Below are 284463 nucleotides of genomic sequence, written 5' to 3'. Positions count from 1 at the left end.
AATAACAATTTGTTAAGGATCTGTTTTTTCTGAACCTCGCTTTTCACAGCTGTCGCGCCACGGCGTGTGTTTCGTTTATTTGACAGTATGTAGATCGTGGTAATTACATTCATGGCATTCGTTTTCTGAATCACAATCTGACTGTATGGGTGGTTACCTGCCAGGTAACGCTTGTGGTTGGTCAGGAAGTCGTCTTACATCCGCCACGTGCCCTCTTTCTGTTCCCAGAAGCTGATCATAGAATGGTTTTAATAGTTTACTTTCAAATAATGCAAAGAGTATGCGACACGTGTTTCTCCCTAATTCTGGGCTCATCAGGCATACACACTCACTTCATCCCCTCTCTGGAATCGAATCTCTATCGTCGGCGCCAGAGTTGAAGCCCCTAACGTTGCGGTCAGCAAGTCGGCTAACATCCGCCATGTGCCGTCTTTCAGTTGCGAGAAGCAGATCATAGAATGGTTGAAACTGTTGCCCCTAACGTTGCGCTACGGCGTGTGGTTCGTTTATACCTCGTGTCTTCTCATTAAACTTTTATCTCGCGAATATGTTATTGCAATCCGCAGCGGGAGCGTTTCTATAAACTTAATTTAAACTTAGGTTTTACACCGTGCTTTGTTTCCCTTATGAACATGCTTGTATGCTTCACTCGCTGGCTTCTTATTGTTTCGCTCCCTTCTCAATTGTTTAATGAATATTTTGTTCTTCGCTGTTTGCGGCTCTTCCTTCATTTCTCCCTACTGCGTTCTTTTATCTCGCGAATATGTTATTGCAATCCGCAACGGGAGCGTTTCAATAAACTTAATTTAAACTTACGTTTTACACCGTGCTTTGTTTCCCTTATGAAGATGCTTGTATGCTTCACTCGCTCCCTTCTCAATTGTTTAATTAATTTTTTGTTCTTCGCTGTTTGCGGCTCTTCCTTCATTTCTCCCTACTGAGTTCACAGTCTTTTCACGTGATTACGTGGGAGGCGTGATGACGTGACACTCAACTCCACCTCCCACGGCCATCAAGCTGCCGTCCATTACAGTATATTGTCAAAAATGAGGTTCCAGTTATGACCATTACGCGTTGAATTTCGAAATGAAACCTGCCTAACTTTTGTAAGTAAGCTGTAAGGAATCAGCCTGCCAAATTTTAGCCTTCCAACTACACGGGAAGTTGGAGAATTAGTGATGAGTGAGTCAGTCAGTCAGTGAGTCAGTGAGGGCTTTGCCTTTTATTAATTAGTATAGATATATATATATGTGAATGTATGTATGTATATATGTATGTCTATATATATATATATATATATATGTATATATATGTATATGTAGATATGTATATATATGTATATATGTTTATGTATATATATGGTTACATAACCTCTTTAACACACTACTTCTCCGCTGCAAAGCGCGGGTATTTTGCTATATGTATATATATATATATATATATATATATATATGTGTCTGTATGTGTATATATATATATATATATATATATATAAATATATGTGTGTATGTATGTATGTGTGTATATGTATGTGTATATATATATGTTGATATATGTATATATATGTGGATGTCTATATGTATATATATATATATATATATATATGTATATATGTTGATATGTGTATATGTAGATATGTATATAAGTATATATGTTTATGTATATATGTTTACATAACCTCTTTAACACACTACTTCTCCGCTGCGAAGCGCGGGTGTTTTGCTAGTATATATATATATATATATATATATACTGTATATATACATATCTACTTATTGGCTCCTGTATTTAGGATATAGCGGGTTGGATAATGGATGGATGGACATTTGTATGCATGGCCCTATTTGCCCGTTTTCATTTTTTTTCTTTCTTCAGTAATATTTCAGTAAACCCGGTGCTTGTCAGTTGAAATCCTGGTACTGACACCACTGTGTGACACTGAGGAAGTCACTTCACCTGCCTGTGCTGCAAAAAACAAAAGTAATGTAACAAATTGTACCTCAAATGTTGCAAGTTGCTGGAATAAAGGCATAAGTAAAATAGATAAATATGTATTATACACATAGGAACTATTAATTTATTTTCAGTTAAGTCATCTGCAGCAAACCTTTATAAATGAGGGTTTCTCCTTTTTAGATAGTGCAAACCGTTTCTCCTTCATTGACGTTTTCTCTTGGAGAGCTTTTTTCATTTCATTGAAAATTAAAGCAGCAGCTGCCAAAATATGTAGCTTTCTTATTAATTTTTCAACATTGTGTAAAATAAATTTATAAAGTAACATAAAAGGTTTAAATACTGGTTATCCTTTTACACTAAAATATTACTAAAGAGATACAAAAAAAGTAAAATGGATATGTTATTTTTCTTTAAGGAGATTAAATATTACTGAAGAAAGAAAAAAAAAAACTAAAAATACTGTGTAAGCATACATATTAACACATGTGCAATTAAACGTGTGCATTTACGGGGTGATTTCTCAGGCTTAAAAGCTCACCTTTTATTTCAAAGGTAAATGCAAACTGTTTTCATTCTGAAGGGCACAAACCACGTTAGATTTCAGACGTTAAACGCGCAAAAATGTCGGTACACCAGATAAATAAGCGCAACATATTATCAGTTGTATTGTATGCTTACAATACATATAGAAATGTGTTAATCGTTAACTAATATTATGGGATGGTGTTTTTCGACTCGTGCCTTGATTTAAACGATTGCATTTCTTGGTGGGTTTGCGTAGCTTATTGTCAATATCTTTACACCTCTTTTTAAGACTTAATTTAAAAAGGTTTTCTTTTCTTCTTAATTAAAATTTAAAAGCAATACTTCACCGCTGCGAAGCCCGTCTAGCGCTGACATCCGAGGTTCGATTACCGTTAGCGAGCGCAGTGAGTGTGTACGCCTGATGAGCCAAGAATAAGGGGGAAAGACGTGTCGCGTACTCTTTGCATTATTTGACAGTAAACTATTTTCAACCATTCTATGATCTGCTTCTCACAACTGAAGGCACCGTGGCTGATGTTACCTCACTTGCTGGCCAGCCATAAGCGTTACCTGGTAGGTAACCAGCCACTCACTTCACTCCCTTACGGGAATCGAACCTCGGACTTCCGCGCTACAGGCGAAGCCCCTAAAATTGCGCCACGGCGTGTGGTTCGTTTATTTGACAACATGTAGATCGGGGTAATTACATTCACGGCATTCGTAGTCTGATTCACAATCTGATTGTATGGGTGGTTTCCTACCAGGTAACGCTTATAGTTGGCCAGCAAGTCAGCTCGAAGTGATCACTCGAGTGAAGGCAGCTTCACAAAAAAACAGATCCTTAACAAACTGTTATTAGTATATTTTCCCTCAATTTAAAAAGGTTTTCTTTTCTTCTTAATAAAAATTTAAAAGCGGTACTTCGCCGGTGCGAAGCGCGTGGATTTGACCGACTGACACATACAGACGTATTCATGAGTGCAGGTACTTCGGAAAGAAAGCACCATGTAAACCTAAAGTTTAAATTAAGTTCATAGACCTACAAAAGGTTGCCATTGATTTGAGGCAAGATTGCTTTTCTCCTGTACAACTATACGTTGCATTCTCAAGAGTGTGCTTGCACGGCTTCGGATATAGATATATATATATATATATATATATATATATATGTATGTATGTATGTCTATATATATATATATATATATATATATATATATATATATATATATGTAAGCTTATAAGTACTGCCTTACTTCTCTTTAAGAAAGGAAGATGTAATGATACTTGATTTAAACGACAGATCATAGAATGGTTGAAAATAGTTTACTGTCAAAAAACACCATCCCATAATATTAGTTAACGATTAACACATTTCTATATGTATTGTAAGCATACAATACAACTGATAATATGTTGCGCTTATTTATCTGGTGTACCGACATTTTTGCGCGTTTAACGTCTGAAATCTAACGTGGTTTGTGCCCTTCAGAATGAAAACAGTTTGCATGTACCTTTTTAATTAAAGGCGAACTTTTAAGCCTGAGAAATCACCCCGTAAATGCACACGTTTAATTGCACGTGTTAATATGTATGCTTACACAGTACTAAAAGACACTCAACAACGTCATTTACCTTCGTTCCCGCGTTTGACTCGTGCTGTAAATCTCTTCCTTGTTTTTAGTTCACGTGATTACGTAGGAGGCGTGATGACGCGATTCGTGACTCCGCCTCCTCCATTAGAGTATATGGACAAAAAACAGGTTCCAGTTATGACCATTATGCGTAGAATTTCGAAATGAAACCTGCCTAACTTTTGTAAGTAAGCTGTAAGGAATGAGCCTGCCAAATTTCAGCCTTCCACCTACACGGGAAGTTGGAGAATTAGTGATGAGTGAGTCAGTCAGTGAGGGCTTTGCCTTTTATTAATTAGTATAGATATAGATTATCCTCTTTAATAAAATCCCTTTGTGCCTCCAGGTGTCCGTGTGTGTCTGTCTTCTGGTGAAGTGCGCATGCGCGGGGCGCGGTGTGATGCGCGATATTACTGTTAGAGAAAGTTAGAGGCGTTTTACGGAAATACAAACCAATATTACTGCGAGAGGGAATTAAAGTTACACAATACAGTGACGCATATTACAGCCATATACAAGCCAGTATTACTGTCAGAGGAGATTAAAGGCATATTACCGACGCACACGCCTGTATTACCGCCAGAGAAAATTAAAGGTATATTACGGATGGACAAGACAGTATTACTGTCACAGAAAATTAAAGACACACAATACACGGCGGCAGCCCACGAAGAACGGCCAGCTCAGCAAGTAAACATCAACAAAAGAAAGGCTGAAAGAAAGAAAAATACGACCGACAAAAAGAATGAGGTCAAAGTCCCTTGCCATTTAATATAGACTGTTCCTACTAATGTTTATGCACTACTGTTCTTGCGCCCGTTATTGTAACGGGCTAAATGACTAGTATACATAATAACTAGAGAAGTACACAGGAACAGCCCTTGTATTTATAGTATTACTAGATGTTCTACCTGGCTTCGCCTAGAGGAGTTGAAAAAATTTTCATTACATGTGTAAAATAAATAAAATGCAGATCTGGCACTTTTGACCTTAAAAAAAAAATACTTTTTTAAGTATTTAGCATTTAGTGCCTTGTGAAATAACATAAGATTCATAGAAATAGAAGACATTTTTACAGCAACAACAATTTGTAGAACAGTAATAATTATCTTAATAGCTCAGTACTAATTTTGAAATTTTATAGAGCTTATAGATTGCACCACAGTTGTAAAGCACACCTCGATCGCTGAGAGACAAATGAGGGTTGAGGGGCAAACACACCCTCCTCCTCCCTGACCAGCACTCCTGGGTGATTCCCACAAAGTGTCTACCCCAATCCCCCCTGTCACTTCTGCCACCTCAAAAAACTTTTGTTATTCCAGCTCAAGAATGGATTTCATCACTGATGGGTTTGCTTGCTTATATTTTGCCCTGGAGAAAAAATAAATGGGACCAGCACATATTTTTGATAGGCTCTTCCATTAAAGAGCTATTTAATGGCAAATATAAAAATCTTGTTCTTTTTCAGTATGTTCAGATATTTAAAATTCCCATTAACTACTGTGGTTAACATATTGTTAACAAATGGTTCTCCCTTCATCTCACCTTAGCAAGGATAATTATTATTGTCAAAATGAACATCACATCCTCCCTAAGCTTCTATGTCTGTTTCAAAGTATCCCTATATAAATTAACGAATTATTCTTTAAGAAACTGTACTCAATCGAAACATCATTCATTTGGAATTCATAATAGGCACGCATCCAAAAGGTGACTCTACAAAGTTCTAAAGCAGAAGGTGGCATGACAAATATATGCACAATAAAGTCTTAGCAATTGGCAGACTATCATGAATTTACCCCGGCCTGGCTTTAAACAGAAAACCAATATTGTTCTAAAACTCCATTTTATTCCCTGTTCTGTGCTTCATTCAATGTTAACTATCATCAGTTTACCAGCAGTCCAGTCATCCCCCATTTACTTTAAATATAGAACCAATGCAGGACACATTTCAAGGTTGAGGTCCTGTTAGATGTAAGAAATGTTAAAAGTAACCTACCCAACTTTCTACATTTCATGCCAATATCTATTCTAGGGGTTGTACTGATTAGTCTTGATAAAGACTCAGAGAGTATTTCAACAATATATAAAAATTTAAAAGACTCTACGCTACAATTATCCTAGGGATCGGTGGGAAAAGGACCTTTCAATTAACATCTCAGAAAAGGAGTGGAACTCAGCCATACATAGAATACACTCTAGCTCTATAAATGCAAAGCATTCTATAATCCAACTAAAAATCTTTCACTGATCACATTTTTCTCCTTAAAATTGTCTAAAAAATATGCATAGTAAGATGCGACCTGTGAGCATTTCCATCTAGCTTCAACATTACTAGCCGAATATGTTTTGGAGATGCACTAAATTAACATCATTTTGGACAAAAATCTTTACCTTCTTCTTAGATAGCCTTGGTCACAATCACAACTAATCCTTTAACAGTTAGAAGTCCATAGGAGTAAATCAATTGTAGTAGACTATATCACACTACTAGCACACAGACGTAGACCTCAGTGTGTTACAGATGTTTTATTTTATCTCAAATTAGAAACAAAATCTAATTCTGTCTTAGAGGATAATTACAAAAACCTTTTTAAAACATGGCAAGAATTAATTAATTCTTGCAGTCATGTAAACTGCAGAAGGGAGGCTAGCCTTAATACCTGTGCAGCTTTAAAAAGTGAGCAACGTGTAAAATTGAGCCATGTCTTTTGCGTTATGTCAGAGCGTTGAAGTTCTTTGTGAAATGTGGTGTTTTAACCTCTTTTAGGTTAGTAGCTGTGGTGAGCTGAGCAGCATAGATGGACACAAGCAGACAATTTGGATGCATTTTAATGCCTGCTGTAAATATAATGTAGCTAGATTATACTTGTATATGGTTATAGTCTATAATGTGCATATTATAGGGGGTCTTTGAGAAAAAGTAACAGTCATCACAACTTATATGTGACATGTTTTGAATATTGATGAAGCAGGCTGGTTTAAAAAGATCCAAGAGTTTGATGCAGCCTGTGGGCCTTGTGTTTTTGACACCTTAGTCTTATAGCATTTGCAGATGAACTTCTCATCCCATAGAAGAGGGGTTTATTTTACAGTATCATATACTGGTGCAGAAGGTGGAAAGCATCTTAGATATCACACTCCCAACACTTAATTCTGGGCCATTTTAGAGATGATAACCAACCTTTTACAGTATTTTACTTGCATGTTTGTGGAATGTTGGAGGAGAAAACCCACACAGATGGTGAACAGTCTAGGACCGGGGTACTCAATAGGCGGACTCCGGTCCGCATCCGGACCCAAATACGGTTAAATCTGGACCGATGCCAAAACAAACATGCAAATTTAATCATAATCCAAATGAGTTCTCAATGAAGTGCGCAATTGTGATTCCGCGCGATATATCTTTGAGGTTTCTACTCGGTTTGGTTGCTTCATCTATGTCCAATCACAGCAGTTGTAACAGTATCGTTCCCACTACTCCCCGCCTCCCCCCCCAATACTCGCTCGCTCGCTCGCGGCAGCCAGATTTATGTACCGGTCACGTGCTCTGGGTCAGGCCGGTGAACAGGCAGTATCATCACTCGCAGGCAGTGCAAATTTCGATAACTGAATTTTTTTTTGCTGACTGAAAGTGAAGATGGCTGGCTCAAGACAGTACATTGATAAGAAAAGAAAAGTTGATTTTGAAAACCGCGAATTTAAGAGTGAGTGGACAGAAAAATATGCGTTCGTGCTCCCCATGGGAAGCAGAAAACCAATGTGTTTAATCTGCAACGAGACGGTAGCAATAATCAAAAGTGGTAATGTGAAACGCCATTATGAAACCAAGCATGCACATTTCGAACAAAATTACCCTCAGAACTCAGAGGTAAGGACCATAAAAATAAACCAGCTGAAATCATCATATGAAGCTACAAGCAGTGTAATAGTTAGATCAGCCACACAACAGGAGCGGGCAACAGAATCCTCACTTAGAGTAGCATGGGTCCTGGGAAAAAACAAGAAACCCTTCTCTGATGCTGAAGTAGTCAAAGAGTGTATGAGTGAAGTGGTGACTGCTCTGTTTGAAGGGACTCAAAAGGATGAAATAATCCAGAAAATAAACCAAATACCCTGTTCTGATTCCACTGCTGCAAGACGAGCTGAAATACTCGCTGATGATTTGCTTGAACAACTTAGTTCTGCTATAAAAAAAAGCCAAATTCATTTCATTGGCTGTGGATGAATCCACAGATATCACGGACAATGCACAACTCATGGTCTTTGTCAGATTTTTTGATGAAGAAAAGGGAGAATTTCATGAAGATGTTTTGGGTCTCACAAACCTCCATGGACACACAAGGGGGGATGATATCTATGAAGCATTGACACAGATGCTTAGAGACAGAGTGATAGACCTGAAGCATGTTGTTTCCATTGCTACTGATGGCGCACCATGTATGATTGGGAAAGAGAGGGGATTAGTGTCACGCTTGAGAACTCACCACCCTGACCTCATGGCATACCACTGCATAATTCACCAGATGGTTTTGTGTGCCAGCCTTGGAGAAAGGTACTCAGAAGTCATGACAACAGTCATGAAACTAGTCAATTATCTGAGAGCATCCTCTGCTTTGCAACATCGTTTATTGCGCTCATTTCTAATAGAGGTGAATGCAACATTTGATGATTTGCTCCTTCACAACAATGTCCGGTGGCTTAGTAAAGGCAAGGTACTGGAGCGTTTTTGGGCACTGCGGAAAGAACTGGAGACATTTCTGTTGGATCAGAAGAGTGCAAAAGCCAAACCGTTTGTGGATTTCATGAAGAATGATGAGAAAATGGAAATTGTTGCTTTTCTAACGGACATTACTTCCCATCTTAATGACCTTAATATGAAGCTCCAAGGCAAAAACAGCACAGTGTGTGACCTCATGTTAGTTGTCCGTGCTTTCCAGAGGAAGCTGGAGGTGTTCAAATGTGACTTACAGCAGGACCTGCTTCACTTCCCAAGACTTTTGGATCAGACTGCAGGAAAACATCACCATCACAATTATGCTGAATTCCTGGACAAGCTGATTAAAAATTTCCAAACTCGCTTTGAAGATTTCCCTTTGGGAAAACAAGTCTTGCTGTGCATCGAAAATCCATTTCTTGTCAAAAATATTGCAGAATTCTCAAATGAAGCCACAAAAGTCTTCCAATGGGCCAGTGCTGCTTCTCTGCAAACAGAGTTAATTGAGCTACAAGAAAACCTAGCACTGCAGGAATCTCACTGTGACCTTGTCACCTTCTGGACAAAGATAGTTACTGAGGCAGGTGTTCCTCTCCTGCAGAAGATGGCCCTTCAAATTCTTACAATGTTTCCCTCAACGTACTGCTGTGAATCTGCCTTTTCCACTATGAACATGGTGAAAAACACATACCGCAACACCCTCACCAATGAACATTTACATCAGTGCCTCCGCCTTGCCCTCACACCTTTTATGCCCAAGTTCAAACAACTGGTGGCACAAAGAAGGTGTCACCTTTCACACTAAAAGGCCTACCATTTCATTTTTTTGTGTATAGTTCTAAAGTTTGGGGATTGCCTTTTTTTGGAGTTCTCTATTTGGAATTTGACCGTCACTTTTCCGGACCTCAGACTGAATGGAAATTTAGTAAGTGGACCTTTCAAATTTATATTTGAGTAGCCCTGGTCTAGGAAATGAGCATAAGTCATTTAGATAATATTCCCCAACCCCTCTAATTACAAATTAGGATAGTGGATGGCTGGAGCCAGTCCTGGCAGCATCATTTGCAAGATGTGTGCCAACTACTCTATAGGGTGCCAGTTCGTCATATGTATGTTAGTCAAATTATATTTTTAATTTGCCTTTAAGAATGCTTCTCAGTGTAATTAAAATGTGTGCAATAAGCTGATGATGTTTTTTGATATTTTCAGGTCATAACAGGATTGTTACGACGAACAGATGAGGTAAGATACTAGTGTAGTTATGCTCTAATTTTACAAATAAAATACAAAAACAATATAACACAGAAATATGAAAAGGATAAATGAAGCTCTCATTTTACCATTATTTCCATTATTTCACCAAGGCTTTTACGGTTCATTCCTACCAGTTGTCTTTTTTGGCTTTTTCAGCCAAAGTGAAACGCTTTAGCAAAGGGCAAGTCAAATTTGCTTGAGAAACGATGTAAAAGACCCCATCATTCCATTGCAATGCCCATATCAATGTACAAAATATTTGCGTTTGCATTAAATATTAGTAAAGCATCATGCTTCGGAAATTCCCCATATAGAACTAGTCTTTAGCAAATCGCTTTTAGAAAAATAATTTAGACAACCTGTGCCTAAGCTTAGTGAACTGCATACCTTTAAAGCTAAGCAAAGTATATATTCAAAGACACTCTCTATACTTGATTTGGGCTAAAACATATTTTTGAAATTCTCACAATTTATGTTGATTGGTGCTGTCTTGTGTACATTTATGGTTATGTGCATTTGTCAGTGGTGAAAAAGACCATTGGGCCGAATACTTTAAATAGCCACTCAGTTTTATTCATATCAACATCTATTTGTGACAGCTAATTAAACATTCTAATATGCCACTTTTTCATTTTAGGATGTGTTTAGTAAAATTCCTATTGGTTTCATCCCACTTGGAACTACCAACACCCTGAGCCATACACTGTTCCCTCCATGTGATAACAAAGTCAAGTAGGTATTTTATATCGGAAAATGTAGTATATTTAATTCCTCCTTTATTTACATGAACTTAAAGAACATTTGTGTAGTTATGAATAAAAATGCATTAAAATATAAAGGATATGCCTGGTTAAAGAGAATACTATACATTTCCAATAGGTAAAGGGTAGGGATAAAAAATAATAAATGGTGATCCTCAATTGGATAAGCAGGTTAGAAAAGGATGGATGGACTAATTACTGCTATGATAACTGAAATCTGAAAAATTCATCAGATTAGGTACAAAATGTGGAATTAGTACTGTAAACAGTATTTACAATTCAATTGTGTGGTGTGTAGTGTTCATTCTAATGGAATTTAACCTGTATTTTGAAATGAATTGCTGTAATTTGATGGTTACAAATACTGCTTTTTCTGTATATTGCGCTTAGCTGTATGTATTGTCACATTAAGTCAGAGAAGCAGAGGTTTTACCTCTGAGTCTGTCCGTATTGCACAGCGCTGTACCAAGTTATTAAGACTGAGCCCAAGAGCCTTGTTTTGCCCACTAATACTTGCAGTGACAGTGGGATATGGTGTACCCAATAATATATAGAAAGCTTAACTCTTTCAGGGTGGATGTCGACACATAAGTTGAGGTGGATGTCAACATAGTCAACATCCAGGGGTAGAGGGCAGTGATCAGCTGTAAATGTTGACAAAACCCGGTGTTATGTTATGGTTCAGCTTTATTTGCTGGCAGTATGATGCTTGCAATATGTGTTACACTGGTGCTACTGTTTCAGGTGTCTGTTGCTGCATGCTGTGACCACTGTCACTGCTAGCTGCCTTTGTCTGGCTGCCGCTGGCCATTGGCAGCTGCCAGAGCGGTCACAGTATACAACAACAGACACCTGAAACAGCAGCACCAGTATAACACATATTGCAAGCAGTGTAATGTGGCGATGCATGCCATTGGCTGCTTCTAACATTACCATACCTTACAGGACTATGCTATGTAATAGGTATGTGAATTCACATAGTGTAGAGGCTCATGGAACATAAAACACATGGACATTTGTCATAAATTAACATTTTATGTTGATTTATGTGTGAAACCGTTGCTTTGTGTGCTTTTCAGAAAACTGAGTTTTTGGAAAAAATATTCAGCCTTGGGCCAAAACAGGAAAAAAAAATAGCCCTCAAAGAGTTAATCCACGGACTTGCCTTATGCTACACTGCCACAGTCCTGTACAACACCCACAAAATTGTTTTTTTCTTTTTTTTTTTTTTTGTGGCTAAATCTTTAAAATGCAAAAGCAAATATTTTAAGCAAAGACACAAGCAATTTTAACAAGTATTAAAATAATAATCTTACGCTTAGCCCCAACCCAGCCCATCAACTACCCTTCTGCATTCAAATTTAAAAAACAACAAAGAAAAACAATTGAGGTCAATGTAGATCAAGATACAAAGGGAAAGGCACTAAATTAACCCCATTTATGAAAAAAGCTAATTATATCAGGGTTATGGTTAGGTGTTAGGGACAGCCAAACACAGTTAACTTATCAAGTCACACCATTTATCCTTGTTAGTGCTATTTGCGAGCACAAGGAATATCAATTAGAGATATAAGGTGGATGACACTATACTACGGGAAACAACCTCTTAAAAGATTTTAGGGGTTTATGCATGACAGAACATTTTCATTGTGTAAGCAATGTGCAGAAGCAATTATAAATGCAAATAAAATGTTAGGTTTAATCTTAAAAACTGTTGAATATAGATCAAGGGATGTTATACTTAGACTATATAATGCACTAGTGAGAATGCATCTAGAATATTGTGTTCAGTTCTGGTCATCACTCTACATCAAAGACATAGCAGCACTTGCATAGCAGAGGAGAAAAACCAAGTGCAACCCTGAACTTAAGCACAAAGTCTGAGAGAGATGGCGCGGGGACATTATCCAGGTCTTCAAAATCCTCAAAGGCATTGATAAAGTACATCCAGCAAAATGCATTCAACTTAAGGATGAATCACATCACACTGTACATGAGAACATTAAGGGGAAGCACATTTCAGAATGAAACCAGGAAGCTCTTCTTGGTGCAAAGAGTTGTGGGAATCTGGAACAAACTACTGAGACGTTCGGTTGAAGCAGAAACCTTTACAACCTTTAAGAAATACCTGGATGTAATATTGAGACAGCTTAGCTATTAGCTAAATAAACGGGCTTCATGGACCGAAAGGTTTCCTTTCGTTTATCGGATTTCTTATGTTCTTATGTAAGAACCATGTTCTTCATTGATCCTCACCTTCGAATGTTCCAAAATGGTCTGATAAAAATAAATAAATAAATAAATGATGATTTCCATATGGAAAGAGAACCTCTACCCTCAGTTGTAAATAATATCCAAAAGTCTTTTCTGGGTGAAGACCATTACCTCAGATTTAAATGTACTGCTTGTCATCCTAACTGCATCACACTAGGCTACTAACTGTTGCAGTATGTGCTAGAGATCAGAATCTGATGAGGTCCAAAGGATATCCTCATCCTTAAAACAGCAGAGATGAAACCCTTCAAATACTAAACTAAACATTATCTAATACTCAGCTGCGCACAGATATCCTCTGATTTAAAATTACAAACAGGAAATGAGACAAAAAGCCACCTTGACAGAGTCACATGCTTATATTGAACAAAACATATTTAATGAAAATTGTGGAACTACAAATCTTGCTCCACAAATACAGGGGCTGAATAGAATGTGTTAGTGGAGTGAGAAATTCCATACCTATGTAACACCTTCTAAAAGATCTCATGGTTTATTCAGTATAAAGCTTTTTCTGAGTCCACAAAGGATATGTAGAAAGACTCCCATGAACAATAAAGAAGGAATTTTAATTGCTGTTACTAGACTTATGGTTCACCTATCAGATGGAATCTTTGTTATAGTACCCTCAGAATATAATTTTAATTATATTCCATGATTTTCGTAACATAATTTATCCACTGCAGACATTAAAACACTGCAATAAGACAATTATTCAGGTTATTCAGGTAATGAAGAAAGCAGCATATGTTCAATTGCTATATAATTATGTATATCTTAAAAAAATATTTAAAATGTCAATATCCATTGCCTAAGAATAAGTTCCTTGTATGTGTGATAAATGTGAAGGTAAAATGTGTCTCTATATGTGTGTGTCTATATTGTATATTTTATGTTTATATTACAGTTCCTGTTAACTAGAGAAATATTTGGTTTGGAGAGGTGTGACAGAAAACACAGCTCTAGGGGAAAAAGTAATAGTTCGGAATTCTGGTAGCCCATTCTATCCATCAATCTTCCTAACCTACTTATTCAGACAACAACACCTGTACGCAGTGCCAGTGTAGCCCATTCCATTGCAAAAAAACTTGCAGAATTTGTGCACACATTCCAGTTATTTTTTGATATATCGTCTCAATTTAATAATTGTAAGATGTGAAAACTTTTCTCTGAGTTGCTGTCGAATCACACAATAATTTAGGTATATAAACATATTAACTGAATGAAATTATCATATAAAATATAAAAGCTGTATATTTTAGTAAATCTTCTGAAATCTCACCACCTATATACCACTTAACTAATATGAAAATGAATGCCTTATATTAGACATATATATGTTATATTTAACTGTTGGACAAGTAGTTGTCTTCTAACTGATATTTTATCATACCAGAAGATTTACTTATTCTGTTTTATATTTGTAAATATGTGCATCAATCTAAAGCTATCCTCTTTATAACACTAAATTGAAATGTTGTTTTCAAAAAATAATTGATATGTTGTGATGACCGTTTTTTTATCAGAAAATTGTTCCCTCCAGTCAACATTATCTTTTTTTGTCAGTGAGGGTGGTAGCAATGTACTTCACTCAAGAAGGTTTGAATAAAATTATCTGGCTTACAGTACAGATACATTTTACAGGGCAATCTGTCCAAGTCCACAAATGCTGATGTTGAATGTATCCTTTACCAGGGCAATGAAACCAAGCTATAGCAGTTTTTCATAGCAAAATGAAAGCAGATCTCCTTGAGTGATCCAGTCAACATTTTATCTTAAATATTCATGTGTTAATTAATAACCAAAACATTTGACTGAGAGATTGCACATTTCAAGTTAGTAAATATGACATCATAATTACTTACAGCTGTAATTTCTTTCAAGGTCTCCATTTCTATATAGAGATTGTCAGGGGCATGTAAATAACTCCTTTAGTCCTCTCCACATATTTTCACCCTGACCGTACAAGGATGCCATTAACAGTGTTGTACTGGCAAGCTGTAAGCTTACATTTCAAATGCAAATAATATTATTTTTTTAAATGCTAAAGGATGCATATTTGTGAATTGTATCATGTATGTTCAAACACTTTCAAACAAGAAACAGTGTATATTTACTGTGCCCACTGTTTTTTGCTAATATTTACCTCAATTACCAATAAAAGTGTTTATTTTGAACATTCAGATTTAAATCAAAGTATTTAATTGATTCAAAATAAGAAGAAAGTATTGTTCAGGAGTCAACATTATGGGATTTTTTTTGTTATGGTATATTTTATAAATTACATTTTGTGTTTGTCAAACTAGTTGTGTTTTCTTTCTGAATGTTTAGACTAATTTCTGACTCAACCCTTGACATTTTGAGAGGAGAAACCATCACTTTGGATGTTATGCAAATAAAGGTAATATATTACAAAACAACATAATGTAAACATTATGCTAGGAAAAATGTATCTGTTTATGTAGTTGTAGACATTTTTTCCCTTATCTATAATTTATAATTGGCTGGTCCCATTTCCAAAATTTGAATTAGACCACCTACAGTTGGTCATAATGTATTCATACAAGTTTAAAGTGTATTAACTGCTTTCACATTCAAGAAACTAAAAATATCACTGCTTCTACACTGCATTTCTTACATGTAAACCAAAAAGTCAATTAGGATTTTCTGGTTGGAAAGTGGGTATTGTTTATTGTAATTACTGAATTTATTGTTACTCATATGGGAACGTACATAGATGGCTGTGCACTTCAGCAGTAACTTGCTGCTTTCAAGAGTTTATACAAATTAAAAGGGGCAAAAAAAAAGTCAAAAGTGTTTAATTGCTGCCTTGATAAATTGCCTTTCAAGTGCATTTCTTGCAATACTTTAATTTTCATTGCAGGAGTGGAGTGGTGGTTCTGTGGCTAAGGGTCTGCGCTGGTATCTGGAAAGTTTCAAGTTCAAGTCCCATTACTTCCAGAAGGGTTCCTACTCCGCTGGAAACTTAAGCAAGGCCCTTAACCTGAAAATTGCTCTAGGGGCTCTGTAATATGGCTGAGCCTGTGCACAGACCCCAAAGGTCATGTGAAAATACATTTTCATCTCGCAGATTAATTAAGTACAACCCCAATTCCAAAAAACTTGGGGCACTGTGTAAAATGTAAACAAAACCAGAATGCAATGATTTGCAAATCTCATAAACCCATATTTTATTCACAATAGAACAAAGAAAACATACCAAATGTTGAAAGTGAGACCTTTTACTATTTCGTGAAAAATATTAGCTCATTTTGAATTTGATGGGAGAAACATGTCTCAACAAAGTTGGGACGGGGGAATCCAAGGGCTGGAAAAGTAACACCTGGAGGAACATTTTGCAACTAATTAGGTTAATTGGCTACAGGTCAGCAACATGATTGGGTTTAAAAAGAGCATATTAAGAGGCAGAGTCTCCCAGAAGTAAAGATGGGCAGAGGTTCACCAATCTGTAAAAAACTGTATCTACAAATAGTGGAACAATTTTAGAATAATGTTCCTCGATGTAAAATTGTGAAGACTTTGAGTATCTCCTCATCTACAGTACATAATATCATCAAAAGATTTAGAGAATCAGGAGAAATCTCTTTGTGTAAGGGACAAGGCCAAAAATCAGTATTGGATACTGATCTTCAGGCCTTCAGGCAGCACTGGATTAAAAACTGGCATGATTCTGTCGTGGAAATCACTGCATTGGGCTCAGGAACACTTCCAGAAATCATATCTGTGAACACAGTTCGCCATGCCATCCATAAAAGCAGGTTAAAGCTCTATCATGCAAAGAAGAGCCCATATTGAACACAATCCAGAAAAGCTGCTATCTTCTCTGGGCCAAAGCTCATTTAAAATGGACTGAGGCATAGTGCACAACTGTTCTGTGGTGAGATGAATCAAAATTTGAAAGTCTTTTTGGAAAACATGGATGACACATCCTCCAAACTAAAAAGGAGAGGGACCATCCAGTTTGTTATCAGCACTCTGTTCAAAAGCCTCATCTCTGATGGTAAGGGGTGCATTAGTACCTATGGAACATCTGGAAAGGCACCATCAATACTGAAAGGTACTATATATACAGTTTTAGAGCAACATATTCTTCCATTCAGGACAATGTCTTTTTCAGGGAAGACTTTACATATTTCAGCAAGACAATGCTAACTAAACCACATTCTGCATCTATTACAACAGCATGGCTTTGTAGTCGAAGAGTCCAGATGCTAAACAGGCCTGCCTGCAGTCCAGACCTTTCACGAATTGAAAACATTTGGCGGATCATGAAATGGAATATATGACAAAGACAACCCAGGACTGTTGAACAGCTAGAGTCCTATATCAGACAAGAATGGGACAACATTCCTCTCCCAAAAGTCCAGAAAGTGGTCTCCTCGGTTTATGTTTACAGATGTTGTTAAAAGAAGAGGGAATGTTACACAGTGGTAAAAATGGCCCTGTCCCAACTTTTTTGAGACGTTTTGCTGCCATCAAATTCAAAATGACCTTATTCTTCTTCTCCTTCTTCTTTCGGCTGCTCCCGTTAGGGGTTGCCACAGTGGATCATCTTCTTCCATATCTTTGTGTCCTCTGCATCTTGTTCTGTTACACCCATCACCTGCATGTCCTCTCTCACCACATCTATAAACCTTCTGTAGGCCTTCCTCTTTTTCTCTTGCCTGGCAGCTCTATCCTTAGCATCCTTCTCCCAATATACTCAGCATCTGTCCTCTGCACATGTCCAAACCAACATAATCTCGCTTCTCTGACTTTGTCTCCCAACCGTCCAACCTGAGCTGACCCTCTAATGTACTCATTTCTAATCCTGTCCATCCTCGTCACACCCCAATGCAAATCTTAGCATCTTTAACGCTGCCACTCCAGCTCTGTCTCCTGCTTTCTGGTCAGTGCCACCGTCGCCAACCCATATAACACAGCTGGTCTCGCTACCCTTTCACTCTTGCTGATATCCGTCAGTCACAAATCACTCCTGACACTCTTTTTCCCTCCCATTCCACCCCGCCTGCACTCTCTTTTTCACCTCTTTTCCACAATCCCCATTACTCTGTACTGTTGATCCCAAGTTTTAAAACTCATCCACCTTCGCCAACTCTACTCATTGCATCCTCACCATTCCACTGACCTCCCTCTCATTAAACACATGTATTCTGTCTTGTTCCTACGGACCTTCATTCCTCTTCTCTCTAGGGCATATCTCCACCTCTCCAGGGTCTCCTCAACCTGCCCCCTACTATTGCTACAGATCACAATGTCATCAGCAAACCTCATAGTCCACGGGGATTCCTGTCTAATCTCGTCTGTCAACCTGTCCATCACCATTGCAAATAAGAAAGGGCTCAGAGCCGATCCCTGATGTAATCCCACCTGCACCTTGAATGTACCCGTCACTCCTACCACAAACCTCACCACAGTCACACTTCCCTTCTACATATCCTGTACAACTCTTGCATATTTCTCTGCCACTCCCGACTTCTTCATACAATACCACAACTCCTCTCGAGGCACCCTGTCATATGCTTTCTCCTGGTCCACAAAGACACAATGCAGCTCCTTCTGGCCTTCTCTATACTTCTCCATCAACATCCTCAGAGCAAACATTGCATCTGTGGTGCTCTTTCTTGGCATGAAACCATACTGCTGCTCACTAATCATCACCTCACTTCTTAACCTAGCTTCCACTACCCTTTCCCATAACTTTTTGCTGTGGCTCATCAGTTTTATCCCCCTGTAGTTACTATAGTCCTGCACATCCCCCTTATTCTTAAATATCAGCCCCAGTATACTTCTTCTCCACTCCTCAGGCATCCTCTCACTTTCCAAGATTCCATTAAACAATCTGGTTAAAAACTCCACTGCCATCTCTCCTAAACACCTCCATGCTTCCACAGGTATGTTATCAGGACCAACGGCTTTTCCATTCTTCATCCTCTTCATAGATGTCCTTACCTCCTCCTTGCTAATCCGTTGCACTTCCTGATTCACTATCATCCAACCTCTTCTCTCTCTTGTTCTCTTCATTTATAAGCCTCTCAAAGTACTCTTTCCATCTGCTCCACACACTTTCCTTGCTTGTGAGTACGTTTCCATCTTTATCCTTTATTACCCTAACCTGCTGCACATCTTTCCCAGCTCGGTCCCTCTGTCTAGGCAGTCGGTACCTTTTCTCCCTCCTTACTGTCCAACCTCTCATACAACTCATCATACGCTTTTTCTTTAGCCTTCACCACCTCTCTCTTCACCTTGCGCCTTATCTCCTTGTAGTCTTGTCTACTTTCTGCATCTCTCTGACTATCCCATTTCTTCTTTGCCATCCTCTTCCTCTGTATACTCTCCTGTACTTCCCCATTCCACCACCAGGTTTCCTTTTCCTTCTTCCTCTGTCCAGATGTCACACTAAGCACCCTTCTTGCTGTCATCCTTACTACATCTGCTGTAGTTTCCCATCTGTCTGGTAATTCTTCACTGCCACCCAGTGCCTGTCTAACCTTCTCCCTAAACTCAACCTTGCAGTCTTCCTTTTTCAACTTCCACCATTTGATCCTTGGCTCTGCCCTCACTCTCTTCCTCTTCTTGATTTCCAATGTCAGCCTACAGATCACCATCCTATGCTGCTTAACTACACTTTCCCCTGCCACTACTTTGCAGTCTTCAATCTCCTTCAGATTGACTCTTCTGCATAGGACGTAATCTACCTGTGTGCATCTTCCTCCACTCTTGTACCTAACCCTATGTTCCTCCCTCTTCTTAAAATACATATTCACCACAGCCATGTCCATCCTTTTGGCAAAATCCACTATCCTCTGACCTTCTCCATTCCTCTCCTTGACACCATACCTACCCATCACCTTCTCATCTCCTCTGTTACCTTCACCAACATGTCTATTGAAATCTGCTGCAGTCACCACTTTCTATTCCTTGGGTACACTGTTCATCACTTCATCCAACTCACTCCAAAAATCTTCTTTCTCATCCATCACCCACCCAACTTGCAGGGCATATGCATTAACAACATTGATCATCACACCTCCAATTTCCAGCTTCATAATCATTAACTCTGTCTTACACTCTTTTCACCTCCAGAACACTCTTGACATACTGTTCCTTCAGAATAACCCCTACTTCATTTCTCCTCCTATCCACACCATGATAGAACAATTTGAATCCACCTTCGGTCCACCTGGCTTTACTCCCCTTCCATTTAGTCTCTTGCACGCACAATATATCGACCTTCCTTCTCTCCATCATATTGGCTAACTCTCTCCCCTTACTAGTCATACTGCCAACATTCAAAGTTCCTACCCTCAGTTCCACTCTCTTTACCTTCCATGTCTCCTCCTGCTCCCGGACACGTCACCCCCCCTCTTCTTCTCCTTCTTCAGCCAATAGTAGCCTAATTTCCGCCAGCACACTGTTGACTAACAGTACTTGTGGCGGTTGTTGTTAACCCAGGGCTCGACCGATCCAGTATGGAAATTTGTACTGTTGTCTGCGTATTGATTTGGCAAAATTTTACACCGGATGCCCTTCCTAACGTAACCCCATTTATCCGGGCTTGGGACCGGCACAAAGAAAGACACTGGTTTGTGCATCACCTGTGGCTGGGTTTATTAACTGCTATTTTATGTAATTTTATATTTAAGGGAAGTATGTAAATAAACCATAGTTCCATAATTGAAGCTTGGTAGAGCAAATTCCAAAAATAAATTGTCTTACTCTAGCGGCGATTTTTAGATCCACCATGCAGTTAATGTTTTTATCATCTTTTTAAGTTGGCTCTGGTCCACATCCTTTTAAAGATGGTTACACTCTGATGAAAAGAATGACCTAGTTGTATCTATTGTCATGGCTAGTTCAAAGTTTGGGAGCTTTAACACTACAGATTGGCCAGTTAAATGAAAGTGTAAAGGAAGCGTAATTATTGTATTTATACCTTGCCTATGCTTATTGAAAACAGGGAGAGACAGAGCAGCCAGTGTTTTCATTAACAGATTTACGCTGGGGATCATATAGAGATGCAGCCACAAAAATCAGCAAGTAAGAGTTTTCATTGTCTTTTTTTTTTTCTTCAGTTTATAAAAACAAAGTGGTTTGCCTAATTGGCCGACATTTTTTTAATAGATACTGGTACCTTGGTCCCTTGAAAACAAAGGCAGCCCACCTTTTTAGTACTTTAAAGGTATGTTTTGTTTACTTATTTCTGTTCCTCATGTGTTTTTGTACGTTGGTCCCATGTCAGTCCTAAAATTGGTTAATCAGATCTATTTGTAATTTATGAGAAAATGTGAAAAGGTTACTGCAAAAATTTTAAGTACCATACTACAGCTGTCTTATTTTAATTTAGTAGGCAAATTTGCATTAGCTAAAACTTGTCACCACAATATCCAAAGCAGACAAAGAATGCATAAAAACCTTCCATTTTTCTAATCTCAATTCCCCCATATACTTTTTGAGGTTATACAGGATAAAGAGGATAACATAACAGAACACAAAACCTGCTATGTACTTCCCTTCATCCTTGTGTTGCCATTTCAATTGAATAATGTTTGTTAATTTTAATGGTTTTACATGTGAAAAGATTATCCAGAATTCTGGCGCCATAGTTTTTAACTGTAGCTTTAGAAATTTTTGTTTTCAAACCTAACTATACTATGCTATTTATAAATTTTGTATTATATTAATCACTTTAAAATTTAGTGAAATAATCGGCAGACTCTGACTGATGATCTTGTGAATTATTAGATAAAATATTAAAGTTTGATTGAACATTGTGAAGTTTAGTTTTTTTTTTTTTTTTTTTTTTTTTGTCAGGAATGGCCTCAGGTACACCATGGTTCTTTAACATATTTGGGTCCTACAGTAAGGCCTCTGGATGAAACTATTGATAAACCACCTCGTCCACCTCTGCACACAAGAATATTACAGAGACTGTACCAATACTGGGCACCTGTCAAAAAAGGTAACATTTTTGCCCTTTCATTTTTTATCTTTATCTTTTATCAAAAATAAATTAACATTTTGGTAAAACAATGTGGGTTGGTTACACTCACTCATCCTGGCACAATTTAGGGTCACCAGTGTGTGGCTGAGTCCTCTGATGGACTGGAGCCTCATGCAGATTTGTTTCATAAGTTACTGTACACTGAAGGTTGTGAGGACTGACTTTGGATTCACACGAGCTTGAAACTAGACCATGCAAGGTTAATAAATGAATGGGCATAAGGAACATGGGTTACTTGACTTAAGTTCAGATATTAAATATAATTTAAAAATTGCATATGAAAATATCTATTTACAGTATGTTCATTTTCTACTAGCCTGGTTGCAAATTTGCATTATATTTAATTGCTGGAGAGCAGTCAAAATTTATTTCTAAAGCCCAGGTAAGGACAAGTTATTTTTGCTGTTATAATGTATATATTGAAATTAATTTACTTAATTGGAATCTCATTACACCCCTTTAGAAAATGTGGAGGTTGATGTGGAACCTTGGCAAGAGATGACTTTTTCTGGGTTGGAATTTTCAATCACTACCAAGAATTCACACCCAGATTTAATGGTGAGAAGCTTGTATTTAAATCTATGACCAGCTGTATTATTTTTTGCAGATATGTTTGGAGTTATATAAATAAACCTGAATAGATTTTGGTGCACAATATCTTATAGTCTGGTATAAAAAAAGTAATAGTAATATACTGTAAGGAACAAGATATAAATGTGAGTTATACAGGAAAACAAAAACTGAATTTAAAGTGAGTTAAAATTGATCTATACTGTAAATGCATGAATGAAATATAACTACAGTACTAGTACAGGTTGAGCCAAAAAGAAGTACCACATTTCAAAAGTTTATTCTACAAAAACGCTACAAGATAAAATAAATTTAATTACGACACAAGAAAGAGTATACAAAATAGATTTTTTTCACTGTGTTTTAAAAATGATGTATTCAAGTTGGTGGCCATCCTTAGCGATACACTCTTCGAGATGATTTCTGAATGCTCGCATGACTTGTTTGGCCATTTCGAGGGGAAGAGCGGCGATTTTGTGGCAAATAGCGTCCTTGAGGGCTTCAAGGTTTTGAGGTCGATATGTGTATACCTTCGACTTGACATAGGTCCATAAGAAGGAGCAAGATCAGGCGAATGTGAAGGCCACCCAACATCGCCGCGCAGGGAGATCAGCTTCCCTGGAAACATCTCCCTCAAAACTTGCCTGAATCTCTACACCGAATGAGCTGCTGCTCCATCCTGTTGAAACCTGGCATCCACCACGTCCATTTCTTACAGTTGGGGCCGCAAAAAAAGTTCAAAAGCATTTCAATGTAACATTCTGAAGTGACAGTGACCATTGCTCCCCCCTCCTCAAAAACGTAAGGGCCTACAATGACAAATTCTGCAACGGTGGACAAAACTGTAACACGCTCACTGTGCAGGGATCTCTGATGAAGTTCACGAGGGTTGGATTCAGCCCAGTAGCGAAAGTTTTGTTTATTTATGCAATCATTCAAATGGAAATGTGACTTGTCCCTGCACATGACGATGGCATCACGATGAACGGTTTGCAGAATGTTCGCAAAACTGTCTACGACCCTCCCAGTCTCTCTCCATGAGTTCCTACACTACCATCATTTATATGGATGGAAATTAAGGTCCTCATGCTAGATCCTCCTCAAAGACTTGTTGGAAATGCCTAAGGCAGAAGTGTGTTTGTGTGCTGAAGGAGACTGCAGAATTGATGCCCTTACAGCTTGGATGTTTTCAGGCGCTCGTACAGTCTGAGGATGGCCTGGAGATTTTCTTTTCAATGTTGTACCCATCTGTCTAAATTTAGCCACTCACTGAAGAATTGTTTTCCAATTTGGGACGTCACCATTAGGAGGACTGCTGAAGTGTATTTGGGAGGTGCATTGCTGAAAGATGATGGATTAGTTATTTTTGAAGAACACTTAGACAACGAAAGTACCATGCACATAGGACCACTGTTGCCGACTCAAAACTACAAGGGATCACCTAGCAAAGGACCCCCACCCCAACCCATTCGGCTGCCTCTACCTTGCGCAGTGACCTTGAGAAATGAGGTTTATTCATTTTGGCTCACCCTGTATTTTAGTTAAGCTGTTTACTGTACAAATATTTATATTTCTGTAATAACTGCATTAATAAAGATCATTTAATAAAGAGGCCTGTTCTGCATTAAAGTTTCTTGTTAAATTAGCTTTAGTAATCTTTATTAATTACACTGTACTATTTTATTTACAGAGTATTTATGTTTTAGGATATAAATGCATTAAATTAGCTCTATTTACAATATGAATAAATCAGATGTTAATTTGAAATGATGTTAGTAATTGAATTATTCAGCTTCACTATTGACTGTTAAACCATTATTTTAAGTAAATGTCTTCCTGTTATGCTGACCTGAAATTTATGTTTCTGTATACAGCGCACAGAGGACTCACTGACAATCTGCATAGAGCCGAATACTATTTCCAAATTGGATTTCACATCTTTGGGGTAAAGAATATAACTTAAATGTTTAACTTCCTTTATGGTCTTCTAGGTCTGTACACTGCTTCTCTCAAAGTGCTTTCTTGTCCATCTGTTGATATCTTGTCCATGAAAAACAGAGATGATATAACAAACCATTGATAAAGTTTAACATCTGAACAAAGCTGGCTTAAAGAAAATCTCCACCCAAAAGTGATATTTTTTTTATCTTTTACTTAGCCCATGTTGTTTGTAGTAAGGGCCAAGAATAATTTTTCATTTCATGTTTTTATGGAGAACAAACATAACAAAGTTCATACACAATAGGCTTTTATTGGGACCAACTCTGTACAAACAGCATATCTAAACATCCATGAAATAAGTTTCAGTTTGCTCATGTTGCGTAATCTATATGTCAGATACCCAATTGTATGCTCACAACATCCCAAATGCATGTGTTTTGGCTATAATATTGTTAAACAAAGCACATGTGGAAAATCCACTCATTAAAACCCGTGGACCTTGCTCAAACAAGAATGACCTTTTGAACTGAAATCCCGCTTCCCATCTTGTTTGTTGTTCAGGAGTCCTGCCCAGATACGACTCCTTCATTGGCTACTGTGGCGCTTCATATCATATTGGCATGGCAGAGTGTGATTTGAAACAGGAAAACATTAAAAACAGTAAGCAAAAACATCAGGTGGAAAGTATGCATTTTATTTCTGCATATCAGAAGTGCTTCAGCAAGCAGAAATGTAATTTAAAGGTGCAGTTTCACAAACTGCTGGTGTAAAAACAGCATTTAGCCTTGTGGCGTAACTACCAACAAATCAGGGGAGAGGCAGGTCTCCATTTCAAAAGGTTGGTCTTTTTTGAGCATGTTCCCCACCTTTTCACGAGAGGATTTTTCAGAGCTACTTTAACAGTGACCCGTGTTCACATTATTGAAACTGTTTTTACAGTTCTCCTTTATTGCTTGGTACAAAGGATGAATTGTTATTAGAAACATACTCACAAAAAAGCTTTCCCCTCTGTATCTTGATGTCACCATGGAGCAATAATCTGATACAAACTCCAGTTGTACAGCACCAAGCCAAAGATTCAAGGTTATCCTTTCAAGCTCTTCTGTCAGTACCTGGAACTATGAAACCTGACTTTCTTGACAGGATAAATACACCCAAGATGAGGTTGAACAGTGTGGCAAGGATTCTATAACAACCAAAACAAAAAAAAAACAGAAGAGCATTCAAAAACATCCAGTGATGTAATTATACAGTAGCACAGATCTGAGGGAGCATAAACTATCATTGCAAAGGCACCTTGAAGCACAGTGAGGTCCATCCTATGAAAGTGGGGGGAAAAAAACAAGACTGTGAGTGAATTCAAGAGTAATAGAAAGACCATCCTCAACTGAATTGTTTAGTTCCAGGCCAGTGCTTGCTGCAGAGGTGAATCTGAGTATATTTATATTGTATTTTTTAGCCTCCCCCAGGAGCTCCAGCTGCATACAAACTGGAAAAAGTATATTCTACATGACAACATCCATTTATTGTTACTCTTGTCTAACATGTCGAGATCTTTTCCAGCTGTGCATGTTATCCAAATGGCATTGCACATGAGCTCCACACTTCACTCTGTGAGTGGGCACTGAGCCCACATGACAGCTGTACATCACTTCTTCAGGCTTTGACAGACTTGGCAATAATTGTTTTCAGGCCACCACATAGTTACTTATTATAGATGTCATTTTTTAAAATATGATATTTTTTTTTATTTTTTCAATTAAGCTGTTCCATAATTGTATTTTATGCCATTGGTCTTTTTATCATTTCAGAAGTGCAAAAGTGAAAGATCCATCTGTATTCCCACAGGATGCTATTTGCTTGCAGGCTAGTCAGTGCAGATTTCAAGTTCCAGAGGTAAGTGGGAGTCATTGATGATTAGACATATTTACACAATAAAGCATTATGCTTGTTCCTATATGGGCACACACAATCCATACTGCTGAAATGAGTTAGAGGTTCATGGCCGTGCAGGTTATTTTTAAATCTCTGCGACTCTGGCTCTGTGGGTATGGGCATTGGTGCATGTGGTAGTGTAGCCATATGGCCCCAGAGTGTTTAACAGGGAACAAAGTATAAAATGAGTCTGAGTATGATAGAATGTGAGAGCAAAAAGAAAGAACAGTAGAATGGAGGAAGAAAGTCCAGTGAAAAGGAGAGAACAGAATCGGGTTTTGAGCCAATTAGAAAAGGCGGACCTGATTGCTGCTTTTGAAAGCCGGAGAGCAGAGGCGATCAAATACTCCATGGGTCCTGTATATGCCGAGGAATGTTAACAGGATGAGGGAGTTGTGCTTAGTGTATCCCAGTGGATGCTGATGGGCAAATGGCTGAGATAGGAGTCGTTTGTGTGATTCCCTTCACTGAGTAAATCCAGGAGATCTGTGAGGAGAGAGAGACGAGATAGAGAGCAGCACTGGGAAGAGTAGTTAAAAGCGATTCTGATTATAGTTGTATTCTTGGTTTTACTGGATTAGTTACTGGCTTTATTTATTGATTTTAACTTCCTTACTTGCACAGTGTTTTTTGGAGCATTTCTTTATTGAAAAATTGTGACATGCATGGCACTGTGGTGCATGTTGGGATCTTATGTACACAATACACTTATGCACCAACATTGTTTGTTGTTATTGTGTCCTCATTGCCCTAGCTATCCTGGTCATGACTATCAATGTCAGAATTCAGGAAGTGACGAAGCCAGCTGTGGGAACCCGGTCATTACCTGTATTAAAACACATTTCAGAAAAACTGTGAAAAAATGTTTTATAACAATTTTTGGATATTTTTTTCTGCCAATTTTAAAAGCCTTACCTAGAACTATTGAACATGACTTGCCTCAATTCTGTCTGTGCTTTTCTCTTCTTACCACCTTATAGCACAGGAGAATTTCTGCAGTGAGTTATGCAAAACTTTAAAGCAACTTTCCTGAATTACTGAATATACAGTACCTTGAAAAGGTATTCATCCTCCAAAACTACTTGCACATTTTATTCAAATTCTAAAATCATGTCAAATCAAAAGAAACAAAATGAAAATCTTTCAACAATTTGCCAAAAAGAAAAAAATCAAAATTCTGATACACTTTATTACCAGTGCAATGCATTGGACCATCAATGGGAAGACCTACAAATTGCTGTTCACCTCCATACCGCAACTTGAGCAACTTTGCAAGGATGAATGGACAAATTCTTGTGCGTCATGTTGAGCAATATTAGTAGTAACTTATCCAAAAAGGCTGCTTGCTGTAATAGCTGCAAGAAGTTGTACAAGAAGAGGGGTGTATAAGGGGTTGAATACTTGAAAAATATTTATTTCAGTTTTTGGAATTTAGGTTTTTAAAGGTTTATAATATTCTTTTTTTTGACAAGATTGTGAAAAAGTGTTAGAAATAAAAATTGCCAGTCAAATTGATTAAAATACTAGCTTGTAACAATAATTTATGTGAAAAAGGGCTGAAGGCTCTGTACTTGCAAGGAAGTGGTGGATGTAATGAGTGTCATCTATTGAAATGATAACTAGGTTTTTAAGCAGTGTTTAGGTTATATAGATCAACTTCAATAATTTTTTCTGCTTGCTAGTAAATCTAGAATGTTTTTATCTTTTTTTTGTGAATTTGCTTAAAGGCAGAGGAGGTAAAGATAATAATCACAAAGCATATTAAATTGCATCCCTGGCTCAATGATTGTGGGAATGGTGTCTGTCTGCTCTTTAGTGTTGTTAGTATAACCTTTTTAATGACTTTTTTTTTTTTTTAGGAGAATCCTGGCTTCTTCAGTATAGACAGCGAAGAGTATGAGGCAATGCCTGTTGATGTGTTGCTGTTACCAAGAAAACTCCACTTCTTCTGTAATTCCACCATAAAACAAGAACTGTTACAGGGAAGTCTGCAAGGTAAAGCTAACTCTGAGAAGAAAGTTTTGTGAAGTGATTCCAGATTGCTTAAATATAAGCAAGACGTCACTTCATACTTTAAAGGACCTCAGCAAAATTTGTTGATTTTCTTCCAGACTATTGCATAAAGGATTTTAGCTTCATAATAACATGGTGTAAACTGCTGAATAAGCAGACTGACTGCTTACTGGCCTGCCTTTATTTTTTTATTTTAATTTTCGGCACATTTTTTTGTAAACCTTAATGTTATTCGTCCTCGTAAAAATGAAAAAGTAAATCTGAAAGATGTGAGTCATCTGGTCAAATTTACATACAGATGCAATTTAGATGTAAAGTGAAGCTTAATCATCAAGACGCTAAAGTTTGCAGAAGATCTACAGTTTGGTACCTCATCTAAAATATAATTTACAAGTAGTAACTGGTGACATTTTTAGAAAACGAATTCTGGTGAGGCAACATGGACCCGAGAGAGAGGCACACACACTCTCGAAATGGGCAACACCTCCTTGAGAAGCTGTGCTGGCGTATGTTGAGTATGTGTGTATGAATGAGACATTGTGAGATGATCAAATACTTAAAAGGAAGCACCTACGAGATCCGCACCTCTTGTCTGGGTACTCTGGGTACGGGAGCAACAGCAATCATATGAAGGATTCTGGCTTGGATTGTCTGAAGCTCACGGAGCTAGAAAGTAAACAGAGATAGTGTCGCTTCTGATCCCAGGAAATCAGTGTGAACATGCAGACAGGGGACATGGCAGAAAATAGATCATTAGAGCCGAATGGAAGGATCCTGGAAGATTGGAGCCACATATTTGTTGGATGGCATTTAGTAAATGTTAAGTGAGGCAAGTGAGAAACAGTGCATGACCAGTAATGATAATGACAGAGCAACACTTGAAGCTGTGCAACGGAGGGCACTTCTTTGCACGAAGAGTTGTGGTCACAAACTACTGGGACATGTAGCTAAAGAAGAAACTTTGACAACCTTTAGGAAGTACTTTAATTGAGATATTGGGACAGTTTAGATATTAATTAACCAAACAAGCTTGATTAACTGAATGGTCTCCTCTCATTTGCTAAATTTCTTATGTTCTCATGATTGCAAAATCAAGGTCAAGATTATTTGTTATCAGCAATTGTGTTACACGTACTGTAAATAGTGAGATGAGACAATGTATCTCCATGAGACATGGTGTAACATATGACATACAACAAAGTCCAAACTGTGACAGAAGCAATACAATAAAAAAATAGACAATGCAGCAATGTAACAGTCTACATTTTATGTATTCAAATTTCTGATGGCCTGAGGTATGAAACTCTTAGTCAGTTTTGCAGAACCAGAGCAGAAGCTGATGTTGTTTGCCAGATGGTAGAAGACAGAAGAGTCCATGTAACGGGTGGGAATGGTCTTTCACAGTATTATTGGCTCTGTTACAGCAGCGGGATTCATAAATGTCTTTTTGGGGAGACTGAGGTGCACCAACAACCTTCTCAGCTGCTCTCACTATCTGTTGTAGCAGTCTGAAAAAAAAATGTCACAAAGATCTACCTGCAAATTGTCATACAGTACAATCACCAAATGATAGTATTTAAAGATAATGTCAACATCAGATATTCAACACTAATGAATGGTCATACATTTCCAGTTTTTGTGTAATGGGCAAATCATAATGTTGAGCCAGATATGTTTTAACTTTTTTTGCCTCGACCCAATCCCTGACTAATGCCATAATAGAGGGGGTCCCTTTTGTAGATTCATGGACAATTGTTAGAGTAGAGAATTGTCTTCCATTATCCAACCCACTATATCCTAACTACAGGGTCATGGGGGTCTTTTGGTGCCAACACAGGGCGCAAGGCAGGAAACAAACCCTGTGTTAGAATATAGCGGGTTGGGTAATGAATGACTGACTGACTGACTTTGTTTGTCCTTCTTTGGAGAATCACTGCTGATAGTCAGAGCATTGGGGGTTGATTGAGGAAGATCATCTGAACAATATCAATTGCTTAACCAACCCATAGTTTAAAAAAACCCTGATGTAGAGAAATAATCAATGTGATTCTTGATATTGATGATGACTACTTTAAAATAGCAAAATATGCCAGTTCAGGACACTTGAAATTTTGTCACAGCAGCCAACCAATTGGATGCTTAAAAGGCCTTCAGCCTTCAGGCCCCAAGGTGGAGCTGAAGTGTTCAGGCTACAAATGTTGCTACCTGAGCAAAGGTATGAGGAGGACACTGCAGGGTACAGTGGAAAGCAACCCAGAACCAGGCTAGTGGTGCCAGGCACAAAGGAAATTCCACATACTCCAAAAAGAATTTGTTTTAGATAAGAAATTGCATTTAGCACATTATAGACAAATGAAAAAATGTGAACATGATGACTAAGTTGAGTTTGCCTCAGAACATTTTCCCAATTATGTTAAACCACCGAGGTGTGTTTACTCCTTATCTAGTTAGTGCACAACAGCGCCATCTGCTGGGAGATGGACAGTACCCCAGCAAAAAAGACCACCACTGGTAGTGACTTTCTTTAAAAAAAAAAAAAAAAATGTATCACTGAACTTACCTAATAAAATAGAAGGTTGTAATGACCCCAAGTGTTCTAGGAATTTTTCCTGAGCACTAACTGAAGTGCCACTGGATGGGGATCTTCTTGTGACTTCAAATGGGCAGTGGCAGATATTATGTGTATACAGGAAGATGATAATTTAGTTACAAGCTGGCATAGAACAAATTAAGGAAGCTGGAATGGGGCTTGTGCTAATTAGCTTTTATTTGCAGTTGTCACTAAATTCATGGGAATATTAATTAGGAATAACGAGATGGAAGTAAAAAGTGGGGACAGCTGAACAAGAACATCTTTAAAAGTACATAGTACCTTCCATAATGTATGGGAAAAAAATAATTTTTTCTTTGATTTACCTCTCTGTTCTACAGTTTAAAATTAAAAATCAAACAATTCCAATGGGATTAAAGTGCATATTGCAGTCTTTAATTTAAGGGTATTTGCATATATTTTGGTCACACCATGAAGAAATGACAACACTTTTACTACAACCCCAGATCAGAAAACGTTGGGACAGTATGGAAAGTGCAAATAAAAAAAACAGTGATTCTTCAATGTACTTTCACTTATTTAACTGCAGACGGTGTAATGTCGCCATTCCACCTCACAACTTTTAAAAGACGTTTCAACACTGAGGATACCAAGTAATGATGCGGTTCAGGAATTATTTTGTCCCATTCTTAATCTTAATCTTAATAACATGCAAATAAGTACCCAGACTTGAATCCGATTGAACATCTCTGGAGAGATCTTAAAATGGCTGTGCACCAACGCTTCCCATCCAACCTGATGGAGCTTGAGAGGTGCTGCAAAGAGGAATGGGCGAAACTGGCCAAGGACAGGTGTGCCAAGCTTGTGCCATCATATTCTAAAAGACTTGAGGCTGTAATTGCTGCCAAAGGTGCATCGACAAAGTATTGAGCAAAGGCTGTGAATACTTATGTACATGGGATTTCTCAGTTTTTAAATTTTTAATAAATTTGCAAAAACCTCAAGTAAACTTTTTTTCACATTGTCATTATGGGATGTTGTGTGTAGAATTCTGAGGAAAAAAATTAATTTAATCCATTTTGGAATAAGGCTGTAACATAACAAAATGTGGAAAAAGTGATGCGCTGTGAATACTTTCCGGATGCACTATATGTTAAGGGGGTTAATGATTATGAGCAAGTTTTGGGCCTTGGTGGTAGTAATTTCTCCATTACATTCATGAACCGTGGAAAGCATCTGCAGCATTGTTGCACTACACAGAGGCTACTCAAGATGGGAACAGCAACTTACCAGCTGCACGCGTGTGTCTTTGCATTGATTTGTCACTGCATGCTTTGGTCTGCCCATATTTGTCCTGTACACTTTTGTCAGCGAGCCCCCTACAGGATGGCTCCATGGACTCATGGGACTTTCAACAAAACCTTGAGCCATCTTTTTGGAAGGAAATCAAGATTCATTAACCTAAGCAAAGTTTCTCCAGTTTTTCAATATTCAGTGTAATATTAAAATCAAAAATTGAAATCTCTCATTCATGTAAGTATTCAGACCCTTTGCTGTGGGACTTCAGACTGTGGTCAGGTGCCCACTGTTTGCTTTAATTCTCCTTGAGATGTGTCGAAAAATGTGATTGGTGTTCACCTGTGGCAAATTGAATTGATTGGATGTCGTTTAGAAAGACACACCCCTGTGTACTGTATATAAGGTCCCACAGTTCACAAGCCATGGAGGCCAAGGAGGTCTCTTTCTGTGGTGAGACAGAGATCATTTCTAAAGCTCTGAGTGTTCCCAGTGGCCTCAATAATCATAGTTTTGTGTCAATCTAGCAGTTACAAACTGCATATGCTAGAATTTACATGTGTTAGATTAGTAAGCATTCATTCTTTTTGATTTTTAATATATGTATTTTTAATGTTCTGATTATTAACTAATAAGTACACAAGTGACTGCTAGTAAACTAACTGTTGGATTCTGCTCAGCTCATCATTAGTTGTCAGTAGTTGAATACAATTAAGACTGCAAACTTCAAATAAAACGTGAATTGAAAAGAAAATGAGAAAACAAAATTAAACATGGAAAGGTAGAGCAAAAATACAAACATTTCTTATAAATGTAAATCTCACACTGCTGAATGCAAAATAAGAAGAAGAAAGGCAGCTAATTAAATATTGAGATCAATGAAAGGTAATATAACTCCCTGACCATCAAACTTGTAGCCACAGGTGACCCCCAGGAACCACTGAGTTAGAGGACACTGGCACCTTGAGGTTAAAGATGCCCTGGGGAAACAAAAATTGAACACCAAGCACCATGTTTGGTCAAGACCAGGCATTGCTCACCCCCTGCCTTGTGCCATCCATACACTGAAGTAATGTTGGTGGCAGCATCACGCTATGTTGGTGTTACTCAGCAGCAGAGACAGAGAAAGACTGGTCAGTTTTAAGAGAAGGATGACGGTCCTTGAAGAAAATCTGCTTGAGACTGCACTCACCTCAGACTGGGGCAACGGTTCACCTTTCAGCATGATGATGACTGCAAGCATACAGACAAAGCGACACTGGCGGCATGGTTTCAGAGCAAGTCTCCGACTGTCCTTGAGTGGCCAAGCCAAAGCCAAGACTGAAGGCCTGTGGAACACCTGTGGAGAGACCTGAAGATGGCAGTTAACAGACACTTCCCATCCAATCTAATGGAGTCTGAGAGGCTCTGCCAGGAACGATGGGATAAACTGCACAAACCCAGGTGTGCAAAGCTTGTAGAGACTCACCCACAAACACTTGAAGCTGAAATTGCCTGCTTAAAGGGCTTCTGCAAAGTACTGAATTAGGGTCAGAATCCTTACATGTATGGGACATTTCAGTTTTTGATTTTTAATACATTTGTAAACCTTTCTGAAGGTATGTTTTCACTTTGTCACTATAGGTTAATGAGTGTAGATTAATGACAAATTATTTCATTTAAAATCAAATCTACAACACGATAAAGTGTGCAGAAAGAGAAGGGATCTGAATATTTTCTGAATCAACTGTATTCTCTTAGAGAAATCTCACAGCTCTTCAGGACATTTCTGCTAGGCCACAGGACACCAAAGCTAGACTATCGATACTGCATTTGCTAGATGCTTTGTTCACACTCTTTCTGCCTCTGCTACCACCAGTTTCTAAAGAAAGGAATAACAGTTTATTTAAACTTTAAACAATGGTTGCTGGGTCTGCTTTGGATACCACGATCAAGACAACATAAGTCAGATTACAGCCCTAACAGTTTGCTGAACACATTATGTGATAAACATTTTCTTGTATTATTTATATATACTGGGCTATTCAAAATGAAAGAGCAGATTTCAAACAAACTGTATAAGACAGAAACACAGTCTGCAAATCACTGGATAGAGAAAAGTTCAAAGTTTAAAAGCCCACTTAAAAGTACCAGAGAATGCCACCGAGCACTGCTTCTCATTTATAGAAAAATGGTGGCAACACCACAAGAGAAATCATTTTGCGTGCTGCAGTTTGTGAAGTGTGGCTGCATTGTTCAAGTGCAACTTGAATTCCGCAGGTGGTACAACAAACAGCCACCTCATCATAAGCAAATTTACGAGTGGCATAAAAACTTCGGAGGAGAAGGTTGTATATGCAAATGTAAAAGCACAGGTTGTCCACGCATGTCAGATGAAAATTTTGAGTGTATTAGAGGTGTGTTCAAATGGAGCCCTAGGAAATCCACATCATGGGCAAGCATTGAACTTGGAATTCCTCAAACAACGGTATGGCGTGTTTCTTAGACGGCCTCCGCATAGGAAGCCTTACAAGTCGCAATTAGTGCAGGCATTGCATCCTGACGACCATGAAAAAAGGTTTGAATTTTGCACTGCATTTCTGGAGGATATGGAAGAGGACAATGAATCAACTTTCCATCTCTCTGGTAAGGTTAATCATCACAATGTTAGAATTTGGGGGTGCGAAAATCCTTGCATAGTCATCGAACATGAAAGAGACTCACCGAAGGTAAATGGGGTTTGTGCCATTTCTGCAAGCAAAGTTTATGGACCTTTCTTTTTTGCGGAGCACACTGTGACTGGATTTTCATACCTGGACATCCTACAAAACTGGTCGTTTCCCCAACTTCAAGAAGATTCGAATGACTTCATTTTCATGCAAGATGGTGCCCCGCCTCATTTCCACTTGGAGGTCCGGTGTTACCTGAACAACACCATTCCAGGATGATGGATTGGAAGAGGTGGACAACAAGGTCTTGCTCATCGTCTATGGCCTCCCAGATCTCCAGACCTTACCCCCTGCGATTTTTATCTATGGGGGTACATTAAAGAAAGGGTGTTTGTTCCACATATGCCTGCTAATCTTCAAGTTTTTGACAGCGAATTGAGAAACTTGTGAATTCAGTAACTAGGGACCAGATGACTCATGTGTGGCAAGTACTGGTCTACCGTTTTGATGTTTGTCGCGCTACACATGGTGCTCATGTTGAGTGCATGCAACCTCAAGGGCCATAGGACCAAACTTTGAACTTTCCTCTATCCAGTAATTTGCGCAATGTATTTCTGTCTTATACATCCATCCATCCATCCATTTTCCAACCCGCTGAATCCGAACACAGAGTCATGGGGGTCTGCTGGAGCCAATCCCAGCCAACACAGGGCACAAGGCAGGAACCAATCCCAGGCAGGGTGCCAACCCACCGCAAGGACCGCAGACCCGGGAAGCGAACCTGGGTCTCCTAACTGCGAGGCAGCAGCGCTACCACTGTCTTATACATCCATCCATCCATCCATTTTCCAACCCGCTGAATCCGAACACAGGGTCCTGGGGGTCTGCTGGAGCCAATCCCAGCCAATACAGTTTGTTTGAAATAAATGTTTGAAATCTGCTCTTTATCTTCTTCTTATGTAATACGCTACCGTGGCTGTCCATTTGTCTGTCCAGGATTTTAAATCACCTATAGCTCGCAAACCGTTTGACCTGAAATTTGGTACACATATACTACGTGACGTCTACTATCTGCTTTTGGGGTGATGATTGACCTCCAAGGTTATTCCACTTTTTATTTTTATTTTATTTTATTGTAGAATCAACTCTCGGCAGCGGCCTACCTCTTCATATCTTAAATCATTCTTGAAGGCAGATTGAAGACTTAAGTGCCAGCTTAAGTGAAAAAATAGGAAAATGTACTAAGTAATTGGAACACAAACACTGACTTAATCAGTTTTAACACGAAAAGATGCTGACGAAAGAATAGAAGAAGTGGGCCGCTAGGGTGGAGAGAAGAAGAGCTGCTCAGGTAGCAGCAAGCGCATCAACCTCTGAGCAAACGAATGCTAAACGTACAGAGAAAGAGGATGAAAACTAGGACTGCTCAAGTCAAGTGTATCGTGCAGTGCGCCGTTACTGTCTAGTATACACATAAAACCCTATTTAAGTGTTCAAAAATGAAGTACCATATCCAAATATAAGGCACTGCAGACACTGTTTAATTCCTGTAACAAGAAATTATTTTATTTTTATTAATTGTGTAACAAAATAATAAAAATGTGTTTATTATTAATAATAATAATAATATAAAACCTACTTATTGGTTGGCTGATGCCTTTATCCAAGGTGACTTACAAGATATGAGATACAGTTGGTTACATGCCTGTTTTTGTTTGTTTTTTTCCATTTGCAGCACAGGGAAGTGAAGTGACTTGCTCGTGGTCACACAAAGTCAGTAGCAGGATCTGAAGGCACATCCTCAGGGTTTGAAGTCCAACTCCTTGTGAAATATTTTTTTCATATTTGTCGAAATCCTGTCTGTTGGGGATTGCAGTGCTATTTAGATAATTATATTTGTTTTGAAATGTGGAAATGCAACTGTCTTCTTTAAATGTGAAGTGGTCTGCAATCAGGTGATTTGCAAAGTAAGGCGGCATAAACAAAGTGCTTTGAAAGGATAATTTATGGTCGTTTTGTAGCATTGAGGTCAATGTGAGGGAAATGACTCTTTGACATTAAAGGTCAGCTAGTTTATCAACACCGCTGATCCATGAACAAATAAAACTTAGACATGGACATACAAACTTTAAAAAAGCAGGAGTGGCTACATACTGCACAGTATTGCTAACACTGCTATGGTGAGATTGTCTTTTTTCTTTCCTTATTATAATAATAATAATAATTCATTACATTTATATAGTGCTTTTCTCACTACTCAAAACTGGGATTTATTACTGTTATTGTATTTCTTATTATCATTATTGTTTGCCACTGTACTGCATTGGCCTTCCCCATTAGTCCTTTTGGCCAATCCCATTGCGCGAACAGAATAGAGACCTTCACTCAACCAATCACAACAGAGATACTGTCGAGATAGGATGTTGTCAGCATGTTAACCAGGTACTTCTCAAACAGTGACTCAAAAATCTTTTTTCTTTTTACACTTTATTAAAATTAAACAAAATTTTGTCGCAGCATGCTTCATACATCACAGGCAATGATGTATTTGAAGAAATATTTTCTATGTGGGATGTTGTATCTTGGGTGATGCTTTTTAACCAGTTGCTTAAAACCCTCCTTTTCCGCCATTTAGATTTGCATATCTTTGGCCAAGCAATATGTAACTGCATCAATAATTTCCATCCACTTTTTTGCTCTTCGTGTTATATGGAGTGCAACCAGTAAGTGCTTGGTTGAGTCATTTGTTTACTTTTTGACTGCGCATCATCAGCTGCTAGTATCTTCTCCTGTGCCTTCATAGCCTGATTGTACTAGACATTGTGTTTTTGCTTCAAGTGGTGAACCAAGTTCATTGTGTTTCCACTTTTAGTGGTAACAATGTTCTTGCATATTTTGCAAAGTATTGTGCTTTGTTGGACGATTTTTGGGGGGGTATTTGTCATACGTGGATTATTCGTTTAGCTGGATGTAATTTGGCCTGATCCTGGATCTGTCAGTTTTTCGAAACTCTTGCTAGATGTGTTGACATCGCAGCAAATCCAAATCCTCAAACCTGCTCGGCGCAGGTTTGTTCTTTGTAAACAAGGATTAGCTCACACACTTAATCAGTGTCCGTGCATGGAATTCATTCAGTCATGGCTAAACCGTTCATGAATGAGCGACCAATTGATATCGGTGCGCAAATTATAAGAAGAGAATTTCATATAGAGTTTTGCGCGATCGGCAAGATCCTTTATTGCTCCCGGAGGAAATTCTTTTTGAAAGATACCGCTTTAGCCGAGGGGGAATATTGTACCTCAAAGATTTATTAGGACCTTATATTCAAAGTCAAACTCGGCGAAGTCGGCTCTCACAACCACACAGACAGTATGCATTGCTTTGAGGTTTTTTGCAAGTGGCACTTTTTTTTATATACTGTAGGCGATGTGGAAAATCTATCTAAAAGTGCAGTTTACCAGGCAATTCGTAAAGTCTGTTTGACTCTGAAATATTTCCTTCAGGTTTTCATTGTGTTTCCTGGACACCCGCGTTTGCAGACAATAAAAGGGGCGTTTCATGCCACTGCAGGTAGGTAATACACAGGTAAAAACACCCAGAGTTCCATAAAGAATCTCACAATCAGCCTAACATTCTCATTACCAGGATTTCCAAATGTGATTGGGGCACATGGGACTGATCAGAGTGGAGTTTGATCAAACATTATTTGGAAAATGTACCTCTCCTCCTGATGAATAATCAGACACAGTGACTTCATCAAATATTTGACCTTCGTCAATATCTCGTTGGTCAGACACAGGTTCAAGGGGTATGACGTTCCCTGCAACTGACCCAACAAAAAAAGAGGGCTATATGGAACATACCTATGGCACACATTGAGGACAAATATATGCAATGACCATCCTTTATCTGACATGAAGTGACCACTGCATCCTGCTACTGGTTCTGGGGAAGAGCTTCCCCCTGTTCCTCATATAGAGTCCCAGTTTAAACACCTGCAGGGCTACATAGGAGTTGGAGTCTGAAGGAGTAGCCCTGTAGGGGTCCCTGGCAGATGACAGAGGGTGCCTAGTAGTGCTTCAACTGGCCAAATCATGCCCACCGGAAGTACTCTCGGGACCACAATAAAAGTGACTTCACTGGCAACACTCAACTGGAAGAGAGTTGTGTGGTGGAAAAAGAGTGATAGAGAAAGAGAAGGAGACGACCAGTTTATTTTGTACAAGGTATTCTTGTAATAAACTAGGGGGTTCTACCCCCTGCTCCCCAACCCCCAGGCGGGCGCTTCGCGCTAGCCACTTAGCGGATCTGCCAATTGCATATGGGGAAGCAGATGTACAATTTAAACAGATTGTTACTTTCATGGGAATTGTTACATATGCATACTAGAACTAACTATTTTACATTACAGCGAGTAATTAACTGTAGTAAAAAACAGTAGGCCTAAAACGTAATAAATTGAAAGAAAATTATGTTTCATGTTGCATTAGAGGTATTCATTGCGTTATATGTTTTCGTTCTGTTTGGCTTTGAAATTAACACGCAAATACTTTTTAAACTTGCACTTTTACTGTACAACTTCAGTAAAAACAATTTTTTGAATTAACATTTCATCAATGTTGCAATGAATTTTGATTCTGTGTTTGGACTAACATCGTGGCAACTGCCCATGAGTGAATATCGTTTCTTTATCTCTAGTAAATAAACCAACTTTTTCTAATGTTTGTCCCTATGATTTGTTAATTGTCATAGCAAAAGCTATTCTAACGGGAAACTGTAAAAGTTTTAATACGAATGGCATATCAAGATCTCCTTTGGTGTCTAACGTTATCCGCAGAAGATGTACTACATTACCTTTCTTGTTGCCTTTCCTGTGTGCTTGTTTACCTTTCTTGTATGCTGTTTCAGCATAGTCTATTGATAAGCATTTAACCAATTTGCTGTGTAACCAATCAACAATTTTCACGTTAATTCGTTTGACTTCATCGTTTCTCAGTGCTAGGATTGCCCATGTACTCATTTTTCTGTTGATAACCGTTCGGGATGAAATTCTTCATTAAGATTTGGACATAATAAGTCTTCTTTTATTGGTTACTTAAAGTGAGGAAAACGTAAAAATGTACAAGAGCTGAGAGTGCAGGAACTGTGTCTGACAAAAGCATTCATACGAATGAGAGGGGAGAGGACTGTGGGCCATTAACCCTAAATAGTTGAGAGGAGGGCGGCACTTGAAAAAATCTCATGGCAATAGTCTCGTCTCAAGATTTTCTTTTATAATAGAGAGACATCCCTTTATTTGAACCTGGGACTGTATTGTGTCTTTGTCTTTTGGGGTTCACTAGCACCCCCTAGCCTTCACAATATTTATATATATATTGTAAATGTGTAGTTTTGTCTATTAAATATGAATATTTCCTCTCTATTGTGCCAACATTACAGTTAACTTTTAATTTGAAATTTTGGTTGTGTTTACTGTATTGAAGCACTGCACTGTAGGTTCACTTGGATTAACAGCTGGAAGACAAAGACAGTCCTTTTGCTGAAAGTGTTTGAATTTCCACAAATTGGTAAATATCTAATTATCAGATCTGTGTGTTGTGCTTACAGTAATGGGTGTTTCGACACATTACCAAATTACAACAATGATAAGTTTGTAAAGTGTCAGTAATGAAAACATTTGGCTCTTTAACTCATCCTGTCGAGGTGATTTTGTCTGAGCCGTGCTAATTCCTGAAGTTGTGGCAAACTGAACATAATGCAAAAAAGTACTGTATCGTTTTCCGTTTTAGGATTTCATCCAGTTTGTAAATTTTTTTCACACAAAAAAATAAAACACAGTTGGCATTACTGAGTAAGAGTAAATATTTATCAGATCATTTTTAATTAACTAAATATGTACATTTACCCACATTATAGCTTTAGTAAAAATAACTTCCACTATAAATAAAATTCACAGATGATTAAGAACACTCAAAAATAGTAAAATATCCATTATCTTTATGAGCTGTTGTGCACAATCCTTATGCACACAACCTTTCCTGAGTAGCAGCTTGTCCGCGCTTGCCGCATATTCCACATAACATCGGGTCTCAAAGAACAGGAATTGGTTGACCTCAGCCAGAATTCAGTTTTACAAACACTGCTAAGTTTAAGTACAATTATACAGTGAATATCAATTATTTTAATTTGGAAATTAGCTTTTGGTTTTTCACTTATGTGTGGTTTGTTTACTTCCAGCACAAACACAAATCGTTGGAAGAGGACATTCTGTACAATACGAGATCAATAGACTTTTAAAACACACGGTGAAAAAATTAGGTTTTAAAAAAAAGGAAATGAAGAGTCATTTTTCAATCCCACATTTGGGAATGTGCATTAATCAATACATTTACAGTCCATCCAAATATACTCCTTTAATTTTTAAATAAATAGCAGACCCACTTAATCCTTCCTTATTTACATATGAAACACTTTTGGCAGCGTTCATGTGGCAGCACCGAGTTACTACAAGAAATCTCACAGAAGCAGTCTAGGGAAACTACCCAGTTTAACTTCAGAGTCTTACATTCAGCAAAATACCTCTGAGAGCAAACTCAGCTCTCCATTCTGTTAAGACATCTAGTGCCATTTTATTACTTTTAACATTACCAGTGAGAGTGGAGAATTTAAACACTGTCACAGCAACATGAATTTAGCTTTGGACAAGTTAAGAAAAGAAGAAACGATCTGCAATGTGTTACCATTTCGGCAACTGAAGAAAACGTTCCAACAGTAGTGCAATAATCAGAAATAATCTTTTGTTGATGTTAGGAAAGTAAGTTCTAAAAACAGCATGACGATATTTGCTTTTGGACCCTCTTTATTCTCCCTCTTTTCAGTAGCAAAACCATTTTTCATATCCTTTTTCCAGGGGGCTTATCAATTGTTGCCACTGGTGTATCCAAGAGAGTGGATGGAAAAATGAGAAACAGAAGAGCAGGAATGCTTTCAAGGACAGCAGGGATTATCAATGACCAACATGACATCAATTCCATATACTTCAAGCAGATCCATAAGAAAAGTGCGGTCACCCTGAGGGTCCAGCCCCATTGCCCGCATGTGCTCTTCAGTAAGAGTCTTGTCCTGGCTGGAGGACACTTCCAAAAGCATCTGAAAGATCCGATTGTTTTGTTCCATAAAAAACCTGAAAGGAAGAGTGCAAAACATCAAGACTTAGAAGCAGTAAATTAAGATAATGCAAATAAAATGGAGAATAAGTGACAAGATTAACAAATTTTAAGTAAAATATAATTTAGATTGATTAGATTAGATAAACTTTATTAATCCCATGGGGAAATTCAGATGCATACAGCAGCAGAAAAAGAAAAAAAAAACAAGTATACAGACTTAAAGGCAAAATAATAAAGAAATCAATCAAACAAGTGATAAAAAGTAAATAAATAAAAATAAACATAACAAGTACATCAGGTGGAAGTACTGAATTGCCTGATAGCAGTGGGCAGAAAAGACCCCCAAAGACACTTCTTAGGACACTTTGGTGGTATGAGCCTAAAAGTATTCCAAAAGAGTGCTTCCTGGAGGGGATTTTTTCATAATGGTATTTAATTTTGCCATCATCCTCATCTTTTTAACAGCTTCCAGTGTATCCACTAATCATGCTGTGGTGGAGCTGGCTCTCCTGATAGGCTTTTGCTGGAATAAATTATAATTGATTGATTGATTGATTGATTGAAGCAAAAGATAACAAGCCTATTCCTTGTGTGAAACAGTCTGAGTCAGAAGGGGATGCTTAGATAAGGAACAATACTTCTTGTACAGTTGGTAGGTTTACAACTGCGAATGTTACCTCATCTGACTGTGTACTATGACAAAAAGTGACACTGCAGTTTAAAGAGCATTGTGCAAACTGCTGGTACGATGATGTGCACAAAATACAACAGAATCCTCTAGAGCCAGTAAGGTACCCTGGAGGACTAGTAGGTGGAAGAAGAAATACACCACCTGGGAATGGGATCCTACTGCCCAAAGAGAGAAAGGACTGGCAGGCAGTAAGCTGCTTGGGAGCTCTGATGCCTTTAAGAGCAAGTCAGGGCTCAAAAGTGCATTGGTCTTACGGACCAAAAGGCACTCTGATGCTTTGTAGATCTGAAAACGTGGCCTTGATTTAACCCCTGAATTGAGATTTAAAGACTTGTCCAGACTGCAAAAGTACAAAGCTGTCTTTTGGGCAAAATAACACTGAAATGGTGTAAAAAAGGCAAGACGTTAATGAGAGGATGAGGATGACTTTGTGATACTGGAATAGAAACGGAAGAAACCCTGACAGAGTCACAGTCTCTGTAAGAAGGCTTGACTTATTTATTTATTTAATATAAATTGGACTCCACTGGCAGCATTCTAAATTAGGAAGATACATCCATCCATCCATCCATTTTCCAACCCGCTGAATCCGAACACAGGGTCACGGGGGTCTGCTGGAGCCAATCCCAGCCAACACAGGGCACAAGGCAGGGAACCAATCCTGGGCAGGGTGCCAACCCACCGCAGGACACACACAAACACACCCACACACCAAGCACACACTAGGGCCAATTTAGAATCGCCAATCCACCTAACCTGCATGTCATTGGACTGTGGGAGGAAACCGGAGCGCCCGGAGGAAACCCACGCAGACACGGGGTAGGAAGATACAGACTTCTTTTATCATTGTTACATGTTCCATAGTTGTAAATAAGAAGTATAGCAAATTACACAGTGGAATGACCACACTTTTTGTCTATCAAATTTCCCTTGCATTTCTTTCAGCAATTCCTAATCCTGCAACTATTATTCATGATATTTGTATTTGTTTTTTCCAATTACTTCACTGCCACATGTGTGAAGAATGTGTGGTAGTACAGTATAAGCTAAGACACATGTAACACTGTCACATAGTTTGTTTGGTTACCTTTGTGTCTCGTCTCTGTGTTTGCATATGTGAGGCTTGTTCTCTGTGGGGAAAGAAATACAGGCAATGGAGGCAACAGCTAAAACATAAAGGACCCATTCCATGTAATTTTATGGGTTCCAGTAAATGTTACTGGGGTTGCCTTGACAACATATCATCAAACAGGAAATAAAGGGAAAGTGCGGGAAAATCAAAAGGAAAAAGTCTTTGGGTTCCGGGGGGAGTATGGTTGCAAAGCTGAAACTTAAAGGAATTGACGGAAGGGCACCACCAGGTGTGGAGCCTTTCACTTAATTTGACTCAACACGGGAAACCTCACCCGGCCCGGACATGGAGAGGATTGACTCCCTCCTGCTAAATAGTTACGCGACAAAAGAGCGGTCGGCGTCCAACTTCTTAGAGGGACAAGTGGCTTTCTCGATTAATGAAAACATTCTTGGCAAATGCTTTCGCTCTCGCTTGAATTGTTGGCGGGTGTAGCTCTGTCGTGCGTATGCCATAGTCGGCTGCCTAGTGAATTGTTGATGGGCGGGGCTCTGTTTTGCGTGCGTCTTGCTTGCCATGGACTTAGTGAATTCTTAGAATTGGTGGGCGTGGCTCTGTGAGTTGTCGTCGTATCCCATGGTCTTAGAGTTGGTGGGCGGGGTGCTGGTAACAGTCAGGCGGGCGTGTGGGCAGGCGTTCTCGTCCCATGCTCTTAGAGTTGGTGGGCATGGCTCTGTGAGTTGTTGTCGTATCCCATGGTGTTAGAGTTGGTGGGTGGGACTCTGTGAGTTGGTGGGCGTATCCCATGGTTGTCTTGCGTGCCCTGTCGGCTGCTTAGTGAATTATATATAATTAAAATACAGAGATGTATATGTGATATCATTTCCATGATGATAGGAGTTAAAGCATGTTATTAAACATGGGAACACGGTGGCGCAGTGATTGTTCCTGTCTCACGATGCTTGCTGTGCCATGCGCAGACTTCGATGAAATACTTTATTGTAGCAGTACTGTCTCTTTCAAATGTACTAACCCCCAATTCCTGTCCTTACTTTTCTTTCTCCAAATACCCAATCGCCACACAATCAGCTCTGTAATAGATGTTAAGCCATCTATTAGAACGCCGATTCTTCAAAACTTTTAAGTAACATTGAAATATCTTCATAGTACATGTTTAATTATTCTATCCGTCTGTCCTTCCAGTGTCATGCCAGCCACAGCAAGAATACCGCACGAGGCAGGAACAACCCGTGAACCGTGTCCTCACATGTTTAATTATTAACAATGTAGATTATTTAAATGAAGTTAAAGTTTTATCTGTATAATATAATAAACATATTTTGCTGCATTTGATCTTAAAAATATCGTCATCATATGTAAAAATACAAGCTTTATAAAGTGTCTCAGGTTGTGTAATATTATAACTGTATCGCAAGTTTACAATGAATTAATTGTACTTATAAGTACAAACAGTTCTACTAGGAGCACTTGATGGACTGATTGAGTGCGTTTAGAGTTCTTGGGATGAAACTGTTTCCGAACCACGAGGTCAGTACAGGAAATGCTCTGAAGAGTTTGCTGTGTAAGAGCAGTTCAAATAGGTAGCATGGCTGAGGCAGTGTGTGCTTGATGCTGTATACCGATAATTCTCTTTCCAGTCAGCTGCTGTAGAGCTGTGAGTCCCCACTCAGATACAGTGACATAAATAATCTGAGTGGTGCAGTGAGTGTAATATGGATAAAGATGATCCACTGTGGCAACCCCTAACGGGAGCAAGAAGAAGAAGAAGAAGAAGAAGAAGGTGCAGTGAGAGGAACAATGCTAAAGCAGCTATGGTATTTAGAATAGTTTGACCATTCTGTGGACCATTATATTATTACAGGTTAATTACAATCAGATGCATTAAACTAATAAACAATATGTGGTTAATTTCAGTGTATATGATAAAGCCACGTCAGGGATGTGGATCTAAAAAACACAAGGGTAACCACACAGGAACAGTAGCACTGCTTTGACTCTGGGTGCCGCCAGTCTGCAAAACCGAGCGCAGAACTTGTGTACGCCAGGGTATGAGCTACCGTGGAAATGTGCGTGGCCAAGTTTAGGTTTTATACATCGCGATTTGAACGTGGAAACGTTCTTATGCCACATTTTGTGCATACGCACCGTTTATACATGAGGCCCCTTGTCTTTGTAGAGGGGAGCCTTAGATATTCTCACTTGTATAGCACGTCTTCGTTTAGCATCAGCTCTGTGGTTTTCTCCAGAGGGAAAGCTTTTACTTATTAATATTTTTTCCCCTTTGTCTCATATTTTCTAGTATAATTTGTAAGAGCAAGTTATTATTCTAGTTCTATTACAGATTAAACACTTTGTATATTTTCATACTTTAATAACAAATACAAACAGATATATCTAATCAGAAATCAGCATAATTTACACTATTATTTGATGCGAAGTGTAGAAGAGGATGGCTTGCCTATATTTAATGTAATAATTGGCCTGATCCAAAGTAAACAGAATAGACAGATGCTCTACAGTTTTTTTGCACTAAATTCAGTTTATTGGCTAATAACAGCAATACAATGATGTCCTTTTTGATGAGTAAAACTAACTTTAAAATTGTATAGAAAAGTAGACATACAGTACATGATGCATCAGACAATAACCGTTTAAACATGTAATAGTCAACATTTGCAATATTTTAAGCCCAAAATGATCTTGATGTTACTCTCCTAAAGACTAAAGCAGACTTCACACAGACATAAACTTTGGCAGATCTTTATTTTGAATTGCAAATTATGGAATGAAGGAAAAAGGAACATGTTGCACAGTTCATGTAGCTTCAGTTTTTCCAGATTTATGAACATATGCTTACCCTGAAAATCCAGAACAGTTACATTCAGACTTCTATGGTTCACTGGGGTATCTGTCTGCCTATTCCTATGAGTGAATCTAGCCTTATGTGACTTTAATTCAATTCTCAAACAGAAAAGATGTATACTGCTATTATTGTTTCTCTAATAAATATTCAATGTCACAAAGTACCCATCAACTTTGCAGGAAAGACTACAAATAAAGCACAGTTTGAAAAAAAATATTTCTAAAGTTGTTGGTTCTTTCTGACATTATGGCAATGTATACAATTATGTTGCTATTAAAGAAACATAGCAAAGTCCTGAAAAATCCCTGCTATATAACAAAATTAATAATGTCCTGTATTCTGCTAAATCTCGCTGTTCTTAGATGCTATGGTAAAAATCTACAATAGTACTTAGTCAAGAGATCACTAAGCTTGCCTTTGCCAAAGCCAAACTAATTTTTGCTTCCCACTGGAAGATCAACTGTTCATGTTACTGTGGACAACCGGCAGTCCTCCTTTTATAATTTAATTCATCTTGAATTATCTGTATCATGTAATATTTATGTCTCCAACAATCCAGTTGAAAGCTAGACCACATCTGTTCAGGTGTTTAAATCCTGGTTTGCTGTAGCCCCCAATGCTGTTTGCTGTTAATGGTGCTCTTTATCAGTTTGTTGTAAGCCTTTTCTCTGTAGGGTTATCCCATAATATTTACTACTTGGCTCAGGTTTGTTTCAATTTTAAAAGATAATTATGCTTATATTTCATGTCATTCTATTTTTGATTTTAAAAATTTGATAAAAAAGACTCATGGGCATACAGGGTAACGGTAATGCAAAAATATAAGTACATCCCATGAAAATCTTTTTCTTCTTTTTAAACATATGTGGACATCAAGATTTACTCTTCATTTAAACAGTACCTATAGATAAATATGATATATCAAACATCACTCCACATTTACCTTTTGCAGTCCACTGTAGAATTTAAATAAACATAAATGTGAATATTGCATGTGGACCTCTACATTTTTATCACTACCTCAGATACCCTATATTAGACACATGTACACCAGATCAGGTGCAAATAATTAGATCATCATTAAAGAGGATCTTAGTTGAATCGATCCGGTCTTATTTAAGCCTTAGACATTTAGTTTGGTTGGCTATTTGCTGGTGAAGGATGTGTTATCATCATGCCTACATCAAAACAGCCTGAGAGAGAGTCGGAGAAGTGATTTAAAAGGATCTCTAAGTAATTGAAAATCAACCATTCCACTGATCAGAACAACAACAACAAAATTTATTTCTATAGAACATTTTCATTCAAATAATGCAGCTCAAAGTGCTTTACATGATGAAGAAAGAGAAAAAAGACAAAATAAATAAGAATTTAAATTAGGGAACACTAATTAACATAAAGTAAAAGTAAGGTCAGATGGCCAGGGAGGACAGAAAAAACAAGAAAAAACTCCAGATGGCTGGAGAAAAAAAATAAAATCTGCAGGGGTTCCAGACCACGAGACCACCCAGCCCCCTCTGGGCATTCTACCTAACATAAATTACCTCAATCAGTCCTCATTGTATTCAGGGTTCTCATGGAAGAATTTGATGATGACAGTCATGTGGACAACTACAAGCACAGAAGATTTCAAACAACTGCCAACCAATCCAGGTCAGACTTCCCCAGCCATTTGTATGTCAGACTGATATTATCCAATGTTTTGCAATAGCTAGAACACAAATCCTGTCTTAAAGCCTGGGCCAAACACACTTTTAATGTCAGCTAAAATGTCCCAGTTTGCCAGAGAGGGCACCTCTGCAGAATGTAGACCCTGCACCTTATCTGATACGATGATTGACTACAGACAATGTAACACTCAGAGATAGCTCTCAGAAGTACAAGCTGGATACCCAAGTTCAAACAAAAACCCATAACTCAAAGACTGACAACCCTGAGGGACAGAATTTTGCACCAATGATGAACCTAAAAGGATGGGCTTATGTACACCCAATAAACCAATGGCAAGACCTCTATTCCTTCCTTTAAAAATCCATGTAAAACCCTAACTCATTGCTTCTTCCATCAAGCTTACTGCTCAACCTGGCCATAACTTCTGCTGTATACCAGAGACCCCAGTACTTATAGGGTGGTTGTAATGAAGTTGGAGCAATCCCTTTTACTCCAAAATGGTAACCGAGGCTGACTGGAAAATGGAATACTGATCATAACAGGAGTTGGATGAGGGGTGCTATTAGTCTAATCCTTGCTAAGATAGCTAGTGCCCGAACAGACGAACACTGTATACAAGAGGCCACAAGTTTGTCTTGTTGACAACAGCAACCAGCTAATCACTAGTTGCTCAGAATACGTAATTTTATTAGTAACTGGGGACACTGTAGTGTAAAAACCTCAAAGAGAAACACAACCAGAAGGCACTATCAAAGTGAAGAGGGGGTCAAACTCCTAAAGCAAAAGAAAAAAGGTGTGCTGAAGATTCTTCCAAGTGTCTGGAGAAGGCCGACCAGGAAAGGAACAAAGCTTTGACTACCTCAAACAATAAGTACTACTTTGATTCTAAAAACCATTAAATATAATTTAATAGATAGGATAATGCCAGGTATCGCACTACAGTATTAGTGACACTGTAACTGAAAGGTAATAACCTTAATAAGGATAAGTTTCAGTTATTAAGAGTTTCTCGTCCCAAATCTAGTAAGAAAATGCAGAGCAACATCTCACACACATGCACAGAAAACTGTTGTGTGTGCATGTATGTGTGTTGGAGGTGATAACCCAGCATAGACTAGCTGTGAGCAAATGAAAGCCACCTTGCAAACATGAAAAGCTTCATAACCATCTAAAGAATTTATCCATCTTGAACATATGAATTGATTTTTCTATAAGAAACAAAACGATCTCTCTAAGCCAGGAGACAGCTTTCATAAGTTATGTGCCTTTTTCTATAGGAAAGAAAAGTCAACAAAGCTTTCGTAAGTTTATGTTTTGTGTTGTTATTGTCTTTTTTCTTTATATCTATTTATATATACTTGCATATATCTATCTTCTTTTATCCATAGGTTATAAATAAATTGTAGTATTTTGTTTCTTTCAACAAGTGTGTCTGGAATATTTGTGAAAGTGTGTCTATGGCCACATCCAGACTACAACAGAGAAAGTGAAAGTCTTAATGTTGACCTCATAGATTGTACAGACCTCTTCATACTTCTGTTGCTCTGGCTGCAAAGTAAATACTTCATTTAAGGTTGGGGTGGGGGGGGGGAGTAGGGCTACTGTCTTGTTGATTGTTTTAATTAGTTACCAGGACTGCTGAAGGTAAAACTGATAATTGACTGAGTGATCATTCACCCCTCTCTACAAAGTTCAAGCCAAGAAAGAATCCAAGATGCTGAAAGAAATCTTTAGTAACCCCAGAATGTCATCGTGGGACCTACAGGTAGCTCTTGCCACTTGTTTTCAAGATGCTCAAGTTTACAATTAGAAAGAGGCTGCACAAATCAGGTCTATGTTGGAAGGTGTGTCAGGAGGAAACGTCTGCTGCCCAGAAAGAATATCAGGGCTAAAGTTTGCCCATGAATGTAAACCAAAGATAGCATTTGATCAGAAAAACTTGATGCCAACAGTAAAGCCTGATGGCAGAAATGTTATGGTTTGGCATTATTTTGCTGCATCAGATCCTGGGCAGCTCACCATCATAGAATCCACAATGAATTCTTCATTGTGTCAAAGGATAATGTAAGATCATCTATCAAAAGATTGAAGCTCAACTGAAAGTGGATCTTGCAACATGACGCTTAACCTAAAACATGCCAGTAAATCCACCAAGGAATGGCTGAAGAAAAAGAAGAGAAATGCACAGGCCAAGTCAAAGCCTGGATTTGAATCTCATCAACAGTCATATCTAAGATACTGCAGAGGGATTCAAAACAGGCTGGGCATGCAAAACATCAGTCAAACATTGCACTGTGGAAAGAATTCTGGATGTAGGAGTGGAAAAACAAACTTTTCCCCTGTCAATGTGAGAGAAAAGAGGGCAAAAGCAGTTATTAGAGCCAAGGATGTACTTACTTTTTCTACAGATGAAAATTGCATTTATTAATTTTCTCATTGAATGAACTAAAGTCAAATATTGCAAAGTCAATATTTCATTTCCACCCCCAATTACATCACTTTTTGAAATGAAGACCAGCCTTTCCCCCTCATTTGTTAGTCAAAAGTCCTGTCTTCAATTCAAAAAGTCAATCCCATGAGGTTTAATGTTTATGATGTGCCCCCATAATTCCAGAAGTGTATATTTTAGCAAAAAGCATGCCTTGAGCATATGACTGGATCAATGACAATAGGATTATGTGACATGAGTAACTTGAAATTTTCCTTTTCTTTTTCACACAATTTGTTGTTGGAGAGCATTGGTTATTATTGACTTGTATTATATCAAACTTTTTTTCTCTTCATTCTGCATTAATAGATTTGATCACTCCAAACTCTTCACTATTTGCCTCTATAAGGAATTGGCTACAGAAAGACTGGAATGTTACTTCACTATGTATTTTTTAATGTTTATGTTTATAAATATATCTAAAGGTCAGGAGTGTCAAATTCAGATCCTGTAGGGCCACAGTAGCTGCAGTTTTCTTATTCCAGGATCTCCCTGAATTAGGAGCCAGTTACTACTGTTAATGGAACATATTTATTTTGCCTTAATTCTAACTGACTTGCTTTTTAGAGTTAATTGTTATTTTTCCTTAACCAACTAACTGAAGGGTTTTAAACCTGTTTCCTGGAGAGGCCACCATTTTCACTACAGCCATTTTCTTAACTTGAAAAATATCCCTGCTGTTAATGAAATCTGTTTTTTAATTTGATCTCTCATTAATACTCACATTCTGCCACACCAGACATTTCTAAAAGTTAATTGTCTTAATTTTGATAGTGCCAACAAAATGCTTTGTGAACCAGAACTGATCAATATTCCTGACATTCACTATTTTCTTTATTTTTAGAAACAGATATGATGGACAAAAAGGTGCAAATGGGATTAATTTAGCTGGGCATGCCTGGGGTAGCTTTGAATCCCGTTATTGTTGGTCTGCTGTTTAAGCATAAAAATAAACAATTAAGGATTCAGAACTTAAAAATGAAGGAAAAAGAAGCATATTTGATAAGAAGCTGTAATTGGTTACTAAATGAGAAAGAGGCTGGAAGAAACACCTGGAGCTCGGAATGCCAAATTTGACACCCCTGCTGTAGGCACTGCAATCAAAGCCTGAATTGACTCTTTTCTATTGTATATTGTCATAGATGTTGCAATGATTTTTGCACTTCCTTCTAGACTGAAACAATGCTCTTTTAATTATATCTTCAATCTCTCTAATTCTTGTCTACTGTCTTTACTATTTCAAAAAACGTATTCTGTTTCACTGGTCCAATGCCTCCTAAAAATACAAAAATCATAAACAAACTCTTAGGCATCTCTCAGTAAACTACAGCTATTGTACCTGTTGTTCTACAGCTTTTCTGACAGAATTGCATTCCACGTATAAAGCTTCTTTCTCTTATAACCTTAGTCAATGGTTGGGCCTCTCTGGCAGTGTCTTAAATTGGTTTGAATCCTACCTGGCAGGGAAAAAATTCTTCGTTAGTTGTGGTAATTACAACTCAAAGACACACGATATCCTATATGGTGTTCCACAAGGCTCTATCCTGGGTCCGCTGCTTTTCTCAATCTACATGCTACTGTTAGGTCAGATTATCTCGGGGCACAACGTGAGCTACCACAGCTATGCTGATGACACACAGCTGTATTTATCAATAGCACCTGATGACCCTGATTCCCTTGATTCACTAACACAATGTCTTACCTGTATTTCTGAATGGATGAATAGTAATTTTCTCAAGCTAAATAAAGATAAAACTGAAATTTTAGTGATTGGCAATAATGGATACAATGAGGTTATTAGAAATAAACTCGATGCATTAGGATTAAAAGTCAAGATGGAGGTAAAACACTTAGGGGTAACTGTTGACTGTAACCTGAATTTTAAATCACATATTCATCTGATCACTAGGACAGTTTTTTTCACTTAAGAAAAATACCAAAAGTTAGACCTCTTATATCATTGAAAGATGTTGAGAAATTAGTTCACGCTTTTGTTTTCAGTCGACTAGATTCCTGTAACGCACTCCTCTCAGGACTACCCAAAAAAGACATAAATCGTTTGCAATGAGTGCAGAATGCAGCTGCCAGAGTCCTAACTAGGAAAAGAAAATCTGAGCACATTTCTCCAGTTTTGATTTTACTACACTGGTTACCTGTGTCATTCAGAATTGACTTTAAAATACTGCTTATGGTTTATAAAGCCTTAAATAATCTCGCTCCATATATCGGAATGTCTGACACCCTATATTCCAAATCGTAACCTTACAGTAGATCCTCAAATGAGTGTCTGCTTAGAATTCCAAGAGCAAAACTTAAAAGAAGTGGTGAGGCGGCCTTCTGCTGTTATCCACCTAAAATCTGGAATAGCCTGCCAATAGGAATTCGCCAGGCTAATGCAGTGGAGCATTTTAAAAAACTGCTGAAAACACATTACTTTAACATGGCCTTCTCATAACTTCACTTTAATTTAATCCTGATACTCTGTATATTCAAGTCATTATAATAACTATTCATTGTGGCTCTAAAATCTGTACTAACCCCTACTTTCTCTTCTGTTTCTTTTCCCGTTTTTTTGTGGTTGTGACCTGCGCCACCACCACCTAATCAAAGCATCATGATGTTCCTACATTGATGGATTAAAAGCCAGAAGTCTGCATGACCATCATCATCAAGTCCTTCCAGTAGGAACCCTAAATACAAAGAGGACTATTTCATTTTTGTTAGGTAGAATGCCCAGAGGGGGCTGGGCGGTCTCATGGTCTGGAACCCCTACAGATTTTATTTTTTTCTCTCCAGCTATCTGGAGTTTTTTTTGTTATTTCTGTCCCCCCGGCCATCGGACCTTACTCTTACTCTATGTTAATTAATGTTGTCTTATTTTTCTTACTTTGTCTTTTATTTTTATTTTCTTCATCATGTAAAGCACTTTGAGCTACATTATGTGTATAAAAATGTGCTATATAAATAAATGTTGTTGTTGTTGTTGTCTAATACTATGGGCAGTAGCTTGAGAATGATCAAAAATGTACAGTATGGGAATTCGCACTCAATACTCAACATATTTACTCTCTTTTCAAGATTCTTTGTTTTTGACTAGCCAATCTGTTTGCATACTTCATACAACTCTATCAGCTCTCTCTGAATTCCTTTCCTTATTCCTTTATGAGCTGTGCTGGGGTTCAGCACCTTCTCCTACCTTTACATTTTCCTGGCGTCAAAGCTTCTAAAATATCCAATGTCTTATCATCAATTCCAAAAAGTTTTTCATTTGAATGATTTTCTTAATTCATTCTTCATACGTCTGCATAATGTGCCACTGTGATTGTTATGTCAGAAGTTTTTTCTTTTTTTCTTTGATGTGTGATCAAACCATACTGTGTGTGTATATATATACGTATGTATGTATGTATTATATACTGTATATACAGTATATATACTGTATATATATATATATATATATATATATACAGTAATCCCTCGCTATATCGCGCTTCGACTTTCGCGGCTTCACTCCATCGCGGATTTTATATGTAAGCATATTTAAATATATATCGCGGATTGTTCGCTGCTTCGCGGGTTTCTGAGGACAATGGGTCTTTTAATTTCTGGTACATGCTTCCTCAGTTGGTTTGCCCAGTTGATTTCATACAAGGGACGCTATTGGCAGATGGCTGAGAAGCTACCCAGCTTACTTTTCTCTTTCTCTTGCGCTGACTTTCTCTGATCCTGACGTAGGGGGATTGAGCAGGGGGGCACACCTAGACGATACGGACGCTCGTCTAAAAATGCTGAAAGATTATCTTCACGTTGCTATCTTTTGTGCAGCTGCTTCCTGAAACGACATGCTGCACGGTGCTTCGCATACTTAAAAGCTCGAAGGGCACGTATTGATTTTTGATTGAAAAACAAACTCTGTCTCTCTCTCTCTCTTTGTCTGCTCCTGACGGAGGGGGTGCGAGCTGCCGCCTTCAACAGCTTTGTACCGGCGGTGCTTCGCATACTTAAAAGCCAAACAGCCCTATTGATTTGTTTGCTAGTTTGTAAACCCGAACTACAAAGAGGACTATTTCATTTATGTTAGGTAGAATGCCCTAAGGGGACTGGGCAGTCTCGTGGCCTGGAACCCCTACAGATTTTATTTTTTTCTCCAGCCTTCTGGAGTTTTTTTTTTGTTTTTTCTGTCCACCCTGGCCATCGGACCTTACTCCTTTCTATGTTAATTAATGTTGTAATTAATGTATTTTAATTTCTTATTTTGTCTTTTATTTTTCTTCTCTTCATTATGTAAAGCACTTTGAGCTACTTTTTGTATGAAAATGTGCTATATAAATAAATGTTGTTGTTGTTGTTGTTGCTATCTCTCTGACAGTCACTGCTCCTGACACGCACTCCTTTGAAGAGGAAGATATGTTTGCATTCTTTTAATTGTGAGACGGAACTGTCATCTCTGTCTTGTCATGGAGCACAGTTTAAACTTTTGAAAAAGAGACAAATGTTTGTTTGCAGTGTTTGAATAAAGTTCCTGTCTCTCTACAACCTCATGTGTTTCTGCGCAAATCTGTGACCCAAGCATGACAATATAAAAATAAACATATAAACATATGGTTTCTACTTCGCGGGTGGCTCTGGAACGCAACCCCCGCGATGGAGGAGGGATTACTGTATATATATATATATATATATATATATATATATATATATATATATATATATATATATAGTTAGGTCCATAAATATTTGGACAGAGACAACTTTTTTTCTAATTTTGGTTCTGTACATTACCACAATGAATTTTAAATGAAACAACTCAGATGCAGTTGAAGTGCAGACTTTCAGCTTTAATTCAGTGGGGTGAACAAAACGATTGCATAAAAATGTGAGGCAAGTAAAGCATTTTTTGAACACAATCCCTTCATTTCAGGGGCTCAAAAGTAATTGGACAAATTAAATAACTGGAAATAAAATGTTCATTTCTAATACTTGATTGAAAACCCTTTGCTGGCAATGACAGCCTGAAGTCTTGAACTCATGGACATCACCAGATGCTAGGTTTCCTCCTTTTTAATGCTCTGCCAGGCCTTTACTGCAGCGGCTTTCAGTTGCTGTTTGTTTGTGGGTCTTTCTGTCCTAAGTTTAGTCTTCAACAAGTGAAATGCATGCTCAATTGGGTTAAGATCAGGTGACTGACTTGGCCATTCAAGAATTTTCCACTTCTTTGCTTTAATAAACTCCTGGGTGTCTTCTCATCTCCTTAGAAGACATCATCTTTATCCTCAGCAGTCTTATAGTGTTTGAAAACAATTCTGATATTTTTTGTGTCATCTTTAACACAAGGCTTAAATGAACTTTACCTTGTTTCTGTTATGCCTTGAGGTTAGCACTTTGCTTTCAGCTAACTCTCAAGTTATCTATAGTGCATTTGTTTTTCCATTGAGCTGTACTTCCTTTTATTCTTTATACATATTAATTCATCCCTACCAGCTGATTTTTCTGGCAGACTTTTTTAGTACTTCATTTTTTTCATGTCTCTATAATAACAGCTAAAAATTTTCAAGCAACAAATATGAACATAAAAACAAAATTGTCAAAGTGGGTCACTTACAGAATAAAAAGATCTTCTTCACTACCATTGCAGTCTCCATCAACCTCCTGTGAATACAGCAGCACCTGCCTAGAGGCATTAAAAAAATACCACATGAAAAACAATTTATATCTGTCATCTCTTGAAAGGAACATTACTAGACGCACAAGAAACACTTCTGCGATAAATGCTATGATAAACATGTAACAGTCTACGCTCTCAGACACTCCATTCAAAATGTCCTTGGACAAGCTTATCACCTGCTCTTAGTCCTTTGCTGCACTGCCCCAATTGCAGCTTCTTGGCAAATCCAAATATGCAAATACTTGGTCACTGCTGTTCATAACTATATCTGTCATTCTATCATTGTTAAAGATAATTTAACCCTCTTTCAATTACCCTATGCAACTTGATACCCCAGCCCTAATGGTAATAACAGAAGAAAAAAAAAAAAACTAAGAAACCACACAGGATAAAATATATACTACTTCTTGTACAATATACTACATATACTACTTGTTGTACAAAATTATATTTCAAACATTAAAAGAGATGCACAGCATTTCATTCAATCTGAATTTCAGAAATATCAGTTTTTTTACACCCTGAAAACATCATGCTGTCATTCAATATGTTGTATTGTACTTTTTAGGTGTGTTTCCATACAATGCAATAAGCACCAACTGCGATCATCATGTCTATCTGTAAGTTTGTCTGTCCACATGAAGCAACTCCGAGTTGACCAAATTTGTAGAATTTTGGCTGCTCAGGACTATAACACGGAACCCCAGGGAGAGGTGTGTGGTCATGTCGCACCTCTGATACACCCACTCACTTCTCCTGCTGCTTGAAGCGAGTTAACCATAAAGGCAAAAAAATAGTCACTTGTGTAGCAATTGATATAAAGTAAAAGGAATTCTGTAAGCATTGCTCTGGAAAGACACAATAAGCAAATATGTGCTGAGTATTTAAATTACACTAAAACCTTACTACATTATTTACAGTGCATATTATAAAGATTCGGTATTTCTCTGACACTACACAATTTGCTAAAGACTCTCCATAACCAATAATTAACCCTTAAACTTCCACATACTTGGAGGGTTAATGCACCCCTGGACGCCAAATACCTTTTTACTGCACTTTTTAAGGAAATGTCACAATTCACTAGGGATGGGAATCGAAAACCGGTTCTTGTTGAGAACCGGTTCCCACTGTTTCAATTCCTTGGAATTGTTTGCCATTTTTGCAAACGATTCCCCTATCGATTCCAGTCGCCTCGAATGACGTCACCGCGTTGCGTAGCGTCATTTACCCAGCAGGAAACATGGCGCCTAAGCGGCACAAATGCTTCAAAGTTTGGTTATACTTTACGAGAAAGGATGACAACAGGGCAACTTGCAATACTTGCAAAGTAGATATTTCATCAAAGGGAGGAAACACTACGAATATGCAAAAGCATTTGCACACAAAACACGCGATAACCTTAAATGAATGTTGTGTTTTTGATCTGCTCCGGACTAGTGAATCTCAACCCAGCAGCAGCGGTAACGTTTGCAGGTCCTCTCCAGTTAATACGGCAGGTAACTAATCAACTAACATTGCATATTATGTTAGCGCGATTTGCCTTATTGCAAAAACCTGCTATTACTGTGCATTGCATTTAGATGACCATGACGAGAGAGACAGACAGAGTCTGGCTGTCTCAGATGCTGGCAGTTCTCGCTGCAGTCTACCGGTAGCTTCTCCTTTCACAGAGGCGGGGAAAAGTAAAATGACACAGGCCAGGATAGACGAATGTCACCGCAGTTTATGGTAAAAGGCTTGCACCCATTTGCCACAGTAGATGCCCCCGATTTTCGGTAAGTGAATGTGTTTAATTGTAGGCTAAGTCAGGGAATGTCAAATTTGCGTGTTCTCCTCTTACCAGATGTTTCATCCGTTTCCATTTCTGAGCTGAAATATGTGTTGAAGGCAGCCGTCACTGCAGATGGATGGGCAAGTTTTAGTCAAGATCATTACCTCACAGTAACGCTGCATTATGTCAGGAATGGCCAGGCTCAAGAAAAAGTCCTCAAAACCAAACCAGTGTACCACGCACAGACAGGGACAGCTGTAGCAGAGGAGACTGATGAGATCTTGGAGGAGTATGGTATCAAAGACAAGGTTGTGGCAACCACTGTTGATAATGCAGCCAACATGGATGTAGCTATCAAAATAGTTGATGGTTGCAGAATTGCACTGTGCCCAGTTCCATTGGACTTGAGTTGATTGTATTTGTTGCTGGCTGATGTAGTTTTATTTTTGAGTGCTCAGCTCATATATACTTTTAAAAAGGAGAGTGTAAATGTTACTGGACATTCTTGTGTAATTGCCACAGAATAATTTATGTTATACTTTGTTATTGCTACAGAAGAATATTTATTTTATTATTATTTTACATTTACACATTTTTTTCTGGGGACCCCGTGGCACCCCATCGAGGAGCCGTAGGCTGTGGATCTCTTAAGATCTCACTGTTGGGTTTGTAAGGTCATGCTACTCCTAAATTTCTATCTTGTTCAAAGATAAGATATAAAACAAAGTTCTAAGCTAATCGACCTGTGTGTTCTCCTTTTTTAAAAATAAGAATCGATAGTAGAATCGATAAAGAATCGAATTGTTAAACAGAATCGAAAATGGAATCGGAATCGTGAAAATCTTATCAATTCCCATCCCTACAATTCACCAAGAAAAAGTGAAACTTTAATGGAATACATTTTTTTCATGCAAAGAGCATCACAATTACTGCAACACAGATAATTTTAAACACTGCCAATGAACTGTAAAAACTATAAAATAAACTACTGCAACAATCTAGTATTATACGTACAAGGTGCAACTAATGGCACTAATGAAATTCAGTAAATCACTGAGACAACTGCACTTGAACTGGCTGCACGCAAGCACACAGAGGCCAACACTGATGCTTGGAGGCTAGTCGAGTGCAGCGGCTCAATCTTAGGGACAGTGATGCTGATTCGCTAGGGGGTGGCAGTGGTCATGAGCTGGCTGCTCAACAAATGTACGACACTGACTGATCAGCTCCGGCGTGCTGGCAAATTGCACTGAAAACCAACTATAGCCGGTTGCAGTGTTCAACAAATGTACGTCACCGAATATACTCAGCTCTGGCATGCTGGCAAATTACATTGGGAACAGAATCTAGCCGGTTATGGTTAATAATACAAACTATGCCTTCTTTACATCACTTGAATGGAATCTACTGTCTATAAAAGCTACTGAGCCACCACAAGCCTTTTTGGGCTACATTTCTAGTACATGACATTTAAATTACTGTTAAAATATGTATTGAATGTGATTGCATTCCATTATCACTGTTATTTTTGTACATGGCGAAATATTTAACAAACAAAAATATTATAACTGACTCTTTGATGAAGTGACTACAGTTTTTTTGTTGTAAAATGTAATGCCTTCAGTTAACTAACTCCCCAAGTGCACCTGAATGTTACACCATGCATACATTTTCTAACTCGCTGTCCTTATTGTTGTGAAGGCTCTGGGGAAATGTTTTCTGCCAGGCTGCTGTACTACTGCTTTAGTACTATAATGAGAAGTTCAAAGCTGACAGTTTGGCTCCCTGGGGACACAATAATGGCAATGGTAATAAGATTTACTTGTCAGTACGTCATACAGCTTTTTACTAAACTACTTTAATCATGTGCACTTTAAAGCCACATAACTGCATCTTGAAATTAAAAGCTTGCAATACTTACTGACCCTTTTAAAGAAGAAAATCAATAAGATGCCATATGTTCATTACAGACTCTAGCTATCTTAAATTAGTACAAACACAGTTTTCGAAAATCATTTTTAACTATAATAACTGGCTAAAACAATTGTGAGTAAATTAATTTTTAAGGTTTCCCTTGGGTCTCACCTTGCAGTCCTGTTTTTTTAAAGTTCTGCTTTAGTGTTGTTTCGGTTATTTTTTTTTTTTGTAATTGCTAATTTTCTTCTTTTGCTTCTTTTTTGACCATTTAATTTAGTTGTGTTAATTATGATGTTATATGTATTACTATTCCTTGATGGATGAGTGGCAAGATACAGTATTTATTTAGATTATAGGCCCCTGGGGCATTAACTACATAGATTCTGTCTGCCACTGCAAAATTAATCAGGTTCTTCTACCGTTTCCCTCTATTCCCTTTTGAATTTTGACTTTCTAGCAGTCTTTTCACCTTCAGCTTTGGCCACATTTTAGAGTTTTGTTCTTTGTCTTTGTATTTATTAATTTGTTTTTTACAATAAGGACCTTGGCTTTGTTACAGTGTTTTATAAACTAGTGAACAGCTATACTTAAGTAAAAGAAGGATGAACACACGCACATCAATGGACAATTCAGGATTGCCAGTCTGGCTAACCTGCATGTCTTTGGACTATGGGGGGAAAGTGGAGCACCCAGAGAAAACTATGTGAACACGGGGAGAACATGCCAACTGTACGAAGGTAACACCTTGGGCTTAACCCCAGTCTATTTGTTGTAAGGCACCAGCACTACCCCCTGCACCACCATGCCAACCTCTGTTTTATATAGTGTCAAGGAGAAGTTTTTACAAACGTAAAATAATTCAGAATATCTTCTTTTTGTGTGTGATTTGTATAACAAGCCCTAAAGTGTGGACAAATTAACTGCACCTTGAAGTTGTGACATCCAGCAAGACCAGATATCCTAATGTTTACATCTTAATTCGAGGGGTAGTCACTAATAGGGGAGATGTACAGACTTTACTTGCTTTACAATGTCGTTTTTTCCTGAAAACCCCTTCATATAGTAAATATTCGTAACACAGACATCTAATTGCAATGACCCGCATTTTTGTTCAAATAACATTGAACTACATGAAAAGTGACAGAATTAGTTTAAAAGTAAGATTATTCACCAAAACAAACATTAATAATGTTCAATAATGCAATTTAACTAGACTTTAGCACTTTTGGCTTCACACTTAAAGGAAAGGATTTTTTTTTTTTTTGCTCATTTCTACTAATTTCACAATCTGCTTTGAACTCGTAATGCATAGGAGAAGCTATATAAGCAACACATGTGACAGGGTGACTGAACCAGCTCACATGAACACACAAGTACACCTCACTACAGTCCAGAGATCAGCTCCACCTAGTGTGGCAGGCTGCCATTAGAAGAGTGTCCAAACTGAGAAGCATCACCTGTGGAAGAAACCAAGACAGGAAATAAGCATCTCCAACATCCTGCCCTGCACCATGTTCTGCTCGGCTGCTGGAGGACAGAGTCTGAATATGTCAGCTTTAGCTCTGCAAATAATGGAGACTAGGATTGTGCAACAACGATATTCGGCCCTATCCTATTATGTGGGCTGTGGCGAGATGTACTTGGAACGACTGCGTTGAAGACTGGGCGTTAACACCAGTGGTGTGCATCTGAAAATCATCTCAGACTCTTTTTATATGAGACTTTTGCAAAAGTCATAATGGAGTGTGTAAAATACTATTTGTTAATGTATATTTAGATGTTTTACTGTTATTTTGTTGCATTAATCATTTTTTCATATTTGTATGTTTTTTCTGTCAGTTTTCTTTTATTATTGGTTAACTATTTACTGTGTCATTAAGTTTACATATGCTCTCTGTTCCTTGTTGGTGGTGCCCCAAGAGGCAGGGCCATCCTGACATCACCACATATGAGCCCTTCCTCTGGCTATTTAGGTCAAAGCCACAGGAGAACTCAGACATGGCACATTGAAGTTCTACTGCAGTTATTGTAAGTACTGTGTTTGTTGTTGGATTCTCTGGATTGTTTGATTATTTTTTGCTCTGTCACGGTTTTGTTCTTACACATTGCGTGCTGGAACTTGTTTGTTGTGGATTGCCTTTTTTTAGGCAGCTCTTTTTAAGTCTTTGTGGCACATTTTGCTTTTCTAATAAATATGTATTTATTTTTAAAGATCCCTTGTTCAGTTTGTTTCTTCAAGCAAAGGTTGTTGCAGTTCCCTTTCTCTGAGAGGCACTTTTGATATTTGGGACATTTAAGTTTATTTTTGAAGCTTATACCACTTTAGTCTTATGAAGGCCAAAGCTGGCCTGTGGAGTTACAAGTCAAGCTTAAATTTTTGGACTTTTGAATCTTTGGAATTGGAATTTGGATATTTTCTTAATTTCTTACGTTATTAAATTTTTGATGGCTAATCACATTTTTGGTGGTCCTTTGGACAAAAATTACAACATCAATTAGCTCACATAATGTTTAAGTAAAGAGACACCTTATCTATTTTACCTCTAAATTGGCTTTATTGTGACATTATTCATTCATTTGACATTCTAGCATGAGTGATCAATTGTATTTTATATGTCCAATCATGTTATTAAGTCAGTAAATAATTAACTTGTGTTTAAATGATTTACAGTGGCAAAATGGTGCACTGGGTAGTATCAAGGACCCAACATTCAGAGTTTATATGCCATGCCAATCATTGTCCATGTTGAGGCTAGACCTTCTGCCCATATCTGTTTTCCTCTTGCATCCACAATGAGGAGATTAATCAATAATTCCACATCGGCCCTATGAGTGTCTTGAGTGTGAATGTGTGCTTAAATAGACCTTACAATAGACTGGTGTCCTGTCCAGGGCTAATTCCTTCTTTGTGCCCAGTGTTGTTGGGAAAGGCTCTGACCCCCACCAAGCCTGAACTGGATTACATGGGTTTGAGTATGTTATGTGAAGTGATTTTAAAATATTTTAAAAGATTATGGGTGAAAAGTACATAATTACTTAAATGCAACAATTATTTCTAATGTAGAATAAAGACATGGAAAATCCTGACTCTTGCTTATTGTATTAAAGCAAAGGGAGAGATCAAAATGGGATGTCTTTACTTTACAAAAGAAGTACTCATGAGAAGGAAAAAAACCAACATCCCTGAGAAGGGCACTTGGAGATAATAGAACATCAGAAAGTAGCCCAAAATTACACTGTTTTACTGTAACATGTGACCTTTCATGAATCCATCATAAAGATTAACTCTAAAGGTCATTTTGTTCTTGGCTAATATAATCAAACTATAAACATAACATAAAATTCTCAAATCTGATTAACTAAAATGTGAAGGAACTATCACAAAAGCGGTGGGTGAAAGCTGGACAAAACACCAGTCTACTGCAGCAAGAACAACAATTTATTTCTTGTATAGCCCAAAATCACACAAGGAATGCTTCAATGGGTTTAACAGGTCTTGTTTTTTTGACAGTAATTTCTTCCCCCAGCCTTGACTCTCTAAGAATACAAGAAAAAGCTCCCCAAGAAAATGTAGAAAAAAAAAAATATTGCAGAGACAATTCATGCACAAGCACACACTTACACATATGGGGATAACAAAGAATTGACAATTTAACAAACTTACTGTATCATTGGCAATGGGTGAAGAAAATTGTTGTACCCAAAGGAAAATCTACACAGATACATGGAAAGAAGTTGCAAACTCCACACAGAGAATGGTCAGGCAGAGAATTTAAACTCAGGATGCGGGAACTGTGAGGCAGTCGTGTTAACCACTTCCAAATGGTAAACACATCTTAATACATAATTCGCCTGTCTCCTCACTCACTCACTCACGTCCATCCGAAGCCGAATGCGCAGTCGCCTTCTGCGCACGTCCGAAGCCAAATGCGCAGTCGCCTTCTGCGCAGCTGCCCAAAAAATTTTAAGAGACCGACATCCAACCCCAACATCGCAGCAGGCGGCGGATTTACGGCCGCAAAAATTCAAAGAGAAAGGCGACTTCGATTAAAGCTCTAGAGGCCTGAAAGGCGATTTCGACTACAGCTCAAGGCCTAATTACGCATTCTGATTCAATTACGCATTCATTCAATACACCTATATCAGGTTTGTGGTGCTTATACTTATTACTATTCCATATTGTACTGGAACATTCATCATTCAATATTATACTATAGGCCTGGAAAATTTATCAACTAACAGTACAAGCCTGTACAGTAATGAGTAAAGCAGACTACAATCATTACAAAACAACTTCTTCGTTACTTATCATTTGTTCTTCATACACTGCTGACACAAACTCGTGCCCATTTCATCTTACGTTGTCAAAACGGGCTCTTTGTCTATATAATAAATAAATAAATTCAAAAAACAAAAGAAATTTTTTATCAACATTTAATAAAAAAAAAAAATTCAAATCTGACCAAAAGATCCTACAACGGATAGCACACACAACAGAAAAGATGATTGGGCTCTCTTTGCCCTCCTTTAAACACATCTTTATCAAGTATTGCATCTGTAAAAATCTTTATTCTAAAATTTTTTTTTTTTTTTTTTTTACTTCTAAAATTTTTTTTATTTTATACTGTATTGAGGATTTGTTCTGTGTATTGTATTGTATTAACCCCCTTCTTTTGACACCCACTGCACACCCAGCCTACCTGGAAAGGGGTCTTTCTTTGAACTGCTTTTCCCAAGGTTTCTTCCGTTTTTCCCTACAAGGTTTTTTTTTGGGAGTTTTTCCTTGTCTTCTTAGAGAGTCAAGGCTGGGGGGCTGTCAAGAGGCAGGGCCTGTTAAAGCCCATTGCAGCACTTCCTGTGTGATTTTGGGCTATACAAAAATAAACTATTGTATTGTATTGTAAAGCCTATAGAATTTGGAAGGATCACTCCCACTCTCCCACAATCTCTTTGTCCTACTTCCATCTGCCAGAAGGTACCGGAGTATCCAAACCAGTTCTGACAGATTCTGCAGCAGCTCCTACCCCTTAGCTGTCTGGACTCTGAACTCTGTGCTGTACACCTGCCCTCAGATCTGCAACTAGTAACTTGTTTATATATGATTCATTTGTTACATCTGTTGTATTTATTATTTACTAGCTGTCCCCTGTGGCTCCACCTGCGTAGTAGTGAAATGGGACAAACTTTAAAAATCAATAAACAAACAGGTATCGCTAGCTAAGCGGAAACAAGGACCGCTCCAAAATATGGCCAGAGGTAGAGCGATTCGAACAGAGGCTGGTGTGTGAGTGAGGACGGCCCCAACCCAGCTCGCCACTCCTGACATCACGCTTTCCTCTCCCCTTGGCCTGCAGCCTGTGTCTTGGATTAACACGAATAAATTGCTCCTGCAAGCGAACTATGACACTTAATGCTATGAGAGAAGTTGCAAAATCAACCGGAATATTCAAGCAAATCATAGAAAAAAAACAGATCTAAATCCGTTAAGTAGTTCTCTCCTGAAAAGTGGACAGACATACAGACACACAGACATTGGATTTTATATATACAGAGATTAATACTATTTATTAAATTGTTATTATGTATTTAATGGATTACTATCTAATGTATTACTATCTACTCATTTACCATTTATATATATATATTTATTTATTTTTCTATTTATTTCATGGTACTGCTTTATCAAGTATAGATCATTGCTCGACTTGCACTTCCTTTATTGATGTAAATTTTGCACCGCAGTCCTGGTTAATGTTATTTTGTGCCACTGTATGTTGCAGTACCGTGTATGGATGGTATGCCAATAAAGACACTTGACTTGACAAGCATTAGCATCAGTGGATTTATCTCACTCATTTCTGAAATTAAACCGAAGTGTCAAAGACTGCTGTGCTTTTTCTCTTTTGCCTCTCATCATGACTCTAAAATATCCTGCTGGGGAACACCTACTTAACTGCAATTAAAAAAATAGAACATTTCCTTCTGCACCAAAGTCTCAAATCCAAGTCTTTTAAATGATTACAAAAATGCCTGAAACCAACATTTGCTGCATTATTACCTCTGTTCGCTGAGTTTGCGGTACTTGTCTCTGTCAGCAGTGTTTATTCTCAGAAGAGGCTGCAAGTTGTCATGATGTGTTTTTACATTTTGATTGTCCACATAAATATCATAGAGGTCTTTCTTTTCTTCGAAAATTTTTTCTGTCGTACCTGGGATAAGCATGTGAAAAGAAGATATCACCTATAAGTACTTTATCTCGATAAGCAATTACATTACTGAATGTGGATTTACCAAGCAGTCTTATTAAACACCATACTCACAAGCAACATATGAGACCTCAGTCTCTAATGCTTCAATGTCAGCCACATTGATATAGAAGAAAGGTCGAAACTCAGGCACGGAAACTCCAATTCCAGGAATCGACACATTAGCCAAGCAACAGCAGCAGTAAACTGCCAAAACAAAGAGATATCTATGTAATTATTTGGTCTCCGGAACTTATCTATAATTCCACAAAACTTACAATGATTTTTGCATCCATCCATCCATCCATCCATCCATTGTCTCCCGCTTATCCGAGGTCGGGTCGCGGGGGCAGCAGCTTGAGCAGAGATGCCCAGACTTCCCTCTCCCCGGCCACTTCTTCTAGCTCTTCCGGGAGAATCCCAAGGCGTTCCCAGGCCAGTCGAGAGACATAGTCCCTCCAACGTGTCTTGGGTCTTCCCCGGGGCCTCCTCCCGGTTAGACGTGCCCGGAACACCTCACCAGGGAGGCGTCCAGGAGGCATCCTGATCAGATGCCCGAGCCACCTCATCTGACTCCTCTCGATGCGGAGGAGCAGCGGCTCTACTCTGAGCCCCTCCCGGATGACTGAGCTTCTCACCCTATCTTTAAGGGAAAGCCCAGACACCCTTCGGAGGAAACTCATTTCAGCCGCTTGTATTCGTGATCTCGTTCTTTCGGTCACTACCCATAGCTCATGACCATAGGTGAGGGTAGGAACATAAATCGACTGGTAAATTGAGAGCTTCGCCTTGTGGCTCAGCTCCTTTTTCACCACGACAAACCGATGCAGCGTCCGCATTACTGCGGATGCCGCACCGATCTGCCTGTCGATCTCACGCTCCATTCTTCCCTCACTCGTGAACAAGACCCCGAGATACTTGAACTCCTCCACTTGGGGCAGGATCTCGCTACCAACCCTGAGAGGGCACTCCACCCTTTTCCGGCTGAGGACCATGGTCTCGGATTTGGAGGTGCTGATTCTCATCCCAGCCGCTTCACACTCGGCTGCGAACCGATCCAGAGAGAGCTGAAGATCACAGCCTGATGAAGCAAACAGGACAACATCATCTACAAAAAGCAGTGACCCAATCCTAAGCCCACCAAACCGGACCCCCTCAACGCCCTAGCTGCGCCTAGAAATTCTGTCCATAAAAGTTATGAACAGAATCGGTGACAAAGGGCAGCCCTGGCGGAGTCCAACTCTCACTGGAAACGGGTTCGACTTACTGCCGGCAATGCGGACCAAGCTCTGGCACCGATCGTACAGGGACCGAACAGCCCTTATCAGGGGGGCCGGCACCCCATACTCTCGGAGTACCCCCCACAGGATTCCCCGAGGGACACGGTCGAATGCCTTTTCCAAGTCCACAAAACACATGTAGACTGGTTGGGCAAACTCCCATGCACCCTCCAGGACCCTGCTAAGGGTATAGAGCTGGTCCACTGTTCTGCGACCAGGACGAAAACCACACTGTTCCTCCTGAATCCGAGGCTCGACTATCCGATGGACCCTCCTCTCCAGGACCCCTGAATAGACTTTTCCAGGGAGGCTGAGGAGTGTGATCCCTCTGTAGTTGGAACACACCCTACGGTCCCCCTTCTTAAAGAGGGGGAGCACCACCCCGGTCTGCCAATCCAGAGGCACTGTCCCTGATGTCCATGCGATGTTGCAGAGGCGTGTCAACCAAGACAGTCCCTCCTTTAACCGCCACCTTATCGTGGTGGAGGGGTTTGCGTGTCCCAATGATCCTAGGAGCTCTGTTGTCCGGGGCTTTATGCCCCTGGTAGGGCCACCCAAGGCAAACTAGTCCTAGGTGAGGGATGAGACAAAGAGCGGTTAAACAAACCTCCTATGATGAAAAACAATTTTGGACGGCGTTTTCCCTTGCCCGGACGCGGGTCACCGGGGCCCCACTCTGGAGCCAGGCCTGGAGGTGGGGCTCGATGGCGAGCGCCTGGTGGCCGGGCCTGCACCCATGGGGCTCGGCCGGGCACAGCCCGAAGAGGCAACGTGGGTCCCCCTTCCCATGGGCTCACCACCTATGGGAGGGGCCAAGGAGGTCGGGTGCAGTGTGAGTTGGGTGGTGGCCGAAGGCGGGGACCTTGGCGGTCCGATCCTCGGCTACAGAAGCTGGCTCTTGGGATGTGGAATGTCACCTCTCTGAAGGGGAAGGAGCCTGAGCTAGTGCGCGAAGTTGAGAGGTTCCGGCTAGATATAGTCGGACTCACCTCGACGCACAGCTTGGACTCTGGAATCAATCTCCTTGAGAGGGGCTGGACTCTGTACCACTCTGGAGTTGCCCCCGGTGAGAGGCGCCGAGCGGGTGTGGGTATACTTATTGCCCCCCGACTTGGAGCCTGTACATTGGGGTTTACCCCGGTGGACGAGAGGGTAGCCTCCCTTCGCCTTCGGGTGGGGGGACGGGTCCTAACTGTTGTTTGTGCGTATGCACCGAACAGCAGTTCGGAGTACCCACCCTTTTTGGAGTCCCTGGAGGGGGTGCTAGAGGGCATACCTTCTGGGGACTCCCTCGTTCTGCTGGGAGACTTCAATGCTCACATGGGCAATGACAGTGAGACCTGGAAGGGCGTGATTGGGAGGAATGACTCCCCCGATCTGAACCCGAGCGGTGTTTTGTTATTGGACTTCTGTGCTCGTCACGGATTGTCCATAACGAACACCATGTTCAAGCATAGGGGTGTTCATATGTGCACTTGGCACCAGGACACCCTAGGCCTCAGTTCGATGATTGACTTTGTGGTCGTGTCGTCGGACTTGCGGCCACATGTCTTGGACACTCGGGTGAAGAGAGGGGCGGAGCTGTCAACTGATCACCACCTGGTGGTGAGTTGGCTTCGATGGTGGGGGAGGATGCCGGTCAGGCGTGGTAGGCCCAAACGTGTTGTGAGGGTCTGCTGGGAACGTCTGGCAGAGCCCCCTGTCAGAAGTAGCTTCAACTCCCAGCTCCGGCAGAACTTCGACCACATCCCGAGGGAGGTGGGGGACATTGAGTCCGGATGGGCCATGTTCCGTGCATCTATTGTTGAGGCAGCTGACCGGAGCTGTGGCCGTAAGGTGGTCGGTGCCTGTCGTGGCGGCAATCCCCGAACCCGTTGGTGGACACCGGCGGTGAAGGATGCCGTCAAGCTGAAGAAGGAGTCCTACAGGACCCTTTTGTCCTGTGGGACCCTGGAGGCAGCTGATAGGTAGCAGCAGGCCAAGCGGAATGCGGCAATGAGGCAAAAACTCGGGCGTGGGAGGAGTTTAGGGAGGCCATGGAGAACGACTTTCGGACGGCTTCGAGGAGATTCTGGTCCACCATCCGGCGTCTCAGGAAGGGGAAGCAGTGCAGTGTCAACACTGTATATGGTGGGGATGGTGCGCTGCTGACCTCGACTTGGGACGTTGTGGGTCGGTGGGGGGAGTAATTCGAAGACCTCCTTAATCCCATTAACATGACTTCCAAAGAGGAAGCAGAGCCTGGGGACTCATAGGTGGGCTCCCCCATCTCTGGAACTGAGGTCACCGAGGTGGTCAAAAAACTCCTTGGTGGCAGGGACCCGGGGGTGGATGAGATACGCACGGAGTTCCTCAAGGCTCTGGATGTTGTAGGACTGTCTTGGTTGACACGCCTCTGCAACATCGCATGGACATCAGGGACAGTGCCTCTGGATTGGCAGACCGGGGTGGTGGTCCCCCTCTTTAAGAAGGGGGACCGTAGGGTGTGTTCCAACTACAGAGGGATGATTTTTGTAGATTCTCCTATTGTGTTTAACAGCTGAATGCTAGAATGATTATATATAATTATTTTTATATATAATTAAATTTACTATTTCCTTCAGTACATGACTTATAATGCTACCAAACTGAGTAAACAAATATCAGGTTGACCTATAAACAAAATAATACTTCTTTAGACAAATACTGCCAAGTGTTAATATTCACAACTGCAACAATAACCACACTCAAAGAATCCTTGACATTACTGACAGTGGAGTCAGTTACATGTCTACAGTGCTTCTATCTGTTCTGCAGTGTCAGAGGAGCTGGAGAGACAACTGAAATCAGCAGCCTTTAAAAACAGATTAAACACAGGTTTACCAATAATATTATACTAACAATAGTGTTCACGCTTCTCCTGCTAAAGGGTCTTATAGGTATTTACTGTCTCTGTCACAGGACCTTATTGCAATTTATTGTGTTAACATAGGAGTTTCTTTTCCATTGATCATCTGCAAAGCAACATCATAATAATAATAATTCTTTACATGTACATAGAGCCTGCGGTTGGTTGAAGCCCTGCCCGGAATTGGTTCCCTGCCTTGCGCCCTGTGTTTAGCTGGGATTGGTTCCAACAGACCCCCGTGACCCTGTGTTCGGATTCAGCGAGTTGGAAAGTGGATGGATGGATGTATATAGAGCTTTTTTCGCTACTCAAAATGCTTTTCACAGTGAGTTGGGAGCTACTTCAACCACCACTAATGTGTAGCATCCACTTGGATGACGAGAAGGCAGCCATTTTTGTACAAGTACGCTCACCACACATTAACTGTTAGGGAGTGAAGTGGTGAGACAGATAGCCAATTAGAGACAGGGGATGATTAGGGAGCCAGAATGACTAGGCCAGTTTGGGCAATTTACCATGGATATCAGGATATACTCTACTCTTTGCAAAGGATGCCCAGGGATCTTTAGTAACCACAGAGAGTCAGAACCTTGGTTTTACCTCTCATCGGAAGGACATGTGCCATTTTTAAAGCATAGTGTCCCCAGCTGTCCTCACCAACACCCCTTCTAGCAGTAACCCAAGCTTTTCTTAGATGGTCTCCCATCCAAGTACCTACTGGGCCCGAACATGCTTAGCTTCAGGTGGATGACCTGTTCTGAAGTGCATGTGGTATGGCTGATGGCTAAAGTGAAGCCAAAATTCTACATATTACATTAAATTAAAGAAGAGAAAGATACAACTTTGCAAGCAACTTTTATGAAGGTCATGTAACAATTTGGTAAACTTTTCATACAAGCTGAGTGTCTGCGGTGGGCTGGCGCCCTGCCCGGGGTTTGTTTCCTGCCTTGCGCCCTACGTTGGATGGGACTGGCTCCAGCAGACCCCCATGACCCTGTAGTTAGGATATAGCGGGTTGGATAATGGATGGATGGATGGACAAACTGAGTGTAGAAACACAATTGAGTATACATAAACACAACAGCATCTAAAATAACATAAAAAATATTTAGCTTCCTAATTATTTTACAACAGTCTACTGAATGGTTAATCAGGTTTACATAAGCATCCACTTTTGACACAATGACCTAGAAGCAGCTACAGTGCCTATACAAAGTACTCACCTCTTTGGACATTTTCCCATTTTATTGTTATACAACATTGAATCACAGTGGATTTAATTTGGCTTTTTTGACACTAGTCAAGGAGTTCCAATTATTTGTGGTTTAAATGCATCTGATCTGAAAGGTCCAACTTGTGGTCAGTCAGCATTGTGGCCTACCCTAGTGAAAGCAAAAAGAACACTCCATGCAACTCTGTGAAAAGGTGAGCTCAGCAGGGGATGGATACAAGGCCATCCACAAAAAGTGAGTGATCAAAGAAGAAGACAACTAGTGAGGGAGGCTGCCAACAGCCCTCTGATAACTCTGATGAAGTTACAAGCTGTAGTGTCTACAACTGCTGCCCAGGTGCTCCGCCAGTTACAGCTTCAGAGAAGTGTGGCAAAGAGAAAGATGCTGTTAAACAAAACCCACATAACATGAAGGTTCTACAGTCTGATGAGACCAAAATTCAGATTTTTGGCCATTAGACTAAACACTATATTTGGTATAAGCCAAACACTGCACATTATGATCTCTACAATGTGAATCACAGTGGTGGCACATCATTCTTTAGGGACGTTTCTCAGAAGCATGCTCTGGAATGCTTGCGAGGGTAAAGAGTAAAATGAAAACAGCAAAATAAAAGGAAATCCTTCTGGAAAACCTGAAGCAGTTTGCAAGGAACTTGTAGTTTTAGAGAAGATTTGTTTTCCCTGAAGACTGTGACCTCAAACATGATGCCAAAGCTACACAGGAATGGCTTAGAAACAGCAATGTTAAAGGACTACTCCGCCTAAAAATATTTTATATGCTACCTGCCCCATGTAGTTTGTAGTGATTGCTGAGAAAAAAAAATATTCTTGTGTTTTCGTGGAGAATGTAGACAACACATTTTCTGATACAATTTTAAAACATATTTTACCAACATAAAAGGTCAGTTGGCAGCAGGGTCCTGTTCTCCTAACATAATAGGAACAATTTACTGCATTCATATTGCAATTAGAGCATCTAGCAGGAATGAATTTGCTGTCATTAACAGAGGCTGTTACATTCCATTAACACACAAATCATATGTGATGCCAAGGTGAGACAGACAAATATGTCTCTGCGGCCCGGGTCAACCCATGCTTCATTTATGTTGAGAGAAACTTACTTTGGCAGATGTGACGATACTATACATGGTGGGTGGCTTTCAGGTAAAGTAACTGGCTGTACACTTAGTTTTTCATATATTCTATATTATTCATTGTATCAGCAATCATGTCATTCATTACATGTGCCAGTTGATAGTGGTTACCCGCTCAGAACACTGACAACTTACACCTTTCCTGGACCCCAAGAATGCGGAGGAGTCACTATAATGGCACGAATGATCTTCCACACTCAGCTGCAGAGTGCACTAAGATGCTCTTGAATGCAGGTGGCAGGGTGTCGACATAATAGAAGGGAGGCTGTTCTACTAACCAGTGAACATCTGCAGCATTGTAACTGAATATGTATTAGGTTGATTAGCATCGAGGCAAGATCAAAAACGCAAATTTACATGATGACTGTAATTTACAGGTTTTATAAAAATATTTTTTTTGTGTACGCATTTTCCTGTTTTTTGGCATGCACATATTTTTCACAAACAAATCCATGCAAAGTTTTATAAATGAGCCCTCTGAAGATGCAGAGTCAGAGTGTAGAATTCAATCCGATTGAGAATTTGTGGCTATTGACTCATGATCCCTGTGTAACCTGACATAGCTTTCTGATATGTGGTCCATGGCACTGTGCTGACTTTAAATACAGTTGGAGGCACCCGGTTGATCATGCATACATGTGTAAATGTGAGCTTTAGTCAGGTACCTCATTATTGCCTTTGAGGGAACGGCGTCTCACACCTGTGCCCAATTAAGCAGACAGTATATGAGGAGTCTGAATGGCAGAGGGGGGAGAGAAAAAAAGGAAAAAATGAAGAGAACGGAGGTTAAAGGGAAACAGAGACGCTGAGGAAAAGAGAGAGATGTAGCAGGACTGGGAGTTGCCAGGAAATGAAGGAGAGGCAGTGGGACATGACAGAGCGAAAAGGAGGCTTGGCATGGTAACCCTGCCAGGGAGCCATAGCAGCAGGGACCTGTGCCTAAAGGAAGAACATTGGCTGTACCTCTGTCTCTTCTGCTGCAAGATCACATGCAGGGTAAGCAGAGAAGACATTGGTTTTAGAAGAGGCACCAAGGTTGTGAGTTTTTAAAGAGACTGTAACTGCCATGAAATTTTAACCTTGGTTTAATGGAATATTTATTTGTGGACTGAAGACTTGACTGCACGGCACTTTTGAACACTTGATTTTAGGATGGTTTTAGATAAAAGCATTAAATCACTTTTGCACCTACCCCTTGCTGTATTGTATGTGTCCTCATTTGCCCAGCTCATCTTGGTTATTACTATTAATGATCCAGGTTCAAGAGGCTCCCAGGTGCAACAGACAGAGTAGACACGACCTGGACCATCCCAAGCTTGAGCAGTTTTGCAAATAACAATGGGAAAAAAGTGCAATGTCCAGATGAGCATAGCTGATAGAGACCTGGGCACAGCATCATGGCTGCTTACTAAATACTGACTTGAAGGTGGAGAATACGTATGTGGCAATTTTTTTTGTTTGTCATTACAGTAATCCCTTACTTATTGCGGGAGATAGGTTCCAAGGCCGACCGCGATAACTGAATTTCCGCGAAGTAGGGACACCATATTTATTTAATTATTTAACGTGTATTTGGACGTTTTTAAACCCTCCCTGTATTGTTTACAACCCACCCTTTACTCTATTAATAACAGGGACAACTGCTAAGCAATATGAAATCGGTAGATAAGTTTACACTTACTGTATAGCGAGGTACACGTAGCTATATATGACGTGATGATGGTGATGAATATGCTGCGCATTAAAAATGATGACGATGAAGGTGATGATCCCCTGAATGCAGTAGCAAGAGCACGTTAATGCTGAATGAGTGAGATGAGACTTCCTGGTTAATGCAGCACTCCGTCGCTGAGCCAATCAGCAGCACACAGGAACTTAACTGCGTGATCTGATTGGGTAGCTTCTCAGCCATCCGCCAAAAGCATCTCTTGTATGAAATCAACTGGGCAAACCAACTGAGGAAGCAACTACCAGAAGTAAAAAGACCCATTGTCCGCAGAAACCCGCGAAGCAGCGAAAAATCTGCGTTATATATTTAGATATGCTTACATATAAAATCCGTGAAGTCGTGAATCCGCGAAAAGTGAACCGCGAAGTAGCGAGAGATTACTGTAATTTAGATAATTTTGAAGAGATCTGTTTTCACTTTGACATTAAAAAGTATTTTTGTGTTGTTCATCGTCAATAATGCCAAATTAAATCCACTGTGATTCAAAGCTGAATAATAATAAAATGTGAAAACTACCATGAGAGAATTAAAGGCAAAATATTATTGCACTCAACTCATGCAATCTTTCTTTTTTAGGTGCTCCAAACCATAGAGGCATTTTCATTAATCAAATTTGACCCCTACCTCGATAACAGACCACTCCCACAGGAGGAGGGGAGAAGATCAGAATACGTTTTCTCAAGAGTGCAAATTTCCATAAGATAATGATCTGTTCCCCAAAAAACTTGATGAACTGGGACATGCAACCAGCTGGGTGTGTGATCTGCAACCAGAAAACATAATAAATAATTTTTATGCAACTCTGAACAAAATAACAGTCTATATTTAAAGATAAAAAACTGAAATAAAATCTCATTTATTCTATAAAAATGTGAACAAGAATTATTTTTGTTTTTCTAGGTAGTGTTTTTTTCCCAGTATAAGAGCTTTTCTTTAATGGTTTCCAAATTGTGAACTAAAATACACTGTCCATTTTGTCTTCCAGAATATTTCCAAAAATAATCCATGTCGGTTGTTCTTCTTCTATGGAAGGTATCTCTGAGCTGATTGCATAAATGTACAGCCTCACCAAACCCATCTGCATACCTTCATTTCAGGATGCATGCATTTATTGATCATCTGCAAACAATAAACAGGCTGATGAGAATTCACAGTTCCATTTCCTGTGGGAAGCACTGCTTTTTTATCTTCATAAAAAGCTTCTAATTGAGAGTAATGGCCAGGAGCTTCCAACTGATGCCTGCAAGAAGAGAGCAATAGTGTGTAATTGCTTTTAGTAATCGTGACAGCCTGCAGCTGCTCTAAATATTTATACACTGGAAAAAAACAAAAAATGAATAAATATAAGTGTACTTTATACACCAGGAGCTACACATACATCCAGAGCTCTGCTCAAACATCTCTTCATACATCTATGAGGCTGCCTCCTGCATGTTGCACTACTGTTCTTAAAATAAGTTGTCCTACTTCAAAATTTATTAAAATAATTTCTTGTAGATAATCGGCAGTATTTTATATATATATATATATATATATATATATATATATATATATATATATATATATATATGAGGATGCCATCAGAAACTCGTCTGTGGAATTTAATATTTATTTTTCTTAGTCAGAATTGCCCCAATTTTTACATTCCTCTGTAACAAAGCCATTGCACAGGCAACAAAAGAGCTGACAATTTAGTCCAGGGCAGTGGTCTCAAACTCAATTCTGGAAACACTCTATGGTTGCAAGTTTTTGTTCCAATGAACTTCTGTTTTTCATTAGACTTCCAGTGCTATTTCCCATTTTCTGTGTTTTGGGCCAGCGTAGAGAGTACAAAACTAAGTTCGGAAAATTTTTATTAAAATGTACTAAGCAGTTATGTGTAGATAATGTAGTTTTGTTTTTTAACAACATATTCACCCTAATTTTCATTCTGCTTTGCCAGATTTTCTAGTTATTTAATTTATTATTTACAAATTAGTGGGCCAGACTGTGAAGTAGTTGCAGCCTTCCTCCATTCAGTGTTGTTTGCCCAAGTGCCTGCTCTGCTTGTTTTTAATTGTTATTATTAGGATACAATAAAGAGGGCAAACTACACAGAAAAAGGTCAAAATAATAAAAAGAATAACAAAAGAGAGTTAAGCATCTTAGCTATAACAAAAATAGAAATATTTCTAAATGTCATATAATTTTAAAAATTATACTGCTGTGCTCTTCTGAAGGCTAAAAAAGAGGAGAGAAAAACATAAAAAAGTTATGATTAATGACTGTGAATCTAGTTGGAACAAAAACCTGAAGTTGCCTAACATCTACAGAAATACAGAATCTGAAAAATTGAAACCGGTTTAGTTACTGATTTCTTTAGAGATAAGCAACCCAATTTGCTTAAGAATTCTGAATTATTTTATTGGCTTTGGTAAATATTAAATGCTTATGTTTTTCTGAAATTATGCTTCAAATAAAAAGCTCTGCAAAATCTACAACATACCTGACTTGATTCTCCAAGAAATGCATATATCGATACAGGAGGGTATAAGAAGGAGAAAGAATGCCTACAGATTTCATGCGTGCACCTCTTTCCAGTTCACTCTCCACAGGCATGTTTGCAAAGCAGGCCAATCCAAAATAACTACCTTTGCGGAAATAACTAGGAAATGACAAGAAAGCAAACAAACATAAAAATTAAACCTAATTACATATAGTATACTGTATTTCATCAACAAAAATTACCAATGCAATATGCAAGAATTTGCAGGAGCTTAAGGATAACAAAATAAATGGGAAAAATAAAGAAGCAAAATGCAAAGGCAAATAATTCCTCCTCTCTTAAACCACAAGAGACTGAATACTAGCCCTATAAATTACAAATATCCACAATAGTAAGAATTAGTCATACACAATGCTAACAACAAGATAGACATTTTTTATCTCCTTCAGGATAATGGTCCAGAATAATGATGGACATGTTTATCTTAGGCAATCTGAAGCTGCCATTTTTAGGGTTAATTTTGCCAAATATCTTGCTGTATTCTTGTTCATCCAAGGCACTCATATTACTTGCATATCCATTGTAGCCACTTATGCATGAGGTATCCCGGAGGCGGTACACTGTCATATTTCAAAGTTGTTTGTGTATGTTGCAATAAACCTGTGACTCAATTAAAAGCAATAATGGTACTTTGCATACCCAAGGGTGGCTTCTTTTAAATAAATAATAAGTTTCCGTGTCTGCTCTTTTTCATTAGTAAAATATGTGATTTGCATATGCATATGCCGAGGTGAGCAACATGTCGCAGCTAAAAATCTCACCTCTGTCGAGCCACATACAGTGAAAGGCTCATTACTATTGTATAGCTCAATTTCAGACATTTTCAATGACATATAGGTTTCTATGATTGGACACTTGTATTACATCTGTACTATTATTTTACTGCAAATGTTTGTAATTTACCATATGTTGAAATGACAAATGCAAAGCATTTTATTATTACATGACTTGCAAAATTCATTCAAATACATGGTGCACTGCAAACGTTAACACTCGGGGCTATGTTGATTAATTATATTTTCAACCATATATATATATATATATATATATATATATATATATAGTTTAATATATTTGTTGACTTTGTACAGCTGAGAGCAATTACACAACAAAACATGCTATATTAACAAATAAATGACAGAATTAATTCTTATCATTATAAACATATCATTCTTCCGTACTTAAAGTCCATAATTTCTATTAATCAGAATTACACAAAAAAATCATGAGAGGCACATCAGAAAACTTCAATTGTAATAAAAAGAACATTCTAAAAATAAATAAACACATGTATAAGGGGGGGAGCTTGATCAGGCAGGCATTATGATGGATTACAGGGCAAGAACAGTACTATAGTCTTGAGACTGCAGTAAAACTAGAAATGGAAGGAGAAGATGACAGGATCATGGTAATATCAACTTCAGAAGAAACAGAAAAGAAAGGACATGTTTACGGGGAATATTAGACTGCAATTATGCAACAAATAAAATGTGCTAAATGAACAGCAAGAGAACTGTATATATAATTACTGCCCATTTCTGAGTCGAAGAGAATGTATTAAAAATTGTTGAGACAGTCTGTTTTAAGAGGAGTTTGACAGTGTCTGGAATACCATGATTATACGTTTAAGAAACAGTTCCCAAAGTGAAAATCTAGCAAAACAAGAAATAGAAATAAAAGGAGGAAAGCAAAAACTTTAGCAAATATTTCAGTAATGAAGGAATAAAAGAATGGATAAATAGAAGTATAATGTAACATAATTTATAAACTGTGAAACAATGGAAAGAGGTTTGATTCTAAAAAGTATGACATAAAATGAATGAAAAAAACCACAATGGAGAACTGAGAATGCAGCAGCCATTCATAAAATTAGAAAGCTTAAAATTTAATTAAGAGAAAAAAAGATTGGTAATAATAGAAACAGACAAAATTGTTACTTTACTATAGTTTCTTAACATGTTAGCATCAAGGGCAATAATGACTAATTTTGTGATATTTCTTAGCTTAGAAATCTGTTTTTTGTTAAATCCACAGCTAAAATATAAGTTTAAGAAAAAGCATAATTTGATGCAGATTTATCCAAACTAATAGTAAAGCACTTTCAAAGAAATATTTTTTACTTACACACCATTTCATGTCATTAAAGCAGTTAATTAATGAGATTTCTATTGCTATCAGTAGAAAAAACATCCTTTGATTTAAAATATAAATGCAGTTGAGTGTCATCAGCATATTAATGAAAATTAATATTTGCCTCCAAACAACATCTCCTGATGGTAATGTATAAACCAGAACCGAGGTACTATCTTTATGTATCTACACAAAGAAAAGAATTTGAAAAGTATGAAGTATACTTGCTAAAAATAATGCCTGACTGGAAAAGCCACCTTGAGGAATGCTTGTTAATCCCAAAGCATCATGAGAAATATTGTAAATGGCATTAACAGAACAATTGTTAGAGCGTTTGACAACTTTAAATTGGAACAGCATATGTAGGTGCAAGTGTCTGTGTGCCCATATGTTTTGAAGAGGAGTGGCACCCTGTTCAGGGATGGCTCCTGCCTTGAAACCCGGAACTGGAAATGATCGATATATTCTGTGCTAGATAGCCAAGTCCGACTGATGGCTTGCACTCTGTGCTGCTAAAATTAGCTTCAACAAATAGCAGATTTTCATACAAGGGATGTAGCTCAAAGTGATTTACTAAGTATAAAAGAAGAGTCACAAGAGAAAAAAAAGCAACAGGCTAGAAATAGACTGTTGTATATAACTAAATAAATAACATAAAATATGATTTATAAAGAATCAATATGCACTTATATAATACAAATACACAACAGTAGTTTTTTGAGTTCCTTTAGTTATCCATTACCAGTTACCTGTAACCCTGCATGGACTAAGAAAGCTAAAATAAATGGATGGATGGATAATATTACATTTACAGTGTTATATGAAATGTGTAACCAACTACTAACTAATGCAACATAATGTATTCAAACACATGGAGTTCAATTCAAATTCACAGAAGGCCAGATGCTATCATGGCAGCATAAAGTACAAACATGTTGGATGGCCCTTTCAGGTCTCACTGTCATTGCCCATGTGAGCATTGAAGTCTCCCAGCAGAATGAGGGAGTCCCCAGAAGGTATGCCCTCTAGCACCCCGTCCAGGGACTCCAAAATCGACTCGGGACGTTGTGTGTCGGTGGGGGGAGTACTTTGAAGACTTCCTCAGTCCCACTAACATGCCTTCCAATGAGGAAGCAGAGCCTGGGGACTCGGGGGTGGGCTCCCCCATCTCTGGGACTGAGGTCACCAAGGTGGTCAAAAAACTCCTTGGTGGCAGGGCCCCGGGGTTGGGTGAGATACGCCCGGAGTTCCTCAAGGCTCTGGATGTTGTAGGACTGTCTTGGTTGACACGCCTCTGCAACATCACATGGACATCAGGGACAGTGCCACTGGATTGGCAGACTAGGGTGGTGGTCCCCGTCTTTAAGAAGGGGACCGGAGGGTGTGTTCCAACTACAGAGGGATCACACTCCTCAGCCTCCCTGGAAAAGTCTATTCGGGGGTCCTGGAGAAGAGGGTCCATCGGACAGTTGAACCTTGGATTCAGGAGGAACAGTGTGGTTTTCGTCCTGGTCATGGAACAGTAGACCAGCTCTACACCCTTAGCAGGGACCTGGAGGGTGCATGGGAGTTTGCCCAACCAGTCTACATATGTTTTGTGGACATGGAAAAGGCGTTCAACCGTGTCCCTCGGGGGGATTCTGTGGGGGGTATTCCGAGAGTATAGGGTACCGGACCCCCTGATAAGGGCTGTTCGGTCCCTGTACGATCGGTGTCAGAGCTTGGTCCGCATTGCCAGCAGTAAGTTGAACCCATTTCCAGTGAGAGTTGGACTCCGCCAGGGCTGCCCTTTGTCACCGATTCTGTTCATAACTTTTATGGACAGAATTTCTAGGTGCAGCCAGGACGTTGAGAGGGTCTGGTTTGGCGGACTCAGGATTGGGTCACTGCTTTTTGCAGATGATGTTGTCCTGTTTGCTTCATCAGGCCATGATCTTCAGCTCTCTCTGGATTGGTTCACAGTTGAGTGTGAAGCGGCTGGGATGGGAATCAGCACATCCAAATCCGAGACCATGGTCCTCAGCCAAAAAAGGGTGGAATGCCCTCTCAGGGTTGGGAGGAATTTAAGTATCTCTGGATCTTGTTCGGATCGGTGCGGCATCCGCAGTGATGTGGGCTCTGCATTTGTCTGTCGTGGTGAAAAAGGAGCTGAGCCGCAAGGCAAAGCTCTCAATTTACCAGTCAATCTATGTTCCTACCCTCACCTACGGTCATGAGCTATGAGCAGTGACCGAAAGAACGAGATCGCGAATACAAGCGGCTGAAATGAGTTTCCCCCGCAGGGTGTCTGGGCTTTCCCTTAAAGATAGGGTGAGAAGCTCAGTCATCCGGGAGGGACTCAGAGTAGAGCCGCTGCTCCTCTGCATCGAGAGGAGTCAGATGAGGTGGCTTGGGCATCTGATCAGGATGCTTCCTGGACGCCTCCCTGGTGAGGTGTTCCAGGCACGTCTAACTGGGAGGAGGCCCCGGGGAAGACCCAGGACACGCTGGAGAGACTATGTCTCTCGGCTGGCCTGGGAACGCCTTGGGATTCTCCCGGAAGAGCTAGAAGAAGTGGCTGGGGAGAGGGAAGTCTGGGTATCTCTGCTCAAGCTGCTGCCCCCGCAACCCGATCTCGGATAAGCGGAAGAGGATGGATGGATGTTGGATGGCAATCAGTTGGATGGCAGTCCATTGCAGGGCCTCTGAAACTCATTAATACCACATCAGTTAAGAGTTACTAGATGACATATAACCTACATATGTATTATATATATATATATATATATATATATATATATATATATGGAAGAGAAGGTCTGTGATACGGTTTGCATATTTGCATTTGGAGATCCACGAAGGGAGAAAAAACGAATCACGTATCATAAAACAGTTTTATTCCTGAGCTTTCAACCCCTATCAGGGGTCTTCATCAGAGGATAATGCTTAGACTTACAAGAATCAAAGGCAATATATAGCAACACATTCAGTGGGGGTGGGGGGTAGGTGGGGGGGATGGGGGTTGGCGGTGACTAAGTCAGTATGATCATGGTTGGGTTGTATAGTTTAATTATTGTGTACATGTCCTTCTTAAGTTGGCATATGCTGGATTTATGTCCAAGTGTCTGTTGATGGCGTTTTCATCTGATAGCCAAGACTCAGCCAACTCTCTGGCACTTTTTGTACTGGCCTTAAATTTTACTTTTACGTTGTCCCAGTTGAATGTGTGTCCTGTCGATTTCGTATGTGCATATATCAAAGATAGTGCGTCCTTTCTTCTGACGGCGTTGCGATGTTCCTGTACACGTGTTGAGATTCTTTTTGATGTTTGTCCTATGTATACAGCTGAGCAAGAATTGCATGGAATACTATAAACTGCGTTTCGTGTTTCGGCTGTCGATTTCTTGTTTTTAGCATTAAACAGGACCATGCATAAACAGGACCATAGTATTCCATGCAATTCTTGCTCAGCTGTATACATAGGACAAACGTCAAAAAGAATCTCAACACGTGTACAGGAACATCGCAACGCCGTCAGAAGAAAGAACGCACTATCTTTGATATATGCACATACTAAATCGACAGGACACACATTCAACTGGGACAACGTAAAAGTAAAATTTAAGGCCAGTACAAAAAGTGCCAGAGAGTTGGCCGAGTCTTGGCTATCAGATGAAAACGCCATCAACAGACACTTGGACATAAATCCAGCATATGCCAACTTAAGAAGGACATGTACACAATAATTAAACTATACAACCCCCCCCCCCTGATCATACTGACTTAGTCACCGCCACCCACCCACCCCCACACTGAATGTGTTGCTATATATTGCCTTTGATTCTTGTAAGTCTAAGCATTATCCTCTGATGAAGACCCCTGATAGGGGTTGAAAGCTCAGGAATAAAACTATTTTATGATACGTGATTCGTTTTTTCTCCCTTCGTGTCCTGTTGATTTAGTATGTGTGTAGATCAATGAAAATGAGTCCTTTCTTCTGACGGCGTTGCGATGTTCCTGTATACGTGTTGCGATTCTTTTTGAAGTTTATCCTATGTACAGTAATCCCTCCTCCATCGCGGGAGTTGCGTTCCAGAGCCACCCGCGAAATAAGAAAATCCACGAAGTAGAAACCATATGTTTATATGGTTATTTTTATATTGTCATGCTTGAGTCACAGATTTGCGCAGAAACACAGGAGGTTGTAGAGAGACAGGAACGTTATTCAAACACTGCAAACAAACATTTGTCTCTTTTTCAAAAGTTTAAACTGTGCTCCATGACAAGACAGAGATGACAGTTCCGTCTCACAATTAAAAGGATGCAAACATATCTTCCTCTTCAAAGGAGTGCGCATCAGGAGCAGAGACTGTCAGAAAGAGAGAGGAAAGCAAACAAATCAATAGGGCTGTTTGGCTTTTAAGTATGCGAAGCACCGCGGCACAAAGCTGTTGAAGGCGGCAGCTCACACCCCCTCCGTCAGGAGCAGAGAGAGAGAGAGAGAGAGAGAGATAGAGAGAGACAGAGAAAAACAAACAATCAAAAATCAATACGTGCCCTTTGAGCTTTTAAGTATGCGAAGCACCGTGCAGCATGTCGCTTCACGAAGCAGCTGCACAGAAGGTAGCAACGTGAAGATAATCTTTCAGCATTTTTAGACCAGCGTCCGTATCGTCTAGGTGTGCGAACAACCCCCCTGCTCAATCCCCCTAGTCAGGATCAGAGAAAGTCAGCGCAAGAGAGAGAGAGAAAGAAAAGTAAGTTGGGTAGCTTCTCAGCCATCTGCCAATAGCGTCCCTTGTATGAAATCAACTGGGCAAACCAACTGAGGAAGCATGTACCAGAAATTAAAAGACCCATTGTCCGCAGAAATCCGCGAACCAGCAAAAAAATCCGCGATATATATTTAAATATGCTTACATATAAAATCCGCGATAGAGTGAAGCCGCGAAAGGCGAAGCGCGATATAGCGAGGGATTACTGTATACCGCTGAGCAAGAACTGCATGGAATGCTATAAACTGCGTTTCGTGTTTCTGCTATCGATTTCTTGTTTTTAGCATTAAACAGGACCATGCGCAGATTGTTCGTGGATTTGTGTGCTATTCTGACGGCTGACTTGGCCAGGATGAGCGTTGTACCTTCAGACACCTTGTGGTGATAAGGGAGTGAGTGCCAGGTGGGGTGGGGGTTCTGATTCAATTCAATTGTTTGCTGAGTTTTTTGGCGTCTTCTGTGTAAGCTCCGATTAATGAATGTTTTTGAAAGCTCAGGAATAAAAACTACTTTATGATACATGATTAATTTTTTCTCCCTTTGTGGATCTCCAGCTGCAAATATGCAAACCATATCACAGACCTTCTCTTCCATATTATATACATATATATATCCATCCATCCATCCATTGTCTCCCGCTTATCCGAGGTCGGGTCGCGGGGGCAGCAGCTTGAGATATATATATATATATATATTTATATATATATATATATATTTATATATATTTATATATATATATATATATTTATATATATATATATATATATATATATATATATATATAATATATATATATATATATATATATATATATATATATATATATATAATGTGTGTATCTCTCATAGTAGCGCGTCGAGACGTGATCTTCACAAGATCACGGAAGACAGTTGAAAGACCCGCGAGGACCTTAAACATGAGACATTGTGCAAAGAGACTGACCCAGGACCGTCTCGTGATGACGTAGAACATGAGATTCTTGCAAGACACGCCCTATTTACAATCAATATCAAATAAGACAATAGGGCATCAAAACATTCAGTTGTGTGAAGGATTTGAGCACACACAGATCCAGGGTCTCAGCGCATATAAAGAGTATAAGGACAGTACGTTATATATGAAACATCGACAACTAAGCGAAGAAGAAAGCAGCGCAGAAAAAAGAGACTCAAAAGCGTTGGAGAGAAAAAAGAGCAAAAAAGAAAAAATTATCTAGGTTCAAATTCAGAAAATAAGGAAAGTAATTATCAGCCCGTAACAAGTGGAATTGAAACAAAGCACGTCCAATCGGGCTGAGAATTAAAAGACAGTACATAAACACATTCACAAACGTTGGCTCTATACACATGCAGAGCAGATTATGAAAGCAGTGGAATTCGAAAGGCTCAAAAAAAAAAAATGTATGCGTGATACAAATGTGGAGAAAGTAAAAGAATATGAAAGTAGGAAAATTAGAAAGTATAAAAAAAAGAAAGTAAAGATCACAGTAGCGCAAACAAACAGAAATTATTACTCGAAAAAGGGAAAATAATCACCACGGACCAGGTGTCATTGAAAAAAAAAAGCAGGACAAAGAGAGGTCAGAAATAAAAGACAGAGTAGAAAACAAAGTAAAACGTCATAAAGAGGTTACAAAACAAAGGGGCCAAACACATACAGAGCAGGTTAGAGATAATGAAAACTGGAATTCAAAAGACTCAAAAAAAATGTAGGCGCGAAACAAATGCAAGATACAGAATATGAAAGCAGAAAAAAAGGACAGTGTCAAAAAAAGAAAGTAAATATCACAGCGCAAAAAAATAGAAATTATTACTCGGAGAAATAACTAGGTCGTAATATTTTATTTATTATGAATATGTTCTAATTAAGTTTGCATATGCTGGGTTTATGTCCAAATGTCTGTTAATGGCGTTTTTGTCTGACTGTGTTGATAAGGGAGTGTGTAAAAGTTTATTCAGAAGAGTCCACACCCATTGTAATATGAACAAAAATGAAAGAAAGATGCTATCTTTTCCACCTTTTCACTTCAAACGGATACTCAAAGACATTCATTAAAAATGCCTACACAGAAGACGCCAAAAAACTCAGCAAACATTTGACTCGAACTAGACCCCCCATCCCACTTGGTACACACTCCCTTATCAACACAGTGTGTCTGAAGGCGCAGCACGCATCCTGTCCAAATCAGGCATCAGAATTGCACACAAACCCCTAAACACCTTCTTAAAGCAGTATAATTTCTTAAATTGTAAGAATGGAACTGCTAGATTTTGTCAGTTCAAAATACATACATCCATTGATTGTTTCAGAACATTCTATGAGACACTGTTACAGCAATTGAGTAGAAACTTAAATTGAGTTGCAGTATTTGTGAATACCATTTTAACAGGTAACATGGAATTTGATCATAATGTAAGATCACACTGATACCTAGATAAATATTAATTGAAAGGAGTTTGTAAGTGAGGCATGAAGTAGGAAAATACTTCATGTGGGATCTGTAACAACCCATAGATGCTGTATCTACTAATTCATGCACTGAAAAAAAAAAAGAGTAGACTAAGCTTTAAAGAATAAAACAATGATCATGATGAAATGAACCCCTTTAACCCAAGAAAAGGAAGCCATCACTGTGTGTGAAGAGAAAAAGAAGCTGCTGTTCAAGAGTCTTTACATACGTGAACTATATTAGTAGATTTATTTTCTTCCACAGCTTGGCATATTTTAAATTGTTGAGTGATATACTTATTAATAGAGTCGAATGGAAAAACCAATTCAAAATACTAAATTTATAATTACAAAAAACAAAACAACCAAACTACCAATAATTTAAAAAAGAATACTAAATACCAAAAATGTTCCAAAAGCATGGTCTTCAAACAAAGCAAAAGTCAAAGAAGCTAATAAAAGCCAAACAAAATGTTCACCAGTCAGCAAAACCAACAAAGGAAGAGGAACAAAGACATAGATAAAATTTAATATAAATCTTCTTAAGAATTAACTAAGAAATCTTTTCAAAGCCCCCTAATCACAGCTCCTGGGGATTGTTCTTTAATTTGGGGGTCACGCCCATCCATTGTCAAAAAGCAATTAACTTATAAATTACTTAATTAAGGAAACGTGGGGAATGAATAATTAATGATGAGATAAGTAACAAGCACAAAATAACTAACCAAAAAGGGAAACCAAACAGAGTAACTCAGAGGAAAAGAATGATAAAGTATAAAAATACAAAACAAACAAAATTCACTGGCAAGACCCATACCACATCATGATGCTGTGCAGATCTTAAAGGCACTATAATGGATATTTTGATATTCTGTTTGCAGCATGATTTTATACACTACTTTGCTGTACTGGATTGGATCAGGCCTCAATGGAGACAGGCTCCTCTCACTCATGAGAATTCTTCAAGATAGGAAAAATGTTATTAGTAATCATTCTTTAGTTCCTATCTGCCTGGATGGATTCTAGAGAGAGATAAATGGGCTAAGAGGTTTTCTAAAATTTTTGGATAGACTTATACTTAAAAAAATCTAAAAAAGAAAGTGAAAGAAAGTGTTTTAATTATTTTTACAGTAAGCAGTTAGATCCACAACATTATAGTTCCTCTTTGACTTCCAGATATTTTCTTTTGCTTATTATTCACCTATACTTCCATTATCAAGCCTAGTTAATCCAATTCAAATTTTCCCAGCCACAATTAGGCACAGGGCAGGAAGAAGCAAGGACATGGTGCTTATCTGTTACAAGACACACTCCTTAGCAAGCCATGCTAAATTTAGAGCAATGAGTTGACCTAACTTGCATTTCTTTCATATGAGGAAGAATGGAGTTTCTGATGAAAACCTCACAAAGGCATTTGGAGAATGCCCAAATTCCACTGGCTAGGATCTAAATCCGGAATTCTTGGGCTGTGAAACAACAGCAGTCTGTCAAACAAACATGTAAAATGTACGGGCGTGTAAATAGTTGTGCATTCTAGCAGAATAAACTGTACTGAACTGAATACTGTTCTGATTTACGACAGTATATTAGTAACATACAGAAAAGTTTTAGTAGACTTTGGCTCAGCTGAGCAAAAAAATGACATCTTCTGTAGTCAGTACTGGATTAGGTAGGAAGATCTTCTGAAAAGAAGCCCACACTTACAGTATAAACTCATAGTAACCGGATATACATGCTTAAATCCCATGTGAGATTTCTCAAACATAACAAATGAAAAGCTTATAAAATTACTAAGTAACTTACATAAAATCTGAAGAAATTCTATGAGAACCACTTGCCATTGACTTGAATTCTACACCTTCCAAATCAACATCTTGGGGAAGGCACCACTCCACCATGTTACCTGCAAAAAATAATAAAAAGGACATTATGAGGCAAGATTCAACAGACAGCGACTAGCCTGACAATCCGTGCTGGGGTAAAAAATATAAGTAACTAAATAGCCAGCTTAGCTGTGGCAGGGGCAATGTGTTAAAATTAAGCACTTTATTTATTTTTGTTTTTTAAATTAAGAACTGTGCCCTCATACCTTTCATTTTACTGCTAATCCTTGCAGGGACGTAAATGATCTGGCAGTAACTGCTGTTGCCGAGAGCAAACAACAAACTATGATGCATTGTAGGAAACTGCACTTAGTGTATAAAGTCAAATAATCACTCTAGTTCTAAAACAGTCTTTGCACAGACTTGTTAGTCAGTTGAATTCTTTTTAATTCTATTTTATTCTTATAATGTGCAAATATGTTGCTTAGAATTTTTAGTAGTTCATTTAAATTTTGAACAGTATTAAATAGTAAAAATATATACTCATATTTTCTTGTGAACATGAAGTTATCTAATATTATTATGTTTCACTGATTAATGTTCATGCGTATTCTTCCATTAAGTTTCCGAGCCAGTTTTATCTGGAGTGTATTAATGCAGTTTCATCCACAAAGCTGGAACCAACTATAGATCAACTTACACAAGGCCAGCTCAGAGAACCCATTCAGCTTCACCTGAACATCCTTGGAATTTATATGGGAAATCAACAAAACCCAGGCATAAATGAGGAGAACATCTAAACTCCAAACAGACATCAGTTAGTCCAGAATATGCCTCCAGGTCCTTAGAGAGCTTTAAGGCGACAGAAGCACTTACCACTATACCACTAAACCTCCTAAAGCCTATTATTAATTTTTGAAGATAAATGTTATTGTAAGCTCCCAGTCATAGAAGGGTGATTTTCCGTGTACCATCTACTCACAGTCTCACTGAGTCAGTCTACTTTCCCCCCCTCCTCTTCTCCACAGCTGTCCAGTGTCATAGGTGCTCCTTATAATTTGGACTTCTTTAAGTATTACTATTCTACATTCATTTGCATTGAATTTTTATAGCAAATCTAGTAACACCTGATGGTGTTCAGCCACTGACAAAAAATGGCAGACACAAATATTTTTTTGTAGATGAACCAAGACAAATGAGAGAATCATGGTCTGAAACAAGTCAAAATCTAAGAAAATTTTTAAATCAACATACCAAAAGCCAACATGCAAACCAAAAATCAGGATTGAGAAACATATGCAAAATCCAAACTTGTTTTTGAAAAGCAAAACACACCACCAAGATTGATCACTATATCCAGAAATATGGACACCAAGAGCAGCATGATGATATCTTATAAAGGCAGGAGGCAGTGAGTCCCATAGCACATGACCGGCAAAGCAACCATAAACATATCTGTGGCCACACAAAAATCCACAAAATGATGGGATCTGCGATGAAAATTTTAAAATCCAAGACGGAGACACAGAAATTTAATAAACATAAACATAACAATAAAAAATATTCACATGGTAAAAATAAACAGGTGCACATAAAAAAACGTGAAGAGCAAAAATCTGCAATGTCAAAACCTCAAATGATAACAGCATAGTTTAAATAAGAAAAGTATCTGCATACATTTGCGAATGAAAAAATGAAAAAGAAAAGTTTTTATATATATATTTTTATTGATTTTAATTTGAAGCACATAAGTTTGAATTGATTGTATATAATGTTAACAAACCAAAATTCAACCCCTAAAAGGTTAATTTCATGTTGAAATTATATAAATGAACCATGATACTATTGATTTGAACTTTTACTAGAATGAAGTGTTTACAGCTGAAATGCTGTTTTTATAATCTAATCGTTTTTCAGAACAGTATTAACCTTTACCGGTTTGTTCAATCCATCTTACATGGTAATATCTAAAAGCAATATAAATAAATAATTTAGAGCACAGGGGATATGAGCTACAAATGACACAGCAGAAGCCAGCATCACTGGTCAAATCATTATGGATAAAAGGTTAAGCATTTAAAGTTATTTTCAGTAGTTATTCATTGCATTTTCTCTGTAAATGTTAACAAAGCGGGGCAATGTGACTGTAGCTGCTGCCCATTTCACTTGCTTCAATGTCAATACCCAAGCTGCCTGATTTTGTTAAAAAATAAATATGGGAAAAAAATCTATTTTTTAAACTTTACACAACATTTTATTGCAAACTTCAGCACATTCGTACTAAGCAATACAATATTTTGTTAAACTCTGCCAATCTGTATTAATAAATTTACAAATTTTTACAAATCAGTATTACATTAATAATCTGTGTTAATAATCAAACATATTAAAATGCCCTGAAAAAGGGTTCGTGTAATAACTTAGCTCTGTCTCTACTTTTTGTGCAAACCAGGACTGACACCTGAAGTCTCTGCATGTTTTTTTTTTCATGCATATTCCTGCATATCTAAATAAACATTATGGGGATAAATGTCCTTGATGGAATGAACAGAAGTAAGAGCAAAGGCAGGACTTGCGTATTAAGCATACATAAATATTTGCAAATAAACTAGTTCAGCTTGCTTTGAATTTTAATCAAGGGAAGCTATTACAGAATGTCACTTGGCACTCCGACTACAATGCACATGATATTGCATTAGTGATGCTAATTGTATTATTAGAAAATGAATGGTGTCTTCCTAAAATAAACAACATCTATATTCATTATCAGCTATCATGTTTAATACCATGGTATATCAGTATATTGAATTATAGATCACACCAATTGTAGATCACCACACCATACGAGAAACTAACAGCGACTATGGTGGCCTAACTATAATGAAAGGCTCAAGATACTCAGCCTAAAGTAGATCTTCTGGAAAGGAGAATGAAAGGAGAAGTAATGAAAATCTTTAAATCTCTGAAAGATATGGTAAAGGTAAACCACTAAAAGTTGTTCATATTTAGTAAATGGGAAATGGAGGAGAACAAGTAATTGGATGAAGCAAAGGAAAGGTGGATTCAGTACACTGAAAACTCAACAAACTCCAGACACTGCATTGTTAACTTCTGGAATTTACTATAAGGACTCATCTTGGAAGGAAAAAAAATTATATCTGGTAATCTAAAACCGGCAAGTATGAGGGGTTAAGTCAAGGTCTTGTAATTTTTCTTTAAACCAACATATAGTCATTTATTGTACCCTTGCCTATACTAAAATTGCATTAAATCACTATATACAGGTAGCTGTGCATGAAAGAAAAAAAAGTTTCATTTTGTTCCAGTTTTTTTTATATATATTTATATTAAATTTGAAATTCTGCCAGAATATCTGGAGCTTTTTACCTTTAAGCGTGCCATTTAAATTAACTGGTAGGCACCTCAAATGTAAGAATGAATTCATCTCTAACCAGCAGCACACATGCAGTGAAGCTGAGAGGGATGCTCATTATTAGTGCAGAAAGATCCATGGCAACATCTGCAGGCTGGCTAAATGGAGTTCTCTGTTTATCTGGGCAATAGAACTTGCCACTTGTAATCTCAAGGTCCTTACTTTGCATCCCAGCAGTGCCTGTCTCAAGAACGATAGCTGTTGGGAGGGAGAAAGGAAATATTGCAGAGACAACCTCTGCATTTTACTATTTTCCTTTTTTTATTCACTTGGGAGTCTCCATGGTATTTGACCATATGAAGGGTGAGGTGACAACTGACTAAATAATGTTCCTACTTTAAAGTGTTCATTGGTCAATTTTTCAATCCAACCTCAAGGATGTCATTGTGCTTCTGGTTTTCACAGACGTTGTGTGCTGTATTGCATTGAGCTAATGTAATTCTTGATCTTTCTCCATACTATCAAATGATGCTTTTGGTTTATTAGGAATACATAATGCAGTCAGCATTCTGAAAAGTCAAATTCTGAACGTATTTCTAATATTAGCTAATGAGAAAAGGTGACGTTTTTCTAATTTGCTTTTAAGGTTAGTATTAAAGCAGCAAAGTTAGTATTAATGCATCCATTGTCACTGTTGACAAAATATACTTTCCTTCAAAAGTGACACAGGAAATGGACTTTATGTTGTTCTTTAATCACTTTTGTACAGGGTCATTTTTTCACAGAAAATGCCAATGTATTCAATAAAGAAAAAAACAGCTTTATATATTGCCTAACAGAAGTTAACTTAGCTTGAGTTCCATTCAGTTTATACCTAAATAATGTTTTTCACTGAAAACAGAATCAAAGTGCTTGTATGGGTTTATACTCGTATATGCAAACCAGCAACAACAAGACTTATTTCTATAGCAAATGTTTCTACAAACCATGGAGCTCAAAGTGCTTTAAATAAAAGTGAATAAACCACAAATATCGTGGATGCTTCTTCTATTATTTTTTATTTTAATTCTTGTTTCATTGTTATTAAAAAGTGAAAGAAATTCAGTTTGTAGCAAACAAAGTTGCAGCTATAGCAATGTGAGTGCTTATACTATTCTGCCAAGAAGAAACTCCAAACTCTTCATCCACCCAGCAGAACAAAGCTGCCAGACCCTTTTCCAAAGCAACTTATGGTTATTAGTTTTGCTTAGTGTGTTGTCTATGGAGTTCTATGCAATAAAGACTCATTGTTTTATATTCTTAATTGCCTTTAAATATTAAAATACTGATATTGCACTGGATGTATGGAGTATGTAATTATGAGCAATATCGAACACTCTGGTTTTAAATATCAAATGTGTTTAAAGAAGCAAAAATATTAAAGATTTAGAAGGATGTGAATAATTTAACAATGTACGGCATTTCATTAAAAACGTCTCTCCTTCAAAAGCCATTCTACAAAGTTTATAAGGTGACGCAAAATCATAAACACGCTTGTAAAGTAGCATTCTAAAATAGAAATAACCATTATATATATTAGACAAATGTTATAGCCCCCCCCCCCATAATCATGCTTTCTGCTTTTATTCTCTTAATTCTATCTCAACCATTTTTAACAACAATCAAAATCTTAAGCTTTTTAGTTTCCATTAAATGTTGTCATCCCGACTATCCTGTAAGAAAATAATAAATTACAGGTGAGTTTTAACTAGGCAATTAAAGTTTTTATTGATTGATGAGGAACTTTTTATTAAAGGTACTTGATTTTGAAAGGCAAGTCAATTAACATGAAGGCAAAAGAAATATGTTCAATTAGTAGCAGTAGTTAGTTTTAATTTAAGAAGTGATTGAAATTAAAACCTGTGGCTACTTTGGCCCTCCAGGAATGAAATTTGACACTCCAGTATGAGGGAATCCATTCCCAGAAATTCGGGAATCCCGGGGTCCCGGGAATGACACAGTGCAGGGGCATCTCAAATGTGAACGGTTTTAGAACGAGCGACACTTAATTTTAATAAAACTACTGCAATAGGTTGACACCATAAAAGACTAACCTTAACTACAAGCAGTTCATGCTGTTTTATAAGTACATGTACTGTATCTAGTTAGTTGTGGTAATAAGAAAGTAGAAAGCAAGACGTGTCGAGCGTGCGGTCGTCCAGGCAAGAGCGCATCTTCGTGCAGAGTACACCAGCCGCTGAGAAAGCACGCTCTGCCTCCACTGAAGTAGGCAGCACAGTCATCAGATACTGATAAACTTGTTCTAAACAATGCCTGTGCTTGCTGTTGCTCTGAAACACCGCCATTTCAGCTTTTACTGATGCATCCAGTTTCTTGTCATCATTCTGTGATGGCAAGTTTCTTGGCACAGATAATGCGGATGCAACAGACTGACGCATTGCAATTTCAAGTTGCTGTTCAAAGCTGTCAACAGCACAGACATCAATGAACTCTGCCCCCATCCCGGCATTCATGAGCTGCAGAGTGCAGACACCTCCCAGTCCACTGTGCTCAGTCTTGAAACACCGCCATTTCAGCTTTTACTGATGCATCCAGTTTCTTGTCATCATTCTGTGATGGCAAGTTTCTTGGCACAGATAATGCGGATGCAACAGACTGACGCATTGCAAATTTCAAGTTGCTGTTCAAAGCTGTCAACAGCACAGACGTCAATGAAATCTGCCCCATCCCGGCATTCATGAGCTGCCAGAGTGCAGACACCTCCCAGTCCACTGTGCTCAGTCTTAGTGGGAGCTGGGAGACTGACTGCTGCTGGGTCTGTTGTTGACTGAGCAACACACTACACCATGGACCAAAAAACCGTGCCACTTAATTATTTTCAACTATAACTCTGTTATTTCTTGATCAATTTTTACACTTTTACATGCTATATATGCGAGCTTGGCCATTCCCATTCAGCTGGGAATTCCAGCAGTTTCATTCCCAGGAATGCGTGAATGGGAAATGTCCGGATTCCCTACCCAATACTTGGCATAAAACACAAAGCAATATCTATTTATATAATTCACTAAGCCGCCGACAAGTAGCCACCCATGGAAAGCACGCCAGAAGGGGCGTGGATTCACTAAGCCGCCGACAAGTAAGACGCCCATGGCGCACGCAGGAAGGAGCCACGCCCACCAACTCTAAGACCATTGGATACGACGACAACTCGCAAAGCCACGCCTACCAACTCGGACACGACAACTCGGAAAGAAAACGCCGTCATTTATGTTCGTCTGTCCTACAGTACACATGCACCTCTGAGCCACGTTGACTTTTCGGTTACGACGCACGACCGCGTGCACCATAGCAAACTGTTTTACACGCTACATACAGCAATTCGCATCCGCGACAAACATGCGTCTTCTTAGATGGTCCTGCAGGAACACGGAAGACGTTTCCCCGCCCACCAACACTCCGTTTTCCTGGCCCGCGTCTACCCTCACTCTCTAGGCATTCACACTGCCTCCTCATGTGCCCGGACGCAAAAACTCACCGACCACACCAGTTAGTCCCTTTCGTCTGTGCTAGGAGTCCACATGCACCTCTGAGCCACGTTGACTTTTCATTATCATTTCGGTTACGACATCCGACCACGTCCACCATCGAAAACCATGGGTAAACGAACAACGAAGCCCCGCACAGAAACTCTACCTCTCCGCCAACTCGAACAGCTCATCAAACACATACTCGCTTTGGTCTGTGCTGCTGTACAAATCCAGCTGTGAGCCACGTTGACTGCTCTTTTGCTCTCCATGGCTACGGCTTCAAATGTATTTCATGGAAACAACACTTCTTTCAATGTTATAGAAATTCCTGCATCAGGTAACTGTTTGTTTCTATCAGTTGGGTTTTTTTTGGAAAAATGTCATTGACGAAACTGTTGCTCTCAAACTTCGCAACATGGCTGTTGGCTTTGTTTCCCAACATTGGGATAATGTCGGCGAGGTGGTCACAAACTGCAACAACTCACCACACAAGGACGCCCTGTCTCTCGAGGCATTCACACTGCCGGAAGACAACCATGGGATACGCAGAAAATAGCCATGTCAGTCAACGCAGATCAGACACCCAGGCAAACAAAACTGAATAATCAATAACTGCAACTACTTTGCCCACCCCCACTCCTCACCTGAGTCAGTTTCGTCTGTGTTCAGCAGTGTTGCCCAAACTCGGTCCTGGTGAACCCCTGTGGATGCAGGGTTTTGTTCCAACCAGATTCCTAATCATTAATGCCGGTGAAACTCATCCGGGATAAGTCGGTTTTTCAAACGCAGCTGTGTAGCAGATTAGTCTAGCAGACTAGCTGGATGTAATAATCTGAGATGAATGCGCGCACCTTGCGCTGAGTGAAAAGCCAATGTATATTGAGTCTTGAAAACATGATCAGCAAGTCTTTGATAGGCTGCAACAAAATGATGAAAGAACGGGCGCATTTTTTTCACACAAGCTGGGTGGGTGGGTGTGTGTTAGTTAGTTAATTAGTTACTCGAAGGATTTCAAGATTTAATATGTACAAGCGGTAACACTGTAAAAGCAGCCCAAACCAGAAAAGACAGCTGGCAAAAAGTGGCCGACAAATTAAACGCAGCGTTACAGATTTTGCAAATGTTCATTTTTTTTCCCTCTGCTTAAAAAACATTAAAAAAGCGGTGTGATTATGCGGCGTATACTATGCCACGGGTTGCTATGCAGCGTGGAAAACAGTTTGTTTGTCGCGGATAATTTGCCTTTTACTTTAACATGAAGACAATTTCCTGTTAGATTTGCCTTTGCGATGACAATTAATAAGGCACAGGACCAAACTTTCAAAAACATGGCTAGCGGGTCATACGCTCGCACTGATTACGTCCCTGCCCTTTGTATTATGTGTTATGAGAGCCCATGTTGCTCTGATAGTGGCCTTCAGCTCTTCTGAATTGTTGGGTCTGGAGTATTGCATCTTCCTCTTCACAATACCCCATAGATTTTCTATGGGGTTAAGGTCAGGCGAGTTTGCTGGCCAATCAAGAACAGGGATACCATGGTCCTTAAACCAGGTACTGGTAGCTTTGGCACTGTGTGCAGGTGCCAGGTCCTGTTGGAAAATGAAATCTGCATCTCATAACGTTCGTCCAGCAACAGGAAGCATGAAGTGCTCTAAAACTTCCTGGTAGACAGCTGCGTTGACCTTGGACCTCAGAAAACACAATGGACCAACACCAGCAGATGACATGGCACCCCAAACCATCACTGACTGTGGAAACTTTACACTGGACCTCAAGCAACGTGGATTCTGTGCCTCTCCTCTCTTCCTCCAAACTCTGGGACCTTGATTTCCAAAGGAAATGCAAAATTTACTTTCATCAGAGAACATAACTTTGGACCACTCAGCAGCAGTCCAGTCCTTTTTGTCTTTAGCCCAGGCGAGACACTTCTGACGCTGTCTCTTGTTCAAGAGTGGCTTGACACAAGGAATGCAACAGTTGAAACCTATGTCTTGCATACGTCTGTGCGTGGTGGTTCTTGAAGCACTGACTCCAGCTGCAGTCCACTCTTTGTTTCACAATCCTCTCCAGGGTGCGGTTATCCCTATTGCTTGTACACTTTTTTCTACCACATCTTGTCCTTCCTTCGCCTCTCTATTAATGTGCTTGGACACAGAGCTCTGTGAACAGCCAGCCTCTTTAGCAATGACCTTTTGTGTCTTGCCCTCCTTGTGCAAAGTGTCAATGGTCGTCTTTTGGACAACTGTCAAGTCAGCAGTCTTCCCCATGATTGTGTAGCCTACAGAACTAGACTGAGAGACCATTTAAAGGCTTTTGCAGGTGTTTTGAGTTAATTAGCTGATTAGAGTGTGGCACCAGGTGTCTTCAATATTGAACCTTTTCACAATATTTTAATTTTCTGAGATACTGAATTTGGGACTTTCATTAGTTGTCAGTTATAATCATCAACATTAAAAGAAATAAACATTTGAAATACATCAGTCTGTGTGTAATGAATGAATCTAATATACAAGTTTCACTTTTTGGATGGAATTACTGAAATAAATCAACTTTGTCACGATATTCTAATTTTATGACCAGCACCTGTATATAGAAAAGCAGCCAAAACTGCAAACAACAATGAAAAGTCTACGTGACTCACAGGTGCATGTGGACTGTGCAAAGAGGAAAACGGCCCAGGTGACGAGTTGGGGGTGGGCACATGAAATGTTACTTTTCTTGGTGATTTATTACATTACCGATTTTTCAAATGTTAATTTTCTCCCTGTGCTTAAAAATCATTAAAAAAGCGGCCTGATTATGCGGCGCATGGTACGCCGCGGGTTGGCTAGTTTTTTATAAAAGTCTTAATAATTTACTATGAGGAAAAACTTTCTACTTATAAAAGTTGAAAATGTTGACTTCCTTATGAATATTTTTATTTTATATTTGAGTGGCACAGTTATGGAGCATTATAAACCATATAGGAAAATATTTTCACTAGCATTGTTTGGTATCAAAGTACAAACCACAAACCACAAACCACAAGTACTTCTAAAAGCCTCTTTAAAATGACCGTTTTTATTTGCAAATGAATTATGAAAACTTTTCTTAACACCGCAATATTCTGCAACACCAAACAGAAAAATGAGACATAACCCTGAGCAGAAGTGTGTTACAGCAGCATTTGCCTTCTGCATCTCATGCTACTTAAGGTTTTATAAATGGCAGACAGGAAACTGTGGTTTGGTCTTTATTTATAGTCACACCTGGTTGCTTTTGAAGAGACTGCTTTTTAAATGGAGGCTATAAAGTGACACTTGTTTCAAAATTACACAAAGAAGAGTGTTTTAAACAAACATGAGCATTATAGTAAATCTTGGCCCACTTATGTGCCATTGAACATTATAAAAAGGAAAACAATACAGTACAAATGAGAAGAGCATACCATGAAAGAAACAAAATGTTAAAACAAACCAACATTTTAAAAACATTCCTGAATAGAAATCACTAAACTAATATCTCAAAACAGGAAACACCAGGACCTTAAAGACTTGGACCTTCATCCTTTTGCAGAGATATTGGGAGAACCTCACACCCCTTTCCAGTAACTTCATGACCTCCCCATGCTCTCCCAGTCTGTCTAATGACTTCATAGGAAGAGTCACCAGGTAAGTAAACCTCCCAATGCAGTTGACTTCTCTCTGCAGACAGATACACAGCAGATGGGTGTGCCCAAGATGTAATTAAAGGCCTGGATCTTGGTTTTTATCCAGGACACTTGCAAGCCCAGACACTCAGAGCCCTCACTCAGCCTCTTGAGAGCCCTAATCAGAGCCTCCATTGACTCTGTGAACATCATAGCATTATTGGCAAAGTGAAGATCAGTGAATTTTTCTTCACCAACAGATACCCCACCAACAGATAGCTGCTGGACCCCACAACCTTCAGTGTCAAGACGAGTATATTCTATTAGTGGACTGCTTTTTGGTCTCCTTTTCTTACTTGAAATAATAATCACCAAATTTCAACAGATGTAAAAGACAAGATGGCAGCACTAAAATAGCCACATCCCCCACAAGAATAGTGCACATCACCTTTAGTTGTTCCATGATAGTTTTGCCCTGTAAGAAAATGCAGAAGACATTTTCTAACCTTGTGTTTAAATATAAATTTTGAGAAAGCAGAGTTTCAGTATGCACTGTATATATGCATTGGAGAATTATTAAGGTAATGCCTGACAGTAACACAGTAATATTTTTAAAACAATGTGAGGAACCAGCAGCCTGGTAGTGACAGCCAAGTACTAAACTAATATAATTTTGTAAATGAGTGAATAGGAAACTGTGAATAGATTGTAATCTTTAGACTTCTTAATGAACATTCAGGTTTTTGCATTTAAGTCAAATAAGAATAAATGTCTCTTTGCACTCTTCCAAATTTGTCAGACCTCACTGATTCGAAATATCCATATCTTGCTTCTACTGTATTTTTAATATCAACAACATAGCAGGTTAATGCCTAATTATCTACACCGTCTTACATTGTTTAAAGAAACACTCGACCCAAAAATATTTTGTTTTTATTTGCTATATACATTGTGTTGTTTGTAGTGTTGAATAAGAAAAAAATTAATTTTGTTTTACTGAAAACAGAGATATCAAATTTCCAAAGGGCAAAAATAGTGGCCAATGCTGAACAGCAGCAAACAATATCAAAACATCCATGAAAACAATTTTAAGCTACTTGTGTCACATAAGCCTGTGAAAGGGTGCGTCCCGGACACAGACAGGCGGACACGTTCCAGTCCATCACCACACGTTTAATTTTACAATTCTACTATATACAACAGTCTCTATGTGCACCATACCAAACCCCCCACAGTCTCTCACAGTCCAGGCTCCTCTCTGAGCCGTCCCTCTCTCTCTCTCTCTTCTCTCTCACGTCACACAGGGCCTCTCCTCGCCCCCCTCTGCACCGGCCTTGTCCACCTCCTACCCGACTCTAGCCTTGATTGCAGGACGGCGGCTCCTTAAATAGGCAGCTGGGTGCGGCTCGCAATCAGCCACCTGCCACATGACTCCCCCACTAGCTGAGACCTCCCAGGACCAGCGGACCGTTCCGAGAGGACGTGAACCACTCGGCGGCAAGCCGACACTCCCGGAGTGATCGTGGACACCCGGAGTGTTTCCGGGTGTGCAGCCGGCACTTTCGCCACACTGGGGAGTGCCTGCGGAAGATTGTCGGGAGGCACCTGGAGCACATCCGGGTGACTATAAAAGGGGCCGCCTCCCTCCATTCGCTGGCTGCAGTCGGGTGAGGAGAAAGACAAGGTCTTAGAGAGGCAAGGAGGCGGCCTGAAGACAGTGAGGCATTGGACTGTTGGGGATTTTGGGGTTGTGGTGCACAATTGTAAATATTAGTAGTGTAAAAAAAAGTGTGGTGGTGCTTAACACTAGAATTACCAGAGTCTATGAAAAAACTCGTAGATCTGGCTCACCTTAAAACCATTCGCACCTCTCTGCCAGCGTCGTTTGTCCTCTAAATGTGCAGATAAAAACAAGCTGCAAGCAGCCGGCTATTCCATCCCCCCACCGACTTAGAACGTGCACGAGCATCTCCCAGCTCATGCCTTGATTGATTATCTGGGAGTGAAGTGGAGTTTTAGAGTGGAAATAATAGATCGTTATTTGGAACACACGCATTTCATGTGTGTTCCATTTCTACAGTAATCTGTGTAAACACATTGTTAAAACAGAAACTTTTTCATATTTTAGTAATAAATGTTACAAAATGTAGACATAAACTATAGAATGTGTGAAGCAGCATGAAGTCCAAACATCAAATAAACACTTTCACAAAAGGTTCAAAAACAATACAACAGCTTCCGTGGCGTAGCGGTAAGATTTGCTGTCTCAGAGCGCAGCAGGCTTACTGTCCCTCAGAGTCCTGAGTTGAGTTCTTTTTTTTTCTTTTTAACCTCAAACGGACATAAAATTTATAAATTGTTATGCACTGTCAGTTAATGAGATCGTTATATTTTCATGTGGGATGCTCCTTTTAAAATATTTTTTAACAATTGAGACTGCAATTAACAAGAACAAGTGTCCTTATAACTGTTATTTTTAAGATCCATAACACACAGACAGACAGAGCACTGTGTAATAGAGAGACAGACAGGCAGAGAAGTCACTAGATATACAGTATAAATAAACAGGGAAGGCACATGTACTAAAAGAAAAAAAAGATCAACATGTGTGTTGATCCTGCTGCACTGAATAAGCTCACGCGCTCTAACATTTACCCGCCCCCCGATCTGATTCTAAGTAACAGCGCAAGTACAGACGCAAACCAAGTGCATGTGTGTACTGTATAATATTAACAAAAAGAGCAGCTTACTGCTGAAAACAGCAAATATAGGAGTGAGTGGGGATCGAACCGGGGACTCTTGATCACACTTGGTTTGTGTCTGTACTTGCGCTGTTTCTTAGAGTCAGATCGGGGGTGGGGGGGAAGGGGGGGATGTTACAGTGCGTGAGCTTATTCAGTGCGGCAAGATCAATGCACATGTTGATCTTTTTTTTCTTTCAGTAATAGCGCCAGCATAAATCCATACCCGATCTGACGCTGTTCATTTTCAAATAATATTGCATTAGTGCGATGATGTTTTCACATATATTGTCTCTTTCTTTCAGGTGTGTAATAGGAACAACAGCATAGAGAGAAGCGTGTACATTGTAACAGGTACACACGTTGTAAATGTAGGAAAGACGATCCTTGCATGTGTGTGAACAGTTAACATTTGAATATGATGATTGCATATAGCGCTGAACTTACTGCTCTGTACTATTCCATCCTTTGCATGTAATGGAGTACAAAAGAAACTGCATACAGTAACATGTGGGGACTGGCAAGATTGGGGAAAAAAACACGCAGTCACTGATTACAAACCGCAAGATGTTATGCGAATGAATATGAATAATATGAATAATGTTGCATCCGTGCCACAAAGTTTTCCGAAATGTAGGTCATAAAACGAATAATTCCAAATATCATATATACAGTACCTACGCATAAGGTGCACACTAATTCAGCATGAGCAGGAACACTCAATAAAACTGAATAAAAAAAAAAAAATCAGATGACAGTGAGATACGAAGAAGGCAGATTCGCCAGCGTTTGTGTGTCAGCTTTAATCCCTCCAGATGAGAGAATGTCCAGTTCCATTGTCTCAAAACACCACTCACATCTCCAGTTACAGTAATCCCTCGCTATATCGCGCTTCGCCTTTCGCGGCTTCACTCCATCGCGGATTTTATATGTAAGCATATTTAAATATATATCGCGGATTTTTCGCTGCTTCGCAGGTTTCTGCAGACAATGGGTCTTTTAATTTCTGGTACATGCTTCCTCAGTTGGTTTGACCAGTTGATTTCATACAAGGGACGCTATTGGCAGATGGCTGAGAAGCTACCCAGCTTACTTTTCTCTGTCTCTTGCGCTGACTTTCTCTGATCCTGAGGTAGGGGGATTGAGCAGGGGGGCTGTTCGCACACCTAGATGATACGGAAGCTCGTCTAAAAATGCTGAAAGATTATCTTCACGTTGCTATCTTTTGTGCAGCTGCTTCCTGAAAGGACATGCTGCACGGTGCTTCGCATACTTAAAACCTCAAAGGGCACGTATTGATTTTTGACTTTGTTTTTCTCTGTCTCTCTCTCTCTCTCTCTGCTCCTGACGGAGGGGGTGTGAGCTGCTGCCTTCAACAGCTTTGTGCCGCGGTGCTTCGCATACTTAAAAGCCAAACAGCCCTATTGATTTGTTTGCTCCTTTGAAGAGGAAGATATGTTTGCATTCTTTTAATTGTGAGACTGAACTGTCATCCTACTGTCTTGTCATGGAGCACAGTTTAAACTTTGAAAAAGAGACAAATGTTTGTTTGCAGTGTTTGAATAACGTTCCTGTCTCTCTACAACCTCCTGTGTTTCTGCGCAAATCTGTGACCCAAGCATGACAATATAAAAATAACCATATAAACATATGGTTTCTACTTCGCGGATTACCCAGTAGTCATTCATTTATTGGCTAACATGACAATATGAACATTGCAGTTTGTGTTCTGAGCAAGAACTTTGGCTTCATTAAGACCATATGGTGACTAGATATTGAGCACCTCTGGTGACAAATCAAGGAGCTCATGTCTTCTGATAAAAATGTAGCGGGGCTACATAGTTAGTGTTGAAAATGTCAGTTCTGAGTCTTGTTTCCATTGTCCCGTTTGCTGTTTGTGTGTGTATCAGTAAATGCCGTCCCCATAAAGGGGGACGGATGATGGAAGACCACAGCCTCTAACCTGGAAAACACCTGTTCGCAATTAATCAATTACAGCCGTCACAGGACTATTTAAGTAATCAGAGAGGAGAGAGGAAGAGAGAGAAGAGAGGAGAAAGGAGACCATTTGTTTTCAACCACGTATCAACTTACTTGCTGTTTTTTCACATCGCGCCTTTGCACCAGTTTGTTTTTCATTTTGCCGGACTGTCTTTCATCCTTCATCTGCTGAGACCCCGGGGTCGATTCGCCATCCACCATACACCAAGGAATCACGGTGAGATTGCTCCATTTGCCGGGAAAATCAAATGACTCATTTATCTATAGTTCAGTCATCCGTATCCAGGGCAGTTTTTATAACCGGACTCAAGTTCATGATCATTCCGTATATCATTCATTGTTGTTGTTCGTTGTCTGTTCTATGTTACAGGGGCAAGGGAGGGTTTTGTTGTATTTATGTATGGTGGTGTCTCATTATTGATGTGGTGGAGGGATATTTACATGTTTCTATTTTTGCATTTGTCTTATGGTTTTATTTAATACATTTAATCAGTTTATTTTTACATCATCTGCTTTTTGCGTGCTTACATTTACACCGTCGATTGTGGGGGAAAAGTGTACTTTGTTAGAGGTACGGCTTGATAGTTAGATTCATCTCAGTAAATTATCCAGGCCACAGGTCTTGGAGGTGTAGCTGCCGGCTGGGTAAGGGGTCGGCTGTTACAAAATATTTGCAAAGAAAATATTGAATTTGCCTAACTATATAAAAAGCAAACCAGTTAACTTCTTTATCAACAAATACACAAGAGAGGTTCAATGAGAGACACACCAAATTGTTGCTATTATATTTTTCTGTGTTCCTACCACGATCTAAGACACATTCTAGTTTGCCTTTCTAGCAGTGGCCTCAATACCTGAATTTTTTTTCTAATTGTGGCACTGTTTAAGAGGTCTCTATACATTCAAACCTTACCGGATATGGAAGTCTCTCTATTAAGCAATTACTGTTTTTCACCATTTCTGGATTTCTCCACTCCTGAAGCCTTTGTTTCAGTCTAAGCCTTATGAAGATTTACAGTGCTCCTGACTCCTTGCCCATCACAAAACCTTCACTTGCTCAGAGAAAGTACTTCCTTGTTCTATGCAATGGTCTCCAATGATCCAGGCATTTTCTTTGTAGTTAGGTTAAATATGAATCTGTTTAACTAGACTATAATGTGACAGGCCCTCTCTGTTCAGCCTGAGCCACCAAGTCCAAGCACTTACCAGAGTTCATGGCTCAACGAATGAACTATCTTGTCGGTGATTTTGCATTTTGTTTTATTGGTTAAATTCAGCAAGTCTAATTCATAGCTGTTACAGTCTCAGGAAGGGAACTCTGACACTTTAAACAGATCTTGAGCTGTGATCTTCATATGCACCAAATCAAGTTATATTAATTTAAACAGGCTTCTTTCAAGTGACAGCTACTGCAGTTCTGTTGTGATAAGGTTGCAAATCAGAAACTAATTTCTGTCTTTAACTGCTTGTTAACACAAATATTTAATCAGCCAATCTCATGACAGAAACAACGCATTTAGGCATGTAGACATTGTCAAGAAGTCCAGCTGAAGTTCAAACCAAGCATCAGAATCGGGAAGAAAGGTAATTTAGGTGACTTTGAAAGTGGCATTGTTGTTGGTTCCAAACAGGTTGGTCAGAGTATTTCAGAAACTGCTGATCTACTGGAATTATTATGCACATCCATCTCTAGGGTTTACAGAGAATGGTCCAAAAAAGGGAAAATATCAAGTGAGTGGCAGTTCCCTGGGTGAAAAATGCATTGTTGATGCCAGAGGTCAGAGGAGAATGGCCAGAGAGGTCCAAGCTGATAGAAAGGAAACAGTAAGTCAAATAACCACTCGTTACAACTGAGGTATGCAAAAGAGCATTTCTGAAAGCACCACACATTGAACCTTGAATCAGATGATGACCCCACCATGTATAGATGGGATACAGCAACAGGAGACCCCACCGGGTGTCACTCCTGTCAGCTAAGAACAGGCAACTAAGGTATAATTTGCAGGGGCTCACCAAAATTAGACAATAGAAAATTGGGAAAATGTTGCCTGGTCTGATGAGTCTCAATTTCTGCTGCATCTTTTGGATGGTAGGGTCACAACATGGCATCAACAATATGAACACATGGATCTACCCTGCCTTGTATCAATGGTTCAGCCTGGTGGTGGTGGTATAATTGTATGAGGGAATTTTTTTTGGCACACTTTGGGCCCCTTAATAATTTAGCATTGTTTAAATGCCATAGCCTACCTGAGTACTGCTGCTGACAATGTCCATCCCTTTATGACCAGAGTGTACCCATCTTCCAATGGCTACTTCCAGCAGGATAATGCGCCAGGTCACAAAGCTCAAATCATCTCAAACTGGTTCCTTGAATGTAACAGTGAGTTCACTGTACTCAAATGGTCTCCATGGTCACCAGATCTCATTCCTATAGAGTACCTTTAGGATGTGGTGGAATGAGAGATTCACATGATGGTTGTGTAGCTGACAAATCTCTAGCAGTTTGTGATGCTATCATGCTAATATGGACCATATTCTCTAAGGAATCTTTCCAGCACCTTGTTGAATCTATGCCATGAAAAATTATGGCAGTTCTAAAGGGGGTCCAAAGCGGTGTTACCAAGGTGTAACTAATAAAGTAGCTGATGAGTGTATATAGGCCCCACTGCAGACAGAGCAGATCTGGAAGCCATACTTAAGAATGTGAACAAAAAAGATATTAAAAGTTGCAATCTCCAGTACAGTATGTGCCAGTTGACAGTACATACACTCAAACCCACTTAAACAAATACTTAATCTAAAAAAATATTTTTATACATTACCACATGTAGTCTGTAGTGATGGCAGCATGTCTTCATGCAAGGTAGAGATTAGAATGTTTCTGATAGACTAAGCACTTATTATGACCAAAGCTAGACAACAGCAACAAACAATATCAAAAACATCCATGAAAAAAATCTCACGTTACTCGTGTCACATAATTCACCTTTCAAGTCATCTAGTCATATGCTCACAACATACCAAATAAATGTATTGTTACTAAATAAACCACTTCCGGAAAATGCTCCCCTTCAATCATTGGTCACGAGTCCACATCTGTAACAGTTTATTCATTGGCTAACATTGTGCATCACATGGATATCAATTTTAAAAAGGGCAATGACAGATAGGTACAGCTAAAGATTAAAAATTAAAGAAAAGCAAGTGAAAACATTATCAGGAAGAGAATGTGCCTTGTATATACAGTATCCAAGATGCTTCAACAAATTGAAGTTTAACTCACCCGTGTAGTTTCACAGACTGACTTTTAATAATCCAGAGGCTCTCCAATTGTGGGTCATTGCTATGAATATAAATATAATGACGGGAGGTGGGTAGGTGAGTCTTCGGTTCAAATGTTCAGGCATGTTTGAGTGGATTCTATTTTTGTTTGCAGGAGGATTTTTTGGAAATGGTTTGTAAAAATATATGTTTGGTACATTGTGAGAATACAAATGGAGGACCTGATGTGTGGATTATGAAACATGTGTAAAATTGATATTTTTCATGGATGTTTCTGATATTGTTTGCTGTTGTTCAGCATTGGTTTCCATATACGTATACAGTAATCCCTCCTCCATCGCGGGGGTTGCGTTCCAGAGCCACCCGCGAAATAAGAAAATCCGCGAAGTAGAAACCATATGTTTATATGGTTATTTTTATATTGTCATGCTTGGGTCACAGATTTGCGCAGAAACACAGGAGGTTGTAGAGAGACAGGAACATTATTCAAACACTGCAAACAAACATTTGTCTCTTTTTCAAAAGTTTAAACTGTGCTCCATGACAAGACAGAGATGACAGTTCTGTCTCACAATTAAAAAAATGCAAACATATCTTCCTCTTCAAAGGAGTGCGTGTCAGGAGCACAGAATGTCACATAGATAGAGAAAACAATCTCTAGCAAACAAATCAATAGGGCTGTTTGGCTTTTAAGTATGCGAAGCACCGCGGCACAAAGCTGTTGAAGGCGGCAGCTCACACCCCCTCCATCAGGAGCAGGGATAGAGAGAGAGAGAGAGAGAGGGATAGAGAGAGACAGAGTTTGTTTTTCAGTCAAAAATCAATACGTGCCCTTCGAGCTTTTAAGTATGCGAAGCACCGTGCAGCATGTCGTTTCAGGAAGCAGCTGCACAAAAGATAGCAACGTGAAGATAATCTTTCAGCATTTTTAGACGAGCGTCCGTATCGTCTAGGTGTGCGAACAGCCCCCCTGCTCAATCCTCATACGTCAGGATCAGAGAAAGTCAGCGCAAGAGAAAGAGAAGAGTAAGAAATCTAGCCTCTCAGCCATCTGCCAATAGCGTCCCTTGTATGAAATCAACTGGGCAAACCAACTGAGGAAGCATGTACCAGAAATTAAAAGACCCATTGTCCGCAGAAATCTGCGAACCAGCAAAAAATCCGCGATATATATTTAAATATGCTTACATATAAAATCCGCGATGGAGTGAAGCCGTGAAAGGCGAAGCGCGATATAGCGAGGGACCACTGTACTGTATTCTATCAAAAAATGTGTTATCTTCATTCCATATGAAAACATAACACTAAAAATTTTTCTTGCCCGTCACTACAAACTAAATGGAGTAAATGACAAATCAAAAATATAGTATTTTTGGGTTGAGTATTCTTTTAATCCAATTCAGGGTCATACGGAGAATAAGCTTATTCTGGTAGCTTTAGGAATAAAACATGAACCAGTCCAGACTGGGGAGCAGAGCCCACTTATGTACTTGCAATTATTCACATTATAATGACCAATCAACTTAACACAGGCACACTAGACAATGGCAGTAGAGCAATCAGCTACTAAGGTGTTGCAATGCTCTTGCATATGCTGAGAAGTATGCCTGTCTCCGTGGGCAGAATGACACCAACATTTATGCAAGATAACATACTGACAGCTAAAATACATTCATAGAACACACCCAGGAAGTAATACAGCCCTGAAGCAATGTACAACGGTTAGCACTAGCACTGGGAGACTGCAGAGGTCCAGTTTCTTGTCTAATTTCCTAACCTAGAGGTTCCCAAGCTTTTTTGGTTTGTGACCCCATTTTGAAATCAGAGCTTTTCCACAACCCAAGGTGTTTGAAATATTGAGATTCACTTCCTATTCATTCAGTACATTGTTTAATGGCAAGTTACAGTATTTTGTGATTGTTCTGAAGACTGATATTCAGAATTTGGCAAGCCTACACTTGATGCAGATGGAGTACCTTGGTCTAGAAATCTCTCCATTCTACTTACTCATTTAGCAAGCTGGGTAATGCTAAGAAATTTACATATGAAAAGATAAGACAACTCTTATAATATTTGTATGACATATTTCAACCCTAGTTTTTAACATTTTAAAGTTTGTAAAGTATATTAAATTTGAAGTTAATAATGAATTAATTTTAATTAAATTTCATTCCAAATATATTATTAGTTTTTCCTTCTGTTTTTAAGTATTTTCTCACGGTTCCTTTAACATATCAGGTGAACCTATTTGGGGTCACAACCCCAAGTTTGAGAAACGCTGTCCTAGCCAGTCATTTTTGTACTCTGACCTAAGGTAATGGGAAACCCAAACAGCAATGTACAAAGAGCTGGCACCAACACTTTCCCTATGAGTAACCAGGAGAAGCCCTTAGTTATGTATAATGTTGTTAATTAAAATTTATTATAAATGGATTCAGCAGAGTGCTGTTGAATTTGGATTCCCTGTGTAAGTGACTGACAAAGTATATAGTGGAACAAAACTACAGGTAAAATTCCGTTACAACGAACTTCCAGGGACCTAAAAAATATTTCGTTATAATGAAAATTTCATTGTATTTGTTGCTATAGTGCTTTAACTTACGTCCAGGCGTCTCTCATTTCAATAGTTTCTTTCATGTTAATTTTAATCTTCTCCTCTCCACAAGTTATCCATCTATCCATTTTCCAACCCGCTGAATCTGAACACAGGGTCACGGGGGTCTGCTGGAGCCAATCCCAGCCAACACAGGGCACAAGGCAGGAACCAATCCCGGGCAGGGTGCCAACCCACCGCAGGACACACACAAACACACCCACACACCAAGCATACACTAGGGCCAATTTAGAATCGCCAATCCACCTAACCTGCATGTCTTTGGGACTGTGTGAGGAAACCAGAGCGCCCGGAGGAAACCCACGCAGACACGGGGAGAACATGCAAACTCCATGCAGGGAGGACCCGGGAAGCGAACCCGGGTCTCCTAACTGTGAGGCAGCAGCACTACCACTGCGCCACCGTGCTGCCCCTCCACAAGTTATGCTGATGAGAATTTTTCTCAGCATTTCCTTGCGATAATACACTTTCAGGGTGCGAATGATGCCCAAATCCAATGGCTGAAACACTGCTGTGCAATGGGATGTTAGGAATTCAACGCGAACATTATCTAAATGCGGAAGCATGTTGTGGGCAGCACAGTTATCAATCAGAAGCCAAATCATCCTTTTCTTCTTCTTCATATTGTTTTTCTGAACTCTTTTGGGATCCCCCCCACCCAACGGGAACATCATGCTGAAGTGCGTCCCAAAGCGTGATTGCCGTGTCTATGTAAGATTATTTGTCTGTTGCCGGGGCAGGGCAACAGCAAGCTCACAGCGGTGCAGTGAAGCACCACAGAAGCGGATCCTAAAAGATCGGGGTTGCACTATAAGTCCCTGTCTTACACCCCAAAACACGAGGCTGAGTCTCAGTACTTTAGCAAAACCAGCTTTATTCAGCTTGAAACAGGAACAGCACGTTTATTGTAGCGGGATCTGCTAATCTCCTATAAACAGACACAGCAGTCAGGCAGGGTCGTGGCCAGGTTAGTGGCCAAGTAATCCTGTTCCCTGTATTTACAATGTTCCTTGCATCACCCATCGAGTTTGCTTTGGCGGAGAGACGCAGCAGAGCTGTGAGTCTTCCACAGACTTGGTGATCACACTTCGGGACGCTCTTCAGCGTATTGTTCAGTTGGGGGAGGTCCCAAGAGAGTTTAGAAACCTCACATTTTCTTGAATGAGTGCCACATTAATAGGAATGTTCTTGAACAAGCATCACTGAACCACATAAAAATGGCTTTTTCGACATCTTCAAATGCAGCAGTTCGCATACATTTGCAACCCAAGATTTTTCTTCTTTTTTTTTGCTTGGTCTTTCAAGAAAGTTGACAGTATCAATGGTGAAATTCCAGATTCACTGGCAATGTCTTTTTTCTTTTTGCCACGATCGAGAGCTGCAAAAATGTAAAGTTTTTTTTTCTAATATGAACTGTTACCATTTTTTCGTGTCTGCCGTTTCTATAGGAGGGTGACAATGAGCTAAATTCCAATAGATGTTTTTCAAATGTTGACGAGCAATAAGCAAAAGGTATCACTGAAAACCACAGAAAACAAAAACAGCAAAAAAACAGTATGAGCAAAGTTCGAAGAAAGAATTTTTTTTACAATGTTTCTGCTTGGGAATCATTGTGCACAACTGAGCTGCGACCATAGAACTAACTGCTCTGTGGATGATTCATTCAGGCATTTCAAGGTCTTTTGGGCACTTCGTTGTAATGAAAGTATCTGATGAATGTAATTTGTAGTAACAAGATTTCTATAGACTCATGTCATATGGGGAAACTGTCGGGACCATAAAAATTCTTCATTGTAATACAAAATTTCGTTGTAAAGATATTCGTTTTAACGGATTTTTTACCTGTAGTAGTTTTTGGATTCAACATTCTTGGTATCATCTGAACTTACTGGAAACATAACTGATGAAGTACAGTAAATAAATCTGCAATTTATATTGTATAAAACTTCCAAAGTAATTTTCTACTTTTTATATTTTTCAACAGGATTGTATTAAAACAGACATACTGCATTCTAAGAATCCTGCTTAAAAATAAAGCTGAAGACTTTTTGTTTAGAATGGCATGTGGATTGGCATTGTTCCTGAGCTGAACATAGGCAGTAAACGCCTGTGCTGACACCCTGCTTAACATGCTTACATTTTTAAAAAGTATCATTGTAATGTAAACAAAAAATATAAAATTGAATACAGTGGTGGGGAATAAATAATGCAAATTAATTCACTGAGAGTAAAATAATAACACTGACCCACAGTATTAAAAGGTGTAGTTTTCATCTTATTTATTAAATTCCTAAAGCTAGATAAAACAAATTTGTTGTTGGAATTATTTCTTCCTTTTGTACTAATTTTATGTTTTAATAATCAAATAAAGACCTTATTCATGCAAACCTCCTGAAATTATATTACACCTCACATTCCCTTGACATTTATCATTATTAAACATTGCCAATGGTTTCTTTGGTGAGCTGTTCTTTGCCACCATACCCTGTACCATACTGTCACTGACAGCAGGAAAGTCACAAATATTTCTCAATGCACTGTAAGGTAGAATGGCAATAAATTGAATGGAATTCTCTCAAGTCTGAACACAGGTACTGAATATAAAATTTCATGTAATCCGGAAGAAGGGATCCAAGTACAAAAGCTGGTCAGAAGGCCACATAAAGTGTATTTTTAATGCAACAGTGTTGGTAGAATCACAACCTTTGGTTTTTCATTTTGAACTGTTAGTTTTAAAGAACTCCTTTAAAGCATAGTTGCTTAAAGAACAATGTCAAATAACCTTCTAAAGTCTCCACTTTTCTCAAGTTCAAATGCAAACACTGCTTATCGGTGTGTTACACAGAAAAGGGCAAGGCTGTTTTTATCATCTGATAGCAGTTACATAAAGATGTACATCTCATACACAAATTCATACTGCTATTTCTAGTGCAATGCCAAGGGTGCTTTTCAGGATCAATAGTCTTCCTCTGGTAGGGCATAACCAAACATAGATGCTTATCTTTAAAGTTTATTATTCTAATGAAAAATACTTGTCCAATGTTGGTAACCCATACACAGCAGATGAGTGCTTGTGGTAAGCAACAGATAGTGGGCAGTAACATATATTTTAAAGTAAAAGATTTAAACAAAATCATGTATATATTTTTCCATATTTTATGCTCTCTCTTAAGAATAAGCGAGTTTAAAAATATTATGTAACCTGTAAGTAACCAAGTTCAACCAAAAATTAAAAGTGACTTATTTTTGAATCCATTCATTTCTTTTCTGAATTCTATTTTCCCCCCATCAGGTCATGGCAAACCAATGCCTATCTTGTCTTGAGAGCATGACAAAAACCAGCCAGCCCTGGATGGGATTTCACTTGTCTACCCTCTGACTCTTTGTTGACATTAGCTTCAATTTGGAATTTTATAAGTGGACTTGACAAAGCATTGATAGCTCTGATGTAAGTGTACACCTTTCTCAAGACTATAGTGTTATTCTCATGAGTCATGACATTCACGGTTGCCAGTTTCAGATCACACAGCAACACTGCATCCAGACTCATGACAGCTGTGCCCAAATATATCTGAGTATCACATAAAAGGAAATATTAAGAGAAGGCTGTCTTCTCAGAAAGTGACTCACTAATGTTCAACAAGTCTGTTTCCTTCACCACCGTTCCATGTTTTATGGTTAGACATAGTTGAGCACAACAGTATTGATTGGGCTGTATTTAAATTGCTGCTGTTTAGTATGTGACAAACAAATCAAAAGAAAACAAAAAAACACCAACCACCAAACATCAGATTGAAAAATGAAATGATCTTCCTTTTTTCATTAATAAATTGAGCAAGTACAGCATTACCCATTGCCCCCTGCAATAGTTAGTCTGCCTTTGTTTATTTCTTGCTATTTAGATATTTGCCTGCCAAGAAGGTGCTGGTTCAGTCATCTGTGCTTATGCAGTCCACTTATTCTACAGTATACAAAGTGAGGCCAGACCCTAGGAAAGCATAGATTTGGCTATGCACACTGTAAATCTTCAGTGGTACATTGCCAAAGATATTTTTATTTACACATTTTTGACAAGAGGAAGCAAAGAGAATCACATGGGAGGACTGTAATTGACACAAGAAAACTCAAACATCTGTTTGCACCTTCTACATCTCCAAAAGTCACTGACATAGGAAAAAGTGACCTATGGCTTACTCCACGTACTTCTCTGCCTTCTGCCAATCCTACTCTGCTAATGTTTAACAGCATTCTTCCAGCTTCAAATAATAAATCTCATTAGAAACAACATGCTTTGGATTAACATTGGTGTTGTCTTAATGCACCAACATCATTTGAGGATTAAGCTGAGCTTGCCAAACTTGTGTGTGTGTGCATGCGTTTTTAACAACAATTTTACTCTGACATCTTGTTATCATTTTTCTTATTCCTGGGCCCTTTCTGTATTTAAGCTTTAAGAAAACCAAAAAAGACAAATCAGTCAGTTCAGTTTGTTTTGCAATATCTGCTAGCCATATCTGTCCAACAACTGTGGGCTCTAACTGGTGAAATGCTGTTAGCAATAGGGCTTTTAGATTTTAACAGTGACTGAACATAAGCTGCAAGAAAAATTAAATACATTTCAAACCTCTTTTTCCATTCAGGACAGCTGTAGCCCCCAACTTACAAAAGCATATTACACCAACTCCAAAACTCCAATGCCTTCTATTTAAAATGCAGAGAAATTATAATACACTAGCCATGTGCACCCAACTACGTTGCGCGTGTTAAAGTTGTCTGTGAAGGGCTCCCTGTTTAAACGCGGCTGCCAGTCATGAACTGGGCCCTTCGTCGCACAGCATTATGATTTTTTATAAGGGAAACAAAATTACAAAACAAAACCCTTGGACATTGATTTGATAGGAACGGCCTACTCGGAATCACTGTCCAAATAGTAATTATGTGGTGGTGGAGAAGCATTTCTGCTTCTCTCCGTTCACAGTCTGTCTCGTTTTCATGATGCTGTCGTTTCCTCTCACGATCTCTTCTCAACCTTTCTCCAATCTTGCAGGTTGCTTTGTGGCAATCCAAAGAGTAAGGAAGAACCAATGCTTCTTTCTTGAACTCCAAACGGCGACTGATGGAAAATCACAGAAGTGTGCCCGACTTATATACTCTGACTGCCGACTCCAAGAAGTGGGTGAACATTCGATTTGGACGAAGTGCTGCCAACGACGGTCGATAGAAACACAAAAAAAACAAAGTCTCGACAACGAAGCAGGTGTCAACGCCAGATCTAAACACAAAGCACGGTGTCGACGCCAGATCTAAACACAAAGAGTGCTATCGACAGTGTTTGTAAACAAAAGTAACAACCAAGGTGTTGTGTATTCAGCCAGTACAAACAGCACGTAGTCTCCTTTAATTCAATCCTCTTTAATCACCACACTCCAACCTCATCCAACGATCCTCCCCCTCACTTCCTCTCCTCCTCCATCACTACTGCCCTCTACTGAACACAGCAGGAACACCACACAAGGCAGTGAATTCACGGACAAACAAAGATCAAGATCCAAATGAAGATTATATATAACGATTCACTTCTGCAGTATATACAGTGTTGAGAAAAAGTATGTGGCCCTTTCTGATTTTCTCTATTACAGGAATTTTTTGACACCTAATGTGTTAGGTTCCTGAATCAATATCAAATATTAGATAAAGAGTGCTCAAGTAAATTGTTTTAATTATGTAATTTATCAAATGAACAAAGTTATAGAACACCAATGACACGGTGTAGAAAAATAATTCCCCTTTACACCTGGTTATACCATCGTGGCTGAAGTAAAAACATTTTTTTTTCTGTACCAGCCATTAACCTTACTGTGGAGGATTTTTAGTTTCCTCGTAATTGTAAAACTGCTTTAAAATAGAAAAATTGCTAGGTTTTCAAGCATTTCAAATCCTGAGATTGGGTTTATTTCTAAAATTTAACTAAGTAAATTCAAAACTTTAATTTTTTTCTTTTCAGTCACCTGCATGTTTGTTTTCAATCACTGTCATGCCTCATGACCACTTAATTTGCGCTTTTGCTCAAAAACAGATGACCAGACATTTTTGTTAATAATTTTTGATGGAGTAGTATACATGGCTCTTTCAGTTAAGCAACTACACAAAATAACCCCACACCATCACACTGCCATCACCATGTTTGACTATTGGTATGATGTGGAATGCTGCGTTTGTCTCACGTGGGACATAGCGGGATTTATATCATCCAAATATTTCAGCCTTTGCTTCATCTATCCATACGTTCTCCCAAAATATCTGAAGATCATCTAGTTGCTTCCTAAAAAACAAAAAAACTGAATTTATGTTCTTCTTGGTCAACCGGGGTTCCCACTTTTGGAGACCATAGTGCCTGATTGAACATTAACCTTGTTGACGCAGGGGAAACTTACAGTGCTTGGTTGTTTTAAGATCTGTTTTAACTTCATGAATGATATTCTGTTGCACCTATGAAATAATTTTTGCATTCCAGACTAATTACTGTTGTACGTGTTTTCTATTTAGAGATTGTGACTGTTGCTGTGGTCCAGTGAATTCTTAGAATGTTACAAATGGCTCTATAGCCCTTTAAAACTGATAGATATCTACACTGTTTTTTTGTGATCTCTTCAGGAATTCCTTTTGATCGTGGCATTGTGTGCTTTTTGAATCTTTGTGCTGGCAACTTGACTGTGATAGTAAGGGTCAAAGTAAGTGAGGTTTAAATTAAGTAGGGAAAACAACAATCATAACTGGTTGTGTTAATTTATCTGACTCTAATTATGACTTTGATTGGGTTAATGTAACTAGGGGGCATCTACTTTTGCATATATTGATGGAGGATAACCTTGCTCATTAGATAAATGACTGAAAAAAGTTATTTATTCACTCAGGCACTATTTATCTAACATTAGATTTTGGTTAAAGACCTGAAAACATTCACTGTCAAAAATCTGCAATAACAGAGGAAATCTGGGCAAACACTTTTTCATGACAGCATAGGTAACAAGTTGTATTTTCTTACTTGCTGTAGTTCAGTTGCTTCAGAAAAAAAGAGAAAAAACTGATGAAGCTGTGTGTTGCTGTTTGTGGCCTTCAATAAAGATAACAAAAGTGTATTGCTGAATTTTATTAGAAGAAACATATAGCTCTCTGCCAAACTAATGAAACAAATGCAAGATAGGGTAGAAAAGTGCCATTAGGTAGCCAGTACTTACAATGTGTGAAAACTACCAAAACACTGACCATCTTTCCATCTATTGTCCAAATAATATTCCTATATGATTTGGATGTAAAATTACACTGTCATTCTTGAAGCAGTAATCAGGAATAATTAAATACATAAATAAGTAATTGAACAGACAAATAAGGTTTCATCTTAAAAATGCCTGAATTGTGTCCAGGCTCTATAATGCACTGGTGAGATCGCAGTATATCCGGAACACTGTGTACAGGTTTTGTCTCACTACAAAAAGGCAACCACAATAGCATCCCTAAACTAAACAGCATAAAGGAATTCAATCTCTTTAGTCTTTAACTCAAAAACATTGATAAAGCTAATCAGAAACAATTCTTTCAATTGAGAAGTGAATCATGCAGTCAAGGGCATACCAGTAGAAATAAAGGTCAAGTGGCTTTAAGACAGGAGCCAGGAAGCATTTCTTCACATACAGGACTGAGGCAAACTGGAGAAATTGAACCTAGTCATGCAGTCAAAGAAGAAACTTTAGTTACCTTTCAAGCATATCTAGATGAGATATCACAAAAAGTTATTAGCTAAACAAACAAGTATGATGGAGTGAATGGTCTCCTGTATTTTGTCAAACCTTTTATATTCTTTGCTTTTAAATCCAGTAACCCAGTAGGCTTGATAACTAACACTGAATATCCTTAACACAACTGAACCACTGAAATGCAATTACATCACCAAAAATAAAATAGCTTTAAAGGTTTTCTATTTCATTGTTTTGATTAAGCAGAAACTATAGACTATGGTCACCTGCTGCTGAATAAATTAGTCTGAAAAGTTGCATGTCCTGTAGAGTAGATCAGATATTATAGAAAATGACTAGCATAATGAATTATGATTGCTTACAAGCCAAAGATGTCACTGTCAACATTATATTTACATTCCATGTTTCCATCATATCAACATACAGTATGCAATTAATCTGTTAATATAATGCGGGCAATATTGATGTTTTACTCGGTCGCTCCTCCGATACTCCTCTTAAAAACGGTGATACAACGGTAAACAAATAACAGTTGTTTTTTTTACTTCCTCTTTGCTCGATCAGCTGCTGGCTTGCTGCCACAGCTGTGACACGTGATCTGCATTTCATGCAGCGCTTCAAACGTTTAAAAGCCTGTACAGAAGCTGTCATTTTGTCTCACTGCCTTGTCTCTCTTCTCCCCAAGACATCCTCAAACACTATTCAATCTCTTTTCGCTGTTCTATTATTTCACCGAGTAATATTTTCCGTTTGTTTGCGCTAATGTGATCTTTACTCTCATTTTTTTGAGACTCGAATTTTCCTACTTCCATTATCTCTAACCTGCTCTGCATGTGTATCATGGGACTTGCTTCCAAAGGTTGTAAATATGATGCGGGATGTGAAAGTGTCTCTCTGTCTCTCTTCAAAAGATCTCTCATCACAGGAAAAAAGTCTCATCTTGTCGCAAGATTTTTTTTATAATAGACAGATATAAAAAATGCCTGAAGTGAATTTGCTTCCATCATTCTCTGCAGAGAGCAGCTGAATGTAGATTCCCAAAGCTTTATTTGAAAAACATAAAGGTATAAACACAGAAGAATCACATCTGAACTGGTTGTAGCATAATAGTTAAGTAAAACAATCACAACCATCCCCATTAACACCCCCTCCATCAGCAAATGTAAATCCAAATATCCAAATCCAGCACTGAGTATTCACTGCAAAATAGGTCTTATCACTTATAATAATACAAAGTAGCCTGAGAAGAAGGAAACCAGAACTATAGCCAGAGCTTGCAAAAGAAGCAGCAGTAGCCAGCAGAAATAAAGGCACAGGATTGTGGTTGTAACCAGAAGGCATCTGATTCCACACAAATTTTACCACAGCTCCCTGTTTTTCAACACAGTGGCCAGATGGCACATTGATCCTTACTACAGAAAGCTCAACTATATAAAATCACTGTAAGTAGATTTATATAACTGTATACCAGTGCACCATTAAGGCTGCGGGAGCAGGTAGCATACACATTAGCGTAGTAAAAATGTCTACAACAAAAAAAATGCACTGGAGGTCTACAGGAAACTGATGTGCTTAATGCAACTTGATAACTGTAACCAGAGTAATTAAATAGGCAGCAAGTGATCTAATCACTCTGAGACAGGACATCATGATCTTTAATAATTCAGAAGGGCAGATCCAACTGCAAAAAGGCAAGAAGTCCAGTGGCAATACAGAATTATTATAACTTCTAGCAGAAATTATCAGTAAAATGATGTCTGTTATTTTTCCCTTCTAGCCCTGTATGACAAAAACTAATAAGGATTTCTGGGAATGAAAACAACTGCAAAAAAAGAAACGTGAGGGAACCAAAGTATATTCATATTCTTTTTCCACTTTACTAAGATGTTCTTGGCCAGACTACACAGGTAAATGCTGTCATAATTTGCTAAAGCTTTTGGCTGCTTTAGTTTTCCACTGCTTTAAACATAGCAGACACCATGAATGTAAATGCAGCAACAAAGAGAACATGAGATAGAGAGAGAGATAGAGAGAGAGAGGTTGGGAGCTTGCGTTGATTATAGGTTGTAAAATAAATACCATCTTCATTAAAAATAAGACACAGCTAGGCAAAAGAAAATGCAACTGGTTTTGAATTTAAAATTGTGCAGCATGGCAGATAGGAACATCAACTATTCATTCTTAAGTGTGATTTCACTTTTCTGAAGATTACAAGTAAACAGATGTCAGAGTGTCTAATGAATTTTTAAAATGTCTAAACTCTGGCAATTTTAACTACTGCATCTCTAAAGGTTGAGTGATCTTTTTTCTTTGGAACATACAGGAGAGGCTCAACACCTACATTGAGTAACATTATTATACCTGTGATATGTTCTTTGCAGCAGGTGACCACTGAGCAAGTTGTCCAGCTAGTGAAAACTGTACATATTAAGTCACTTCTTATTGTGACTTTTACGCCAAATATTTCTGTGCAGATGCATCCACTCATCCACAATAAGCACCCACTGGGTCCAGTTCAAGGCTGCAGATGTTGGAGGGTTGCACACAAAAGGCAGATGCATGAAGAGTTAGGAAGTGAGTTAAGGCTCATTGACAGGTACGAGTGTAGCAAGCTACGGACTAAAAACTCAAAATGACTGGAAGCAAGAAGAATGTATTTTGAAAGTAGGCAATCTATCTAGCAATCTACTGTAGTAAACAAACCTATGCTAGCACACTGCATTTGACATACTCCTCAGTGACTGAAATGTTTGCTTATGTCCAGAATCTGAATTATAGGGAATGTACTGAGCTGGAGGACTTTGGCCAATGAAGTAAGATGAACACTGCCTGGGGGCCTTTTAATGTAAAGATTTGACATTGGGAGTGGTAGAAATAATACTAAACAATGTGGGAACGGATGCTGTAATAATATAAACCAGATCCTAATGGAAGCAAAAAAAAAAAAACTGAAGGACAAGTTATAAGAAAACAATGTTTGAAACAATGTAGGACAAATCTAAAGACTTAAAGAGATAAAAAAAAAATAAAAAATAAGTTATTCAATAAGACGGTCAGGAGAGTAGCTTGCTTCAATACACACAACACAAGGGTGATGGTCATTCAGCTATTGATATCGGAACAACAGTAAACAACAGGCATGACCAGAATGAGATAATAGGTATAAGATTTTTACAAATGTCAAGCTGGGGTATCAACAAGGATGTGAGCAAAGATGTTACTTATTCCATGTGTTTTGTAGTGATGACACAGAAAAATGTTTAAAGCCAGTGGTGACCAATACTGTATTTGGCAAATGATATGAAAAACACCCATGGGGGAAAAAAAAAAATCTTATGTCACTCGTGTCACAAAATCCACATGTCATTTATCCAGTCATTTGTTAACTTCTTGCAAAATATATGCATTTTTTGCTAAAATACTGCTAGATACAATACTTCAGGAAAAATCAGCACATATCATTAACTAAAAATGTAATTCATATGAGATTGTGCTTTTGAATTGATGAATTATCTTTCCCCACAATTCATTGGACAAGAGGTGGATGTTCAGCGCAAAAGCACACCCCCATGTGATACCCATTTCCTATATATACAGTACATACCTGTACCTGTCTCACTTATGAGTCAAGACAAGCCACCTGAAGACAAACTCTATCCCTCAAACAGATGCATCCATTATGGAAATTACTAATTGGCTTCCATATCCTTAGAGAAAGTATCATTTATTATTTATCCAGCATGAAACATTATGACTTAAAAAAACAAGTGCGCTTTTTTATTAAGGTATTATATCCAGGCTTTGCTTTGTATTTCTAGATTTTGTGTGCACATTTGGAGTGAGTGATGAGATAAAGTAATACAGAGCACTCAGTGGGGATAGAGTGTCACATCTTTCCCACAGGGATTTAGCAGCAGAGGAGAGACACCTTCAATTGTGAGCATCAAAAAAAGGATAAAGACATTTGGTGGGTGTATGTTTCAGTATTTGTGTGTGTGTGTGTGTGTGTGTGTGTGTGTGTGTGTGTGTGTGTGTGTGTGTGTGTGTGTGTGTGTGTGGGTGGATTAAGCTTAGGAGTATGACAACCAATCCAGTGAGCCCCACACACCCCATGAAAATACAGTTACTGCCTTGCATTTGTTGTTGTGTTTGTATGCAGTTATCCCAGTCAAATATAGAGTTTATAAAAACTTTCATTCTTTGGATGTGTCACACTGTGGCAAGTTCGAAACTGATTAGCCATTGGTGCTACTTAAATTTTATTGCTTTATTAAGGGTGTTGTTGTAGAGAAACAAAACTGGCAACAATGTGTTTAACTGCAGATGTAAAATGAGTGCTGGAAGAAAAAAAAAACATGTACAGTATATACTGTATAATATTATATAATTACTTTTGAATTTTAACACAGACACTCTTAAAGACAAAAAGTCTTTAACAACTTTGTCAAGACAAATACAGTATCTAGCAGGAAAAACTGAAGCTTCTAGCTGACACATGTTTCATTCTTGCAGCATAGTCCATGTTTGAGCATACATTTCAAGAGCAATTTGTGGTACTTCTGACATTGATTTTATTGTTCCCTCCTTAAACATACCCTAATTATTGTGTTTTTTTATGTTTGGTTCAACATTTCTGATCGCAGATAACAAAGCTTTGGCAATAATTCTAAACCTTATTATAGCAAACTGTAACATAGGCTTCAGAAAATTAATCCAGAAGATTAGCAGATGGAAGATTTACATGTTACCAGCCTGGTCACCACAGGGGGATGCTTAAAAGGACAGAAAGAACTAGGCATTTGTCAGTTAGCATTTGAGAACCTGCTGATTGGAATCAAGTTCAGGGCTAAAAATAAAGTCTTCTTATTTAAGAACTTAACAGAGATTTCATCACTCTTATCGGATGTTACAATGAAATGAACGTGTAATGTACATTTTTAGAACATCTTTTACAATTTATGCCATTTTGCCACTAGCATTGCACAGTCCATATACTGTGTGTACTATTTTAAGATAAGATCCTCAAGTATAAAAAATGTGATTGCTTACTTCCAAACTAAAGAAAAACAATGGTTGTACACTTAAATTCCAAACTATACAAAAACCATGGAAGAAGACACACAATTAAAGGAAAAGTACAACACTGCTGGTTTATTGGGCTTGACTTCCCGTGTCTTTCCAGGATAGGTTCTCGTTCACTTTCTCATGTCTCAAGTACCACAGGTGGCTTTACACTCCATTGTCAAGGTCATGTCTAGGCTACTCTTCAATGCAATTTTTTATCGGTCAAGAAATAGGACTTTCTTCAAAGCAAAATATGGTGAGACCTCAAAAACAGCCCAGAATGTAGACCAGAAGCCTATCTGGTCTGCCCAGCAGAGGCAACCTTGATCTCAGCCGGGCTCCTAAGTCTAACCTGCTGGCTTGGTTAGAGCAGGCCCAAAAATGGAAAGAATGACTGTTACCTTTGGCTTGTATGAACAGGATAAATGAAGAATCTCTGTAAAATTTATGACCAAAATTTCAAAATAAAAATTAAAGTTCAAAAGAGCAATAAAGACACCAAGAAGTTACCTAAAAGGCAATCTTAATCAAACAAGTCCCAACAAGATAACCAAAAAAAGTAAACTATAAACAAAGCAAAAAGATATCCAGAAAGCCAGAAAAATCTAGAATGAAAAAATAATTCTCACTATAACTCCACAATAGATGAAAGATCTTCCACAGCTATATGGAAGATTATTTGTGCCAAAATTAAATTCAATCCTTCAGGTTAACTACACTGAAATATACTGCCTCATATGCAAATTGTGCATTTAATTTTGGTATGGTTTTATCATGTCATAATTAAAAACATCTCAACCAAATGTTATATTGCTTTTCACTATGGCATGCATTTTTTGTGTCAGTTTAATATGTAATACAATGCGCTCTACATTTTAATTCATGTCTATAGATTGCGTATCATAACCAAAATCAAAGAAAATGGATTGAATTTTGCTTAGCAGTTGCTTTGAGTGTATTGCATTTCAATTTAACACAACGCATCACTTGCCAAGATCAGTTTATGAATTTATGAATTATGTGACACAAGCAAGATTTTTGTTCATGGATGTTTTGATATTGTTTGTTATTTATTCAGTGTTGCTCCTAATAGATGACTGTGTAAGGAACTATGTATTCTGATTCTCCGTAAAAGCATAAGATTAAATTTTTTTACTCAGGAATTACTAAAAACAGTGTAACAGATAATAAAATATAGTTTTTAGGTTTATTATATTATGCAAAGTAGAAGATGAGAGACAGTCTACAATTAGTTAACCTCCTTAGCGTTACATTGTTTGGCTTGAAAAATTACACTTTTATTAAATCTCATCTTTCTACTGTAAAACATGCTAAAAGCTAAAAGTACAAAATCAGAAGTGTAAAAAGTATAATAATGATACAAATAATAATAATAATGAAAGGAAATTACTAATAATAACTATGATGCTAACACGATATATATACTGTCGAAATATATCTTTTGTGTGGTACTGTATATCTTTGAATGGAAAAACTGCTTAGGTGTAGATAGATTTCAACAATGTCTGTCATTTGGTGGTAAAGACACAGTATACTCTAATTGATTTTAAAATGATAATGCAAGCAACTGCTGGCTCTTATTAAGATCTTCCTTTGTGTCAAATTGTAAAAAAACAAAATGAAATGTATGAAGGAAAATAGACAGTATTTGTACACATCTAACCAAAGCTCCCATATAAATGCTACTTGCAAGAAACTGATTATATAAATTAGAAACACAAATATTATTTCTCTCACCATATAAATGTAACAAATGCAAGAATTAAAGCAGCCACCTGCTTTACTGACAGGGTTGATATAAAAATGAGTTTCACAGAGAAAACATTGGGTTTTCACAGGGGGAATGTTGCGTGTTAAGGATTTTTTACTCAGTTTACTTTTATTATGTAAATTATTATTATGTAAAACACATGCATTAAAAACAGGGAAAATGTGTCTGGCTAGGGGCACCTGGTTCCTAAATGGCACCAGCTATGATCCATAAATAACAAGCACAATGCAGTAGAAAGACCTGATTTCTTGTTGAATACAAAGACAACTACTAAACTATCCTACCCTTACCATATCCTTGATAACCACCTACCAATTTGATGTAGCAGCCTGTGATATGCCCTGGCAGTGAACCTCCACACTCTTGTCAATGCCAGGGGGAATAAAGAAGAATCAAAAACAGTGTGTTTAGTCATATAATGGAGCATGTGGAGGCACAAAAAGTGAAAACACAAAGTACAAATGCACAGATGAAAATAACAATCATACACTCTCTCTAATCCATCCCATTTTCTCTGCAGGTGGTGTGGCCCAATCACCTATCCATCAAAGTTTAACATAGAAAGTGGTCTGAAAAGTTGGTGTCTTAATCAAGCCATAAAACTTCTGATTTATGCAATACTTTTCTTGGTAAACACTATCATAAAGTTATTTCCAAGGCATAGAAGAACATAATTCAAAACAATAAAAGATAACAAGTTAAATCAGAAGATAGTTCAGATGTGAGGTTTCAGGGAGGGGTATGAGACACTGGAAAAAGCTTCAAATGAGAATATGAAAACAATAAACTGCATATACACATAAATCTACTGGCTGTAAGAACTAATAAGCAGCAAAAGTGAAGGTAATAATAATACATTTTATTTATACAAGGCGTCTTTCTAAGCACTCAAGGACACAGAACAAACAATAAATAAAAAAGCACATTATAAACAAAACTTCAAACATTAAAATTAAAACCAAACAAAGCCACTGTAATCATAAAGAAAAATCCATTTTAAACAGATGGGTTTTAAGTTTACATTTGAAAGTTGAAAATGATTCGATATTTCTAAGCTCAGTAGGTAGTGAGCTCCAGAGCTTGGGAGCAGAACAGCTGAATGCTTTGCTCCCCATGGTGGTTAGACGGGCAAGAGGAAGAGGATCTAAGGTTACGGGAGGGAATGGCAACATGAAGAAGGTCGGACAGATATGGAGGGGCAAGGTTATGAATGGCCTTAAATGTCAACAGAAGAATTTTAAAATCAATTCGAAACTTAATCGGGAGCCAATGAAGCTGCTGCAAGGCCGGAGTAATATGGTGAAGAGACGGGGTTTGAGTAATGATGCGAGCTGCAGAATTCTGGACTAGCTGAAGCTTATGGAGATATTTATTAGAGACACCAAAGAGGAGTGAATTGCAATAGTCCAGACGAGAAGTAACGAGACTGTGAACAAGAATGGCACTGGTATGGCGAGTGAGGGAGGGGCAGATGCGATTAATATTACTTAGGTGGAAGTAAGCAGACCGGGTGATGTTATTAATGTGAGATTGGAAAGATAGAGTACTATCAAGGATGATACCCAGACTCTTGACCTGAGGTGAAGGAGAAACAAAGGAGTTATCAATAGCAAGTGAAAGATTATTGGCTTTGGATAATGATGATTTTGTACCAATGTGGAGAACCTCAGTTTTGTCACTGTTTAAGTTAAGAAACTTTGAAGAAAACCAGATTTTAATTTCAGCAATGCAGTCAATAAACGAAGATGGTGGAAAAGAAGAGGTGGGTGTCATCAGCATAACAGTGAAAATTAATGTTATATTTACGAAAGATATTGCCTAGGGGAAGAAGGTAAATAATAAAAAGAAGAAGCCCCAGAACAGAGCCCTGCGGCATACCTGAAGTAACAGCGGTGGGTTGGGATGTGAAAGTTTTAAGCTGAATGAACGGAATACGGCCTGAGAGGTAGGATCTGAACCAATCTAATGGAGTGTGGGTAATTCCAATCAAAGATAATCTATTAAGGAGAGTGGTATGAAAAATAGTATCAAAGGCCGTACTCAGATCAAGGAGGATGAGAATAGTAATTAAACAAGAGTCAGAAGCCATAAGGAGGTCGTTAGTACAGTGATCCCTCCTCGATCGCGGGGGTTGCGTTCCAGAACCCCCAGCGAAAGGTGAAAATCCGCGAAGTAGAAACCATATGTTTATATGGTTATTTTTATACTGTCATGCTTGGGTCACAGATTTGCACAGAAACACAGGAGGTTGTAGAGAGACAGGAACTTTATTCAAACACTGCAAACAAACATTTGTCCCTTTTTCAAAAGTTTAAACGTGCTCCATGACAAGGCAAAGATGACATCTCCGTCTCACAATTAAGAGAATGCAAACATATCTTCCTCTTCAAAGGAGTGCGCGTCAGGAGCAGAGAATGTCAAAGAGAGAGAGAGAGACAGAAAAGCAAACAATCAAAAATCAATAGGTGCTGTTTGTGCTTTTAAGTATGAATGTCAGAGAGAGAGAAAAGCAAACAATCAAAAACCGATAGGTGCTGTTCGAGCTTTTAAGTATGCGAAGCACTGTGCGGGAAGCATGTCGCTTGACAAAGCAGCTGCAAGGAAGCCCAGGAAGGAAAGGAGCAATGTGAAGGTAGTCTTTCAGCATATTTTAGACGAGCGTCCGTATCCTCTAGGGGTGTGTACAGCCCCCCTGCTCACACCCCCTCCGTCAGGAGCAGAGAATGTCAGAGCAAGAGAGAGAGAGAGAGAAAAGCAAACAATCAAAATCAATAGGTGCTGTTTGAGCTTTTAAGTATGCGAAGCACCGTGTGGGAAGCATATCGCGCAACAAAGCAACCACAAGTAAGCCCAGCAAGGAAGGGAGCAATGTGAAGGTAGTCTTTCAGCGTTTTTTGAGGAACGGCCGTATCCTCTAGGGGTGCGAACAGCCACTGTGCTCACAATATATTTTGAGGAGTTTTATTTAATATGTAATACGTGCTCTGATTGGGTAGCTTCTCAGCCATCTGCCAATAGCATCCCTTGTATGAAATCAACTTGGCAAACCAACTGAGGAAGCATGTACCAGAAATTAAAAGACCCATTGTCCACTGAAACCCACGAACCAGCGAAAAATCCGCGATATATATTTAAATATGCTTACATATAAAATCCGCGATAGAGTGAAGCCGCGAAAGTCGAAGCGCGATATAGCAAGGGATTACTGTAATTTTAATAATAAAACTATGATGTGAGCCAAAAATTGAGATGCAAATATTTCTATTAAAAATGAGTAGAAAGTATATTCAAATATTTAAATGTAGCTTAATACTATATGTGCAGTTTTCATATTTCATTATTATCATTGTTATTATTTTTACTTTTATGGCATGCAGTTTTTCTGTGAAGAATAAACTGCTAATGGCTAATGCACTTCTGCTTAAAAGGTACAAGGGAATACTGCTGCTTTAATATTAATGTTACACTTTAAAATACAGACCTTCTTAAAAATACAATTAAAAAGCAAGCACAAAGTGAGTTGATCAAAGAAAAATCTAATAGGCCATGTTTTGCACTGACTACTCCAACCTGTAACACACATAAGAAATCAAGGGAATTACATTGTGATTTCTCAGACATGCTCAAAATTATCATTAATATTTTTTTTTCCCGCGTTATTCTTCTTTTTGCTTCTAGATGTCAGAAAATAAAATGTTCCTTCCCATCTCTCTTTTATGCTATATTAGCTGTACTGGCCATTGAAGAGTTGAGCCAACATTGAATCAACATCAACTTCGTTTTTTATTTGATACTTGGGATGTCTATTTGGTCTGGTATAATTCGTACCTGATCCCTTACCATTGTGGTGGCATGGTTTAGTGGCTCTAGCCCATTTATATTAGGGCTTTGGTTTGCTGATGTGCATATCAATAATTTGTTACTTACACTCATCTATTTAACACCACACAAAGATATCAGTTATTAGCATTACAGTTATACACCTCATTTGCATGATCCTAATGGGTGCAATAAAGGTGCTACAATGCTGCCCTATAACTTCACACAATAGAACAGGCAGACACGACCAATTTCCTTATTTTTAGACCCTTAGTTGGTATTTTTATAATCATTTATGACCCTTTTGATTCTTCTTCTACTTATTTTAGGAAGGGGTATATTATCACTCAGATCAGTTTACCTTTAGCAATGCTGGTAATTAATTAAAATAATCAACAAGATCCCAAGAGATTATATATATATTTGCAGCTGGAGAGCCACAAAGGGAGAAAATGAATCACGTATCAAAGTAATTTTTATTCCTGAGCTTTCAGCCCCTGCCAGGGGCCTTCATCAGAGGATAATGATTAGACTTACAAGAATCAAAGGCAATATATAGCAAAAAATTAAGGGGGGGGGGGGCGGGGGGTTATATTGGGTTGAATTCATCTGACCCTGGACTTTAACAAGGGCCCCAGTCCCGGAACTAGCCACACAGCCCCACAGCATGATGGAACCTCCACCAAATTTGACAGTAGGTAGCAGGTGTTTTTCTTGGAATGCGCTGTTGTTCTTCTGCCATGCAAAGCGCTTTTTGTTATGACCAAATAACTAAATTTTTGTCTCATCAGTCCAAAGCACTTTGTTCCAAAATGAATCTGGCTTGTCTAAATGAGCATTTGCATACAACAAACGACTGTTTGTGGCGTGAGTGCAGAAAGGGCTTCTTTCTCATCATCCTGCCATATACAGTTAGGTCCATAAATATTTGGACAGAGACAACTTTTTTTTAATTTTGGTTCTGTACATTACCACAATGAATTTTTAATGAAACTCAGATGCAATTGAAGTGCAGACTTTCAGCTTTAATTCAGTGGGGTGAACAAAACGATTGCATAAAAATGTGAGGCAACTAAAGCATTTTTTAACACAATCCTTTCATTTCAGGGTCTCAAAAGTAATTGGACAACTGACTCAAAGGCTATTTCATGGGCAGGTGTGGGCAAGTCCGTCGTTCTGTTATCAATTAAGCAGATAAAAGGCCTGGAGTTGACTTGAGGTGTGGTGCTTGTATGTGGAAGATTTTGCTGTGAACAGACAACATGTGGTCAAAGGAGCTCTCCATGCAGGTGAAAGAAGCCATCCTTAAGCTGCGAAAACAGAAAAACCCATCTGAGAAATTGCTACAATATTATGAGTGGCAAAATCTACAGTTTGGTACATCCTGAGAAAGAAAGCAAGCACTGGTGAACTCAGCAACACAAAAAGACCTGGACGTCCACGGAAGACAACAGTGGTGGATGATCGCAGAATCATTTCCATGGTGAAGAGAAACCCCTTCACAACAGCCAACCAAGTGAACAACACTCTCCAGGGGGTAGGCGTATCTATATCCAAGTCTACCATAAAGAAGACTGCATGAAAGTAAATACAGAGGGTGCACTGCAAGGTGCCTCAAGAATAAGCTGAATAGAAAGGCTAGATTGGACTTTGCTAAAGAACATCTAAAAAAGCCAGCACAGTTCTGGAAAAACATTCTTTGGACAGATGAAACCAAGATCAACCTCTACCAGAATGATGGCAAGAAAAAAGTATGGAGAAGGTGTGGAACAGCTCATTATCCAAAGCATACCACATCATCTGTAAAACACGGTGGAGGCAGTGTGATGGCTTGGGCATGCATGGCTGCCAGTGGCACTGGGACACTAGTGTTTATTGATGATGTGACACAGGACAGAAGCAGCCGAGTGAATTCCGAGGTGTTCAGAGGCATACTGTCTGCTCAAATCCAGCTAAATGCAGTCAAATTGATTGGGCGGCTTTTCATGATATTAAAGCAAAGAAGTGGAAAATTCTTGAATGGCCAAGTCAGTCAGCTGATCTTAACCCAATTGAGCATGCATTTCACTTGTTGAAGACTAAACTTTGGACAGAAAGGCCCACAAACAAACAGCAACTGAAAGTTGCTGCAGTAAAGGCCTGGCAGAGCATTAAAAAGGTGGAAACCCAGCATCTGGTGATGTCCATGAGTTCAAGACTTCAGGCTGTCATTGCCAGCAAAGGGTTTTCAACCAAGTATTAGAAATGAACATTTTATTTCCAGTTATTTCATTTGTCCAATTACTTTTGAGCCCCTGAAATGAGGGGATTGTGTTAAAAAATGCTTTAGTTGCCTCACATTTTTATGCAATCGTTTTGTTCACCCCACTGAATTAAAGCAGAAAGTCTGCACTTCAATTGCATCTGAGTTGTTTCAGTTAGAATTCATTGTGGTAATGTACAGAACCAAAATTAAAAAAAGTTGTCTCTGTCCAAATATTTATGGACCTAACTGTAGATGTTCTTTTTGCAAAGTGCGCTGAATTGCAGAATGATGTACAGATACACCATCTGCAGCAAGATGTTCTTGCAGATCTTTGGGGGTGATCTATGGGTTGTCTGTAACCATTCTCACAATCCTGCGCATTTGCTAATCCTGTATTTTTCTTGGCCTGCCAGACCTAGGTTTAACAGCAACTGTGCCTGTGGCCTTCGATTTCCTGATTACATTCCTTACAGTTGAAACTGATAGCTTTTTGTAGCCTTTAAAGTAAGGTCATAATCAGTGTAACTTTAGCAGGATGGCACTGAATTTACACTTATACATTGGTATTAGTAATAATTAAATCAGTAAGACTGTCATGATCATTCTTCAGCGTGGCTTTGTCACACTGATTACTTCTAATGTTACAATTTTTTTCCTGCTTCCCTCATCTTGCTTTTGTGTGCTATGTAAATACTCTTGTTTGTAATATTGACCACTTCTTTGTAAAACTGGCTATTGCAAAATAAGAACAATAACCTGGAACACAATGGCCAAAACTATGAAAGGGGTTCATTTAACAACCATTGAAAAATAGAAGTTAGATTGGCTTGAAATAGAAACACATGCTGAAAAAATGCCTCATTGCAAGGCTTGCAAAAAAAAATGTTTGACAATTGACCGTGTCTGCATGAAAGACTGGTCATCTTTTCATTGATAGTTTATGAATGGGTTAATTTAGGTAACAGAGGCCAAAGTTAGCTAAAACAGGTGAGAAACCTCTATCCATAGTCTTCAAAGCACAGAGGGCTGAACACCAATGTTCTACAATCATCAGTCCACTGGTCTGTAAGTGGTCATTGTGTCAAAGAAAAGTGACCTTTAAATTGTTTACATATACAGACACTTATATTGGTATTTAATTCTAACAGCCGAGTTGCTACCTGACACAAATACTACAAAATTAACTGAGGTTCTTAAGAAACCAATATAAACTAAGCACTATGCAGCACACCATCTGACCTTCTTGTGGACAAAGGATGGTACCTATAGTGTTTAATTAGCCACACATAAGCATACAGAGGAGATTTGCAAGGAGCCAGCAGGATTATTAAACCAAGAACAAGCAAAATCTTTATTTTTTTGAGAAAACAGTATGCATGGTTTCCTCGTCAAACATTCATACCATATATAGACATGCACACTCAATTCTATCACCAATTCTGTGTTACTGCAATATTTTAGTAAGCTCTAAGCAACATTACTGATGTTATATGGAAATATGCTACAGTATCAGCCACACACTATAGTACATGTTTACTTCAGTGCAATTTCTTCCTGACCAGTACTTATTTGCATGTTATTAAGATCTCCTTTCTTTCATTTGATTGAAATTTCTTCTACCTCAGCACTTTTCCAATCACTACGCACATTACTCTTTTCTCTAAGTTCATCATTACAGTATGTCAGCAGGAAGACCTCATCTTCCTGTGAGGCTGCCTGATGCTATAATATTTTCATAGTCAAGGGGTTATTGTGGATCATTAGGTTAAATCTGGTAGCAAAATACCTTTAGTAAAATAAATTGGTAATTGCAATGCAGTAATTGCAATGTGGCTGTTTGCTATAGGTGGTCTACACTAGCTATGACTTTAGCAAGCTTGTCCTCAGTATAAAACATACAGTGCATCCGGAAAGTATTCCCAGCGCATCACTTTTCCCACATTTTGTTATGTTACAGCCTTATTCCAAAATGGATTAAATTCATTTTTTTCCTTAGAATTCTACACACAACACCCCATAATGACAACATGAAAAAAGTTTACTTGAGATTTTTGCAAATTTATTAAAAATAAAAAAACTGAGAAATCCCATGTACATAAGTATTCACAGCCTTTGCTCAATACTTTGTCGATGCACCTTTGGCAGCAATTCCAGCCTCAAGTTTTGTTGAATATGATGCCACAAGCTTGGCACACCTATCCTTGGCCTGTTTCGCCCATTCCTCTTTGCAGCACCTTTCAAGCTCCATCAGGTTGGATGGGAAGTGTCGGTGCACAGCCATTTTAAGATCTCTCCAGAGATGTTCAATTGGATTCAAGTCTGGGCTCTGGCTGGGCCACTCAAGGACATTCACGGAGTTGTCCTGAAGCCACTCCTTTGATATCTTGGCTGCGTGCTTAGGCTCGTTGTCCTGCTGAAAGATGAACCATCGCCCCAGTCTGAGGTCAAGAGCGCTCTGGAGCAGGTTTTCATCCAGGATGTCTCTGTACATTGCTGCAGTCATCTTTCCCTTTATCCTGACTAGTCTCCCAGTCCCTGCCGCTGAAAAACATCCCCACAGCATGATGCTGCCACCACCATGCTTCACTCTAGGGATGGTATTGGCCTGGTGATGAGCGGTGCCTGGTTTCCTCCAAACGTGACGCCTAGCATTCAAACCAAAGAGTTCAATCTTTGTCTCATCAGACCAGAGAATTTTATTTCTCATGGTCCGAGAGTCCTTCAGGTGCCTTTTGGCAAACTCCAGGCGGGCTGCCATGTGCCTTTTACTAAGGAGTGGCTTCCGTCTGGCCACTCTACCATACAGGCCTGATTGGTGGATTGCTGCAGAGATGGTTGTCCTTCTGGAAGGTTCTCCACAGAGGACCTCTGGAGCTCTGACAGAGTGACCATCGGGTTCTTGGTCACCTACCTGACTAAGGCCTTTCTCCCCTGATCGCTCAGTTTAGATGGCCGGCCAGCTCTAGTAAGAGTCCTGGTGGTTTTGAACTTCTTACACTTACGGATGATGGACGCCACTGTGCTCATTGGGACCTTCAAAGCAGCAGAAATTTTTCTGTAACCTTCCCCAGATTTGTGCCTCGAGACAATCCTGTACAATCCTGTAATCGGTGTACAGACAATTCCTTTGACTTCATGCTTGGTTTGTGCTCTGACATGAACTGTCAACTGTGGGACCTTATATAGACAGGTGTGTGCCTTTCCAAATCATGTCCAACCAACTGAATTTACCACAGGTGGACTCCAATTAAGCTGCAGAAACATCTCAAGGATGATCAGGGGAAACAGGATGCACCTGAGCTCAATTTTGAGCTTCATGGCAAAGGCTGTGAATACTTATGTACATGTACTTTCTCAGTTTTTTTATTTTTAATAAATTTGCAAAAACCTCAAGTAAACTTTTTTCACATTGTCATTATGGGGTGTTGTGTGTAGAATTCTGAGGAAAAAAATGAATTTAATCCATTTTGGAATAAGGCTGTAACATAACAAAAAGTGGAAAAAGTGATGCGCTGTGAATACTTTCCGGATGCACTGTATTAACTGTCACTGACTTATATAAAACATTTTTACCTTTTGATTAGTGGACCAATATGTCGCTTATTGCATATTTTTGACCATTTTTCATAAAACAAAAGGAAAATGAATCTATACACCACTTACTGGTAATTTGTAATTTTATTCATTATGGTCTGACATATTCAACATACTGTAAGTAAAATTCAAAAGGTTGTCTGTCTCTCACAAAAAAGCGCCTGAGGCTTGAACCTTAACACTAGAATTACCAAAGCCTATGAAAAAACTGTAAATCCTGCCCACCTTAAATCCCTTCGCATCTCTCCGTCAGCGTCTTTTGTCTTGTAAATTTGCCAATCAAGAGAAACAGCAAGCAGCCTACCATTCCATCCCCCCAACGCCGCAGAACGTGCACAAAGTTCTCCCAGCTCATGTCTTGATTACTTGGGAGTGAAGTGCTGCAGTTTTAGAGGGGAAATAATAGATTGTTATTTGGAACACATGCATTTCATGTGTGTTGTGTTTCTACAATAATCTGTGTAAACACATTGTTAAAACAGAACCATTTTTCATATTTTAGTAATAATGACAAAATGTAGACATAAACTATATAATGTGTGAAGACTAAAGTCCAAGGATGAAATAAACACTTTCACAAAAGGTTCAAGCATACTGCAACAGCTTATATTTTGGAAAATGTTCCTGGATATCAGCCATTGGGAGTAAAATTACAGTTGAGTTGAGTTGTTCAAAAATTTTAACAATATGTTAAATTATTGAAGCAAGTTACTACTTGTTTAATTTTTGCTCAAAAACACCATTTGTTGGTAGATGAAGGGCAGCTGTTTTCCACTTAAACCAGTTTTTGTTTGCTTTGATGGATGTGTAATGGTACTAGCATAAAACAAGAGCAAGTCAGGGATCTTGAATTCATGAGTAAACAGGACTGGGATCAGGAGCACAAGGCTTTAGGGTACCAAAGATGTATTTAAAAAAATTCTTAGTAAAGCTGTAGATCCAAAAGCCAAGGGCTGAGGTACAAAAACATTTCCTGAAATATGTTGTGAAGGCATGTGTTTAAATGCTAACCATTTTACTAATGACAATGCAAGCTGACTATTCAAAAATATGAATGGCATGGCATTCAGTGGGGTGGAAAATGGATGGATGGATGGATGGATGGATGGCTTATCCTAAAAGTGATACATAAGGACAGGTTTTGCCTTTGATTTATACTTCTTTTTGTTAATTTCTTTGAAATATATTTAAACAGTGATCATGAATGCCCTAGTAAGTACACAAGAGTGTTAAAAGATGGAAAAATCTGGATATCTGATTTGAATTACAGAGTAGAAAAGCATGCTTTCATAATCAGTGGTGACACAAATTGAGATTCCAATAATAGCAATTTCTTGTTCTGGCTTGATTCCCAATAAACTAATAAAGTAAGTTGTATGTTGCACTAAAACAGTTATCAGCAAATGCAGTCTCACAAGGACAGAACTTTGGTTAGTTTTATTACCTTCTGCATACAAAAAAAAACCTTTTAGAGAAAGAATTTTGCACAAAACCTAAAATCACATTTGAATGAGAAACTGTGGACAAACATACAAGATTGTAGGTTAACAATACAATTGACTATACAGTACAAAGAAAACATCATCTAGCATTTCACATAACTGCATCTTTGAAAATCCTAACTCATTAGTATTACAAGAATCCCTTCATGCTCCGATTGCTGGACAAATGTTTCCTACCATGTGACTTCAGATTCTCCAATTTCCCTTGTTATAAAAGGATTAAAAGCTAGAGGTGCTTAGTCTTTAATCTTGACTATTCAAACTTAAACCCATAGACATAAAAACAAATTCAGAATGGTGTGTTTGACCATTTCGCTTAATTTATAAATCTCAAGATTTGTTATATTCTTTAAAGATGGCACGTGTGCTTACAACAACATTAACTAACAGAATTATTTTCTGTATCTATTCAAATTTTGTCATGCTTGTGTAAATAATTGTTATGCTGTCCTTATACAAATATTAGAAGAACAGAATTATTTATTTAACATGCCAAGAGGCTTTCAAGGAACATTGGCCAGGTAAGTAAGTCAACAAAGATACTTAAACCATGGGGGGATTAGCTGAATTTGTGAAAACTTATCAGACAAAGTTCAAAACCCACAAAGCAAAAGACACTGCTTCAGAAGCAAGTCTTCTTCAAAGCAAAGTGAAGAAGCCAAAGTAAATATGTCTTGGACTTTTATGACTAACCTATTCATGATGTACAGCATGCAGCTGAACAAACTGTACCATGTTGTTAAAAATGAAACACAAAACAGAACTGGTGATGAGGTCACTGTATACAGTACCGATCAAAAGTTTTAGAACACCTCAGTTTTTCCAGGTTTTCTTCAGATTTAATCAGGTGAAATGCAATGAATGACCTAAAATGGTGAAAAGGTGAGCAGTAAACAGCCAAGGGTTTAAAATTAAAGTTAAGTTAGAACAGACTGTGTTACTACACTCTCTGAAGTACTCTTGGACAATATTTCAGTGATAATGGCTAAGAAAAGGGTAATTAACAAAATTAAATGAGACACAGCATTATTACCCTTGGCTTTTCATTTAGAGAAATTGAAAAAATAATCAAAGTGTCCTACATAATCCAAACGTAATTGGAAACTGGAAGAAACTCTGATAGGAAGAGAACTTGCATACCGAAAGTCACAACCCAATCAGAAGACAGGTTTCAGAGGGTCACCAGCTTGCGTGATAGGCGCTTCACAGCACAACACCTTCAAGCACAGCAAAAAGCAAGTCTCAGTTTCTACTGTGAAGAGGAGACTTTGTCCAGTCTGCAGTCATCCAAAACCATTATTTCAAGGCCTTATTTTGTCCTTTAAGGAATGGTTTCTTACTGCAACTTGCCCTGTCAAACCTGCAGGACAAAGTCTCCTTTTTGCATTATTAAAGGTATTAGCTTACTTTAATAGAACATGTCAGACTGCAGCAAAGGAATGTTTGACTTAGCCATATTACAGGTCACAAAAGAGGATAGTATGTTTTACTGAAATGGTGTTTCACAACAGGGTGAAAGTCTGTAAGTACTGCTGCAGATATTCCTTCATGTTTAAATTGAATGTTTTGATTCATTTTGTTTTTTGCAATGTTAAAACAAAGAAAGAACATAATATGAAATGTTAAAAAAAAGTACTGTCATTCTAATCCAGTTCTCTTTCTACCTATTGTAAGCAGATTTTGTATAGGAGAAACATCAGAAAATTGCCTGATGCTGACAAGAGAGACTCTGGTACCCAGCAACCAAAAGTTGTAAAAATTTCTAAAAGAGACAAACACATTATAGCATTTACGTTTGTCAAAAATTTTCCTGCTTTATAATTCCCAGGGGAACAAGGCATAATACTTTCAATACTATAGTAATGATAAAAACACAAAAGTAAATATGTGGAGAAGCTCATGTTCATCTCTCCTATTACAATACAAAAATCATAGTATTCTGCCTAAGAAAGAGAGAGAAGTCATAAAAATAAAATGAGCAGAAGATGCGAAAACCAAAATACAGGCCAAGATCAAGACCAGGAATCAATGAGAATCTTTTACAGCCAAGAATGCAATCAAACTACAGAGTCAAAAAAACAAGTGGAAATTTCAGACCAGTAATTCAAAACAAGAGTAAGAATTAGTCGTTAAGCAAAGGTTTTATTATCCATCCAGCTTGGACACCCCAGAATTAATGGAGTGAACTTTATACCCTTGTTTGTTTTATAACACCAACAAATACATCCTGGGAATTCAGAGCTGGGTCTCCATCGCAAATGCCAGCACAATGCTTGCCCCCTGTAGCAAAAACAAAATACTCTTGTGGTAGAACTTAAACAAGAATTCAACTTTGGTTGTTTTTTGTGATTTTTGCCTGCTGACATAGATTCTGAATTCTCTGTACTTTAAAACCTCACACTTGACACATAACAGATTTAAATAATCGCTAGAACAAGCACAAAATTTACAAATATCAGAGATCATAATATGTATTATATTAAAAATATCTAATGCTATGGATAATTTTATTTTTACTTGGAAAAAATCATTAAACTTAAGACACTACTGTAGTGCTTATGGTTTTAAGATCCAGTGCCACAGTTAGTAAAAAGGAGTTACTCTGCAAATTTCACTTTATTTTTTTTCTATCAAAAGAAGCTCAAATGTGTGCTTTTCTATATTAAAATTCTTTTTATTCCTGCCTTTATTTAAACAGCATTCCAACATTGAATGGTCAAGGTAGTAAATGTAGCAATAATGTATCACAGCATCAAATACCTTAAAGCAATGTTTTTCTGCATGAGTGGATCAACCAATGGTGCTCATGAATGGAATTGGGACCAGAAACCAGACAACAACAGCCATGCTGCTCTTACATTCACACTCAATTCACCAAGGAGAGAAAAAATACCAATACCTTATATATTCCTGCAACTTACTATGGGGCTAAATAGGGCACAGTACAATAGATGAATGAAAAGCTCTACCACACACTGAATACATCCACTTAACAGACCAAAAATATTATCTAGTATCGATCCATATCTTATACACATGTTGCAAAATAGAGTATCCATGTTGGTTTAAGAAGGTAAAAATGCAAAACACAAACAATTATTGTAAGATTCAGTCATTTTAAATGAAGACTGGCTAGTTAGTCTTCCTCGGCAGCAACATTTCAGCCTGCAGAACAGGAAGGGGGAACTTGTCCCAGGGGCATGGATTCACTTGCAAAGTCATCATCAAGCATCTTTTATTGGTGATGCACAGATGTGAAATAATGTTTCTGTTCTGTACAGAAATGGACAATAATAACTGAAATAGGCACATTTAAGGTCGCTTTTATTCTTTCACTAGGTGGAAGCTTATTTAGCTTATTTCTTTATGTCACATACTTACCACTATATTGCCTACTGCTGCTAGACGTGTGTGCTTCAGTGAGAGAGAATATTGAACAGGCATGTGGAATGTAATCAACTGACAAGAATAGAACACAAAAGAAGATGAATGGATGCCTAACCCACTTTTCCAGGGCAGGGTCATGGTGCAGGTGTGGCCTATCCCAGCAAGTACTAAATGTAAGACAGGAGAAATTCCTGGACAATGCGGCAGTCCATCACAGGGTGAAAACACAGACACATACAAGCCACTGTAGAAACATTAATCCACCTAACCAACATGTACTAGGACTGTGGGGAGGAAATCAGAGCATTTGGGGAAAACATACAAACTCCACACATACACAAACCCCAGTCTATTTTTCCCAATTTCCCAAGTCTATTTTTCCCAATTTGGGTCCTTCTATCCCATTAAAACACTAAAGTAATCTCACTAAGTATAGGAGCTAATGGGTTCCAACAATGTTTAACATTCTCATACCCTAATTTTCCACAATGAGGCCCTCTAAATTGGTACGCAGTATTTTTTTTAATCATCTCCCCCTGCCTATACACCCATCTATAGTATTTTCTCATTTTCTTTCCACTATAAAAATTATGTAAATATATAAGTAATATTTGATCGGACAGTATGGCCACCCATTTCATATCACTCTACCTTGGAATACTATATTTAAAAATATTACTCATTCACTGAAGAACCCCAACCATCAGCACTGTCAGTTCCATTTTGTGCTCTAGCTAGATCTTATTCATTTTAAGCATTTTGCAAAAGGACTTTGCACCCCACTCTTTCTGCCAGTACTGTCTACCAAATGTTGCAGATTCATTTCTTTAGACATTTTGGCGCTGCCCCTCAGTTTCTATGTTAATCAATCGTTTGTCTCCAACTCTCTCTCTCTTTGATACTAACCACATATGTGCTCCTTTCTCCCAACACCTGGGATCTATTATTACTGTCATGCTACAAATTTTCTCCTTAGGTAGCATTACTGCTAAACTGTAACTGGCTTCTCACTGGCAAGTAACAAACCCCCTCTCTTTTAAACAGTGGAAATTATCTTAGTTACAAGTTAGCTATCTTCAAACTATCCACACTACATGAATCATCTTCCAAAGATACAAACTGTGGATGTGAATCTAATAATCTAGAGATTATTACTAAAGAAAGTTTAATTTCTTGGCATGGCTGCCTTACCTCCTATAGATCACTCTTTGGTTTAGCCATCAGCTGACACCCACTTCCATGGCAGTGCAAGCACTGTTTCAGACTGTCTTTACTTAGAAACATTCTCAATTAAAGGGATTGAGGGGGTGTTCTTTCTTTTTTCTTTATTTTCTTTTATATTTAAAATTTAATTTAAAAATAGTGATTCTATTTTGTTCTATGTATATCTTATTCAATAAAAAGCAGATCACAAAAAATCCACCTTAATAAAAGGACAAATGCCTGTGTGTCCGTCTGGTTACTAGGTCCTTGTCATTCCAGCAGGTGGAACATCACAAACATTTGCAGTAATAAAATGCATTACAATTAATGTTTATGATGCACCATCTGTTGGAGTGACAGGAGCAATGCATTTTGTTACTACATGCATTACAAAATACATTCCAATAGATAGTGTACTGCAAACTTTAACACCGAAGTCTAGGTTGATTAATTAGATTTATAATATATATGTAGATTTAGGTTTATATACATACATATACATACATATATATGTTAAATACTAAGAGCTTTCTGTCTGTCATGCAAAAACCTGTGCACCCCTGGCATTTAAAGCTTGATCTTGGTTTCATCTGACAGCTTGTAGTATGTTGTGACACACATAATGCAACATATGATTTAAGCATCCCACAAATGTTGCAACCAAAATTTGGCTTTAAGTCCTTTCTATGACCATTGAAGCTGTGGCAGAGTACATCGCCTGACAGGAAATGCACAGCTGCACGAGACATAGCTAAAAGAACTATGAAAATGCTGCTTGTCTAACATGAAGTGGAACTACACCTGTAACTGGCAGTGAAACACATTCCACAAGCCAATCACACGTGCATCAACTGCAGGACACAGAATTCAAAGACCAAGAAACACTAACAGCTATCTTTGCAAACTTACTTGCTTTCTATTCACAAAAGAAAGTCATGCCTACCATCTGACCACGAAAAACAAAATGATACATAACCTAGGCACAGTGTTATCTACAAGGAGACAGCAAGATACTGCTGCACATGCTAAATCAAAAGATCAACCCTAAGCTTAACTTATCCTGTACATACCTGTTCAGATGAAGCGTGTAACAAATCACTTTTGCAGCTTGATAATGCACACATCTCACTACATTTGCTTACAAAACTACAGGATTTTATTAACAAAAGCAACCCTTAAGCAATATAAGGAAAAAGAAAAACTACAAGCACAGACAGATGCCATACAGCTTCCAGAAGTTAAAATGTATTTTCTCATTGTGCAACCAAACCTCCAAGCAGGCTGCCCCTTGCTTAAATGTTAAAGTGTAGAGGTGCTAAAACTCAAGAAAGCCCCTACCCCTATACCACGTCATATATTCCAGTATCACAGCACTCAAAACTATCACGATTCTTGATGCTCCAAGGCAAACCTACTTTTCCAAAGTAACAGCACTTTCGTATACCCACTTTAACCATTGCATGTACATACATCTTAAGCTAAAACATTCCATGGCCTGAAAATACAGGCATCTCCCCTTCTTTTGTTAGAAAAGTACAAGATTACATTGTAAAAGGCGCTATATAAAGCCCGACCTGGCACAGACTGACGCAGAGGCACGTGTAAAATAAACAGAACTTTTTTATTTCTCTTCAGCTGTGGGGCACGCCTTCCCCGTGTCCCACAGGCCCAACACAGTCCCACAAGCACTTTAAATGGCACAAACAATAAACACATCCTTCCTCTGGCACCACCACTCCTCCCAGGCAACCTCGTCCTCTTCCTCCCGATTCTGGCTCCTGAGTGGTGGATGCTGGCCCTTTTTATAGCCCACCTGGAAGTGCTCCAGGTGCTTGATCACCTGTGGCTAATTGCACTTCCGGGTGGGGCTTCAGAGATGTCCAGGTGGGTTCCTGGCTCCATGCAGCACCCCCTGGCGGCCACCCCAGATCCCCACAGGGTTGTAGAGAACTCCATCTCCCATGAAACCCTGCGGGAAACTGAGGCACCATCGCCAGCCAGGGAGGCTGCCACCAAGCGTCCCGGGGAAGGTATTGAGATGCCCATGGCTGCTTCCCCGGAACATATGTAGAAGGATGTCCTGGCTGGGCATGGGACCTGGCCACCCGCTACAACATTAACACTACCACTCTTCAAACAGAACACAACTTGAAAAAGAAGAAAAACTACTGACACAGACAAATGTCATTCACCTTCAATTAAAAGTTTTTTCCCCACCGATTTTAGATAAGAGCAACACAGTTGTAACACACAGTACTGTACTTCAAACTTTTCCTTTAATGTTTCATGCATTGGTTTTCCATGTTTTTTTTTTCTTTTTTCATTCCAACATTTGGATTTCCATGTTGAAACCCTCTGCCTACGTTTCCATTCCCTTTCTAACTGAGGACCAGAGGAACACATATGTCTTATCAACAGCCCCTTAACTTTGCCATCCATGACAGCCTCTGCTAATAATCCCCCAGTACATGGCACCTACATGTTCAAAACTCATAATCAAGTTGTTCACTGTTTCGGTGGCCCCTTTCAACTCTCTTATTTGAGGACCAGAGACCTGCTTGTTTCACTGGTTATTGTATATGGATGGATTAGTTTCAAATACATTCAGAACATGAAACCACCCAAACTTTTCTTATCCTTTTTTGTATTTTATTTTATGCACAATGTCTCTTATTAAGGATCTATGTGATGATGTTGAATGCACAAGCACAGAATTAATATTTCCATTGAGTATACATTTTATATGCCATTTAGCAAACAGCAGGCAGTAGTGCATTTGAAAGGAAGATATTTAGAGGCAATTAAGGGAACAAGCAGTTAAAATGAAAACAGTCTGTATAATCTGCATGTGGGTGCAGCTAATAAATCAAATTCTACAGATAAAAGTGTATTAAAAGAACCATTTCAAATGTGTTATTGAGGAAAATTGCATTTCAGTAACTACTATTTTAATATCTAAACTTTGTAGATTTTTATTTTTATTTTCTCAATTGATCACCCATGCTGTGTTTACGTAACTATGGGTGTATGCCCTAAGTTGGGCCGGTGTTCCATTTAGGCTGTCTCCCACCATGTCTCTAGTACTGTTAAGGCGCTGGCTCCCTGAGATCCTGAAGTCAATAAGCGAGTTGGGAAAAGGATGTGTGAATATTTCTTTGGGTACAAAACATAAGACCTTGCATTTACCTATTCTATTTTAAAAAATTATTTTAAACACAATACAGCAACATGTAATATTAAGACATACTTTAACAAAGTTACAAACCTAACACGGTGATTCAATTTTTCTTCTTTACAAATAATGATATCATCTAAATTTTATCAGAAAGCATTGACAGTTTTCATATAACTGTTGTTCACCTATCACACATTTTAACATACTGTATTAGCATAATGCTTGATATTACCCTTAATCACCAAGATATGCATTCAGACTTGCTCACAACTTTCTGATAGGTCTGTAGTTTCTTCACCTAAAGGCCTATCTACAAATTCTAATCAGGATTCATTTTACATTTACATTTATTTGTTTGGGAGATGCTTTTATCCAAAGTGACTCACAACAGAGATAAACATAATCGAGTAACATTGGCTAGGGCCTGTTTGTTCAGCAAGTGTAATATGACAGGCAACAAAAGATGATTACCACAAGTAAAAAGTAGTAATAACTAATAAATTTAGAAATTAGACTAACAATCGATTAATCAATCAAACTTAACTAGCAAAATAACCAACAATATGAATGATCACAGACCATATTTTTTTTTCTTCTCTTCAATCAATTATACTGATAATCACAGAATAGATGGGTTTTCAGTTGCATCCTAAATACATTGAGGGAGTCAGCAGTTTGGATGGAAGTGGGTAGCTTTTTCCATCAACTAGGAACTACACAGGAAGAGAGTCTGGACTAACACCAGACGCTGTTAACTGGCAGACCTGAGTGGGCAAGAAGGAGCATATAGCACTTCACCAGTGTCTCCATATACACAAGTGCTGACCCATTGACTACTCTATAGGCAAGCATCAGGGATTTGAACTTAATGCGTGCTGCTACAGGGAGCCAACATAGTGACCTGAAGAGAGGAATGACATGTGCCTGTCTTAGCTGGTTAAATACAATTACATTTCTAAACAATTTCAGCAAAAATGTTTTGTCTTTTATTCAATTTAAGCAAAGACTTTTTTCATTTTTTTTTTGAAGAATTAGATTCGTTTTTCGGATGTTTTCTTGTTTGAGTTTTTTTATTCTTATTTTATACAAGATGCCTCTTATTAAAGGGGCTATGCGATTTGTTGAATGCTCACGCACAGAATGATATGAAATTATGAATTAATATCCCCAGTTAGTACACATTTTACTTGCATTAATGCCTGCTCTTTGCTAAATGGTATTTTGAAAGGGAGATATTTAGAAGCAATTAAAGGAACTAGCTGTTAAAATGAAAAGTGAATTCTTAAATGGAAAGGAAAATGAAGAACATACAGGAAGTCCTATCTATTTAAATTTATGTGAATAATATGTTGATCCATCCATTTCCTGCACCTGTTTTTCATAGCTGAGGCGGCAGGGCACTAGAGCCTTTGCTCCAATTTGGTTATCTAACTGATTCACGCTTTTTGTAAAAAGAGAAGAAACAAGGCAACTATCTTAAATTGGATTAATCAGATTCAGTGGATGACTGGAACTGGGAACTGATGAATAATTTGACTAACAAATTACTTGTTTAAAATATTCTACAAAAGGTAAAGGGTGCCAATGCCACAGACTGAAGGGTCACAGAAAACACACCACAATGTTTCAATTGTTTTGACTTTTCTGTTTTTATCTTTCACAGATGTCAATCAGCCCATTAAGCATGGAATAGTATGTACATTGTAATAATTTTATATTGTTATTAAATACCTAGTTTAGGAGGCAAATAAATGTGAAGATGGCATAGTGGTTAATATGGTTACTTCTTAGCTGCATGGATATTGATTTGGTTTCTGACCTGGTCGTTGTCTGTAAGGAGTTCACATGTTCTTTGCCTGATATGCAGCCTTTCTCTACATCTCAAATATCTGCATCTTGCATAATAAATACATTTGCCCAGTATGAGTTACTGTGGCGGTGTTTGATAATTCTGCCTTGCACCAAGTGCCACAAAAACAGGGTCCAGGTGCAAGCAAATGTTAATAGATTTATAGCATAAGCTGTTAACAGAAAAAAGTAACAAATTTCAACATCTCAAAAAACTCACATCTCTTTTTAAAGGATGCACAACCACCACTGACCTGCAGAAACCTACAGCCAATACCATTAGCAACTGCACAAAATGAAGGAGGCTACCGTGACAAGGTTACACACTCAGTCATCATAAATTTATAAACCACTAATTTCCATGTTGTTTGGATGTGAGATGAAGACAGTAATACCTTGAGAACACCAGTACAGACACTGGAGGAATGTGGTAACTCCAAACTGACAGTTGACTGCGCTCGGTTTCGATCCCAGTCTCCTGGAGCTGTACAACAGCAGAACTAACCACTACACAGTGTCACCCCAAGATGCTGAGTAGCGGTTTCTTAAGGTATATTTCCATGTGATAACATTCTCTGCATATGCCACAAGTCTGAAAAGCTTGCAGCAAAAAGAATTTGACATGAAACTACTCTCTAATGCTGCACTTACCTGCAAATCAGGTGCAAAGGCAGAGAATAAAATTAGCATATGAATTAGAGGTATATCAGGAGATCTGGTTCCTATTAACCCCTTCAGAACATGAAAAACTCTTTAGGAAAGTACAGCTTAAAATGCAACCTAGTCACAGAGGGTAAACTCTCTAACACAAGAAGCAGGAAATCATATTAGTCTTAAAATAAACAACTAAACTGCAAACTGTATCTTTATTTTCACCACCATGTCTCTTCTACTCTGACAACTCTGATTATAGCCACATTTTGTTTGGAGTAACTGCGTCAGTTTAGATGAAGTGATCCAATTGATAAACTAACTAATAAATAAGGGCATAGGTAGGAAGACCTAAGCCAACATTTACATCTTCGGAATCATTAAATGGTTTCCAGGGTGTATCAATTATTGATGTCCAGTAGCTATGGCCTCCTAGGTCTGAGTGTTCGGCATTTGGGCAATTTTTCATAGAAGCTATACTGACTGGTGGGTGTTATTTTATAGAGGAGAAATACAACCATTACATCACATCCAGCTACTTTCTCTATCTTTATTTTTACTCATACTGGACTTCTTTTTTCTTTTTATTTGCCGTTGTGCAACACTTTACTTCTTCTTTTTGCTCCACTTATGTGCAATTCTACTCCGTATTGCTTTGAGATAAAGGTTACAATATAAAGAAAGTACTGTATACACGGTAAAGACTGAATTTTAGATAAATGTTTAATAAAGACGGAGCCGTCAAAAAGTAATCAATTACCTGTATATTGGTGTTAATATATCTTTAGTGGCATCTTTTATTTTACTCCAGTGCAGCTAATATACTTAATGGAACACCCCTCTTATTTTCTCCGCTAACATCTGGTTCGTGAATGGAGGAACGTCCAGTCTCCACTGCACACATGGCAGCACCTGGCACGCCAGCCTCCTGCGTCACATGCCGCCTGTGCAGCACACTTTTTCCGTTTGACTGCAGTACGAGGGTACCCTGCTTCTCGCTTTCCAATCTCTACCGAGACCACTGTAAACTGAGGCATCGCTGTCACGCCGATCGCCCCTCTAACATGTTACCTTCCCATGAAGATTAATTCTGCAGACCAAAGATTCCCGACACAGGGTGAAAATACTTACCGGACCTGGTGTCAAACGCCACAACAAATACGGCCAAGATTTGGTCCTTTTCTTCCCACTGGGGAATCTTAGGGGAGCTGCTGCTGCTGCTGCTGCCCCAGTCCCGCAGCTCCGGACTGGAGTCCTCTTCCTTTTTCTGTATTCCTGTCCAGCATGCTGGTTCTGGTGCTGCTTCGAAAACCTGCTCGTTGACCGCCACGGATACTGCTGTAGCTCCAGGGCTGCTGCTCCAGCCAGTACCTGGGGCCGTGCTGCCTAGAGCTCGTCGACCAGTGGGACTCAAGTCCCGTCTCTGTTCAGGAACCCTGGTGGAGGGGATCTCCTCCCAGTCCAGCAGTGGAGCTCTATCCGACTGCTCCACCATAGTGAGATGCAATCGTAGCACGCGTAGAACCTCTAAGCCAACGCTCCAAGCAAATGGGTGACGATTTCAGCGACAAGGTGCGCCTGAAGACTCTGTCTCAGTACCGTCCAAGCAGCCTGGAGTAGCAGGGCAAAATGCAGCGCTTCCACCACGTCAGCTGAGCAGGCACTTCCGCTCGGAGCTTTGGGCCATAGACTCGCTGTAAGGCTACACCGAGAGCTACGAGGTTAGCAACGTCAGACGAACCCCGGCCGGGAGGATGAAAGGAATCGTGTGAATGGAAGGACTGTGGGACTATGTGCCACTGGGCGCTGACAGATCTAGTAGTTCGGGTCCATTCAAATAAATTATTCATTTATTATTAGTAAACACTTTCAAATGTAAATTGCGAAAATCTCAATTGCAAAATGAACAGATAAGAGTGGTACAACAAACGAAGAACTCACAAATACTCATTCATGAACCAATTTTCTTATGATTTTTCTCACATCATATTTTCCTTTAATGATACAATATTTCTCTTTAAATTTTGATCACGTATAGAACTAACACGTGCGTAAATTCCATTCAAAATTTTTCAGTTTTGTACAATTCAGGGACCTAAGCGCAAAGCACAGACCAACCCAAGACTGGAGGTCACTTCATCAAAAGGGAACAAGCACGTAGACATAACTTATTTGCATTGAGTCCGTTTACAATTACAAAGTAACGTGTCATAAATAGAAATAAGTATGTTTCTGACAAATATTTTATTACAATATGAATTGCTTTGGCTGCTTACACAATGAAGACGCTATATAAAAATAAACGTATAAAGAATGTTGACGAATCTTTCCCAATTTTGCTATTTAATAAGTGTATTGATCCTTCTCTTCTAAGACAGTAGGCCTACAATATAAAATATAAAAATAGCAGTGTAAAAGCACACAACTATTCCTGCATAAGGCTGTGATATTAAGCATAAAATATTGCAGGCTAACATTTTATTTTATGGAATGAAACTGAAAGAGCAACTATTGCAGAAAATATCTCCTTGCTCAAAAATTATGGTGCAGTTGGAGCACATGGCGCCGGGGTTTTTACTTTTTTAACATACAGTATCTACATATGCCCAATTCATGACAGATAACTTTGTTCATTCAATAAATCACACAGACACATATATATACTGTATATATAGATTCACAAGAATTTGGTTGAAGACTTGGAGCAGTTCACGTCTGAAACTGCAATCGATAGATAATCAGGAAGGGGCAAACACTTTTTCACGATACTGTAAGTAAATGCATTAATAATAATAATAATAATAATAATAATAATAATAATAATAATAATAATAATAATTCTTTGCATTTATATAGCGCTTTTCTCACTACTCAAATCGCTTAGCAATTGCGTTAAGTACAACTAAAAGTTAACATACTTTGTAACATTACACTTTTATTTTATGAACGTATGGCAATGATGCGAAATTTATAGTACAATTAGCTAAGGGGATTTAGAGCAATGCTATTACCGATTAAAATAGAACGAAAGCTCAGATTTGTAATGAACATTTTTAAAATGAAATAATAATACTGCATTAGATTTCCGTTCTGTTTTAGGGTGTATATAGCCTCATTTACATCTAAACAATGCATGTATTCCTTGTATTGCTTAGACTAAATCTATTTTTATCTGTAATATCGTAAAATGCCACACGACTTTTAATTTAGATTAAGCGTCTCGGAGAATGTTATGTTGTGCTGTCAAACTTTTCATTTGCGTAAGAGATACTCTACTGACACAGTAAACATTTTGCACCGTATGTACATTTTCGCAAAACGTTATGCGATGCGGCTTTTAAGAAAGGAGGAGCCTGTCCAGGCTTCGTTTTGAACAATATACTTGTTTTAGACGAGGAGTTTGTTTTCCATAAAATAATTGTTGTGCAAAATTTTGGATTGTGTTAATTTTTTAACTTAGTGGTAATTTAAGGATACTTTTATACCATCACGCAAATCTAGCGGATACACACCAGTTATGAAATAAACAAATTACAAATTACTGACCTCTAGGTGGAAGCACACCACAGTAGTCATCCTTTACCGTTCCTGTATTATTACGGTATTTTGAACTACACTTTATTCAAATAAAGCGCGACGTAATTTGGAATGGGGTGGTATAGTGAAAGTGAATGGATTAAATATTACAACAGAGTAAAAAAAGTTTAATAATCATAGATGTTATAGTATAGTAAACCTGAAGAGGATTTAATGTTCCTAAACTGGTCATGAAGGCTTCTGAAAGCAGTTTTATTTAATTAGATCCATAACAGACTCCATAAATAACCAGGAGCAGATAACAGATTTGTGAAATAACAGTGGCCTAACATTTTAAAACGACTCTCACTGCATACAATATCACAGACAGGTTTTCTTAACCTGTTAGTGTCCTGCTAGGCAGCTACCATACTGTAAAGATTTCAGTTTTTCTACCAGGAGGTTTTTCAAAGCACAAAGAACCAACTTTACATGCAAAGAACCCTCCCCAGAATGAAATGGTGCTTGGTCAAGCTATATTTATATGAATAACCACACAAACAATCATAAAATACCATTAAAGAACCATTATAATTTAAGTGCGTAGGGACAGGATAAATTGATACAAGGGATAGCTAAGGAGACAATTAAAGAAAGGAAAATGAAATAATAGGCAAGGTAAGGAGAAATATTCAAAACATAACTGTACGTGAAGTTGTAAACCAGTTTTAAAATTTTGGACGCTCAAGAAGGGATGTGAGAAAGTTTTCTGTTAGGTGACTGGATTACAGATACATGGAGAAGGGTGGAACTTTGTCTCCTGTTATTGTGAAACATATGGAGATAGGACTCTTTCAGAGAACTAACAATATTTAAATGACAGAGTTTTGGAAATACTGTAATGAATGAAGGGGAGGTGAATGACATAGTGGTGCTCTGGTTAATGACAGATGCGGAGTGAAAGGTATACAGTGTAAAACAGCACCTCAGACAAGATAAAGAATTGGGGCACCTTGAATGTGAACCCCATATAATTGATGGAAAAAATGCAAAAATAAAACAGTTGTTAAAGTAATAATGGTATTTTCAGACTGAAGTCAAATCGCAACTGGCAAAAAATGGCAGTGACACTCCTTAAGAAAAGCCACACTGGAAGGGGCAATGCCAAGGGATCATGACATGGAATTGATGTCACTGGGACTGCCTGTTGTCTGATATGTAGGGGAGAAAGGAGGTGAAGCATTAGGCAACAGATCTAACCTTCCAATCAGGTTGGAATTACAGTCAGATACCCCTCCTCGAGCCGCCAACTTATCATGGTGGAGGGGTTTGCATGTCCCAATGATCCTAGGAGCTCTGTTGTCGGGGTCTTTATGCCCCTGGTAGGGTCACCCAAGGCAAACTGGTTTTAGGCGAGGGACGTGACAAAGAGTGGTTCAGAAAACCTCCTATGATGCATACAAACATTGGATGGCATTTTCCCTCGCCCGGACGTGGGCCACTGGGGCCCCCCTCTGGAGCCAGGCCTGGAGGTCGGGCTCGATGGCGGGCACCTGGTGGCCAGGCCTGCACCAATGAAACTCGGCCGGGCACATCCCGAAGTGGCAACGTGGGTCCCCCTTCCCATGGGCTCACTACCTGTAGGAGGGGCCAAGGAGGTTGGGTGCAGTGTGAGTTGGGTGGTGGCCGAAGGCATGGACCTTGGTGGTCCGATCCTCGGCTACAGTAGCTGGCTCTTGGGATGTGGAATGTCACCTCTCTGAAGGGGAAGGAGCCTGAGCTAGTGTGTGAGGTGGAGAGGTTCTGGCTAGATATAGTCGGGCTCACCTCGACGCACAGCGTGGACTCTGGAACCAGTCTCCTTGAGAGGGGCTGGACTCTGTACCACTCTGGAGTTGCCCCTGGTGAGAGGAGCCGAGCGGGTGTGGGCATACTTATTGCCCCCCGACTTGGAGCCTGTTCATTCGGGTTCACCCTGGTAGACGAGAGGGTAGTCTCCCTCCGCCTTCGGATGGGGGGATGGGTCCTAAGTGTTGTTTTCCCATATACGCCGAACAGCAGTCTAGAGTACCCACCCTTTTTGGAGTCCCTGGAGGGGGTGCTAGATGGCGCACCTGCTGGGGACTCCCTCGTTCAGCTGGGAGATTTCAATGCTCACGTGGACAATGACAGTGAGATCTGGAAGGGCGTGATTGGGAGGAATGGCCCCGTCGATCTGAACCCGAGTGGTGTTTTGTTATTGCACTTCTGTGCTCGTCACGGATTGTCCATAACGAACACCATGTTCAGACATAGGGATGTCCATATGTGCACCTGGCACCAGGACACCCTAGGCCTCAGTTCGATGATCAACTTCGTGGTCATGTCATCGGACTTCGGTCACATGTTCTGGACACTCGGGCGAAGAGAGGGGCGGAGCTGTCAACTCATCACCACCTGGTGGTGAGTTGGCTTCGATGGTGGGGGAGGATGCCAGTCAGGCCTGGTAGGCCCAACCGTATTGTGAGGGTTTGGTGGGAACATCTGTCAGAGTCCCCTGTCAGAAGTAGTCCCAAGGGAGGTGGGGGACATTGAGTCTGAATGGGCCATGTTCCATGCCTCTATTGTTGATGTGGCTGACCGGAGCTGTGGCCGTAAGGTGGTCAGTGCCTGTCGTGGTGGCAATCCCTGAACCTGTTGGTGGACACCGGCAGTGAGGGATGCCGTCAAGCTGAAGAAGGAGTCCCACAGAACCCTTTTGTCCTGTGGGACTCCAGAGGCAGCTAACAGGTACCGGCAGGCCAAGCGGAATGTGGCTTCGGTGGTTGCTGAGGCAAAAACATACGCATGGGAGGAGTTTGGGAGGCCATGGAGAACGAGTTCCAGACGGCTTCGAGAGAGATTCTGGTCCACCATTCGGCGTCCTCCTCAATCCCACTAACATGTCTTCCAATGAGAAAGCAGAGCCTGGGGACTTGGAGGAGGGCTGTCCCATCTCTGGGGCTGAGGTCACCGAGGTGGTCAAAAAACTCCTTGGTGGCAGGGACCCAGGGGTGGATGAGATATGCCCGGAGTTCCTCAAGGCTCTGGATGTTGTAGGACTGTCTTGGTTGACACACCTCTGCAACATCGCTTGGACATCGGGGACAATGCCTCTGGATTGGCAGACCGGGGTGGTGGTCCCCCTCTTTAAGTAGGGCCAGAGGGTGTGTTCAACTACAGAGGGATCACACTCCTCAGCCTCCCTGGAAAAGTCTATTTGGGAGTCCTGGAGAGGAGGGTTCGTCAGATAGTCGAACCTCGGATTCAGGAGGAACAATGTGGTTTTCGTCCTAGTTGCGGAACAGTGGACCAGCTCTACACCCTTGGCAGAGTCCTGGAGGGTGCATGGGAGTTTGCCCAACCAGTCTACATGTGTTTTGTGGACTTGGAATAGGCGTTCGACTGTGTCCCTCGGGGAATCCTGTGGGGGGTGCTCTGGGAGTATGGGGTACCGGACCCCCTGATAAGGGCTGTTCGGTCCCTGTACAACTGGTGTAAGAGCTTGGTCCGCATTGTTGAAAAAAGTCAAACCCTTTTCCGGTGAGAGTTGGACTCCGGCAGGGCAACCCTTTGTCACCGATTCTATTTATAACTTTTATGGTCAGAATTTCTAGGTGCTGCCAGGGTGTTGAGGGGGTCCGGTTTGGTGGGCTCAGGACTGGGTCACTGCTTTTTGCAGATGATGTTGTCCTGTTTGCTTCATCAGGCCGTGATCTTCAGCTCTCTCTGGAACAGTTCACACCCGAGTGTGAAGCGGCTGGGATGGGAATCAGTACCTCCAAATCCGAGACCATGGTTCTCAGCTGGAAAAGGGTGGAATGCCCTCTCAGGATTGGGAGCGAGATCCTGCCCCAAGTGGAGGAGTTCAAGTATCTCGGGGTCTGGTTCACTAGTGAAGGAAGAATAGAGCGGGAGATTGACAGGCGGATCGGTGCGGCATCTGCAGTGATGGGGGCTCTGCATCAGTCTTTCCTGGTGAAAAAGGAGCTGAGCCGAAAGGCAAGGCTCTCAATTTACCAGTCGATCTACGTTCCTACCCTCACCTATGGTCATGAGCTATGGGTAGTGACCGAAAGAACGAGATTGCGAATACAAGTGGCTAAAATTAGTTTTCTCCGCAGGGTGTCTGGGCTTTCCCTTAAAAATAGGGTGAGAAGCTTGGTCATCCGGGAGGAGCTCAGAGTAGAGCCACTGCTCCTCCACATCAAGAGGAGTCAGATGAGGTGGCTTGGGCATCTGATCCGGATGCCTCCTGGACGCCTCCCTGGTGAGGTGTTCTGGGCACTTCTAACTGGGAGGAGGCCCCGGGGAAAACCCAGGACATGCTGGAGGGACTATGTCTCTCGGCTGGCCTGGGAACACCTCAGAATTCCCCCGGAAGAGCTAGTAGAAGTGGCCAGGGAAGTCTGGGCATCTCTGCTCAAGCTGCTGCCCCCGCGATCTGATCTCAGATAAGCAGAAGAGGATAGATGGATGGATGGATTACAGTCAGATAAGCCTTTAAGTTGTCACTCAAGCACACAGGTGTGACAGCAGATATAGACTGATTAAGGTTGATGCATCTGAGAGTTTGGGACATTGTTTAGAGTTATTAGAATATTTGGTTGAGACTGACACATATATAGTAATGGAGGGAGACTTCAGAATTGATTTAGACAAACTAACGATTCTTCTTCTTTCGACTGCTGCCGTTAGGGGTTGCCACAGTGGATCATCTTTTTCCATATCTTCCTGTCCTCTACATCTTGCTCTGTTACACCTGTAACCTGCATGTCTTCTCTCACCACATCCATAAACCTTCTCTTAGGCCTTCCTCTTTTCCTCTTGCCTGGCAGCTCTATTCTTAGCATTCATTTCCCAATATACCCAGCATCTCTCCTCTGCACATGTCCAAACCAACGCAATTTTGCGGTTCAAATGCTGAACAAGTTACTAATCAGTTATGGATTAACTGTTTTTTTTATAGTAGAAACAATTGTGGGAAAAAAGTGCAGAAATTTGACAAATGGAAAAACAGACTAAACTATATTTCTATTTAAAGATTGCTCAGTGCAGTGATGTTTAAAACCATCTTGATTATATGGTCACTCAGGTTTACTGCACAGTGTCGGTTTTCCATTTACTGAAGCTTGTAAGGGTCAATGTTTAGTTTATGGAAGATTAATGGATTAGAGACTGTATGAAAAACCAATTGGAATTCATTAGAATAAAACAATTAGAAATTTTGCAATAAAATGTGTCAATAAACAGATTACAAAGGATAAGGGGACAGTGAGGAATGTCTTGAAGGATCTGAAGAAAAAGGTATCACAAAGGTAATTTAGAAATGGAAATATCAGTTGTAAAAGGATTCAAACAGACACAGAAAGAGGTTTGGGGGCAGCCACCCACGTTCTTGAAATTGGCTGCCAAACGTGAAGGTTGTGGTAAAAGGTTTTACAGACTTCAGTCCAGAACAAGAACAAGCAGACAGGCAAACATGATGGTTTTAAATTTGGGCCGGGGAAGTGATGTCATCAGGGCAGGTACTGGAAGTGACGTCCTCAGGGCTGGAATCGGAAGTGATGTCTTCGTGGTCAGAACCAGAAGTGATGTTATTGAGCCCAGAACTGGAAGTGATGTTACCGAATTCAGGCGCAATTTCCCGTGTTCGGTCTGCCGATGAAAAAGAGAAAGGATCAAATCGAACTTCAATTTTACTTTAATTAAAAACATAAAATTTTAAATCAGCATAGGAGAGACATTTTCAGAAATAACAATATCAATTGTTGCTGGAACCATTCTCTTATGGGGTAGGACAAGTGTACCCCTGGTGTCAGTCAGTACAATTTTTCTAACTGTGAAGACTACTGTATGTATGCTATTACAGGGGTTCAAATATATACCTCATGCCTCTTGTTTTCTTAGAGTACACAGTGAAAGGTGGAAAGAGCATAGGGTGGGCAATGGTTCAGAATTTTTCTAAGGGATATGGTCAAGAAATAAAAATTAGCACCTTTCCTATTTCTGGTGCACAGAAGAGGAAAATCAAGCCTTCTGTGAGTCTGCAATATACCTTCAAATATCTTTAGAAGAATATAATTAATGCAAATGTCCTGGAATAATTTTGATATTATGATGCAGTTAATATCTACATTGCCTTGTATTTGGAAAACTGTTATCAAAATAGCATTAATCAAGTGCTGTGCTAAAAAATACTTGAAACTTTATATTTAATAGAATATTTAAAGTACCTCTTTCAGTCTTTTTTTAAATACTGTATAAATATTGACAGTGTGGCTGGGTGCAAGAATGACAGTCTCTCAAAAGAAAATCTGGGGCGCCAACCAGGCTGACTCATTTAATAAACAACAAAATCAAACAAAAGAAAATGCTCCTTAGTTGTTATTGCCCTAGTCCTTGGACTTCAAAATATGAAAGTAAAGCTTGACTTCTAGCTATGGTTTAGGGTCAGGTTGCTTGGGAGCTTCATCCAATGGGTTGCTCTTGCCAAAAATGAAGCTTCTTTCAGGAAGCTTGGGTTCTTATGGATTAGATACCGGAAAAGGTGGACTCAGGTGTCCTCACTGGGTGGGGAGAGAAGGAGAAGACAGTGTTAGCAGTAGTGCCCCCTCTTGACCCAGAAGGCTATTACATATCTCGACAGAGCCTTAAGGAGATCCTCCAATGCACGTGCTCTTCTTCTTCTTCTTTCGGCTGCTCCCGTTAGGGGTTGCCGCAGCGGATCATCTTCTTCAGAGGACAAGATGTCCTCTGCATCTTGTTCTGTTTACACCCATCACCTGCAAGTCCTCTCTAACCACATCCATAAACCTCCTCTTAGGCCTTCCTCTTTTCTTCTTCCCTGGCAGCTCTATCCTTAGCATCCTTCTCCCAATATACTCAGCATCTCTCCTCTGCACATGTCCAAACCAACGATGCACATGCTAATGGTAACTATTTTGCACAGTATCTTCCTTAAAATCCCAAGTAGCAGTTATATGGAGAACATTTTGACAATATGTTATTGTCTTAACCTGTAAAGGCACCTGACAACTGTGAATAAGACAAAAGTGATCATTTTTATTACCACTATTACTGTTAAAAATAAATCAGAACTTGAAAACTAGAACTACAATAATATTTTAATAGTATTGTATACAGCAAACAACATTTCTAAATAAATACATTTAAACAATTTACTATATCAGTATATTGCAGTTTATAGTTTTACTGTTTAGTCTGACGTGTACTCTATGTTAGGAAACAAATTGGGGAATACTGGTAATGTAAAAAACTAAGTATTAATAAAACCAAAAACACATAAAAAAGCTCTCTGTTTTCAAAAGTGGTTGATCTCCTACTGCTTTCTCTGCAGGTTTCTATATGTCTTGCACCTATAGAGTGAGCACTTTTGATGTATTCCCTCAAAGTTGCATTTAAAGTAGACTCTTCGTATGTGCATTGTAAATAAACAGTAAGGGTGGCACCTACAGTATGTGTGTGTATCAATGGGAAAACAATTTTTATTAAGTAAATATCACAAATCAGGTTCAGACAATTTGATGATGAGAGGCTTAATATAGAAATAATACAATAGATTTTACAATCACTCTTGGAAAAACATTCCTTGTATAGCCCACCAGTACTTTGTCAAATGTGCTGGAGAGGAAGGAAGGAAAGTGAATAATTCAGGAGCAATCAGTTCCTATAATGGTGAAAACATGGTCACTTGGGGGGTTTAACTCTGGATATGGCACATGCTTAAACAGTAGGATTAGTCAACTTGGATACAAAAATAGAGATTTCATGGTCTTCCAAAAATGTTAAGGCATGACACACCTCACACCATTGCTACTTTATATACTAATTACCTTTGTGCTTTACTCAGATGCAGATCTGATTATTAATGAATTTATGTCTTGTTGTTGCATCCATCATTGCATGTATGTCACCACTGCAGGATCCAGCCACTGATGTTGCATGCCATGTTTAGAGATGCACAATAACAAATTATAAAAGTAAATACAAAATCTAATTGTATAAAATTGAATAGTATAATGAACTTCATTACATTATTATAAGATATTGCAAACAAAAAATGTCTGCTATAACGCAAGGCATAACTGAAAATGCACTATTTTCTCATTATTCAAATGTTCATCTTTTCCTACAATAATCAGAGGCTTCAGAAAGAAAGAAAGAAAGAAAGAAAGAAAGAAAGAAAGAAAGAAAGAAAGAAAGAAAGAAATCCTCACTTAAATGTCCTGAGAGTCAGAACAATAAAATTCTTTTTGAAATACCAATGTGAGATGTTTTCATGATCAAAAGGGAAGCAATGAATTGTAAGCAGAAAATGATGGCAATTGTCATGTTCAAAAAGCCACAGATAAAGAAAATTCCACAGTAAACATTTCTTGTAATTCAACATATATGTTGTGAAAGTCATATAATTTTTCTTATTCCAGTGTCAGTATTGTGAAACAGTGTTCAAAAGAAGAGATAAGTCCCTTAAAATATTGTACTGTATCAGTTGGTGAAATGTTTACATGCCATGCTCAAGGGGCCACAAAAAAAAACCAAAAACACAATTCTACACTAAAGTTTCTTGTAATTCAGCATATATGTAGTGGAACATGTGTATTTTTATATTCCAGTGTCAATTTTGTGAGTAGCTGTACTAAAGTCCCTTGCAATATAGCAGAATATGATACAGTATGTCGGTTGGCTATATGTTTACAGTTGCTATGTTTAAGGGACCACAAAAAAAATCCTCAGTAAAAATTCCTGTAATTCAACATATATGTAGTGGAACACATGTATTTTCATATTGCCCTGTCATTATTATGATATGGTGTACAAAGGAAAGTTTCTTTGCAATATTGCAGAATGCGGTGTGCCAGTTGGCCAAATATTCACAAGTGCTACCATGTTCATGGGGCCACAAATAAAAATTTGCACAGTAAAATTTCTTGTAATACAGCATTTATGTAGTTGAGCACATGTATTTTTTTTTTTTGTTTTAATATCATGTTTATGAGAAAGTGTGCAAAAGAAAATATGAGTCCTTTGGTGTATATAGCAGAACGTGGAGTGTCAATTAGGTATATGTTCACAAGTGCCGTGTTTGCCAGGCCACAAAAAAAATACTCACAGTAAAAATTCCGGTAATTCAGCACATTAATAGTGGAGCACAAGCAATTATATCTTCCAGTGTCATCTTTGTGGTACAATGTACAATATAAAAGACAAGTCCCTTGTAATATAGCAGAATGTGGTGTTTTGGTTAGTAAAATGTTTACATGACATATTCAGAGGGCCACAGATAAATAATTCCTCAATAAAATTTCCTGTAATTCAGTAAATATGTATTAGAACAGGGCGGCACGGTGGCACAGTGGGTAGTGCTGCTGCCTCGCAGTTGGGTGACCTGGAGACCCGGGTTCACTTCCCGGGTCCTCCCTGCGTGGAGTTTGCATGTTCTCCCCGTGTCTGCGTGGGTTTCTTCCGGGCGCTCCGGTTTCCTCCCACAATCCAAAGACATGCAGGTTAGGTGGATTGGCGATTCTAAATTGGCCCTAGTGTGTGCTTGGTGTGTGGGTGTGTTTGTGTGTGTCCTGCGGTGGGTTGGCACCCTGCCCGGGATTGATTCCTGCCTTGTGCCCTGTGTTGGCTGGGATTGGCTCCAGCAGACCCCCGTGACCCTGTGTTCGGATTCAGCGGGTTGGAAAATGGATGGATGGATGGATGGATGTATTAGAACACATGTCTTTTCATGTCATTATTGGGAGACAGTCTACAAAAGAAAAGATACTGCCTTGCAATGTAGCAGAATATTGTATGGTTTGTCAGTTGGCTAACTGACGTGTTGTGCCCCAAAGGCCGGAAATTAAAAATTACACAGTAAAATGTCTTGTAATTCAGAATACCTGTGCCAGTATAATTATTTTGAGACATCTTACAGAAGAAAAGATAAGGTAATAGTAATTGATGCAGAGAAGGCAGTTTATAATTAAATACTTGTTGAAGAACAGGATTTCAACGAGATCTACAGGCTAAACATGTGCAAAATAACAAATGTTTAGGCGGTATGGAAAACCGAAGTACTTTGAACACGCCATTAAATACTGCAATTTAGACTGATGAGAGTAACCTTATAGATAGTCAAGAGAGAGCTGAAAATCACCTTTTCTAGCAGCTTTACCACCAACATGGAGTCCAATTCTGTGGAGTCACCAACAGACGTGAACAATATCCCAGACAACAAGGCCACTGCAGGAGATAAGATGCACCACAAATCACCAGATCACCTTTTTATCACAAAGTGGAATAGGCCTTTTTATGTATATGTACAGTACATACTTTGTTATCCCTGAGGGGAAATTTTTAAAATGCTTCATTGATTTTTATTAACTGCAATATTAGAAAAAAAGTTGATGTTATGCAGATTTTGCTTGTATCAGTCTGTTACATTCATTGCAATACACATACAAAAAAGTAAGTTGATGTTGGCCAGATATAAAGTTTTAGACCTCTTTCTTCTTTAATTAATGTACCTGATTTATTATTTCCTTATGTGATGTTGATAATTTGTAAGTATATGCGTGTCCCAAATGGGTGTGTCTTCGTTGTGGGTAGTGAGATGGAAATGTTAATCACACCTTGATTATGTGAGAATCAGTGTTGCTTGAACAGCAGATGCAGTCTGCACTTATTTTGTCCAAGCATATTAATAACTTTCTCAGTTAATTCTAATGCTCAAGAATATCAGTTTGGTGATTGCATAATGCATGCTCAAATAAACTGTAGGGAGCCTGAAGCTTGAACTGTTATGTAAAAAATAGCCGTTAATTTTACAGTATAAAATTGGTGAATAGTGAAGGTAAACAACTGTAAAATGTAAAACAGTAAAGCGAAATTAAATACACAAATCCATATAATATTTTTTACATTATCAACCCATTAAAAATATATTCTTTTTCTTTAAAAAAAACAGTAACCATGGCACCAAATACAAGATAATGCCATCCATTTTACTACACCAAGAAAAGTTGCTGTTTGTTGAAATATACTTTAATGTTTTGATTATGGCTATCCTAAGATAAAAAAAATTTATAAAACTTTTATTTCAGAAATGTTACTAGTATTTTAAATTATTTATAATTATTTTATAATATATATATAATATATATATATATAAAATATACTGCGGTGGGTTGGCACCCTGCCCGGGATTGGTTCCTGCCTTGTGCCCTGTGTTGGCTGGGATTGGCTCCAGCAGACCCCCGTGACCCTGTGTTTGGATTCAGCGGGTTGGAAAATGGATGGATGGATATATAAAATATATATATATAATTATTTTATAATATATATATATAATATTATTATATTATATTTAGAATTAAACATCCTTAATTTGAACATTCTTTCATTTACAGCTAGCCTACATGAAACTTTAATAACCTTTTTATTTTTATTTTAACTATTATTTTGTATGGAATTACTCTATATTAGTAATATTATTGTAATAAAAAAAAAACTTCTCATACAGTAGATACACAAAATTTTTAAGCAATGTTGACTAAAGTTATTTCTGGGGCCCCTTCAGGATTAGGGGCCCTCAGGCTTAATATAGCAATAAAAATGACTTTGAATATGAAAATAAATCTGTGCACTTCAAGAAGTACAAAGCCTTTCCATGTCAAAAACTGCTTCAAAACAACTCAAAATGCTTTCATTTTACTTGTGTTGACTTTAAGAAAGTTAATTGTCATTAATCAAAATGCCCACACAACCAGAAACACCTGTATTACAGTCCAACTTGAACTTCTGCATTATGTAAAGCATCTAAAACACCAATTTATTTAACACTTCGGGCTATGTTTAGTACAGTACATAAGTAAACATTACGATTCTATTCACCGCATATGCAGCAGCAGTTAGTTTGACCCCCTCTCAATTACATTTCCTTCCACACTGGAGTGGGCATGTACGGTGTTAAAACACTTAATTAGTGGATATAACGCTTAGCAAAATAAAGTTTTTAAAGAATACTCAATCTGCTTTTGGGTGGCGAGAGGGGGGGTTTCTTTGTAAACATGTTTCATTTGTTAATGGGGCATACATATTAGTGAAAAATCAAAGGTATAACATTTTTAAACATCAAGAGCACCAAACATTGCCATGAAATACGTCAGTCAACCTGTGGCACACTAATTCATCTTTTCTAGATGGTCGGACAATTTAATTGTGGTTGGCGCACGTGGACGTTTTATTTTTTGGATGCAGAATCAAAATAGTGGGTTTCAATGTATCTAACTTTGGATGCAAACACAACAGTCATTTTCAGAAATTGTTGAATACAGATAGCAAAAGATTGGTAGTAGTTGAAAACACAATATAATTTATAATTTTGCCACTTTAATTCCAGTCCAAATCTATTAACCTAAAAAGAGTAGTATTATATATATAATTTGAATTACCAAGAGCACCAAACATTGATTCTGCAAGTAACCTTAAAAATATTTTATAGTGTATAAATTGTTAGATTAAAATTGTTCATTTAACAAGTCCCACACAAAAGGAAATTTCTAGGTATCTAGGGAAGTTTCAAGACACAATTTCTCCAAAACGCTCATCATTTTCCGTTATTGTAAGCCGATCGACGTATTCTTCTTCCTCTATATCTGTTCCCACTTTGTGGAGATATGTGCTTGATCAACCCTCTTCATACAGCTCGGTCCTGCACGTCGTCCTGGGTTAGACCCTTTTCCTTTAACTGTTCTTGTACTCTATAAATCCACCTCCGCTTTGGCCTCCCTAGTTTTATCTTCTCCTGTACTTCCATTCCCAAAACTGTTTTGGCTATGTATTCCTTTGCTCTCCTCATTGCATGTCCATACCAGTTCGAGCTACTTTCCTGTACTTTCTCAGATGTCCCTCACACTTTTGTTGTACCCTCTGGTTGTCTCATTTTTGTGTACTTTTTTGCAGCTCCACACATCCATCTCAAAATTCTAATTTTTGCCACCTCTAACTTCTTTTCCTGCGCTCCCTTTACTAAGATTGTCTCAGCTCCATACATGCTTGCCTATTGACGTATCAGTATTATATTTACATAAATGGGCGGGTCTTTTGTACGAATTTATCGCGTAATTTATTTAAGTGAAATGCGCGGCGCTTGATCTACTAGCAAGGAAAGTTCCAGGCGCGGTGCCTCGAGTTGGTGATCATTTCGCTGTCACAGACAAATATTTGCCTGTTTTTAAATGTTAGCTTAAAGGTATTAAAGCTTGACGGCCGAACTTGCGTAATAATGATGCAACTTTCGAATCAACTTGCTAAGGTGAGCGTCAAACGCAGTTTGTTTAAAAGTATGAACGAGTTTGTAAAATTTACGAAGGGAAGCTGTTTTTTTAGGTGTGATGTGTTCAGCAGAACTATAGTAACCAGTTCCCCAAAGTGGATATGCGAATCGCTGCATAGTTTTGCATACAGCTTTGTTTATTTTGACCGAGTTAACGACTCAGTAGTGTCTTACCTTTGGATTAAACGTCAAAAAAAACGAAACTATACACGCAGCCAGTTAACACTTTTGAAAAAGTTTTTATGGGGTTTTGGAAGATTACGCCATCACAAAGGCCTAGTCGGTTTCTCCGTAGTTATCCATTTCACTTGTTGTATGCGGTTTTTGTTTTTGAAATACGGCGTCGACCAATAATGGTATTCAGGGAAAACTTGTCGATCGAGTCTTTGTAAAATAAACCGTTTCGGTCTGCTCTCTAACGTTATTGGACTATACGTTTTAGTAGAGGATGCCATGAAAATCCACCCATTCCTCGAGACGCTGAGCTGGATTAACTAAGTAGAAAATTTATTTTTACAAGAGAAACGGAAATTGAAAAACAACCAAACGACGTTCCGGCGTAATGGCGGTTTAGGCCTTTTGAGTTGATGGAGGGACACGTGTAGTATGGTTCAGTCTTTCGGGTTCACATTTTGAACAATTAATAAGGCATTTAGGGCGTCAAAGCATTAAACGTTTACATTTAGAAATGGGAAGTGGCCGTTATCGGGTGGTGTATGGACTTAGTTAACGCATTGCATTAAGACTACGGTATAGTAAAGTGCCGATCAAGCCATTAGGTGCCATAAAGCTAGGGCGGCATTTTGAGAGATGGGGTGTTGATCTACCAAGCCTATTTCAGTTTGTCTCGGAGGATGCGTTCTGTGCTGTACCCACTTCTTGTGCCCTTATAAACGCGAGCTTTGTTTATTCAAGATGTGTAGATAAATTTCTAATGTGATTTATGGAAGTCCACTTACTACCACTAGACTGGCAGGTCCATCCCTCTTTACCGTTATCTCCGAAGTAACTTGTACATCGCAAATCTCACACACACCCGGAGTTTTCGTGTCTCCAGGGAAATGCACGTAGTCGTGGAGAATGACTGTTGGATATTTGCAGCAGTAGGAGAGGTAAAAACGGGCTTTTTGAGTGTGAAGAGGAGAAAAAAGCGTTTTGTCGTGTTATAATAATTTCTAGTGATAATTATACTAAGGTGATGGTTTTGCATGAACGGTAAACTCTGTCGCCCCTTCTGAATGTTGTTTTGAACAACTTTAAAAGCTGCTGTTTACGGATCTTTTGGGCGAAAGGTACATATATAATGTTCAAATTATCCCTAAGAAGTTAGATGTAATCGTGACTGAGCTAAATAGACGTGCACAAGAAATTCTTCCAGTACCACACACTGAATTATTATATACAATAAGTGCAAAGAATGCCAGCAACTCATCATGACTGACATCGGACCAAATGAGCACCTTAAAATTTTGATTCAAAGTCTGACGTTGAAATGTACTGGTCTACAAAACATTTACATAAAACGCACTGTGAGCCATCCTTTATATGGATCACCAGTGAAAGGGTTTTTGCTTACTTGTCACAACACACATTTGAAAGAAATCCCTTTTTTTTTCTTTTTTTTTTTTTTTAAATAAAATTGTATTCCTCACTTCACATTCCTGGACACAGTGTTGTTGACAAACCACAGACTGTACCTCATACAGCCACTTAATGGAACCAGTCTCTGTGAACTGAATAAACAGTTTATTGGTCACTGGACAAAAATATCCAGAGTGTGAAAATTTGTGAAAAAGTAAACCTGGTGTGTTTTTGCTTATTTAAAATTAATATTTGTGTCGTCTTAATTTTGTTTTCATATTTTTTTCCCTTTTGTCTTAACTAAAATACCTGATATTGTGAAAATAACTAGGTGCAAGAATGTTTTCAATTGTTTTTCATATCTTTCCTCTCAAAATGAATAGCTGATGGATCTGGCTTGTTGTTTTGATATTTCATGTGCTGGAAATATTTAAATTCTAAGCTTTGGCATTGCATACTCTGTCCCTCCCTCTGCTTCACCCATAATCTCTTATACTGTTTTTGCTGCTCTGCATACTTGCAAACTACATGCTGCTGTTTGTAATGCCTATGCAAGTTTAGGTGACTCCAAATCTTTGACATTAGATTAGTTTTTCTGTGGTTCCCTCAGAATGTCTAAAGTGTGCACCAAAACTGATTCAAGGCCAGGCCCTCAAGTTCACCTCTGTGTGTAACAGTGCTGTCTAGACATCCCAAAGTTCTGCAGTGGTGAGAGAGGTTTTAAGGAAAAGATTGCACATACAACAGAAGTTACTGTATTACCATGGTAATTCTATCTAAGCAAGTTGTAAGGACTTTGCATTGAAGAAGTCCTGGAAGGTTAAAATGTAAATAGAAAAGTTGTCATGTTGGTTCTTAAAGGTTGTTAAATGACAGTTGTGAAAGCTCATTGGGTTATGTTCAAGTGATATATGATGTACATAGTTCCAGAGATGTTTTCTTTACCATTCTTATATTTTTTAATTGTGCATTTGCCTCAAAGTGTGTATTTAAGATATTTATAGTTATTTATAATTCATTTTAATGGACTTTGCACATTTTAGTTTGCCATCACTTTGGTCTGTTGTATTAAATGAAAGCAATTGTATTTTTACATACATTGTGCATTTAACTTGGCATAGTGGTGATTTTCTTTTGGGGTGGCACCAGGAGTGAACCTTACATGGGGGCTTCACATGGGCTTTGACCAACACTGATAGTAAGTGGTGGGTGATGTACTTCCATTAGGTGTCTTGTACATGCCAGCATTATTTGTTGACGTGGTGTATGTATGTATAGGTAAAACTAGGGGGGCAAGCCTCCCTGGTGCCCAACCCCCAGTTGCGGCCAGTCTGGTATCACCTTTTCGGTTTATCTGATCTCTCAAATGTATTTTTTTTAAGTAGGCAAAATGTAATAGAAGTAATCCTATTGAAAGTTAAGAGTAGCTGGTGGGGAGTATACCAAATTACACACAATCATTAAGACTGAGTGGTTAAATATATATTACAGATTTATCTAGTTCTCATGTTAACAGGGTTATATGTAGCTATTTTGTTTGTATTGTAACTTGTCAACAGGAGCTGTTTATATTGGAATTTGACATAGAATGCAATTTTAGTCAAATGCATTAATAATAAAATGCTACAATTGTACTATAGGAATACTCCACCCTTTAATGTGTGGGATTTTTTTTGTTTCCCACTCCTTACAGTTTGTAGTGCTGGTGATGGAAAACAAAAATCTAATCTTGTTTAATATGGAGTGAGAGAAAAGTGTTTGACCTGATGGAACACAATGGCAGCCAATATTAAAAAAAATTCTTGTGTAGCTCATGTTGCATAATTCACACATCTGTTAAGCAGTTACATGCGTTTTGCACATTCTGAGCATGAATTTTTTTGATAAAATATTAAGGTTACCTTCAGAAACAAAGCAACGTATATTGTAAATGGGGGATTTGCATTCCCATAATTCTGTGCTTTTAATTGAAGATTCGATTCTTGACCAAAGAATGAGGGGGATGGGTGGGCATGGGAATGTCTGTTTCTGTTTATGATGTGATTCTCTTTCTGGAAGTAATTGTTAAAATTTCAGCAAAAAAAATGTGTTTTGCACATTTTAAGCATACAGCTGAATAACACGAGGATTGCGCAACACGAGGAAGCTGTGAATCCCAACTCCGCCCGCCCCAATACCCCCCCCCCCATTCCATTGTCATTGTAAAGCATGTGTAGGTTGCCATTAGGTTCTTGAACTTGTATTTTTTGTTCTGCATCAAAACGTGTGGGTGTCGTGTCCCCCCCCCAATAATTACTACAAAACACATGGTTTAACATAAAAAAATTTGGGTGGAGTATTCCTTTAAGAAGGCTTTGTTGTTTGATGCTGTGCACTGCCAGAGGCAACTTCACCATGCTCATAATGTTTACTTTCACAGTTTACAGTTTGATAGGTTTTGGCTTTCATTGTTAATTATAAGAAAACTTCCACAAATATGTAATTTGCTTATTCCTGCAGTTTCAATTCCAGGCTCTGCAGTGGTATTGTGTATTGTATTTTCATTCATTTGGCTGATGGCTTTTAATATTGTCTAAACCAGATACACTATTCAAACTTGACACACTGATATACTGTAAGTTACCTTTTTTTATTTTTTTTTTATTTATTTTTTTTGCAAAATTAGACATAAGTAGTTATCCATCGGTCGCATTTGGTATGTAGTTACAGGACAATATAGACTTCATTGCAGGCAGAATAATTTTAGACCTCATAGAAATTTCTATGCTGAGTGCTTAATGCAATGGGTCTTAAACTTTTTAGATATTGATACTGTAAAAACAGAATTTAGTTGTGTGTGTGTGTATGTATGTATGTGTGTGTGTATGTGTATATGTATATATATATATATATATATATATATATAGACATACAGTAATCCCTCGCTATATCGCGCTTCGCCTTTCGCGGCTTCACTCCATCGCGGATTTTATATGTAAGCATATTTAAATATATATCGCGGATTTTTCGCTGCTTCGCGGGTTTCTGCGGACAATGAGTCTTTTAATTTCTGGTACATGCTTCCTCCGTTGGTTTGCCCAGTTGATTTCATACAAGGGACGCTATTGGCAGATGGCTGAGAAGCTACCCAGCTTACTTTTCTCTGTCTCTTGCGCTGACTTTCTCTGATCCTGACGTAGGGGGATTGAGCAGGGGGGCTGTTCGCACACCTAGACGATACGGAAGCTCGTCTAAAAATGCTGAAAGATTATCTTCACATTGCTATCTTTTGTGCAGCTGCTTCCTGAAAGGACATGCTGCATGGTGCTTCGCATACTTAAAAGCACGAAGGGCACATATTGATTTTTTTATCTGTCTCTCTCTGTCTCTCTCTCTGCTCCTGACGGAGGGGGTGTGAGCTGCCGCCTTCAACAGCTTTGTGCCGCGTTGCTTCGCATACTTAAAAGCCAAACAGCCCTATTGATTTGTTTGCTCCTTTTGAAGAGGAAGATATGTTTGCATTCTTTTAATTGTGAGACTGAACTGTCATCTCTGTCTTGTCATGGAGCACAGTTTAAACTTTTGAAAAAGAGACAAATGTTTGTTTGCAGTGTTTGAATAACGTTCCTGTCTCTCTACAACCTCCTGTGTTTCTGCGCAAATCTGTGACCCAAGCATGACAATATAAAAATAACCATATAAACATATGGTTTCTACTTCGCGGATTTTCTTATTTTCGCGGGTGGCTCTGGAATGCAACCCCCGCGATGGAGGAGGGATTACTGTAATTGAGGCGGTTTTTAATGGGGGGGGGGGGGGGGGGGGGGACTGTGCCTGTAGTAAGGGAAGAGTTAATTATAGTAGTTATCACGGGGGAAATATGTGATAGACAGGACTTAAAGCTTGTAGGTATTGGATCTAATTGACACTATATTACTTTATTACATTTGCTATAATTACATTTTATACATGTTACTATCACTTTCAATTTTAAGAAAAGAGAATACATCCATAGGACCACATGTTAAATAAAAATGTTCCTAATATCAGTTAAGTTTTGTTTACATATAGTACACATTTAACTACCAGTACTGTATTTGTTTTCCAACAACTAAAATTGCACTTCACTTTACAAGAGCATTAAAGTTTGGTTTATATGAAGTAACAGCAATTTGTAGACATTTATGGAGGTGGGTGCTTGTAAGGGGTGGGGGGCATGGGTGTTCATTTATATTGCATCTATATGCAAAAAGCTTGACTAGCAAGTGTACATCATAGCAAACATTATTATAAGAAAAACAGCCAACTTTTTAGCATTTTGGAATTGACCTGGTTCAGTTTTGTCCAAAAGTGTACGCATCCCACAGATCAAAGCACCCATTTCAATTCAGATGATTTTTGCATGTCTGTCAGTTCTAGTTCCAGGGAATACTCCTCAACAGACATACGCTCCTGTTTGGCTTTTGATGCAAACTCTCCTCCCGCATCAATTGTAAACGGATTCTTCGAGAATTGTAAGACCTTAGTGGAAATGTCAAAGCTGTCAAACTTCACAGCAATTTGTGCAGATGCGAGTTATTTAATAAATTACAGTGTTGGGAAATGAAGCATTTTTTCCCTGTAGTTAAATCATTCGAAAACAAGTCCAGTTTATTTTTAAAACCTTTTTATATATAATATATATATTACACATACACATACATACAGTGGGGCAAAAAAGTATTTAGTCAGCCACCAATTGTGCAATCTACGACGAGTAGAGTGTTTTTCATCTGACCATATGACATTCTCCCAATCCTCTTCTGGGTCATCCAAATGCTCTCTAGCAAACTTCAGACGGGCCAGCACATGTACTGGCTTAAACAGGGGGACATGTCTGGCACTGCAGGATTTGAGTCCCTGGTGGCGTAGTGTGTTACTGATGGTAGCCTTTGTTACTTTGGTCCCAGCTCTCTGCAGGTCATTCAGTAGGTCCCCCCGTGTGGTTCTGGGATTTTTGCTCACCGTTCTTGTGATCATTTTGACCCCACGGGGTGAGATCTTGCATGGAGCCCCAGATCGAGGGAGATTATCAGTGGTCTTGTATGTCTTCCATTTTCTAATAATTGCTCCCACAGTTGATTTCTTCACACCAAGCCGCTTACCTATTGCAGATTCAGTCTTCCCAGCCTGGTGCAGGTCTACAATTTTGTTTCTGGTGTCCTTTGACAGCTCTTTGGTCTTGGCCATAGTTGAGTTTGGATTGTGACTGTTTGAGGTTGTGGACAGGTGTCTTTTATATTGATAACGACTTCAAACAGGTGCCATTAATACAGGTAACGAGTGGAGGACAGAGGAGCCTCTTACAGAAGAAGTTACAGCTCTGTGAGAGCCAGAAATCTTGCTTATTTGTAGGTGACCAAATACTTTTTTTCCACCATAATTTGCAAATAAATTCTTTAAAAATCAGACAATGTGATTTTCTGGATTTTTTTTCTCATTTTGTCTCTCATAGTAGAAGTATACCTATGATGAAAATTACAGGCCTCTCTCATCTTTTTAAGTGGGAGAACTTGCACAATTGGTGGCTGACTAAATACTTTTTTGCCCCACTGTATGTATGTGTTATATATATATATATAAAGGTTTTAAAAATAAACTGGACTTGTTTTCCAATGATTTAACTATGGATGTATTCTCTTTTCTTAAAATTGAAAGTGATAGTAACATGTATAAAATGTAATTATAGCAAATGTAATAAAGTAATATAGTGTCAATTAGATCCAATACCTACAAGCTTTAAGTCCTGTCTGTCACACATTTTCCCCGTGATAACTACTATAGTTAACTCTTCCCTTACTACAGGCACAGTCCCCCCCCCCCCCCCCCCCTCATTAAAAACCGCCTCAATTACAGTAATCCCTCCTCCATCGCGGGGGTTGCGTTCCAGAGCCACCCGCGAAATAAGAAAATCCGCGAAGTAGAAACCATATGTTTATATGGTTATTTTTATATTGTCATGCTTGGGTCACAGATTTGCGCAGAAACACAGGAGGTTGTAGAGAGACAGGAACGTTATTCAAACACTGCAAACAAACATTTGTCTCTTTTTCAAAAGTTTAAACTGTGCTCCGTGACAAGACAGATGACAGTTCCATCTCACAATTAAAAGAATGCAAACATATCTTCCTCTTCAAAGGAGTGTGTGTCAGGAGCACAGAATGTCTCACAGATAGAGAAAACAATCTCTAGCAAACAAATCAATAGGGCTGTTTGGCTTTTAAGTATGCGAAGCACCGCGGCACAAAGCTGTTGAAGGCGGCAGCTCACACCCCCTCCGTCAGGAGCAGGGAGAGAGAGAGAGATGGAGAGAGACAGAGTTTGTTTTTCAGTAAAAAATCAATACGTGCCCTTCGAGCTTTTAAGTATGCGAAGCACCGTTCAGCATGTCGTTTCAGGAAGAAGCTGCACAAAAGATAGCAACGTGAAGATAATCTTTCAGCATTTTTAGATGAGCATCCGTATCGTCTAGGTGTGCGAACAGCCCCCCTGCTCAATCCCCCTACATCAGGATCAGAGAAAGTCCGCGCAAGACAGAGAGAAAAGTAAGCAATCTAGCTTCTCAGCCATCTGCCAATAGCGTCCCTTGTATGAAATAAACTGGGCAAACCAACTGAGGAAGCATGTACCAGAAATTAAAAGACCCATTGTCCGCAGAAATCCGCGAACCAGCAAAAAATCCGCGATATATATTTAAATATGCTTACATATAAAATCCACGATGGAGTGAAGCCGCGAAAGGCGAAGCACGATATAGCGAGGGATCACTGTACTACAATTCTGAAAAAACCTGGCTTCGACCCTAATATCCTTAACAATTATCGGCCTATCTCAAATGTTCCATTCATTTCTAAAGTTCTCAAAGATAGTTGCCTCCCAACTCCAGTCTTATCTTTTAAAAAATCTTTTTTGAACAGTTTCAATTTGGGTTTCGTCCTACACACAGCACAGAAACTGCCCTGGTCAAAGTCACAAATGATCTTCTCCAGGCAGCTGACATGGGAGTTTTATCAACTCTTCAGCTTCTTGACATCGGCTTCACATTTAACACCATATCTCATCAGATACCTTTTGAAACGACTAGCTAGTTTTGGAGACTTCTTCTCCAATAGTTTTCTTCCTGCCTCACCGGTAGGAGGCAATTTGTTCAAATAAAGGGCTTTAAATCTGAGAATGCAGTCGTTACTCGGGGAGTTCTGCAGGGTTCTGTTTTGGGGCTGCTTCTTTTTCTCATTTATATCTTCCCAATAGGTAATATCTTTTGGCACCATGGTATTAAATTTCATTGTTACGCTGACACACAGCTATATCTATCCACTTAATTACAGTAATCCCTCGCTATATCGCGCTTCGCCTTTCGCGGCTTCACTCCATCGCGGATTTTATATGTAAGCATATTTAAATATATATCGCGGATTTTTCGCTGCTTCGCGGGTTTCTGCGGACAGTGGGTCTTTTAATTTCTGGTACATGCTTCCTCAGTTGATTTGCGCAGTTGATTTCATACAAGGGACCCTATTGGCAGATGGCTGAGAAGCTACCCAGCTTACTTTTCTCTTTCTCTTGCGCTGACTTTCTCTGATCCTGACGTAGGGGGATTGAGCAGGGGGGCTGTTCGCACACCTAGACAATACGGACGCTCGTCTAAAAATGCTGAAAGATTATCTTCACGTTGCTATCTTTTGTGCAGCTGCTTCCTGAAACGACATGCTGCACAGTGCTTCGCATACTTAAAAGCTCGAAGGGCACGTATTGATTTTTCACTGTTTTGTTTTTCTCTGGCTCTCTCTCTCTCTCTCTCTCTCTCCCTGCTCCTGACGGAGGGGGTGTGAGCTGCCGCCTTCAACAGCTTTGTGACACGGTGCTTCGCATACTTAAAAGCAAACAGCCCTATTGATTTGTTTGCTTTCCTGTATCTTTCTGACAGACTCTGCTCCTGACGCGCACTCCTTTGAAGAGGAAGATATGTTTGCATTCTTTTAACTCTTTTAGGGCGGATGTCGACAGGAGGGGTTGAAGGCGAATGTCAAGTCGACATCCAGGGATAGAGGGCGACAATCAGCTGTTAATGGCGACAAATCTCACTGTCACGTCACAGGCATTCCCTCTGTGCTTGGAGGAATGCTAGACTCGTTGACTCGGCAAATAAACATTGCGTGTGCGTGAGTTGCGAAATGTAAACAAAGGCAAGATGGCACCGACATGTGAAAAGGCAGCGAAGCAAGTGCAGAAAAGAAAACATTTGGCAGACGTTGTTTTGCGCATTATCGCGGAGTCGGACTCTTGATTTTTCAGAATCGGACTTTATTGGCAGTGATCAGGAGATTGAGCAAGAGAGTTAGAAGCAGGCATCAGCTGATCAGACACCAGCCGATGCCGCGCCAGCGGATCTGCTGCCAGTTGAGTGCCTTCGCGCAGCCGATGCATCTACGGCAAGGTTCGCATGGGATAAATACACATACATTGATCCGTTGAGAGCCGATCTGGCTACCGGAGTTTACAAGACGGCATGGCTTGCTTTTGGACACGACAGATCAGCAGCTGCTGTACTTCAGGCTGCTCTCTCCTGATGCTGCTTTTCAGCTACTGTCAGACGAGACAAACAGGTAGGCAGAGATTTTTTATGAATCGCGGGCTGCGTTTGCATCGCAGTCTCGTTTTTCAAAGTGGAAACCCACAACGAAAGACGAGATGAAGCGCGCTGTGGCATTACAAATAGAGATGGGACAGAACTGGTGATATAACTTCAGGGAGCATTGGTCCAAACGTGTTTTGTCCCCTGGTGGCTTAGGTACGTGCTGCTGCAAAGTTTTATTCACTTCTGTAATAAAGAGAAGCAAATCCCATGGGGTGAGCCAGGCTATAATGCCATACATAAAGTTCATAAAGTTTCAGAAGATGAAAAGAGGTGACAATACGGTTTTCATGCAGGCAGAAAACTTGGTGGCAGTGGCATGGCACGATGGCAAATGGGTGACTTGTCTCTCTACAGTACACACTAACAATATATGTTAGAAAATGCAGCAACAGACAATTGAAAAATAGGCATCAAAACAACACATATTGTAAGGAGTGCAATGTGGCAATGACGGAAATTGGCTGCTTTGAGCGAGATCATACTTTGCTGTGTAAAATGTATGTGATATGTATGTGAAATCATAGAGTATGCAGGCTCATACAACATGCAAGACAGTAACATTTGTCAAAAGTAAATATTTTTTGTTGATTTGATATGTTAAACAATTGCTTTGTGTTCTTTTTTAAAAAATGTTAGTTTTTGGAAAAATATTCAGCCCTGGGAGAAAAGAAACAAAAAAAAAATTAGCCCTAAAAGAGTTAATTGTGAGACGGAACTGTCATCTCTGTCTTGTCATGGAGCACAGTTTAAACTTTTGAAAAAGAGACAAATGATTGTTTGCAGTGTTTGAATAACGTTCCTGTCTCTCTACAACCTCCTGTGTTTCTGCGCAAATCTGTGACCCAAGCATGACAATATAAAAATAACCATATAAACATATGGTTTCTACTTCGTGGATTTTCTTATTTCGCGGGTGGCTCTGGAACGCAACCCCCACGATGGAGGAGGGATTACTGTACTTCCGTTTTCCCTCCAGATACTCTTATGGCATTTCTCCAAGATATAAAGTCATGGATGACTCAATTTTCTCCAACTAAACAGCAATAAAACTGAGGCGCTCCTCATTGGTTCTAAATCCACACTTGGTAAGGTTAACCATTCTTCTATTTAATTAACAATATTAACACAAACCTCTCTACCCAGGCGTCATTCTCTTTTTCTTCCCATATACTGTAAGTAATATTTCTAGGACTGCCTTCTTTCATCTCTGAAACATTTCTAGACTTCATCCTGTTCTTGCACCACACAGTACTGAAGTATTGGTTAATGCCCTAGTCACCTTACGTATAGATTACTGTAATGCTGTTCTATTTGGCATACCACAAAAACTTATCCATCGCTTACAACTTATTCAAAATTCTGCTGTCAGGATAATGACCTGTTCTAAATCCACTGAACATATTACACTTATTCTGTCACAACTTCATGGACTCCCTGTTAACTACAGAATACAATACAAAATACTGCTCTTAACATTTAAAGCTCTCCACAACCTCACTGATATCCTACAGACTTACACTCCCTCTTGCTCACTCAGATCCTCATCTGCAGCTCTACTTTCTCTACCACACATCAAACTCTGTTCTATGGGAGTTCAAGCATTCTCTCATAGTGCTCAACTCTGGAATTCTCTCTCCTCTCATATTCGTCAACTCGATTAAATAACACATTTGAAAACTGCCCTCAAAACTTTATCTTTTCAAACTGACATACCAGTTGTGAATTTTACACTGCTACTGCCTGTTATCTTTTGTTTGCTAATTATTGCTTTTTGATTTATCATTTTTTGTTTTTATTAATTTTGTTTAATTTCATTGTAAGATGACCTTGAGTGTTAAGAAAGGCATTATTTATTACATGCACTTGTTTTTCATCATTGATTGCACTGCTGGAGTGATCTTTGTTGGTCGGCCACTCCTGGGGAGGGTAACAATGGTCTTGAATTTCCTCTCATTTGTACACAATCTGTCTGACTGTGGATTGGTGGAGTCCAAACTCTTTAGAGATGGTTTTGTAACCTTTTCCAGCCTGATGAGCATCAACTACTCTTTTTCGGAGGTCCTCAGAAATCTCCTTTGTTCGTGGCATGACACACTTCCAAAAACATGTTGTGAAGAGCAGACTTTGATAGATCCCTGTTCTTTAAATAACAGAGGGTGCCCACTCACACCTGATTGTCATCAAATTGATTGAAAACACTGGACTCGAATTTCACCTTCAAACTAACTGCTAATCTTAGAGGTTCACATACTTTTGCCACTCACAAATATGTAATATTCGATCATCTTAATAAATAAATAAATGACCAAGTATAATATTTTTGTCTCATTTGTTTAACTGGTTTCTCTTTATCAACTTTTAGGACTTGCATGAAAATCTGATGATGTTTTAGGTCATATTTATGCAGAAATATAGAAAATTGTAAAGGGTTCACAACCTTACAAGCACAAGTAAGTGTGTGTGTGTGTGTGTATGTATGTGTGTATATATATATATATATATATATATATATATATATATATATATATATATATATAATATTTATAGGGTGGCGCAGTGAGTAGCGCTGCTGCCTCGCAGTTGGGGGACCTGGGTTCGCTTCCCGGGTCCTCCCTGCGTGGAGTTGGTATGTTCTCCCCGTGTCTGCGTGGGTTTCCTCCGGGCGCTCCGGTTTCCTCCCACAGTCCAAAGACCTGCAGGTTAGGTGGATTGGCGATTCTAAATTGGCCCTAGTGTGTGCTTGGTGTATGGGTGTGTTTGTGTGTGTGTGTGTCCTGAGGTGGGTTGGCACCCTGTCCAGGATTGGTTCCTGCCTTGTGCCCTGTGTTGGCTGGGATTGGCTCCAGCAGACCCCCGTGACCATGTGTTCGGATTCAGCGGGTTGGAAAATGGATGGATGGATATATATATATACACACATATACAGTGGAACCTCGAGATACGAGTTTAATTCGTTCCAGCACTGAGCTCGAATAGCGAATTTCTCGTATCTAGAACAAACTTCCCCATTGAAAATAATGGAAATCCAGTTAATCCGTTCCGCACCCCCAAAAATATCAACATAAAAATCAATTTTCCTAACAAATAACACTGATAAATAATATATACTGTAGTTTACCTTTAATAAATAACACTGGTAAATATTATAACTGTAGTTTACCTTTATGAAGAGTCCTGGCTGGCTTGAGGGAGACGATAGGGAGGTGGGGAGGAGGAAACGGGTTACTGTGGGGAAGGAGAGTCCCCCTCTGATTCAGGAAGGCTCTCATGTTTATCTATGATTTCTTTCTTAATTTCAACGGCCATGGCTTCCTTTTTTTTCTTTGCAGCACTATCTGAGGCAACAATCTTCTTGAGAGGCATCGTGGAATAATTATTTTCACGTTAAATGCAAAATAAAACAATGAAATAACAAGCGCACAAACGCGTAGATCCTCACGCTACGGGAGAACAAGGAACACCGAGTGAGCTGATAGGCGGGCAGCGTCAGCTTGGGTGAATCCCCGAGTCGAGGTGGTTCGGGAAACGTGTCGCGCATACCCACAGCCTGGTTCGTGGCTCGTTATGCGAGCCAATGCTCGTATTTAGATCCGAATTTTTCGCTCATACTGTCCTCATATCTTGAATTTCTCATATACAGAGGTGATCATATCTCGAGGTTCCACTGTGTGTGTGTGTGTATATATGTGTATAAATAAATAATATTTTGCAGCTGGAGATCCACAAAGGGAGAAAAATGAATCACGTATCCTAAAGTAGTTTTTATTCCTGAGCTTTCATCCCCTGCCAGGGGTCTTCATCAGAGGATAATGCTTAGACTTACAAGAATCAAAGGCAATATATAGCAAAAAATTACGTGGGGAAGGTGGCTAAGTCAGTGTGATCAGGGGGGTGTACAGTTTATTTATTATGAACATGTTGTTCTTAAGTTTGCATATGCTGGATTTATGTCAAAGTGTCTGTTGATGGCGTTCTCATTTGATAGCCAAGATTCGGCCAGCTAATCGGAGCTTACACAGAAGACACCAAAAAACTTGGCAAACAATCGACTTGAATGGGAACACTCACTCCCTTATCACCACAAGGTGTCTGAAGGTACAGCGCGAATCCTGGCCAAGTCAGCCGTCAGAATAGCACACAAACCCACGAACAATGTGCGCACGGTCCTCTTTAATGCTAAAAACAAGAAATCGACAGCAGAAACACGAAACGCAGTTTATAGAATTCCATGCAGTTCTTGCTCAGCGGTATACATAGGACAAACTTCAAAAAGAATCGCAACACATATACAGGAACATTGCAACGCGGGAATCGAACCTCGGACGTCAGCGCTAGAGGCGAAGCCCCTAACATTGTGCCACGGCGTGTGGTTCGTTTATTTGACAGCATGTAGATCGGGGTAATTACATTCACGGCATTCGTAGTCTGAATCAGAATCTGATTGTATGGGTGGTTACCTACCAGGTAACGCATATGGTTGGCCAGCAAGTCAGCTAACATCAGCCACGATGCCTTCCGTTGTGAGAAGCAGATCATAGAATGGTTGAAAATAGTTTACTGTCAAATAATGCAAAGAGTACGCGACACGTGTTTCGCCCTAATTCTTGGCTCATCAGGCGTACACACTCACTGCACACCCTTACGGGAATCGAACCTCTGACGTCAGCGCTAGAGGGGCTTCGCAGCGGTGAAGTATTGCTTTTAAATTTTAATTAAGAAAAAAAGAAAACCTTTTTAAATTGAGGGAAAATATACCCATAACAATTTGTTAAGGATCTGTTTTTTGTGAAGCTACCTTTACACAGCCTGTCCGCTGTTTTATAAATGAACGCCATATAAAGCCGTCCTTTCTCCTTAACAGTCAGTTCAAGTGATTACGTGGGAGGCGTGATGACGTGATACGCAACCCCGCCTCCCACGGCCAGCGAGCTACAGTCCATTACAGTATATGGACAAAAAATAGGTTCCAGTTATGACCGTTACGCTTTGAATTTCGAAATGAAACCTGCCTAACTTTTGTAAGTAAGCTGTAAGGAATGAGCCTGCCAAATTTCAGCCTTCCAACTACACAGGAAGTTGTAGAATTAGTGATGAGTGAGTGAGTGAGTCAGTGAGGGCTTTGCCTTTTATTAGTATAGATATATGTGTGTGTGTGTATATATATATATAATATATATATATATATATATATATAAAAAATGTGTTTATGTACAGTATAGGTATAGTCTTAAATTATGTGGTGAGTAAAGCTTGTTTTTATATTAAGTACAGTGCATCCAGAAAGTATTCACAACGCATCACTTTTTCCACATTGTTATCTTACAGCCTTATTCCAAAATGGATTAAATTCATTTTTTTCTTCAGAATTCTACACACAACACCCCATAGTGACAACGTGAAAAAAGTTTACTTGAGATTTTTGCAAATTTATTAAAAATAAAAAAATTGAGAGCACATGAACATAAATATTCACAGCCTTTGCCATGAAGCTCAAAATTGAGCTCTGGTGCATCCTGCTTCCCTTGATCATCCTCGAGATGTTTCTGCAGCTTAATTGTGGAGTCCACCTGTGGTAAATTCAGTTGATTGGACAAGATTTCGAAAGGCACACACCTGTCTATATAAGGTCCCACAGTTCACAGTTCATGTCAGAGCACAAACCAAGCATAAAGTCAAAGGAATTGTCTGTAGACCTCCGAGACAGGATTGTGTCGAGGCACAAATCTGGGGAAGGTACAGAAAAATTTCTGTTGCTTTGAAGGTCCCAATGAGCACAGTGGCCTCCATCATCCGTAAGTGGAAGAAGTTCGAAACCACCATGACTCTTCCTAGAGCTGGCCGGCCATCGAAACTGAGCGATCGGGGGAGAAGGGCGTTAGTCAAGGAGGTGACCAAGAACCCGATGGTCACTCTGTCAGAGCTCCAGAGGTCCTCTGTGGAGAGAGGAGTACCTTCCAGAAGGACAACCATCTCTGCAGCAATCCATCAATCAGGCCAGTATGGTAGAGTGGCCAGACGGAAGCCACTCCTTAGTAAAGGCACATGGCAACCTGCTTGCAGTTTGCCAGAAGGTATCTGAAGGACTCTAAGACCATGAGAAAGAAAATTCTCTGGTCTGATGAGACAAAGATTGAACTCTTCGGTGTAAATGCCAGGCGTCGCGTTTGGAGGATGTGGACGAAAAAGGCACACTGGAAAGCAGACAGATAATATTTTCTCAATTCACTTTATTTATTCATTCGGAGTCGCAGTAAGTAGAGATTCAAGAGTATAACTTATTGCCGCAAAGCTCAATTGAACCCTGATCAAAAGCCAGGAGGGTTTTTTTATACTTCAGCATCTCATGATTAATAAGACAGAAAGAACATCCTTATCAAAACAGTAAAGTTAAACAATATGTCTGTTGAGCTAAGCATTATCTGTGTTTTGGAAGCTAAGCACAGGAGAGACGCCTTTGCATGAACTACATGTACAGTTCTGCAGCCTTGTGACCTTGTCCCTGAAACATTCACTCTGAGAAAGGGAAAAACAAGAAACAGCTTACATTTTATTCATGTGGACACTATTTCTCCTGAACCCTGGAATAACATATTTTTGTTAGTTCATAAGCCAAAGCGTCTCTCACTGGCAAGTTACAAAATAGTTAGTTATTATAAAGATTCTAATTTACTAAACACACAAAATACATGGTGCTGAGGAGAACATTCTTCTTCTACATTCCCCCCTTTTTGAACCAACAAAAATATGGGTGACATAGGAGTAACGCAGGAAAGAGTAGGAGAAGGGGAAGGAGTAGAAGAAAAGGAGGAAGAAATTGGAAGTATGCATTCTTCGTGTAACATATAAGCCTTGGCCACGGAGGCAGTGAAATACTGGGACACAAGATATCTAATTAGGGGGACTATACAGCAGGCCACAAGTAACGGAATGATAAAAGCAACGGCCAGTGAAATAAAAACTGACCTGAGCCATCAGCCCCAGGGGCTAGAAATGCCAGAAGTGGTAGCTAATTTATTTGAAAGGGCAGTTAAACCTGGCAAAGCACGGTGATTGATCCATCGGGAGCCGTATTATTAGGGATGCAAGTGCAGCACACATCACCAAACATAGCACATACACCCCCCTTTTCAGCAAGGAGCATATCTAATGCTAATCGATTTTGCCAAGTCATAAGGGATGTTCTATCAAGCTGTTCATGTATCCCTTCAACAGCCTCTTTAGTAAAATTCAGGAAACGCTGTTGGTAGTAATATAAGTAATTAATCCAATCTACATTTTTATTTATTGTAACTTGGGGGGAAAATAGACTCAAATCCGGCAGCAACTTGATCTCGCGCTTGAAATTTATCAGGGACTCCGTGAGGGACACCAATGGAATCAAAGTAAACGCCAGGGCCGTGAAGAGAGAATGTGGAGGGGTCAGCAGAGCGGGGTCGATGACGTCGGGCAGAGCTGGACGACACGCGAGAAGAATTCAAAGGGAGGAGGCGGAGTGGCATAACAAGTTGGGTGAATGCGCATGTGCCAGTCCAAACAGGTGGAAGAATATCAAGTAATTTTAATGTACTGCACATCCACCAAATATCAGCACGCGGAGTGGACTGTGTCAACAGGAAAAGTGATAATATAGAATTAAATGAGGTGGAGTTAACCTGGAAAGTCTGGGAACAGAAGGAAGAAGGGATATGACCAACATTAGTACCTTGGAAGGGGGAACTATAATTACTAGAGAAGCAGGTATAATTGCCTTCATGAGACTGGAACATCGGGGGAGTCATTTGAGGAGTGGGGGGGAAGAGGAGAGAAGTGTAATGCAGTTAGAGTCTTTTGGTGTGGACGGAGAGGTAAAAGGGCAAGGAGACAAGGAAGACCAACAGGGTAAATATTAGAAAGAGGGAAAGGGACGGTAGCCAAATGTGGCCTGGCCGTAGCACAGGCGTAGCAATCAGATTGATTTACTTGCTTAGGCGAATATAATACCCACTGTAACCAACGGTTCTGATCACCATAGCCAGTTTCAATTGAAAAAGTGGATGAGAGGGTGGAAATATTCATAATCTTAACAGAAGAAAAGTCTGGACCAGAAGTTGGGGTGACAGGTGTGTGTGCAGGAGAATGAGAGGTGTTAGTAACAGGATTGTCAATCTTAATTAGAAATCTCCCTAAAGGGTCTGTTCCAGATACATATGCCCCTAATATATAGGTTCCTGAGTCATGTAAAGAGGAGTTCTTCAAAATGATGATCAAGGGGTTACAATGGTTGTCAACACATTTATGAGAAGCATGTCCTTTTATGATAGAAAATCGATTTTTCAAACCGTATTTTTGGGCCTCAAAAGGTTGAGAACCCCAGTCCTCAGTTCCAGTGTTAGCAAAAACCCATTGCCAGGTGTCACAGTTACTCCCCCAATAATACCTCGTAACAGTCATACACACGTATTTGTCAGACCAGGTCCACTGGGCTTGTCGATCAGTCCCACAGTTGATAATAGAGCAGAAATCAACCTGCACTGATGTGGTGATTCCTAACAGGAAAGTCAAGGTGACCAGGGCAGTAGACAAGGGAAAAGAAAGCATAGTAGCACAGCAATCAAGGGTGCCATCTCTTGCAATGTGAGGCGTGAATCCAGGCGGGCAATCCTTCCATTTTCACTGCATGTGGTGTGGACAGAAGAACTTGGAACGGTCCTCTCCACCTCGGCTGATGCCAATGTTTCCTCCGAGTGTCACGGACGAGGATCCAAGTGCCTAAGGGAATCGGCGTGTCTTTAGATGGAAGACTAGTCCTCCAGGCCTGGTTAACCTGCTCGTGGACTTCTTTCAGAGTATCTCGGAGACCTGTAAGACAAGAGAGAAGATCATTGTCCACAGTATGCAGGTTAACATTTCGCATAACCATGCCCACAGGCATGGGTGTCCGGTCAGAATTTCAAACGGCGACAGTCCTAATAGCCGGTGTGTTCTACCCCTCAATCTCATTAAGGCCAGAGGCAAAGTGTCTGGCCAGGATAAATTTGTCTGCTCACAGATTTTTGCTAATTTAGATTTTAGGGTGCCATTATCAATTTGCAATTTCTGTGGTATGCCCCACCTAGGAATAATTTCTTTGATTAAAGCTTTGGCTACAGTTTTAGCATCAGCGTGTTTAGAAGGAAAAAAAAAAAATTCTACCCATTGGGAGAACACATCAACAATTACTAGACAATAACGGTAACCTTTAGACGGAGTTAGTTCAATGAAATCCATTTGGAGGTGTTTAAACGGACCCATTGGATTAGGTGTAACGGTGGGACTTACCTGGACTTACCTGGGTGCCCTTTCCTACATTAGACTTTTGACATAATGCACAGCATCTGCAGAACTGCTCTGCATATGTAGAAAAGCCTGCAGCTTCCCAGTGTTTTTCAACATCCTGAATCATGGCGTCCCTTCCAGCATGGTCTAGACCATGAGCGATTTTTGCCATACCTGGGAAAGAAGCCTTTGGGAGGAAAGGTTTGTTAGTTTGCCTATGGGTCCAGACTCCATCAGAGAGGGACCCTTCTTTGGACCATTTTTTTTTCTCTCTGTCCGTGGCTGCACTCTGTAAAGAAACAAGTTGATTATTGGGGTACTGGTTATTTCTCTGTTGGAATAAAGAAATTGGTGTGTTATTATATGCAGCCTGTTTAGCAAAGTGATCAGCTAATTCGTTTCCTTTGCTGACAGGATCTTGTTTTCCTATGTGAGCTTGACATTTAACGATCGCTAACTTTGATGGTTTAGTTATAGCTTCTAAGAGGGATTCAATAAGTTTTTGATGTTGGATCGGTTTGCCAGCGCTGGTCTTAAATCCTCTACTAAAATAGAATGAACGGTGTGAGGTACCTTTACTGTTAGGGGGCTCATGAGCACTTTGTTTGTCTGTATGTGGTTGCATTAAAACTGCATTCATTAATCCCCCCTTTTTCGTCCACGAACACAGTGAATGGACGAGAATATAGTCAGTGAGAGTAATGCATTTTTATTATTATTTATTTATTATTTTTTTTTATTTTAATCACATAGAGCCTTGTCAGCCTGCTATATCACTGCATGCAGCCAGATCGCAGTGTTAGCTAGATTTTGTAAAGGCTGTGCTCCTTCTGAAAAACTTACAAGCAAACAACTTCTCAGGCCGCAAGCTGGTACTACTTTTAAATTAGGAATTCATCTCACCGTGGTGCCATACATGCTAGCCTCCAGATCATGGAAAAGTCCGAGGCGGGACCGGGTCAGCAACAACAAGGAAACACTAATTTCCGTGGCGACCCAAGTGCCAACTGTAAACAAAAATAATCCATTTCGGGAAACACACAGCACAACTCCACAACAAGAAAACATTCCCACCAAAAGCTATGCAGCCACAGAGAAATATGCTGACTTAACCTGTTGTTTTGTGACCGGTCTTGGAAAGTTTTGAATGATGGTTAAACGGCCGCTAGAGAGAGCTCTTGTATCGCAAGAAATGTCATGACCTAAATATTTAACGATAGCTTGAAGTAACTGCAGTTTTTTTTTTTTTTTTCTTTCTTCGACACTTTTTTATGGCCATTTTCACCTAAAAAGAATAGCAATTTTCTGAGTATCATGTGCACTTGTTGTTTGTTTATTTTTCTTTTCTTTTTTCTTATCTATATACTGTATCAATTTATTATCTTTTTCTGGCCAAAACCATAAACACAAGGGGCTTCAGTATATCCCTGAGGCATGACGGTCCAGGTCCATCGGCGGTTTTGAAAGGTAAAAGCAACCCAGAATTGAGAATCAGGGTGCACGGGAAATGGAAAAGAAAGCGTTAGCAAGGTCAAGAACAGAGAAGAACCGGGCGGACGGGGGTATCGTGGAAAGAATAGTGGAAGGATTAGGAAAAATAGGTGCTCTAGGAAAAACTGCAGAGTTAACTCGTCATAAGTCTGGAACAAAACGGCAGGACCCGTCAGCCTTTTTTTACAGGAAAAAATGGGGGAGTTGACTGGAAAGTATGTAATTGGAATAATCGCTCCTCGCCTCACGAGATCAGAATGTACGGCGGCGATGCCAGCCTCTGCCTCTGGAGACAGAGGATCCTGGACATGGTACGGGCGGAAGGAAGATTTTGAGAAAATCACCAGTGGCTCAGTGTGCTATCCTTCCATAATCAATTTTTCCCTTGGGACCACAGTGCTAAGGAAACATGGGGAACCGAATCTCCTAAACAGAAAACGCTTTGTGAATATGTGAGGTGCACTGAAGCAACTGATTTAGTAGACAACAAAAATACATGGAATGTGCAAAGTTTCAGGGCATGTGCTGGAGGAAAGAAAAGATTCTAACCAAGGTGTGTCCACTTCAGTAGGGAAATACTGGGCAGTACAAGGCAGGGTGTCCGGGACTTGTAAGTGAGGAAAATAGGCATGAGGGGAAAGAATGAAGGGCTTTCAAGAGGAAGGTGTGCGGGGAGATGTTCAGGGTCCAGGCTGTAAAAGAGGGCTTGGGGTGTGAAGTGTGGCACAGGAGCTTAGGAATGGAGCAGCAAAAATCCTTGTTCAGTTAAAGAAAATTGAGACTGACAATTTAAGTCATAAGATCCCATCCCAGCAGTTTCACAGGGCACAAATGATTTAACAGAAAGGAACGAGTCAATAATGAAACTGTTAATGCTGAGCTGTAATTGCACAGGAACCTCCTTCAGCGCATGGCTCCTGTGTCCATTTCAAAGGCAGTTTCTTTGCCATTAAAGTCAATAAAAGATCAGTTTCAGCATGACGAGTAAGCAAAGGAAACTGGAAAAAGTGGCTGGGGTCCCTGATATTTCTTAGGACCAAGGAATGTCATTAGGCTCAGGGAGAGGGGGTGACGGAGGCGCTTGTGTGGGCAGTTGCGTCTGAAATGTCCAAGTTCACCGCAGCAGCGGCAGGCATATGACGCTGGCATCTGAGCAAAAGGATTATTAGGGTTTGATAAATGGAACCCACGTCCTTTTCTGTGCCCTCGACCTCCAAATAATTTTCTGCGTCCTCTCCCCCTAGCCAGGTCAGTTCTTCCAGTATAATAATTTATTTGTGCAGCCAAAAGTTTGGTCTGTGTCTCTGACTCTTTTAATTTAGTCTGTCTGTCAGCATGCTCTGCATGACGCTTGTCTTCCTCGAACGTTGCGGTCTTCCAGCCTTTTTTCAGGACGTGCAGACTTTGCTTTGAATGTCACTTCTCAGTCTCGAGATGAAAGGAGGCACTGCAGCATGAGTTCTATCGTTTGTATTGTCTAGCCCAAAGTGATTAGCCATCAGATCTTGCAATCGGTGAGCCGGCTGAAAGTAGTGACCAGTTTGTGCCCTTTTTTATATTTTTTCTGCCAGGGCTCCTTTCAAAGGCTCTCACTGGGCGAGGAAAGGACCTTCATTCCAACGCCAAGGGACACCGTTATGATCACCGTGATTTACAGTTGCCCATGCGGTGCTCAGCTGTCGACGGAGCACCTGTGTCCACTCTGCAGCATTTGTTTTATACATGTTATCCAGCCGCTGTAACAGCTCCACAAATTGCAGTCCACGGACTGCTCGTGCGCTGGGAGACAGATGACTCTTATAATTTCTGCCATTGCAACCCAGTAGCACCTTGTGAATGATCTGAATTATCTTCCTCAGGGTCAATATGTGAGGATGGGTCATCATGATATTGTTAATCGTAAAAACCTGCTCCAGACGGTTCATTTGTTAACAGGGGTGTAGTTGGAGAAGAGGGTGCAGGAGGTGGAAGCGGGGGAGTTTTGGTAAGGAGGGGGTGGACAGATTACGGGGTATAGGGGGTCTTTCTTTTCGGTCTGCTTTCTTTTACTTTCAGGCTTGGGCGCTGTCTCTATCTTCATTTTCTGCAACGCTAGCAATAATTCTTGCTTGTCTTTTTTGTGTTTTGACTTCAGCAGCCAGCAGGTTGTTACGCCTCTGCTTATTCCACTTCTTACATGCCTTTTAAAATCCAACCCAGTCTGCTTCTCTATTAACTGTTTAGGGGACCCGCTTTCAATCCCGACGGTGTACTAGGAGCCTGGTGATTCTCTGAAAATAATCCTTCTAACATTAAGTTTTGAGGACCCTGGGGGACCTGTTTGACTGGCGTGCCATTACAATTTCCCATAGTAAGCGGCAGGCCTTCAACAGAGAGCAACTCAATCCCCGATTATTTCTCGTCCCACTTGTCGTCCCTGGAATCAACCAGTCGACAAGTGGAAATCAACCTCCCCTCTTCCAAATTTCACACATACTCTAATTGCCCCTTTCACCCCTATTCCTCTTAATATAGGAACGTGCCACTCGGTCCTTTCTACTCGAATTCTTAAGGGATGACTTACTAGCATTCACACTGTGCCGTCACTCTCTATGAATCCCTAAAACCCTTCTAGGTCGATACGGTATGATTCTCTATTCTTTCAGCATGCTTTTATTTTTTATTCTCTTTTATTATTATTTTCTTTTTTCTTTTCCCCGTATACTTCTATTTCTTCCAGCACACCAGTCAAACCAACGGGAATCCCCCGAATCTACTCACCGCGACTCCTTCTGCCTGCCTGGAAAAATCCCATCCAGTTGCTTTTCATTTCGGTCAGGAGGAGGTCAGCGACTCCCCACGCAGGAAAACGCCCGAGGTTGGCCAGTCCTAACTTTTACCGGAGCTGGTCCTCGATCCGCGGAAATCGGTCCACTTGGACGAACCCGCCCAGGGAGTCGTCTGCCCGTCTCCTGCCCCACGTTCGGGCGCCAAAAACTGTGGACGAAAAAGGCACACTGAAAAGCAGACAGATAATAGTTTCTAAATTCTCCTGTTTATTAATTTGGAGTCGCAGTATATAAGTAGAGATTCAAAAGAGCATAACTTATTGCCGCAAAGCTCAATTGAACCCTGATCAAAAGCCAGGAGGGGTTTTTTATACTTCAGCATCTCATGATTAATAAGACAGAAAGAACATCCTTATCAAAACAGTAAAGTTAAACAATATGTCTGTTGAGCTAAGCATTATCTGTGTTTTGGAAGCTAAGCACAGGAGAGACGCCTTTGCATAAACTACATGTACAGTTCTGCAGCCTTGTGACCTTGTCCCTGAAACATTCACTCTGAGAAAGGGAAAAACAAGAAACAGCTTACATTTTATTCATGTGGACACTATTTCTCCTGAACCCTGGAATAACATATTTTTGTTAGTTCATAAGCCAAAGCGTCTCTCACTGGCAAGTTACAAAATAGTTAGTTATTATAAAGATTCTAATTTACTAAACACACAAAATACATGGTGCTGAGGAGAACATTCTTCTTCTACAAGGAAACCAGACACCGCTCATCACCAGGCCAATACCATCCCTACAGTGAAGCATGGTGGTGGCAGCATCATGCTATGGGGATGTTTTTCAGCGGTAGGGACTGGGAGACTAGTCAGGATAAAGGGAAAGATGACTGCAGCAATGTACAGAGACATCCTGGATGAAAACCTGCTCCAGAGCGCTCTTGACCTCAGACTGGGGCGACGGTTCATCTTTCAGCAGGACAACGACAGTAAACACACGGCAAGATATCAAAGGAGTGGCTTCAGGACAACTCTGAATGTGCTTGAGTGGCCCAGCCAGAGCCCAGACTTGAATCCGATTGAACATCTCTGGAGAGATCTTAAAATGGCTGTGCATCAATGCTTCCCATCCAACCTGATGGAGCTTGAGAGGTGCTGCAAAGAGGAATGGGTGAAACTGGCAAGGATAGGTGTGCCAAGCTTGTGGCATCATATTCAAAAAGACTTGAGGCTGTAATTGCTGCCAAAGGTTTGTCGGCAAAGTATTGAGCAAAGGCTGTGAATACTTATGTACATGTGATTTCTCAATTTTTTTATTTTTAATAAATTTGCAAAAACCTCAAGTAAACTTTTTTCACGTTGTCATTATGGGGTGTTGTGTGTAGAATTCTGAGGAAAATAATGAATTTTTTCCATTTTGGCATAAGGCTGTAACATAACAAAATGTGGAAAAAGTGATGCGATGTGAATATTTTCCGGATGCACTGTAAATCCACCCTCCTGGGCAATGGATTATTCTTTGCCTTGTGGAAGGTACAGTGTAGTGTTAAACACTTAACTGATGGTAAGTTTTGAAATACAGTAATATAGAAATTTTTCTGTTGACAGTTGTCCTCCATGCATCATAAATCGTAGTATATTTTCTGTGTGTTTTATAAATGTCATAAAAGAATGGTTATTGTTGATGCTGTTTTTGTACTAGTTATGAATGTTTCCTCACTGAGAGTTGTACAAACTTTTTCTTTTTGATCTCGTATTTGCAGATTGGCAACCGTCGACAACAAGAGCTGACCAGTCCAGGCTTGAACAAAAGAATTATCCAGCAACTAAATTTTTCAAGTGGTGGTGAGGAGGAAAGTGCAGAGAGTAGCTTTGATGACTGGAGTTTCACTGAAACCAGTCCTAAGGAAGAATGGAAGATGAATGCCTGTCAGTTACCCACAACATCGGACAGAGATGAAGAGAGGGATGTATTCTTTGAAAACACTTCTCCTCCGTCTGTTCAGAATAGCTGTTTGATTAATTGTCCTAGCACTCCTTTGCATGACACCACCTGGAAAAAACTCAGGCTATGTGATACCCCTAATACCCCTAAGGTAAGTGATAAGTGTAACTTTGAAAGTAGCTGGCTGCAGATCAAGTTGAAATACGACTAAATTGCATAAGGTGGAAAGGTGAAGAGATGATGTTGTATGAAATAACGCAACAGTGTCTTCTCTATATTTTAAAAGTTCTTCAGTGTCATTATGAATGAGTACTTGCCCCAAATGGCTTCATATTCAATCAAACATTTTACCCATCTTGTCTAAATTGGATACTCCTTTTCAAATAGTGATGCAGTGGATGTTTAATGTAAGCAGTAGTTGTATACATAGCATGTTTTTACTTTTTTTCCTCCTACTTAACTCTAGAATCCCTGAAGCTTGCAATTTTTGCGTTGTCCCTGACCTCCTTAAATTTTCGTGACATACGCCAAGAAGCTCGTTGCTCTTTATCAATGCGCTAATAGCCCACTTTTATTTTGCAATTGTGTAGATTAGCAGAACACAGCCTAATACAGCCCCCCATCTTCATGCAGCCAGATGAGGGCATCATTCTGATGAAATTCTCACTGCTGAAGTCTGTGTTGAAGTGTTTATCTGGCAATGTGTTTGTAAGGAACTATATAGGTGAAGAAATATTGTAATTTGAAATGCATACATTTCATGTGTGTTCTGTTTAAATATAGAATGACAGAGGAAATCCAAGGCAAGAAATGCTGAACACACAGCTAAAACAGAAAATGTTTTCATATGTTACAGTAATAATGACATAATTTTGACGTGAACCCCAAATATCCAAGAAACACTTTCTCAAAAAGTATAACTAAACAAGTATGCTTTTATTCAAGAATAAAACTAAAGAAAAAGAAATTGCTCAGTTGACATGTTGCTGAAGCCCAACTATCAGTTGATTACAAAATAAGACATTTTCATATGTGTATGTTTACGCGTTTCATTTTCAACCAGTTGTCACAGTGGTTACGCTGCTCCATCAGATCTGCGCAGATAGGGCACCAGAAAAACTACTGTTTAGCAATAGTGAAATAATAGGTTGAAATCCCGCATCTTCTCTGTATTTAGCACTTTAAGTAGTGAGCTGCTATTATCATATAACAAAAACATACATTTGATACGAGTCTGTAACAACCTATGTAAATTTATGGTACTTGTAAAAGATGTTTATATGAATGTCTGTTTGCATGTAAAATTAACATGTCATTTGAATTTTTTTTTTTTTTTTTTTTTTTTTCTTGGATTCTTAAGTAAAACTAAAACTGAAAGAAAAACGTCATTCAAATTAATTCTTAACCCTTTAACCGCCAACTCCCTAAATATTCCCCAAGCCAGGCGAAATCTGAACAATTTTTGTTTTTTTACTTTTTTACATTTTTTTTACATTTTTTACATTTATTCAAGCAGTATTGACCACTAAATGTTGTGCAAGTTGCCAGTGTATACACGAAATCTATAAATGTAACCTGAATTCTCAGCTAAGCAAAACATCTTGATACCAAACCGTGCCCTTTTCAATGGTAGATACTGTCGAAACTGTAAGCGGCCCTTCCACGACAATAAACTTTCATCAACTGCAACTGACGGTCCTGGCATGTAGGGCAACTGAAATGCTTCAAATAAATGATCAATCAAAGGACGTAGCTTGAACAAGTGGTCGCGGTTTGGATCTTTCTTATCTGGCTCGTTTCTGTTGTCATTCAAATGAAAGAATTTCAGCAGCAAAGAGAATCGGTTACGTGTCATGACAGCTGCAAAAATAGGTGTTGCATACATAGGATCTGTAGACCAGTACATCTCAATATCTGGTTTTCTGATTATTCCCATCAACATCAAAATCCCAATGAATTTTTTCATTTCGTTTTCATCAGTGTCAAACCAAGCACGAACACGGGAATGTGGAGGTAAATTGGGATTTTTCTCAATAAACTGTGCTGCATACAGATTTGTCTGATGAACAAAATGTCTAATCAAATCAGGTGACACAAACAGCTCATAAAACTGCTCAGCAGTGTAATTGTTTACATCAACAATAAAGCCACACGTTCCCTCAAACGAATGCAGAAAAGGTAGTTCACCACGGGCAGCAGCCCAGCTGAGATGCTGGGGATACACCCACTCAGCGCCGTCATCCGATGCGTCTTCATTCACAATATCATGCAGCGCATGTTGCTGCTCATCACTGTCACTAAAATCTTCTTCAGAACTGCTACAATCATGATCAGAACTGTCCAAAATCACCTGCAAAGCCTCACTTGAAGTCAGTTTACGTTTCGCCATATTCACAGCTGTTACATGCGAATCACGTCACATGACCGGCCAAAACAACCACAGACTTGTCGAAATACAACGTAGTAATAATACCCACGCCAAACCGTCAGTTATACTACTTGCCAGGCATTCATATAACCACAGGCAAATGTGCCGGATAATTCCGGCAGTATGGCGTTAGCATTAAAACAGCGGTGCCGGATATATCCGGCAGAGGGCGGTGAAGGGGTTAAATAAAGCTTAATTTGAATGATTTTTTAAAAATTTTGTTTTATTTTTGGATCCTTGAATAAAAAAAATCATTCAAATGTGATGTTGATGTGAATGTACGTGTGTGAGGAAAAGTAACATTCACCGTAGACACTGCGGTGTCTGTTTGCTCAACAAGACACCAAGAAGAATGATTGAGCTGAGTTTGTGTGTCTGCTTTTATCCCCTCTGCGCTAACTTTTACAGGTACCATAAATTTACACTGGCTGTTACAGACTCAAATCAAATGTATGTTGTTATATACTGTAACAGTAACAATAATAGCTGCTCGCGTCTCAAAACGGTAAATGTGAGGAGAACCCGGAATCGAACCCGCAACCTCTTGAGTATGAGGCAGCGGTCCTTACCTCTGCACCAGCCAAGTGGATGTGTCTGATTCATTTCGATTGATAGTTGGGCTTCAGTTTTTACACATTGCAAGTAACCTTTTTCGTCCGTTGTATTCTTGAATTTAAGTGCACTTGTTTTGTTAATACTTTTTGTGAAACTGTTTATTTGATATTTGGATTTCAGTCTTCACACATTGTAAACTTCACATCAGCATTTTGCCATTATTACTGTAACATGAGAAGTTTGTTTTAATTATGTGTTCAACAGTTCTTGCTTCGCATCTTCCTGTTATCCTACATCTACACAGATCATTGTAGACATGGAACACACGAAATGTATGTATTCCAAATAACAATATATTATTTACCCTATACAATTCCAGACACCTTCAGCACTGAGAATTTTGTGTCTGACTTGACTTCAGTGCAGTGACAGGGATATGCTTTACTCATGTTCTTTTAATTTAAAGTAAGAATGTGCAGTATCCAAACATGGGAATACAATCTTTTGCTGTCATAAGTTAACACTAGAATCCCTGAAGCCTACGAAAAAACTTGTTATCCCGGCCCACCTTAAATTCCTTCACATCTTTTTTTGTTTTGTAAATGTGTCGATCAGAGCAAGCAGCCTGCTATCCCAAACCCCCTCGATGGAGCTCAACTTGGGCAAAAAATTCTTCCAGCTCAAGGCTCTTCATCTGCGTGTGAGATGCCTGGAGTTGTATAGGGTAAATACAGTACAGTGGAACTTCGGTTTGCGAGCATAATTCGTTCCGGAAACGTGCTCGTAGTCCAAAGCACTCGTATATCAAAGTGAATTTTCCCATAAGAAATAATGGAAACTCGGATGATTTGTTCCAGAACCCAAAACTATTCATATAAAAATGATTAATACAAAATATAAAGTAAAAATACATAAAACAAATTAACCTGCACTTTACCTTTGAAAAGAATCATGGCTGGTGTAAGTGAGTTTCTAAACTCTTGTGGGATTGCACCCAACGGTACGACACACGGAAGAGCGTCCCAAAGCAATCGCAGTCTCCCAGCACTGTAGCAGTTCGCCATAAAAGCGAATCTGAAAATATCGCGGACATGCTATAAGCTCCTGCCGTCGATGGGTGATACAAGGAACATTATAAATGTGCAGTGCCCTGCCAGACTGCTGTGACTGTGTATAGGAGAGTGCAGATCCTGCTACAATAAATAACTGCTGTTTCCAGATGAATAAAGCTGGTGTTGCTAAAGTACTGAGACTCAGCTTCGTGTTTTAGGGTGCAAGACGGGGACTCGCTCGTCACAGCACACACGCGTGTGTGAGCACACACACGCGCGCACACAGTCGCTATGCTAATGCTGCAGTAAACGGTATCCGCTCGTACGGAGGTTGACTATATGAGTGAGGCACGCCGAATCAGACGGAGAATAGGAGACGATTGCCCACAATCCCGCAGCGAGAGAGAGAACCACCATCCGCTCAGTTGTGATCACATGACGCTCAGCAGACCAAGCGTATACATACTACTCATACTGCAAGACCTCGCCCGTTTATCAAGTCAAAATTTGTTAAAAATTTTTGCTCATCTTGCAAAACACTCGTAAACCAAGTTACTCGCAAACCGAGGTTCCACTGTATATCATTATTGGAATACATGCATTTCATGTGTGTTCTGTGTCTACAATGATATGGGTAAATGTAGGGTGACAGGAAATGTGAGGGAAGAAAAGCTGAACACATACCTGAAACAAACATTTTCCACGTTCTAGTAATGGCATAATGTGTTGGACCAAATAACAGTGTGCTCTTTTATTCAAGAATATAACCAAAGGAAAAAAATTAAATTTACATGTTGCTGTTAATGAGTTAAAAACCCAGCCTCAAATGTCAATCGACAAAGTTGATGTCATCTTGGATTGTTCACAGGTAAGAACTGCTGCATTATAAACAAAAGGTTTTGGGTTTGAGTCCGGGTGCTCCTCATTTTGAGTAGTGAGCTGCTGTTATTACTATTATATAATTAAAACATACATTTGATTTGATCCTGTAATAACCGGTGTAAATTTTGACTACTTGTAAAAGTGCCTTTTTTATTTATTTTTCAGTTTTATTCTGTCAGTGATGTTCACATGGTACAACAAACTTGCCTCTCCCTATTTGAATTAATGGCATTTTTTTCTCCATTCTTTTCACAACAGCAGCGATGACCACAGTTGGTGCTGTGGTTAATGTCTGCTCAGAACTATTTGTTGTACTGGCAATCAAAGATAAGATACCCCCATGACCGATATCGGACAATATTGAGGCATTTGTGCTTTGACAAACCTGTGCAGAATGTGTGGGGGGGGGAAAATGACATGTTCATGGCAATCCTACTCCTTATTTAGGAAAAGATCCCAACTCTGCTTGTCACTGTAAAGAGGGATGGGAACCTCCACATGTAGCAAAACTCGCTTCAATACACGTGCAGTTCTCTACGCTAGTGAGATGTACGGTGTATGCATGCATTAACTCAAAAGATAAACTGCATACAAAGATGTATGAACACGTGGAGATCCATGACCATCGCAACTTACTGTGCCTGTGCCAAAACAGAAGGGACAACTGAATTGGGCACAAATATCTTGATAACAAGGAACCTACATGATGGGCAGATGAACTTCAAATGTTTTGCATACCTTCCTTACATTTTCATGACCGGTTGTGTCATATTCAGCCCTTCGTTCATTATTCTGGCACAAGTGTAACCAGCCTCTTTGAAATTCACCATTTGAAATACATGCCTGCCATGTCAGCTGCGCCGTGCAAATGGAGAAGAGCATGCAAAAATATTTCTAAGTCTGACATTTTCAGAGCACAACCCTTGCATCCAGTATAGGCGCATGAAGTGTATAAAGCAGCCTTTATGTGGCTCATGGATATCCAAGGGGGAGCCTGGACTGACGGACTTAACGGAACATCTGCTCAACAATTAAAAATGGCCTTTTGGATCCATTACAATAAGAGTTTAAATGATTTCATTCGACACTGGCAAACTAAGTGGAAATGCTAATTGCCAAAGCCTATTTTTAGTCACATTTATGACCATTTTAGTTGCAGTCTGAAGCCCTGTGAAGGGTTATATATATATATATATATATATACAGGTTCAAGTATGTCCTGCATTTCATTAAATCCTAGGGAGCAAGTGCCCCCTCTTGGAGACAGTGCCAAGGCTGGAAAGTTGTTCCAGAATAATGATAAAAATATGCCATGTCGGGAGAATTCAGCTGTTAGAAAAATGGTCCTTATTTCCTTTGCTTGCCTGGGCAGTATATGAAGGATTGAAGGGGTGCCTCCACACGCACTGATGTAGTGGATGTTATTTTATATAGTTGTCGTCCTTCATTGAGGCTGAGGCCAACTTACATGTTGTTGGCATGTGAATATGACTCCACTTGCATGGGCCAGATGCACTGCAACTCAATCTGTTTCTGAGAAAAAGAGGACAATGCAATTGTCTAATTTTAAAAATTACATGTGTAACAGTGGGCACATTTGAAAGTGTACACTCTACATTTTCTGATGTTTTATCTAGTTTCTGTGATAAAGTAGATTGAGTGTTTAATGGAAGTAGAAAGTAACATGCCTCTAAACAGTGTCCAGAAGGTTAAGTGTCTCTGGCACTTTTCTGTTTTGGGATTGCCTTACAGTCTGTTTTCCGGTCTAAAACCTGTAACTTCAGTCTCTCCATTCTGTCTTTTAATATACTCCCTTTTACTTATATTTCACCCTTCTTGGGCAAGGGTACAGTTGATGAGCATTATTCAAGCCTGGATGCACCACTGGTTAAAATGTTTAAGTCCTCCAAGGTCTTTTCTTGCCAATTTCATTGGGAATGCAGATGTGTCTTGTCTAGGTGATGGCAGAGATCTTGGGCGTCATGTATAAAACGGTTACAACAACTAAAAATATATTTAGTAATTATTTTATTTTTAGCCTTTTCAGCTACTTTAATAATTTTTAGTTTTAGTTTTTCATTTCAGTTTTAATTATTTCAGTTTACAAAAATATTTTTGTTAATGGTTTCAGTTTTGATTTTAGTTTTTAACTATAATAACCTTGTTGCATATGCCCATTTCCACGCTGTCATCGAGATGTATAAAAAATGTGTGTGCGCTCGTATTCAGCCTATGATGAGCTGGTGCCTCATCCTGGGATTGTTCCTGCCTTTCGCTCAATTCTTGCTGGGACTGGCATGAATGGATGGAATAATTAAACCTATATAATGAAAAATTTTCAGTGTTCTTTACAAGTTACAAAGAATCGGCATTCTAAATTTACATCTGGTATTACATTTATTACAGGCGCTCATTGTGTAGTGATTGGTTGTGTGGAGAAAGAAAATGGAAGGAGAGGAATTGTGGGTTTGACTGACAGTACCGCTGTAATTAAGCTCATCCAGAGGAACATCCATTAAATTCCTAGGACACCTTACCACAATATCTCTTAAAAGTGATTGCAAAAGCAGCTGTACATTCAATGCAGAGAACATGTATGGCAGTTGTGACAGGGCTCCAAGATGTATGAATGAGTATCCCACTGGTTTAATTGAAATAATGTGTAAATCTTGGGCTTGTGAACTGGTGGTTGGGGACATGGACCCATAATTCAATGCATGCTCTTCTGAGCTGGCATTCCTTATTGCAGCCATGCTGTCTTTATCAAACTTAACAAACCCAAGTTCCTATCTTCTTTCCCCACATAATAAATGTCTTCATGATGGTAAAATAGTTATAAAATTAGAACACGGAGGGTTCAGAAATTGTAAGGAACATGAAAAATCTTAGTTATACATGTTTGTTTGTTTGTTTGTTCTATCCAGAGTTGCACCCGTTGCAACAAGCCTTGTGCGCAAGGCAGGAACAATCCCTGGACAGGACGAGCATACACATACACAAGTAGCATCAATCACCAAACCTCCCCTAACCTGTAAAACTGTGGAAGGAAATCAAAACACATGGACGAAACCCACCAGGTAAACATAGAAATTCCGGGTAGGGAACACCCAGGACATGATCCATCTACTGCAGGCAGCAGCGCTACTGTTATGCCACTGTGCCCCCCCATGTTTAATACAAGCTTTAATGTATTTCATCATGAAAGTGATACCAAGTATATATCATAGTATTCTAAAATGTTCAGAAAGCTGTAATATCCTGAATGCAATGTATTCTATTTTTTTTTTTTTATTTATTTATTTTTTTATATTATTGCGGCCACTGCATGACTTTCTGAGCTTGAACTTTTGAGTGCCTCTGACAAGCTTTGCTAGTTGAAGTAATTTCCTTTTGTTACTTCTACCACCTCTTAAGCCACCAAATAGTATGTTTTTTCCTTGCCTCCACTTCACTAAGCAGGACCTCCCTTTCACATTCACAGAATTTTTTTTTTATATATATATAACTGCAAGTGCTTTTGCCTTTGTCTTTTAACAAAAAAACTGAATGGAAGGAGTTATGTATATTGATTTGCAGATTCAATATGCATGTGTGTTAAAATTCCCATTGATTGGGATTTCTAAAGGGAAAGTGTGTGGAACTTTGCTTACGTACAGTTTTATGCATTTGAATGTTTTTGTGTACAGTGGAACCTCTGGTCACGAATGTTTCTGAACACGTACAAATCGGGTTACGACCAAAAAGTTCGCCAAACTTTTCATCTGTTCACGACCACACACTCAGGTGATGAACAAAGCAGTTTCCCTTCCAGTTTCTACGCGCCAGTGATTTACGCACGTGTTCAGTCTAGTTAGTTTACTATTACACTGTGCATTCTATGGTATAATTAACAATTTTTGTGCTTAAAAAAACTTTAAAAAATATACATTTACATTCAGCTTGTGCGGTCCGGAACGGATTAATTGTATTTACATACAATCCTATGGGGGGAAATTGCTTTGGGTCACGACCAAATCGGGTTACGACCAGATTTTTGGAACGAATTACGGTCGCGACCCGAGTTTCCACTGTGTGTGCATTTCCACTTTTGTCCGTATGTCATGTTTTAGTTTGTGTAAAATTCAAAGTGTTATGCATGAGTCTACTTGCGATTTGATCTGTGCAGCACCCATCTGAAACCTAAAGGCATCTGTCTACATGGAATTAACATGGATTTCGTGAGTAAGAGCTAGTCTTAAAACTACTGCCATGTTTATATTTTAAATTTGTTTTTCCCAGGCTGATGCTTATTCTAATTTTAATTATCTCAAACTGTTAAGGTGGTGTTTCACTTTCTGAAAATAACTGTTTTTTTTTTTTTCTTTATATATAGAGGTTCTAAAAGGATTAAATAAATAAAAAAATGCAAATTTCACCTCAGTAATTCAGTTTTAATACATAGTGGTTTGCACTATTTTCAGTTAAAAGATGCAAACATATAAAAATTTCAGCAGCTGAAATTATAATCACTTTAAACAAACAGTATTTAGTATTACTATCTTTTAAAAAAAAAAAAAAAAAAAAATATCAGTGTAGCTCATCTTTATTGCAGCTAGTTAATAACTTCAGTTTAAAAATGGCTGCAATTGTTGTAGCAGCTTGCTATTATTTAAAGTTCTTATATAATTTTTTTTCTTTTCCATTTAAAGTTCAGTATACAGTAATCCCTCCTCCATCGCGGGGGTTGCATTCCAGAGCCACCCACGAAATAAGAAAATCTGCGAAGTAGAAACCATATGTTTATATGGTTATTTTTATATTGTCATGCTTGGGTCACAGATTTGCACAGAAACACAGGAGGCTGTAGAGAGACAGGAACGTTATTCAAACACTGCAATCAAACATTTGTCTCTTTTTCAAAAGTTTAAACTGTGCTCCATGACAAGACAGAGATGACAGTTCCGTCTCACAATTAAAAGAATGCAAACATATCTTCCTCTTCAAAGGAGTGCGTGTCAGGAGCACAGGCTGTCAGAGAGAGAAAAAACAAATCAATAGGGCTGTTTGGCTGTTAAGTATGTGAAGCACCGCGGCACAAAGCTGTTGAAGGCAGCAGCTCGCACCCCCTCCGTCAGGAGGAGAGAGAGAGAGATCAATACGTGCCCTTCGAGCTTTTAAGTATGCGAAGCACTGTGCAGCATGTTGTTTCAGGAAGCAGCTGCACAAAAGATAGCAACGTCAAGATAATCTTTCAGCATTTTTAGACGAGTGTCCGTATCGTCTAGGTGTGCGAACAGCGCCCCTGCTCAATCCCCCTACGTCAGGATCAGAGAAAGTCAGCGCAAGAGAAAGAAATGTAAGCTGGGTAGCTTCTCAGCCATCTGCCAATAGCGTCCCTTGTATGAAATCAACTGGGCAAACCAACTGAGGAAGCATGTACCAGAAATAAAAGACCCATTGTCCGCAGAAACCTGCGAAGCAGCGAAAAATCCGCGATATATATTTAAATATGCTTACATATAAAATCCGCGATGGAGTGAAGCCGCGAAAGGCGAAGCGCAATATAGCGAGGGATTACTGTATAGAGATTTTGACATTTATTTAAACAGACTTCAGTTTGGCTTGTTTCAGTCACCATAAATTTTAAAAACTTGCCGTAGTCTGCACCATTTGCAATGAGGACAGGTGGAGTGTAGTGGGGAGTGAGTGCTCTGCAAAAAGGTGGAGTTAAATGAGAGAGTTCTCGGCTGACGTCCGCTTAAAGCACTCCACTTGCAGTGCTTTGAAACTGCCCATACACGCACAAACATAATAGTTTTCCTATTAGCTCACATTGTAATAGAGCAAATTCATTGGGCCTTTCTACTTCAGATGTGCCAGATTTGCAGGTGACAACTGGCAGTTACCACAATGCGGTTGTCTGGACTGAAATAGATCTTGGTGCGATTCCTTGACAGAGCACCTGGGAAGCCTAAAATCATTTTGTGTTTCAGCAGCAAAAGCATATTCAAAAATGCAAATTTATTTTCAGGTGACTGCTTTTCCTAAATTGACTGGGATGGGGTTGTCTGATTATCTTGACACAAAGACATACAGTTTAGGTTGCTTAGTGATTTTAACCCCATTTATGTGTGTGAATGAGTGTGCCCTGGTTTTGTCTAGTTCCTAGTGCACCAGGCTAATGCCTATTGGGGTAGGCACTGGTTGAGTGGGACTCGCACATTAAGTAGGATGGTTGTTTTTTTTCCGAATTCATAACAATTCTTTAGACCTAAAACTAGCTAACTTGAGAATGAGAGCTATATAAATGCTATATAAATAAAATTTATTATTTCTTACTGCTCATTTTTGTAAAATGAGATATGATTTCAATAGTTTTTATATAACTGTTTGTATATTTTGTTGAAGATTTTTTTTCTTTATTATTTTAGAGCTTGTTTTCAAAAGCAAACCACTATAGTTCGACTGGTAAAATCTTCCCAGGTCCACGGTTCCTGCGCCGTACTCCTGTGTCTGACCCAACCCATAAAGCCAGAATACCTTCAGTCAATGTAAACCCATTCACTCCAGAGCCTTTTAAGAAAAACAAAGAATCACAGAAGAGAAAACACATGGAGAATGATGAATGTGTGAGCAGGTATAATTTTTTTCCTTTGTTAGATTACAGTGTGCATCTGTATACTAGTTTAAACAAGTTAATATGAATCAGTTTTAAACATTTTTTGACCAAACTAGCTGTCTGAGCAAAATGCAGTGGGAAATGAAGTGGTTAAGTCTCATATTTGGGTTTAAACTCCTTAATTAGGTTGGAAACAAATTTGCTAATTATCTTATTGCACAAGGAGAGAATAAAATATGATCAGGACTATCGAAAGATGAAGATGTCTTTATAGAGCTAGCACTTCCTTACTGCATAAGTATATGAATATATAAGAAATATTAAGTTGCAGCTCTGTAGTTTTATAAAGAAAGCATAATTTTTTGTACTCCGTTGTATCTGAATAAGTGCCTTAAATTATGAGTACACACTTAAGCAGCGTGCCATTCATTCAGTTTTGATGCCGCCTGCATTTATATTGTACAGAATCGAAATAAGTGACACTCGGCTACCAGACCTCTTCTTGATAAAATCGCTCTGAAAGTTTTGCTGCATCTCTTAATGCACCACACTCTTAATGATATATACTAATAAATTCCAACAACAGTTACAACTATTCATACATAAAGCTCCAGGTAACGAGGTACAAGTCCTCTGATTAACCCTCTGATCACCTTGCTGTTCAGGTCTTTCAAAGTGCAAGCTGTGAAATAACCACAGCACATAATTTGTGAAAAACAAGTTCATGCATCATCACTTTTTTTTTTTCCTTTTGTTTGAGTGCAAGCCATTCCACTTCTGACAGATTGATTTAACAAAATGTCTTAAAAGGAAAAAAAAAATGTTAGTACAAATTCAGTACTAAATTTCCAAAAACATGATGGTACCAGCTTCTTTTTTTTAGTATCTGAACTACAAAGAATGTCTGTACTTAATTCAATCCGTGCCTGAAAGTAAACAAATTACTTGGGAAGGCACAGTAATACTTGAGAAAAACTGAGGTGGGAATCTTCTCTATCAGGCAACAAAGGTCTATAGCATACTTACAACTCTATTCTGTATATTGCACTAGTATGGTTATTTCACTAAAGGACATTCATTAAGTGTTTTACCTGATTGCTCTGGGACTGTTACATCTGTGCATGTAGACTGCATTGCCATTATGCCACATAATAAGGCATCTTCAATTACAGATGCCATTTGCAGGTTGCAGTCAGAGGAATGATCTTCTTTTCTTCTACCTTGAGGTCGATCTACTGTTTGTTTCATGCATGGTGCAGCTTATAGAGCTAGCGATAGTAACATGTTGCCATTCAACTTATTTGTGCTTGTTGGTGACACTTTCTCTTAAGCCATCAATTTAAGGGTTCTATGCAAGCCTCTTCCTCAGAGACCATAACTTCTTTCTCACAATATTCAAAGTTTTTTGCTTTTTGCCTGTCTTGTCTTGTTCCCAACTTCTCACCCTGCAGGTAAATCTATTCAATATGTGTTTGAGGTAGAGCTGAGACAAAGGTTGAAGATACCATCAATTGCACAAGTTGCAATTCATTTGTGACTTTGGCTGGTTTGCTCCCTTTAAAGTTTCCCCAGATATTGCTTATATGTGTGACAAAATGTGGGTGACTGATGACCAGGCTAATGTAACTTGTTAGCAATGTTACAATATTTTTTTTTTTCATTCACCATCCATTTTCATAACCTGCTTATCCTAGGCCAGGGTCATGAGGATTCAAGAGAATGTCCTCCCCTTTTGATATTTTATACTAATATATACCCATGCACTTCAACCTCCAATGGGAAGCCCCCAGCCATGTTGTGTAAAGTATTAAAGAGGAAGAGGAACAAGACACTAACTAAACCGATTACTGTCAGTAATTTGTTTTCACTTAATTGTTTGTAGGCAAATAGGAATGTGATTGTACTGTATACATGTGATAATAAATCAGAAATAAGCTGATTACTGCATGCACATTATTTTATGTTTTTATCTTGCTTTGCCTTTGTTTAAACGTTTTTATGTTGCACTTTGAGATTTACTGCTAATGTAAAGTGCCCCTATAAATAAAATGCATTATTATTATCATGTTGCAAGCTTGCAATATCAATTAACAACTCACCGCAGTATAGCACAAAATGTGCTATAACCAAGCCATGATGAAACACAACAGGGTTTTTTTTTTTATTTATTTTTTTTCCTCCCCCTTTCCAGAAAATAATAGGAAGAGGACAGCTGAGGACATTGTGTTTTGAGTGAGCTAAAGTAATTAGTATATTGTAGTTTCCTGTTTGTTAGACATTTATTCAAATCAATTTTACGATTAGGCAGATCTAAATTTAGTTTTGCGCCAAATAGGGTTGCAATTAACGACTATTTTGATCGTCAATTAATTGATTAGTTGGATTATAAAAATTTCATTTGAAATTAAAGAGTACATTAAATGGAACCATCACCAATTAAACAGATCTGTGTAAAATTTTCAGAAATGTTTCTTTTTTTTAAATACTTGCAGATATTTTAAAATACTATATACAGTAGATTTCAATGAAACATATACATAATTGAAAATAAACTAATAAATAGAAATAAAACACACATACACACAAGTTCCTTACAAACAACAGTTTTCAACAAATGACAAATGAACTAAACTCATAATTTGCCTTATGTTTTCAGAATCGCATCATTGTCAACCCCCCCCCCCCCCCCAGTTTCTGTGCAAGAGACGGTTTACTGACTAAGCATTGTGTAAATATCTGACCACCACAATATTTCACCACAGAAATCTGTTGCACCATCATAACTTTAATTTTTTTATTTAAATAAGTCTGCAGTATTGTTTGAAATTAGCTCAGCACAGGAAACATTGTTGTCATACGTTGGCAAAATTAAAATTGCACATTGCAGACTTTAAGGGTATTTGTATAAATTTTGGTTATAGCATGTACACGTGACATCACTTCCTCTACATGGTGCCCCCATTTCAGGGCATCATAATGTTTGAACTTACCCTTTCAATAATCGACCGTTTTACGTTTTGAAGAGAAAAAAATGAAATGTTTTTCATCATGTCATAACAGCATATAAATTATAATGGAAGAGGGAGGACTGACATAGACACAATCTGCTTTTTAATATTCTTTGAAAGAAACATTTATTTTCCTTTTAATGAAGGACCCTGATCAACTTCACTGTTGGGTTGAAGCTTGGAAGATGCCACTCTTCTTTTCAAGGGGGATTGCTGTCCTTGTGAGCCTTTGCATCTTACCAGACGCCACCTTTCCTTTGCCTAGTCTGAGTTGCACCATCTACCCTTCTGCTGTTTAATGCACCTCTTTTTAAGCACCTTCAACATGCATGGCATTGTTTTGCCTTGAACTGCCCTGCCCCCTGCAGAGACTCGCATGTTCCTTCTCTCATAGGTCGTGTCGCTGCAATAACAATGCAAAATTAAAATTTTAACAAAAGCAATTGGAGCTGTACAGCCATCTGATTCCAATGTCCATGATTTTTATTATATCCTGGGTTTTCTGCAATACACGTGTTTATATTATATCTCTTAAAGTAACACATTATCACTTTTAGGACCTGTGGGCCATGTGCTGGTTAATTGCGTGTGAATGTGAGTTTAGAGTTGTACTGGTATATACTGCACTGTGTCAGATGGACAAGTAACACAGGTGACTTCCTGATGTGCTCTGCCATAGTAAAATAACACAAAAGTTTCTAGTGGTTGACACATTTCTGTCGTTGTCTCAGTACTACTGGTGTGTCGCCTACTTCTGGGTCAATATCAGAAGTTAAAAACTGAATTTGGCATAACATGATTTAAAGTAGCAGAGTATGCAAATGTATAACAAATGCTCAATAAAGTCTCATCCAGTTGCGTCTGTATTTCCTCTCCCTGAGGAATTAAATGTTTTGTAAATTGTTTCTAATTGTGACAGTTTCTGTCGTACATTTTACTACTGCATAGTATAATTCAGCCCTCTGAATATAATGGTGGAATGAAGAGGATTTTTAAATGACTTAATAGCAAAAACCACTATATTAGCGCGTGTCTTAAAAACTGGTAGCATCCAAGTACAGTAATCCCTCCTCCATCACGGGGATTGCGTTCCAGAACCCCCCGCGAAAGGTGAAAATCCGCGAAGTAGAAACCATATGTTTATATGGTTATTTTTATATTGTCATGCTTGGGTCACATATTTGCACAGAAACACAGGAAGTTGTAGAGAGACAGGAACTTTATTCAAACACTACAAACAAACATTTGTCTCTTTTTCAAAAGTTTAAACTGTGCTCCATGACAAGACAGAGATGACAGTTCCATCTCACAATTAAAAGAATGCAAACATATCTTCCTCTTCAGAGGAGTGTGCGTCAGAAGCAGATAATGTCAGAGAGAGAGAGAGAGAGAGAAAAGCAAACAAATCAATAGGACTGTTTGGCTTTTAAGTATGCGAAGCACCGTGGCACAATGCTGTTGAAGGCGGCAGCTCACACCCCCTCCGTCAGGAGCAGAGAGAGAGAGAGAGACAGATAAAAACAAACAATCAAAAATCAATACGTGCCCTTCGAGCTTTTAAGTATGCGAAGCACCATGCAGCATGTCGCTTCACGAAGCAGCTGCACAGAAGGGAGCAACGTGAAGATAATCTTTCAGCATTTTTAGACAAGCGTCTATATGTCTAGGTGTGCGAACAGCCCCCCTGCTCAATCCCCCTACGTCAGGATCAGAGAATGTCAGCGCAAGAGAGAGAGAGAGAAAAGTAAGTTGGGTAGCTTCTCAGCCATCTGCCAATAGCGTCCCTTGTATGAAATCAACTGGGCAAACCAACTGAGCAAGCATGTACCAGAAATTAAAAACCCATTGTCCACAGAAATCCGCGAACCAGCCAAAAATCCGCGATATATATTTAAATATGCTTACGTATGAAATCCGTGAAGCCGCGAAAGGCGAAGCGCGATATAGCGAGGGATTACTGTAGTTTGCTTTTTAATATTTTTGTAATGACTCACTCTTTCTAAAATACAACCACCCCTGTGCCAAAGAAAACAAAAGTGGCCTGTCTCGGACTGTGAACCACCATTGGCACTTGCATCTGTAGTGATGAATGCTTTTAAGAGATTTGTTTGGGACTTATTAAACATAACCCAGTTTGCTTATTGCCACAACCAGTCCACAGAGGGGATGGTCCTAGGTATTGAACTTAAAATCACACAGGTGCAATAAATGCTGGCATACATAATACAATATGGTATTTGTGACATCAATTTTGAGTTTACTCAACAAATACTCCCCCTACTGTATTCCTTGTTTATCAGTGACACATACAGTGCATCCGGAAAGTATTCACAGCGCATCACTTTTTCCACATTTTGTTATGTTACAGCCTTATTCCAAAATGGATTAAATTCATTTTTTTCCTCAGAATTCTATACACAACACCCCATAATGACGTGAAAAAAGTTTACTTGAGATTTTTGCAAATTTATTAAAAATAAAAAAAATTGAGAAAGGACATGTACATAAGTATTCACAGCCTTTTCCATGAAGCTCAAAATTGAGCTCAGGTGCATCCTGTTTCCCCTGATCATCCTTGAGATGTTTCTGCAGCTTAATTTGAGGCCACCTGTGGTAAATTCAGTTGTTTGGACATGATTTGGAAAGGCACACACCTGTCTATATAAGGTCCCACAGTTGACAGTTCATGTCAGAGCACAAACCAAGCATGAAGGCAAAAGGAATTGTCTGTAGACTTCCGAGACAGGATTGTCTCGAAGCACAAATCTGGGGAAGGTTACAGAAAAAGTTCTGCTGCTTTGAAGGTCCCAATGAGCACAGTGGCCTCCATCATCCGTAAGTGGAAGAAGTTTGAAACCACCAGGACTCTTCCTAGAGCTGGTCGGCCATCTAAACTGAGTGATCGGGGGAGAAGAGCCTTTGACAGAGTGACCATCGGGTTCTTGGTCACCTCCCTGACTGAGTTCCAGAGGTCCTCTGTGGAGAGAGGAGAACCTTCCAGAAGGACAACCATCTCTGCAGCAATCCACCAATCAGGCCTGTATGGTAGAGTGGCCAGACGGAAGCCACTCCTTAGTAAAAGGCACATGGCAGCCCACCTGGAATTTGCCAAAAGGCACCTGAAGGACTCTAGGACCATGAGAAAGAAAATTCGCTGGTCTGATGAGACAAAGATTGAACTCTTTAGTGTGAATGCCAGGCGTCACGCTTGGCGAAAACCAGGCACCGCTCACCACCAGGCCAATACCATCCCTACAGTGAAGCATGGTGGTGGCAGCATCATGCTGTGGGGATATTTTTCAGCGGCAGAGACTGGAAGACTAGTCAGGATAAAGGGAAAGATGACTGCAGTAATGTACAGAGACATCCTGGATGAAAACCTGCTCCAGAGTTCTCTTGACCTCAGACTGGGGCGATGGTTCATCTTTCAGCAGGATAACGACCCTAAGCACACAGCCAAGATATCAAAGGAGTGGCTTCAGTACAACTCTGTGAATGTCCTTGAGTGGCCCAGCCAGAGCCCAGACTTGAATCCGATTGAACATCTCTGGAGAGATCTTAAAATGGCTGTGCACTGACGCTTCCCATCCAACCTGATGGAGCTTGAGAGGTGCTGCAAGGAGGATGGTCAAAACTGGCCAAGGATAGGTGTGCCAAGCTTGTGGCATCATATTCAACAAGACTTGAGGCTGTAATTGCTGCCAAAGGTGCATCGACAAAGTATTGAGCAAAGGCTGTGAATACTTATGTACATGTGATTTCTCAGTTTTGTTATTTTTAATAAATTTACAAAAACCTAAAGTAAACTTTTTCATGTTGTCATTATGGGGTGTTGTGTGTAAAATTCTGAGAATGAATTTAATCCATGAATTTAATGAAAATGAATTTAATCCATTTTGGAACAAGGCTGTAACATAACAAAATGTGGAAAAAGTGATGGGCTATGAATACTTTCCGGATGCACTGTAGCTGGACTGGCTCCAGATCAACAGATTTACAGATGAAACAATTATTGTAGGCTTAATTAAAACCAGTTCTAAGGTGGCTTTCAAAACAGATTTACCACATTTTATCAAAGCCAAGGAGCTCTTCCAGGGAGAAGTGCATATTCTATTTACATTGGTTTCTATATTGTGGACACGGTCACCAGCTTTGCGTTTCTTGAGGCTGCCATCAGTAATGAGAAAATGGATGCAATACATTGTTTTTAATTATGGTTTTTCAACACCTTTACTTTGGATATCTGCAGAAACCCTGAATCTCTTGATCTATGTTCACCATTTTCTATTGATGTATGTCATAAAAGCTAGTTTTATGTATTTCTTTCAGTACCGCACCTTCTGTGCACAACATTGATTTCTTAATAAACAGTTAAACAATAGAAAAAACAGTGAAAAGACCAGTAAATCATTTGTTCTGCTGTATTACTACTGTATGTTTACAAATTAATACTTCCAGAAATCCAATGAGTTATTTTAAAATAAGAATTGAACAATTTTTTTTTTTTTTTTTTTTTTAAATAATCCACCCATTTTTTAGCAAAATATCAGACTCTGCTAATATACAGGTAGTAAGTAATATATTGTATAATTGCAGTTAGGCTTTTGTTTTGTATTTTTGCCAACTGGAAAATACTGGAATTGCTATGCCAGACTTGAGAGTAGCTAAACTCGTCCAAAAAAAACTTTTCAGATACGTTGATACGTTTTACTTCTAGAGGTTAATGTTCTACAGTATATTTTAGGCTATGAAATATAATTCATTTATAATTCTATTTCCAGTGAGCAGTGTGAAACTGAGGACGTGCTTCTACCTTCTAAGGTACTATATCTATATTGATTGTTTTATAAAGTTGTGTGTGCAGTGTCACCAACCCCTTAACTTTGCACTTGAATCTGCATGTGAGGATATATTAAACTAGAATATCATAAAGAGCATACAGACTGCAGGATGGTAATGGAACACAGAAATATGTACTGATCTGATTAGTTCTTGTGCCAATATTAAGACCAAAGAACAGATCTAAATGAATTACAGAAGTGTGGCACAAGTGGGATTTTATTTGGTATACAGTACACCCCCAAAATTTGCAAGGGTTACGTTCCTAGAGCACCCGCAAATTGTGAGAAACCACAGATTTTGGATGCGGTTAAAAAAAAAAAAATGCCTATTTTCATAGTTTAATTTCTAAATATGCCTGCATCACACTTTAATTTAATTTCAAACTCAGCTTAATACATTACCTAAAAATAAAGTATGTAAAGGTAAACCTGTATACTGTACTGCTATGTCTCCTGCAGTGATAGAATGTAAAATACCGATATTACCGCCATGTGTACTGTAGTTCATGCAAGCGCGTTTTCATTGTCAGAAGCCTTAGACGGTGCAGCTCGTTTTCAGCGGCATCTTGGGGCTTTAACCCTTAAACTGCCACATGCATTAACCCCCAAGTATCTTTGCCAAATACTTTTTTGCTGCACTTTAAGTAAACGTCACAATTAACAAAGAAAAAGTGAAATTTAAATGGAACCATTTTTTTCATGCAAAGACCATCACAATTACTGCAACACTGATCATTTTACACACTGCTAATGAACTGTAAAAACTAATTAAAAAAACTACTGGAACAATATGTACAAAGTGCAACTGATACCATGGATGAAACTCGGTAAATCACTGAGCCAACTGCGCTTGAACTGGCTGCACGCAAGCACACAGAGGTAAGTGCTGATGCTAGCAGGCTAGTCGAGTACAGCAGCTGAATCCCAGAGGCTGCAGTACTGCAGGGTGTCATCCTTGGGCCATAGAAACACAGGAGATTGTAGAGACAGGAACTTTATTCAAACACTTCAAACAAACATGTCTCTTTCAGAAGTAAAACGAGCTCAGTATGCAGTTAGTTATTGATTTAAAGCGTAGACAAACATCATAGGGGAGCACAACCCCCACCAGGAGCAGAGAATGTCTGGGGGAGGAGAGAGAGAAGCAGTGCAATCGGCCAAAAAGGACTGGTGCTGTTCAGGTTTTTAAGTAAACAGAAAACACAAGAAAACTCCGCTGGAGATGTATCACAGTCATTCGGCAGCAAGGAGAACTGAGTAACGCTGTAGCGGTCCAGTGTCGCTAAGATTCTCACCGTCGAAGACAGACAGTGATTTATTTATTTTTATGGTAGAGATTTCAGGGATGCACCCAGCCTTGACCCGACCCGTGCGTACTCAAACAGACAAAAACAAAACAAAGCAAATCGGTAATCAAATAGCAAATAAAGAATGTAATGAAAACAACAATACCACCCCTGTTCACCGTACGGCGATATCACATTAAATACAACAAAGCACAAACAAAACACACAGTAAATCATGTAAAAGTTCATTAAAAACGGCAACGGATGAAATATAATGATGAAAATAGATAGTCCAGAGATCCGCATGTTGAATGGGAATGTAAAGACAGTCCTACCGGTAGTTCCTGAAATAGTGTGCACGGGTTCAGGAGCGCTCCTTTCGTTGCAGGATGGCCATGAATCCACTTACAGTCCTACGGCAGACGATCCAGATGCACAAAACAATCCAGGACAAAATGAGTAAGTACAGGTAGCCCAACAGAAGGCAGGCAGACAGACAGGAACTTGAAACACAAATTACAAAAACTTCTTTTTTTTTTTTTGCTTTTGGTCACTGTTGCCCTTTTTAAAAGCCATGCTGACATCCTTTGACCTCAACAGCCCCAGCACCCTCAGCAGAAGACCAATCACATCCACTGCAGGGACTGCTGGGAGTTGCAGTTTCAAATTCTATTGGCTACTTTCAACCTCCCAAGCCGCGTTCTCTCTACAGTACATTATTGCCACGATCAAAGCCATAAAAATTACGAAGGATATTTGTGGTTTCCGCTAACAATTATTAGTTAGGTTCTAAGGAAAAATCCGCGAATGACTGAGGCCGCTAACTCTGAACCGCGACTTCGCGGGGGTCTACTGTATAGGTTGTTCAGGGAAACGATTCTCTGCTAAGCTATGAAATTAACATTAATAAAGCAAAATTGAATTCATATTAAATATTTTTAAGTTGATTAAAATAGTTGGCAACAAATCTTATTTTTGATAATAAATTTTGTGGTTTTCACTTAGAAGTTTGATTTGCATGAGAACAATATGGTTTCTCGCTACAAGACAGAATTTCTGGAGTTGGAGCAGATTGGGATGGGAGAATTTGGAGCAGTTTACAAGTGTGTTAAAAGGCTTGATGGATGTCTCTATGCCATCAAACATTCTAAGAAACCATTAGCAGGATCTCTTGATGAGTAAGTTTTTGTGCTTTTGTGTTCAATACGTCTAGACTGAATTTAAGTGTTTTGTTATTGATTACTTTTGTCATTATTTCTCAGGCAACAAGCTTTGAGAGAGGTTTATGCTCATGCTGTTTTAGGCCACAACCCTCATGTGGTACGTTACTACTCTGCCTGGGCTGAAGATGATCATATGATTATCCAAAATGAGTACTGCAATGGTAAGGTGGCTTTTTTGTTTGACATATGTTGTTGTTTAATGGTATAAGGATCGCTTAACTTTGTCTTTTGAAGGTGTCAAACAATCTAGTGGGAGAGAAAAAAAAATCTTTCAACAAATTATCTTTTTAAATGTTGCTATATTAATGCACGGTTGGATTTTGGGGTGGGGGATGTTGGAAGAATCAGGGCAGAAAACTCAGTCAGGCATTTTCAAAACCGTTTTGTCGTGAACAGGGTTGTGGGAGTGCTGGAGCCTATCCTTAGGGTGCAAGACAGGAACAAACCCTGGACAGTGCACCAGTCCAATGCAGGGCGAATATGAATAATAAATATAAATATATATATATATAATACAGTGCATCCGGAAAGTATTCACAACTCATCACTTTTTCCACATTTTGTTATGTTACAGCCTTATTCCAAAATGGATTAAATTCATTTTTTTCCTCAGAATTCTACACACAACACCCCATAATGACAACGTGAAAAAAGTTTACTTGAGGTTTTTGCAAATTTATTAAAAATAAAAAAATTGAGAAATCACATGTACATAAGTATTCACAGACTTTGCCATGAAGCTCAAAATTGAGCTCAGGTGCATCCTGTTTCCCCTGATCAGCCTTGAGCTGTTTCTGCAGCTTCATTGGAGTCCACATCTGGTAAATTCAGTTGATTGGACATGATTTGGAAAGGCACACACCTCTCTATATAAGGTCCCACAGTTGACAGTTCATGTCAGAGCACAAACCAAGCATGAAGTCAAAGGAATTGACTGTGGATCTCCGAGACAGGATTGTCTCAAGGCACAAATTTGGGGAAGGTTACAGAAAAATTTCTGCTGCTTTGAAGGACCCAATGAGCACAGTGGCCTCCCAAATCCATAAGTGGAAGAAGTTTGAAACCACCAGGACTCTTCCTAGAGCTGGCCGGCCATCTAAACTGAGCGATCGGGGGGGAAAAGGGCCTTAGTCAGGGAGGTGACCAAGAACCCGATGGTCACTCTGTCAGAGCTCCAGAGGTCCTCTGTGGAGAGAGGAGAACCTTCCAGAAGGACAACCATCTCTGCAGCAATCCACCAATCAGGCCTGTATGGTAGAGTGGCCAGACGGAAGCCACCCCTTAGTAAACGGCACATGGCAGCCTGCCTGGAGTTTGCCAAAAGGCAAACCAGGCACCGCTCATCACCAGGCCAATACCATCCCTACAGTGAAGCATGGTGGTGGCAGCATCATGCTGTGGGGATGTTTTTCAGCGGCAGGGACTGGGAGACTAGTCAGGATAAAGGGAAAGATGATTGCAGCAATGTACAGACATCCTGGATGAAAACCTGCTCTAGAGCGCTCTTGACCTCAGACTGGGGCGACGGTTCATCTTTTAGCAGGACAACGACCCTAAGCACGCAGCCAAGATATCAAAGGAGTGTTTTCAGGACAACTCTGTGAATGTCCTTGAGTGGCCCAGCCAGAGCCCAGACTTGAATCCGATTGAACATCTCTGGAGAGATCTTAAAATGGCTGTGCACCGACGCTTCCCATCCAACCTGATGGAGCTTGAGAGGTGCTGCAAAGCGGAATTGGCGAAACTGGCCAGGGATAGGTGTGCAAAGCTTGTGGCATCATACTCAAAAAGACTTGAGGTTGGAATTGCTGCCAAAGGTGCATCGACAAAGTTTTGAGCAAAGGCTGTGAATACTTATGTACATGGGATTTCTCATTTTTTTTATTTTTAATAAATTTTCAAAAACCAAGTAAACTTTTTTCCCGTTGTCATTATGGGGTGTTGTGTGTAGAATTCTGTGGAAAAAAATGAATTTAATCCATTTTGAAATAAGGCTGTGACATAACAAAATGTGGAAAAAGTGCTGCACTGTGAATACTTTCCAGATGCACTGTATATAGGTGTTTCAGTTATGGGCCCCCTCCCTATTTGTGAGTGTATAATTTTGGACAAAGTTAATTTTATGTTTCTATCTAGTAAAACAGGAGTGTTTCCGCTCTCAAACAATGCCAGTCACTGTTTCCTAGGCCTTGTGGTTCACTAGATAAGGCAATTTGAATATGAATGCTTCAGTGTCTGCTTTTGCTCACTACCTATTGGATCGCCAGCTTCAAATTCAAAATGATTGACTTTTATATATCCAATCAGACAATAAAATTCTGCAGGTTCTGTCCTTTCAAATGAGGTACAGGTTATCTTTGTACCACTTAGAGACTGAAATAAAGTAAATCAGAAGAAGGAAGCACGTGTCTTTGTTCACACAGGCGCATCCTTGTACATTGGTTGCAGCATTATGAGAAGAATAATGTCTGCAAAAAAGAAAAAAAACCATAAATGAACTCGGAACCTTTATTATAATTTATATAAGTAACTCACTAGTATTATAATTGAGAGAAAAGCGCTATATAAATGTAATTATTTATTTATTATTATGAAAGTAATGGATCTGATTTAGATTTGTTTAGCTTTTCTGTCTATGATGCTCTTGTAGGGTTTGATGGTTGGGTGTATAGTATAGGTGAGTTTCTGTTTTCTTGCAGTAGTGTTACAAATTGGTTGTGCAGGCTGTTTTTCTAATTCTGTAGTTGGATGCTAAAGCTCTGCATTTAGTTCCAGTGGTTTTTTGCTGTTTGTTTTGTTTTATTACTCAGAGCTCATATTTTTAGAATTATGCATGCATGTGTTCTGTAGATAGATATAGATAGATACTTTATTAATCCCAAGGGGAAATTCACATACTCCAGCAGCACCTCACTGATACAAAAAAACAATATTAAAATAAAGATTGATAATAATGCAGGTAAAAAAAAAAAACAGACAATAACTTTATATGATGTTAACGTTTCCCCCCCCCCCCCCCAAGTGGAATTGAAGAATCGCATAGTTTGGGGGAGGAACGATTTTCTCAGTCTGTCAGTGGAGCAGGACAGTGACAGCAGTCTGTCGCTGAAGCTGCTCCTCTGTCTAGAGATGACACCATTTAGTGGATGCAGTGGATTTTCCATAATTGATAGGAGCCTGCTGAGTGCCCGTTGCTCTGCAACAGATGTCAAACTGTATAGCTCCATGCCAACAATATAGCCTGCGTTCCTCACCAGTTTGTCCAGGCGTGCGGCGTCTTTTTTCTTAATGCTGCCTCCCCAGCACACCACCGCGTAGAAGAGGGTGCTCGCCACAACCGTCTGATAGAACATCTGCAGCATCTTATTGCAGATGTTGAAGGACGCCAACCTTCTAAGGAAGTATAGCCGGCTCTGTCCTTTCTTACACAGAGCATCAGTATTGGCAGTCCAGTCTAATTTATCATCCAGCTGCACTCCCAGGTATTTATAGGTCTGCACCATCTGCACACAGTCACCACTGATGATCACGGGGTCCATGAGGGGTCTGGGCCTCCTAAAATCCACCACCAGCTCCTTGGTTTTGCTGGTGTTCAGGTGTAAGTGGTTTGAGTCGCACCATTTAACAAAGTCATTGATTAGGTCCCTATACTCCTCCTCCTGCCCACTCCTGATGCAGCCCACTATAGCAGTGTCATCAGCGAACTTTTGCATGTGGCAGGACTCCGAGTTGTGTTGGAAGTCCGATGTATATAGGCTGAACAGGATCGGAGAAAGTACAGTCCCTTGTGACGCTCCTGTGTTGCTGACCACAGTGTCAGACGTGCAGTTCCCAAGACGCACATAGTGAGGTCTGTCTTTAAGATAGTCCACGATCCATGCCACCAGGTATGACTCTACTCCCATCTCTGTCAGCTTGTCCCTAAGGAGCAGAGGTTGGATTGTGTTGAAGGCGCTAGAGAAGTCTAGAAACATAATTCTTACAGCACCACTACCTCTGTCCAAGTGAGAGATGGATCGATGTAGCATATAGATGATGGCATCCTCCGCTCCCACCTTCTCCTGATATGCAAACTGCAGAGGGTCGAGGGCGTGTTGAACCTGTGGCCTCAGGTGGTGAAGCAGCAGCCTCTCCATGGTCTTCATCACATGTGATGTCAGAGCAACAGGCTGGAAGTCATTCAGCTTACTAGGACATGATACCTTTGGGACTGGGGTGATGCAAGATGTTTTCCAAAGCCTCGGGACTCTCCCCTGTTCCAGGCTCAGGTTGAAGATGCGCTGTAGAGGACCCCCCAGCTCCAATGCACAGACCTTCAGCAGTCGTGGCAATACTCCATCTGGACCCGCTGCTTTGCTGGCACCAAGTCTCCTCAGCTCTCTGCTCACTTGCGCTGTTGTAATTATGGGTGGGGATGTCTCTCCTATGCTGGTATCAGCAGAAGGATGTGTGGAGAGTGCAGTACTCCAAGGTGAGAGTGGGTTAGGGTGGTCAAACCTGTTAAAGAAGTTGTTCATTTGGTTTGCTCTCTTCACGTCTCTCTCGATGGTGGTACCCCGCTTCGAGCTGCAGCCAGTGATGATCTTCATCCCATCCCACACTTCCTTCATGCTGTTATTCTGCAATTTCTGCTCCAGCTTTCTTCTGTACTGCTCCTTTGCCGCCCTGAGCTGGACTCGGAGTTCCTTCTGCACGCGCTTGAGCTCATGCTGATCACTGTCTTTAAAAGCCCTTTTCTTCTGGTTCAAAAGGCCCTTGATGTCACTTGTAATCCATGGCTTGTTGTTAGAATAGCAGCATACAGTTCTTACTGGAACTACAATGTCCATACAGAAGTTGATGTAGTCAGTAGTGCAGTCAACAACTTCCTCAATGTTCTCACTATGTAATCCCTGCAGGATATCCCAGTCTGTAGTTCCAAACCATTGTCTCACAGCATTCTCAGCCTCCGGGGTCCACTTCCTGAATGAGCGTGGTTGCAGGTAGGACCCTCACTTTTGGTTTGTAGTGAGGCTGAAGCAGAACCAGGTTATGATCTGCTTTCCCAAGCGCAGGCAGCGGGGTGGCGCTGTATGCGTCTTTAACGTTTGCATACGGTAAATCAATAGTCTTATTTCTTATTTGTATACAGTTTGTTTGTGTGTCTATATGTATGAATCCATGTTACTCCCAAGCTATTTTATACAGTGGCAGAAATCTTCATTAGGTTCGTAAAACTTATTTTTAATTGTAAACTAGGAGCTTCGCTCGCCAACCCCCGTGTCGCATTGAAGATCGCATTGAGTTTTGATTCTGTGTTTGGATGTACATTTTGACAACGCAACGTATAACTGCCCATGAGTGAATATTGTTTCTTTCTAATAAATCAGCTTTTTTCGAATGTTTGTCCCTGTGATTTGTCATAGCAAAAGCTATTCTCACAGAAAACTATACTTTGTGTCTAGTTATTCGTGGGATATGTACTACATTACCTTTCTTGTCGCCTGTTAAAATTTTACATGTTAGAATTGTTCGACCAATATTTAATACAACTAATCTTGTTCCATGGCATAGTCCATCACTCATACATAAATTACACAATAACATTACGATACATCCTTCTTTCAACAGTAATTCGGCTGGTGGAAGACTGGACTGTGTTAACAGTTGTAGTTATTCTTTGAGATATTGTAAGTTGATGTTTTCATCTTCTGCTCGATCACCACCAACTATAGTGGGGCAAAAAAGTATTTAGTCAGCCACCAATTGTGCAAGTTCTCCCACTTAAAATGAGAGAGGCCTGTTATTTTCATCATAGGTATACCTCAACTATGAGAGACAAAATGAGAAGAAAAAATCCAGAAAATCACATTGTCTGGTTTTTAAAGAATTTATTTGCAAATTATGGTGGAAAATAAGTATTTGGTCACCTACAAACAAGCAAGATTTCTGGCTCTCCCAGACCTGTAACTTCTTCTGTAAGAGGCTCCTCTGTCCTCCACTCGTTACCTGTATTAATGGCACCTGTTTGAACTCGTTATCAATATAAAAGACACTGTCCACAACCTCAGTCGCACTCCAAACTCCACTATGGCCAAGACCAAAGAGCTGTCAAAGGACACCAGAAACAAAATTGTAGACCTGCACCAGGCTGGGAAGACTGAATCTGCAATAGGTAAGCAGCTTGGTGTGAAGAAATCAACTGTGGGAGCAATTATTAGAAAATGGAAGACATACAAGACCACTGATAATCTCCCTCGATTTGGGGCTCCACGCAAGATCTCACCCCGTGGGGTCAAAATGATCACAAGAACGGTGAGCAAAAATCCCAGAACCACACGAGGGGGACCTAGTGAATGGTCCCAGCTCTCTGCAGGTCAAAGTAACAAAGGCTACCATCAGTAACACACTACTACGCCTCCAGGGACTGAAATCCTGAAGTGCCAGACGTGTCCCCCTGCTTAAGCCAGTACATGTTAAGGCCCATCTGAAGTTTGCTAGAGAGCATTTGGATGATCCAGAAGAGGAATGAAACCATAATAGAACTTTTTGGTAAAAACTCTACTCGTCGTGTTTGGAGGAAAAATAATGCTGAGTTGCATCCAAAGAACACCATACCTACTGTAAAGCATGGGGGTGGAAACATCAACATCATGCTTTGGGGCTGTTTTTCTGCAAAGTGACCAGGACAACTGATTCGTGTAAAGGAAAGAATGAATGGGGCCATGTATCGTCAGATTTTGAGTGAAAACCTCCTTCCATCAGCAAGGGCATTGAAGATGAAACATGGCTGGGTCTTTCAGCACGACAATGATCCCAAACACACCGCCCGGGTAACAAAGGAGTGGCTTCGTAAGAAGCATTTCAAGGTCCTGGAGTGGCCTAGCCAGTCTCCAGATCTCAACCCCATAGAAAATCTTTGGAGGGAGTTGAAAGTCCGTGTTGCCCAGCGACAGCCCCAAAACATCACTGCTCTAGAGGAGATCTGCATGGAGGAATGGGCCAAAATACCAGCAACAGTGTGTGAAAACCTTGTGAAGACTTACAGAAAACGTTTGACCTGTCATTGCCATCAAAGGGTATATAACAAAGTATTGAGATGAACGTTTGTTATTGACCAATTACTTTTTTTCCACCATAATTTGCAAATAAATTCTTTAAAAATCAGACAATGTGATTTTTCTGGATTTTTTTTTCTCATTTTGTCTCTCATAGTTGAGGTATACCTATGATGAAAATTACAGGCGCCTCTCATCTTTTTAAGTGGGAGAACTTGCACAATTGGTGGCTGACTAAATACTTTTTTCCTCACTGTACTTCAACTTAGTCTATTGATACGCATTTAATCAATTTGCTGTGTAACCGATTGACAATTTTTGCGTTAATTTATTTGACTTCGTTTCTCAGTGTAGTATTTAGATGATTGGGTGTTTTCTAAACTGGATCTTCGTAAGTGTGTGTGTGTGTGTGTGTGTGTTCATAAGTAAGCTCTTTAATGGATTATCTTTCCATGTTTGTTGCTGGAATGCACCTGATGACTGTGGTCTTGTTTGAAAATAGTTGTAAACATGGCGTGACTTGAAAGAATCTCATAAGTCTGTTTCGTGGGACTTCCTTCCAAAAAGTCTCTTCAAAAAGGCGTCATGTCTCGTCCCAAGATTTTTTTAGTATAATAGACAGTTTTATTCTTTTTTTGTAATTGGGAAGGTGAAACGATTTTGCACAAGTTTGTTTTTTAAATCTTGATCAAGTTTGCCGTGTATTGTTTTCTCAGGACATTGTTTTTATTTCAAATATTTCTGAGCTTGTAACTTGTAGTTATATAAAGATGTTGGTGTTATTTCAGAAAGTTTTTTTTTCCCCTCCTTTTTCCAAGGATGTTTTTGAATTTTGCAGTTGTTTGTGCTATAATTTGGGCAGACAGTATAATTCCTTATTCAGAATATATTTGCTGTGGCGGACACCTGGAGAATGGAAGGACCGGGAGAAAGACAATACCTCCCCCGGGACACACAAGGGCAGCCCCCCCTTGTTTGCATTAGGGCCACGGGATTGGAGCTGGAAGCTCCAGCTGATTGGGGCCTGTGACCGCCACCTGGGGGCCTGGAAGATTCCAGAACCCTGGACTGCAGCACTTCCGCTACACCAGGAAGCGCTGTCAGAAGAGGATCCAAGCACACCTGGAGTGCTTCCAGGTGCCCATGCAGCACTTCCGCCACACCAGGAAGTACTGCAGGAAGATAGTCAGGGAGCACCTGGAGCACATCCGGGTGCAACATAACAGGGGCCGTCTGTCTCCATTAGGGGAGCCGGAGTTGGGAGGTGGAGGACAGATCTTGTTAGTGGAGGAGTGAAGGTGGCAGAGAAGAGAGAGAAAAAGATGGGACTGAGCTTATTGTTGGTGATTTGTGCACTGTGTGCTGAAAAGGAGAAATAAAATGTGTGTTTTGGTGTCTGTCTGTGTCTGGGCTGATTACCACAGTGCATATATGTGTGTGTAATGTGTGCAGGCACACGTGTGCATGTACTAAAAGCACAAATTATATTCTTCACTTAGACATGTAGAATAGGTGCTTTTCGATAAAGGAAATTCTTCATATGGTGGTTTATTTGAATACAGTTCAAAACTTCAAATTGGTTTCTAGCAATTTTCTTAAATACCTCCCCGTGTTTTTCATAGCCATCTGGACATGCATTCTGTATTGTCTTTGGAAGTATATTCCAACACCTAGGGCAAAAAAAGTAAAATTCAAAGTGTGTTGTTGTTTTGTAAAGACATAGTTGGAGATTGTGACTTTGCCTGTAATGTTGTCACAACTTATTCCCTTCGTCAAATGCATAAATTGTGAAACGGCAATGTTTGGCCTTCATTTGTACATGCTTTCAGTAAAGCATGTTAATAATGTGGGAATTTATCTGAACACTGTAAAAGCTGAAAAACTAATCCTCCAGTGTATGTGTTTTTTTTAGGTACATGAAAACATTAAAAAATAGACTTGTTAGCTGTGGATATTTCATTACTGTTTTTTTTTTTTTGGTTATTGGTGATACATTGCATCACTTTTATGGTGTTTGGAAGCTAATTCCAGCATTTATGGTGGTAATAATCAAATTGTATATTTTTGGTAAAAGGTGATTGAATTTTACAAGTTACTTTACTATCATTTATATACAATAAATTTTTTATCCAGATGTAAATATACTGAATGGGAAAGTCTGCCCTTTATTGATCTATAAAACGTATATTGAGTTAAGTATAAAGAATTTGTTGCCAGTTAAATCAAAGTAGCAGAAAACTGCCAATATTGAGGCTTATTTTAGAGGGTTAACAAGTCGTATTTGTCTGGGTTTCATATGTGTATTACAGGCATTTTGAGGTGGTCTCAAGTGTACTGTCTCCATCATATCACGTGTGTTGTTTTGTTGAAGCGCTGTGCAACTTTAGTAGTAGTATAAACATGAAGAATGTGAAGTACAAATTACATGTAGAATTTATTACCTATATTTTGCAAATTCTTTTATTTTTAATGGGACTGTTTTACACTGCAGTTTTTAGCTGTCTCTGAACTCTAGTTCTGTTCCTATAACTGACTGACTGATATAATATTGCAGATTCTGTCTCTAGAAAAGCAATATTCAAGCAGATCAACAGTCTGACATTTTGCAAGTACAGTTATAATAACTTAAGCTTTTTCAGGTCTATTATGATTTTCAGTGGTGTTGAGCCAGCAAGATTTGCTTATATGAAAGCACTACCTTCTGTATTAGAAACATATGTTCTAATATCTCATCCAGATATTTTAAAAGTAGTTAATTTCTGCTTCAACTACATCAGGGGCTTGCATGCTTTTTACCAGTGCCAGTAATAAAATTCATTTCACCTTGACTATCCTTATCTCCTAATTATGAACTATTAAGACATAATTACAAGAAAACGGTGCCCTATATATTTTTTTTTTTCCTTTTGCAAATATAGTGCGTTTACGTACTATAGCACAGCATCAACACTTCGAAAAGATGAGCTGCAGAAATCATGTCTGGAAATGGTATAAGGCGGGAGAACATCAGGGTTCAATAGCAGGATTTGTACTTATTACAAAAGAGGGAAAACGCACACAAACATACACACACGACTTTTGTCATTGCCACCTTTACGCCATTATGGAGTTAGTACAGAAATAGATTGGTGCGTGAGTTGAGAATGAAGTGATGTGACTGATCATATGCGAGTTTGATGCGGGCAGAAACTTCACAACGGCTGCATAAATCAAAATGAGGCAAATTTCAGACAATATGGTGGTTGGCTTGTCTACACCGGTGATTGAAATGAGCAGCTTCATTAGTTTTATTCCAAAATAAAATCTACTATGTATTATGTCAGTTGGTAGGATAGCCAAAACATCATACTTTATTCCTAAATATGAATGTGCAAAAGCTAAATTTGTGTCATTCACTTGGTTTTTGAAGCCAATCTAATGTTAATTAGTAAAACTTCTAAAATGTGATAAATGTAATGAAATGGCATATGTTTAAAAGAATTATTGACAAAAGTAATGCAGTCTGCTATTTACACTGCTAGTCCAGTTCATATTTAAATTCTGGATAATTACAGAGGCTAAGTAATAAAGTCAGATCACTCATGTAAATCATTTTAAAACATCAAAGCTTTCCGTTTTATAAGAGTTCAGAAACGTGGATTAATGTAAAACTATTTTGTTTTCACAAAGGAAAATTTAGTTTGGATAGAAGATTTAATTAAATATATTGGAAAATTATAGCACAAGCCTTAATTTTGTGGCATTTAAAAACTGATCGGTTTGATACCTCCATTAAATAGTTATTCAAGTGTTTTAACCAGATAATAATGCAACTTACTATAAATGTAACAAAGGAATTCTGTCAAAACATTTTGAAAGCATGTTAGAAAAACAGTTTTAAAGAATCTACTTAAATGAAAATATCCTGAATTATCTTGAATTTCACCAATTCAGCAGTACAGATATGAATTTTTATATTTAACTTTGATTTTAAGCTGTAGTTTTCAGTTGCTAGAGAGAAAATGTCAGAAGAAATTTAGAATGTACACATGGTAAAATGAATAATGTAGTACATTCTATATAAACTCCATGTTGAAGTACCCCCAAGATTTTTACACTAATGCTAGGTTTATTTAAATGATAGTTGTGGTAAATAGTTGATGGATTTACCAGTATTTTAAAGCTGTTTATTTTATATTCTATTACAGAAAAAGACTCTCTTGATTCATTTGAATAACATACGTACATTTAATAAAAACCATTGAGATTTATGTTTTTGCTATCTTATCGAAAAAGAATAGAGTATCATGGAGTTTTTCTGATATTTGTATTAAATACAAAAATTCTGGTACCATGATATCCCTAGTCCTATGGCCTGTTCCAGAATATCGGAGATTAGATAATCCTGGATTCCTGAACGAATGCCCACTTGATTTAGCGAGTTTTCTCATCAGAGGACTACCTGGTTCCAGGTCACTGGATTTTATTTGGCTTGGGCAATCCTGGATGCACTGATCTGGATTAACGTGCATTCATGGCAAAATTTCTAAACCCTTATGAGTCGAACACTGAAAAGATGGTCAACTAAGGGCTACACGTCTGAGAAACAGGTGAGACTAATTTCACACTAGCAAAGCAAGACATGTTGGCAGTGCAAGAAGATTTTTTGGCATATCCAATGAAAGAGGAGCAATGCAGCAGCAGCTGCCAAGGAATATGGCATTGAGGAATGTCATGGACAGAATGAATGCATAAAATAAATCGGAGAAAAATTTTTTTTTGGTAAATTTTTGCCTTGAGCATAATGTAACCATCGTGATATTACTTGAAATTTGTTATGCCCTTAAGAAACCATTATGTTCCAGTTTTGCAATGTTAAATGTTATCAGTAAAAGTCTAAGGTACATGGTGATAAGTGTTCAGCATACATGGTGTTTCTCTTGTCATTACTCTGTGAGATGTGGAACAATCTGCTGCTTGCACTGAACCCTTTACTGTCCAATCATTGTATCTAAAAGACAGGAAAGTTTAATTACTTTTATGTACAAATCTGCAGCAGAAGACTCTTGAGTACTCTTTGAATAACAGCATACCCAGTTCAAATGTGAAACTCTGAATATTTGGCCTTAACATTTGTAATTTATGTTCATGTCATCTTGTTATCTTAACAATTGATAAGAGGGGACATTAATATTTATACTAAATATTTCATATACAGAATTGCGCTTCCTTTGGATGATAGCCTTTCTGAATGAACTACAATAATTCATTGCAGAAGTACATATTTTTGCCTTGTTCTATTACAAAACTCAATTGAAACTGCATTGATAATAATATCGGGTATAGGTACGTGGTAAAGAGGTGATTCTTCTGGGGCATTTCTTTATAGGGTGAGAGACTCTGCAGCTTGAGGGTGAAAGTGAGCAGCTTGTTTCACCAGCAGGTCTGTTATCAGTTACTATTATTCAGAAATCCCATAGTTGTTTAAATTTGATTGCCCTACCTGTGACTTTGTAGAATTCCTCTTTGATTTTGATTATTTCTATTTTGGGAGTACAGCACATGTGGGTGCAGGTGCTAGTTCAATAGTTAGGTATGCTTTTGCGGTCACTTTGCTAATGTATGACATTTACAATGTTGTGGGGGGAAAAAACAGTCCTCCAAAAAAAATAAAAAGAAAAGTGAAATGTCCATAATTGGTATCTATGTGAGCTCAAATGAGCTCAAAGTTGCAATGCATAATCTGTGATCATGTCACTTTTTAGAATGTTGCTCAGATTTATTCAAACCTTGAATATAGAAAAACATTAATGCACACTTCTCTAGGCATGCCATAATGTCTGGTTGTGGTGGTGTTACTTTTCTCTGGACAAAATTTGGTGAACAATGTGTTTTTATGTCAATTGCTCATTCAGAAAGGGTCATGACATTTTCAAAACTTTGCCAGCTTTTTCTTCTTTTTAAATAGTGTAGCTGGGATCAGCTTTTCTAATGGGACATTTATGAACATTGCTGTTCTGATTGGATGTTCTACTGTGGCCCCAAAGCATTTAATATTTCACATTACACCTGATCTTTTGCAGGTTAGTTTCAAAGCATTGGCTGCCCCAGTGACTGAGCTGGATTTCATCAAATCTTTCTTTCTGGAACAGGCAAATCCTGATCCCATTCAAAAAAAGCACGATTAGTGAGTTATCCGCATCATTAGCCTCGCATATCAAATGCAATTCTGGCTTAGTCCATTCCAGAAACACAGGGTGGGCTAAATCCAGGTTTTCTGGAGCAGAATTAACTGTTTCCATAAATTTCTGCTTTATGTAACCAGATTGCAAACAAATCCTGCTTTGTGGAACAGACTTATTTTGCATGTTGTGAATTTACCAACTCTTTCAGAATCTGTGTCACTGTTATAAATTAGAAAATTGTAATATTACTGGGTGCTTTACCCCATGTAGTTTGGAGTTGCATTTCTGAATTTCTTGTTATCCAGAACCGGTTTCTGAAGTGATGGTTGGAATATGCTTAGATTTAGTACTCCCAACCCCTGCTCTTAACACTACTTATAAAATTCTTTACTGTTACTTGAATTTTTGCCTTTGGATAAGCACAATTTTCATGAACTGGTCAACACCTACATCTCCCAAAGCAGTTATTGACAAAGGTTAATGTGTACTGCCATCTTTGTCCCTTTAAGATTTTAGGAAACATGGATAAGCACAATTTTCATGAACTGGTCAACACCTACATCTCCCAAAGCAGTTATTGACAAAGGTTAATGTGTACTGCCATCTTTGTCCCTTTAAGATTTTAGGGTAGTGTTTCCCAACCTGTGGGTGGTGGTGAACCCGGATTAAACCACGTAGCTTCCATCACTTGGATAATCTGGCTTCATTTCACATTGGCAACATCACAGGTGGATCACGGTTGACCCTTTATGACCTCCTCAATCCCATCTCTGATGATCATGTTCGATTTGTGGGACCCCCCCACAATCTCATGGAATGTAAAACAAACCCCACCCCCTCCCTTACTCCATCTTTAACACTTGAATCCATGACACCAATGAAAAAAGTCTTAATCCTGGGCCACCTTAAATTCCTTCGCACCTCTTCATCAGTGTCTTTAGTTTTGCAAATGTGTCGATCAGCACAAGTAGCCTGCTATCCCAGCCCCATCCCAACAAAGCTGAAGTTGGTCGCAAACTACTCCCAGCTCATAGATTGTTTATCGTGGTGTGAGGTGCCTGGAGTTGTATAGGGTAAATAACATATCATTATTTGGAAGACATGCATTTTATGTGTGTTCCATGTCTACAATGATCTAAGTAAATGTAGGATAACAGGAAATGCGAGGCAACAAATGTTGAACACATAACTAAAACATACTTTTTTTTCCCAAGTTATAACAATGACAAAATGCAGACGTGAAATGTATGTGTGAAGCCTGAAGTCCAAATATCAAATAAACACTTTAAAAAAAAAAAAAAAAAAAGTATAACAAAACAGGTGCACCTTTATTCAAAAGTTTAACCGAAGAAAACAATTATTCAATTTTCATGTTGCTGCCAATGTGTAAAAACCAAAGCCCAAATACCAATTGCACAGCTGGTGTAGAGGTAAAAACTAAGGAATCCATTCCGGGACAGGTTAATCCATTCCCGGGAATTTGGGAATCCCGCATGTCATTCTAGGGAATCCTGGGCTCCCGGGAATGACACAGTGCACGGGTATCTCACATGTGAACAGTTTTAGAACGAGTGACACTTATTTTTAATAAAACTACTGCAATATGTTGACACCAATAAAAGGCTAACCTTAACTACAAGCAGTTCATGCTGTCATATAAGTACATGTATCTAGTTAGTTGCAGTAACAAGAGCGTAGAAAACACAACATGTTGAGCATGTGGTTGTCCAGGCGAGAGTGCACCTTCGCTGAGAAAGCACGCTCTGCCTCCACTGAAGTAGGCGGCACAGTCATTAGATACTGATACACTTGTTCTAAACAACGGCCGCGCTTGCCGTTGCTCTGAAACACCGCCATTTCAGCTTTTACTGATGCATCCAGTTTCTTGTCATCCATCATTCTGTGATGGCAAGTTTCTTGGCACAGATAATGCGGATGTAACAGACTGATGCATTGCAATTTCAAGTTGCTGTTCAAAGCTGTCAACAGCACAGATGTCAATGAACTCTGCCCCGTCCCGGCATTTGTGAGCTGCAGAGTGCAGACACCTCCCAGTCCACTGTGCTCAGTCTTAGTGGGAGCCGGGAGACTGACTGCTGCTGGTCTGTTGACTGAATTAATAAGCAAAACACTACACCGTGGGACAAAAAAACATGCCACTTAATTATTTTCAACTATAACTGTTATTTGATTGATTTTTTTTTTTTATATATATATATACAGACTTTTACACGCTATATATGCGAGCTTGGCCGTTCCCGTTCAGCCGGGAATTCCAGTAGTTTCATTCCTGGAAATGAATGGATTCCCTAGTAAGAACGGCTGCTTCCAAATCAAAAGGTTGCGGGTTTGATCTTGGGTCTTCTCCGCATTTTCTGTTTTGAATAGTGAGCTTCTGTTATTACTTTTATAAAAACATACATTTGCTTTGAGTCTGTAATAGGGATGGGATAGCAGGCTGCTTGTGCTGATGGACACATTTGTAAAACAAAGATGCTGATAGAGAGGTGTGAAGGAATTTGAGGTGGCCCGGGATTACAACTCTTTTCTTAGGCTTCAGGGATTCTAGTGTTAACATCATTGACAACTCATGCATTAATGAAACATCACTGCTTATTCTCCGCTCATTCTTGCCAGGTGTCAGGTGTAACAAGAGTATACTAAATTGCTCTGGTTGCTTTTGGAAATCTGAACACTACTGTAAATTTTATTTATTTTTTTTATATGCTGGCAAAATCATGTTGCGTTTTGTGTATGCACACCCAAACCATATGAAAACTGAATATAGCACCTTGCTGGATAGTTAATGTCTTCCAACATAGCAGGTAAGATGAGTGTTGGCTGAGATATTCCTGACCTGTCAGCAGTTCCCTGAGAAGTGATAAGTAGCTGATATAATCTGACAGAAAACCAAAAAAACATTATTTGAATCAAACATGCAGTATTAGCCCTCTTTTAAGGGTAACTAAAATGCAATCTTCACATTATCACTTGAGGTTTAATATGTTTATCAAGTCAGATTATAAAAATGGCTAGATGAAATTGATTATTACACTTGTGAGTTATTTGGCTGGTTTGGCTACATTTTCCTACTTGATCACATTTGTCCCCAAGGTATCTTGTTATATACCACAGTATATGCAAATATTCATAAATCTGAAAATTTCAATACTACTTGCCCCCAGGCATTTCTGGTTAGGAATACTCAACCTGTATTAGAAAGGAATTGATCAAATATCCACTTTAAAACTGTCAGTTTTTTGTTTTAGAGATTGTTCAGAAAATTGCCAAGTGGTAGTGGTTTTGATAAATATTTAATGCAGCTGGAAGCTAATTGGATTTTTAAACTGATGACGACCTTAAAAAATGAATAGCTCCCTCAGGCCTTTTATTAAGAGACCCTTGTTAGGAGTAAGGGTATTCTATTTGCTATGAATGTAGTCTTGTGTAGCTAGACGTGATTCATAAATGAGATTACAGATCTGGGGACATCTGTTTAAAAAGTGTGTAGTGAATAGTGGCAAAATCCTGCGCTGCAAAGCCCCGTGAGCTGCTTCTGAAAACACACATCCACACACACACCCATTTTCTCCAGTTTGTGTGTTTTAAATTGTCACTGGGGTTTCAAGGACAGTGCAAAAGATACTAAACAAAAGACTTGATTCTCTGGAAAATAAGAAGCTGAAATTGCTTCCATTCAGGAACTTAGTAGCAAAAGGTAACTGAAGCTTAATTAAGTTGCACATTTTTAATGTGTTGCAACAGTGGAGACAGACAGACAGACAGACACACACAAATTTACAAAAATTGCCTCCAACTGGCTACTGGTGTGATTGTTTCTGACCAAACTGTTAGACTCCATGAGGGTGGCAGAAGGGCTCGACATCCTCTAGTGGATCTTGTGCTCACAACCCATCACCCTGCAGCTCGATTAGCAATTACCAGTGAATACTACAATTGGCACCCTGTTCTTTTCACAGATGAGAGCCCTGAGCACATATGACAGACGTGAAAAAGTCTGGAGACGCCAAGGTGAACGTTTACGCAGCCTGCAAAATCATCTAGCATGAGTGGTTGAATACAGGCATGTAGGGGCCATACACACTGAGTCACATTATGAATTGCCGTGTTGAAATTCACATAAGCTGGATCAGCCTGTGATTTTCAATTTTTGACTTAGATTTTCGGTGTGATGTTGAATCCAACCTTTAATGTGTCGCTGATATTTGTTTCCATTGACCATTGTTACATTTTGTTCTCCGCAAATTACACAGCATCACTCAGTAAAGGTTTTCCACTTGAATAGTTTAGTCATCGAGATCCAATGTGATTTAAGTGTTGCCTTAATTAGGAGCAGTATATTTTAGTACTAATGAATAACAGACTCCATGTGCTCAGCTAATCGGCAGATCTGATCGAGGTATGCTAAACTGAAATAGTGAGTCTTCAGCCTCGATTTAAAAGTGGAGACTGAAGAGGCACCTCTTATAGTAGCAGGCAAACCATTCCACAGCTTCAGGGCCCTGTAGCTAAAAACTCTATCTCCCACTGTTATTTTACTAATCCTTAGAATCATAAGCAGACTGGCATCTTGATCTTAAGATGTGCAGTGGTTTCTAAGTAATGATTAGTTCAGATAAGTACTGAAACTTAATAGGTACTTAAACGTAATTCTGGGTGCTGTGTGAGTATCAGCCTTTTATAGAAGCTCTATTTGTCACTGTTATAATCTAAGCCCAGTGAGCAGGGACCAGCTTTTGTTACAAAAATACAGTAATCCCTCGCTATATCGCGCTTCGACTTTTGCGGCTTCACCCTATCGCGGATTTTATATGTAAGCATATTTAAATATATATCGCAGATTTTTCGCTGGTTTGTGGGTTTCAGTGGACAATGGGCCTTTTAATTTCTGGTACATGCTTCCTCAGTTGGTTTGCCCAGTTGATTTTCATACAAGGGACACTATTGGCAGATGGTCGAGAAGCTACCTAATCAGAGCACGTATTACGTATTAAATAAAACTCCTCAAATATATTGTGAGCACGGGGGCTGTTTGCACCCCTTGAGGATATGGCCGCTCCTCAAAAAATGCTGAAAGACTACCTTCACATTGCTCCCTTCCTTGCTGGGCTTACTTGTGGTTGCTTTGTTGCGCGATATGCTTCCCGCACCGTGCTTCACATACTTAAAAGCTCAAACAGCACCTATTCATTTTTGATTGTTTGCTTTTCTCTCTCTCGCTCTGACATTCTCTGATCCTGACTGAGGGGGTGTGAGCGGGGGGGGTACTGTTCGCACCCCTAGAGGATATGGATGCTCGTCTAAAAAATGCTGAAAAGACTACCTTCACATTGCTCCCTTCCTTGCTGGGCTTCCTTGCAGCTGCTTTGTCAAGCGACCTGCTTCCCGCATGGTGCTTCGCATACTTAGGTGCTGTATGAGATTTTATCGGTTTTTGATTGTTTCTCTCTCTCTGACATTCATACTTAAAAGCCCAAACAGCACCTATTGATTTTTGATTGTTTGCTTTTCTCTTTCTCGCTGACATTCTCTGCTCCTGACGCGCACTTCTTTGAAGAAGATGATATGTTTGCATTCTTTTAATTGTGAGACGGAACTGTCATCTCTGTCTTGTCATGGAGCACGTTTAAACTTTTGAAAGAGAGACAAGTGTTTGTTTGCAGTGTTTGAATAAAGTTCCTGTCTCTCTACAACCTCCTGTGTTTCTGTGCAAATCTGTGACCCAAGCATGACAATATAAAAATAACCATATAAACCATATGGTTTCTACTTTGCAGATTTTCACCTTTCGCTGGGGGTTCTGGAACGCAACCCCCGCGATCGAGGAGGGATCACTGTATTTACAGTAACAAATTCTGTATTTTGGTAATTGCTGGTTATACAGTATGTATACCACCAAAAAAGGCTACTACTTGTATAGTTAAGAAATTTTGGCACTAATAAAAAAAAAATAACAGAACTTCCTGTATTTTTAAACAAAGAGCAGCAAGTCAAGGCTTGTTATGCAAGAGTGCGAGAGAAGATTGGAATATTAGCCTTTACATTATTCACTTTCTTTAAACTGAGAAAAAGGAATCTGAGAAGTCATCCTCTGTAATTGGACAAATGGCAAGAAAAGCTACTTTAATGAATTCAGACCTTTTTAGTTTGCCTTTTAATTAAAACGGGACACAGTTTGCCTTAGCTTGGACCGCAAGCTTGTGTTAAAGCAATTTACATTTTTAATTGGAAAAAGAGAATATAAGAAGAATTTGAAGTTGCTGCCTAGTAAACAAGACTCTTTAGCTTAACAGCAAAATGTTTTTTTTTTTTTTGTTTTTTTAACTTATAAACTCTTAATTTTGTTAGCCTTAAGTCCTCTTAATAAATATTTATGAACATTTGATGCATTTGCAACTGTTTTAAAGATTTGTCTGTGTGTGTGTGTGTATGTATAAGTTTTGGTAAGAAAGTACTGTATTATTAAAGTGGTACTCCATTTTAATAATTGCACCTCAATAATTATGAATGACAAGCGGGTACACTAATGTAAGGGAAGAAAAATGTTAATATAGTAAATGTTCAATATGTTCAGTAAGATGTTTGAGATTATAGCTCAGTGCAGAATACACGGACTTTCTGCAACATTCATTACATATAAGTAAAAATGAGCACATATTTTTGTTGCTGTTACATTGTATCTGTCTCTGAGCCAAAGAAATGAAACCATTGTCCGGTTATACAGAAAAAAATAAAAACCACACGCTGCTGAGTTTGGTTTTTAATTTAGGATATGTAATTTGTGCAACTTATTTTTCTGTGTTGATTGTGGTTATGATTCCAAAGTGTCATCATTTTGGTGTGGTTTATATTAATCATGCCTGCCTGCAGCGGATTCAGTGTTCATCTTTCTCGTTTTTTGTTAATGCAGTGTTAAAGTATGTGGTAGATCAAATGCAGAGAAACTGTAAATTAAATTGTCTCTACAGAGAGCATTAACATTAGTTTACTTGGGCAACTCTTAAGTCTTATGGCCTAAGCCCTCCTATTTAAGTATGGTCTGGCATTTTGTGTCTGTGATTACTGAAGCCTGATTTGAAATGTAATTAATCAAGGATTGTATTACAAATAAGTCTGCAATAGTTGCTGTATCTTTTGTTTAACCACCCACCCCCGTATTTTTTTTGGGAAACTGCTTTTTTTTATTAATCATGGTGTTTCTTTAGTATGCTAAACACATGCATTTAATCCATTAAATTTAAAACAATTTTTATATTCCCTCTACTCCTTGAAACACCCAAATCTACTAGGTGGGAGTCTTCAACAGGCTATTGTGAAAAATGCAGAAGAGCGACGTGTTTTCCAGGAGTTGGAGCTAAAGGACTTTCTTTTGCAGATTTCCATGGGTTTAAAATATATTCATAGTTTGGGACTGGTGCATATGGATATCAAACCCAGTAAGTAAATTTGTGCAGTAATGACCTAGTTAGAAAATGTATCTCTCTCTTTGTGTTTCTATTTTAGTCTTCCATTGATTATTTCTCTTTTCAATTTGTTGTATTCAAATTTTCTGTTCTGTTTTTATTTTGAATATTTTTCCATTTATTTTGGAGATTAAGGTTTTTACTGTATCTATTTTTATTTATTGATTTTAAATGGCTCTTATTTGTGCTAAAGTTAGTTTAGGATGATTGAAGCTTTTAGAATGTTACGCTTAGTGTTCAGAATTCATTTACATATTATTACATCTATTGTGCTAGTTTACTTAAGACCTTTAGTCAGTTCTAACTGTGTTCTGATTTGTACAGGTAACATTTTCATGTGCCACTATCCTCCTCTTGGAAAAAGCAGCACGGGAGATGGTTTGGAAAGTGATGATGAGGATGATGGAGCCTTTTGTGCTAATGTAGTTGTTAAAATTGGTAGGTCTCGCAGCACTGTTTTTAAAGAAGCTTACATTAGAATGCATCCATCCTGTATCTGTAATCCTGACAAATAACATGTATAAATTCAGTTGTTGTTGCAGCATTAAATATTTTCCAAATAAACTTGTAACGGCCGACCCCTTTACCCAGCCGGCAGCTACACTCCCAAGACCTGTGGCTTGGATGATTTACTGAGAAATAATCTAATTATCAAGCCGTACTTCTAACCAATTAAACTTTTCCCCCACAATCGACGGTGAAAAGATAAGTACACAAAACCGAATGTAAAATTTAAACGGATTAAATGTATTAAGTAAAATAAGACATGAAAAAAATAGAAACATATAAATATCCCTCCACCCCAGCAATAACAAGACACCACCAAATATATATATACAACAAAAACCCTCCCTTGTCCCTGTAACAAATAAACACACAACACGAATAACAACAATAACTGATAAACTGAAAATGAATGAGAACGTGAGTCCGGTAATAAAGAAACTGTCCTGAAAGCGGTTGACTGAATTAGTGAAATTGCGTTTTGATTCTCCCCGGAAAAAATGGAACAGCCTCACCGTGAATCCTCGTGTGTGTGGTGGATGATTAAGTCCTACCCTGGGGTCTTTCGTGGTGAGGTCCTTGAAGTAAATCCGGCAGATGGAAAAACAAACTGGATGGATAAGCGCGATATGGAAAACAACAGGTACAGTTTGCTCGTGGTCGTGATTGTGGAAACAAAATCTCCTTCTCTCCTCTCCCCTTCCTTCTCCTCCTGCTGGCTTAAATAGTCCTGTGACGGCTGTGATTGATTAATTGTAAACAGGTGTTTTCCAGGTTTGTGGCTGTGGTCTCCTTCCATCATCCGTCCCCCTTTTCGGGGACGGCATTAACTGATACACAAACAGTAAACGGGACAATGAAACGAGACGCACTCAGTACTGACATTTAACACTAACTATGTGGCCCCGCTACATTCCCCCCCAAACCCCCCCACCCCCACCCCCCCCCCCCCAACCAACCTTGGACAAGGGAGGGCAGAAGTACGGCTTGAGATTGGCCATATGGATTGTGTCTAGCTTGGAGTCAGTGCCGATACCCCTTTGAAACTGGAAATTAACGGGACCTGTTTGAGAAATGATTTTGGCCGGACCTAACCATTTAGGCGCTAGCTTGGCGGAGAACCTTTTGCTGGCATCCGAGAGATGGTGAGCTCTAATCCAGACCAAATCACCCGGCTGAAAGTGCGCTTCCTTACGCCGGGCATTATATAACTTGGCATGTCTGGATGTCGAACTCCGCCGTAATTCCTCCATTTTAAATAAATTATTGTAAGTGGTGGTTTCTGGATTAGGGGCTCTGGGAAGGAGTCGGTCAAGCGGGCCCTTTAGCTGTCTGCCCAGCGCAACCAAAGCAGGCGTCTCACCTGTGGCTTCATGCACAGCGGTGTTCAGGGCAAACCGGAGCTCGGGGAGCCATTTATCCCAATCCTGATGGCGTTCACCCACATAGGAGGCGATCATGTTCTTCAGGGTCCGGTTCACTCGCTCTGTCATGTTGGCCTGGGGATGGTAAGCTGTTGTCAGGTTTTTCTTCACTCCCCAGGCTGTATAAAGTTCATCTAATACAGAGCTCGTGAACTGCAGACCCCGGTCTGAGACGATGTTCTTCGGCACCCCCCAGCGGGTGAAGATTTCGTTCTTCAGGGTGGAGCATATCTTGTTAGTTTTTGTGTCTGTTAATGCAAACAGCTCCACCCACTTTGAAAAATAATCAATCACCACCATCAGGACGGTCTTCCTCGAGCTGGTAACAGGAAATGGCCCCATCAGATCGACTCCCAAAGTCTCCCCCGGTCCATCCGCGATTGTCGATTGTAGAAATCCTGCCGGTTTACCAGGTGGGTTTTTGAGCTGCTGGCAGGTGATGCACTTCTTCACGTGGTGGCAAACGTCTTTCCGGACAGACGGCCACCACGCAACCCCCAGGATCTTTAACAAAGTTTTTGTCCTTCCAAGGTGACCACCTAAAGGACTGTCATGATAGTAAGTTAAAAAGTCGGGGATGAGCCCTTCCGGGACCACTAGTTGGTGTTGCAGACCCCCATGGGAGGATGGAGTGGTCCTGTACAGAACCCCCTGGAGGTCCACGAAGTGTACCCGGTCGGTACGCTGCTGTTCTAGTCCCTCCCTGATGCTCTGGCAGAATGGACTGGTGGCTTGTGCTTGAGCCAGGTCTTCAAGGCTTCTTGGCAGAGGGAGGATCATCTTCTTTGCCTCTGCCAAACACACCATCCCCGGTGGCTCCGACACCGTGGACAGAGCATCAGGCACAATATTGCCACAGCCCTTCTGATAGGTCACCTTGAAAGTTAAGTTCTGGAGGCATAGTACCCACCTGGTTAGATGGGAGGAGGTCTTCGGGTGATTAAATACCCAGGTCAGAGCGTGATGGTCGGTGTACACTTCAAATTCAAACCCCTCCAGATAGTGTCTCCACTTTTCCACAGCCCACACGACAGCCAAACACTCTTTTTCAGCTGTCGAATAATTGAGCTCAGCACCGTGCAAGGCTTGAGAGGCGTAAGCGATGACGTGTTCAGCCTGGTGGATTTTCTGAGTGAGCACGGCGCCAAGCCCCAGGTTGCTGGCATCGGTTTGTACCTGGAAAGTGAGCTGCGGATCTGGCTGGGCCAGAACGGGCGGCTCTTGAAGGTGGCTCTTTAGTTGCTCGACCGCGTCCTGGCACTCTGTTGTCCACTCCCACGGGACATCTTTTTTTCTTAGGTTGTTCAAGGGAGCCGCTATATCAGCCATCCGGGGAATGAACTTGTGATACCACCCCACTAACCCAAGGAAACGTTGCAAAGATTTCAAATCCGTGGGCATGGGGTAGTCTCGGATGGCTAAAGTCTTCTCGGGGTCTACAGCGACCCCCTCAGATGAAAGAATGTGCCTGAGGAAGCGTATGTGGGATTGAATGAAGGTACACTTCTTCGTGTTCAGCGTAAGGTGCGCTTGATGTAATCGTTGGAAGATGGTGTCCAGGTCCTGGAGATGTTGTTTAATAGAAGGGGAGTAAATAATGACGTCGTCGATGTATACAAAGCAGATCTTGCCTATCAACCCCCTCAGGACTTGTTCCATGAGCCGCTGGAAGGTGGCCCCAGCATTTTTAAGCCCAAAAGGCATGACTTTGAACTGGAACAAGCCTTCAGGGGTGACGACTGCCGTCTTCTTCTTACTCCCCTCGTCCATCGGCACCTGCCAATAGCCACTGCGGAGGTCTAGTGTGCTGAATACTGCAGCTCCATGCAGTGACTCCAGAATCCCATGAACCAGGGGCATATGGGATATTTGTCTAGGCTCGTCTTCCCGTTAACCCCCCTGTAGTCCACGCAGAAACGGTAGGTGTCATCCGTCGTCTTCACGAGGACCACAGGGGACGCCCAGGAGGAGGAAGATGGTTCGATTATTCCCTCGGCGAGCATTCGATCAAGATGTTCTTTAGTTATGCCCTTCTTTAGTGGAGAAACGCGGTAAGCTCGGTGCCTTATTGGAACTTCGTCCGAGGTGTGGATCACGTGGGTAACTCCACGGGCGACTCCTAATTTCTCAGTCCACACCTCGGCCCACTTCTTCAGCACCGGCCTCACCTCTTCGGGCTGTTCCTTCACAGGGGCTGCTGCCGAGGTGCTTACGTCACTCCTCACTGCCACGTAGAAGCCAATGAATTCGGAGCCCAGATCTTCTTTTGATTTATGTATGAAGTCGCATACCCCTTCCCCTGGGACTGAGATGGATGGTCATCCTCATGGTGGTTAAAGAGTCCAGCCCAAGGAGTAACGGGACGGACAGGTGCAGGTCATCCAGGACATACGTATCCATTTCCCAGGTGGTGGAGAGTACACTGTACCTCAAGGGGACTTTGCCCAGGGCTCTGTGTTCACTCCCATCTGCCAATACAAATCGGACAGACGGGGCAGATGTTAAGTTGTCTGTCGGTCGGCTAATCCTCTTCCACATGCTTGAGCGGATTAAGGTGTGATGGCTCCCTGTATCCACCACCGCATCTACCTGCCACCCCCGCAGCTTCACTGGGACGATCAGGAGGGACATACTCGCTTGCATGATGGCGAGATCGGCTTCCGACCAGCAAGGTTTGGCTCGCTGGGGTTTAGGGGCTGGGTTTCTCGTGTACTGGCTTGTACCTTGTTCCAGTACGTTTTTGAGTTTCCCCAGTCCCGTTCCACTTGTGAGCCCACCTTCACCAGGTCTTCCACCGACCCCACAACCCCCCTGAGACCCCCAGCTAACCGTGGGTTACAGGCATTAAGGATGCGGCGGACCACCTCTTCTTTAGACATAGCCGGCCGCCACTTCAAACACAAAGCCCGATATTCATAGGCAAAGTCCCGGATGGATTGCGAAGGCAGTTGCACCATGGATCGCAGCTTGTCCTCCAGTTCGGATTCATAGTCTTCCGGAAGAAAAGCCGTGAGGAAAGATCGACTAAAGGATCCCCAGTCTTTAATGTTCTTCTTGGCCATCAGCCACCAGCTCCGCACCGGCCCCGAGAGGGATGCCCCTATCACCCCCATAAGCTCTTCTGGGGTTAAAGGGTTAACAGCCAGATACGCCTCCCCTTCTTCCACAAAGTTGAGGACATCATCGATGTTATAAGGGGCCCCCATCTTGGGAAAAGAAAGGCGCGCCCTAGGAACAGAGGGCCGATTTGATGTATTCACCCCCCCACGAGACCCGTACGGCGTTGAATGACAGGGTGACTGACGTAACGTCTGGAGACTCCTTCGGACCTCCCCCTGAAGAGTTTCTTGCCAGCGTTGATCCCGCCTCTGGAGGCACAACACGATTTCCTCCTGGGAGCTGCTGATGCGAGCCCGCAAGGCATCTTCGCGCCCGAGCGCACTTTCCGCAACCTCGCGGACTTTCTCATCCAGCCGGGTCAGTTGTTGCGCCAGATCTTCCCACGAAGACGAGACATCCTCCAGGCATTCCTCCTCCGGTCCATGGTGATCTTCGAGGTACAGCAACTGCAACGAATCCACCACCTCCCGCACCGCTGAACACGCTCTGACCGTGACGTGCCGCGCCCCGGCTACTCCATCACACCGTGGCGAAACAATGGTGTCGTCCTGCTCAGCACGCACTATAGACATGTTAAATGGGGAAAATGTTTAAAGGCAGACAGCGATAGATATTTATTAAGATTCCTCAGAGAGGGCACCACTAATGTAGTTGTTAAAATTGGTAGGTCTCGCAGCACTGTTTTTAAAGAAGCTTACATTAGAATGCATCCATCCTGTATCTGTAATCCTGACAAATAACATGTATAAATTCAGTTGTTGTTGCAGCATTAAATATTTTCCAAATAAACTTGTCCAATACTTACTTGCTAACACCATATCGGCTAATTTTATAGGTTTAGGAAAAAAGGGGTGCTTAATATGAAAAAGGTAAACCTAAGCAAATAATGGTGCATGTTTGTTTTTGAGTGAAAGGTACTCTTATTTTGAATTAACACTAGAATTACCAGAGCCTACGAAAAAACCCGTAGATCCGTCCCACCTTAAATCACTTCACACTTCTCCATCAGCGTTTTTTGTCCTGTAAATGTGTTGATAAGCAGCAAACAGCCTACTATCACATCCCCCACTGCCGCACAGTTTTCTCAGCTCAAATCTGTTTACCCTGCGTGTCAGTTGCTTGGAGTTGTATAGAGTGAGAAGTCAAGCAAAATGACACCTTTTTATAAATACTATATTGTTATTTGGAACACATGCATTTCGTGTGTGCTCCGTGTCTACAACGATCTATGTAAACACATTGTTAAAACAGAAACGTTTTTCATGTTTTAGTAATAATTGACAAAATGTAGACATGAAGTTTATAATGTGTGAAGCCTAAAGTCCAAATATCAAAAACACTTTGCTGTTTGCTGCTTATCGACACATTTACAGGACCAAAGACGCTGATGAAGTGTGAAGTGATTTAAGGTGGGACGGATCTAGGAGTGTTTTCGTAGGCTCTGGTAATTCTAGTGTTAAATTATCAGTCTCAAAGTGAAATGTAGGGATAATATATGTAGTTTGAGGGAAATTATAGCAGTTGAGGTACCGCTAAGATTCACACCGTATAAGGGATGATTTTTTTTTTTTTTTCCTTTTTCCTCGTCCGGACCTCTTGGCCCAACATGCACACAGTCAGTCACTCACAGAGACACAGTTGAACAGCAGATTAAATTAAAAATAATGCAATATGAGCTAGAAATGTAAACAATAATTAAACTGTTAACTATCCCTACTCCCCTATGGCAATGACCAATAATTAAATAAACACTCACGACAATGCCCAAAACACAGTTCAACTGTAGTGGTAACAGATGATGATAGATGGAGATTGGAAAATCCTGTGAACAGATTACTGTAAGTAAAGTAGTCCTACCAGTCTCCTGACCTGGTGCAAGATGAGGTGATTGGGAGCGCTCCCTTTGAAGAGGTGTCCAACCCGTACAACTCACATGAACAGGCAGGCACGAGTCAGACCATGCATCCAGACAGGAGCAGTAATCCAAATGTGTGCAACTGCATTTTACCATACAGACGAAAAATTTAAATCCCCCTGGCGTGTTGTCAGTTCCCCTTTTAAAAGTTCCCGCTGGGTTGGTCTTCTTCCCAGCTGGCCCTGTGAAGCTATCTAATAGAGCAACACCCCTTAGGCAGCTAGGATATGAAGTCCTTTATTCCGTGGCGCGGCTATAGAATTATCATGAATGCTCTTAGGTAGATGCATATGTTAGCACTTTTCATTGAGTTACAATAGACTTTCTCTCTTTGTAAAAATGATTTAAAGACATTTTATTAATTGTGACTGTTTTGTCTTGGTAGAGTAATATATTGCTTTACTTTCCCCTTTTGTACTATTATGTAACTTTTATCAGAATGCATCAAATCTCACAGACTGACTTACCACTGTTTATAAGGTATTGTACCATATAACTTCTCCCCACCTTCCCTTCTTCATCTACAGTATAACCTTGGGCAAATAGGTGTAGTAAAAGACAAGCAGGAGTTAAGTTACAATTTAAACAATGTATTATTGATAATATTCATAAATAACTATATGAAAAGTAGATTTGAATATTGGCAACCATACAACTTGATAAATGGTGACGTGTAGTTTCAGGTGGCACACAGACTTGTTAGTTACTTAAAATGTTTTTAGTTAAGGCATCATTTTGTGGTCAGCTTTCTTTAGAACAGGCTGCATGCCTGTCTCAATATGGCTGCCGAGCTGTCTATCCCCTAGAGCCGGTAGGACGTCATGGTACTTAAAGGCTTCTGATACAAGCCAGTTCCAAACAGCCATACTTCAGACCAGTGGGGGGGGGATATAACACCTTCACACCTGTCCTCCAAACCATGTGTTAAGGTAAAGCTTGGCGGTTAGGCAGCCAGGCTTTCCGGGGGGGGGGGGGGGGGGTTAACTGAGAGACTTTAGCAGATAAATATTGGTCAAACTTATTTGCAGTACTTCCCCAAACCCTGTTGTAAAATTACAAAGAGACTCATTCCTACAAGGGTGGAAGGGGTTCTTAAACCATCAAACCATTACTGCTATTATCTTTAATGCAACACTAATATTACATTGCTTTGTCTAAGTTACAAATAAAGACTTATCAATTTGTATGCAAAATTTCACATCACAACAGTGACTTATGATGGGACAGTACTGGAATCTTAAGATATTTTTTTTTCTTTTTTATCAAGAGAATGGTGGCCCAGGTTATGTGATAAGGAGCTGGCAAGCAGTTTTTTGTACACGCGGTTTACAAGTACTAATGTAATTAGTCATGGAGAAATTTGTACCCTTCCATGAAAAAAGAACAATCCTCGATTGTCTCTGAAATACTTGGGATCCATCAGTTCTGTATTTAACAAAAATTGGACTTTGCTTTAGAGTTTTGATTTAACAGAATAATTCAGATAACACAAATGAATATTACATGGACACAAATGATGGGACCCTTAACCTAACCTGACATCCCAGTGAATCCTGTAGCTGTCAGTTGAGACTTTTACATCTGTCAACAGATACTGTAGTGGCCCACCCTTCTTGAGCAAAGTGCTCCAGATGTGTCTGGTTTGGAAGGGTGCATTCTCCATACTGCATATTTCAGTTCTTTCTGTAGATGTTTGATAGGATTCACATCAGATCTGGTAGAAGGCCATTTCAGAATAGTCCAGTGTTCTTAGCCTTTCTTGGGTGCTTTTAGCTGTGTGTTTTGGGTCATTATCCTGTTGGAGGATCCATGATCTACAACTGAGGCAGAGCTTTCTGACACAGGGTAGTATGTTCCCGTGCAGAATGTCTTGGCAGTCTTGAGATTTCATTGTTTTTTGTATAGTCTCAAGGCACCACATGCCAGATGCACTAAAGCAGCCCCAAAACTTAACCAAGCCTCCTCCATATTTCACGATGAATATGGTGTTATTTTCTTTAAAAGTTTAATTGTTTTGTCTGTGGACCAAAATGCTCCCAGTTTTTGTCTCCTCTGTCCAAAGGAAATTCTCCCAGAAGCGTTGTGGCTTGTCAATATGCATTTTAGCAAATTCCTGTCTGGCTGTTTTGTTTACAGTGGAGTCATTCTAGAAGTAATGGAAGATGTGATCAGACACTGATATACCTAGACCAGGGGTAGGCAACGTCAGTCCTGGAGAGCCGCAGTGGTTGCAGGTTTTTGTTCCAACCCAGTTTCTTAATGAGCAATCAATTATTGCTGATGAAACACTTATTGCTTAAGTGATAGTTTGATGCTTCATTTTAGTGGTCTCGCTTGTTAAGTCTCCCCGCCCTTAATTGCTTATTTCAATCTTAAACAGCTGCATTCAGTGTGTTAATGGCTCCTTATTTAGTAATAAGATGTAAAAGACAAAGCAGCCAGAAGTTCTCCAGCTAGCTTCTGGCTGAAGTTGTTCTTGGCTTTTTGTCTACTATTCTCACTGTCCTTTGCCCAATCTGGGGTTGATTATTCTGCGCTCACCTCCCCTTTGTGGCAGCATCCAGGGAGGTTGGATACAGTCCCATGGATCTTAAACATCCTAATTTTTGCAGCTGTTGTCACAGGAATATCAAGCTGCTTAGAGATAGTGTTATAGCCTTTGCCTGTAACATTCTTGTGTATAATTTTCTTTCTGATCTCCTCAAACAACTCTCTCTCCTTTGCTTTCTCTTGGTACATGCTCTTGTGAGGGACACATGATGATACCAAACAGACTAGTTTTAGCCATTTGAACAGGCTGAATGACTGATTGCATGATTGGAGATGTGATTCTAATTAAATAAAGCGGCTAGTTTGAAATATTACTCTAATCCAATTATTTATCTTTTTTAGGGGTACAAAAATGTGTCTAGGCCATTTTAGAATATCTGTCAAATAAGCAAAACTTTTCTTTTTTCAGACTTGTTTTGCTATCCTTGATGACCTATTAAAAATATTTACTAGGATTATTTGATAAATTTAGACTAATACTGGGATTAAATAATACTGGCTTCAGACCATCCAAATTCTTTACATTTCCCTCATCTTCCTGTTTTGTAAGTTTCTAACCCACCAGCTTGCATAATGCTTTAAGTGCATTTCACTTTAGGTATTGAAATGGTTCCCAGGGGCCTCATGCATAACGCCGTGCGTAGGATTCACACTATAACATGGCGTGTGGACAATAGCGGAAATGTGCTTACGCACAAAAAAAATTCCAGATGCATAAGTCTGTGCGTTCGCCAACTTCCACGTTCTTCCGCTCCATAAATCCCGGTCAGCATAAAAAGTAGCGCATGTGCACTGTCCCCTCCCAGACTCCTCCCAGAATTACACCTCTTTGAATATGCAAATCAATATAAATAGCCCTTAAGCTCAGCCTTCTGTGAAAAGACAATGACAAAAGCACAAGGGAAAATAGAAGAATTTCAGCGAATAAGAAGTGGAGGCAAAGAAAAACATACTATTTGTTCGTTTAAACCGTGGTATAAACAACAAAAGGAAGTTGATTGACATAGCGTGTCGGAGAAACTCGAAAGCTCAAGTTCACAAAGTCGCACAGTGCCCGAAATAAAAAAAAGAAGTTGTCACATATTCGTCGATGTGAAAAGGCGAGTCGTAGCCCACTGTCTGAGTGTCATATGAAAGCTTATTAGGGTACGGAGAAAAAAGGCACACGGGGGGGGGGGGAGCATGAAATGTCAACTTTAATCTCTAAATTTCCACTTTAATCACATAGTTTTTGTCATTTAAAGTAGAACATCATAAACTTCATCTTAAAATCGTTTAATTTACTAGTTTCTCAAATCCCATCATAACTAAAGTAGCATGTTAAATGCTTTGTTTTGTATTTGATCTTCTATGTGCTCTGTGTGTGAATCACTACATGCTTCCGGGCTTTGTCTTCCTCCGACAGGACACAGAATCCATTACATTTGTAATATTACAGCTCTCTGAATAATTTAAAATACTGAGATGTATACGTGATATCATTTTCATGATGATAGGAGTTAAAACATGTTATTAAACATGGGAACACTGTGACGCAGTGATTGTTCATGTCTCACACAAGATGCTTGCTGCGCTATGCGCAAACTTCGATGAAATACTTTATTGTAGCAGTACTCTTTTTCAAACGTACTAACCCCCAATTCCTGTCCTTACTTTTCTTTCTCCAAATACCCAGTCGCCACACAATCAGCTCAGTAATAGACGTTAAACCATCTGTAAGCTTAGAACGCCGATTCTTCAAAACTTTTAAGGAACATTGAAATATCTTCATAGTACATGTTAATTATTCTATCCATCTATCCTTCCAGTGTCACGCCAGCCCCAGCAAGAATACAGCGCGAGGCAGGAACAATCCTTGAACGAAGCGCCAGCAACTCGCTAGCTCTGCGGCACCGTGTCCTCACATGTTTAACTATTAACAATATAGATTATTTAAATGAAGTTAAAGTTTTATCTGTATAATATAATGCACATATTTTTTCTGCATTTCATCTAAAAATTATATTATCATATGTAAATACGCTTTATAAAGTGGCACAGGTTGTGCAATATTATAACTATCGCAAGTTTACAGTGAGGTGATTGTACTTATAAGTAGAAAGCGTTCAACTAGGAGCACTTGATTGAGTGCGTTTAGAGCTCTTGGGATGGAACTGTTTCTGAACCGCGTGGTTCATACAGGAAAGGTTCTGAAGCGTTTGCCGTGTGAGAGCAGTTCAATGGACAGCATGGCTGAGGCAGCGTGTGCTAGATGCTGTATACCAATAATTCTCTTTCTGATCAGCAGCTGCTTCCCCACTCAGATACAGTGATATAAATATTCCGAGTGGTGCAGTGAGTGTAATATGGAAAAAGATGATCCGCTGTGGCAACCCCTAACGGGAGCAGCTGAAGAAGGTGCAGTGAGAGTAACAACACTAAAGCAGCTATTGTATTTAGAATAGTTTGACCATTCTGTGGACCTTTTATATTGTTACAGGTTAATTATAATCAGATGCATTAAACCAATAAACAATATGCGGTTAATTTCAGTGTATTTATAAAGCCACGTCAGGGATGTGGATCTAAAAAAAAAAGAAAGGGTAAGTAACCACACAGGAACAGTAGCACTGCTTTGACGCAGGGTACCGCCATTCTGCAAAACCGAGCGCAGAACTTGCGAACGACAGGGTATGAGCTACTGTGGAAATGTGCGTGGCTTTATGCCAAGTTTAAGTTTTATACATCGCGATTTGAACATGGAAACGTTCTTACGCAACATTTCTGTGCGTACGCACTGTTTATACATGAGGCCCCTGGGGCACATTTCCATGGTACCTCATACCCTGGCATACGCAAGTTCTCCGCTCGGTTTTGCAGACTGGCGGCACCCAGTGTCAAAGATTGAAATATCTTCGTAGTACATGTTTAAATTATTCTATGTTCCTTAAATGTTTTGAAGAATCGGCGTTCTAGGCTTACAGATGGCTTAACATCTATTACAGAGCTGATTGTGTGGCGATTGGGTATATGGAGAAAGAGGACAGGAATTAAGGGTTAGTACGTTTGAAAGAGACGGTATTTCTGTAATAAATTATTTCATCGAAGGTCGCACATGGCGCAGCAAGCCTCTTGCGTGAGACATGAACAATCACTGCGCCACCATGTTCCCATGTTAAATAACATGCTTTTATTCCTATCATCATGAAAAAGATATCACGTATACACCTCAGTACTTTAATTATTCAGAGAGCTGTAATATCACCAATGTAATGGATTCTGTGTCCTGTCGGAGAAAGAGAGAACAGAAGCACGTAGTGATTCACACACAGAAGATCAAATACAAAACAAAGCATTTAACGTGCTACTTTAGTTACGATGGGATTTGAAAAACTAGTAAAATAAACGATTTTAAGATGAAGTTTATGATGTTCTACTTTAATGACAAAATAATCTTTGTGATTAAAGTGGAAATTTCGAGATTAAAGTTGATATTTCGTGCTTTTTTTCCCCACTGTGTGCCTTTTTTTTTTTTTTTTTTTTTCTCTGTACCCTAATAAGCTTTCATAGGACACTCAGACGGTGGGCTACGACTCTCCTTTTCACGGCAACTGTGATATATGACAACTTCTTTTATTTCGGGCACTTTGCGACTTTCTGACCTTGAGCTTTTGAGTTTCTCTGACACTCTGTCACACGATCAGCTTCCTTTTGTTGATTATCCCACTGTTTAAACCAACAAATAGTACATTTTTCCTTGCCTCCACTTGGTATTCACTGAAATTCTTATATTTTTCCCCTGTGCTTTTCCCATTATCTTTTCACAGTAGGCTGAGCTTAAGGGCTATTTATATTGATTTGCATATTCAAAGAGGCGTAATTCTGGGAGGAATTGGGGCGGGACAAAAGGTGCATGCACGTGCATTACTTTTCACGCGGATCGGGATTTATGTAGCGGAAGAACGTGGAAGTTTGCGTACGCACAGATTCCTGCATCTGGATTTTTCTGTGCGTACGCACATTCCCGCTTTTGTGCTTACGCCATGTTATAGTGTGAGTTCTACGCGCGGCGTTATACATGAGGCCCCAGGTCTTTTGTTGCTAAACTTGTTAAACTTACAAAACCTCTTGCTCCCAGTTACAGTATATCTGAAATTGCTAATAAGTCATTTTAAAATATCTAAATTTTTTTTTTTTTAGTTTCCATTATCTGTCTTTCATTTGCTGTAGTTGACAACTTGTATTCTTTTTAAATAGCTAATCTGATTGTGTTTTGTTCCCCATAAGGGGGGGGAAAAGCTGCTTTATATGGAAATATCCAAATGATGAGATGTGTCCCCAACCTTGTGAGACACTTTTTCAAAAGTCAATCTAAAATGTTTCTTTTGTCAGGTGATCTTGGTCATGTGACATCATCTTCTAGTAATGATGTTGAGGATGGTGATTGCCGATTCTTGGCTAGTGAAGTTCTGCAGCAGGTAGGAAATACATTTTTTATGTAGTTTTATTTTTTGGTCTATGTGGATACTTATCTGATGAAATAAACAACCATGTAATAGTAGTTCTCTACAAGGTTTTTACTGTTCTTAGACTTGCTATTTTTGGTGTGAAGTGAATGTGGCCGGGCAGAGAAACTGATTAATGTATAAATGTATTACAGCTTGAGGAAAATTATTAAAATTTTACATAATGTTGCCTGGCTTGTTGCTGATCTTTCCTGTTCTCTGGCATTTAGCTGGCATTCTTGACAGCTATTTTTTTTTTTTTTTGGGCTTTATCTGGTATGCTCAGAGGCAGAACGGACCATAAACATTTGGCCACAATTACACATCTTCAGGTGCCATTGATGTGTGAGTCAGAGCATTAAGGATCGTACCAACATTTATTGTGTACCACCTTAAAGTCTAAAAATGCTCTGTTAAATGTGATTCTGCTATTGATTTGTAAAATGTCCAAAAGAGACCTGTAATGATTGTGCATGTTTTCTAGATAGTTGTGGGGAACTAGAACTGCTATCTGTACAGTCAGACATTTCTTGTTGAGCTTAGCACTGTGCATTGTTCTGGATGCCTAAGTAGTGGTTACCCATGGAGGGGAGTGTAATATTAACAATATCCTTGTCTCCAACCAGTTGGCTATTCCTGGTTGCTGACATTCAGCAGTTGGAGCAGTGAAGGCAACAGTACTGTTAAAATGAGATATGCATTTTGTAGTGTAATCTCTTTAACCCCAAGATCCTTAGGAGTTTGATTGTGGCATAGTCCCCAATAGCAGCCACCTTTTATTGGTCTTCCTCTATGGTTAACTTGCATCACTCGGTCAAAAGAGTTCATCTAAGTTTGTGGAATGTAACCATTCTTTGTAATCAAGGTCTGCTTAGCTTGCCTAACTTATCGATTTTTGACTTCAGGTTAAATGGACATATATCTGTCATGAGGAAGATATCTGAATATCCAAAGTGGTTTTTTCCTTTCTAACTCCAAGAACCTTTTCTTTAGCCGATTAAACTTAACTTGGAGCCATGTTTGAAGTTGCCAAAACTACTGTTTAAAGTAAAACAAAAAATTCTGTTTCGCTATATGACACAAATTTTGTGACCTTTATCTTGCCTGTTTTTCCTTGAATCTTTCAGACAGATTTTCTTGGTGAACTCTTGTAATCAGAATATAAGTTTAATGTCACTGTGCTTTGTACAAAAATTATTTTATAAATCCACTCACATGTACAGGCCAGGAGCTCTCTGTATTTAGAACTGCTAGGCAAACATTTGAAGAGAGAAGGGGACAACTATGAAAATGGGCATTGTACTATTTCTGTATGTTAAAGATGAAATTGAATCCTCTCCTTGCCTTGTTTGGAACCTACATAAAGGCCTGCACATGGAGAAAACCGTATAAGAGACTTGGATAGCAGTCAAAAACCTTGAAGCCGATGGACGGATGGGTGATAACATCATCTGTCCTGAAAATCTTTCCATTGCAGCGACAAAAATGGCAGACTGTATACATCGAGATCCCACCTTGACAAGTCTTACTATGGCTTCCTCGTTTGTAATGCTGCATAAATCGTCATTAAAGAAAGCGAAGTTATTTTCTCTTATCTGATTTATCTTCGTATCACTATGGGAGAGGTATCGCCTTTTCATATTATATCTATATAGTTTTGGGTTACTTAAAACACCACAATTACAAAAGAACTTATTCCAATTAGGGAGCTAACGACCCCTAGAAGAAATAACTCTCCCTTCTCGCTAGTCTTTGTCACAGCCTGAAAATTACCAGAAATTACATATTACCAGTGTTTGCTTTCTCTTCCACTAGTCTCCCTTCTTGAAGGATCTGTCTGACTTGCTGGTGTCCTTGGCTTATCTGGATTGTTCTGTTCTGTTGTAAAGTATTGTGTTTTTTTTGTTGGCCCTCTTGGGATTACAGGTTAGATTTCAGGCATTCAGAATCTGTTGTACTTTTCATTCTTCATCCTTCCCTAGTGTTCAAAAGATTGGAATTACCTATAAATTTTCATGTTTTTGATAGAAATTGATTTTTTTTTTAATCAAGGTTCCATTTAAATTGATTTAAAAGTAGTATAGCCAAGACTTTACTAATGCTGCAAGTGGCTGTTTCTGATACACATAACTGATATTTATAAACATATGACTGCAAATTAGGGATGGGAATCTCAGTGCTTTTCAAGGTGTGTTTCAAATATGTACATGTCAAAAGAAAATTCACAGAATCGTTCACATGTGAAGTAAAGGATTCTTCATCCAGAGAAGTCATACTCTGCATATACATGCAGAAGTATATGATTAACTTTCATAATCCTTGTAAGTTGCTCGTAAATGGGGCCCTGACGCCAGGTTGGAAAGTGGCATTTATGACACTCATAAGTGAAAACACATGTTTTAATATGCTGGACAGTCATCAGCAAACTATCTACACTAGAGTCTGAATTGGTGTTTCACCATCTGTCACTGAATTATATTAATCTAGTTTGGAATGTTACTACAATTCACCTTGAAATATCTCTGGCTTGGCCTTTGGAACTGCATGGCTTTTAAATGGAGGGAAAAATTGCTGGGCCGCCTCAGTGGATGAAACAGTGAAGAGATGCCAAGGGAGGTGGCCTCCTCTCAGAATGAAAAATGGCAGAGTGCAGCATGTAAGCCTCTATTTCAGGGGTCACCAACCTTTTTGAAACTGAGAGCTACTTCATGGGTACTGAGCCATACGAACGGCTACCAGTTTGATAACACTCTTAAATAACAAATTTGCTCAGGTTACCTTTAGTTATATATTATTATTAATGATTAATAATACTCCTCAATGTGAAGACACTGATCACGTTTATGATTTTATCAACAATGACTTAACAAGGTGGGAAACAGATAATATCAATATTCAACACTTTATTTATATTAATCTCAGCAATTGTTTAAATTTACGAATGATCACTTCTACAACATTTCATAGGAAATTGCCATGTCCCATTTTCACTAACCACCAACAAACCCTTTTAACAAATCATGAACTTTGTTGCACCACGTTTGAACAAGTTCTCAATTATGTGATGTTTAACAAAAAACTCACCAGAATTTTAAATAAATCTTGTCACATTTTGAACTAATGACCAAATCTGCAGTATTTTTAATACAATTATGTTACATTTCATGAACACACTTTTGAATTGGAACAGAATTCTTCAATATTTGAATTCAACTTTGCCTTTTGTCAGTGGGAAGACTGGGGTTGCATGCTGTTCACCAGTGTATTGTATTCTGGTGTTTAACTTGACACTGCAACTCTTGAGTGTGTCTTGCAGATGTGCATCAGTGCATGTCAGAAAACGCTGATTTCACAGAGATAAGTTGAACCAAACAGGCTGGCAACCTTCATAGCTGCTGTGCATACACCACTGTACTTTTCTGTGTCAACAAGGCACAAAAAGTTTGGTGCAGCCTGGTAGGCTTTGAGGTGGAGGTCATTTTGCAGTGTTACAATTTCGATCTCCACTTGTCCAGCATCCTAGTTGAATGTTGCACTTTGCTGCTCAGCAATGCATGTTATGTTCATGAAAGGATTGGAAATAAATGACACACATGGCTCGAGATGATCAAGGTCACGAAATCTGTTCTCAAACTCTTGCCCAAGTCTGTTAATGATTTGATAGTACTTTTCTGCAACTTTGTCAAATGTCTTGGATGCATAAGCATTGTCTTGCAGAACCGACTGCACAGAGGGAAAGTGCAGCACCTTTTTTCTCTGTAAATGCAGAGAGAAAACGTTCATCTTGGCTTTAAATGCATTTAAAGTACTTATCATATCAACAAGTCTTATCCTTGCCTTGCAGCTCGCAGTTCAGTTGGTTTAGTTTCCCAGTAATGTCCGTTAAAAATGCAAGGTCAAGTGTCCACTCTTTGTCCTCTAGCAGCGAGAGGTCTTTGCCCTTGAAGTGCATGAACTCTTAGATTTCACCCAAAAGTGACAAAAAACAAAGTAAAACTCGTCCTCTGCTGAGCCATCGGATTTCTGTGTGTAGCAGCAGGTCACCATATTCAGCTGACATCTCCTCCAATAGCACCTTGAATATCCTGTGCTGTTTTACTTTGGAGCAGATGCCGTTTATGATTGTCACAACAGGAGTCATCACGTGCTCCAAGCCGATCACTTTGGCACATATCACCTGCTGGTGAATGATGCAGTGGTAATGCAGAAATTTTGGGAAGTCTGGGTCACCTTTACAGTGAGCGATGAAACCTGTATGTCGGCCGATCATAGCAGGAGCCCCGTCTGTAGTCACCGATACCAGCTTTTCCAATGGAACATTTTTCTGCACGAAAAACTCCTTCACCGCGTTATAAATGTCAACTCCCCTCGTAGTCATCTTTAGTGGTAGTAGTGTCAGGAGTTTTTCTTTTGTGGAGAAACCATCAAACACTATCCGGATAAAGACCAACAGCTGGGCTATACTGCTGCTGTCCACAGACTCGTCGCACTGGATGCTAAACCAACTGCACTTCGCCAACTCCCGGTTCAGCTGATTGGCTAAGTTACCAGACATAACCGACACCCATCTAGCCATCGTAGATGCCCCCAGTTAGACATCGGAGAGAGAGGAGATTAGATCGGTTCCATTTTTCACATCTTTAAGTACAGTGTTAGCAATTATCATCATTGCTTCTTTGAAAACATCCCCATCTGAAAATGCCTTTCTTCATCAGAAAATGTGTAACTCTAAATGTGGCCGGTTGCTTTTTGAGTTTTTCGCCTTCTTGTGAAAAAAGACTGCTACTTGACCAAAGCTGCCTATAACTCGCAGGCTTTTGTTGCCTGTAGCGCACTGCCTGGTGGGAAGTTAGCATGGTAGCTTTTGTGACACGTAGTGAAGTGTTCTCTCCACATTGTGCCGCTTTGCCGTCGCCCTGCAAAAGAACTCTTCCTCCCATTCACTGTGAAAATGATCAATTTTCCTTTTTTTTTTTCTGCCATGTTTTTGGGATAAGAACCCGCATTCAGCTCCCCATTTTCTCTGCGGCAGCTAGCTTACTTTCCATGAACGCTGAAATTTTGTCATGCACACAATGTATATGTATATATGTATATATACACACATATATATATATATATATATATATATATATATATATATATATATATATATATATATATATATATATATATATATATATATATATATAAAATATACAGTAATCCCTCGCTACTTCGCGGTTCACTTTTCGCGGATTCACGACTTCGCGGATTTTATATGTAAGCATATCTAAATTCATAACGTGGATTTTTCGCTGCTTCGCGGGTTTCTGCGGACAATGGGTCTTTTTACTTGCTTCCTCAGTTGGTTTGCCCAGTTGATTTCATACAAGAGATGCTATTGGTGGATGGCTGAGAAGCTACCCAATTAGAGCAGGCAGTTAAGTTCCTGTGTGCTGCTGATTGGCTCAGTGACGGAGTGTTGCATTAACCAGGAAGTCTCATCTCACTCATTCATCATTAATGTGCTAATGCTTCAGGGGCCGTGTCCAAGCACCAACAGAAGATGCAAATGATTGCAGAAAAGGTAAAAGTTTTGGATATGTTGAAGGAAGGGAACAGCTACACCGCTGCAGGACATATATACTTTTCCTCCTTTTTAAATAAAAAGAATCGAAGATCTACGGCCGCAGTGTCCTTTAACCAGGGTGCAAAACGAGTTGCAAGTGAACGTGATAAGGCAGTAGTCTGGATGGAATCTGCTTTAGGAATCTTTGCAACAAGGTCGACGACGTCATGACCGCCTACAAGCTGCTACGTGTACTTCGCTATACAGTAAGTGTAAACTTATCTACCGATTTCATATTGCTTAGCAGTTCTCCCTGTTTTTAATAGAGTAAATGGTGGGTTGTAAACAATACAGGGAGGGTTTAAAAACGACCAAATACACGTTAATTAAATAAATATAGTGTCCCTACTTCGCGGAAATTCAGTTATCCCGCGATAAGTGAGGGATTACTGTGTGTGTGTGTGTATATATATATATATATATATATATATATATATATATATATATATATATATATATATATATATGCACATACAGTAATCCCTCCTCCATCGCGGGGGTTGCATTCCAGAGCCACCCGCGAAATAAGAAAATCTGCGAAGTAGAAACCATATGTTTATATGGTTATTTTTATATATTTTAAGCCCTTATAAACTCTCCCACACTATTATAAACATTTCACGCACAATTATACAGCATAAACCCTTTGTATTCTCTTAGATATTAGGTAAGATTCGTTGAAATTATGTATGTAAACACAGTTTACATACAGTAAAACCTAAATATTATTTTAAAGATATCGAGCGTCTACGATATCACATATGTTACAGCCATTACGACAGACAGGCCACCAGCAATAAATACGTACAATGCAAGAAAAATTGTATACAGTAAAATGTGTGTACAGTGACACTAAACTATGTACATGTAATAAGTACTGTACGTAAATAATTAATTATGGTTACTCACCAACAATGACACGACGACTTGTTCGATAACGATGAGTTTAATTTTACTGCACAACAAAGGATAGCATTACAGCTCTTCTAAAGGAGCCTCTTCAGGCGACTGTTTAGCACCGCCGTTGTTCTTCTTCCATCACTCTTCAATCCATATCCCTAAAGCAGATTCCATCCAGACTACTGCCTTAAAACGTCCATTTGCAACTCATTTTGCGCCCTGGTTAAAAGACACTGCAGCCGTAGATCTTGTATGCTTTTCCTCCTTTTTAAATAAAAAGAATCGTGGACTCATTTATGCTGTAATGGTGTCTTGCAGCGGTGTAGCTGTTTGCTTCCTTCAACATATCCAAAACTTTTACCTTTTCTGCAATCATTTGCATCTTCTGTTGGCGCTTGTGCACGTTAATGCAAAATGAGTGAGATTAGACTTCCTGGTTAATGCAGCACTCCGTCGCTGAGCCAATCAGCAGCACACAGGAACTTAACCGCGTGCTCTGATTGGGTAGCTTCTCAGCCATCTGCCAATAGCGTCCCTTGTTTCAATTCAAATGCGTCCCTTGTTTGAATTCAAATGGGCAAATCAACTGAGGAAGCACACGTACTGTAGACCGCAGACATCCGCGAAGCAGTGAAAAATCCGCGATATACTGTATATTCACATATGCTTACATTTAAAATCCGCGATGGAGTGAAGCCGCGAAAGACGAAGCGCGATATAGCGAGGGATCACTGTGTGTGTGTGTGTGTATATATATATATATATATATATATATATATATATATATATATATATATATAAAAATGCTTTTCCACAGGCTCAACAACTCATTCTACCTTTTCCACTGCAGAATTTCCTCCTGGGACATAGGGGCATAGAACATAAAATGTCCTTGCATGGTTTGTAACATAAACCACAACTGTACTTATTAGTGGAGGACGAATTCTTAACAACTCCACTTACAAAACCTCTTTTTTTCAGTTTTTGCTCTATCCATTCATCCCTAATCCATCCTAGGGGTGGGCAAAAGTAGGTTTACAGCGGAGAACCTGAAATGCAGAATTTATTCTTATTAATCTTTTCCCATAAGAACTGCAAACCTCTGTATAATACTTAATTTTATGTGTGCTTACTGTCAAAGCTGTTTCTTCCCTTCAGCCTTAAGATCATTCTTAAATGGCAATTAATAAATTGTCAAAATTCTAAACTCCCATTACACTAGGCAATTGTATCCAGATTGTACATGGATAGGCTGTAAACATATTACCTTTACACTAGAAAATGTTTTTTTTCCTTAGGCACAAAGAGATAAATCAGATTACATTTTTCTTGGTAAAATGTAAACTAGCAATCTCATGATCTCCCCTATTATAGGCATATCATTTTTGTACACTTTGCTTTTTCTGTAGACCTTCCTCAAAACAATGTGTGTCCTATTAAGTAAAGAGCAGCAGAATATTTAATATATATATATATATATATATATATATATATAAAATATTATATGTCTGTCTGTGGCATTCGTAGTCTGAATTACAATCTGATTGTATGGGTTGTTACCTACCAGGTAACGCTTGTGGTTAGTCAGCAAGTCGGCTAACATCCACCACAGTGCCCTCTTTCAGTTGCGAGAAGCAGATCATTGAGTGGTTGAAAATAGTTTTATTGTCACATAATGCAAAGAGTACGCGACTCATGTTTCACCCTAATTCTGGGCTCATCAGATTGTGATTCAGACTACGAATGCCATGAATGTAATTACCCCGATCTACATGCTGTCAAATGAATGAACCACACGCCGTGGCGCAACGTTAGGGGCTTCGCCTCTAGCACTGAGCATCCGAGGTTCGATTCCTGAGAGAGGGTGCAGTGAGTGTGTACGCCTGATGAGCCCAGAATTAGGGCGAAACACGTGTCTCGTACTGACATGCGAACAACTTGCTTTATGACCAAAATTTGTTTTGCGTTACGACCTGAATGCGGTCACGTGTATCCGCTTGTGCGATTGTAAACAAACAGCCGAGAGCGTTTGTAAGCGTCAGTCGGAGCCCAGATACATATGTTTCTGGATGTAACTTTGGTCAGTGCAGTGATTTATAGAATTTATTTCGATAATTGCTAAGGAAGGAAGAGAAGGTAAAGAAAGCGATCACAATCAAAACAAAGAAGGAAATTGTGTGGAAATATGAGTGGCGTTCGTGTGACCGATCTCGCTAATATGTACAGCATGTCGAAATCCACCATCTTGACAATTTTACAAAGAAAAGATTTGTATAAGGAAACTCCTTCCAAACAATAACCACCTTCCATTTCATTCTCCTCCTCCTTCCTTCCTGCAAGCCAAAGATGTCAACTTAAATGGTGAGTACAGTATGAAATTGTTGTTTCTGGTAGGCTAGGCACTTTTTATAACTTTTTGGTTAGTACATTAGAAAAATTATTGGTGTTTTTGGTAAATTATGCACATTATACAACCCTTTTCTATTAAAAAAAAGTTAAGTGTTGCTGTGGGCGGCTTGGAACACATTAAGGGCATTTCCATTATTTCTTATGGGGAAAAATAGTCTTGACTTAAAACCAACTTGAGTTACAACCAGCCCTCGTGAACGAATTGAGTTCGTAAGTCAAGGATCCACTGTGTGTGTGTGTGTGTGTGTATATAATAATATACACACACACATGCACAGTGCCTCCGGAAAGTATTCACAGCGCATCACTTTTTCCACATTTTGTTATGTTACAGCCTTATTCCAAAATGGATTAAATTCATTTTTTTCCTCTGAATTCTGCACACAACACCCCATAATGACAACGTGAAAAAAGTTTACTTGAGGTTTTTGCAAATTTATTAAAAATAAAAAAACTGAGAAATCACATGTACACAAGTATTCACAGCCTTTGCTCAATACTTTGTCGATGCACCTTTGGCAGCAATTACAGCCTCAAGTCTTCTTGAATATGATGTCACAAGCTTGGCACACCTATCCGTGGCCAGTTTCACCCATTCCTCATTGCAGCACCTTTCAAGCTCCATCAGGTTGGATGGGAAGCGTCGGTGCACAGCCATTTTAAGATCTCTCCAGAGATGTTCAATCGGATTCAAGTCTGGGCTCTGGCTGGGCCACTCAAGGACATTCACAGAGTTGTCCTGAAGCCACTCCTTTGATATCTTGGCTGTGTGCTTAGGGTCGTTGTCCTACTGAAAAATGAACTGTCGCCCCAGTCTGAGGTCAAGAGCACTCTGGAGCAGGTTTTCATCCAGGATGTCTCTGTACATTGCTGCAGTCATCTTTCTCTTTATCCTGACTAGTCTCCCAGTCCCTGCCCATGAAAAACATCCCCACAACATGCTGCTGCCACCACCATGCTTCACTGTAGGGATGGTATAGACCTGGTGATGAGTGGTGCCTGGTTTTCTCCAAACGTGATGCCTGGCATTCACACCAAAGAGTTCAATCTTTGTCTCATCAAACCAGAGAATTTTCTTTCTCATGGTCTGAGAGTCCTTCAGGTGCCTTTTGGCAAACTCCAGGCAGGCTACCATGTGCCTTTTACAAAGGAGTGGCTTCCATCTGGCCACTGTACCATACAGGCCTGATTGGTGGATTGCTGCAGAGATGGTTGGCCTTCTGGAAGGTTCTCCTCTCTCCACAGAGGACCTCTGGAGCTCTGACAGAGTGACCATTGGGTTCTTGGGTCACCTCCCTGACTAAGGCCCTTCTCCCCCGATCGCTCAGTTTAGATGGCCGGCCAGCTCTAGGAAGAGTCCTGGTGGTTTCGAACTTCTTCCACTTACAGATGATGGACGCCACTGTGCTCATTGGGACCTTCAAAGCAGCAGAAATTTTTCTGTAACCTTCCCCGGATTTGTGCCTCAAGACAATCCTGTCTCAGAGGTCTACAGACAATTCTTTTGACTTCATGCTTGGTTTGTGCTCTGACATGAACTGTCAACTGTGGGACCTTATATAGAAAGGTGTGTGCCTTTCCAAATCCTGTCCAATCAACTGAATTTATCACAGGTTGACTCCAATTAAGCTGCAGAAACATCTCAGGGATGATCAGGGGAAACAGGATGCACCTGAACTCAATTTTGAGCTTCATGGCAAAGGCTGTGAATACTTATGTACATGTGCTTTCTCAGTTTTTTTTATTTTTAATAAATTTGCAAAAATCTCAAACATTTTTCATGTTGTCATTATGGGGTGTTGTGTGTAGAATTCTGATGGAAAAAATGAACTTAATCCATTTTGGAATAAGGCTGTAACAACAAAATGTGGAAAAAGTGAGGCGAAGCCCCTAACGTTGCGCCACGGCGTGTGGTTCGTTCATTTGACAGCATGTAGATCGGGGTAATTACATTCACGGCATTCATAGTCTGAATCACAGTCTGATTGTATTGGTGGTTACTTACCAGGTAACGATTGTGGTTGGTCAGCAAGTCGGCCTCTAGCGCTGACATCCGAGGTTCGATTCCCGAAAGTGGAGTGCAGCGAGTGTGTACGCCTGATGTGCCCAGAATTAGAGCAAAACACGTGTCGCTTACTCTTTGCATTATTTGATAGTAAACTATTTCAACCATTCTATGATCTGCTTCTCGCAACTGAAAGAGGGCACCATGGTGGATGTTAGCCGACTTGCTGACCAACCACAAGCGTTACCTGGTAGGTAACCACCCATACAATCAGATTGTGATTCAGAGTACGAATGCCGTGAATGTAATATTAATATATATATATATATATATATAATAATATATTTGCAGCTGGAGATCCACAAAGGGAGAAAATGAATCACGTATCAAAAGTAGTTTTTTTTTTTTTATTCCTGAGCTTTCAACCCCTGTCAGGGGCCTTCACCACTCTAGCCAAAGTTGCAGGTGTGCTGTGGACAATTTAGATATGTGAACAAAATCCAGAGTGGTCAGAAAATCCTACTTGGATCATTCAATGATTTTTACTGCTGACCTGTCTCCACATGGACAGTCTTGCATCTTACTGTATTTGCTAAAGAGTGCAGCCTCTTGGGCTGCTGAGAAAAAAGATTTTGAAAATATATACCTGTCAAAAAGCATTTCACTTAACTTAATGAAGTCAGTTTTGCCTTCCACAGTGCTAGTAATTAATTAAAACAGCCCTCAGGGTGCCCACAAAGAGGGATGCCAGGTTAATCTAGATTGATTTAGGGACCTCTGTTTCGCTTCCTAGCAAATTTGGCAGAAATTTGACATTTGTACAATTAATGAATAGGGATCATAAATCGTACAATAAACACTTCCGCTTTTCTCCGTTGTGATCCAAATGCAGCTATTGTATCATTCAATGTTTGGGTCATTTCTAATGCAAGGATAATAGAAGATGGATATACTGTGTGCAAGCAGAATGACTGTATTAATAATCCTACTGTTGCAATGTCCCAAATATTATGGTGCCCTGAAATGGGGGTACTAGACATAAGAAGTGTTGTAAAATACACGTTATGACCAAAATATATGCTAATACCTTTAAAGTTTGCAATGTGCACTTAAATCATGTCTGAATTGTTCAATTTTTTTTTTTTTTTAAACATTATAGAGGGCACTGTGTGTGTGTGTATATGTGCGAGTGTGTGTATATCAGCAAAAAACATTAATAAATACCACAAACATACAATTAGGAAAGCGTAGTTGAAAATGCACATAACTTATGAATGCTGATGTTTTACTTTTTTTAGAGATTAGGATGGATACATTCTTTAGCTGCTTATGAAGCTTCTGTTTACCTGCACCATGGTTTTCATTTACACTGGCTTAATCCTTTCCCACCAGTTTTTGCACATTCTTACTGGATTTAAAAAGTAATTTAACAGGTAAAACTTTACCCTTTTAGGTACAGTTACACCAATACCATAATACATTACCTGGCTTTGTCATAACTACCAAGTTACAATTAATAGTTGTTGGAATCAAAGTAGTGTACCTGTACTTGCAGGTCTGGTGTAAGCAATGCTTTATTCTGTTCCTGGTCGGCTTTCTCCAGACACACAGAAGAATCTTCACTATGCTGTCTTTATTTGTTATAGCAGCTCACTTCTATACAATTTGGATGTCCTTTTGATAATTCAGAATAATTAAAGGTTAATTAAAAGACACATTGAAATGACTATCGCAGGTCCACAAAGTTGAATACAAATTGTTTTAGTTTTAAATATTTTTTTTCTTTCATAAACTATAAAACATAATCAGTATATTTCCATTGCATCACATTTAAGTACAAAATTGATATTTCATCAACATTTAAGTTACACAATTTTTCCATATATATGATGTTTCTAAGCAATTAAAGTTTAAATATTCAGTTAATCTCATTTTTAAACGTATGTAAACAACAATACACATTAATTGACTTGCAAATAACTTGTGTAGATTTGTCACTTTTTTTTTTTTTTTTGGATCTAGATTTGTTTGGTGGCCTGTTTGTGCACTTTTTACCTGGTAGGTCTGTAGTTGTATCATAAATGTTGTAAGTTTTCTTGGATAAAGGTGTCAGCCAAATACAGTGGTACCTCTTGTCACAACCATAATTCGTTCCAAAACTCTGGTCGTGACCCAATTTGGTCGCGACCCGAATGTAATTTCTCCATAAGATTGTATGTAAATACAATTAATCCGTTCCAGACTGTACGAACTATATGTAAATATGTATACATATTTTAAGCACAAAAATAATTATACCATAGAATGCACAGTGTAATAGTAAACTAAATGTAAAAACATTGAATAACACTGAAAACTTCGAACAACAGAGAAAACTAACATTGTAAGAGTTCGTGCTAGACCCTTACGGACCGCTAGCTGTAAACTTTTTTTTTTTTTTTTTTTATGAGTTTTAAGTACAGGGAAAAAAAATTAAATGCCACTTCTCTTGCGAAACTTTTCAAACCATCCTCTACTCACTTTAAATTCCTCACCTTCACCACTCGAAGAAGGATTTTTTTTTCAGCAAATCGCCTTGAATCTTCCTGGCTTTCTCGCATATGATCACCTCGCTTACGATATCCCCTTCAAGTTGCTTCTTATTCAACCACACTAGCAACAGTTTTTCCACCTCTTCCAGCACTGCTTGTTTAACATTGTAACTCCTTTTGCAACATCAGCTGCTTTGTTAGGCCCTGTATACGCGAACAAAAGAAAATGGCAAACGGAGAATGGGAAATCATTGGCGCGTAGGGAAACTGGCCGCCAGTGTTTTTGTTTGCTACTTGAGCATGTGGTCGTGAACAGATGTAAAATTTTGGCAAACTTTTTGATCATAACGCGATTTGTATGTGTTCAGAAACGTTCGTGACCAGAGGTTCTACTGTAATTGTAAATGATATTCAGCATTTACCACTCCCAGGATTTTCAGTGCAAATCCAAAAAGTGAAATCTGAGACTTTATTGTAACCCAATTTCTTAAACATAAGTAATAAATTGTTTAATATTTTCTTTATAATTTGCATCTTTGTTGCATTAAAACTTAAATTACTTTTTTGAATGATACCAAGTTTATTTGTTCATTGCATAATTAAATCAGTAGTTTGTTTTCTAGTATCTGGGCCAGCAAAAACACACTTGGAAATATTTGGCACACTATCATGATACCAAAATTTCAAACTTGATGTAGTACTCAATTTTGAAATTCAATACCCAATACTGTATATAATGCAACTGAAACATATTTAAATTGCAATTCTGTATGTATTACAGAGTTAATTATGTATCTTTAATGTGTGGATATTCTTTGTGTACTGGAACAGGTCGATATCATGCGAGTTTCCATATTAAATATATAATTATACGTGAATTGGCCACAATATTAAAACCACTGACAGATGAATTGAATAACAATATGTTACAATGTTACTTGTTAAGGGGTAGGATATATGAGGCAGCAAGTGAACAGTTGGTTCTTAAAGGATGATGTATTGGAAGCAGAAAACTGGGCAAGTTCAAGAATCTGAGCAACTTTAACAAGGGCCTCCTTGTGTTGGCTAGATGGCTGGATCAGAGTATTTCCAAAATTTCAGGTCTTATGGAATGTTCCCTCTATGTAGAGGTTAGTACCTACGAAAAGTGGTCAGAGGAAGAACTGGTTAACCAGTGACAGGCTCATGGGCACCCAAGGTTCACTGGTACATTAGCCTTGGGCACTGATAACCCTATTTTTAGGTTGTGGCTGATTGATGTATATCTTTGTGTTATGGGGTAAATTTATGCTGAGCAATACCTATTTCTCTGTTGGTGAGGAGACCATTTTTCAGTGTATTGTTTTTATACAGCAGTAGAGTTGATCTTTTATTTAATAAACCTTTATTTGAAACATGCAAACCAGAGGAGTATGTTAGATGTTGCCTTTTATTTTAGCAGAAATAAACCAAAAAACTTGGATATTATTTCCAGTATAAATTACACGAACTTAATTTGAAAATAAAAATTAAGGAAAGACACTTTTGTTTGTTCACCTTTCTCATGTATAACATTAGGACTTAGTCTCATACTGACCATCTGTTATGAAAGTAAAGTCTTTCTCTCACTCTGTTAATTTTATAATCTCACTATGCATTTGATACCCTGAAGCCCAAAATTTTTATTTATCCAAATATTTATTTATTTGGAAATTTCACCTGGATTTCCCTGTTTTATCTGCAGGATTACACTTACCTTCCTAAAGCTGACATTTTTGCACTTGGTTTGACAATTGTTCTAGCGGGTGGAGCAAAATCGCTACCAAAGAATGGTGAAGAATGGCACCACCTGCGTAAGGGAAACCTTCCTTCAATTCCACAGGATATTTCCTTGGATTTCCTTAACCTGTTAAAGGTAATTGATTTCAACTTTTAAAGCTAGTATTGTGTGGTATAGCTGTACATTTATTTCAAATATAGTAAGAAACTATCACAGTTGTGGTATATGTAACAGTATTATCTGTGTGCATATACTTTTCGCTGAATCCATGTTTAGATACTTGGGTTGGCCTAGGTCAGGGGCGTCCGAACTTTTCACTGAGGGCCACATACAGAAAAATATATGAAGGGCTGGGCCACCCACTAGAGGTGAGGTATACTGCCTAACCTTCAGTGTATTAAGTTAGTAAAATCAATCAAGTGTAGGTAAAAATATGCTTCATAATTGAATATGCTTAAAAGAAAAAACAGCATCACAGCTTTCCATTAATGGGTTTCAATTATTGTATTACAAAAAGAGTTGGTAGCTTATTTTCATAAGTATCCTCAGATTGTTTCTTAGTCAGGATATTGATCCCCCTTCACAGCCCTGTTTAAAGGGGGAAAGGGATGGGTATATTTCAACCTTGTTATGCAAATAAGTTATTGAAGTTGTTAACATAGCAACTAATGCTTGTTAGAAAATGTTACTAACTTTATATTGGCTGAATTAAGTAATATGGCTTATTAACACATGAATACTGTGTAATATATTTTTTACTTGCCTATAATGGGAACAATGATGCACTCTGTGGGAACAGTGATGCTGAGATTTGGACTGAAGAATGGGTTACAGGTCAGGAGTAAGTTGGGTGATTGAAATGCGAAGGACAGCACAGAGATGGCTGTCATTCATTTTGGTTCTCAATCTGCTTTTGTTCAGATTTAACAGAGAACGTTTGCTCACATATGTATGTTGAGCTGAACAGACTGATCATTTTTTTTGCATGGCATCTCAACAGAGGAAACTTGGCCTTTTCCACGCTCTGTTAGAAGTCAGATAGGGAGAGACGTTGATGTTGATTCTTCAGAGAATCACACTGCATTTCAATAAGTTCTAATTGCAGACGGTCTTCCACTTCTGCATCCATCAGGAAGGGAATCGAGAACATCTTGAATTCTTTCTCAATGAGAGAAAAATCTTGGAAGCACTGACTGAATTCTGTCATGAGTGATGTGATCACAGACACATTTCCCCTTTTTAGCTTAAAGCTTGGCCTCTGGAAAAGCACATATGATTTTGGGCAGTGTGGGGAAGTGTACAACATTAAAGTTATGTAGTTGTAACTTAGGGACAGAACTTCACACAAAATGCTTTCATTTGCACATAAAGTTGTGGCACAAGCTGGACTTTACCTTGTAGGCTCTCTTCAGTGTGTTCAGATGTTCAATAAGATCAACTAAAAAAGCTGGGTTTGCCAACCATAGAGGGTCAGTCCTTCTCTTTCAAAAACTGGTTGATTTCTGATGGCAGGGAATAAAACTGCTGAAGCACAGAGCTGCGGCTTAGCCAGCGCACATCAGAATGGCAGAGGAGGTCCCTGTATTCAGCATCGACATCAGATAGGAAAGCTTGAAATTCTCTGTTAGAGCTCTTGTGCTCAAATTATGTTGACAGTTTTTCCAACAGTGTTCATCACATCACCAAGCTGAACTGTCTTGGCACATCGGGCTTTTTGGTGGATGATTCAGTGCATTTTAACAGCCTCACTTCCACACTCTTGCATCTTGGTGCACACCATAGATGCCATTCCTTTGTGCTCGCCTGACATTGCTAGAGCCCCATCTGTTGTAACTCCACATAGCTTGTCCCATTTAAGCCCCATTTTGTCAAGTGCATCTGACACAGCTTCAAAAATGTCCTCTCTTTAGATTCCGAAGATCAATTAACTCCTCTGTAATGTAAAAGTTATCGTCAACTCCCTGCAAAAAAATGAACAGCCGTATGGTGTCTCTGGCATCTGTGCTCTCATCACATGCAATCAAGTAAAAATTAAAAAGCACAAGCTTTACCTAACACTTAATGTTTTACAGTAACTGACAAATCTTCAATTTGCCACACAACTGTTTCTGGACAGCTAATGTTGTTTGAATTCCTGCATTTTTTTCTGGGCACATTATTCCTCCGACTTCAGTGAGGCACTGTTTTATGAAATCACTATCTGAGAATGGTTCCTGTGTCAGGCAATGAGTTGTGCTACCTCGCAACTGGCTAATGTGGCATTTTCTTGTGTTTTGTCAGCATGGAAAAAATACCTTTGTTGAGCTAGCAGACTAACTGCCATTTGCTTAACTTTGTGTTCTCGCTTAGTACCAGTGTAGGTCAGGTGTTTGATTTCGTAGTGTCATCTCACATTATACTCTCGTCACTGCAATAGTTTCATTGCAAATCAAAAAGACACACTTCCCTTCCGCTTCTAGGCAGAAATATTCATTTTCCCACCATGTCTGAAATTTTCTGCACTCGCTATTTTGCGCTTCTTTGGTTCTACCATGTTTGGTCACCTGTAGCAGATTTTTCCTTTGGTTGCACTTGTTTTGTGAAGACTTTGACTTGATCAAGACATCTCTTCTGGCAGTACTTCCAAGTGTGGCAGAAGTGCATGCTGCAGTTCAGGGCCCTGGAATTGTCCAGGCGCCGCCCTGATGCAATCCAGGGGATTTGCCCTTTTGTGTTCCGGTAGAGGTATTGCTCCGAATATATTCTCTCCCCCAGTCCTTCCATTACAGGGGCATCCCAGCCGGGCAAGGGTCCTAGCCGTCCGCCACACTGCACGATAATAAAATTAGGACTGATCAAGAAATAAACATATTTCACATGTCTTCTATGACACAAACTTTGAAGATGTGTACTATATAGACTATACCATAAAAAAGAAACTAAATTGTCAAATCAAAAATAAGTATTCCTTCTGTTCCTTTTGTTGCTTTTTGTTGTTTATTGAAAATTGAGTACTATTTATTTATTTTAAAATGGTTGCGGATGGTCTTGTGGAGGCCTGCAACACATCAAATCTTGACATTGGGATGAGTAAGAGATAAATGCTTGGCTTCTAGGAGTTCAGAACTAGACAGATGTAAAACATTATTTACATTAATGTCCTGTTTTCTTGTTTTTACTGTATTTTGATGGTTTAACAAGTGCAGGATTTTCACACATCACAAATTCACAAAGAACACCTTCCCAAAGCTTGTTTGTTAAACTGACACAAACTAGTTGAAACCTTATTGTGATTCTGTAAAGTGTTACAAAATACCATCCAGTAGCATTATCCCCCTCCAATGTAGAACTAGGCATTGCACATGTCTTTAATTACTGCACAGTTCAGTAATATTTAATAGCCCCTGAACGTCTATTATTGGCGCTCATTTAATTACAATTTTCACAAAAATCATAATTGAATTAATGTTCATATTGTATAGTTTGGGTTTTCAAATTAAGTCCTAGGGCCTCTTGAGTGCAAGTTTGCATACCAACCAATTTCTTCTTTAAGTTGTCTCCTTCATTAATTAAGTATGCTGTCATTGGCAGGTTTCCATGTTTTTAATGTGTTGCTACAGAAACTACAAATTCTTTATGCCACATGATTACTGGATGAAGCAAACATTTACATGTGTAAGACGGGGATAAATGCAGTATTTTTAATGTATTTTATGTTTTGTACTTTTAATTTTCAGGTTATTTAAACCATTGTTTCCTTGTATTACAAGTGTGTTAGATTCAGTGTTAAAACACTGAAATAGCTGCTGTCTTTGTAGTCCTTAGTTTCTTTTGCACCTCTGTCCACTCTGATTGATTGTCGGTATTAAGATATTAAGAGACCAAACTCCATAGTAAAAGGGTATAAAAAGGAAAATGGAAACTTTTTTTTTTTTTTTTTTTTTTTTTTTTTTTAAAGCTGTAGCACCAAAAAAATATTCATTATAAATCTGTCTGCAATATTCTTCTGAGTGCAAATAATGAGAAAGAAACAAGGTAAGCTAACTAAACAATGAGATCAATTCAGGGGGCAAATAAAAGACTTAACACTAGAATTACCAGAGCCTACGAAAAAACTCGTAGATCAAGCCCACCTTAAAACCCATCGCACCTTTCTGTCAGCGTCTTTTGTCCTGTAAATGTGCCGATAAAGACAAGCAGCAAGCAGCCTGCTATTCCATCCCCACACCGCTGCAGAACGTGCACAAAGTTCTCCGAGCTCTTGCCTCGATTATCTGGGAGTGAAGTGCTGGAGTTTTAGAGTGGAAATAATAGATCATTATTTGGAACACATGCATTTCATGTGTGTTCCGTCTATATAAGGTCCCACAGTTGACAGTTCATGTCAGAGCACAAACCAAGCATGAAGTCAAAGGAATTGTCTGTAGACCTCCGAGACAGGATTGGCTCGAGGCACAAATCTGGGGAAGGTTACAGAAAAATTTCTGCTGCTTTGAAGGTCCCAATGAGCACAGTGGCTTCCATCATCTGTAAGTGGAAGAAGTTTGAAACCACCAGGACTCTTCCTAGAGCTGGCTGGCCATCTAAACTGAGCGATCGGGGGAGAAGGGCCTTAGTCAGCGAGGTGACCAAGAACCCAATGGTCACTCTGTCAGAGCTCCAGAGGTCCTATTTGGAGAGAGGAGAACCTTCCAGAAGAACAACCATCTCTGCAGCAATCCACCAATCAGGCGTGTATGGTAGAGTGGCCAGACGGAAGCCACTCCTTAGTAAAAGGCACATGGCAGCCCACCTGGAGTTTGCCAAAAGGCACCTGAGACAAAGATTGAACTCTTTGGTGTGAATGCAAGGCGTCACGTTTGGAGGAAACCAGGCACTGCTCATCACCTGGCCAATACCATCCCTACAGTGAAGCATGAGCCCAGACTTGAATCCGATTGAACATCTCTGGAGTGATCTTAAAATGGCTGTGCACTGACGCTTCCCATCCAACCTGATGGAGCTTGAGAGGTGCTGCAAAGAGGAATGGGCGAAACTGGCCAAGGATAGGTGTGCCAAGCTTGTGGCATCATATTCAAAAAGACTTGAGGTTATAATTGCTGCCAAAGGTGCATCGACAAAGTATTGAGCAAAGGCTGTGAATACTTATGTACATGTGATTTCTCAGTTTTTTTATTTTTAATAAATTTGCAAAAACCTAAAGTAAACTTTTTTCATGTTGTCATTATGGGATGTTGTGTGTAGAATTCTGAGGAATTCCATTTTGGAATAAGGCTATAACAAAATGTGGAAAAAGTGATGCGCTGTGAATACTTTACGGATGCACTGTATACATTGCAATTCAGTTGAACATTCATTGGTTGTTATCTCTCGTGCATACAGAGCCCACCTCTTGCAACAAGTTGGACTTAGCTGCTGGTTATGTCACACTGGCTAAAAGGCAGTCACAGGAGCATACCACTGACTGACTCCGATTTTAAGATTATATAAATGAAGTTTACCATTGGAAATTGTTGTAAATGTTTCGTAATGCGACATTGTTTTTATCTAAACTAACAGCAACTTCCAACTGGATGAATAACAACCTTTCTTTGTAATTTCCAAGTCCTAGATACAAATTAGTGTGTTAAGCATCTTCCCAGTTTTGGAGTATACCTTACAGGGTTATTTTTAGTTTGACGTTTATTTAAATAAAACAAATCTGTACTTTGCTTTTTTGTTTTTTTAAAATAAGTTGCTTTTCATATGTTTTATATTTATTTTTTTATTTGGAAAAAAAAAAAAAACATGAACTTTAGTGATGTTCTCTCGTTGTGTTTGAAATCTACTGGTTGTTGTTTAATCTCAGTATAGTTGAGCTTTATACTGTACATTTCAAATTTGCTACTTGTGTAGTGTACTAGCTTTGAGGAATAGCCAGTTAGCTGAACTTCATGTAAATCTTTGTAAGCTGGGTGGTAGTTTTCATATTGAAGATTTTCTGAAACACAAGTTATGAAACTGCAAAATTAAATATTTAGAGCTATTTAAAAAAAAATTTTTAATTACAAGTCATTTCCTTAAAAGAGGGTACATCAGGGTACTAAGAAAATTAATACATAATAAAGTGTTGGATGTAAAAGATAAACATATACAGTAGCTTTACTCAATATGACTATTCTTGCTCTTTAAGTTAGCACAAATGTGATTGGTAAATGAAAAGTAGACCAATATAATAATAAAGATATAATGAACACTGCTTTTAAAAAAATTTTTAAACACTAGAATTGAAAAGTTTGAAATTTGCTTGCTTGTGGTGTATCTTATCAGAAAAACAAACCTAGAACACTAGTTTAATCTAGACGAGCATAGAAATTATATTCATCATTTTCAGCTGATATAACTTAATTTAAATCTTCGTGTCTTGTTTTAGTGTAGCACTATCTACACTAATACTGGGCATAGCTTGTTCAGGTAATTGATTTTACCACATTGCTTTCAGATGATGATTCATCCTGATCCAGCTCTTCGTCCTTCTGCATCTGGACTATGTAAACATCCAGTTTTAAAGAAAGGTGTTGGAAAGACTGCAGCCCAGCTCCTTAAAGAACTCAATGTGGAGAAATTCAGGACTGCCATGTTAGAAAAGTAAGTATCTTTCCTTATTTTTTGATATTTAAAACGGTTACATTAATTATTGAAGAATGCAGATTTTTGGCAAATTTACACATGTATCAAAAGAAAAGTACACAAGTATGAATGCAAAAAAATTAGAGATTTGAAGCCACTTTTATACTCCGTCTAAAATTTATAGTGAGCTATTCTGCCATGTACTGCTATAATAGTAATTTTCCAAATTCAAGCAAAACTCCTTTGTGAAGTCAGTAAAATACATTTTCTTTCACTGTAGACAGCGCATCTTGGCAAGTAGTTTGGATTATAACACTTAAAATGTTGAACAGATGTAACTTGCTTAACTAATGTACATTTTCAGAGAGAAAGATCTCGGAAGCTCAGCAGTCAGAATGGATTGGTTACACGTCTGTGTTTTGATTAATAAATGGATTAGTGGGGCTGTATCCAGCTGTGGTGCCAGCTCCCTGAGAGTTCACTTCTGTTTAGATATAGTGGTAGAAATGTTTTCCAAAGCAATGCAGATTTCTTACCCAAAAGGACTTGATGTTTGGTTTTAATCTTGCTAAGCATTTCAGCACAGCTGGAAGAAGTGCATGGATAACTTAGTCATTTTTTTCTTTTCATTTACTTATTTATTTGGCCAATACTCAAAAGTTGCAAGTGGAATATTTTCCTTTCAAGTCACTTAATTCCTTTTTTAATTAACAGGTTTCCAGCCACTCCCAAGACTTGCCCACAATTTTATAGCTCTCAAAGTCTATTATCTTGAATATATTCAATTGGGTAAATGTCCACTACCATGCATATGCTGTTTTTCTTTATAAAAGTAGGTGTCCTTAGACTTAAAAGCCTTTCCCAGGTAAGTCTTTTAGGTGGCTGCTAAGAAGTTAGTTTTAACCATTAAACTTGATTTTTTCTGAAGCTTTTTGATTCTGAGAAATGTCCAACTGTTTGGTGATTGTGGTTTATATTGTAACAAGCCAAGTATATTTTGTTTAAAAATTATGGTTACTGATCAGAGATGCATATGCAAATTACCGCACTGGTTTTGGATGGTGGATAAAATGTTTACTTTGGGACTTCTCATATATCATTCCTCGCGAGTTGACTGGTTCCTGGCTTAGTTGGGCAAAGAGCCACCGTTCTGCTGTCTTATTTGGTTTTTTTTATTATTCTTCCAGCACAGTAAAGGCTGTTCCTTCATATGTTAATCTGATTTAATTACAGAAGTAAAGGCACTTTTTCCAACCACTGGTAATTTTCATATTCGTCAAACTGATTTTTTTTTTTTTTTTTATCCTTGGCCCCAGAAAACAAATTTAAAGTAAAATTGGGCATTACATCTACAGCTCCACTTTGTAATATGCTGAAAAGTCTCCATCTCAAGTATACTATGTACATTTGTAGTCAACACACTAATAAAGACCTAGCATCTTGGAAGCTGAAAAGAATGTTAAATGTGCTTTATTTTACATAGCATCATTTTATATAATATGCCATCACAAGACATATTACAAAAGCAAACCAGGGTAATATTGTGGCAGCCTTTTCAGCAGCTCCGTGTATCAGTATGCTGCTGCTGAAGAATGTGAATTTCCCATTGGGATTAATAAAGTATCTATCTATCTATCTATCTATCTATCTATCTATCTATCTATCTATCTATCTATCTATCTATCTATCTATCTATCTATCTATCTATCTATCTATCTATCTATCTATCTATCTATCTATCTATCTATCTATCTATCTATCTATCTATCTATCTATCTATCTATCTATCTATCTATCTATCTATCTATCTATCTATCTATCTATCTATCTATCTATCTATCTATCTATCTATCTATCGTAAATAGCTTATTTCAATAAAATGGTACAATTATATATGAATTATCAAACTGAATAGGAAGTGTGGTATAGATGAGCAACCTGATATAAAATATGATAGTATCAGGATAAATAATGTTGTCACAGATAAACAGAAGTAGAATATTTTTTTTCTGCTAGAAAAAACACACCTCTTTTGCAGTTCGTTTTCCTCTGCCGTAATTGTCCATTGAGGGAGCTTCCAGATTTTTCTATAAACAATTTAAAATTACACAATTTTGGTATGGTATGCTTGTATCCCTTTTCTCTGTTTACTAGAAACACTATTACAAAACTGAATGCTCATATTTTAAATATTACTCCTTTAATTTTAACTCTTTGTGATTAAAAAAGAAAAACATTAGCATCCATTGCCCATCAGCAAATGTTTAGTTTTACCATCTTTGCATGGGGCAAATATTCAAACATGTATTTTCAACTTGGTAGTGTCATGTTGTGCTTTTGTGGTCAAATGAAAATATAAAATAATACCATTTAGCTTTTTCAGCTTTTCCTAAAATAAGAGTTTAGTTTTGGAGAAAAAAATCACCCATTATATAGTAATTTTAGACTTTGGCCATGGAAACTTTATTGTAATAATTTGTTTTATGAGTGGACTGAATTAATGTTAGGTGAAAAAACTTTTACAAACGATGATTCGAAATGTTTATAAATTAACACATAATCAATCACAATTGATGTCTCGTCATTCTTTGTGTACAGTGTATCCGGAAAGTATTCACAGCGCATCACTTTTTCCACATTTTGTTATGTTTCAGCCTTATTCCAAAATGGATTAAAATTCATTTTTTTCCTCAGAATTCTACACACAACACCCCATAATGACAACATGAAAAAGTTTACTTGAGGTTTTTGCAAATTTATTAAAAATAAAAAAATTGAGAGAGCACATGTACATAAGTATTCACAGCCTTTGCCATGAAGCTCAAAATTGAGCTCAGGTGCATCCTGTTTCCCCTGATCATCCTTGAGATGTTTCTGCAGCTTAATTGGAGTCCACCTGTGGTAAATTCAGATGATTGGACATGATTTGGAAAGGCACACACCTGTCTATATAAGGTCCCACAGTTGACAGTTCATGTCAGAGAACAAACCAAGCATGAAGTCAAAGGAATTGTCTGTAGACCTCCGAGACAGGATTGTGTCGAGGCACAAATCTGGGGAAGGTTACAGAAAAATTTCTGCTGCTTTGAAGGTCCCAATGAGCACGTTGGCCTCCATCATCCGTAAGTGGAAGAAGTTCGCAACCACCAGGACTCTTCCTAGAGCTGGTCGGCGATCTAAACTGAGCGATCGGGGGAGAAGGGCCTTAGTCAGGGAGGTGACCAAGAACCCGATGGTCACTCTGTCAGAGTTCCAGAGGTGCTCTATGGAGAGAGGAGAACCTTCCAGAAGGACAACCATCTCTGCAGCAATCCACCAATCAGGCCTGTATGGTAGAGTGGCCAGACGGGAGCCACTCCTTAGTAAAAGGCACATGGCAGCCTGCCTGGAGTTTGCCAAAATGCGCCTGAAGGACTCTCAGACCATGAGAAAGAAAATTCTCTGGTCTGATGAGACAAAGATTGAACTCTTTGGTGTGAATGCCAGGCGTCACATTTGGAGGAAACCAGGCACCGCTCATCACCAGGCCAATACCATCCCTGCAGTGAAGCATGGTGGTGGCAACATCATGCTGTGGGGATGTTTTTCAGCGGCAGGAACTGGGAGACTAGTCAGGATAAAGGGAAAGATGACTGCAGCAATGTACAGAGACATCCTGGATGAAAACCTGCTCCAGAGCGCTCTTGACCTCAGATTGGGACGATGGTTCATCTTTCAGCAGGATAACGACCCTAAGCACACAGCCAAGATATCAAAGGAGTGGCTTCAGGACAACTCTGTGAATGTCCTTGAGTGGCCCAGCCAGAGCCCAGACTTGAATCAGATTGAACATCTCTGGAGAGATCTTAAAATGGCTGTGCACCGACGCTTCCCATCCAACCTGATGGAGCTTAAGAGGTGCTGCAAAGAGGAATGGGCGAAACTGGTCAAGGATAGGTGTGCCAAGCTTGTGGCATCATATTCAAAAAGACTTGAGGCTGTAATTGCTGCCAAAGGTGCATCGACAAAGTATTGAGCAAAGGCTGTGAATACTTATGTACATGTGATTTCTCAGTTTTTTTATTTTTAATAAATTTGCAAAAACCTCAAGTAAACATTTTTTCACGTTGTCATTATGGGGTGTTGTGTGTAGAATTCTGAGGAAAAAAATGAATTTAATCCATTTTGGAATAAAGCTGTAACATAACAAAATGTGATAAAAGTGATGCGCTGTGAATACTTTACGGATGCACTGTATATACTGTAAATACCATGGTTTAATGGTTGACTCTTGTCTCACCTTTGGCAGCCACCAGAGCATATGAGCTAGATTGTTGCAAATGAATTCATAATAGTGGCACGGTCTAATGGTGAGCAGATGTAGTGAAAAAGCTTTCTGAATGAGACACTGGCCGTAGTGTAACTGATCATCTGTGTGCGTCAGAACCTGGACTGCCAGTGAGCTGTCATTTTTTTGGATGTGGTGCCTGAGTGATTTTGTGCTTAATTGTTCTTTTCCATTATATGTGTTTTGTGTCTGTTTCAAGCAGTCCTTTCAAAACATTTTTTATGGTCTTGAGACCATAAGAGTGAGTGCAGAAGAGTGCACACCTTTATGCTTTCCTTTGTTCAAATCTTATGCTGCTGTTTAGGAGAACAGCATCTTTCTTTCTTAACAAAATTAGAGGTTTAATTTTAAAACAAAAAAAGAAACAAGAAACAAAAAAAGAGATGAAGAACCTAGCTGTACTTTTTAGAAATGGCAGAATCTCACAAAAAACTCACCCTACTCCCCCAAAAATGACATTGATATGATTCTACAATGTGTGTAATCTGAAGATGCAGATCAATATCTGAATATTCAGGGCTTAGACCAGGGGTAGTCAACCTTTTTATACCTACTGCCCACTTTTGTATCTTTGTTATTAGTAAAATTTTCTAACTGCCCACCGGTTCCACAGTAATGGTGATTTATAAAGTAGGGAAGTAACTTTACTTTATAAAATTTATAAAGCAGAGTTACAGCAAGTTAAAGCATATAATAATAATTACTTACCAAGTACTTTATGTCGGATTTTCGCTAAGTTTGGCAGAATAAATCTTTATAAAACAACTTACTATAGTTAAATCTATCTTTTTATTTATACTTTGCATACATAGAAATTACATTAGTTAATTGAATTATTAGTGGGATCCCTGAGGCTGATGCTGGGAAACTAAATATTGAATATCCGGTTCAATTTTTGTGAGGAACAAACGAAGGTCTCCCCTTTCGGAAATATTCAGGCGGTTTCTTTCTTTGGTCATAATATGATTAACAGCACTAAATCCTGATTCCACAAGATATGAGGTAGGGAAAGGTATCAATAAACTGAATACCATTTTCCACATATTTGGATATAAGACCGGCATTTTTTTATTTTGCCATTGGTTTTCATATCCACCACTGTTGAATTAATGTTTACTTTCTTCATCATATCTAATTTCTAACGGTTCTTCTTGGCAAGTTGTATCAGCCTCTTCAATATTTGCGGTAAAAGGATTTTTCATCCAGTCATATACCTTCAATTTCAAAATATCTTAATCGTTTTTCCATGTCCAATTTTAAGTTCGTTGAGGTGGCTACTGAGTCTGTCAATATCCTCAGGAGTTACATCATCTTTTATAGATGATAATTGAGGAAACTGAAGAAATTCTCTCCAATAGATTATGACGAAGTAGTTCAAGTTTGTCAATAAATAATAGCACAATACTTTGGCAACCTATAAGAGTTTTATTAACTCCTTGAAGCTGCAAATTGACATCGTTAAATCTCTTGAAAATATCTGCCAAGTAAAAGGTATCATTCTTTACTGTTTTTAACTGTTGACACAGATTGGTCTCATTATTACTTTCAAAAAATTGTATGACACTATCATATAATGCTACAAATCTAGCCAAAGATGTACCCTTTGACAGCCACCAAACTTTTGTGTGCAAAAGTAACTTAATAAAGCCTTCATTATTGTCCTGGCAAAGCTGCCGAAACATTCTATCATTCTTTGCATTGGATTTGATCTTGTTTACGGCTCGAATTATTATAGTTAATGATGAATGGAGACTTGTACTTAGATGTTTTCCTACAAGATGTCGTCTGTGCACCACACAATGAATACATAAAACATTTGGCACTTCCTGCTTCAAATAAGCAACAAATCCACGATAGCGACCTACCATTGATGGTGCTCCATCAGTAGCGCATGCAACAATATTATTCAAAGGAATGTTATTTTTTGTAAAGTATGTTCTCACAGTATTAAATATAGATAATCCTTTTGTATCTGTGATGAGATTTATTGCGAATAGCATTTCTTCTCGTAATCGTTTTCATCAAAATAGCGTACATATGCCATCAATAAAGCATCATTATCTGCAATGGTAGATTCGTCCAATTGCATGGAAAATGAAGAGTTTTGGAGAATACTTAAGTTTGTTTTCAACATTAACTGCCATTTCATCAATTCGCCACTTTACTGTGCTATCGCTTAGGGGCAACGTTTTTAAAATTTGAGGTATATCCTGATGCATTACTGTTGAGAAATTCTTTTATAGAGGGTATTATTACAGTTTCTCCAATATTATAGCTTTTACCACTTTTTGCAATTAATTGTGAAATGCGATGTGGCAGTTAATCCATCTTCGTTCGTTGTATGTTTCTTAAATGATGCAACGATAGTTGAACGATTTTGAAATTTTTTATATATTTCCTGAAAATATTCAATGGGCTTGTCCTTGTCATTTGGATGCTTTGTAGAAAGATGTTCTCGCAATCGACTTGGCTTCATTGGATAATGTTTTATGGCACAATAAACACATTGGATGTTGTTTATTTGCAACAGATTCTATGAAACCCATCTTCAGATACTCTGGCGAATAGCCGCGTGTGTATTTCTTTTTTTGAGACATGGGCTCACGATATTTCACAATATTTTGTTTGAAGCTGTAAGCACGTGCTTGCACTCAGAAATCTAACTACGTACTGACTTTAGTTTCGATTACGTAACGATTTAGCTTCACTTACGTAACGTGATCAAAACTTATGCGCTTGAAGTCTGTTGCGTGGTCGCGACTTTTGGAAGGTTGCGTGCTTTTCTGATCCGGTATGTGAGACGTCCTCCTTGTCTCCTGGCGTTGGTCAGGCAGGATTAGGTGTTCCGGTCGCTGGACAGCACAGCGTACGTTGGATGTGGATGGTCGGTCAAGGCACTGGCTATCACGATCCCGCGAGGTTTTCGTCAGACCGTAATGTTGAAAGATATGTGGATCCAACAACAGCCATTGGGAGTCGGGATCGGGATGTAGTAATCGTAGCTTCTCGTACGTTGAAATGATGAATGTGTTGACAGAGTAACAAATGCTGGGTACCTCTAAGTTGAGGATTGCCGGACGTTACAAGTGTCATGGTTGAGCGAGAGTTTGTCGAGACGAGACTAAGTTAGTGAGTATCCATGGTTGTGCGTTTTATAAAATTTTATGTAGCGGGTGTTGGCCAATGGCATCACTTCTTTGCGATCGGGGCGAAGTAGCGAGACATCGGCTAGTTTTGGCAGTCCAAGGGGGGGTTCCTAGAATGTCACCCTATTACCCTAAAATCCGGGGATCGAGACGAAAATATGAGTTAATTGGCGTCTCCATTGTCCGGCAGTTTCTGTCATAGAAAGAAGCATCGAACCATGGAGTTCTTTGTCTACGGGGTAATAAAACGACGAACTGCTAGTTTTTGGGCGACAATAGTATGTAATCGCAGCGCCGTTTTGTTGCTCCGCTACCGCCCACCATCAAAGCTGGAACGCCCACTAGTGGGCAGTAGGGACCAGGTTGACTACCACTAGCTTAGACTTATTTTTTATTTTAGGAAAAGATTCACTTAATGTCTTTTTTTCTCTTGGGAAATGTAATAATTGTAAAAGAAAATGACTTAAAATGGTAAATATATATTTTATGCCAATGTTTTGGGATGTGTGTTTAATTTATGGTTTCCCCCCCCATTTTTTCCAGGGAGTTAAAAGAAGCTAAGCTTGCTGCCTTAAAATGCACAAAAGAATCGCAGAGGAGTCTTCCTGATGTTTGCCAACCACGTACAGGACGACGCCTCGTTGGAGGAAAGGTGGCCCGATCAATGAGTTTTAATGTGGGATACTGATATTTTTGAATTATTGCACTTACTTTGTATAACTTAACTTTGTATCCAGAGCATTGATCAAAATAAGCAAGTTTCAAGTCTTTTATGTTTACATGATCTGCGTTATTATTTAACTTGTTAGCAATATAAACATCTTGAAGTATTACCAGCACACAGTGAGAACAGAGTAAATAATTGAACGCGGTTTGTTTTAGCTGTTGTTGGTTTTAATTGTATTTTAAATAAAGTTTTAATTATATATTCAGCTTCTGAGTTTCTGTGTGGTGTTTCCTTTTCCACTACCAAACCAATGAGTCTGTTTGTGTGCATTTTTACATAGATTGTCTCCTTAAAATGTCAGCACTTGAAGAATGGTTTCACACCTTGAACCCTGCATTGAATGACCATACAACCACTGCATACAGTGATATTTATTTCCTGTATCTTTTGCACTGTGTACAGATATAAGTTCTGTGAAAGTAACTGAGAGAAGTGAGAGAAACCAATTACAATACGTAAATCCACTTTGAAAGCCTATGAGGACATTTGTTGTGTTTTGTTTTACATATTTTGACAGAATTTGTTTCTGTACTCAGGTGTTAGGTTTTTGGAATGCCTTGAAGTCTTGAAATGCTGTTATTTAAAAGTATAGTTGCCCTTAAGTAACTATAGTATGTATACTCAGACTGCAGGATATGACTTGAGACATGTTTTAAAATTGTGCAATGTCTATAGTGATTAGGATAGTGTATATCCATCAGAAATACCAATTGAAAAAATACAATTTCAATAAATTGGATTTTAATTGATGGCATTGCTCTTCAGCAAGCAGCTCTTTTTTCTGACTAATAAAGTTCCTTTATTTTTAGCACTGTGAAAACTGTCATTGGTTCTTAGCTGGCATGCTGCTGTCCTTAGCTGATGGGCTTATCTACACTCATAATGGATCCTACATCTGTGTATATTTAGGGGTTGGTATGGTGTATGAAATGGGGATTAATTACTCAGTTAATTATAATTTTTTGCCTTCCACAATGCTGGTAATTAATTAAAATGGTGGATGGCAAATTAATGAAGGTTTATAAGGGATATCTGTTTCACTTCACAGTCAGGACAGCAGAAATATGAAGAAATTTTGTACAATTTATGAAGGTTTGTAAACTGGCCAATGTCTACAATAAACACTTACTTTCTGTATAGTGATATGAACATGGTGATATACTTACTGAAGAATTAGACATGAATGACTTGTTGAAATAAAGAAAATACAATTTATAAGGATAATAGAAATAAAAAATTTTAGGAGTGAGCTATATGCATCATCTACGATAATTGTTGTTTTTTAATGATGTGTGAGCTGAAATTGAGTATGTCCCTCACTTTGCAGAAAACAATCCAAAACACGCCTTGAGAGTACATTCATTCACTGTCTGTAGTCTACTGCATGTGCACAAAGCAAGTGCATAGGTGTGCATACTCGGCAAGTTAAACTAGTGAAGCTGCCTGAAAATCAGTGTGTAAACAGTGCCAGGGAACAAAACAGCCTCACAATATATGTCATTAGATTTAATTGCAAGATGTGGATCATCCTCACTCGCATGGAGGTGGTTTGGCTTTGAAAAGACTGATTTTACTTAAGACATCTGCAAACTGTTGGAAATTAGTTGCTGTTAAAGACCGCTCTACAACTAACCTGTTTCAAATTTTGTGAACTAACCATTTCTTTGAACAGATTTTGTCTGTTTGCATAAGAAGCATATGCCTTTTGGGTGTGTTTTTATTTCGTAAGCTGCCTTGGTTGGGGGTGTCTATTCCAAAGTACCTTTTTTTTCCTTTGTTGTTTTAAATAACTTGCACAGATCCCCACTTCTCTGCCCCTCTCCATTATGCCCCTAAGGGTGCAGAAGTTGTAGCAGGTGATGACACAAGGGAGGGAGCAGAAACGAAAAAGTGTTTTGGCAGCTATTTCCAAAAAAAAAAAAAGGAGGAATTTGGAGAAGTCAAATCTCTGCACACTGTTATTGAAAAAGAGATCATGAGCTACTTGATACCTGCGGTGGACAGTGATGTAGATCAAGTTAAGTGGCTGAAAACACAAGAAATTTTCCCAATTTGGGGAAACTTGCAAAAAAGTACCTGTGCATTCCTGCCTCAAGCAGCTCTCCATTGAGGTCTTTCACCGGAGGAAATTTTGTAACATGTAACCGTGTTGCTCTGAAGCCAGATGCTGTGGACAGATTTATGTTTGTCACACAACTTGGTTTCCTCAGTAGAATTTTGCAATTGTTTTTTTTTTTCTGAATGCTTTGTGTAATATTGGACAGAACTCAATGTTGTAGATTTGTTTTTTTTTCGTATCTTTGTGCAGTATATGACAGAACTTGTTTACAAATGCTATAGTTTTTTTTTTCTTGTGCAGTATTTGACCAAACTTTGGATTTTTAAAGTATAGTACAGTAGGTTAGATTTTTCTTGTATGCTGCACAAAATGCTCTCATTATAATAGTTTTGTTGGTCTTGGTGCAATTTGTTGTGTAAATCCCGTAGGCCTCTTTGAAATGGTTTACTCCTACTTGGACAGGTGATGCTTGTTTACTTAAAACTGTACAAAAACATTAACAAGACCTGTTTTTCCTCAACTGTTGTTTTAGTATGCTGTAATTAATACACTAGAAATAAGACCAAGCTAGATCAATAAGACTTTTACAAAGTAGTTTTTAAAACCATGCATAGTATCATTTAATTATTATTATCCTCAGAGTCCCAGAAAATATCCATGTACAGTTTTTTTGCTAATATCAGACACCCCTATTTGTGAGTATATAACTTTATATTTGTATTTGTATGTATAATTGTATGCATAGATGCAGTGTCCTACATAATGTTTAGTACAAAACATTTTTTTCTTGATTACTCAGACATGATTAAAGGGCTCATTGCAGATTTTAATTTAAGGGCATTTACAAATATTTCGGTCACACCATGAAGGAATTAACACTTTTTCTACATGGTCTCTCCATTTCAGGACACCATAATGTTTGGGACATGGCAATGGTAGGGATATGAAAGCAGTCCTACAGTCATATGTACTTTATTGCATATCCCTTGCTTGCAATGCCTGCTTGAATTCTGTAATTCTTAGACATCACCACAGTATGTGATGTTCTGCCATGCCTCTAATGTTGCCATCTTTAGCTCTTGCTGGTTTTGAGGACTTGTCCCCTTAACTTTTCTCTTCAGCATGTAGAAGGCATGCTCAGTCAGATTTAAATTGGGTTGCTGGCGTGGCCATTCAAGAATTTTCCATTTTTAACTTAGATAAACTCCGGTGTTGCCTTAGCAGAATGTTTGGGATTATTATCTGGTTGCAGGATAAAGCGCCATCTGATGAGTTTGAAGGTATTTACTGGAACTTGAGCAGAAAAGGTGTTTCTATACACCTAAGAGTTCATTGTGCATCAGTTACATAATCAATAAAAATGTGTGCCAGTACCTGTGGTGGCCATACACCCTAGCCATAAACCATTCTCCCACTTCCCATTTTTAACAGATTTGTGGTAGTATACTTTGGATCATGGGCCGTTCCTTTTCATCTTTACTCTTTGCTCTTGCCTTCACTCTGAAATGGGTTAATCTTTGTATTGTTTGCCCACAAGACCTTTTTCTAGAATTCTTTAGGCCCTCTGAAGTATTTTTTCCACAAAGTGTAATTTGACCATGATGTTTTTGTGGCTAATTGGTGGTTTGCATTGTGCAGTGTGGCCTCTATATTTCTGTTCATGAAGTCTTCTGATGATAATCTCTGACTGACACATAGACATCTGCCTCCTGAAGACTGTTTCTGATGTGTCAGACTGGCGTTTGGGGCATTTTCTTTACCATAGTAAGGTTTATTCTGTCATTAGCAGTGGAGGTCGCCTTGGCTTAGCAGTTCCTTTGTGAGTACTGAGCTCACCAGTGCAGTGTTTGTTCTTAATGTCTGTAATGGTTTTCTTTTTTGGGCTTCATAATGGTGTTTTTTTTTGTTTGTTTGTTTGTTTTGTTTTTTTTTTTTTACTTTCACTTGCACAGCTGTTGTCCTCAAGTTGAAGAATGGTAACTACAGACTCCAAAGGGTGGAAGAAGCCTATTTATCTTATGCGTTAACAAATGAAGCAATGAAACACATCTGACTAATCAAACACCTGTGATGCCAATAGCCCCAAATATTATAGTGCCCTGAAATGGGGGGGGGGGGGGGGGGCATGTAGAAAGTGTTTTCATTTGTACATGACGAGACCAAAATTTATATAAATACCCTTGCCTCTTCCACACTGAGGTGTCTGACGGCCTGACAAAGTTTAAAAAAAAAAAAAAAATACATAAAATCCTAAGCCTAAAAGTGCAACTATTTTATGACATATTTGTCACGCTATAAATCAGGCCTATTTTAAAACCTACATATACAGTTAGGTCCATAAATATTTGGACAGAGACAACTTTTTTCTAATTTTGGTTCTGTACATTACCACAATGAATTTTAAATGAAACAACTCAGATGCAGTTGAAGTGCAGACTTTCAGCTTTAATTCAGTGGGGTAAACAAAACGATTGCATAAAAATGTGAGGCAACTAAAGCATTTTTTTTAACACAATCCCTTGATTTCAGGGGCTCAAAAGTAATTGGACAATTGACTCAGAGGCTATTTCATGGGCAGGTGTGGGCAAGTCCATCGTTATGTCATTATCAATTAAGCAGATAAAAGGCCTGGAGTTGATTTGAGGTGTGGTGCTTGCATGTGGAAGATTTTGCTGTGAACAGACAACATGTGGTCAAAGGAGCTCTCCATGCAGGTGAAAGAAGCCATCCTTAAGCTGCAAAAACAGAAAAAACCCATCCGAAAAAATTGCTACAATATTACGAGTGGCAGAAACTACAGTTTGGTACATCCTGAGAAAGAAAGAAAGCACTGGTTAACTCAGCAATGCAAAAAGACCTGGACGTCCACGAAAGACAACAGTGGTGGATGATCGCAGAATCATTTCCACGGTGAAGAGAAACCTCTTCACAACAGCCAACCAAGAGAACAACACTCTCCAGGGGGTAGGTGTATTGATATCCAAGTCTACCATAAAGAGAAGACTGCATGAAAGTAAATACAGAGGGTGCACTGCAAGGTGCAAGCCACTCGTAAGCCTCAAGAATAGAAAGGCTAGATTGGACTTTGCTAAAGAACATCTAAAAAAAGCCAGCACAGTTCTGGAAAAACATTCTTTTGACAGACGAAACCAAGATCAACTTCTACCAGAATGATGACAAGAAAAAAGTATGGAAAAGGCGTGGAACAGCTCATTATCCAAAGCATACCACATCATCTGTAAAACACGGTGGAGGCAGTGTGATGGCATGGGCGTGCATGGCTGCCAGTGGCACTGGGACACTAGTGTTTATTGATGATGTGACACAGGACAGAAGCAGCCAAATGAATTCTGAGGTGTTCAGAGACATACTGTCTGCTTAAATCCAGCTAAATGCAGTCAAATTGATTGGGCGGCGTTTCATGATACAGATGGGCAATGACCCAAAACATACAGCCAAAGCAACCCTGGAGTTTATTAAAGCAAAGAATTGGAAAATTCTTGAATGGCCAAGTCAGTCACCTGATCTTAACCCAATTGAGCATGCATTTCACTTGTTGAAGACTAAACTTCGGACAGAAAGGCCCACAAACAAACAGCAACTGAAAGTATCAGAAATGAACATTTTATTTCCAGTTATTTAATTTGTCCAAATACTTTTGAGGCCCTGAAATGAAGGGATTGTGTTTTTAAAAAAAAAAAATGCTTTAGTGTTTGGTATCATTCTTTTCAGAATTTATCGAACTTTAATATAATATTAGATTTTCAGATTCTTATTCCATTTTTAAATTTTAAACTAAAAAATATCAAGAACTTGCGTGTTGTGAGATGAGACTTTCTGCCAAGCTGATTTAATCATGCCCGGGGCCAGAAATAAAAGACAAAGAGTAGGACAGCTGCTGTACAGGCTTTTAAATGTTTGAAGTGCTGCGTGAGATGCAGATCACAGCAGCAGCTTAAGTAAAGAGAAGGTAAAACAAAATTTGTATTTGTTTCCTATTGTATCACTGTTTTGAGAGGGGGTTTCGGAGGAGTGACTGCGTCTCCTTGGGGTGGGTTCAGCCCACCTCTTCACAACACGAGCGGCAGAGATGCGAAGTGGCTGGAGTGCGAAGCAAGCAGGGGGCGAACCCCCGCTGTGTGTGTGTATATATACAGTATATAATATATATGGTGTGTGTGTATATGTGTATGTATATATATGTATGTATGTATGTATGTATGTATGTATGTATGTGTATATAGAGTGGAACCTCGGGTCACAACTGCAATTTGTTCCAAAACTCTGGTCGTAACCTGATTTGGTTGTGACCCGAAGTAATTTCCCCCATAGGATTGTTTGTAAATCAAATTTTCAGTTAGAGGATCTGTACAACATTTTTTCAAAATATGGCAGGATTTAATCAATATTATTTTAGAATAAGAGAAATAACTATTATTGCATTTAACTCCCTTCTCCATCTCTTATTTACATAGATATTCACTTCTCCCTTTCTTTTGTATATTGTTGCCTTATTAAAAAGCCTAAAGCAATTTTCCTTTAGCTAAGCTCTCCTTCTCAGGGGTGGGGTTTGATTAGTCTTCAAATTTGTTGGGTTATAAATTGATCTGTTTGTATGGAATGATTACAATAAAAATTAATAAAATAAAAATATTTTTAAAAAAAAGATTGTAAATACAATTAATCGAACTGTATGTAATTTTTTTTTGTAAGATTTTTAAGCACAAATATAGTTAATTATACCATAGAATGCACAGCGTAATAGTAAACTAAAGTAAAAACATTGAATAACACTGAGAAAACCTTGAACAACAGAGAAAACTAACATTGCAAGAGTTTGTGCTATAGTGCTACGAACCGCTCGCTAAAAACACTTTTTTTTTTTTTTAATGAGTTTTAAGCACAGGGAAAAAATGAACACATGAAACAACCAAGAAAAGTAACATTGCAGCAATGCATGCTACAAACCTATCGCTGTAAACAGAAGTGAAGTGGTTAAAATCCAGTAGAAAAAAAGTCTTCATTAAATACGAGGTTAAAACGATGCTTAAATCAGTCTCTTTAAAAACAAGCCCGGTGCATTCTTTAACTGCCTTCTTTGCCTTAGGCTGCCAGCTCTCTCTCTCTCTCTCTCTCTCTCTCTCTCTCTCTCTCTCTCTCTCTGCACAGGGAGAGACTGAACATGTGCGGAAATCATTGGCGCGCACAAACCGAAAGGGAAACTGGCTTGTTTGTATACCGAGTGTGTGGTTGTGAACAGATACAAAAGTTTGAACTTTTTGGTCATAACCCGATTTGTACGTGGTCCGAGACGTTTGTGAACCGAGGTATGTATGTATGTATATATGTGTGTGTGTGTGTGTGTGTGTATATATATATATATATATATATATATATATATATATATATATAATATATATATGTGTATATACACACACTGTATACTAGCAAAATACCCGCACTTCGCAGTGATGAAGTACTGCTTTAAAATTTTTATTAAGAAGAAAAGTAAACCTTTTTAAACTGAGGGAAAATATACCGGCTTTTGAGAGTTTAAACATTCATAAACCTCAAAGTCCACTACTCAAATCGTCACCTGTGAATCTAAGATGTTTAAGAGGCATTGGCAGTTGTCCAAAGGTGTAAAATATTTGGCCATTTTGGTACACTTGAAAGCGACAACCGAACAATTCAGCGGCAGCCATGAACTCACATGCAGAACCATAGGTGAAGGGCTTAAGCATTTCACTCTTATAGTGCTCGTGTGTAGTATAATTATCTCCTATGCCGTCATCAGTCCACGCCTTGAACCTGTCCCAGTCATTCAATACATAAGACACAATGTTCCTCCGGATATCAAGAGTGAGCCTGATATGGCCGTGCAATATGTAACACAGAGAATGGAAAAGGCAGGTGCCATCTCCGGGCATGGAAACCACTCGGTAAGTGACAGTTCTTTGATCGATGGTGATCACCTTGATAGACCTGGTAATGGGGGTACAGTTGCAACGATAAAGGAAATGGGTACCTGAACAATGTAAACTAAGTCTTAAAATACCTACACAATGACTATAATCATAAACGAACGGTAAAACAGAGGAGAAGCTGTGGATTAAATAGAAAGACTGCAGTTATCAGCAGGGAGATGTGAATACCGTGGCGAAGCAAGGAAGGGAATGAAGAGACCGGAGCGACGGACGGCCTTATATAGGCAGACAGCCAACTACGTGGGAGGCGTGGGGATGGGGGACCCAACACCATCTCACACGGCGACCGAGCTGCAGGCTATGGACGTATATATGAACGTATGTAGGATTCAGTTAGCGTTGGGAACCCGCGTACCAAATTTCTTGAAGATGGGCCCATAAGTAACAAAGACCGTTGGAAAGTTCAAAATGGCGGCCGACAGTGGCGTCATACCACTGAAATAAGTACGTACATCGGTTTCGGTTAGTGCAGGAAACCCGCTTACCAAATTTCGTGAAGATGAGGGCTTTGCCTTTTATTAGTGTGTATTGTGCAAATGTTTTAGGCAGGTGTGAAAAAATGCTGTAAATAGAATGCTTTCAGAAATATAAATAATGATTGTTTATTGTTATCAATTTACAAAATGCAAAGTAAGCGAACAAAAGAAAAATCTAAATCAAATCAATATTTGGTGTTACTACCTTTTGCCTTCAAACCAGCATCAATTCTTATAGGTACACTTGCACAAAGTCAGGGATTTTGTAGGATTATAGTCAGGTGTATGATCAACCAATTATACCAAACAGGTGCTAATGATCATCAATGTCACACGTAGGTTGAAACACAGTCATTAACTGAAACAGAAACAGCTGTGTAGGAGGCTTAAAACTGGGTGAGGAACAGCCAAACTCTGCTACCAAGGTGTGGTTGTTGAAGACAGTTTCATGTCATAGCAAGATTGAGCACAGCAACAAGACACAAGGTAGTTATACTGCATCAGCAAGGTCTCTCCCAGACAAAGATTTCAAAGCAGACTGGGGTTTCAAGATGTGCTGTTCAAGCTCTTTTGAAGAAGCATAAAGAAACGGGCAATGTTGAGGATCGTAGACGCAGTGGTCGGCCAAGGAAACTTAGTGCAGCAGATGAAAGACACATCAAGCTTATTACCCTTCGAAATTGGAAGATGTCCAGCAGTGCCATCAGCTCAGAACTGGCAGAAACCAGTGGGACCCAGGTACACCCATCTACTGTCCGGAGAAGTCTGGCCAGAAGTGGTCTTCATGGAAGAGTTGCAGCCAAAAAGCAATACCTCCGATGTGGAAACAAGGCCAAGCGACTCAAGTATGCACGAAAACATAGGAACTGGGGTGCAGAAAAATGGCAGCAGGTACTCTGGA

General features: G+C 39.1%; 3 protein-coding genes across 4 annotated transcripts in view; 2 read left to right on the top strand and 1 right to left on the bottom strand.

Moving 5' to 3' along the window:
• The window catches only part of agk (acylglycerol kinase), a 59024-nt gene extending 29174 nt beyond the window's left edge, over positions 1-29850 (top strand). The window contains exons 6-15 of one of the 2 annotated variants that reach the window (XM_051920504.1): positions 10039-10071; positions 10721-10815; positions 15450-15519; positions 21100-21179; positions 21264-21321; positions 21954-22101; positions 22607-22701; positions 24588-24658; positions 26466-26550; positions 28449-29850. In XM_051920504.1, coding sequence (XP_051776464.1) covers positions 10039-10071; positions 10721-10815; positions 15450-15519; positions 21100-21179; positions 21264-21321; positions 21954-22101; positions 22607-22701; positions 24588-24658; positions 26466-26550; positions 28449-28616 — 903 coding nt within the window. In that variant the 3' untranslated portion in view covers positions 28617-29850. Of the gene's footprint in view, positions 1-10038; positions 10072-10720; positions 10816-15449; positions 15520-21099; positions 21180-21263; positions 21322-21953; positions 22102-22606; positions 22702-24587; positions 24663-26465; positions 26551-28448 lie in introns of those variants that run through there. The other variant, XM_051920507.1, reaches the window with a different exon arrangement.
• Positions 29851-40949: 11099 nt separating this feature from the next.
• On the bottom strand, positions 40950-147554 carry dennd11 (DENN domain containing 11). Its single transcript, XM_028807912.2, has 9 exons — positions 146995-147554; positions 88638-88737; positions 77443-77601; positions 76044-76197; positions 75582-75720; positions 66749-66880; positions 66487-66637; positions 56675-56743; positions 40950-42280 (listed from the first exon to the last, which is right to left on the bottom strand). Exons 1-9 carry the CDS (start codon positions 147356-147358, stop codon positions 42085-42087), a joined length of 1464 nt encoding a protein of 487 aa, XP_028663745.1. The 5' UTR covers positions 147359-147554; the 3' UTR covers positions 40950-42084.
• Positions 147555-162542: 14988 nt separating this feature from the next.
• On the top strand, positions 162543-275245 carry wee2 (WEE2 oocyte meiosis inhibiting kinase). Its single transcript, XM_028807900.2, has 12 exons — positions 162543-162724; positions 188301-188633; positions 199810-200015; positions 207787-207826; positions 210138-210310; positions 210395-210516; positions 230867-231013; positions 231365-231478; positions 244925-245010; positions 260217-260387; positions 266713-266858; positions 274857-275245. The coding sequence occupies exons 1-12, from the start codon at positions 162695-162697 to the stop codon at positions 274999-275001; spliced, it is 1713 nt and encodes a 570-aa protein (XP_028663733.2). The 5' UTR covers positions 162543-162694; the 3' UTR covers positions 275002-275245.
• The last annotated feature ends 9218 nt before the right edge of the window (positions 275246-284463 follow it).

This window comes from Erpetoichthys calabaricus, chromosome 1, assembly GCF_900747795.2.
Source record: "Erpetoichthys calabaricus chromosome 1, fErpCal1.3, whole genome shotgun sequence".
NCBI classification, from domain to species: domain Eukaryota; kingdom Metazoa; phylum Chordata; class Cladistia; order Polypteriformes; family Polypteridae; genus Erpetoichthys; species Erpetoichthys calabaricus.
The sequence above is the reverse complement of the archived record's forward strand: the minus strand, read 5'-3'. Positions and strand labels throughout refer to the sequence as shown.

Excerpts from the sequence above, each read along its gene's own strand:
- dennd11 (XM_028807912.2), bottom strand. The coding sequence starts at position 147,358 with ATGGTGGAGCAGTCGGATAGAGCTCCACTGCTGGACTGGGAGGAGATC. Across the intron at positions 77,602-88,637 it reads AGAATTTCTTCAGATTTTAT|TTATTTCCGCAAAGGTAGTT; the intron begins GTAAGTTACTTA and ends GTCATTTCCTAG. Across the intron at positions 66,638-66,748 it reads TGAGGTCTCATATGTTGCTT|GTACGACAGAAAAAATTTTC; the intron begins GTGAGTATGGTG and ends TGCTTATCCCAG.
- wee2 (XM_028807900.2), top strand. The coding sequence starts at position 162,695 with ATGATGCAACTTTCGAATCAACTTGCTAAG. Across the intron at positions 207,827-210,137 it reads ACGTGCTTCTACCTTCTAAG|AAGTTTGATTTGCATGAGAA; the intron begins GTACTATATCTA and ends GTTTTCACTTAG. Across the intron at positions 231,479-244,924 it reads TAATGTAGTTGTTAAAATTG|GTGATCTTGGTCATGTGACA; the intron begins GTAGGTCTCGCA and ends TTCTTTTGTCAG.